Genomic DNA, 278,129 nt, shown 5'->3' with positions numbered 1-278,129 from the left:
CGTGCGGCTTTGACAGAAAAAAAAACGGAAAAAAACGAATCGGCTCCCAATGAGGAGCCGGATCCAGTCGTTCACTTTAAAGAGCCGGCTCTTAGAGCCGGATCGTTCGCGACCGACCCATCACTAATTCACTAACATAGCCAGTTACCTTATTATATTTTACAATGCTGATGTTAACGTGTAGTGACTAGATGTTAACTTACATTTTACAACTGACCTACCTATTTAAAGCCGGTATCATGCTAGCTAACATTAGGGTATGTTTATTTAAAAAAAAAAAAAAAACTCCCATAAAAAAGCATAACAACAAGTGTTGAACTAATGGTGGAAAAAGTCTAGCTGAGCTAGCAAGATGCCTTAATACATTTGTAGCCAAGTTTGTTTGAAAAAAGTCTCTTTCCAGATAAATCTATTCAACCCTAATTAGTTACTTACATTTGGCTGAGTCTAATTCTTATATTATATTTAAAAACTGTAATTCATGCCAACAGCTTCTGGTATTAAAAACTCACCAAGCAAGCAGGCAATCTAAATATAGACATGCACTAACATTAGCCTGCAGTTAGCTAGGTAATTAGGTAATTTGCAATTTCTGACAGTAAACTTGCTTTTTATTTGTGTAATTAAAACCAGTTGCTATAATAGTTTTTAATAAATGGTGTTAAATGATGTACACCGACCAGGCATAACATTATGACCACTGACAGGTGAAGTGAATAACACTGATTATCTCTTCATCACGGCACCTGTTAGTAGGTGGGATATATTAGGCAGCAGGTGAACATTTTATCCTCAAAGTTGATGTGTTAGAAGCAGGAAAAATGGGCAAGCATAAGGATTTGAGCAAGTTTGACCAGAGCCAAATTGTGATGGCTAGACAACTGGGTCAGAATCTATCAAAAGTGGTCCAAGGAAGGAACAGTAAACCGGCGACAGGGTCATGGGCGACCAAGGCTCACTGATGCATGTGGGGAGCGAAGGCTGGCCCGTGTGGTCCGATTCAACAGACGAGCTACTGTAGCTCAAATTGCTGAAGAAGTTGATGCTGGTTCTGATAGAAAGGTGTCAGAATACACAGTGCATCACAGTTTGTTGCCTATGGGGCTGCATAGCCACAGACCAGTCAGGGTGCCCATGCTGACCCCTGTCCACCGCTGAAAGCGCCAACAATGGGCACGTGAGCATCGAAACTGGACCACGAAGCAATGGAAGAAGGTGGCCTGGTCTGATGAATCACATTTTCTTTTACATCACGTGGAAGTCCAATCCATGGAGGCCCCACCTTACAAGGAGTTAAAGGATCTGCTGCTAACATCTTGGCGCCAGATACCACAGCACACCTAGGGTCTAGTGGAGTCCATGTCTAACTTGCCTCGACGGGTCAGGACTGTTTTGGCAGCAAAAGGGGACCAACACAAGATTAGGAAGGTGGTCATAATGTTATGCCTAATCGGTGTATGTTCTAGTGTAGTCAAATGCAGGGGATGAATGGGGTTTGTCACATTCTCCTCATGTTCTTCAGGTACTCGGGTCTCCTCACACCTCCAAAAGGCATATTAGTACAATCAAATACACTATGAAGTGTAATACCCCTCCTCTTCTTTGTGCCAGGAGGCTTTTGCTGGAATTCTCATGTGTTGTTTAGTTAGTTGCGGAATCCCTTGAAGCCCCAAATGTCATGCCCCAGTCATCAGCATGCCAGCTGAGCATTCTAAATAGTCTTCAGTCAAACACAAAGCTTTTTTATGATGTCCCTCAGTATTTGATAAGACTGTTTAAGGGCAAAAGTAAATGTTCCTTAGTACAGGTGTTTAAAATAAATAGTTGTGAAAAAACTGAAATACCAGAAGGCTGAAAAGGTGTCAATTACAGCCCCACATCCATCAATGTACTTTACTGGTTGCACTCGTCTTCAACCTCCTGGTCCAGATCACCTTCTTGTCGAAACCCTCAGCAAGAACTGCTTACTTTATTCTCAACTTTTTGCTAATCTTAAGGCCCTCTGAAGTCTGCCACCTGATCTGTTGTCAGGTCAGCCAGGACGAGAGAAGCTGCATGCTGCACAGAAACAAAGTCATCATGGTTATAACATGTACACATACTTTAACAATACTATTTAAACAATGATGTTTTAACAGTAATAAGGCACATTAACTTAGTTTTTAACTACGTTAAAGGTTGAAACAACATTTTTCTAAACAAAACTTTTACAAACATAGAAAACTGGTGTTTTGATAATGATGGTCTGGTAACATTAGTTTAAAGTCTAATTCTAAGAGATTCGTTATAGTTATTAAATCATTTAGTAACAAAACATTTACTGTACAGTAGATTGTGGCTTTCTAATCTCAGAAGAGACCACTCCCATTAGGTAATGTTTTATCATAAATTTATCAGGTAATTAGTCAGCAGCATTTTATACTAAATTGCAGTAGTGAGTTTTTTGTAAGAATGTAACTGGACCCAAACTATGCAAGCACTGGTTTCTTCACTCATTCGCTATTACACTGAATTCATTCCAATATAGCTGAAGCTTCTCATATAGAAAACAGCCCACTTGCATTTAACCAAATTTACACACACACAATCAGATAATCATAAGGCTTTTCATAAATGTAATAATATAGCAGTCATGAAAGGATTAATCACTGTCATCAAGTTGTTACAGATCTTGATGACTGAAGTAAATACTATTGTGAGTCTTTTGGACTAAGTAACACGATTACATTTCCAAAGAAGCAGCAAATCATTTGCAACCATTTTCTCCTATAACCACCCCTAACTAGGTTTATTTTAGTGAATAATACTGTATATATACTGCATATTCTGCCTGCAGCTGAGGGCAGCACTGCACATGCGCACAATACAATGTTATCTAACTAAATATCCATGTGTAGCTGTATTAGTTCACCCCCCACTCAAAAGAAAAACAATATGTATAAAGAAAACATGAAAACATGTAATGCTTCTTGTATGTTTCAGTGTTCACTAGACTTCTGCTTCTTGTAAAAGCACAACATATAGATTTGTGGCACAGTACATCGTAAAAATGTAAAGTAACACATTTTCATTCTGCTTTAGATTTACAAGCAGTGCAAAAGACAGGAGAGGGAGCTGAAGGTGGCAAGGATTAAAATACTGCAATTCTCATTGGAAGTGTTGAGGATGAACAAGGTTATGAACAAGTTTATTAGAGTGACAGTGCAGGTAGGATGTTTTGGAGAGAAAGTTAGGGAGGAGAGATTGAGATGATTGGGGCATATGCAGAGGAGGGATGAAAGTTATATTGGGAGAAGGGTGCTAGGGATGGAGCCACCAGGCAGGAGGAGGACAGGAAGGCCAAAGAGGAGATTTATGGATGAAGTGAGGGAGGACATGCAGGTGGTTGGTGTGACTAGGTGAATGTTCATAAAAGTGAAATCAGAAGAGCAATAGGGCATTCGGTTCAGTAATTCCCAAGTGGAAAGTTCATGGAACCAATGTGCAATGGAATCGGCACATGGACAAACTCACTCATTTTCTTAACCGCTTATCCAATAAGGGTCGCAGGGGGTGGGGTTGCTGGAGCCTATCCCAGCTTTTCAATGGACTGTGGGACCGGAGCTCCCGAAAGAAACCCACACAGACACAAATTCCCCCGGGGATCGAACCCAGGACCTTTTTGCTGTGAGGCGACAGTGCTAGCCACCGTGCCGCCCCATGGGCATACTAATAAATGAAATTAAAGTACCCATGTATTTACAGAAAATAATTTAAATTAGATAAAACATTCATCAGTTCAAGTTTAAATGTCATTTTTTTTATTTCCAATTCACCTCACTTGCATGTCTTTGGACTGTAGGAGGAAACCAGAACTCACGCTGACACAGAAAAAACATGCAAACTTCACACAGAAAGGACCTGGACTGCTCCACCTGGAATCCAGGACCTTTTTGCTGTGAGGCAACAGTGCTACCCAACAAGCCACCGTGCTGCCCCCATTTGCAATTTATTGTGCTCCAGTCTGAGTTAGAACAGGTTAAATCTTGTCCCTCTCCTGTCTTTAAGGTGGGCAAGATCAATTCAATAATGTAATTATTTTTCTTTGGTTATAAAACCAAACGTAGGCAACCTGACACAACATTTGTGTGTTTCTCCCTATTGTAAGGGGGTCTTGAGTTTGTATACTGAGGATGTAACAAACATCCAAGCATAAAGGCCAAAGGAAAAATAATTAGCCATGCTTTTTGGGCAAAAAGGGTGCATTACTCCCCTCCTTGGCATCTGCAAGTTTACATACATCAGTTGGTACCTACTTATTTAATTGTTCTGCAGTGTTGCCACAAGTTCAGTGGTGGGATTTACTTGTCTCAAAAAAGTAATTAGCTCTCACCTAATGAGACTGTAAGTTCTCTCTTCAGGGGAGGCTAAAGTAGTGGAAAGGAAATTAGCAATGGCTAAATTGAATAAGAGAATTAAATAGAAAGACCAAACTTTGATTTTGATGTTGCCTCATCTACAGTATCCAACAAATAATGTAGACACTTCTCCCTATTATTGATAATAAATTAAATTATAAAAGCAAGTAATACATTTCCAAGTGAATGATATGCTGCCAACTTTCTGTTCCAGTATGACTGTACACAAAATGACATTCATTTACATTTTCAGCATTTAGCAGACCTTTTTTTTTTCAAAGTGATTTACAATGATGACCGTACACAATTTTGAGCAATTGAGGGTTAAGGGCCTGGCTCAGGGCGCAAACAGTGGCAACCTGGCGGTGGTGGGGCTTGAACCGGCAACCTTCTGATTACTAATCCAGTACCTTAACCACCGAGTTATCACAATCCTAAAGATAATTTGAGCAATTTGTGTGGTAAGGAGTTGTAATGGCCTGCAAGCCAGGTCTTTTCAGATATCATCATTGCCTTCTCACTAATGCTCATTCAACTAAATGGGCACAAAAATAAACAAATACATTCCAAATTCTTGTTTAAATCCCTCCCTGAAGAGTACAGGATCTTATAATACACCTTTATGTTAAGAGGGATCGTCAAAAAGTTTCTGCACTTTTATATTTTAGTTGGAAATGGTGAAGGTGGGGGGAGTAGTAATTGGTCGTGTCTGAGAGACTGAGAGAAAGCTTATAGTCTGGATTTAGCGCCATCTGATTTCCACGTTTTTGGGCCATTTAAAGAAGCTTTGAGAGGAAGAAGATTTATGTGATGATGTGAAAGCAGTGGCGCAAAAAATTTTTTTTGCTGATGGCATAAAAAATTTGGTACAGTGCTGGGAAGAATGCATCAGAAGGCGACTATGTAGAAAAGTGTTTTTAAAATTCTTAATAAATAAAGTTTAAAAAGTGTGGAAACTTTTTGAAGAACCCTCGTATATGGTATAAACTCATTTCAATATATATATATATTTAAATGAGTTTATACCATAATCGAGGGTTCTTCAAAAAGTTTCCACACTTTTTATATATATTAAAAACACATGCAAAAGCTGGACTGGATGTTCTAAATTGTCTTTTATAGTAAATTTGGCAGCATATGTAAGATTGGGTTGATACACTATCCATTGTGTCCCTTATGTCCAAGTCTTCTGTGACTTCACCAGCAAAAACGGTGTTAGTAAAAATAAACTATTTCAATAATTAATTGATGTCATTTATTAGTCATTTTTTGGAAATAGACTCGTTTTGCTCTGATTTAGTCGCCATCTGCTCCAGTTTTTTTCATGACTCATATTCATAAGTTCTCACTTAGAACAGCCTAGCAGATGAGAGCAACCAATTCGATTTAACTGTGCTATGGAGTGACTATTCCTTCAAGAGCGAGAGTTGATGCAATAGTGTTCCTCAGTCTATAAAGAGAAAAAAGCAAAATGTCTTTCTTCATTAAAGGAACAAATTGATGCTTCCCGGATGTGTTGTACAGTAACAGAAGGGAATCCAGATGGGAAGAGCATTGTCATGAATTATGTTGAAGCTAAACGTTAGCTTATTTATTAACATGTATAATATATGCTGGCAAAACTGACACTCATTTACTTACACCGATGCACTCACAGATACAAACATATACATACGGAAACATGCTGCTGAAATGGAATGGACACATGGATTATTGAGTTGCACTGAAAATAGAAGGATTGAATTTCAGTAGTATTTATAGTTTTCCTGTTTCCCCAAAGGGATTAACAGTTAGAATGCACTTACTGAGAATTCTGGTATAAATATATTCCATGTCATCATGCATGCAGTGTAACATTTATACAACCAAATACAGTGGAACCTCGATTTAACGGACTGAAAGGGGGGTGCACTGGTTTTCACAAAAGTGCTAAACATGCACATATGATAAACATTAAAATGAACAACATAAATAAATGTCAATATGTAACATAAAACCTGTAAAAAAATATATTAAAATTGGTGTACTCTACTACTGGGGGAGAAATTTAATTTACCTAGTGTGGCGGAGATGTTTTTTTTTTTTTTTTTTTTTTTTTTTGCTATGATCATACAGTGGGAACTATCTATTATTATTATTATTGGGGGAGTATCTATTATTCTGAGTCTGAAGCACTGCTGGTGGCTACTGGGGCAGTGCTGGTGCATAACTAAGCACAAAACTTAAGCATAAAACACAGAAAAAATGCGAGAACAAAGAGAGCCCACCAACAAAATAAAGCCCATCACTCATGTAAACAGAGAATAGCGCTGGTTAGCGGACAATTACTGAACTACTGGTTTTTGTACGCTTCTCCTGGAAATTTTAAACAGAACGAACATTTGGTTTTCCAGATTTTGTCCGTTAAATCCAAAATCCATTAAATGGAGGTCTGTTAAATCGAGGTTTCACTGTAGATTGCTGGTTTATTTATAGCAAGTGCAGATATACTGACTTCTCTGTGTACATGTAAATAGAGCTTGCTCAGCAGTTAGCAGTAGTGCTACTGCAAGTGTATTGGTGATTAATTCGGTAATGTGGCACACTTTGAATTTGAAGTCAAAGTGTTGGATTGCTTGTTTGAGCTCTGATTGGGACACATCCATTCATTCTGGTAGGTTATCAATTAACGCAGCTGCAGTAGCTGACAAAAGTGGTCTTTTAGTTGATGGCGATACGGTAGACATATTAATAGTTATAACAGTCCATATATTACAAGATAGTGATCCAAGATTAAGTAATTTTGTGGTAGAACAACAATGTCATGTTTAAAACTCTAAGTTATGTTTACAGCAATGACAAGGTCCCATTATATTACAGTTCCAGCCCTCTGTCTCCACTCCTGAGTACTGTGCTCTGATGTTGGGCACCCTGGCACCACAAATACTGGTGACTATGGTGTTTCTATGGGGATGAGAATTCGCAGATGCCAAAGTTTTATAAGCTGAGAAAATGTGCATTGCAGAATGTGGGGAAAAAAATGATAATAGATGATTACGTCAAAATTCCTAAAAGAGGTTGTGATTGAGGCTTCCAATACAGCAAATCCGAACACATCAAAACTATGTTCCGCTAGCACACCAGTGCCAAGATTCTAAACTCCTCGGTTCAAAACTCGGCATTGCCACCGGTCAGCTGGGCGCCATCTAGCGGGCATAATTGGCAGTGCCTGCAGCAGACACGGTTCTGCTAGGGCGGGATGGCCGGACTATGTGGGTGGGGTCTTTAAATGCTGTGTAAGGACCCTGATTGGCAGATAGAGAGGCACCTGTGCAGAGTGCATGGGTGAAAAAGGGTTCCGCTAAGGGCTGCCCACGGGTCAGAGGAGGCATGAGCAGCAATATACCCTCCTCGACTGCAATCAGGGATCCCCCAGCAGCGGAAGACAATTTGACTACGCTAAATTGGGAGAAAATGCATAAATGACATAGAAAAGAAAAAAAAGGGGCCAAGCTAAATTAGTATAAAAATTAAACCTTGGAGTGGCCTTTCCTAAATAATGACTAAAAACAGTAGCAGAAAACATTGGATTCCAACTGTGACATACACAGATCAGCCTTAACATTATAACCACCTGCCTAATATTGTGCAGGACCATCTATTGCAAACAAAACAGCTCTGACCTATCAAAGCATGGACTCCACATGTCCTCTGAAGGTGTCCTGTGTTATCTGGCACCAAGACATTAGCAGACGATTATTTAAGTCTTGTACATTGCAAGGTGGGGCCTCCATAATCGGACTTGTTTGTACAGCACATCACACCAGTGCTTGATTGGATCAAGATCTGGATAATTTGAAAACAATCAACACCTTGAGCACTTTGTCATGTTTCTTAAACCATTCTTAAGAATATTTGAAGTGTATCATGGCACATTACTGTGCTAAAAAAAAGGCCACTGCTATTAGGGAAAACTGTTGGACGTGCTCTGACTGGTCTGCGGCCACACAGCAAGCTGTGATTTACAACTTTGTCATTTTTCAATTTCATCAACTGTTTTGTCCTGTTCAGGGTCATAACTATAGGTCTGATTTCACCAGAAACAGAGTGCACAAGGCAGCATTACCCTGGACAGTGTGCCAATCCATCCCAGGTAGCCAAAAATAGCTAATTAAGTCTGTCAGGATGCCCAGCCAGCCATTGGTGGGCTAGCGTAATAGACCACCACACCATGTACATCAATAAGCATTTGGCACACAAGACCCGGTTGCCAGTTCACCAGTTGTCCTTGTTTGCACAATTTTGGCAGGTTCCAACCACTGCATACCGGGAACCCCCCAAAAACCTGCCACTTTAGACATGCTCTGACCCAGCAGTCTAGCCAAAGATTATTTTTAAAAAGAAGCACAGAAATCAATGTAACATTCATACATATCCAGCTGCCTAATACTTTTTGTATGACAGATTAACTAAAAAACATTTAATAAATGTAATATAAATAAAGAGTTGATAGTCCACAATATATGCAGAGTTTTGTAAGAACCAAACAATCTAAAAATAAACTGGAATTGCAGGAGAAATTGATGCAAGAGCTGCTTCTGCAGTGTGTACAAGACCATCAATAATTCACTGACTTTGAAAAGATCCTGCTTTGGAAGGACAGGCTGAAAAACAGAATAGATGGTCACACTAAAAAAATGCAACACAAAAGATGATAAAAAAGGAAAGACAAGAGGAGGTTGAAGAACCTTTGCTTCTTTTGCCCTTTTTCTGTTTGATTCAGACAAGCTGAATTTTGTAGTATGTAACAAGTTGTACAAAACACATACATCAGCCATAACATTAAAACCACCTCCTTGTTTCTACACTCACTGTCCATTTTATCAGCTCCACTTACCATATTCAGAGCACTTTGTAGTTCTACAGTTACTGACTGTAGTCCATCTGTTGCATCTCTGCATGCTTTGTTAGCCCCCTTTCATGCTGTTCTTTAATGGTCAGGACTCTCCCAGGACCACCACAGAGCAGGTATTATTTGGGTGGTGGATCATTCTCAGCACTGCAGTGACACTGACATGGTGGTGGTGTGTTAGTGTGTGTTGTGCTGGTATAAGTGGATAAGACACAGCAGCGCTGATGGAGTTTTTAAACGCCTCACTGTTACTGCTGGACTGAGAATAGCCCACCAACCAAAAATATCCAGCCCACAGGATGAAATTCTAGAAAATGACCAACTCAAACAGCAGCAATAGATGAGTGATCGTCTGTGACTTTGACACTGACCACCATGTTAGTGTCAATGCAATGCTGAGAATTATCCACCACCTAAATAATACCTGCTCTGTGGTGGTCCTGACAAACAGGGCAAAAGCAGGCTAAAAAAGTATGTAGAGAAATAGATGGACTACAGTCAGTAATTGTAGAACTACAAAGTGATCCTATATGGTAAGTGGAGCTGATAAAATGGACAATGTGTGTAGAAACAAGGAGGTGGTTTTAATGTTATGGCTGATCAGTGTATAGTGCACTGCAAGAAAAGGTTTACTTCTTATCAAAATACTAAGAGTACCAAATAATACAGTACAATTTTCAGCATTTAGCAGCACTTTTATTCGAAGTGACATACAGTACTATGGCAGTATATTGTCCAAGCAATTGAGGATTAAGGGCCTTGCTCAAGAACCCAACAGTGGCTACCTGGCAGTGATGGGGCTTGAATCAGCGACCCTTCAATTAATAGTCTGGTACCTTAACCACTAGGCTACAAATGCCCTAAATAATAACAGAATAATAGGAAGAGGGAGCTGGTATTTAAATTCTGTAATGGTATTACTTGCCTACATTTTATCTTTACCTCTCTGGTGTTAGATCTCTATTTTAATACAGTAACTGTAGAGTTGTACTGAACTGTAGAGCCCCCCAATAATCACTATTATTTTTACTTTATTTATTAAGTGCTGACATAATACTTCATTAAATACAATCTTCAAATGTACAAATCAAAAACAACATTTTTTGGTCATTCAGTCATTAATTGTTTTACCCACTTATTTTTAATACCCTTGTTACGTTATAGCACACATAATATCAGCTATGCTGTAACACTACGAGTCCCATCAGACCCTGAATGCCTCATCACCTGACACCTGACAATCTTTATCTGAAATATTTGATCTTCATACATGTATCTAATTCCATACCAGATTTCTTACTCTACATTGACTAACCCTATCCATAGAATCATGGTATACCATTACACCTCTCCCATGTGTGTGTAGTTGAGGTGAGCTGGCACAGTGGTAATGCTTAATAAACATATTGCCCTTTGTATGAATGATTTAAGGAAAGGCCTCCTCCAGAGACTCTTTACAAGCTTTCAAGAGATGATTCACACAGTTTAAATTATCCAGTTACAAGCCAACGTTATTGTATTTCTACTATATATATATTTTTGGCACTGGGCAATCCACATCCACAATCCACATGTAGAAGTAGGCACTCCAGGATTTTTATTCTGTGTATTGATTCTGGCTTGGTTTAAATCTATAAGGTCCAACTTTTTTTGACTATGTTTTTGTGTGGAGTTTAATGGTCAAGAAACAACTACCTGTACAAATAAAAAATTCCAGGGGTGAATGAAACGTCTGTGGAAAAACGTTTGTTTACTTTGTCTGACAGGGGCTTAAACAACATTTCAATAAGTTGAATTTCATAGGGAAAGAAAGAGATGTGTTTGTACTAAATATTTATTCTAAAAGACCACGGCAAAGCCTGGTAAAGTCTGCACGACAAAAGCAGGCAAAGGCTCAGGAGGGTCAGTAAGCCACTTCTTGGTGGGTGCATTAAGTAAGTCAAAGGTTCGGGAAACCCACATGCTGGCAGGTCTTTTAAACAAGCAAAGGTCAAGAATACCAGTGGAGAGTCAGAGAAAGAACAGGTAGTTACTCAATACAGAAGCTTCAACAGTTCAAGTTTAATGTCAAACACAGTTATGGACAATTTTGTATCTCTAATTTACCTCATTTGCATGTCTATGGACTGTGGGAGAAAACCGAAGCTCCCAGAGGAAACCTGGTAATCAAAACCTTCTTGCTGTGATTTATATCTTAACCCATTAGACTGAGCAACATCATTATATACATAAAATCTAGAAAATTGGCATTTAGTAGACGTGTGACTTTAAATTGTGACTGCATAAAATACAAGCAATTAAATGTTGAGGCCTTGCTTACACCACAACAGTGGAAACCTGGCTTAAAATCAGTATAATTTCTGATCAATAGTCCAGTAAGCTAACCACTGAGCAATTATTGCCCTACAAAAACTTTTACAAATTTAAACTTTTAGCAGACATTTTTATTCAAAGTCAATTACAATCATAATTGAATACAGATTAACAATTGAGAATTAAGGGCCTTTCTCAGGGGCCCAACTGTGTCAACTTAGAGATGATGGGGCTTGAACCAGCAACTTTATGCATACTAGTCCTTTCACTTTAACTGCTTAGCTACTACTGCCCATGGTTTTGTAAAGATATCTTGGTTGTGTACACTGCCACCCATGCTCCTTCAGCTTTATATTTACGATATACCTGTTTTTCGTTCTTGGATTGCATGTGACTATACAGACAAAGTTCATTACAAGACACATACACACTTTATGGCCAAATGTTTGTGGACCCCAAACAGCCAAATCTAAACAAGAAGCCAAGATCATTAATATAGAACTGGTACCTCAACTATTTAGAGTTCAATTTGTGGTGGGTTTTACAGTTGTCCAGTCAATGACTGATGCACAAATTAGTTTTGGATGAACAGCTCTTGTGCCCTGACTCATTTAGGTAGCAGTACTTCACTCACCTCTAGAATAAAATACTGACCTACTTTTTATAAGGGGTGAGAGGTGCAATACATATTGTTTCAAATATTTACATTAGTGCAAAAGCAGAGGCTGGACAAGCCATAAATATGGTATTGATTTGTGCTGGTATCTGTGCTTACAGAATCAACCTACTGTATAGGCATGAATGAATGGTATTTATCTGAGAGGCTCAGCTGGTGTTATACAGGTGCTTATCGACTTATTTTTAGTTAAATCTTGTCCTAACAGGTGTAGTTATTTGCTTATACTGTCTGGTTAAAAACAGCATGAAATGAAATGACAATTTTCTCCATATGGCACAGCAACAACGTTCTGGAGAATTGATGAAAAACTATAGTCATTTAAAATTATAATTAGCAAATACAGTGTAGAATTAATTCAGCAAGCAGAGACCAGGTGGCTTAAAACATTTACAGAGAATAATGCTAACTGCTTCCTAGTACCTTTAATTAATTATTAGTGTTGTCATTAAGGCAAAATATCTCACATTAAATGTTCCTAAGCAAAAAGCCTTTAGGGACATTATGATGCTGTTGGTATTTAAGAGGTCTAGAGGTTTACAGGCTGAGTATGCAATGGCAGAGTATATTTATTATTGCATGACAGGGGAATTGAAGCCAAAAGGAAGTGTATGTAGCCACAAAAATCCATTCTCTAGGACATAGTAATATATAAAAATAACAGCAGCTTATGTGAAAACTAAATAAGTGCCATGTACACTGATCAGCCATAACATTAAAACCACCTCCTTGTTTCTACACGTACTGTCAATTTTATCAGCTCCACTTACCATATAGAAGCACTGTTTCTCTGCATGCTTCGTTAGCCCCCTTTCATGCTGTTCTTCAATGGTCAGGACCCCCACAAGACCACTACAGAGTAGGTATTATTTGGGTGGTGGATCATTCTCAGCACTGCAGTGACACTGACATGGTGGTGGTGTGTTAGTGTGTGTTGTGCTGGTATGAGTGGATAAGACACAGCAATGCTGATGGAGTTTTTAAACACCTCACTGTTACTGCTGGACTGAGAATAGTCCACCAACCAAAAACATCCAGTCAACAGCGCCCCGTGGGCAGCGTCCTGTGACCACTGATGAAGGTATAGAAGATGACCAACTCAAACAGCAGCAATAGATGAGCGATCGTCTCTGACTTTACATCTACAAGGTGAACCAACTAGGTAGGAGTGTGTAATAGAGTGGACAGTGAGTGGACACGGTATTTAAAAACTCCAGCAGCGCTGCTGTGTCTAATCCACACATACCAGCACAACACACACTAACACACCACCACCATGTCATTGTCACTGCAGTGCTTAGAATGATCCACCACCTAAATAATACCTGCTTTGTGGGGGTCCTGACCATTGAACAGGGTGAAACCAGGCTAAAAATGTATGTAGAGAAACAAATGGACTACAAGTCAGTAATTGTAGAACTACAAAGTGCTTCTATATAGTAAATGGAGCTGATAAACTGGACAGTGAGCGCAGAAACAATGAGGTGGTTTTAATGTTATGGCTGATCAGTAAATGTTCTCTTTAAATGTTGAATTCGCTGTAAATCCTCATAAGTCAGCATGGTGCTAATACAAGTAGTTAAGCTATTAATATAAATACATTTATTAGTAATAAGATAGCCACACATCTTAAGTGGTATCATTAGTTTTATGAATTAGTAACAGAAAATTTCATATGTATGAAATCTTACATCTGCTATGGGGCACAAGTCAGGCGTCTGTGACGGCCACTCCAGAATCTTCCAGGACATTTTCTAAAACCAAGCTTTGGTGAAGGTATGCTTGTGATCATTGTCCTGTTGGAAGGTCCAATGATGCCCAAGCTTTAGCTTCCTCACTAAGGCAAGACATTTTCTTCAAGGATTTCCTGGTACTTAAATGAATTCATCTTGCCCTTCACAAGCTGCACGTACCAGAGAAAGCAAAGCAGCCCCAGACCATCACAGAGCCACCTCCATGTAGTGAAGGGTGTAGGGTGCTTTTAGGGTGTGCTTCATTTTTGCTTATCCAGACATAGCACTGACCCATAGGCCAGAAAAAAGTTCCAGTTTTCTTTCTTCGCTGCACAGAACAAAATCCCAAACCCTGTGTGGCTTATTTATATGGTTTTGAGCATATTGGTGCCAACCTTTCTTGTGTTTTGGTGTCAACAGAGGTATGCGTCTAGATGTTAAAACAAGGAGACCTTCAGCAATTAGTATGTGCCTGAAAATGCAAATGCAAACCTCAGTGCCTGCTGCAACCAAATCTTGCTGCAGGTCTTTTGGAGTGATTTTTGACCACTTGCCTCCTTAGAAATCTGGTGGTAACTGGTGATGGCTTCCTCTTTCTGCCACATCTACTTAGTGTAGACAGTGTTTGAACTCTGAACTTTTGAACTATGCTTCCAACTGTATCTCAAGTAACATTTAGTGTCTTTGCTATCTTTTTGTAATATTTTTCTTGTTTGTGCAAGATTAATATCTCTCCTGACTTCTATTTCTAACACACAATCAAACGTCACAGTCAACAAACCCGCAGCCAGTCCAGGTGTTTGATGTGCTTTATCTCAAACACATCTTATGCAGCTATTGAAGCCCTTGATTAGTTGAATCAGGTGTGCTTGAAAAACACCTGCTTAGCAAATGTGTGCTCTTATGAGGGATTCTATTCATGGGGTCAAATAATTCTAAGACTACGGTAGTCTTCAAAAATGGAATTGTGTGTTGACTTTGTGTGTTAAAAACGGACTTTATCACAGACTGGACTGAGCAATCAAGAATTCCAACTATTATTATTTACTTATTTATTTAGCTAGTTATAACTTTTAATTCAATTTAATTGTGTTTGTATGGTTTGTGTAAATCCTATTTATTTAAAGTATCCTCCAGGCCACCCAAAGAGGATGGGTCCCTGCTGAGTCTGGTTCCTCTCAAGGTTTCTTCCTGTAATTTTAAGGGAGTTTTCCTTGCCACCATTTCCCTCGGCTTGCTCAATAGGGGTTTTTGTTGGGGGTGTAGTTTTATTATGGTATTGTTTAATGTCTTACTATTGGTTCTGCTGTTTTCAGACTGTCCTTGAAATCTTTTGCGGCGCACCAGTCCAAGGAAGATTTGTAGTTCCATTAAGTCTTCAGTTAATGTTAGCAGAATTTACAAACTGTTAGACATTAGACTTGCTTTAAAAGTTGACTGGGAAATTGTGCTTATTATTTTTTTTTATATACAAAGCAAGCCAATTTCTGGAAAATATATCTATTTAATTGCAAGGTGGTGATCGCTGTCTGAATTGTGACACTGACCTTTGACTTAATGATGTCTGACAGAAGCACTTACTCTTAATAGTAGCGACACCTTGAAAGGCACTTAAGTTAATCGCTGTGAGATCAATTCTTTTTAGTTCAAAAGCCATAAAATTGTACAAACCCATAAAAGCAAAGTAAAAAGTTTTAGCCCACTTTACTAAAAGATTGATGATTTCAAATGGAATGTGAAGTGAATACACTACATGCTATGACTGAATAATAACTCAATCACTCACTTCCATAACCGCTTATCCAAGCCGCGGGGGCCTATCACAGCTTTTCAATGGGCGCAAGGCACACAGTAACACCCTGGACGGGGTGGTCCATCGCAGGGCAGACACACACGCACGCGCACACACACCCATTTACCTATAGGGTAATTCAGTGTCTCCAATTAACCTAACTGTGGGAGGAAACCGGAGCTCCCCGAGGAAACCCACGCAGACATGGGGAGAACATGCAAACTCTGCACAGAAAGGACCCAGACCGCCCCACCTGGGGATCGAACCCAGGACCTCCTTGCTGTGAGGCGACAGTGGTACCCACCGAGCCGCCCCCCTGAATAATAACTGAAGTAGAATAAATCATTTAAATGTAATTTAATTATAAATGATGTTTAATTTTCTGCTTTTTTTAAATGTAAAAAAAATCTGTGTGGTATCTTATAGTTGTAATTTGATTATTAATGATTATTTCTGTCTCTGGAGAACTTGTGATTTATCATGAATGTCCTTTTCAATAAATAAAAGATAAAACTAAGAAAAATAGCAAAATTGCTACTCAAACAGTCCTGGCTTTAAAAAGGAAGCTGCTCAATTGGCTGATTTTTAAAGATGGAAACTGCTGCATCATGGTTATGCCTTTAAAAAATACTTTCATCATACTCTGACTAATGAAATCTTTTAGAGAAGTAATCAGTGGTGAACGTTGTTCTGCTGAAGTTCTTTAATGTTATTTAACTTTGTTAAATGGCTCCTAATTTAGTGATTGTGACTGACTATTGCTGCTGCTCCTGGTTTCTAATTTATAACAGACTTGATCTAAGTGGTTCTTAAGTTACATCTGACCTTCCAGACAAATGCACCCTCAGCATAGGATTACAGTTTGGTTATCTTCCTGTCCTTGCTCAGAGAGCTAAGTGTTTTGTAATGGGTGCAAACTAGCTATATCTTTATGGGCACAGAGAAGTCAACAGCTTTAATAAATCATAATCAGTAATAAACCCAGGATAGGCCCTTGGTTGGCACATTGGCCTACAACACTTTTACACCACTGTTGAGATCTGGGTTTGAATACATAGACATGATTGGCTGGGTGTTGGGGATGGCCAGAGCCCTGCAATGGATTAATGACCTGTCAAGGGTATTACTGCGTTCCAATTATTTAGTCACAGAAAATAGCTGTTTCAGAAATCATTGAAATGCCAACACTGCCATTTCATACATGTTTCTTTTTATGAGTGTTTGTAACATTTAACCTCTTCTAACAAGGGCCACATTCTGGCTTGGTGGGTAGCACTGTCACCTTAAACCAAAAAGGTCCTGGGTTTGATTCCCAGGTGGAGGGGGTTGGGTCCTTTCTGTGTTGAGTTTGCATGTTTTCCCTGTGTCTGCATGGTTTTCCTCCGGATTCTCCAGGATTCCTTACACAGTCCAAAGACATGCTAGGTTATAATTGGTCAGGTCAGATGTGAGTGTGTGTTTTCCCTGTAATAGACAGGCTACCTTGTGCTCTGTGAATTGTACCCACCGTGACCCTAAGCAAGATAAAGCAGTGGTAAAAGACAATGAATGAATGATTGATTCCAGCAATTGGCCTTTACTTGGTCACAAAAGACAAAGTACTCGTGACTTCGTTTAATTACAGAAGAAATAATATGTGCCAGGAAACATTTAGACATAATATCTATCTTTAGGTAAACATGGTAACAGTGTTAAGTTAATCTAACCAATTATAACTACACTAATAAATAAAGTCAAAGTATCAAAGTCCATCTGATGTATATGAGATAATTAGTGCATTCCTCTCAGGGTGTTCAGCATTATTTATTCATACACTTAAGGTAATACTAGGTAAATGCAGTATGTACAGTATGCAGTATAATACTGCACACACAGCTTTATCTTCCAAATCTTTCTTAGTTGCAAATTTATGATGTAGTCCTGCTTACCTTTAGCGACCACAGCCCACATTTTTCATTTAACACTTTTCTAGCTTTATTTATCAGTGTTCGTTTCTGTGCACAGGATTCTGTTTACTGGATAACCTTGGTCAGTGAACTTTTCTCAACCCAAAAGTGACAAAGGTTTTAAAATACCCCAGCAACACTAGCATCAAAAAGACTCCCCCCCCCCCCACACACACACACACACACTAATATGCCATGACTTTACATTCACAGCATTTGACAGATGCTTTTAAGTGCTTAAAGTGCTTTGTTGCCTACTTGGAAGACATCTTGATATGTTATTGTAGTACAGATTGGCAAGTGAAGATACTACCAAGTTAAAAGACTGTTAGAAACAGAAGGCAGTGCAAGTGCAAGCTCTAAGTACATCTAAGTAAATAAAGCCCCAGTGTATTACCCCACTTACTACATCCCCACTTATTATCCCCATCAGCTTCTGGTTGCAGTGCATTGCTGTAAAATGGTAGATTTACTGGACATTAATTAAGTAATTTAATAATGTAACATCAAAAGATTTATTAATAATATTTATGATAAATTAAACATTTACAGTTTATTTAACATTCATAATTTTTTTTTTTATGCATTTTCTCCCGATTTTTAGCACGTCCAATTTTTTACCCAATTGCGTTATGCTTCCTCTCTACTGGTGCTGACCCCCACCCCGATTGAGCAGAGCAAACTGACACGCCCCCTCAAACTGACACGTGTGCAGTAGCCGACTGCATCTTTTCACCTGCACAAGGTGAGTTCATATGTGGATCAGCTTTGTGCCACACACAGTGAGCCACACTCTGATCGCATTATTCCTCTACTCTGTGCAGATGCCATCAATCAACCAACTAGCAGAGGTCGTAATTGCATCAGTTATAAGGTCCCAATCCGGCTCCCTCCCTGAATGAACAACAGCCAAACATTGTTCATATAAAAGCCCAGCCCAGCCGGATGGCAGAGTTGAGATTCAATATGATGTATTCAAAATCCCAGCTCTGGTGTGCTAGCGTGTTTTACCGCTGCGCCACCTGAGCAACTATTATTGTCATTTTTGCACTTAATCTATTTGATATTTTGCCCAATGAATCAGACCCATTGTGACCCTAACCAGGACTAAGCAGTGGTAAAACAGACACTTAATAAATGACAAAATCTATTTGATGTAAACTAGAGAAAAATGGCTTCATTTTTTTCAATTACTGTGATTACTGTGATGTGTAAATGTCCATTGACAAAGTGCACTGCAACACAGTATGAGTTTCTGAAAGTGCTGTAGTTGTTTGCAAGATAACGCTGCTGATGGAAGGTTGTGACAGACCCATGTCATTACTGCTAAATTGTTGCATCTTACCATTGCCAAATATCCCAAGTCATCAAAACAAAACTTTAGTTTGAAGAACAATATTTTATCCTCTGTTTAAGAAACTCCTAAGTCTCTCTTTACACCTTTTTTAATAGTTAAAATGCTCTATAAATAACTAGGATCTACTCTTAACATTTAGGGGAAGGAATATTTATGAATACAGCCCCTGGAGTTTTTGTCCCCGTTTGTCTTTTCAGACTTTTATTCAGTTAGTTTCTGTGTTACCAGATTATCCTGTCTGCAAAACCCTTAATCAATTCATTCTTAATAACCAAGTCAAGTTACATTTATTTTGTATAGCACTTTTTACAACAAACATTGTCTCAAAGCAACTTTGCGGATTGCAGTTCCAAAATCCCTAAAGAGCAAGCCCAGGGTGACTTCCTAAATATAAGGTAGAAACCATGAAAGGAACCAGACTCAACAGAGGCCTCCATGCTCCTTAAGGGGTCTAGAGAATATTCAGACAAATGTATTTATTGATTAGGATTTTAACGTCATGTTTTACACACTTTGGTTACATTCATGACAGATTCATGAAAGATTCATCAGTTCTCAAGTTTAATGTCAGACACAGTCATGTATTTTGGATCTCCAGTTAACCTGACTGCATGTCTGTGGACTGTGGGAGAAAACCGGAGCTTCCGGAGGAAACCCACACAAACACGGGGAGAACATGCAAACTCCACACCAAAAGGACCCGGACCCAGGACCTTTTTGCCGTGAGGCGACAGTGCTACCCACTTAGCCACCGTGCAGCCCAATAGGTACAAAGAAAGTTAATTCAAAAACAGATCAGTAAATGAAAGTGAACTCAGTTTGTTTCTTGTCTGTGTGTGTGTGTGTGTGTGTGTGTGTGTGTGTGTGTGTGTGTGTGTGTACACATATGACTGACACTGATTTCGATGTGTAAAATTGATGGACTATCACTTTAAAGAACTAATAATCATGTAATGTTAAAACATTGTAATTCTGCTCCTACCTCCTTTATCACCACACACTGACAGTAGGAGATGAGGGATTTTGGAGCATTGTACCAGTCCTGTATGACTTTCCTCTTTTTAAGCAGGATGAGGCATCCCAGCCAGTGCAGAGTTGTTTACTGAAACTTAACAAGGCTAAAATGAATATATTACTATAATAATGGTGATCTTGCTTTCCTAAAAACAAACCATTTAATATTTCAGTATACATTGACAAGTAAGATGAATAAGCACAAATCACACAACTCCACCCTGACAGAGAGAAAAATGACTCCATTACCCAAATCATCACCCTGAACCACTCGTTCTTCCTCCCGGCCCTCTTACCCCTTCCTGCAGTAGTAAGTCCCCTTCACTCTCCTTATCGACTTGATTAGATTTCAATTAAGTCTCCCTACTTCACTTTTTTTGAGTTTAGGGAATACTAAGGAAACCCTGCTGAGTAGAGAATGGACAGTGCTCAGACGGAGAGAGAGGAAAGAAAAAAGACACATTACTTATTCATGGTGCTTCAGTAATGATTTCTATTACCAGAGATTGCCCTCTGTTAATGGCCACTCTTTTTTATCCCTTTCAATATTTAGTTCAGAGTCATTTTAATGTTGCAAAAGAGAACACAGCACTGACACTTTGTGGACGCTGCAAAGGATCCCAAATCAGAGAGAGAAAAAAAACAGGTGTGGTATGAGTTTTTGTCTCTAGCCTGATCTGTGCTATTGATAATAGTTACTCTTTCATACAACTGATTTCATTGACAAAGATAAATAGTTCAAGAAAGTCTCATACATTATTCATTCTAATTGAAACACAGGTATTAGTGTTTGACAGAACACAGTCTTGCTTTGCCGGAGGGGTTAACCCCTGCATGTATAGAAAAGGTCAAACACTGCTGGCAAAGCCACAATTAGTTAAAGCCAACAGAGACTTGTAAGAAACATGTATTTAATGATGGTCTTGGGATCTAATGACGGTTTTTGGGATCACTACTAAATTATTGTAACACGGTTCAAAAAACTTTTAAGGTTCATGGTTTACAGTCCATGTTTATTTACAGGTTTCTTGTAGGTTTTCTTAAAATGTATAAAAAAAAATAGCTTGGTTTAAATATTCTGATAGATAATTATTTACATTTTCGGCATTTAGCAGCCACTCTTATCCAAAAGTGCTTCTATAGTAGACATTACCTTACTCTAGGTTAAGTAGACAACAGTCCAAGAATATACTGCTCAAACCCTGTTAGGACCAAAGTGTTTTGTTATTTTTTTGTAAGTAAGTAAGTAAGTACATGTCTGTAAACTCTCTGTAAATTGACATTTCACTCTTAACGATTTCACATTGTAACTACATCTTCTGTTCTTACCCCGAGGTGGTTCTGACGGAAACCTGTTTACCCTCTCGAGGTTAAAGACTGCAAGCTGAGACTGCAGGGCCAACAAGGCTGCTCCTACTAAATGGGACAGGAACCTGGCGTGTCTGCACCAAAAATGTCCAGAACTACAACAGACTTTTTCGCAGGCTGGACTGAACAATGTAGAGCTCCTCCAGACCACCCAAGAAGGATGGGTCCCTGCTGAGTCTGGTTCCTGTTAAGGTTCCTTTCTGTAATTTTAAGGAAGTTTTTCCTTGCCACTGTCGCCCTCGGCTTGCTCAATAGGGGTTTTTGGTCTGTTGGTCCTGGATTCTGTTTTAAACTGAATCAGCATCAGTGTTTTAAACTGAATGCGTGCAGCTACAGAAAGCCAGTGAAGAGAACGCAGCAGTGGGGTGATGTGGCAGTGTTTAGGTTGGTTAAAAACCAGGCGAGGAGCTGAATTTCGAATGAGTTGCAAGGGTTTAATAGTGGAAGATAAATTATTATAGTGTAAAAATGTAAAATGGCACATTGTGTCATTGTGAATAATAAAGCCGTTGGTTGGGAAGATTTCTTGCAACAAATAATTAGGATTAATTATGATTTAAGTTAATGGAGCGACAAGAACGTTTGACATTTAACATTTCGATTAAAAAGCTGAGAAGCCATATAACATACTTTAAACATCCATGTCAGTACAATTTGTTTCATACTTTGTATGTTACCATAATAAAATGGCAAATCATTCCCAGATAGGTTGTAGAGTGACCTAATAACAGCAGGAACAAGTTTGTTTGTTTATTAAGATTTTAACGTCATGTTTTTACACTTTGGTTACATTCATGACAGGAATGGTAGTTACTCATTACACAAGAATAATCCGTTCACAAGGTTATATCAAACACAGTCATGGACAATTTAGTGTCTCCAATTCACCTTACTTCATTCACCTGCATGTCTTTGGACTGTGGGAGGAAACCGGAGCACCCGGGGGGAAACCCACTCGGACACAGGTAGTACATGCAAACTCCACACAAAAAGGACCCGGACCGCGCAGGAACAAGTAAGAACAACAAAAAATGCACCAAAATTATCTCCAGACCAGGCAAAACATCTCTTCTAAAAATGTAAACACATCGTAAACGTGTACATAGGCATTTAGACCGATAACAACGTGACAGAACTCTTTGGCAATGTTATATACTGTATGATCCCAAGAACACTAAACCCACTGTAAAGTATGGAGGTGGAAGCACTGTAACATGGCCTGCTTCTCTACAAATAGTACTGGGACATTGTACATCACCAATGAAACATGAATAAAGTGATAAATTAATTTACTAATTAGTCTAAACTAATTGGCAAGACGGCAGCATGGTGACTTATTGGGTAGCGCTGTCGCCTCACAGCAAGAAGGTCCTGGGTTTGATCCCCAGGTGGGGCGGTCCAGGTCCTTTCTGTGCAGAGTTTGCATGTTCTCCCCCGTGTCTGCATGGGTTTCCTCCGGATTCCTCCCACAGTTCAAAAACATGCAGTCAGGTTAATTGGAGACACTGAATTTCCCAATAGGTGAATGCGGGTGAGTGTATATGTGTCTGCCCTGCGATACACTGGCGCCCCGTCCAGGGTGTGTCCAGTGTCCAGGGCCTTGTGCCCATTGAAAAGCTGGGATAGGCTCCAGCACCCCTTTGCAAGCCTAATTGGATAAGCGGTTAAGAAAGTGAGTGAGTATTTGGCAAGACAACAAAATAGAACATTGGACCAACTTCCAAAAAAAAACAAGTAGGTGCTTTCATGGCCTGGCATATCTCTTAAGTGAAATTTTGTTGAATATGCATGGTAGATTTTGGCATTGTGAGTCCATCAGAAGTACAAGAAAAATATCCACAATGTCCACATAATTCTGTTACACTATATGTAAACTTTTAACTTTAGCTTTAGTTATATACTTAGGGAAAATATTAAAGGTGTGGTGAATATCCTTTTTAGGAACATTTGCCCTTCAGCTTCAGTAAAAATAAAGGAGCAAGCACTGACAACTAAACAAGTCTTAACATGACTGACTTAATTTGGGGGTAAGTAGGAAAAAGATTACTGAATTATTCCTTCTAAACTGCCCCCTAAAGTCTTAACCAGTTGGTCTTGAGCCTGTCCTGGGAACAGTAGGTGCAAGGTCCATTACATCAGGGTAGCAGTCCATTACAGCTTTTTATTTCTCACCAGACAGTCGAGGAAGATTGCTATTCATGCAAGAGGAGGTTTTTGAAAACTGGGTTGACAGGAGCATTGTAAGGTCCTGCACGCTTCAGTATCACAGCTTAGTAACATGAGTGACGAGTTCAACTAGCCGAGATTTGTTATGGAATATGTCAGGAACAAATCCATTATAATCATGTCAGTCACGACTGTGTGTCTCTTAAATCTTGACCATAGCCTTTCTCTTTGCAATAACCTGAGCTCTTCTGCTTGCCTACATTGCAAATAATGCATGAAAGCAGGTAGCTGTAACTCTTCTATAGAAATCACAGGCAAATTTACAACAGGTGTTCAAGATTTACTACCAACACAAAGCGACAAGGATCTTCTTAGTGTGGATTCAATTACTTTATGTGTAACATGTATACCGAGTAGGAACGTAAGGCAAATCTGGTTTTGAAATCAATATGGAGTCTATTCAGTCTGAGGTGGGCTGTAAACCATCTGTCACACTGATCTCTGTATCTGTTTCAACATCATGTCAGCTTTTGGCATGGCAGCCTCTCATAAGTCTTTTCTATACACTGTATAATGGATGAAGAGTCAGTAAGACCAGCGTTGTTGTTGTGTTGTAATTTAATCTCCCACTGCAGTCAGGTTTACAGTTTATTTATTTTGCAAGGTTCAGCATTGTTATGTTCACCTGACACGCAACTGTGGATTAATAAAATGACAAGGGGTAAAAACAGGCTGTGATCTGACGTAGCTGGCAACAGTGAATGGTTCATTAGTCTATTGCCTTGGCGAGGTGCGAATTTATGTTTTTATTGTTCCAAGACTTCTGGCTTACAATGGATTGGCTTAGACAACATGTTCAGACTGAAAATGAGAGATTTATTTTATTCATTATTCATCCTTATGGCAACAAAAAGCTGGCTTGGCTGTGGATAGTTTTACCCAGGTTCCTTATTCATGGAAGACCAGTTTTTAACTGGAACATGGAATACATCTGACCATACGGACAAATTTGAGTTTTTCTCCAACCTTGGCTTTTGGCTACTATCATATGTACTTTGCACTGGGTACAGATGAACTAGCCTTATTTATATAGACAGAGCAAAAAAAATAGGAGGCAAAGCCACAAAATTAAATTACATTACGCAACTTTCTACACTACCGAACAAAAAATTTAGTAAATGTTTTTCTGTTTTTGCCCCAAAAACCCATCATAAATTAAAACAAAAAACATTCAGTCAAAAATTCTTAGGACTGCCATGAGACAAATGTCTAAGTAAATAACAATATTTCAATTGCATTTCCAGACTTATTATTGGCATTATTTGATTCCACTTGATTAAATCTTGTATTTTCACTTTCTTTCCCACAACATACATTTGCTGTTTCATATTTCCACCCCCCTCTCGATTGATGATACTGAAAATCATCGAAACATTAAGTAACCATTCAGGCTTCATAAATAAATCTGTAAAAGCTATGAATTAAAATGAGATTCTTCTAAACCTCATTTCCTGGCAGCACTACTCATGGTAAATCTGGCAACATTTCTACACAAGTACGCGTCCTGACTCTAAATGACACGTCTTCTGCCATGGCGTATCTATTTATGTTAAATTGTTTTTAACAGTGGGGATCAGTCAGTAAGCCAGTCAGTCAGAAAAAGACATCAATCAGTAAGCCAGTTATTTAGTCAGTCAGTAAATAAATAATAGGGATCATGTCAGTCAGTCCACAATGAGGATCAGTCAGTAAGGAGTTTTAGTCCCTAGGTCACTAAGTCAGTCAAACAATAATGGCTATCAATCCCTATATTGGTTAGTCATTCAGTCAATAATGGGTTTCAATCCATAGGTTAGTTAGTCATTTAGTCAATAAAGGGTTTCAATTCATAGGTTGGTTAGTCATTCAGTCAATAATGGGTTTCAGTTCATAAGGTGGTTAGTCATTTAGTCAATAATGGGTATCAGTCTATAGGTTGGTTAGTAATTTAATCAATAATGGGTTTCAATCCATAGGTCACTTAGTAGGTCAGTCAATAATGTTAAAAGAATGGAGGCAGTTTAATCTGTAAAGTGTCCGCAAACTTGATATTAATGCCCATGCTTTTAAAATGGGCCGTCCAACAAGCCCATGGTCGGGTGTCCACAAACATTTGGCCATACAGTGTTTTTTTATCCTGATGGATATTTCAGTGGATCCGAAGAGGAGATGAGTATACCCTGGATAGAGCACTAATTAATCACAGGGCAACGCATTTACTTATTTACACACTCCAACTCTGACCTGAATAGCTAATTTAATTTACTTGCATTTTTATATTTAATTCATTTAATCAACAATAAAGACTCATTAGTAAGTCATTTTGACAGCCAACAATATGGAGCAGGCCATAAATTATCTAGTCTGTCAGCAATAAAGAGTAGTCAGTCAGTAAACAATGACAAATAGTAATGCAGTCACGGGGTCTAATCAGTCACTGAGTCAGTCATAAACGAGAGTCAGTCAGTGAGTCAACAGTGGGGGATTAGTTAGTTAGTAAGTTAGTCAGTCAGTCAGTCAGTAACTAAACAACATTATGACCACCTCCTTGTTTCTACACTCACTGTCCATTTTATCAGCTCTACTTACCATATAGGAGCACTTTGTAGTTCTACAATTACTGACTGTAGTCCATCTGTTTTTCTACATACTTTGTTAGCCCCCTTTCATGCTGTTCTTCAATGGTCAGGACCCCCACAAGACCACTACAGAGTAGGTATTATTTGGGTGGTGGATCATTCTCAGCACTGCAGTCACACTGACATGGTGGTGGTGTGTTAGTGTTTGTTGTGCTGGTATGAGTGGATCAGACACAGCAGCGCTGATGGAGTTTTTAAACACCTCACTGTCACTGCTGGACTGAGAATAGTCCACCAACCAAAAACATCCAACCAACAGCGCCCCGTGGGCAGCGTCCTTTGACCACTGATGCAGGTCTAGAAGATGACCAACTCAAACAGCAGCAATAGATGAGCAATCGTCTCTGACTTTACATCTACAAGGTGGACCAACTAGGTAGGAGTGTCTAATAGAGTGGACAGTGAGTGGACACGCTATTTAAAAACTCCAGCAGCGCTGCTGTGTCTGATCCACTCATACCAGCACAACACACACTAACACACCACCACCATTGTCAGTGTCACTGCAGGGATAAGAATGATCCAACAGCCAAATGATACCCACTCTGTGGAGGTCTTTTGGGGGTCCTGACCATTGAAGAACAGGGTGAAAGCAGGCTAAAAATGTATGTAGAGAAATAGATGTGCTACAGTCAGTAATTGTAGAACTTTAAAGTGCTTCTATATGGTAAGTGGAGCTGATAAAATGGACAGTGAGTGTAGAAACAAGGAGGTGGTTTTAATGTTATGGCTGATCGGTGTAGTGTAGTTTATTTTGATGGGTATTTCAGTGGATCCAGAGATGAGATGACTATACCTTGGATAGGGCACCTATCAATCACAGGGTAACACATTTACTTATCCTTGTATGTAAATAAGTGTTTGAATGTGTGAGTATGTGATTTCCTGAAACCTTTGTCATGGGTGTATTGCTGAACTGAAACCAATGGCTTCAAAATAAACTCAGGTCCCACTCCAGCCATTATCACAAGTCTGTTTTCATTGTTATTTTTAGTGTTCCTGTATAACCTACAGGTGCTGAATTGATTCTTATATAATAAGATCAATCAACAAAGGGGATCAGTCAGTAAGCCTATAAGAGGGATCAGTCAGCCAGTCACTCAATAATAAGAATTAGTCCCTAAACTCTGGTCCCAGGCCAACCCTGATTATTTTTATTTTTGCTCCTCTATAAAACTACAGGTGACGAATTGATTCCCATACACAAGATCAGCAACTATTGCATACATACTGTAAACTAAACCAAACAGAGAAAATCCTACACAATTATCGTTTGATTTAAACTAGCCATGCAATGTTTTTCTTTTTTATTTGCATGGGGATCTGCACTGTTTTCTCGGAAGTGAATTTACTGGGCTGCCATCAGCAATAAAAGTCTTCTCCTGAGCACCATAGTGTGCAGAACAGTTTTATAGTTATCTAGTGGCTTATGCATTAGAAAGCAAACAAGGCCTGTACAGATAATTGGGGTGTATAGATCACCAGACCTGTGCAATATTTTTAGTGCATTTTACACTATCCTCAATGTCCTTCGTGCTGAAAGATCAGCTCAGATACAATAGGTTTACCACCGGCTGCAGTCTTTGTGGACTCTTAAAAGCCTATGCTGCCACAGATGGATAAAAAACACAAAGAAAAAGTCAATTTGACCTCTTCCTTTTATCTTTGTGCTTTTTATATCACTATAACTGGTTCTCCTAGGTTGCATTTCAACCTGAAGGTCTCCACTCTATCATTCTCAGTTGGAAGGACATCTTTTTCTTTTACATAGTCTATCTTTCTTTTCACTTTACTGTCAGTCTATTTCAATGCTTTCTGCTTTTATTGCTGCCTCATTGTCACACACTCTTTCTCTGGTCTTCGACAGCCTCTGTTTTGCAGTACCGCAGTGACACAACAGACCGGGCATCCCATCCGGCAGATTTCCTTACACTCAGACACTTAGAGGCAAAGAATCAATAAAAAGCTCTACAGAGTTTTACTTTGTCCCTGTATGAGCTTTCAGTTGAGGGGAGTGGAGGTGAAATGTAGATCAAAATAAATGCGCTGTTATCTTTAGGTGAAGCAAGGAGTAAAAGCCAACTCCCTTCCTGACACAGCTGTATACAGCAGAGGACAAGAGAGAACAGTTTAGTAATATGTGCAATTAGCTTATTTATTAGGTCAGTCAGTAAATCATTCAGTTAACAATAAGAATCAGTCGTTGAGCAATAGGAATTAGACAGTCACTATCAGTCAGTAAGTCAGTCAACAGTGAATGTTGGTGAGTAGGTAAGTCAGTCAGTCAACACGGGGTATTATTCAGTCAGTCAACAGTGGTGACCAGTCTGCCAGTCATTCAGTTATCAATGAGGACAGGTCTGCCCATTATTTAGTCAGTCTGTCAACAATAGGAGCTAGTCAGTAATTCATTCAGTCAACAACTAAGATGCTTAAGTAAGTCATTCTGTTCATTCTGGACCAGGCCATAAACTTTCTAGTCATTCAGAAGTTGGGAGTAGTCAGTCAGCAAACAGTCAGTAATTCAATCACATGGACTAGTCAGTCACTGAGTCAGTCAAAAACTAGAATCAGTGAGTTAGCTAGTCAGCAGTGGGCGATTAGTCAATAACTAAACTATTAGTGAGTTAGTGGGACAGCCATCCACACAGTTGTCAGGGCAGGTCAGGGCAGTTGCAGCCTCATGGTTAAAGTACTGGGCTAGTAATGGAAAGGTCGCTGGTTCAAGCCCCATGACTGCCATGGTGCCACTGTGGGGCCCTTAAGCAAGGCCCTTAACCCTCATTTGCTTAGACAATATACTGTCACAGTACTGTAAGTCACTTTGGATAAAAGCATCTGCTAAATTCCGACAAGGTTATGTAAATGGTCAACAATGAAAATCAGTTAGTCAGTCGATCAGTCAGTCAGTCAGTAACCAATGATGATTAGTCCGTTATTAAGCTAGTCAACAATGAAAATTTGCCAGTCAGCCAGTCAACAGTAGGAATAAGTCATTGAACAGTGGTGACCACTCAGTCAGTCAGTAACCAATGATGATTAGTCCATTATTCAGCTAGTCAACAATGAGAATATGCCAGTCAACACTTGTCTCTACTATAAGGCAATAAACTAAATTAACATTGATTGTAGTCCTAAGCATTTAGAGAACATTAAAATGACAAATTACAACTGTCAAAATGTAGGAACCCCTTTATCATGAAAAACAACAGTTACTTTATTAAAACAAATTTTATAATACATGTAGCATGATAAACACAAAAAAGCTATCAAGTGTTTTTGCACCTTTTAATTTGCACATTTAATTAGAATGCTTTTAACTTGACAGTTTCAAACCATCTAGCATGAATGAATTTGTTTATGTACATGTCTATATTTAAATTAAAATAGGAGTATTTTCTATTAACAATTGACTATATAATATAAAAAGAGGGTTTCTACTGGTAATGGTTGGATTCCTACAGAGTCCTACTCTCTGTAAAAGAGCTTGCCATGTAGTGAAACAAGGCAAGCTCTCTATTATTTCACCACGTGTGCTGGCAGCACACAGTTGCATCTGGCCTCCCCTCAAAAGTGGCCAGCTGTGACTGTAGCATAAATGACTGGTCCAGTGTAATCACTGAGACTCTGCGATGATGGGCTGGCATGATAGAAAAAAAAAATTCAATTTCTAAGTAGTGAACTTACAAGCTTCTAAATAAAATAGTACAGTAATAAAGGAAACAGAAGAGCAGTTACAGTTCACATCTTTATTATGTCCATAAAAATAAATAGAATTGTTTTTGATGCACAAAAATAAACAGTTGTACATTTAGAGTAGCTTTTTCTACTTTACTACTTTATTCTAATGAAATAACAAGACTTCTGTGAAGATTCAGCTTTGCTCTAGTGTAGCTTTGCAAAGCCGCTCAGAATCAGAGCAAAGGAATAGATTAGATCTAGGTTGGATGATACGGTCCTGGCTGCTGTAGTTTAATACTTTAATGGAAGCTTAGTGCAGAGACAGTGAAACAGACTCTAAAACAGATGCCCTGTACTGGTAAAGTACTTCAGTTCTGCATAGCACAGAGAAGGCTATTTATAGGCATCCGTAACAGGGAAAAAGGAAACCAGTAATTTTTATGTCTGCCATTCCAGGTCGACCTTTCCTTCTTTCATCATCCATGTCTCACTGCCCATCTGTAAAAATGCCACAGCATGGTCCAGGAAATAAAACCGTCATCATATTAGAACTGCATGGATGAGACCGTGACCAGTATAATACAGAAATTCCATTAACACTTTCTATTAATCCAATTAGTATTATGTTTTATACACAAGTTCATAGCAGGCAAAAATATAATCATAGATCGTGTCTGACTCAATAAGTCATAAGGTGCATATTAATGCTTTGCTTAACTTGCAAGTAATGGAAGGTATAGTATACTTCTATAGTATAACTGTAGGCGGGTTGCGTCAGAAAGAGTATGCTGTAGCAACACCCATTGCTTACAGATGTATGACATCAATGATATAAAATAAATTACATAAATGACTTCAACTCTGTGGCAACTTTATGGTAGCTGTCTGAGGAAGACCCTTTCTGTTTCAGCATGACTGTGACCCAGTGCACAAATCACCTTTATCTCCTACATTAGTGTCTGATCCATGAATACCCCATAGGACAGTGGTAGCCTAGTGAGTATTATTTATTTATTTATTAGGATTTTGTTTGTTTATTAGGACTTTAACATCATGTTTTACACTTTTGGTTACATTCATGACAGGAACAATAGACAAGTATTAGGATTTTAACGTCATGTTTTACACACTTTGGTTACCTTCATGACAAGACAGTTAATTACTGGTTACACAAGATTCATCAGCTCCCAAGTTTAATGTCAAACACAGTCATAGACAATTTCGTATCTCTAATTCACCTCACTTGCATGTCTTTGGACTGTGGGAGGAAACCAGAGCTCCCAGAGGAAACCCACGCAGACACGAGAGAACATGCAAACTCCACACAGAAAGAACCAGGACTGCTCCACCTGGGGATCAAACAGCTTAGTGATTAAGGTACTGGACTAGTATTTACAAGGTTGCTGGTTCAAGCCCCACCACCACTGAGTCGCTATTGTTGGGCCCATGAGCAAGGACCTTCATCCTAAAATGCTCAAACTGTATTCAGTCATAATTGTAAGTTGTGTGGGTTAAAAGCGACTGCTAAATGCTGCAAATGTACATGTTAATGAGTGTCCATTGCATATAGAGCTTAAACAAAAACAGTTCAAATTCTTATGGAGTACCTTTCTAGAAGAATAATCGATGTAATCCACAAGAAAGAAGGAGAGGGCACCTCCATAATGCTGCTTATCATTTTGGAATTGGATGTCTAACTAGGTTATGGTCAGGTGTTATCATACTTTAGGTCATATATTGTTGCTTATGATGGTCTTAAATTAAAAGTCTGAACTTGGTTAACCCTTGTGTGGTGTTCATAGTTTTGTTACTCAGCCAATGTTTGCAGGTCTGGTGGACCCACTGCATTGTGTTTTTAAATCAATACAGCCATAACTTACTTAACATACAAAATATCAGATGTTTATGTTGAGACATTCTAACTTTGAGGCTTTAGCTAGACTTTTTATTGTATTGCTTTTTACAAAAAAATTTAAACACAGCAGCACTGCTGGAGTTTTTAAAATACCGTGTCCACTCACTGTCCACTTTATTAGACACTCCTACCTAGTTGGTCCACCTTCTAGACCGTCATCAGTGGTCACAGAACGCTGCCCAAAGGGCACTGTTGGCTGGATAAATGGTTGGTGGACTATTCTCAGTCCAGCAGTGACTGTGAGGTGTTTAAAAACTCCATGAGCAATGCTGTGTCTGATCCACTCATACCAGCACAACACACACTAACACATCACCACCATGTCAGTGTCACTGCAGTGCTGTGAATGATCCACCACCCAAATAATACCTGCTCTGTGGTGGTCCTGGGAGAGTCCTGACCATTAAAGAACAGCACGAAAGTGGGCTAACAGAGCATGCAGAAAAACAGATGGACTACAGTCAGTAATTGTAGAACTACAAAGTGCTTCTACATGGTAAGTGGAGCTGATAAAATGGACAGTGAGTGTAGAAACAAGGAGGTGGTTTTAATGTTGTGGCTGATCGGTGTATGCTTGAGAGAAAGTCATGAATGCATTTAAAAGCACTATAAATGCAGCATAAATAGGAGAAGCTAATATAATGTCATCATTTTAATGTTACCAGTCATTCCCAGTGTGCTTTTTACTGCACACTAGATATTCTAATGTCAGACTGGAACCATTTCAGTGGATGACTGGTTCAGCATCAGAGAGTCAAGCATAATGTATAATAAATGCTGTGTATCAGAAGGAATTAATGTCACAAGTCATGCTAAATCTACATCATCCTATGAAATTACATCAAAAAAGAGGATGGGAACACATCTGGATCCTTCTCTAACAGCAAGAATTTTACGATTAAACTATTGCTTCCATACATCTAATCCTCCTCCTGATCTAAAATGCCATATTCTCATCCAGATTCTTATAAATGCAAAAACATCATGTGACATTTTGTTGATGACAAGCGTACAGCAGATGAGTTATTACCCTGTTCCCTCCATCTATCTATTTATATGGTTCATTTATCTCATGTATCCTTTGCAAGACAAGTGTTTTCTCCAAAAACAAATGACTTAATAAGGGCTTGGTAGTGTTGAGTTTTTAATTTACCATTCTAACGTAATTATATCAGTGTATTATTTGTGCTATGCTTTTATTTGGCAAAAGAATATGGGCAGTAATATTCATTGAGTCACTGTCAGTGGATGTTATCTTTAAAACATGCCTGTCAAAACCAAAATGTGCAAGTTGTCAGAATCAAAGATCGAATGGTGTAGGGTAAACCGAACCACAATTACAACCCCAAAATCAGAAAGTTGGGACAGCATGGAAAATACTATTAAAATAAAACTGCAGTGTCCCTTACATTTTGAACCCAAGATATTTCATGTTTTGTCTGCTCAACTTCATTTATTAATATACCTCCATTCCTGCATTTCAGGCTGCAACATATTCCAAAAAAAGTTAGGACGGGGGCAATTTAGGGCTAGTAATGAGGTGAAAAAATTTAATAATAATGTGATTCCAAACAGGTGATGTTAACAGGTGATTGTAATCATGCTTTGGTACAAAAGCAGCATCCAGGAAAGGCTGAGTCTTTGATGAGCAAAGATGGTCAGAGGATCTCCAGTTTGTCAACAAATGAGAGAAAATTATTGAAATGATTAAAAACAATGTACCTCAAAGAAAGATTAAGAGGGATTTGCATATTTCTTCCTCTACAGTGCATAATATCATTAATCGATTCAAGGAATCGGGAGGAATTTCAGTGCGTAAAGGCCAAGGGTGCAAGTTTAAGCTGAACGCCTGTGATCTTAGAACAGTCATGCAACAATAGCTGATATAACCACAAGGGAAGGGATTACTTTGTCAAACCTTTGTCAAGCACTACAATACAGAGTTACATGCACAAATGCCACTTAAAACTTTACTGTGCAAAAATGTTAACTATGTCCAGAAGCAGCGTCAACTTCTCTGGACCATCACACAGTGGAAACTTAACTCATCCACTCCAAAATCTTAAATTTGTGGTGGACTTGCATACCTTGGATCATTTTCCTGCCTCTTAAGCCTACTGCACTTGACACAAACTGATTTTCTGACAGCAGAATTCATGGTTCTAACCATTATGACAAGTTGTCCAGGTCAGTCACAATACCACCACGTTTCTTATGAGGAAAATGCAATGTTAGCTTTATTCCAGATGTAACGATGCCTATGCTCTTTTCAATAGGTGCAGTCAAACAAACCCTATTTAAATGACCACAGAGAAGTCACCGGCCATAGTCAATTATAGTCAGTAATGAGGGATTAGGGGACCATGCCACAAAATACAGTGACAGCGAAATAAAATCAAATAATCCTAAATTGTTGTTGGTATATTTTAACCCAGCTTTAAAAAAGGTTAAACAAATGTAATTCATGGAGTATCAGTGGTATCTCAGTGGTTAGGGTAGTGGACTAGTAATTAGAATGTCACTGGTTCAAGCCTTACTACTGCAATCTTGCCACAGATAAGCCCTTAGCCTTCAATTGTTTGCACTACATACAGTCACAGTTGTACATCAGTGTAAATTAAAGCATCACAAGCAAGATGGCTGATATACTGTACTCATGACTTACAAGTGTATCTAAACGTTCGACCTTAACTGTACATTGTAATACAGACTTTTTACTGTTCTGGCCAGTGTGTGGTGTTCGATGACCTAAAGTGTCATGTAGCCAAAACAATCACATTAAACCCACAAGACAGGGAGGAAAGTGTTTGTTTGAGCAGTGTAAGCAGCAGATATCACTTTCAGCTACATTGGCAGGTGGATAGAGTTTTTCAGCCAAAGATCACACACATTAAAGATCAGCCACCTCCACCTATACATCGCTCTATAACCAATGGCTTCCTGATATGTACTGTATAATGAATGTAACAATGTAGCATAAAAAAAAAAAAAAAAAATGTAATCAAAACTATAACTACTTAAGCATTAATTCACTCACATTAGAGGAACAGTCCATCACAAAAAAACACAGTCACAGATTTACTTACTTAAACCTAAGGTCCTAAGGACAATGGGAAATCACCTACAAATGTAATGTACTAATTGCAATAGTATTGCATTTATACATATATATATATATATATATATATATATATATATATATATATATATAGTGCTGGGCGGTACATTCGATATACCGTCTTTGATTCCTCATTCTGTATGGATTTTTCATATATCGCCATACCATAGCACAGTTAATACAAAATCTGTAGGCTTCAGTAGGCAGCAAATCATATAATATTGTTCGCAGGTAAAAGGGCTATGGACTGCCATGCAGATTAGATACAGCTCCCGAATTAGCCAGTTAGTGTTAGCATGAGTGTGTTAACAGATAAGAAAGGTTTCCTCAATGTAGTGGGGAAAAAAACAGATGGAGGATGAAGAGAGGAAGACCAAATATGCACCAGAAGAACCTGCCAAAGAAATGAGGCGTGTCAGCAGTTTAGAACAGACAACACTACTACATACTGCACTGTTTGTCAAGCTATGGCTGTTGCAAACAACATTACAAATGCAGCAACAATCCACATATGCAAGGACACGATTCCTCTACAGACAGTCAAAAAAGAAGCTTTCAGAGCAATGATTCAAAGACAGGATTCCAGGTTTGTCTTATGGGGTGAAAATTCTTCAGGTCAGTTGCTAAACCAACATTATAAGCAAGCTGGAAGCAGAGATATTTAAAGTCGTCCATTTTTCTAGAACAGACCAGTGGTCAAGTTGTACAGTGAAGTTTGCAAATGTCATTTTATTTGTTAAAGGGAGAGCTAGGGGTAAATATACAATACTAAATAAAAATTGTAAATAAAACATTTATTTATTGCAACAGTTTCACAGTTTCACATTTTGTGGGGCCAAGCAAAGCTTATAGTACTCAAAACCTTCACTATATACATGGTGAAATTAAAACTTTTTATATTCTATGTACTGATGACGGTAGAATAAGCCACAGACATGTAAAAAGTTCGTCATACCAAAAAAAAAAACCATACTGTGATATATCCTAAAACCATCAGAATCTCAAATATATATATATAAATATATAAACAAGTGACACCGTTGTTAGCATTTAAGACTTAACTTAAATTTTTCAGTTAAATTCACCCTTATTTTTTAAGCAGTGTACACATGGAATCCTTGTATTTAATATCAACATTTTCTAGAATCCTCGTTAGCAGCAATAACGATTACTGTAGCGTAATAATAAAATGAATTACAGACCATCCTGGGATTTCTTGCCCACTTTTAATCAGTGATCTGTGCCATAAATTTTATCCATTAGCACACATTATGGTAACTTTTACATTTATAGCATTTAGCACACACTTATCCAGAGAGACTTGCAGTAGTGCTTTCTCAATGAACACTTTCCTAATCTAGTACAATTAGACAGCAATCTACATGTGTAGTGAAACACTGTTAAAACAAACATATAGGGAGAAAATATTTTTTTTATTTATTAAGTACAAATAAATTAGTTAATTTTACTTAATTAATACTTAATTAATTAGTGGACATGTCACAAATCTCTGGGCCCTGTAAATAAGTAAGGCAGTGTAATTTTTTTGCTGGTAATGAGGAAATCTAGAATAAATGCTACACCTGTTAGCATTACCTGCACATTGTTTGGTGTGTGTTTGAGTTCAACAGATCCTCTCCTGATATTAGCTTTTATTTGATGCTTATTAATATTACATGATTTGCTAAACAACACACCAGTCACTTTAAGTTACTTGGCTTAGCATTTATTTAATTCTTATTTGGAATCTCAACATTGAATACTTACATGCGGTAGTCTTGGGACACTCACAAACAGACAACTGTACCATTCAGCTCAGTTATAGGGGGGTTTCCCACCGAAATAATGCTTTTTGTTTTGGAATGGGATGTCCAACTTGCTCTTGGTCAGGTGTCATCATACTTTAGGTCACACAGTGTTGCTTATGGTCTTAAACAACGTTCTTTTACAGGTCTGAACTTGGTTCAACTAAAAAAAAAAAAAACTGTTTTTCTATGTCTATGCTTTCTTAATTAATAGTGGACATTCTTGCTGGTAAAGAGGAAATCTACACCTGTTAGCATTACCCGCACATTGTTTGGTGTGTTTGGGTTCAACATATCTTCCCATGAGATTAGCTTTTATTTGATTCATATTAATATTACATGATTTGCTAAACAACACACCAGTTATTTTAAGTTACTTGGCTTAGCATTTATTTAATTCTTATTTGGAATCTCAACACTAAATACTAGTATTGGGACACTCACAAACAGAGACAACTATACCATTCAGCCTATTTATAGGGGGGTTCCCGTTGGGAAGGGAAGGGAAGTACTATTCCTGGAGCTAGAGCGGGGGGGGCTTAGGCCACAGAATAAGCCAATCCATACTAGTGGATTATCTAGTTGGTGTAATAAATTTTTCTTTCTAGTTTTTTGTACTCACTGTAAATAGTTGCACCTTCAAAGAGAAAAAAAATACATAAAATAAATGCTTCTACTTAAATATCTGTCTGTGTGAACAATATCCAGGTAATGCTAACAAGGGTAGCATTTAACCGAGATTCCCTTACTGCCAGCAAGAATGAACACTGCCTTACCTACAGGACACAAAAAAAACTTTTTCTGTGGGTGTTTTGCTATTATCCTGGGATTAATTTTACCTAATTTCTGTTGAGTTTTTAAGATTATCTTAATTTCCAGTTTCTGCTGGGGCCATTGCCACAATTCCATTGCCTGCTGAGGACATCACCATATTCCCACTAGGTCCAGGTCCTTTCTGTATGGAGTTTGCATGTTCTCCCTATGTCTGTGTGGGTTTCCTCTGGGAATTCCGGTTTCCTCCCACAGACCAAAGACATGCAAGTGAGGTGAATTGGAAATACAAAATTGTCCAAGTAGCTACCAGTTCTGTCATGAATGTAACAAAAATGTGTAAAACATGACGTTTAAATCCCAATAAATAGAGAAATAAATAACAGTTCCCACTAGGGACAATGCTCTGATACCAGTACCTGCTGAAGTATTTGCTCCGGTTTAGGTGCTTATGAGGACACTGTTCTGATTAGTGTCCCCTCTGGCCATTTTGATGACCCCCCCCCCCAGCTACAACACAGGAATCGCCATCACTGCATAGACTCCATAAACCAGAATAAATAGTGCCAGCAAAGAGACCAGCAGGAGAAGCAAGATAGGTAGACAAGTGTGACCATTAACTGGCATGTTAGCCAGACAAACAAACAAAAATGGACTTTAAACTTAGTCACAGGTACACTTTTGAAGCATTGACCCCAGGTTAAATAAGTAACATTTGATTAGGCGCAGAAAATGATTTAAAGTGTAGTTTAAAGAGAACACCACTTTCTGCGATTTCACAATCTGCGACTCCACTCCCCTGCTGGTCTGAGCAGGTACGGCTGGTGGGCATGTTACAGTTGTACTCCTTGCGTGGACAGATAATTATATTAACTACTACAAAATAATGTCTGAGGAATATTTCCAACACTCCAACTTGTGAAATCCATGTAACAAAAATGTTCAGAATGCAAGATGGGTCTTACTCAGTATTAGTACTGTGTTTCTAATTGGGTGGCCTGTAAGTGTATATAAGTATAAGTATATGTGTGTCAGATTGCAACGCCTACTGATTTTGTCAGTAGGATTATTGTAAAGTCCACATTTACAATAATCTAAAAGGTCATCTAGTATACTCCACTCACTGAATGCACTGCAGATGTATTGCACCAAAATGTCAGGTGGCAAATTGATTAATAAAAGAAGAAAAACTGATCCATAAACCACTGATATTCTTCTCTCATTTAAACAGTCTAATTACAAGAGTGTAAAAGTTCTGCAGCTGCAGACGTCTGTGTGCCACCTTTAATTAATGGCAGATTAAAAAAAAAAATGCCAAAGTGTCAGCTATATTAACCCATGTGTTCATACCTGCCAACATCTTCAGCCAGACCGGTGCAAACTTGCACTAACTAAGACATTTTGACATCTAAAGGGTGTGAAGAACACAAGAAAAGCAATTAGCTTAGCTCACATAAAGGTCAGCCTTGTGTTTTCTGATTATATATTACACATCTCTGTATTCTCATGCTGTTTTACATATATTTTATCTCAACTTTAAAGCTGCAGTATGCAACAATTTGTAAGAAAGTAGAAAGCACAGCTGAGTCAGTAGAAGAAAATGAGTCTAAATGTGGTGCTGCTGCAGGCTGGCCTGAATCGGTCAGATATGGCATGAGTCTTTTCACCTTAGATCACGGGTGTCAAACTCAAGGCCCACGGGCCAAATCCAGCCCGTTACGTCATTTTATGTTGCCCACGAGAGCTTAAAAGACGTATGATTGTTGTGATGGTTTGAGTAGTTACAGAGACGTACTTATAATTTAATGGAACACATGCGTCTTTAAGCGGCGTTGACATCGTAGTTATGGCAACTAACTTGCCCTACGCTAAGAAGCCATGTCACGGTTACCGTTACTATAGCAATTAGTATTTTTACACAAAATACTAACTCGTTAGCGCTATTTTACGTTTGGCTAAATTTCATATTGTACTAGATGTAACACTTGAATACAGCTATGTGCGTGTACTGTATTAAGTTTTTTTATTGTTTTTATTGTTTGTATTTTGTAGTTTTACTTTCTCCAGGTGCTCCGGTTTCCTCCCACAGTCCAAAAACATGCCACCAGGCTAATTGGAAACACTGAATTGTCCTAAAGATACCTAGTCGCTAGATGCACAAACCAGTGCATTGTAGTGCCAGTCCCAAGCCCGGATAAAATAGAGAGGGTTGTGTGAGGAAGGGCATCCGGCGTAAAACTGTGCCAAATCCCGCCGGCGACCCCTGACGGGAAGAAGCCCGTAACCGAAAAATGCCCGTAACCGAAAAATGGGACAAAGGCTGAGGAACAAGAAGAAGAAGAAGTTTTTTGTAGTTTTACTCCATTCTGATGCACACAGTGTACAGCTGGGAAGCAAGTATAAACAACATAACTGTATTTTGGAGGAAATTGTCTGTCTGTCTGTCTGTCTAGCCTAGAAAGGGGAAAAACTTGGCGAGGACAGAACAATTGTCTTAAAATACACTGTAAAATCGTACATTAACTGCATCTCTCACAATGCATGGTGATTTTTTGACCTGCAAAGTAAAGTAATCACACTAGATGATGTTGAGAAATATTTACAAATAATCCCAAAATGTACAAGAAGAGAAAATTGAATCAGAAGGAAGTAATTTAATGAAAGATGGGAAAGTGAATACAAGTTTGTGCTTCAAGAAGTCTAAATTTGGCATTTTAACACCAAACACAGAATTTAGCCTCCAAGAAAAACAACAAATTGTCCAAGACTTAAAAGGCAGACTGCAATCACAGCAGGATACGTTACAACCGGCCCTTGAGGGCCACCATAATGCAGATGTGGCCCTCGGCCCTCGGTGCTCACCCCAGTTCACCACACACGTACTTTATATCATCTTGTATAGGACCTATTCACCACATGAAAACTTTTTATCATCTTGTATAGGACCTGTTCACCACATGAAAACTTTTTATCATCTTGTATAGGACCTGTTCACCACATGAGTACTTTTTTATCTTCTTATACAGGATGTATTCACCACAAAAATACTTTTTATCATCTTGTGTAGAACCTATTTACCACATAAGTACCTTTTATCGTCTTGTACAGGGAAGAGTGCGCAGCATGGTTAATAAAATATTCTTGAGGCTTGAATTAGCATATGTTTAGATGTCTCAAAATCCTTTGGGGGGGGGGTGGGGGGGGGGGGGGGGCTGGTCAAAGTAGACTGGAGTTATGTCTGGTGTGCATTCCTGTCTTGTACACAGTGTTTCCAAGGAAACAGAACCCACCATGACCCTGACCATGATAAAGCAGTGGTAAAAATATAAATGAAGTAAAAGAAAAAGAAAGCCATACTATTTTTTTGTTTGTTTTTGAATAATATAACAAGCAGTCTTGTACAAGGTTTGCACAGTATGGGAAATGCAAAAAAGACAGAATGAACCTGAGATATTTAATGTTTTGTCTGCTCAACTTCATTTCGTTTAATAATAAACATCCATTCCTGCAACACATTCCAAAAAAAGTTGGGCCAGTAAAGTACTTACCACTATTGTAATATTGCCATTCCTTTTCACCACACTTAAAAGACATTTAGGCACCGAGGATACCAAGTGATTTAGTGTTTCAGCTTTTATTTCGTTCCATTCTTCCTGCAAACACTTAACATGTGCAACAGTACGGGGTCAGCGTTTGACAAAGGTTTGCCAAACTAATCCCTCACCCATGTGGTTATATCAGCTATTGTTGAGTGGCGGTTCTTGATGCAGTGCAGTCTGAGAGATCGAAGATCATGGCCATTCAGCTTAAGCTTGCTTCCTTGGCCTTTACGCACTGAAATTCCTCCCGATTCCTTGAATCGTTTAATGATATTATGCACTGTACAGGGAGAAATATGCAATCTTCCAATATTTTTCTGAGGTACATTGTTTTTAAACATTTCAATTATTTTCTCACACATTTGTTGACAAACTGAAGATCCTCTGTCCATCTTTGCTCATCAAAGACTCAGCCTTTCCTGGATGCTGCTTTTGTACCAAACCATGATTACAATCACCTGTTTACATCACCTGTTTGGAATCACATCATTATTTAGTTTTTTCACCTCATTACTAGCCCTAAATTGCCCCCGTCCCAACTTTTTTTGGAATGTGTTTCAGGCCTGAAATGCAGGAATGGATGTTTATTAATAAATGAAATAAATTTGAGCAGACAAAACTTTAAATATCTTGAGTTCAAACTGTCTGCAATCAAATAAAAGTGAAAGTAAATGTAAGGAACACTGCATTTTTATTTTATTTGCATTTTCCATACTGTCCCAACTTTTTCTGATTTGGGGTTGTAATTTTATAAGGTAATTAATTATCTCATTAATTCTAAAGTAAATAAAAATTCACTTCTAGACCCAAAGTCACTGAAAAAGTAAACAGCCACTGTTTAACCATGTTGACAAAAGTGAGCTTTTTTTTATTAGATCTTAGTCTAAGAAAAGCGTTCGCAAAATGAAACTTCTGTTAAGACGTCTTGGGTGGAAAATAGACTTGGATCAACTTAGATCAATAGTTTAAAGGTGTCAAAAGTTCTATAATGGTAATTAACTCTGTGGCATGGCCTTCTAATTCCTTGTTACTGATTATGATGTATACATTACAAACTACATGGAAGTGCTTATGATTTTTGCCTATATGAACTTTAGAGAGCAGATTTCAGAGCAGGGTTTCCTTTTATATATGGTGTTCTACTATGGTGGGCATTGACATCCATGTTCCAGCAGCATCTGCTGTTTGGTGGTTCCTGGATTGTATTTGACCATCTGGGCAAGCAAATATTTCCTGCCTTGATGTAACTTGTAATAAATGTAATCAAATTAACTTTATGTATTAAGGCACATGACAGTCACCAGGTATAGTCAATCATAAACACAAACAAGAAACGAGGAGACCATGCCAAAAATTAATGGTGCAGTGGTAAATTACACTAGACCATTACTGCTGAGATCTAGGGTTTGAATCCCCAGCGGTGCTATCTGCCGGTCGGGAGTCTACTTACAGACATGATTGGCTATGTCGGGGAAGGAAGGGAGAGGAGTTCTTGAGGCCCTGTGATGGATTAGCATCCTGTCCAAGTGTTACTGCATTGCGTCCACTGATTACAAGAACCCATTTCTAAACCCGACCAGGATAAAGCAGTGGAGAGAAGATGAAAATGGACATTAAACTTCATACACCACCAAAGACATAATTAATGCTGTTGTGTGATGTGCGTGAACTGTATGTAAAGACACATGTACAATTCCACATCAGAAAAAGCTGGGACAGTATGCAAAATGCAAATAAAAAAAACTGGTCTGGTCAACTTCATTTCATTTATTAATAAACATCCATTTCAAACCTGCAACACATTCCAAAAAAAGTTGGGACAGTAAAGCATTTACCACTTTGTAATGTTGCCATTCCTTTTCACCTCACTTAAAAGATGTTTGGCATTAAGGACACCAACTAATGAAGTGTCTCAGGTGTTATTTTGTCCCATTCTTCTTGCAAACACGTCTTAAGGTGTGCAACAGTACAGGGTTGTCACATTTTTTTCATTTCAAAATTCTCCACACATGTTCAGGTCACGACTGCATCTCAATGTACTTTTCTGCATTGATGCTGCCATCACAGAAGTGTAAATTACTTTTGCAGAGGACACTGACACAACCATATACTATGACAGAGCCTGGAGCACACAGCATCCATTTCTTCCAGCAAATACTGATTAGTCTTTGAGCCCAGAGAACTCAATGCCGCTTCTGCACATAACGCTTCTTTTTTACAGAGTAAAGTTTTTTGTGAGAGAAAATGTACTGTAACTCCACATTGTAGTGCTTGATGAATGGCGGTTTTTGATGCAGTGCCATGCTTAGGCTTGCACCCTTGCCCTTTACTCACTGAAATTTCTCCACATTTTTTGAATAGTTTAATGATATTATGCACTGTAGAGGGAGAAATATGCAAATCCCTTCCAATCTTCCTTTGAGTAATATTGTTATGCTGTTATAAACATTTTAAACATCTGTTGACATCACCCATTTAAAATCACATTATTTTTCACATTAACCTCTTTATTTTATTTATTTTTTAAATATATTTTCTTTATGCATTTTCTCCCCTTTTTCTCCCATTTTAGCGCGTCCAATTGCCCGATTGAGTCATGCTTCCTCTCCACCAATGCCGATCCCTGCTCTAATTGAGAACGAAGCTAACCCACGCCCCCTCCGACACGTGGGCAGCATGCTGTATGCATCTTATCACCTACACTTTGACGAGTGCAGTGCAGCTCAGCGTTGTGTACTCTTTTCTCATCTCTGTGCAGGCGCCATCAATCAGCCAGCAGAGGTCGTAACTGCACCAGTCATGAGAGAGAGACCCCATCTGGCTTAATCCCGCCCATATCTGAACAACAGGCCAATCGTTGTTCATGTGGCCGCTCAGCCTTAGCAGCCAGGCAGAGCTGAGATCTGGTACGATGTATTCGAGATCCCAGCTCTGGTTCCAGCGTGTCAACCTCTTTATTTTTTAATGTCAATCCTAGCTTTAAATTTGCTCCCATCCCAACTATTTGGAACGTGTTGCAGGGTGGATATTAACAAATAAAATCAAGTGGACAAAAAAAAAAAGTCTGTCGGGCGGCACGGTGGCTAAGTGGGTAGCACTGTCGCCTCACAGCAAGAAGGTCCTGGGTTCGATCCCCAGGTGGGGCGGTCTGGGTCCTTTCTGTGTGGAGTTTGCATGTTCTCCCCGTGTCTGCATGGGTTTACTCCGGGTGCTCCGATTTCCTCCCACAGTCCAAAAACATGCAATTGAGGTGAATTGGAGATACTAAATTGTCCAAGACTGTGTTCGATATAACCTTGTGAACTGATGAATCTTGTGTAAAACATGATGTAAAAAAATCCAAACAAACTTACTTTCTGTCAATGTAAAAAAATTCTCTTTTTTTATGTTGTAGGTGTGCCTGTGAGCTTAAGAATACAAATTGCTTTTTATCTTGTATATACATAATTTGCCCACTGAATTTGTTGGGAAAGTAGCTCATCATCCCAAATTGCTAAAGAAGCCAACAAAAAGGAACTGCTGCATCCACTCAGTCCCCCAGCTCTGCAGTGCTTCTATGTCATGACGTAATTCATTCCAACATTCTTTCTTTCAAGGGTTCCCAATCAATATTTTATTCCTTCCACCATTGTTAATCATTAATGACCTGTCCTGTGTAAAGGTCCTGTTCTCTGAAACTTCTTGCTCGGTGCATGTGCTGAAATGATAGAACATCCCTCCTTTCTGCTTTAAAGATTTAAATACAACTCAAATCGAAATCTAACGCCAAGAAACCTTTCAAAGGACGGAAACGACAGGATTGATTTACTATGACTGGAAAAGTGTCCAGATTTTTTGAGATCTTGAGGAAACTTAATCAGGCTTAAATTCGATAGCACCTGATTAGCCTGATTAAAATAGAAAGTAGGGAAGATGGGTTTAACTGCATAAATCTAACTTAATCTGACTCAGTGCTTAATGCGGATCAGGGTCATGGAGGTTCTGGCATCACCCTGAAACTGAGCACAAGGTAGGTGCCAGTTCATCGCAGTTCATCACTGGGCAACAGATACAGTACATTTACTCAATCACTTACTCACAGCTAGGGGTAATTTAGAACAGCCAGTCTACATGCTGCATGTTCGTGAGAGAAAGAAGGTAGCCAGTAGTACATGTACCGCCTGTACAGTTTTTTAGAAGTGAATGGTGCACACATAGCAAAAGCATGCCAAACTTCTGACAGACAGTGGGTACAGGCAAAGCTTAAATCAAGATCCTCAGGACCCAGGTGTTTTGCAGCACCAACAGTAGCTGCTGTTCCAGCACACCACACTTCAGTTCAATGTGTTTTTACATTCAAAAGGACAGTCAGTAGAGACTTGTGTGTTATATACACTGATTAGCCATGACATTAAAACCACCTCCTTGTTTCTACAAACATTGTCCATTTTATCAGCTCCACTTACCATATAGAAGCACTTTGTAGTTCTACAATTACTGACTGTAGTCCATCTGTGTCTCTCCATGCTTTGTTAGCCCCCTTTCATGCTGTTCTTCAATGGTCAGCAGCGCTGCTGTGTCTGATCCACTCATACCAGCACAACACACACTAACACACCACCACCATGTCAGTGTCACTGCAGTGCTGAGAATCATCCACCATCTAAATAATACCTGCTCTGTGGTGGTCCTGTGGGGGTCCTGACCATTGAAGAACAGGGTGAAAGCAGGTTAAAAAGGTATGCAGAAAAACAAATGGACTACAGTCAGTAATTGTAGAACTACAAAGTGCTTCTATATGGTAAGTGGAGCTGATGAAATGGACAGTGAGTGTAGAAACAAGGAGGTGGTTTTTAATATTATGGCTGATCAGTGTGTATTCAAAGGGTGCAATCAAACTTGCGCAGAGAAGTCAACAGCTATAATCCATTAAAGTCCTGGGCTTTTGAAAACATTTTCATAAGCAGAAATCTGACATCAGCAGGGAAGACTTGACGCAGCAGTAAAATTACACTAGCCCACCCTTGCTGGGTGGCAGGGTTTGAAACCCCAGTGGTGCTATCAGTCGGGCGTCTACATACAGACGCGATTGCTTGCGTCTGAAAGAAGGGGATTGCTGAGGCCATGCAATGGATTCATGTTCTGTCTAGGGTGTGTTACTGCATTGCACCCAGTGATTCTGGGAAAACCAGACCCACCAAGACTCTAAGTGGGATAAAACAATAACAAAAGCATGACAATGAAATGAAAGTCAAACCAAAAAAATCATCATCTTTTTTTTATGTCAGTTTTGAGAAATAAGCCACTGATTAAATTAGTCATTGATCAGAAATATTTAGGAGAAGAAAGCTTTCTCTTATGCTCTAGAGTTGTTAATGACAGAAACGCTTGGCGTGTAGCCGCAAAACATTCAATAATTCAAATAAACTTTCAGCAGTCATTACTGAACGACAAAACAGTCCATATCATTCAAAATTCATACTTCACTCTAGTACAGTATAGATTTCTACAGTGACTGAGACCTCACCACAGCAGAAACACACATCCTCAACACACAATTAGAGAAATGACATGAAAATAAAACTTTAAACATGGATTTTTTAAATGTGTCTAAATTACCCACTATGCTTGCGACCTCTCATGCAAGCACAACATCCATGCTGGCTGAAAAGGGCCACAAGCTGGCACATAACTCCACGTGTAGGGTCACAAAAGACGTTTCAGTGGCCAGATGTGGATTTCTAGACAATATTAACACAGGCTAAGTATCACACCATGCTTTCTGTATTCCTCAACCATTCATCCTGGCACCTCAACCTGAAAGCAGGCAACACCGTTGCAGTGGCAAAGAAGTGACAGCCAATTCGGCGTTCACTCCCTTAGACACGGCCAGTTGGGATGGATTTTTGTAATAAGTGCTATTTTTTGTACAGTCTTTTGTTTCCTCATAATTTTGACCCTCCCATGAAAGCACAACATCCATGCTGGCTGAAAAGTGCTACAGGCTGACACATAACTCCACATATGAAGCTGCTAAATGCTTCTTTTTAATGGCATGTGGATTCCTCGAGAACCTTAACATGAGCTAAGGATTACGCTATGTGCTCTGTGTTCATCCACTATTCATCCCGGCACCTCAATCTGATAGCAGGTAACACTGTTGCAGTGGCAAAGAAGTGACAGCCAATTCGGCGTTCACTCCCTTAGACACGGCCAGTTGGGAGTGTTTGACAGGGATGTAATTAAGGGTCTTTCTGAGGGGCCTAACCATGGCAATATGACAATGGTGGATCTTAAACCAGTACTCTTCTGATTACTAATCTAATACTTTAACTGCTGAGCTACCACTGTCCTGTGCTGATCCATCAGCGCATTGGTTTACATGTTATGCCATTGTATAGCAACAAGCAACATGTTGGGACTACAATTGGGACTAAATACAATTTAAAGAATTGAGGGGTAAGGGCCTTGCTCAGGTGCCCAACAGTAGAACCTAGGCTGTGTTGGGGCTTGAACCAACAACCTAGTTACCAGATCTCAAGTCTCATAAACACCAAAGTAAAATCTTGGACTGATGTGTTAGTCTCCGCCACAATCATAATCATCAAACTTCAAACGTTATATTTGTACCCTAGCAGTTAAGCTATTGAACTAGTAATAAAAAGGTTGCTGGTTTAAGCCCCACCACTACCATGTTGCCACTGTTGGGCCCTTAAGCAAAGCCCTTAACCTTCAGTTGCTTAGACAATATACACTGATTAGCCACAACATTAAAACCACCTCCTTGTTTTTACACTCACTGTTCATTTTATCAGCTCCACTTACTATATAGAAGCACTTTGTAGTTCTTCAATTACTGACTGTAGTCCATCTGTTTCTCTGCATGGTTTGTTAGCCCACTTTCATGCTGTCCTTCAATGGTCAGGACCCCCACAGGACCACCACAGAGCAGGTATTATTTAGGTGGTGGATCATTCTCAGCACTGCAGTGACAATGACATGGTGGTGGTGTGTTAGTGTGTGTTGTGCTGGTATGAGTGGACCACTCTATTAGACACTCCTACCTAGTTGGTTCATCTTGTAGACGTAAGGTCAGAGACGATCGCTCATCTATTGCTGCTGTTTGAGTTGGTCATCTTCTAGACCTTCATCAGTGGTCAGAGGACGCTGCCCACAGGGCGCTGTTGGCTGGATATTTTTGGTTGGTGGACTATTCTCAGTCCAGCAGTGACAGTGAGGTGTTTAAAAACTCCAGCAGCGCTGCTGTGTCTGATCCACTCATACCAGCACAACACACACTAACACACCACCACCATGTCATTGTCACTGCAGTGCTGAGAATGATCCACCACCCAAATAATACCTGTGTAGTGGTCCTGACCGATGAAGAACAGCACGAAAGGGGGCTAACAAAGCGTGCAGAGAAACAGATGGACTACAGTCAGTAATTGTAGAACTACAAAGTGCTTCTATATGGTAAGTGGAGCTGATCAAATGGACAGTGAGTGTAGAAACAAGAAGGTGGTTTTAATGTTATGGCTGATTGGTGTGTATTGTCACAGTACTGTAAGTCGATTGGGATAAAAGCACCTGCTAAATGCCGAGTATGTAATGTAATACAATACAAATGAGAAAAGATCTAGAAAAACGACATTTTATCCCCTCAGTCTCAACACAACACACTTTTCTGATTTGTCTCACAACTGTAAATGAAATGAAAGCTCTGTGCTTCGATATTTTCACTTCCCGCTTGTTTCAGGAGCTTTTAGCTTTCGGTCTTGCCTTATGTAATTAAACGCAGCACAAAAGAGTGCAGGCGAGCTGACTGAGTCGGCCAGTAAAACAAATTCCACGCTTATAGAAGTGTCTTGACATTTTGAACAGGCTTAATTACAAGTATCTGTCCAAACAGCCCTAATTTGGGTATCAGTTTGGGTAAAACTGCTCTGGATGGGCTTTTATAGCCTCCCACGTTGGATGAGTGGGCCTCGTCTGCGTTTAGCTCTATTTAGATCGTAGCATTGTGCTGATTCTGTCTCCATGCGCCATGATACCCGCTGATGTGCCAGCTACCTCAAACCACTGGTGAATTCTCTGAGAATCATGATTAAAGAGTTGCTGCTTGGTGATGATCAAAAATCTAATTTTTCTTCTTCCACTTTATACTCTGTGTGAGGAGATTAGGCTGTCAAATAAACTGTATTAGCTCTGTGAAAGGAGGGGGAGTAATGGGATAGATGAAACGTCTGCTAGAGTTGATGAAATATATGATATATTTTTTGGTAGATTTGGGTGATATATTAGCATCCATTCTGCACAGAGTTTATTAGATATTTATTTACAGTCCATCTAGGCGTCACTGCTAAAGATCTTACTCTTTCGGCTGCTCCCATTAGGGGGTCGCCACAGTGGATTATTCTTCTTCATCTTGCCCTGTCCTGAACATTTCCCTCCGTCACACCAATCAACTGCATGTCCTCCCTCACCACATCCAAATACCTCCTCCTTGGCCCTCCTCTCCTCCTCCTGCCTGGCAGTTCCATATTCTTCATCCTTATGCCAATAGAACTCCTATATCCAGAAAATTGCAGCATCTTCATCTCTGCCACCTCCAGCTCTTTTCAGTGTCAGTGCCATATCGTTGCTACACAAATAGCTGCTCTCCCCTGTTAGAACCTTCAAACAAACAAGAGCTGCACAAGATGGACAATGATAATGTTGCTAAAAATGTACTTAGCTTAGTCTTAAACTAATAATGAGATGAATTTATTTATGTTGATACATGCTTTATTCTAATTAGGGGAACAGGGGGTCCAATGCCTACATGAAAACACCACACAAGGCAGGAACATAGCATGGACAGGATACCAGCCCATCCACCACCTGGTAGGAAACTGAAATGCTTGAAGGAACTTGAGGTAATGTTACAAACCTGGTGCCAACAATGGTGCTGACAACCACTAATTTAAAAATGAACAAACACATGGGTCCCAGCAGCATAGGTTCTGGGTGTCTAGGTCCCATCTTGGTCACTCGGTCATTAGATGCGTCCAAAAATTAGTAACATTATGAATAGCTTTGTGGAAAACAACATAATTAATTTTGTCTGATTTTAAAATTGTGGGCGGCACGGTGGCTCGGTGGGTAGCACTGTCGCCACAACAAGAAGGTCCTGGGTTCGATCCCCAGGCGGGGCGATTCGGGTCCTTTCTGTGTGGTTTGCATGTTCTCCCCGTGTCTGCATGGGTTTCCACCCACAGTCCAGAAACATGCATTCAGGTTAATTGGAGACACTGAATTGCCCTATAGGTGAATAGGTGTGAGTATGCACCCCGATCAGCCACAACATTACAACCACGTCCTTGTTTCTACACTCACTGTCCATTTTATCAGCTCCACTTACCATATAGAAGCACTTTGTAATTCTACAATTACTGACTGTAGTCCATCTGTTTCTCTGCATGCTTTGTTAGCCCCCTTTCATGATGCTCTTTAATGATCAGGACCCCCACAGGACCACTACAGAGCAGGTATTATTTGGGTGGTGGGTCATTCTCAGCACTGCAGTGACACTGACATGGTGGTGGTGTGTTAGTGTGTGTGTTGTTCTGGTATGAGTGGATCAGACGCAGCAGCGCTGCTGGAGTTTTTAAACACCTCACTGTCACTGCTGGACTGAGAATAGTCCACCAACCAAAAAATATATCCCACACTAACACACCACCACCATGTCAGTGTCACTGTAGTGCTGAGAATGATCCACCACCTAAATAATACCTAACACCTAACCATTAAAGAACAGGGTAAAAGCAGGCTAAAAAGGCATGCATAGAAACAGATGAGCTACAGTCAGTAATTGTAGAACCACAAGGTGCTTCCATATGGTAAGTGGAGCTGATAAAATGGACAGTGAGTGTAGAAACAAGGAGGTGGTTTTAATGTTATGGCTGATCAGTGTATGTATGTGTGTCTGCCCTGCGATGGACTGGCGCCCTGGTGTTACTGTGTGCCTCGCGCCCATTGAAAAGCTGAGATAGGCTCCAGCACTCCCTCGCAACCCTAATTGGATAAGCAGTTAAGAAAGTGAGTGAGTGATTTTAAAATAGTTATAACTGTGGCGATGTGACATCATGCATCATGATGGTAAGACGTACATCCAAGGTTGTGTGCACACTTGTGTACTAAAAGAGCTTATTGCTTTACCGGCCGAGCAGTGCACACTACCTCGAGTTCAGTACACACTGTTTAAGTATGCGATTCTGGACGCAGCCATTGTCTGTAACCCTACGTTCCCGTATGTTTTAGAGCGGACGTATGTAACTGAACTACCTAAGGGAACTTCAGGTAATGTTACAAACCTGGTGCCAACCATGATGCTATGACAACCTCTAACAAACACATGGGTCCCAGCAGCTTAGGTTCTGAGGGTCTAGATCCCAACTTGGTTACTCAGTCATTGTCTGTAACCCTACATTCACACTGGCACAGAAACGGCAAGACAAAGCAACCGGCTGTCATCCATTTTCAATCAGAGCTGGCAATTTCCAGCGACAAGAGGCGGAGCGAACATTGGCAGTGCGAAATGGATTGAGTCCAAGTTGAGCAAAGTTTATGCAAATTAGAAGCAAAGCAATGTGGTGATTACCAATAGGAATTGAGCATTGAGCAGAGCGATACGCGTATTAGCTCCACCACCATAAAATGGTACGCTCCGGTTTTGGATTCTAGATAATAGTTTCTACTAGAGATGAAAGAGAAACTCATTGTTATGGTTTTAAACATGTCATGCTGACTGCACAGACAGTGATGGACTACGCAGGGATGACATTTATAGATGAGCGATTTTCCTCCAGGATTTTAATTTTTTGAATTGTGATCAGGTTGTTTTTTTTCTACAGTATAAGCTCTGTAGATACTAGTCAGTAAAGTACACTGTACTGCCATGGCAATAGTTTTTTTTGCTTGGCGTCAGTTAAACCATGGCAACCAAATGTCCACAGGCAATAATGATGCCATTGGTGTAAACACAGTATGATGAGCAATTAGTGGGCGTCAGAGGGTGAAAATGCACTGCTGGTGTGAATTCAGAGTTAGGCGTTTTAGCATGTTCAGCATGGAATTCATCCGAGTACTCATTTTGCCATGTAAATGTAAAAATGTGTGGTGCCCTGCGATTGATTGCTGCCTGTTACTCAAGGTTTCCCAAGCAATGCAAGATCCACTGCAACCCTGAACAGGATGAAGCAATTAATTGAATGCTGTATATTGTACACAGCAATGTGTATTACATGACAAACATACAGTGATACAACCCCAAACCAGAAAACAGTTTCTTACATTTACTTTGACCTTTATTTGATTGCAGACAGTGTGAACCTGAGATATTTCATGTTTTATCTGCTCAACTTTATTTCATTTATTAATACACATCCATTCCTGCATTTCAGGCCTGTAACACATTCCGAAAAAGGTTGGGACAGTAAAGCATTTACCACTTGTTGCCATTCCTTTTCACCACACTTAAAAGACATTTTGGCACCGAGGATACCAAGTGATTTAGTGTTTCAGCTTTTATTTTGTGTCGTTCTTCCTGCAAACACGTCTTAAGATGTGCAACAGTACGGGGTCGTCGTTGTCATATTTTTCGTTTCAAAATTCTCCACACATTCTCTATTGGGGACAGGTCAGGACTGCAGGCAGGCCAGTCCGGTACCCGTACCCTCTTCTTCCACAGCCATGCCTTTGTAATGTGTGCAGCAGGTGGTTTTGTATTGTCGTGTTGAAAAATGCATGGACGTCCCTGGAAAAGATGACGTCTTGAAGGCAGCACATGTTGCTCTAAGATCTCAATGTACTTTTCTACATTAATGCTGCATCACAGAAGTGTAAATGACTTTTGCTAAGGGCACTGACACAGCCACATACCGTGACAGACCCTGGCTTTTGGACTTGTTGCTGATAACAGTCTGGATGGTCCTTTTCGTCTTTGGTCCGGAGCACACAGCGTCCATTTTTTTTTCAAAAAAGACCTGGAATGCTGATTCATCTGACCACAATATACGTTTCCACTGTGTGATGGTCCATTCTAGATGCCTCCAAGCCCAGAGAAGTTGATGCCACTTCTGGACATGGTTAACATAAGGCTTCTTTGTGCATGTGCATGTAACTCTGTATTGTGGTGCTTGACAAAGGTTTGCTAAAGTAATCCCTTGTTCATGTGGTTATATCAGCTATTGTTGAGTGGCGGTTCTTGATGCAGTTCCATCTGAGGGATCAAAGATCACGGGCGTTCAGCTTAAGCTTGCACCCTTGGCCTTTACGCACTGAAATTCCTCCCGATTACTTGAATCATTTAATGATATTATGCACTGTAGAGGGAGAAATATGCAAATCCCTTCCAATCTTTCTTTGAGGTACATTGTTTTTAAACATTACAATCATTTTCTGAAACATTTGTGGACGAACTGGAGATCCTCTGATCATCTTTGCTCATCAAAGACTCAGCCTGTCCTGGATGCTGCTTTTGTACCAAACCATGTATCATTATTTAATTTTTCACCTTATTACTAGCTCTAAATTGTTTTGGAATGTGTTGCAGGCCTGAAATGCAGGAATGGATGTTTATTAATAAATTACATGTAGTTGAGCAGATAAAACATGAAATATCTCAGGTTCATCCTGTCTGCAATCAAAAAAAAGTCCAAGTAAATATAAGGAACACTGCATTTTTATTTTTAATTTGCATTTTTCATACTATCCCAACTTTTTCCTGATTTGGGTTTGTTAATCCCAGAGGCTATTATGCTGTTTTGAATGTACTGCAGTACAAAAGCTTTTTGATGGCTAGGGTCAGCAGGGGTTCAGGCCACGTGCATTCAAAGAGTACCAAAGTACAGCGACCGAGATAAAAGGGATCAAAAACCGGCTACATCTACAGGCTGTTAAATGACTCGTTTAATTTGTTTACATGAGGCTGCAGTAATTGGCACTGCAGCAGTGACTGGCTGCTCAAACGAGTAACCGGGAAATTAGCATAGAAAAGGCAATGTAGGAAAAAAAACGTGCACGTGCTACGAGTTCAAAACTCATATCGGCGAGCATTTACATCTCTGCATTGCAGGGAAAATGATTCACGCTGCGGTTAGTGCACGAGGCTATTGTTTGTGTAGAGCAACAGTTCTGTTCTAGTAATCATCAAACAAGACGTGTTATTAATCACTGATGTTTTATCCGAGCCGAATAAAGTGTGCAAAGTAAATAAAAGGCGGTTGAGGAGAACAATGAAATCAAGATTTTTTTCCAGGCATTCTTTATTAACGCTGCAGGAATCAAGGTGACAACATGACAGCTGACAAACACGGATAAATAAAAAACAAGAGTCTGAGGGAAGATTCCGACTGCGCAGTTGTGTTTTGCTCGAGGATTCTTATTAGTAACAGGGTTAGATGAGAATAGCAAATTATTAGCAAATTATTAATACCATTAAAATATCGAAAGGCAAAATCAAGCATTAAGAATGTGAAAGTCTTAATTTCTTTACATATGGTGAATGAAGAACTAGTGATATGTTCATGGTGAGGGTCGTCACAGTCAAGAGGGCTGATCATGTGACCATTCACCATATACGTACAGTACAATGTACAATAAATGAAAATATACTTAATATATACTTAATTATTCTTAGTGTCAAAGTATTTCATTATGGACAGAGACTTAAAAGTGATTTGAATTAAACATCTAAAATCAAGAATAAAATTTATCTGAGCTTTTTAAAAGCGCACCATGAATGTGTTTACATGTACAAAATAATCTAATTGTTTATTACGATTTTAACGTCATGTTTTACACTTTTGGTTACACTCATGACAGGAACGGTACTCACTCATTACACAAGGTTCATCAGTTCACAAGGTTATATCAAACACAGTCATGGACAATTTAGTGTCTCCAATTCACCTCACCTGCATGTCTTTGGACTGTGCGAGAAAACCCACATAGACACGGGGAGAACATGCAAACTCCACACAGAAAGGACATGGACCGCCCCACCTGAGGATCGAACCCAGGACCTTCCTGCTGTGAGGCGACAGTGTTACCCGCAGTGCTACTGACTGCAAATAAGCAAGTTTTGGCAATAATCTAATTAAAAGGTTATTTCTTTTCATTTAATAATGGGAAATCCCAGGTCTATAGACTATAGACACTTCTGCAAACATAGACACATTGTTGGTTTATTTCCAGTAGCGAGAGGGGTTTTCAATTTAAAAACCTATTTTTTTTGGCCAGGTGGCCTTCTACATATAAAAACTAAACTAAAAATCCCTTCATTATACTCTCAACACAGTATATTACACAGGGCCTTTGAACATTTTAATCAGGGTTGGTAAAACGAGAAAGACATCAAGTACATCAAGGGTTTAAAGGTGTGGCTTTTTAATCCACTTGTGTTTCCATTGCTGTTAAAAGCATTAAAACTGTTGGGTTGGATGTATCTGGGTTTGGTTTATTTGCATTCGAGTGATACTAAAACCTGATTGATTAAAGTGCCGCACAGTGGCGCCTTACAGCAAAGAAGGACCTGGGTTTGATTACCCACCCTGGTGGCCTGGATACTTTATGTATGAAGTTTGCATGTTCCCCCTGGGTCTGCTTGGGTTTCCTCTGGGTGCTCTGGTTTCCTTCCCCAAGTCTGAAGACATGCAGTCAGGCCAACAAGTGTGAGTGTGAGTCCTGTGATGGACTGGATGAACCTTTCACCCAATAAATCAGACCCACTGCAACCCTGACTAGGTTAAAGCAAATGCAAGACAATGAATGAATAAATGAATAAACTTGATATTTGACTTTAATACATTTTAATTGAAAGATTTCAATTTATTATTATTTTTTTCTATTTATTTATGCGTTTTCTCCTATTTTTCTGCCGATTTAGTGTAGTCAATTTGTCTTTCGCTGCTGGGGATCCCTGATTGCATTCGAGAAGAGTATGTTGCTGATGATGTGCCCTCCTTCCTAGCGGACCCCTTCTTTTTTGCCCATGCTTACTGCACAGAGTCCATACACAGTGTTTGAAGACCCCACCCACATAGTCCGGTCATCCCACCCTAGCAGACACAGTGGCCAGTTAGTGTCCGCTGCAGGCACTGCCAATTATGCCCGCTAGATGGTGCCCAGCCGACCGGTGGCAATGCTGAGTTTCGAACTGAGGAGTTCAGAATCTCAGCGCTGGTGTGCTAGTGGAATATCCCGCTGCGCTCAATTTATTTATTTTTGGATTATTCAGATGAACGATTGATTTATTTGATGTATTTTTTAACACATACCGAATGTACCTCCCAATGGCTGGGTCGTTCGACTAACCACGAGCATATCTGTGTAGATCACCTAGTGGCAAACAAGCAAAGAGTACAAGTCCAAGTTATTCCAAGTTTCACTTACAATCATGGTGGCATTATTGGATTTTTTTTTTAGAGATTAGATTGAAATCAGTCTGCCAAAATCAGAGCAATCAGATTCAGTTTGCATGTAAACGCACTCAGTTTAACAGATTATTAAATGCTCAACTCTTATTATTAATAACCAAACTATTTACCATATGAAATACTTATTATAAAATGTCTATCTTTACACCCCACATTATCTCACATTATACTACACTACATGGCCATTAGTATATGAACACAAATCACATCTATATGTCAAGAACATCATGATATGACACTGCAGCCAGTTGTAGAATTTTGTTTTAGGCTGCAAAATGGTTACGAGTTTTATCACTACATAAGTGTTTCCAATGCTCCAGAGTCCAAGAGTTGTGTGCTTTGTGTTCTCAGGTTTGTGTGCATCTGCTCTGCTATTACAGACTGCTCCAACAAACTTCTGTCTAATAGTTCTTGTAAAGTTTCACTTAGAGGCAGTTTGGGATGCTGCAATGTCGTTCTGTTAGCGCATGTCACCCCCTCCGACACGTGTGCAGTAGCCGACTGCATCTTTTCACCTGCACGAGGCGAGTTCATATGCGGATCAGCTTTGTGTACGGAGTGCCACAAATCAATCAGCCAGCAGAGTTTATAATTGCATCAGCTATGAGGTCCCTATCTGGCTTCCCACACTGGATGAACAACAAGCCAATCGTTGTTCATGTAGCTGCCCAGCCCTGCCCAGCCGGATGGCAGAGCTGATTTTCGAACAGACGAGTTGGAAATGTCAGCTCTGGTGTGCCAGGGTACTTTACCGCTGTTCCACCTGCGTGGCTGGGAAGTGTTTATTTTTTATTTTTTCTTATTTACCTTTCAATCTACTCAATGCCAATTCCCCTACTGCAATTTTTTGCCGCTTGTACCACCCCCACAATGGCAGAGAAGGGCTGAGACTATCACACTCCCCACTTACACATAGTTTAAACTGCTAGTGGCGGAGTCTCCATCTGTTGATAGCACTGTCTGGGAGAGCTGGAGATCTCAAACTAAATACTTTTGACCATGTAGTGTATTTCATTGTCATCATTTTAATATCAAACACTAAAAGATGGACCTAGCAGCCAGCTATTTGGTCATTAAAACGATGTTATTTGCGTACAGTATGGGAAAATACTGCCAGTGCAGCTTTTACAGGAATGACTAAACACACATCATCATACTTTATCAGAACCGTTTTAAAAGAGCGTCAGTTTGAGCTCGACTCAATCTGTAGTGTCTGATGCAGGTAAAATCATTTCACTCAAAGAGATGGAAATGTAGAAGTAAAAAAAGTGGTAACAGAGGCATCCGAAAGACTTAAAAACAGTGGACATGGTACAAAATGAGATGACTCTCACCTGAGTCAACACGGTTCAGAGCACAAACAAGCAGAGGAGAAGAAATCAAGCAGAGTTTCTTATTAAGGGGCTGCAGGGCCAATTTCCTCCATAGCAGCACTCTGAGGGGATGTGCAAAATTCTCTGATAATCATCAGCCCAATTACACACACTTGCATTACCAAAACTGATTAATTTGTGAATGGCTGAGATAATGATCTCAACCGAACTGATACAAGTTCATCCTCCGTTTCTATCACGTCACACACCGCAGCACAAAGCAGCACCACTCTCCTCACAACACTTACAAATTAAGGTTACTATTTTCTATCATTTAAGCAACAAATGTATAAATTACTTCTATATTTTCAGTTTTTTTTCATATTTACATAAAATAAACAAACGATAAAACAGATGAAATGACATGAAGCAGATTTACAGGACACACAAACCAGCCGTAGTAGCATTGAAGGACCGACTGCAGTCTCTGCAGGACGGATGAATGTGTAGCGTGTACGGTTGGTATACGTTTCGGACCAACCAGTTCAGCCCCGACTGCAGCAGCTCAAAAACATAAAGCGCTCGTGGACAGCCAGCAAGCGAGTGAATAACCGCCCAGCTCTGGTAGCGTCAGAGACAAGAAGTGTTACAGTGTTAAGTACATTCAGCAGTAGAGGACTGGCGGATAAATGGACACTCTTATTCCTCCTGGCATGTGCAAGGTTCAGGCCCGGTCATCCGGTCTGCGTAAAGTCGATGCAAATTCTCTTTGTAGCCATGGGAAGTAAGTGTAAGAGGTGGATCACGTCGGTCAGTTCTAGCCTGTAGCTTTGGGGCTTTGTGCAGCACCGTTTTCTTTACCCAAACGCACAATCTCCTGAGACAGCAACTCCAGGTCCTGCAGAAGAGAAAACAATATGGGTGAGATGGGAGTCCGGGTGAAACGGGAACACACGACACTGCCCGATTTAATCAGGATCTTGGACGTGAATGAGATAGCTGGCATCGTTTACACTTGCAGGCTTCATGGTGTCATTTACACATCAGCCAGTAAAGACCTGTCACACCTGATGCGACGTAATAAATCCCACCCACAATTAATTAGGTTTGTTGATTTACATCTCAAACACTTAAGCATGTTCCTCAGTTGGTGCCAAGCTGAAACACTGTAGTATTGGTACAATGTCACAACTTGAAATCGCCCATATGCACTTCTATTTTTTTTTCTCTAGTCACTGTGCATGAGCCTGAAATGTTTGACAGCTAAATCAAAGCCTGCCTATTTCAAATAGAGTAGTGTTTTTCTATTACTATTGATTAATAAATCAGTGCCGGTCCCTAGCCTGGAAAAAATAAGAGTGGTTGCATCAGGAAAGGGCGTCCAGCGTAAAACTATGCCAATTCAGGTATGCGGAGCAAAATGATTCTATATATCCCATTAAAAACCACAGTTACTACAATAAACAGTAATTAATTATCTATATAATCACCTATTGAACTAGATTTAATCTTATGCAACACATTAGCTTGATAGATACCATCTGTTTAGGTGGATAATATGTTTTTGGTTGCATTGGATTAAAAGTCTCTCTTTGTAAGGTCTATCATTATGGTAAAGACCATAGAACAACACAAACAAACAAGTCAGAGATCTAATCATAGAAACATACAGATTTAAATGTAAATGTTCCTTTCTTTTCCCTTTGTTACTTATTAAATGTAACTGATAGTCACATTGCAGTGACAGTGTTAGCCTAGTGGATAAAGCTATGGGCTTAACTGAAAGGTTCGAACCCCAGCTCTGCCATGCGGCCACTGTTGGGCCCCTTGAGCAAGGCCCTTAACCCTCTCTGCTTCAGGGGCACCGTACAATTGCTGACCCTGCGCTCTGACCCCAGCTTCCAAACAAGCTGGGATATGCGAAGAAAGAATTTATTAATATGTATGGACGGCACAATTCTCCTAGAACATGAAAGAGTGTTTGCACCATAAGGTTACTGTATTTCTTCTGAGGCTCGGGAATGGCTTTTAATGTAAAAGGATTTTTTTTTTCCTGAACGGCAGCACTGGCATGAATTCCAGCTTTGGGAATCTCATAACGTACAGTTGTGCGAGATCGTTATTCAGGTGCTATTTCTGTTCTTTGGTGTACACCTAAATTCTGTTGAGGATGAGAACAGACTGTCGCTGCATACGAGTCCAGCTAAAATGTCTACACACAGGAGCCTAATCTGCCATGTGCTTAATTAAAAGTGATCAAATCTTAAGTGGGCTGGTGGTCTCTAAACTGGCAGCGCAAAGCTGCATTGAATTTGAATAAAGCCCAAGCTGGATTACTAAGAGAAGAAGAAAAAAAGCCCTCCAGGTGGTGACCATTTGGTTTTGGCTGTGGATTCTACTGGTGCTCCCGGCAGCACTGTGATGTGGACGTTGAAGTGAGGAACATAGTAAAATAATAAAACAGTGAAGTAAGAAGGAGTAAAAAATAACCAGACTATTGATTATATAATGAGCTGAGATTTCTCTCTTTTCCCATCATTACTGGTTTCCTTATAAGATCAGCGTCTAGCACAACGATCATCCAACATTCCCTTTCTACATCATATAATACAATTTTCCCTATTAAATCTGAACAAAGTACACGAGAAAAGCTCTTACACCATTATTTCATACATGAGAAGACAGGAAGCAGGAAGGCATTCAGTACTGTAGTCTCATGATGCTTCAGTTCAAATAAAGAGCAGTCTTGCATATACACTAGGGCTGGCACCGATATTGGCCCAAATCACTGGATCGGATATCGGAAGGAAAAAAACATGTAATCCGATCCGTTACTGTTGCTTAATGTAAATAACACAATGTAAATAAGGCCATTGTTTGTGTGTAAAGCAAATAACACACGAAGAAACGTTCCAACAGAGCGCCGTTTATTGCCAGCTCACTCGGCAACTGCCGTAACAAGGTGCATCTTGTTAACATCATTAACGTGCCACTGATCTACAACTCATCTGCAACAGCCATTCAGAAATTAAAACACACTGATCTACTTAAACTTTTAGCATTTTAAAAAATCATCTACTACTGCCACAACTAAAAACACTGTTTAAACACAATAACAATCACTTTATAAATGATAAATCGCTCACCTGACCTTGTCCTGGACTGAAGATCTCTCACATCCTCAACAATTAATCCATTAGTGTTATGAAATAAAACAAACTACACGTTTCTTCAAAATCCAGCAGGTTTTTTTTTAATAAGCTCACTTTGGTTTTTAATAATCTAAAAACGTGACAGAACTTTAACGCAAAATCTCCACTCTGCGTCAATTCTAATTGGTCCATCGCGTTTGATTGACATCCACATCTTCCGATTGTAGACACTTTGGACGACACGCCGTAAAGCGAGATGTGTCATGTGAACAACATCTTGAACGTGGGTGAAACCAAAAACACTTAAAAAACCTTTTTTAACTAATACATAGTCAAACTGAGCGCTTGGCAGAACTACTTTGGAAGCTTCTCATAGCTCACTGCAATATTGGGCTTGTGTGCAACACATCACATGAAACTCATGCTGATGGTGATTCCACAGACAGTTTGAAACTTAATATTTGATGTTGAGAACGAGAACAGATGACATTTATGCACTATACGATTAAAGCACTAGCAGTTACATTTTGAGAGCCTGGGGACTTACTATTTAAAAAGACCAGCACTTAAAGCATCTGAAATTCCTGATCTCCAAGGAACAAATTGTTCCACTGCTAGTGTCTGTGTGTAAATACTGCTTAGCAATGTTGAGCCATGCAGTGTGTGGCTTCTTATTAAAATTGTAAATTGCAAGTTACCAGACCAACCAAAGAAAAGAAGCCTTATCTGATACTCATGAGTAGGGCCCAACTAAATTCACAGAAAAATTTGCTTAATTTTGCAGCGCTGTTACACTCATAAATTGAATGATAGAACAAATGGAAGCTACATTACACAGCACAGCCCACCTTAATGGTTGAATGTAAACCTAGACTATCCAGCGAACGGTCTCAAAGAAATACTCGCCCCCTCCCAGCATCCACAGAATTGGTTGGGAGTTTTTCAAACTCAGTTACCAGAGTAATGTTTTAGCTGCTTTAGACTTCGACATCTTGGACATTTTGACTATCCGATTGTTAACTAAATTGCCGTAGGACTGCCTCGTAGTGCAAATTAACCAGTAAACATGAGGTGCTGTAATGCTATGCGAATGAAAAGTGTTAAACACAAACCTTACATTTTTAAATTTTACAGCAAATTGCATATTACTGAATATCTGTGCATGTCCTAAACCACATCAGAAGGTCGTAGTATGTAAGGAATAAAAGTAATGTACGGTCAACTGTGATTCTGAAGGACAAAGATGTTGATCTTTCGTCAGCAACAAAAACCTTGCAGATTCAGGCCAAAAATAAAACACGTCATCAGACACTTAAGTCTAAGCTGATTGGGTACATTTGGGTAAATTAATAATTTTGTAAATGTTTAAGTAAAAACTTTTGCAGAAGCATCACCTAATCTTCTGCCTCTCTTCAATCTTCAGCAATGTTTCCTCTTTCCAAGGGTAAAGTAGGACGTTATTGTAACATATTACTCCCTCTGGGTAACCAGAAGGCCTATGTGCCACTCGACCGAGCATCCAGACTGTCTCTGAGCCTCCTATCATCAAAACAACACCCTTTCAGTTTTGACATGCAGCCTATTCTGGGTTCTCACCTCTGCAGGTATTACATAATACAACCCAAAATAAAAAAATAAAAATGGAAAAAGCTAATAAAAAATTTAGTGTTTTTAACATTTACTTTGACTTTTATTTCATTTCAGACAGTGTGAACCTAAGATATTTCATTATTTGTCTAGTCAGTTTCATTTGTTTCATTTTCAAATATACATCCATTTCTGCATTACAGGCCTGGAACACATTCCAGAACTCTATTTGTAATGTTGACATTTCATCTTACCACATTGTAAAGACGTGTTGGCACAGAGAAAACCAACTAATTAAGAGTTTCAGGTGTTATTTTGTCCCATTCTTCCTGCAAACACAGTTTAAGATATTCAACAGTATGGGGCTGTTGTCATCACATTTATAAACACGTTCTCTATTGGGAACAGGTCAGTGCCTTTGTGATGTGTGCAGCATGTGGTTTTGCAAAATGCATGGACGTCCCTGGAAAAGATGACAACTTGAAGGCAGCACATGTTTCTGCATTAATGCTGCCATCACAGAAGTGTAAATTACCTCTGCTAAGGGCTCTGACACAGCCCCATACGTTGACTAGGACTTGTTGCTGATAACAGTCTGGATGGTCCTTTACGTCTTTGGTCTGAAGTACACAGCAGCTATTTCATCAACATTTGGAACACTGACTTATCTGACCACAATACACCTTTCTGCTGTGTGATGGTCCATGCTAGATGCCTCCAAGGCCAGAGAACTTCTAGGTGTCGCTTCTGGACATGGTTAACATAAGGCTTCTTTATGTACAGTAAAGTTGTAAGTGTCGTTTGTGAACGTAACTCTGTATTGTAGTGCTTGACAAAGCTACGTTAAAGTAATTCCTTGCCTATGTCATTATATCAGCTATTAATAAGCTATTAATAAATAAACGTTTAATGATATTATGCACTGTAGAAGGAGAAATATGCAAATTCCCTTCCAATCTTTCTTTAACAAACATGGTTTTTAAACATTTCAATCATTTTCTCACACATTTGTTGACATGATTGACATGATGATGTCTGGGGATGACTGACTGAGGCTTCGCGATAGGCTGGAATCACTGGACATAAGATGGGAACAAATCCAGGTCAAGAAGCCAATCAAGATGTATACACATACTCACACACTGGCTCATTCTTCACCTTCTAAATGTTTGTGAGTGATAGGAGGAAACATACACTGAACACCAAGGGGGCATGCAAAATCTTTTACATACAATAACTACAATGATCGGGCACAGTGGTAAAGTAGACTAGTCCACTATAGCTGAAATCAGGGTTTGAATCTCAGCAGCGCTATCGGTCGGTCGGGTGTCTAGACAGACATGATTGGCTATGTCTGAGGTGGTGGGAAGGCTGAACAGCCTAGTCATTTGGAGGTTTACTTGTCAGTGCTGGTCCAAAGTAAACACATTGACAAAACTACAAATGAGAACATCAAGGCACCAAGATCAAGATCAGTGGCACTCCTCATTAAACAGTTATCTAATATAACAGTTATGTAATATAATGTAATATCGGGCCTTCTGTTCTGCTGCCCCTCGCCTTTGGAATGCCCTCCCTGACAATTTGAGGGCACCACAGACGGTTGGGACTTTTAAAAGAGACTCAAAACCTTTCTTTTTAGCAGAACTTACGATTAATTTTTAATTAATGTAGTAATTGCGGCTATTTTTTTTAAATTATAATTATTTATTTTTGCTTATTTTTTTGTAGTGATGTCTTTTATCTTATGGCACTTTGAGATTTGTACCAAATGTAAAGTGTGTTACAAATTAAATGTATTATTATTATTATTATTATTATAACCATATAGATGACATTCCTAGCAAGTTCAAGTTTTTGATGCCAAGTTTTGGTCAGAATCCAGCAACTGTCCAATTACACAATTTACACCAAGACTGAGTCATGGACAGCCTAAAATATGCATTTGCTCTTTCATTTTTCTTAACGTTTTCCACCGCCGTAGCTATCTTTATGGCAACTTTTCCAACTCATCCAAGCGCACATACTTTTTTGCAAGGCACCTTATTGAATTTACACTCAGGTTTGCTTATGCAGTCTCAAAATTTGCATTAAAGAAGGGAAGTAAACAACTCAAATCTTGCAGCCTCTGCTTCCCAACACTTCTGGCACTGTAAGCCCCGGAGTGTTCCAATAGGCTGTAACTTTATTCATTTTCATGTTTTACCCTCGTTTTATCCTGGTCAGGGTTGTGGTGGGTCACCGGAATCACTGGGCAAAATGCGGTAACAATGCTGTAACACGTTCGGACAGAACATAAATCTATCGCCAACAGCCCTTCCCTCTTACCTCCCGTAAATAAACTGCATAGATGTTGATCTCAGCATTAGTGAGCTGGCGCAGTGATACCCACTTTAATTTATTGTAGTAGATTAATAACGTCTTAGCTTTTGTCTGGCCCAGGTTCACAGGCATTTAATGTTGAATGGTGTCCCACTGCGGCTCTGGGGGGTTAAACTGGCTCAGTGACTCAGAGTTGTGACCTGATACAATTTAAGCAACTAAGGCTTAAAAACCTTGCTTAGGGATCCAACAGTGGCATTTTGATTGGGGTGAGATTCGACCTAGCAACTGTCCCCCGTATCACCGGAGATATTGTATTACCAGATCCTGGCTCCTGATCTGTACTGCCACAGTCGGGACACATTAGAACAGTTGTAGAGTCTTAAAGACAGATAAAAATGGACAGTGTGCCCTTCTTCCTGCAGTGACCTTTCCTTTAAATGAAGGCTTTTGAGAAAAGAACCTGCTTTGGCTACTAATACCACATTTCTACTGAACTGTACACTACAAAATGGTGTAAAAAGAAATCTATTATTCCTTAATTTGTTATATTTGTTGAATATGGATGGAGACACATGGATGAAGCTGGTAACAGTAAGACCACTTTGAAGAAATGCATTAGAACAAGGCAGTAATTGTTAGCCAAGGTTTTCCATTATTGATTGACTTATTTTAGCAGCTTGAAGGGGCAAGATTGTAAATTAAAATACAAATAAACATTCTAACCATGTGTAGAATTTGCTTTGTTTATTTATACCATGGCCATAAGAACTTGCTTTGGCTGGCTGGCTGTTGTGTATTAAATCTTTATAATCAGGTTGTGTGCAGGTATTATCAAGTTCCTAAAACTGCTTAATCACTTGTGGGTTACATGTGGGTCTTAAATCCTATTTAGCTTGTTAAAATCTTATTATACTATGATATAGAATAATATATACCCTAATCTTAGTCGTATCCAATTACCCTGATCGCGTTACGCTTCACCTCCACCGATACAATCCCTCGGCGATTTTCCCGGCTCGGGAGCAACTCGGCGTTCGCTCGGAGATCGAAACTCAGCTCTGTGTGAACTACCCAACAACTCGATCCGACCGGCTCGCCGAGCGGATCGAGATTTCTAGCATGTCGGATATCTGATCTGAGTTGTGCGACTAGCAGTGAGTGCTGTGTTGAACATCCAATGAGAACGCAGGATACAGTGTGAGGGGAGACGCAGGAGAGGAGTGTAAACAGGTGGGACGGGGCACACTCACACGTTTTACAGTATTTCTGACCTGATCGTTCTCTACAAAACATAACACCAACACTGCATTGCAAAAATATTAATTAACCTCCAACTTACTATACAACAATCCATACTGTTTGTGTTGCCAAATCCACTCAGATTCATTTATTTTTTCAGCGCACAAACAACTTCGATCGCTCGCTAATTGTTGACGTGCATTTTTGGACGTGGTATCATTAAACCCCTCATCATTCTTGCGTGTGTTTTTGTAAAAAAATAAATAAAATAATAATAATCATAGTTTGGGAGACCAGAGAAGCTCACCTGTGATTCCAGTTGGTGATAGATTGTGTAGTGTGAAACCCCCTATAACCGATTAGTCATGCAGTGTGAAATATACACTGAAAGATTCAGTCGTGTAGTGTAAACTGTTCAGCGACCCGGCAAATCAGAAAGTCGTGTAGTGTGAACTTGGCATAAGGAGCTTCACAACTGACACATGCCCCCTCCGACACTTGTGCAGTACCGACTGCATCTTTTCACCTGCATGAGCTGAGTTCATATGCGGATCAGCTTCGTGTACTGAGAGCCACACCCTGATCAGCATTATTCCTCAACTCTGCGCAGGCACCATCAATCAGCCAGCAGAGGTCGTAATTGCACCAGTTATTTACATTTTTACATTCTACGGCATTTAGCAGACGCTTTTATCCAAAGCGACTTACAGTCTAAGCAATTATGGGTTAAGGGCCTTGTTCAAGGGCCCAACAGTTGCAACCTGACAGTGGTGGGATTTGAACCAGCGACTGCTTACTAGTCAAGTACCTTAACCGCTAGGCTTGTTGTTTGTTTGGGTTTATTGCCATATCAGCAACATACTGGCTATATTTATGGCATAGACAGATATTGAAACTGTACATCATTATTTGTTCAGATCATTTGTTTCATATCAAGTCTGTCTATGAAGTTTAGTATTTTAATTAGAGGAATCTTCTCAAACAAGTCTTTCATGTTCTCAACCCTATAAAAGTCGACTCTGACAGCTGAAATTCTGGGACATTCTAACAACATATGTTTAATTGTAAGGGTTGTAGCACATACAGTGGGGCCAAAAAGTATTTAGTCAGCCACTGATTGTGCAAGTTCTCCTACTTAGAAAGATGAGAGAGGTCTGTAATTTTCATCATAGGTACACTTCAACTATGAGAGACAAAATGAGAAAAAAAAATACTTATTTTCCACCATAATTTACAAATAAATTCTTTAAAAATCCTACAATGTGATTCCCTGGATTTTTTTTTTTCATTTTGTCTCTCATAGTTGAAGTGTACCTATGATGAAAATTACAGACCTCTCTCATCTTTCTAAGTAGGAGAACTTGCACAATCAGTGGCTGACTAAATACTTTTTGGCCCCACTGTAATTCCCACCCTGTGATCAACAGCCAATGGTTGTTCATGTAGGTGCCCAGTTCAGCCAGATGGCAGAGCTGAGATTCGATAAGATGTATTCGAAATCCCAGCTCTGGTGTGCAAGCCTATTTTACCGCTGCGCCACCTGAGCGCCATTGAAAAATATATAATGCTACAAGATATACAGTAGCTCTCTGATTATACAATGTTATTATAGCATGATAAAATCTTAAAAAGTATTCAAATAACTTGAATACTGGCAAACACCTCATAAATAAAAAATAATAAACCTGTGCAATTGTTTTTTTTCCCCTTTTCTCCCACTTTTAGCTCATCCAATTTCTGCCCGTCAATCATCCTCTCACTAATGCTGGTCCCTGCTCCTGATTGGCAATTGAACATCACCTACACTTGACGAGTGCAGTGCAGTACAGCGCTGTGTATGGAGAGCCACACCCTCTTTCGCACTCCTTTCCCATCTCCGTGCAGGCGCCACCAACCAGCCAGCAGAGGTCGTAATCGCACTAGTCTGAGAGAGAGTCCACATCCGGCTTAATCCCGCCCCTATCTGAACAACAGGCCAATCATTGTTCATGTGGCCGCTCATCCTCGGCCGGCAGGCAGAACCGAGATTCGATACGATGTATTCGAGATCTCAGCTCTGGTGAAGAGCGTGTGTTTTTACCGACGCGCCACCTGAGTGGCTGCAATTGGGGGGCCGGTATGTTTAGCTTTTAGGTGGAGGTTAAAAAAAAACTAGCTGGTCACCTTGCATTTAAACTGATAATAAAACCTGATAATTTCGGTGGTCACATAAAGGCTCAATTAGTGATTACTTAGGTCCATCATTACCCCATGAGCTCCAGAGAACCTCTCACTTATTAATTCACTTATACATGTCCCCCTCCTCTCCCAATCTAATTGTATCCAAGCCCCCAGTTGTAACTTCCTCCGTGTTTTGTGACGTGCGCAGTTGCTGACTGCTTTTCGAAGCATAAAACCTGCCAGAAACTAGGTCTCATAGAGAGGAGTGTTGCGTATGGAGAGTCACAAACCACTTGCTGTGAATCAACCATCCTTTTGGCAACAGCCTCCACCAGCCAGCAGAGGCTAAAATTGCACCAGCAATAAAGAACCCGCTTCAGATGAGACTGAGAATTAGAATTAGAGATTGTGAGAACTCAAGATCTAAGCAGTAGTGGGCTGGTACATAAGCTTAGTTAAGCTTTAAAGTATTAATCGTACTGTTGTATCAAAATGCCCAGTAAAAGAAATTCTATTTACAAACCTGATTAGGTTAGACAGCACCTTTTGATCTAAATTGCAGGTACCTTGTTTCATAAGTGCCTTTACTTGCTATAAGCTCATGTCTAACTGACTAAACTAAAAAAGGACCCCCACACACAAGTATACAACCCACACACAGCGTACACCTCCACAACCTGCACAAACACTTGCAAATCCGTACCAATACTCGTGGGCATAAAATACATGAAAAGAACATTGAGTTTGCAGTACACTTTGTACATGCCACCAGCATGGCGAATCAGAACTCTGTGCTGTAGCCAAACATAGCAGAAACACATGAGTGATGCAATGTGAGAGGTTAATTGTCATTAGTAGATCTGTGTGATGGTGTAACCCCATCAAACACATCACCCAGCAGGACGCCCGGGGTAGCGTTTCTATTCCTGCACCACAAAACGTTTCCTCGTCAGAAGCTCGCCCACCCCTTGGCTCGTGATGAATAAGCTTCCTTCGGTGTAGTCTCGGGGCTTCGTGACAGTAAGCCGCCTCCACGCATACGTACATGCACATGCGTGTGCGCGCACACACACATGGACACAACTAATCACACTGTCAGAAGCAACACCGCCACACGATCCTCCTGCAACATGCTGATAACTTAGACAGCTTATTAAGCAGCTGTAGGAAATCATGAGTCACGCTGGCAGAGATTCAGTTTCGCTCAAGTTCTCCGAACCATCCATCACTCAACAATAACGTAGCTGCTTAAAAACCTAAAGTTTTGTTTTTGGCAAAAAGCAGAAGTGCCAAGGAAGGCTGTCAATGACACTTTCCATCTAGAGGAACGTCACGTTCTATACTGCCTGCAGAGTCTTTTGTGACCTACAAAATCATATGGTCTCAGAGATCTTCACCATAGTGAACTCTGCTCTTCCATCAGCAGATGAAGAACTACTTATAATTTCTATAATCTAGAATAATGTGAAGGTTTCTTTTTCATTTATTGATTTTATTATTTTTATTTTCCCCCTTTTTCTCCCCCTTAAGCGCATCCAATTGTTCAATTTGCATCGTGCTTCCTCTCTGTCTATGCCGAACCCTGCCCTGACCGAGGAGATCGAAGCTAACCCACATCCCCTCCGAAACATGGGCAGCAGCCGGATGCATTTTTGCCACCCGCACATTGATGAGTTTGGCGTCACCTAGCGTTGCATGCGGAGAGACACACCCTAAGGGCACTCTTCCTCATCTCTGTGCAGGCGCCTCTAAATAGCCGGCAGAGGTCGTAATCGCATTCTGACACAGAGAGACCCACATCCGGTTCTTTGTCCCGCCCCCCAACTGAGCAACCGGCCAATCGTTGCTCATAAATCCACGAACCGGTAAGGCAGAGCTGGATTCGATACGAGGTACTCAGAATCCAGCTCGCTCTGGTTGCAGCGGGTGTTTTTACCGCTGCGCCACCTGAACGGCTTTATTTTTTAAAATAGCCGAATCCTAGATCTTGGGTCTTGTAACAGTGGTGTGTAGGCAGACAAAGAAGGACACAAGTGCACAGATGATAGATCATATCTAGATCATGTTTCTATTTACCTAAACAACTTACTAAGAATAAGGATTATCAAAACTGTAAACTCTAGAACACGATCCCTTTTAACTGCTAACTGAATGCCATTAGTTGACAGTTATTGCTAGCGTGATTTTATTGCTGCACCATCCAAGCGCCAACTAAACATTCTAATCACAATTAACTAAGTGGTCGTATTTTAAAACTCCTCCTTAGAGTCATTATAATAATCATTTTTTTTATATTTTCTTCCAAGTTCCATTCTTTAACACTTTGATGTGAATCCCTGATGTACCACATGGCTGAATGAAAGTAGACAGTCCTTTAAACCGTCTCTTGTTTTAGTATGGCAAATCTCCAGTTTACGGTCAAGTTTAATGTGATGGTCTAATATATCATCCATGGACCACCTATAGGGATCACTGGGGTGGTCCCCTAAAGAGTCAATGTACCTGGCAAACGTGACAAATGTTTTAATATGAAAATACAAGGAAGACAACAAAACCTGCTAAAACAGCAAGATGTTATGTACCCTAAATGAATGTGCCTCATGTACAGAATATGTCACCGTCACGGTACCAACTCAGCGACAAGAGAGGTACATTTTAGTACTTCCATTCCTGAGAGCGTGAAATCAGCTTTTAGTAGAGCAACTGCTGTCATGTCTTTCAGAGGACCTTTAAAAAGCCAGAAGGAACAAAGTAGACTTTACCTGGTACTTTGACCAGACAGAGGAAGTGATATATACACACACTGATCAGGAATAACATTATGACCACCTATGGTCCCCCTTTTGCTGCCAAAACAGCCCTGACCCGTCGAGGCATGGACTCCACTAGACTCCTGAAGGTGTGCTGTGGTATCTGGCACCAAGATGTTAGCAGCAGATCCTTTAACTCCTGTAAGTTGTGAGGTGGGGCCTCCATGGATTTGACTTGTTTGTCCAGCACGTCCCACAGATGCTTGAAGAGATTGAGATCTGGGGAATTTGGAGGCCAAGTCAACACCTCAAACTCGTTGTTGTGCTGCTCAAACCATTCCTGAAGCATTTTTGCTTTGTGGCAGGGCGCATTATCCTGCTGAAAGAGGCCACAGCCATCAGGGAATTCCGTTCCCATAAAAGGGAGTACATGGTCTGCAACAATGCTTAGCTAGGTGGTACGTGTCAAAGTAACATCCACGTGGATGGCAGGACCCAAGGTTTCCCAGCAGAACATTGCCCAAGGTATTACACTGCCTCAGCCGGCTTGCCTTCTTCACATAGTGCATCCTGGTGCCATGTGTTCCCCAGGTAAGCAACACACACACACACACATTGCTCCATGGTCCAGTTCCGATGCTCACGTGCCCATTGTTGGCGCTTTCGGTGGTGGACAGGGGTCAGCATGGGCACCCTGACTTGTCTGCGGCTATGCAGCCCCATGCGCAACAAACTGAAAGCATTCTGACGTATTCTGATACCTTTCTATGAGACCAACATTAACCTCTTCAGCAATCTGAGCTACAGTAGCTCGTCTGTTGCATCGGACCACACGGGCATTCATTCAGGATGTGTTTTATGGTGACTGGTGTCTGACATTATTTGCAAAGTGTGGAGTCTTCACCTAGTATTAAGTGTTGTTGTGTCAATCTGGAATGGCCTATTCTGTACATCTAGTGTATATAACTTGGTCTGTACGTTTTACAACGGTGGGGTGAATCTTGTGTAATTTATCGTTGGTTTGTGCGTTCTATTCAAGTTGCCATTTATTAGGGTGTGTCGTTTATTAGGGGTTTGATGTCCGTTAGTTGAAGTTTGAGATGAATGATTTCTCTTTTATCCTTGTAATACTTTTTCTATTATCATGGCTTTAACTGATTCTCCTTGATCATTTTATTGGTTACCTTTTTATTTTACAGCACTTACTGGCCTGCACAGAGCCCTGACCTCAACCTACCATCTTTGGAATAAATTGATATGCTGACTGCAAGCCAGGCCTTATTCCCTAACACCATTGCCTGACATCAGTAATGCTTCTGTGGCTAAGAGAAAGCGGATCCATGACCCGTGTTGGACACTTGAACGGAAAGCCTTTCTGGAGGGTTGGATGGATGTTACAGTAACAACTTTATATTAATGGCTGTGGCTTGGGTATTAGGTTTAAGTTTTGGGTGTGTACACACCATTGCACAATATTGTACACTGCTGAGCCAAAACATTAAGACCACCCTCAAAAATGTGTAAACCAGTACCTGTTTAGTAACAATTGTGCACGTGATGGTCGGGGATGTTTTAAATGTTGAGCTGAAGGTAGTTCAACATAGTTTGTGTGTTGAATGCAGAAGAAATAATCTGCACAAAGACCTGAGTGACTTTAATGAGGGCCAAATTGTTATGGCTGGATGACTGGGTTGAAGTATCTCATAAAAACAAAGGGGTGCACACAGGTAGCTGTGCTGAGAAGTCACTAAAAGTAGTTTGAGGAAGGATAAGCTACAAATAGCTGACAGGTTGTTAGGCAGCCAAGGTACGCACCAACTAAAAAGCCGCTGCTCAAATAGCAGATCAGTTTAATCCTGGTAATGAGGTGAATATGTCATAACACACAGTACATCAAACCCTTATGTGTATGGGGCTGCTAATTCACAGGACAGTCAAAGTGCCAACTCCTGTCCACTGTTAAAATCACCTACAATGGGCACACAGGTTTGCGAACTAAACATCAGAGTTTAACTGGTCTGAGGAATCTTGTCTTCTCCAAGACCATGTGGTCTGGCATGTGTGCATGGTTCAGCTCTGTAGGACAATCCACCTTACTGTTGAAGGACCTGCTGGTAATGTACTGGTACTAGATACCACATGACTCCTTTAAATGCCTTGTTGAGTCCGTGTCTTAATGGGTCAGAGTAGTTTTGACAGTATGAAAAGCAAGTGGTTTTTGCCCATTTGCCCATCTTTAGCCTTTGCTTTCTGACCTTGCCCAAAAAGTACCCATGCACCACCTCACACCCATTACCTTCTGCAGATGCATGTTCTTGGTAAGCTGTTCCTCTAGCATATTCTGCAGCTTCTTGTTCATCTCTCGCAGGTTCTCGTCTCCGGGTTTAACGAGATCCCTGAGTACTGAACTCAGACCTCCCCTCTCTCCTGGATGAGCAACGTGAGATACAGTCCCACCTCCATCTAAAACAGAGAAAGTGAGACACATAAAAGTAAAATAACTTGAGCAACAAGGTGAGGACAGAGAAACGACTGCAGTCTGAATCATAGGCACCACTTATATAAATAATACCTACATCTATAATATTTATATAACAAACCTTACGTAAAAGTAGAGCTTACGAAAGTAACTTTTAAAGTGTAGCTCCGGGCTTTTACGTAATCAATACAGATGTTAAATATACTCCTTCAGGACTATAGCCGACTGAAAAGGGGAACTTTTTACTTTAGGAAGTAAAGCCTAGGGATCGCCTGAGATGTAGATGGGGTCCTGAGTGTTAGGCAAATCAATCTAAGTAAAGAATTATATAAAAACAACAGTAACATAATAATAATAATAAATAAAAATAATTATAAGCATACAATAATTTTATACAACATTTTCCTACTCGAGGGGCCGAAGAGGAAAGTCACAAAAGCTGGCCTGGCATCAGAAAGTAAAATGACCAGCACAATATTACTGATTTGTTGGAAAGTTTGTGAGCCAAAATACTGAAGCAATACACAAAAATAATGAGGACGGGTACACAGAGCCAAAATATTAGGAGACAAGGACTTCACAGTCCACCTGTGGTTTCTGTTACCAGCCTATTACCATCATGTGGCATCCTGGTGCCATCTCTTCTGCGGCTAAATGATGCACATGCGCCTGACAGTCAACATCATCTCAAATGTCTGCATGCACCTAAAAACTGCTTTGTCCTGGTCAGGGTCACAGTGGGTCAAATTTCCCCAGAATCACTTTGGTGTAATGCAGTAACACACCCAGACAGGTGCCGAATCTATTGCAGGGACTTATCCATCTAACCTCAGACATAGCCATAGCTGTGTGTAAATACCCAGCAATAGTGGGCTAGAGCAATTTACTCCAGCTCCACCTGAGCGCCACAGTCACCTCATCACCAGTATTAAAATGATTAGAGCCACAGTGGCACTTCTGTTGGTCCATACCAGATGCCACAGCATTCATGTTCACTGGTATTAATGAGTCATGAACAACCAAAAACCTGTTGGCTATTTGTGGCTTGTCCCACCTGACCTAATGTTTTGGTTCATCAGTGTAGAGTTATGCGAGTCCTATCCCATCTTGGTCCTAATGTTTTGGTTCATCAGTGTAGAGTTATGTGAGTCCTATTCCACCTCAGTTCTAATGTTTTGATAAATAAGTGTAGAGTAATAAGAGTCCTATCCCACCTCAGTTCTAATGTTTTGATAAATAAGTGTAGAGTAATAAGAGTCCTATTCCACCTCAGTTCTAATGTTTTGATAAATAAGTGTAGAGTAATAAGAGTCCTATTCCACCTCAGTTCTAATGTTTTGATAAATAAGTGTAGAGTAATAAGAGTCCTATTCCACCTCAGTTCTAATGTTTTGATAAATAAGTGTAGAGTAATATGAATCCTATTCCACCTCAGTTCTAATGTTTTGATAAATAAGTGTAGAGTAATATGAGTCCTATTCCACCTCAGTTCTAATGTTTTGATAAATAAGTGTAGAGTAATATGAGTCCTATTCCACCTCAGTTCTAATGTTTTGATAAATAAGTGTAGAGTAATATGAGTCCTATTCCACCTCAGTTCTAATGTTTTGATAAATAAGTGTAGAGTAATAAGAGTCCTATCCCACCTCAGTTCTAATGTTTTGATAAATAAGTGTAGAGTAATATGAGTCCTATTCCACCTCAGTTCTAATGTTTTGATAAATAAGTGTAGAGTAATATGAGTCCTATCCCATCTTGGTCCTAATGTTTTGGTTCATCAGTGTAGAGTTATGTGAGTCCTATCCCATCTTGGTCCTAATGTTTTGATTTATAAGTGTAGAGTAATATGAGTCCTATCCCACCTCAGTTCTAATGTTTTGATAAATAAGTGTAGAGTAATAAGAGTCCTATCCCACCTCAGTTCTAATGTTTTGATAAATAAGTGTAGAGTAATATGAGTCCTATCCCACCTTGGTCCTAATGTTTTGATTTATAAGTGTAGAGTAATATGAGTCCTATCCCATCTTGGTCCTAATGTTTTGGTTCATCAGTGTAGAGTTATGTGAGTCCTATCCCATCTTGGTCCTAATGTTTTGATTTATAAGTGTAAAGTAATATGAGTCCTATCCCACCTTGGTCCTAATGTTTTGATTTATAAGTGTAGAGTAATACGAGTCCTATCCCACCTTGGTCCTAATGTTTTGGTTCATCAGTGTAAAGTAATATGAGTCCTATCCCACCTTGGTCCTAATGTTTTGATTTATAAGTGTAGAGTAATATGAGTCCTATCCCATATTGGTCCTATTGTTTTGATTCATCAGTGTAGAGCACGCATGAGGTCAGTGATAATTAGAAATCTGATGTAAATAAGTGTACATCACACATGCAATACGATGACTTGGAAAATGTAATTGCCCACCTCTGGTGTAGAGTAATATGAGTCCTATCCCACTTCAGTCCTAATGTTCTGCTTCATCAATCTAGAGTAATATAAGTCCTACATTAAAAAGGCTGGCTGGCTAGACTGATAAATGGATAGACAGATGCTTTTTGAGCTACCACAAGATAGGTATGGTTGAGATTCAGGTGCACATTTACTATTAAAAAGAATTTAGACAGATTACAGTTGTGTGTTGATTGCAGTTTCCAGAAATGAACAATTGTAATGATCTGACTGGGACGACGTGCGGCTAAGCTGAGAAATGTGATGCTTATGAGGCAAACACTGAAATGAACCAAATGCACAAATTAGCTTCTAGATGTGAGTCACGTAGCAGAGAGCACTAATCGACAACAAACAAGACTAAATACGACCGTGCAAATGATTTCTCCAGCAGACCTCTTAATATGCATAGTCCATTAGCTTCTGATTCGAGAGTGGAATAAGAGGACAGGAGAATAAACTCTTCAGCCTCTCAAAAAGCAGAAACAGGATGCAATCATGTATCCATCCCGTTATTACAGACAAAGGTTACCACTTTATTGGTATAAGTCTAGATTTCAGCCCTGTGAAATGCAAACATCATTGAAATCTTTATCTTAAAACTTGTCCTACAGGAATGCTATGTCATGGTCAAATAAAGATTTGAGAGCACCAGCATACAACCGTGAACACTATCCCATCCAAAGAGACCCTGCAGACCTTTAAAAAGACCTGAAACGCGGCGCCCCGGTGGCACAGTAGACTATTCGCTAACACGCTCCCCGAGTTTAAATCTCAGCTATGCTACTGGTCGGCTGGGCGCCTCCAAGCAGGCATTATCGGCAGTGCCTGCAGCAGACAAAATTGGCCACTGGGTGAAAAAAGACCGGACTAATAAGTAGGGATGCACCGATCCGATATTAAGATCGGATATCGGTCCCGATATTACCAAAATGAGATGGATCGGATATCGGATAATTAAACCGATCCATGGGGCCGATATACGTTCACTTTAATTCGTTTGCGATGCGTGCTAAGCCCATACAGGACGCGCTGCTGACGTATGGCGTATAACACAAACAAAAACAGCAACATGGAGCGAGCCAAAGAGTCAGCTGCATGGAGGTATTTCACGCTTGCTATGCCAACAAGTTCGATGGCAACATGTTTATTACTCAGGTTTAGCTGCTATATTTTATTTTGAATTACTGTTTGCACTAAATATTTACGGATACGTTTATTTGAAAAAGTTATTTAAGCTACTACTGTTTTTCTCATTGTCAGCAGCTACATTATGGGTGTGTTCGAAAACCTAAGGAGCAGGTTATTCGAACGCGTTACATAGCGATTCCATCGGGTTTAGGATTTAGCATCTTGCCATTAAAACCAATGAACTGAGGTAGCACAGCGCTAACGCTAACGTCATAACATTTCCCTTCATGTACCGATAACCGTTACATTTCCTGACGAGCTCGAACTTGCAAATAAAAACACTCGGTACAAGTTTATACAAGTTAAAAATCAGTAATATTTTATTTACGTTTGATAATAACTCCATTCGTTTCTCCGCCCCGTCAAGCCATGTTTATTTTTCTGTAAGAAAAGCGCGTCCGACCCGCATGAATGCTGGGATTGCTTTGGTCACAAAGGCAGCGTCGGATGCTCACTCGTTGAGTGAAAATAACACTGAAATATTAAGATGCCTGTTTATTATTTTATTGACAAATAAATAGCAGTTCAGTACATTTATATCTGTGTTAATTATATTTTGTTTTGCAAACTTAGTAATGTTTAAGTCGATCCTGATGCCTTAAGTCTTTCCCACATAATAAAGTATATACGGTTTATTAATTCAACAATGGTATCGGATCGGTATCGGGTATTGGCCGATATGCAAAGTATATGAATCGGATCGGTATCGGAACTGAAAAAGTTGGATCGGTGCATCCCTACTAATAAGAGGGTGCGGTTTTTGATGCTAAAATTAGGAGAAAAGGGAGAAAATTCATAAATAAAATAGAAAATTAACCTGAAACGAGTAGTTCATGCCTGATAATCTAATAAGCAGTGTGGCTGATTTGAAGCAGTCCTCCAAATCAATGCTAAGCACTAATATCAAATCAGACAAGGTGTTTTGTTGTTGCTAAAGGTGGTGCAGTTAGCTATTATGTTAAGGGGGCAATTACTTTTTCTGATATGGATGTTGGATGGCTCACTTCCTTAAATATAGGAAACGATATGACAAAATGCTAGGGTACTTTATACTATATAACCGAAAGTATGTGGACACCTCTTTTAAGGACTTATTTTAGGTGTTTAACCACATGTTCATCTTTGTGGCAGCAGTTTGGGGAATGCCCTTGCGGATCAGGGTGTGTCTCTCCGTACACAAGGCAGATTCGCATATATGCACTCGGCTAGTGTGGGTGACAAAATGCATAGGGCTGCTGCCAACATGTCTGAGGGGGCATGGGTTGGCTTTGTTCTCCTCAAATCAGAGCGGGGTCGACATTAGTGGAGAGGATATATATACAGTGCCTTGCAAAAGTATTCAGCCCCCTTGAACTTTTCAACCTTTTGCCACATTTCAGGCTTCAAACATAACGATATGAAATTGTAATTTTTTGTGAAGAATCAACAACAAGTGGGACACAATCGTGAAGTAGAACGAAATTTATTGGGTATTTTAAACTTTTTTTAGAAATAAAAAACTAAAAAGTGGGGCGTGCAATATTATTCAGCCCCTTTACTTTCAGTGCAGCAAACTCACTCCAGAAGTTCAGTGAGGATCTCTGAATGATCCAATGTTGACCTAAATGACTGATGGTGATAAATAGAATCCACCTGTGTGTAATCAAGTCTCCGTATAAATGCACCTGCTCTGTGATAGTCTCAGAGTTCTGTTTAAAGCGCAGAGAGTATCATGAAGACCAAGGAATACACCAGGCAGGTCCGAGATACTGTTGTGGAGAAGTTTAAAGCCGGATTTGGATACAGAAAGATTTCCCAAGCTTTAAACATCTCAAGGAGCACTGTGCAAGCGATCATATTGAAATGGAAGGAGTATCAGACCACTGCAAATCTACCAAGACCCGGCCGTCCCTCTAAACTTTCAGCTCAAACAAGGAGAAGACCGATCAGAGATGCAGCCAAGAGGCCCATGATCACTCTGAATGAACTGCAGAGATCTACAGCTGAGGTGGGAGACTCTGTCCATAGGACACAATCAGTCGTACACTGCACAAATCTGGCCTTTATGGAAGAGTGGCAAGAAGAAAGCCATTTCTCAAAGATATCTATAAAAAGTCACCTGGGAGACACACCAAACATGTGGAAGAAGGTGCTCTGGTCAGATGAAACCAAAATCGAACTTTTTGGCCACAATGCAAAACGTTATGTTTGGCGTAAAAGCAACACAGCTCATCACCCTGAACACACCATCCCCACTGTCAAACATGGTGGTGGCAGCATCATGGTTTGGGCCTGCTTTTCTTCAGCAGGGACAGGGAAGATGGTTAAAATTGATGGGAAGATGGATGGAGCCAAATACAGGACCATTCTGGAAGAAAACCTGTTGCAGTCTGCAAAAGACCTGAGACTGGGACGGAGATTTATCTTCCAACAAGACAATGATCCAAAACATAAAGCAAAATCTACAATGGAATGGTTCACAAATAAACATATCCAGGTGTTAGAATGGCCAAGTCAAAGTCCAGACCTGAATCCCATCGAGAATCTGTGGAAAGAGCTGAAAACTGCTGTTCACAAACGCTCTCCATCCAACCTCACTGAGCTCGAGCTGTTTTGCAAGGAAGAATGGGCAAAAATGTCTGTCTCTCGATGTGCAAAACTGATAGAGACATACCCCAAGCGACTTGCAGCTGTAATCGCAGCAAAAGGTGGCGCTACAAAGTATTAACGCAAGGGGGCTGAATAATATTGCACGCCCCACTTTTCAGTTTTTTATTTCTAAAAAAAGTTTGAAATATCCAATAAATTTCGTTCCACTTCACGATTGTGTCCCACTTGTTGTTGATTCTTCACAAAAAATTACAATTTCATATCGTTATGTTTGAAGCCTGAAATGTGGCAAAAGGTTGAAAAGTTCAAGGGGGCTGAATACTTTTGCAAGGCACTGTATATATATACATATAAACAAGCTTATGGTCAGGTGTCCACATATGTACTTAATGATAAATACTGCTAGCATTTTAATGACCAGGTACCAGATACCACAGGACTCCTTCAGATGTCTTGTGGAGTCCATGTACTGACAGATCAGAGCTGTTTTTACAGCTTATTAGGAGTCTGTGCTGTGGAACACACTTCTACACTACTGAAATAAATTTGTTTATTGGGTGGGTCATTAATCCGCAGTTTCCTATTAGTGGTAGCTCAGTGGTTAAGGTACCGGTCTGGTGATCAGAAGCTCAATGAGATCACTGCCAAGATATTTTATTTTTATTTTTTTATTTTCCCCCTTTTTCTCCCCCTTTAGCGCATCCAATTGTTCAATTTGCATCGTGCTTCCTCTCTGTCTATGCCGAACCCTGCCCTGACCGAGGAGATCAAAGCTAACCCACATCCCCTCCGAAACATGAGCAGCAGCCGGATGCATTTTTGCCACCCGCACATTGATGAGTTTGGCGCCACCTAGCGTTGCATGCGGAGAGACACACCCTAAGGGCACTCTTCCTCATCTCTTGTGCAGGCGCCTCTAATCAGCCGGCAGAGGTCGTAATCGCATTCTGACAGAGAGAGACCCACGTCCGGTTCTTTGTCCCACCCCCCCACTGAGCAACTGGCCAATCGTTGCTCATACAGCCACTCAGTTTCGAACCGGTGAAGCAGAGCTGGATTCGATACTACGTACTTACAGCGTGTCTATTTTACCGCTGCGCCACCTGAGCGGCTACTGCCAAGTTTTTACTTTTGGGCAACAAGGTGCTTTGGCTTTTTATTATAATCATCAATGTATGTGGACAAGCTATCATGTTTAAAAATAGAAAGTAGGTAGGTAGGGAGATAATCGGGTCTGTTGATGAGGGGAAATGATCCATGACTTTGACCGGGGGATTAAAGGACTGTTAGATCTTTAAGTGAACTGATAAATGTAGTTCACATGAGCAGTTTTACTCAACAGACAACCAGGCTCAGGAGCTTGTGCCAAACCTATCAAGGGCAAAGTGTTATCAGTTCGATCAGGTTGCGTCTATCTCCAATATCGCCTTTTCTGGATGAGTAGACAGATTCAAGGTCAGTCTACAACATTCCTGCATTAAATAAAGCCTTAGATTGAGAGTCACCATGTGTTTTATCTGTCCCAAAAATATCTGGACAGTTGTATAATTTATTTATTTATTTTATTAGGATTTTAACAACATGTTTTACACACTTGGTTACATTCATGACAGGACAGGACAGGTAGTTACTGGTTACACAAGATTCATCAGTTCAAGTCTTTAATGTCAAACAGTCATAGACAAGTTTGTATCTCCAATTCAACTCATTTGCACGTCTTTGGACTGTGGGAGGAAACCGGAGCTCGCGGAGGAAACCCACACAGACGTGGGGAGAACATGCAAGCTCCACATTGAAAGGACCCGGACCGCTCGACCTGGGAATCGAACCCAGGACCTTCTTGACGTGAGGCGACAGTGCTACCCACTAAGCCACGGTGCCGCCCGGACAGTAGTATAAAGTCAGTAATACACAAAACTCCCCAGATAAATCTCACCAGTCCAAATCTCATGTCTTTATTGTGCTTATCCACGTCTGTCACTGATCTATACACTATTTGACCAAAAGTATGTGGACGCCGAGCTTATTTACTGGGTTTACATTTACATTTTCGGCATTTAGCAGACGCTTTTATCCAAAGCGACTTACAGTATTGTGACAGTATACAGTCTGAGCAATTGAGGGTTAAGGGTCTTGCTTAAGGGCCCAACAGTGGCAACCTGGCAGTGGTGGGGCTTGAACCGGCAACCTTTTGGTTACTAGTCCAGTACCTTAACCGCTAGAATAAATTATATGCTTTAAAAACCCCTTAATTTACTGTTCCAGCACTAGGTATATAAAGACACTGTCACACACAGAGCCCTGACCTCAAGTCTATTAAGCACAATTGGAATAAATTGGAACATGGACGGCTAGGCAGGCCTCTTCATCCATTGAACTTTACATAACAAGAGTTAATTAAGAATGTGAATTAATTTAATGTTCAACAAAGACGGTTTGGGCTGAATTCCTCAGTTTCATTAAAGAAAAATCTTAATGCTACAACATACGCTGACATTTTAGAAAAATGTCATCCAGCTTAGGGAAATAGTTGCTCTTCTTTATGGAAATGCCCGTCCCCGTTTTAAAATGACAAATCAACTGTGCAAAAATAAGATCCAGGAAAGATACTGGGATGCAAAGAACCACCATTGGAACCTTTCTAAAACTGTTCAATGACCTAAAATTTCACTGACTCAACATCAGGGCTGCACGATATTTCGTTTCAGCATCGTCATCGCGATGTGTGCATGCGCGATAGTCACATCGCAGGACGTGCGATGTTTCTTAATGCAAATTATATCAAATACGTCATGCTACAACTTTTTAGCTGCTTGACACAAAACGAAAATTCACACCGTTCTCATTTTTATTTTTTTAATTTAGCACGTCCAATTTCGTCCCATCTATCATCCTCTCATTAGTGCGGATTCCTGCTCCTGATTGGGGCTGACGAGGCCGTTCCACGCCTCCTCCGAAACGTGCACAGCCAATCGACCGTCTTATCACCCACACTTGACGAGTGCAGCGTGGCAGAGTACTGTGCACGGAGGATCACACGCTCCGCCACACCCCCTCCCGTCTCCATACAGGCGCCACCCAACCAGCCAGCAGAGGGCGCAACCGCCCCGTTCCTGAGAGAGCATCCCCTACGGTCTCAAGTCCCGCCCCCCACCCGGACAACAGGCCAATCGTTGTCCATAGCCGCCCAGCCTCGACCGTGAAGGCAGAGCTGGATTCGAAACGACGCTCCTTCGAAATCCAGCTCTGGTCGCAGCGCGTGTCTTTTACCGCTGCGCCACCTGAGCGGCTCGTTCTCATTTTCAATGACGGCTCACACGCCTTGTGTACTGAGCAGCAGCCAGTCAGAGGACTCATAGGATCCGGGTTCATTGACATTTCGGACTCGTGATTCCTGATTCAGTACAAAGCTTGGAATCATTAACCCGGTTGATTCAGGAACCGCCCAGCTCTAGTATTGAACAGTCTTATCTGCAGCATTTCTCTCCCATTGATAAAAATACGGAACAGAGCGCGTCCAGTTCAATACGGAACGCGACATTTAGTTTTCAAATACGGAACGATTCCGTATTTTACGGGACGGTTGGCAACCCTAGCGCTAACATGTCAATATAACATCTCGATTCGTGTACAGAAAACGGTTACATTTGCTGACAAGCCCAAACTTGCTAATAAAAACACTCGTTAAAAATCAATAATTATTTATTTATGTTTGAAAATAACTGTCCGGTCCGTCAGCCATGTTTATTTTTCTGTGAGAGAAGAGATATTGAAGCTTTCTTAGTTTAATGCTCAGTTTCAACCAAGTACAAAGATGTAGCTTGTCATAATCTTTTGTATCCCTTGTAGGCACCACGCTTTTTCACAGATGAGCCCCTTATTTAGAGTAAGATACATGCATTCCTGCAAGATGCATGCATTTTTTTTATATCGCAATATACAGGGGTTGGACAAAAAAACTGAAACACCTGGTTTTAGACCACAATAATGTATTAGTATGGTGTAGGGCCTCCTTTTGCGGCCAATACAGCGTCATTTCGTCTTGGAAATGACATATACAAGTCCTGCACAGTGGTCAGAGGGATTTTAAGCCATTCTTCTTGCAGGATAGTGGCCAGGTCACTACGTGATGCTGGTGGAGGAAAACGTTTCCTGACTCGCTTCTCCAAAACACCCCAAAGTGGCTCAATAATATTTTGATCTGGTGACTGTGCAGGCCATGGGAGATGTTCAACTTCACTTTCATGTTCATCAAACCAATCTTTCACCAGTCTTGCTGTGTGTATTGGTGCATTGTCATCCTGATACACGGCACCGCCATTGGATGCACATGGTCCTCCAGAATGGTTCGGTAGTCCTTGGCAGTGACGCGCCCATCTAGCACAAGTATTGGGCCAAGGGAATGCCATGATATGGCAGCCCAAACCATCACTGATCCACCCCCATGCTTCACTCTGGGCATGCAACAGTCTGGGTGGTACGCTTCTTTGGGGCTTCTCCACACCGTAACTCTCCCGGATGTGGGGAAAACAGTTAAGGTGGACTCATCAGAGAACAATACATGTTTCACATTGTCCACAGCCCAAGATTTGCGCTCCTTGCACCATTGAAACCGACGTTTGGCATTGGCACGAGTGACCAAAGGTTTGGCTATAGCAGCCCGGCCGTGTATATTGACCCTGTGGAGCTCCCGACGGACAGTTCTGGTGGAAACAGGAGAGTCGAGGTGCACATTTAATTCTGCCGTGATTTGGGCAGCCGTGGTTTTATGTTTTTTGGATACAATCCGGGTTAGCACCCGAACATCCCTTTCAGACAGCTTCCTCTTGCGTCCACAGTTAATCCTGTTGGATGTGGTTTGTCCTTCTTGGTGGTATGCTGACATTACCCTGGATACCGTGGCTCTTGATACATCACAAAGACTTGCTGTCTTGGTCACAGATGCGCCAGCAAGACGTGCACCAACAATTTGTCCTCTTTTGAACTCTGGTATGTCACCCATAATGTTGTGTGCATTGCAATATTTTGAGCAAAACTGTGCTCTTACCCTGCTAATTGAACCTTCACACTCTGCTCTTACTGGTGCAATGTGCAATTAATGAAGATTGGCCACCAGACTGGTCCAATTTAGCCATGAAACCTCCCACACTAAAATGACAGGTGTTTCAGTTATTTTGTCCAACCCCTGTATATCGCAGGGGGAAAAAAAAATTGCAATGTCAGTTTTTTTCCAATATCGTGCAGCCCTACTCCACATCAGTGCATAATCTTAGCAAAGCTTCTTGTGGTTAAACAAATTCGAAAGCAGACGGTTGGTCCAAAATCTGACAGGGTGCTCAGTAATTTTAAAGGCTTAAAATGTTTGGGGCGAGAAAAAAAATTCTGCTACCCTATTTGGATCTCAGATCATACCATGTGAAGTCCTAAACCCTAAGGTTGAAACCGCTGCTCTAAGAAAAAAAACTGTTATAACAGCCCATAATTTTGGACGTGACATTTAATGACTGGCAGTGTGGAGTGTCTGTAGAGCCATCGCTGACTGCGAGTGAATTACAGTATCAGGCTTATCATGTAGTCCAAGTGATCTCACGATGTAGCAGACAAGAACTCAGCTTTGCTGCTAAAGCACTTAAAAGCCGCAAATGTACTCGTTGTTGGGCGTGCGCATGTTACCCATTTGCAATCCTATCCCTAATTGAGCTTAAGAAATTGGCACAAGTACAAAACCCAACATCAGAGTGTTTTCCACAAGCAGGGTAGATTAGAAAATGCAGTGAAAAAGTATTTGCCCCCTTCAGATTCCCTCCACTGTTGCCACAAGTTTTGTATCATCATATCAATGTAATAGAAGTTGAACATGAGAATTAAAATTGCACAATCATTTATTTATTAAAGTGACATAACAACAAAGTTACACAATGAAAAAGTAATTGATCTCTAAAATTAAAACCTAGTTTTTCCACCAGCAACAAATAGCTTCTGAAGGATACACTGCTGGGAAGAAATTATACTTTAAGCTGCTGATGGGGAATTCTTCATTATGGTATTCTGGTAATGAGCAGCATTGTTGCTTTAAAGAGGTCTACACACTGATGACTGAACTGTACTAGAACATGACTGGTTGATGGGTTAATATACAGAGGAACCCGGATTTAACAGTCTAAAACGGAGGAGCACTGGTCCGTAAAATGTGATTGTCCAAAACCACAAGGTTTTTTATTTCCAGGGGTGTAAAAATAAAGGAAAACAGCACTGAGGTCCACAAAAGTGCTTAAGTTCTAACATTTCCGCAAAATCTAGATGCACCCTATTTCACTTACCACTTCACTTGTCTTTTGAAGCCATAACTAAGCACTAGAACTGAGAATTAAGCACAAAACACTGAGAAAAAGGCAAAAACAAAGCGAGCCTCCCGGCAAAACAAACCCTATTACTAATGTAAACAGAGAGACGTGTGCCGGCTAGCGGAAAATTTGTGAACTACCGGTCGTGGTACACTTCTTGCGGGAATTTTAAACAATCAGACCGGACATTCGGTTTTCCAGATTTTGTCTGTTAAATCCAAAATCCTTTGAATGAAGGTCTGTTGGAGGCGCTCGGGTGGTGCAGCGGTAAAAACACGCTAGCACACTACTATCCGGCTGGGCTGGGCGCCTACATGAACAACGACTGGCTGTTGTTCATACAGGGTGGGAGCAGGACCAGGGACTACTCATAACTGATGCCATTACGGTCTCTGCTGGCTGATTGCTGGCGCCTGCACGGAGTCGAGGAATAATGCGTTAATCAGGGTGAGGCTCTCCGTACACAACGCTGATCCGCATATGAACTCACCATGTGCAGGTGAAAAAATGCAGTCGGTACTGCACACGTGTTGGAGGGGGCACTCCTCAGTCAGCAGTGAAGGGTAGTATCGGTAGAGGTGAAGCGTAGCACAATCAGGGTGATTGGATACGACTAGATTAGAGAGAAAATTGGGGGGAAAAAATGATGGTCTGTTAAATCGAAGTTTCTCTGTTATTGATGGGATGCTATACGAATAATGATGTTCAGTTAAGGATTAAAACAAATTGGCATCCATATTTGTAACACTTTCCAGACATTCACTCACGTCTCTTTCAGAAATTTTTTAAGAGACTTCGTCCACGGTACACTGCTGGAAGAATTTAATTTTAGTGTTGTCACGATTTCGAAAGAGTTACAATTCAGAGACATATGCGGGGTCAACACAACTAAAATAGTGCAACAATTAAACTTCTACCCAATTAAAATGTTTTTACAGAAAATCAAATGATGCGCTCAAACCAGAAAATGTGCTGCCAATTGATTAGCACAGTGGGGCATCCAAATGGTATTAAATGCCATCTGGTGCAAATAATTAAGCCCAATGAAATCTCTGTATGTTCACAGCCAACACATATCAGGCAAATTTACGGTAAATTTATGGTCCTTTAAATTCTGGGCAACAGACTGCTAAGTAAAAATGTATTCCCTTTAAAATGCTCCAACATGTGACCACAAACCATTCACAACTTGTCTGACAGAATTCCAGAAAGGGTTGTAGCTGTTCTAGAGTCAAATGTAGCTTTTACAAGTGGAGCTTGTTGGATCTATAACCCCAAATCAGAAATACAAAAGTATACAAAAGGTCAAGAGTTGTAAATAGACATCAATATATTCTATTCAGACTACATCAGAGTGCAGAAAGCTTTTTCTGACTGAAGAAAGGACTGGAGCTTGATGTTAATTACTGCATTGACAGGAAGATGCCAGTGCTGCTTCTTACTAGTATCTCTTTCATACTGCAGCATCTATTGAGATGCTCTGATGAATCCACAAAGGCTGATTTACAGAGAGGCCTCCCCGTTCATAATGGGTGGAAAATGCAGCTAGGACAGGTTTCAGAGGAGTGGACAGATGCCAGGATTGCTTTCTGTTTAATGTCTGAGGAAGGAAAATGTTAACATGAGTAGCCGGGCTACTTAAATGAAGATGTTTACTTTATCAAAAAAAAAAAAGGAAAGAGAGATGCAGCCCATGAATCAGGCAGGGTATGTCCTGCCACAGAGCTGACCGGAGAAGATTAAGAAAGAAGTGGTAAACAACAGTCATATTATTTTAAGTAGACATACAGTCATATATACTTGTCAGCAATGTTCCCTCTAAGCTGCACGCGTGCGCAATTGCTCACTGCTGAGACGGTCTCCGCGCACAAAAAAATCCAACCTGAATTGAAAATAAAATAAACACATAACAATTCATTCTGTATGGAGCCCCTAAGATGACATCCCCTAAAAAAAACAAAAACGTGTCGCCACGACTTACTTAACGCGTTCCCGCGCCTTAATAACGCGTGGCCACGACTTAGCGTGGGAATGGAATGAGATCGTGGCTACGACTTAAAAAGGTTGAAACAGTTGAATACTGTTTACTTTCTTGACTATCGTGTCAATAAACAGAATGGACGATTAAAGCATTGTACTTGCTTACTTTATATTACTGTTTTTTTACTACGATTCGATTCGATTCACGATACTGAGCTCACGATTCGATTTTCTCACGATTTTTTTTGGAAGTGTAAACAGTGCAAAACAATGCACATTTTCTTGACCATTTTTTAAACGAAAAAAAAAACTTCAGTCCCTTGCAATTAAAGGTAATTACCAAGAACAGAGTACTTTACTGTAACCTAACAGGTTTACCAAATTTAAGTTACTTATCGCCATCTTAAATTGAAAATCAAAGTAATCAAACAAGCTCATTGAGCTGAGCTGAGCTGAGCCTTTAAACAACTTTTCTTTGTTGCTTGAACTAATGTATTAACAAATTACATGTAAAATGAATTACTAATGTAAAAAAAAAAACATTGTATCAAATGTTTATTATTTAAATGGCTTTATTTATATACTCAACGTGGAACAGAGTGCTACAACAATAAATTATAAAATACAAAAACGAAGACCCATCTCAATTAGACCAAAAGGTCTGATTGTGTATATTACTTGTAAATTTGCATCTAGAGTGAAAGAACACATCAACAAAGCATCACTCAACAAAATATAAATGAAAATGTGCAAAAGAAAAAGCAGCATCCAGGTGACAGTATTTGTAAGTATTTAGTGAAGATTGGCATTCAGAAAAACCAAGGAGCTCATCTTTGAGGGGTTGATCCTGTTTCTCCTTTCTGTTATGATCTGCCCTGTTTTGGAAAAGATTCTCTCTGAGGGGACAGATGTTGCTACAATACACAGTGACATGTATAAGATGTGGGTCTCAGTGGGTCTGAACTTCTCTGTTAAAGTGGTTCCTCGTGTCCAAACTTTACTGTTTCCTGTCACTCATTTTCCTCACCTTTCCAGCGTGTAATGTCTGGCTACGTGAAGCGCAATGTAAAACTTCATCAAGTGCTCTCTCACTCTCTCTCTCTCTCTCTCTCTCTCTCTCTCACTCCCTCCTGTTCATGTGCACGCTGTCCGTGTGTGTGTGTGTGTATGTAACCCCGCCCCTCCTGCTCAGTGTAAACACACAAACGTCACCACGCATCTTGACCAATCACGTGCGGCTTTAACGGAAAAAAACCCCCGAAAAAACCCCCCGAATCGTCTACGGATCCTGCCGTTCATTTTAAAGAGCGGACTCTTAGAGCCGGATTGTTCGCGATCGACCCATCACTAATAAATTACAGAACGCACGTGCACTCGTACAATCGCGCAGATGTCCACGATGCACATCGCTACATTTTTGCATCGTGATGCATCGTGAAACGATGTATTGTTACACCCCTATTAACGTGTGTATAAACATTACTATGACAACCCGCATACATCTGTGTGTGCGTCGCTCTAACAGTTCCGTACCGAAACATGAAACCATCACACGTTCCATACATTAACACATGTTGTTAGGCGTAGATAGTTTGTTTTGGAGCCTTGATGTAATATGCAGTCTCCCTCCTGTGTGTAACAAATGAACACACCATATTCAACTGTTTCCCCTAACAACATGTGTTATATGGAACGTGTGATGGTTTTATGTTTCAGCTTTCATGTTTTCAAAATTGGAGTTTATAGTTGGCTTGGTTTGGTCGGCAGTTCATGTTTTGCCATATTAAAAATTAAATATTTATACTTCCAATAGCGTTAACATACTACACAGGTTATGAACAAGATTTTTGTAATTGTTATTGTAAGTGGGCTAAAGCACTTAATGAAAAGTATTCTAACAGAAATGTAAATGCTGAAATTTGATTCTTTTAATAAACCATGTAACTTGGATAGATGCGATGCTGGCGTGACCACAGTGCACACATCTGATGTTGCTCACAGTGGTCCAAGGGACCGCTCAGGGAGTTTGTGTGTTTGCTCAGACACATGAAAAATTAGAGGGAACATTGCTTGTCACTGCACGCTCAGGGCCAATCCCAAGCTTGGATAACATAAGGAGGCTGCATTAGGATGAGCATTTAATGTAAAACTGTGCAAAATCTGGAATGCAGACCAGAATGATCCGTGACGACCCCTAATGTATAAACGGTAGCAGCCAAAAGAGCTGTTTTTTGCATTGTTCCCCCAATTTTCCTCCCAATCTAGTTGTATCCAATTATCCGACTGCTTAACGATTCCTCTCTACTGATGTTGACCTCCACTCTGATTGAGGAGAGCCGTGACGAACACACTGCCCCCCCCCCCCCCGAAACGTGTGCAGTACCGACTGCATCTCTTCACCTGCACGAGGCGAGTTCATACGCAGATCAGCTTTGCGTATGGAGAGACACACCCTGATCTAGTGCTGGACAATAATTCGATATCGATATATATCGCGATAGAAAATGTTTCAATAACGGTGATATGATTTTTAAACAAATTCGATCAATATGCTTACGTAAAGGCGTGATGACGTGCGCCACAGGCACGAAGCCAGCGTTAGCGCTCTGATTACACTCCGCTACAACGCGGTGGATATCAGCGGCAACATGAGTTCAACAGCTGTGAGTGAACGAGCATCCACAGTTTAAAAAGAAGCAGACGAAAGTTGATGAGAGGAAAGACTAGACACTTTTTTTCTGTATTCTTCAAGCGCAACAACTGATATAGTAAATTCTGCAGCAACTCTTAAGCACTTTTTTATATAATTTATCCTGGTTGAGCACTTTTGTTTGAAAATGTTTACATACAAATAATAATCAGTCCATGTTGTGGATTAAAGTAAGTTAAGACCAGAGGTAGAAAGTAATGAATTACATTTACTCACGTTACTGTAACCGAGTAGTTTTTTGTGCACTTGTACATTTCAAAGTAGATTTTACAGCCTGTAATTTTACTTTTACTTAAGTATGTTTTGTATTAAGAATTGTAATTCGCTACATTTTAAATAAGATCCGTTACTGAGTAAAATAATAAATGCTAAAGAAATCGCGGCTGGGAAACTGCTGCAGTGAATTCTGGGATGGGGAGTCGGATCTTTTGTCTCGGTTCCGTTTAAAAAGCCGTATATATATAAAACGACTCCCAAAAGCGCGAATCGATTCCTTCATTTCAGTTTAAACGGCCGTTCAACAGATTCGAATCATTCTACGACACATCACTAGTGGTTATACAGTTTGAAAAAGTTTTATGGGACTAAAACTACACATGACACATTCCTAAATGTTTTAAATGTTGTATCAACATGTTTCTTCTATTATATTTGAATTAAAAACAACTATTGTGAGATTTATATCCAATTGTCCTGTTTGCATTACACAGAAGAGACACCCCCCCTGCTGTTAAACAAGTAACTAAGTAACGTTTACTCTGAGTACATTTTAAACAAGTTACTTTTTACTTGAGTAGATTTTTAGACTAGTAACTTTACTCATACTTAAGTAAAAATTCATCAAAGTAATAGTACTTTTACTTGAGTACAATATTTTAGTACTCTTTCCACCTCTGGTTCAGACATATGTTAATATATTATATTATATATTGTCAAAGCTCATGTTTATTTGAGAATAATGATGTGTTTTTTATGCTGAATACAAGTAAAAGGTGAAAGCTAATTTATTTGTATTATTATTATTATTTCTAAAATATTATGTAGTTGTAAAGGGTGAGATTTTATAGACTTTGCAAATACATTTTTCAGAGGTTTGCAGTTACAACTTTCCAATGTTGGTGTTCTTGGCAGTTTTTCTGACATTTATATTATTCATATCGTTATCGGAATTATATCGTATCGACCGAAATTAGGAGTTACATCGTGATATAAATTTTAGACATATCGTCCAGCCCTACCCTGATCCCTATTATCCTTCATCTCTGTGTTGGCACCATTATCAAGGAATCCTCTTTGGCATCCTCCTAAAACAACAAGCCAGTCGTTGTTTGGTAGAGTTCGCAATGTCAGCTCTGGTGCCACCTGAGCGCCCCAGAGAAAGTGTTTTTTTTTTTTTAAACAAACATTTAATTCTCAGCTCCAGAATTCAGGGCCAAAACTCTACACTAAATATCACCATACAGACTAGAACTTAATAGCTTTGTGAAACCTACTTTGTGCACTACATGTCCAAAACCATTTGAAATTTGGCAGCCACAATGAAAGTATGACCAGCATGACCAGAAATGGCAAGAAATATTGGAGCAGTAAGTGTTACTTGCTAGTGCTAAACAAGCTGGCACCTGCGCTACCAACAGGAGAGTCTATAGTTTATAGTAACTTGTGTCGTACATGTATGACACGGCAATCCTGGGATTTCAAATATATCTGCAACTGTTCTTTATCTATCGATCTATCAGTAGAAACATGTTTTGTGGTCAGATGAGTCCACATTTCAACTTGATATGTGTCAGTTTCTCTGTGCCAAGGACCATTCCAGTCTGTTATCAAAGAAAAGAGCAAAAGCCAACATCTGTCACAATATGGGGGTTCATAAATGCCCACTGCATGGGTGACCTGCATTTGTGTGAAAAAGTATATTGGTATACTAGGACATACACTGTTATCAGGGTAATTTTTATGGTTATTTCAGCAACACGACGCATAAACTAATTCTGCAGATGCTACAATTACATTTAATAATAAAATGCAAATATTGTCTTTGCTTAACGGGCGGCACGGTGGCTCAGTGGGTAGCAGGTCATGGGTTTGATTCCCAGTTGGAGCGGTCTGGGTCCTTTCTGTGTGGAGTTTGCATGTTCTCCGTGTCTGCGAGTGTTTCCTCCGGGAGCTCAGAGATTCCAAAGATATGCTAGTGAGGTGAATTGGATTTACAAAATTGTTCATGACTGTGTTTGATACTGAACTTGAATTGATGAATGTTGTGTAACCAGTAACTACCTGTCCTGTCATGAATGTAACCAAATTGTGTAAAACATGACTTCTGATGAATTCTAATAAATAAATAAATATCTGTTAAATCTAAAAGAATCAGGTTCGTCTTCAGGCTAACTGTTAAACTGCATCATCCTAACATTTTTTGGAAGGTGTTCCATGCATCAGGCTTCCATTTCAGACTAAATCTATTTATTATTGACAAAAATAACTACTGAATAAATAAATAAAACAAAAAGAAAAAAGAAGAAAAAAAAAGCTAAAGCACATTTAGTCGTTTTAGAATCACACTGCAGCACCACAAGACTTCCGTTTCAATTTTATTTATTTTCCACCGCAGTCAAAAAGCTTAGCTAACTTCATGCACCAGTAGATATCTACAAATCATTTACATTTTCAGCATTTAGCAGACGCTTTTTATCCAAAGCGACTTACACAATGAGCAATTGAGGGTTAAGGGCCTTGCTCAGGGACCCAACAGTTGCAACTCTTTGTGGTGGCGGGGCTTGAACCAGTAACCTTCTGTTTACTAGTCCAGTACCTTAACCACTGAGCTATCACTGGCTATCACAAATCGATGTGGGTTTCCTTCGGGAGCTCTGGTTTCCTCCCACAGTCCAAAGACACGCAAGTGAGGTGAATTGGAGATACAGAATTGTCCATGGCTGTGTTTGACATTAAACTTGAACTGATTAATCTTGTGTAACCAGTAGTTACCTGTCATGAATGTAACCAAAGTGGTTAAGGTACTGGACTAGTAAACAGAAGGTTGCCGGTTCAAGCCTCGCCACCACCAAGTTGCCACTGTTGGGTCCCTGAGCAAGGCCCTTAACCCTCAATTGCTCATCGTGTAAGTCGCTTTGGATAAAAGCGTCTGCTAAATGCTGAAAATGTAAATGTAAACTGGAATAGAAAAATACTTATATACAGGGACAAAACATTAAAATAAGCACAAATGTATCTTTTTATAAGGTAGTTGTGTGTTTTATTAAAATACAGTTTTAAGATTATTAAGATGGATGAGAAACAATCACCCCGGTAATAGAATCTTGGATGCAGTTGGGACTTTTAACAAGACAGTGATTTAAAACAAATCTTTTGGAATAGCGCCATTATTTAAAAAAAAAAAAAAAAGACTCTTACCACTCTGCAGTGTTGTGCTATTAGACCAATGCACCAAGCGAGGACCAGCAGGAACGTTCTACTCACTGATTCATTGATTAATCAAGTATCTGTGATTCTCGTTAGTTTTAATCAGACATTGGAAAGCACTTTAAATCCGACTTCTATAAGAAAAAAAACACACAGTAAAAAAAAAATCTTTACTGTGCAGTGGCCGTGACCTTTAGTATTAAAACCCTGTCACCTTCAATTACATCCACTGCAGCTTCACTGAGACGAGAGTGAGGTCCATATCTTCGGAAGCTACATCGGCACGCCCCCAGACCTTTTTCAGTTGGAAGTGTCTACAGACTCGCCGGGGTGCCTGCTGCCTCCAAACAAATGGCAGCCCTGCAGCCGAGTCCCACTGAAGCGAGGCAGGTTAAATGGAAAATAGTGACAGAAAAGCAGCCTCTTTTATCTTCATAACAAGGCTCCTGTCGGCTCACTGATGTGTTATCCGCTCGCATGAAGCGCTTTTACCCTCCAACGCTGGGACATTGATAAGTTACCTGTACTGATAATGCTCCAGGTTTAGCTTTACCGCTCAATGGCTGTTTTTAAGGTCTAATTGTTCTTGCTATAGAGGTCCTGTGACATGTGATGTAGATTTTATTGGCTTTGCATGTGCACTATGTTGTTAGAATGATTTGTCTCATTCTGAGACTGTAATTCATTTATAGGAAAATTCTGTCAGGACAGAAACGACTATCAGCTTCTTCATTTCGGAGTCACTCAATTTTAAAAATACTTTCTCATCATACTTTCTCATTCATTATATTTCTTCTGGGATGGGCGCTCTAAAAACACTGTGGCAAAAAAGTACACTAGCCCACTACCGCTGAGATTCGGGATTCAAATGGGAGGTGCACTTGTTAGTGCACTTTCAGTGCAGGTCCCAAACATGTAAAAAATAGGAGGGTTGTTGTGTAATAATGTACATGGAAAAAAAACACCATAGAAACAAAATTCCTCCTTGTTTCTAGCAATTTGTAGTTCTACAATTACTGACTGTAGTCCATCTGTTTCTCTGCATGCTTTGTTAGCCCCCTTTCATGCTGTTCTTCAATGGTCAGGTACCACCACAGGACCACTACAGAGCAGGTATTATTTGGGTGGTGGATCATTCTCAGCACTGCAGTGCTCACTGTCACTGCTGGACTGAGAATAGTCCACCAACCAAAAATATATCCAGCCAACAGTGCCCCGTGGGCAGCGTCCTGTGACCAGTGATGAAGATCTCAAGGATGACCGACTCAAACAGCAGCAATAGATGAGCGGTCGTCTCTGACTTTACATCTACAAGGTGGACCAACTAGGTAGGAAAGTCTAATAGAGTGGACAGTGAGTGGACACGGTATTTAAAAACTCCAGGAGCGCTGCTGTGTCTGATTCACTCATACCAGCACAACACACACTAACACACCACCACCATGTCAGTGTCACTGCAGTGCTGAGAATGATCCACCACCCAAATAATACCTGCTCTGTAGTGGTCCTGTGGAGGTCCTGACCATTGTAGAACAGGGTGAAAGCACACTAAAAAAGTATGTAGTAAAATAGAAAAACTACAGTCAGTAATTGTAGAACTACATAGTGCTTCTATATGGTAAGTGGAGCTGATAAAATGGACAGTGAGTGTAGAAGCAAGGAGGTGGTTTTAATGTTATGGCTGATCAGTGTATGATGAAATCTGCTGCTGCTTGCACAACCCCCAATCTGATCAAGAAGAGGCGGCTCACAACACACCCACTTCAACATGTGTCCATCTGTGGCCGCTTCTTATCACCTGCCAGTGCTGGGTCCCCACATAAGCTCCATGTGACCCCCAAACCGCCATCCCTCAAACTCGCACAGACACCTGGACCAATCCCAAAGATTGCATATTGCAGATGCTTAGCCAGTTCGGTGGCTCTGTTAAGTCTGTTAAGATTCAAACTTGTGAGTTCTAACACTCATAAGTGGTGTACTAGCACATAAGCGCCCAATCACCCTTAACTCCTGCTATATGTTAAGCAAAAGCTAAAAAAAAATGGAACTTTCAATTTAGTACATTTAAAATTGTTACAGTTTGGTGCCAGCCAGTGTGTTATACAACCTAATTTCCTACAGCTAGCTAATCAGAACTATCAGCAAGACCATATATACAGTGTATCACAAAAGTGAGTACACCCCTCACATTTCTGCAAATATTTCATTATATCTTTTCATGGGACAACACTATAGACATGAAACTTGGATATAACTTAGAGTAGTCAGTGTACAGCTTGTATAGCAGTGTGGATTTACTGTCTTCTGAAAATAACTAAACACACAGCCATTAATGTCTAAATAGCTGGCAACATAAGTGAGTACACCCCACAGTGAACATGTCCAAATTGTGCCCAAATGTGTCGTTGTCCCTCCCTGGTGTCATGTGTCAAGGTCCCAGGTGTAAATGGGGAGCAGGGCTGTTAAATTTGGTGTTTTGGGTACAATTCTCTCATACTGGCCACTGGATATTCAACATGGCACCTCATGGCAAAGAACTCTCTGAGGATGTGAGAAATAGAATTGTTGCTCTCCACAAAGATGGCCTGGGCTATAAGAAGATTGCTAACACCCTGAAACTGAGCTACAGCATGGTGGCCAAGGTCATACAGCGGTTTTCCAGGACAGGTTCCACTCGGAACAGGCTTCGCCAGGGTCGACCAAAGAAGTTGAGTCCACGTGTTCGGCGTCATATCCAGAGGTTGGCTTTAAAAAATAGACACGAGTGCTGCCAGCATTGCTGCAGAGGTTGAAGACGTGGGAGGTCAGCCTGTCAGTGCTCAGACCATACGCCGCACACTGCATCAACTCGGTCTGCATGGTCGTCATCCCAGAAGGAAGCTGACGCACAAGAAAGCCAGCAAACAGTTTGCTGAAGACAAGCAGTCCAAGAACATGGATTACTGGAATGCCCTGTGGTCTGACGAGACCAAGATAAACTTGTTTGGCTCAGATGGTGTCCAGCATGTGTGGCGGCGCCCTGGTGAGAAGTACCAAGACAACTGTATCTTGCCTACAGTCAAGCATGGTGGTGATAGCATCATGGTCTTGGGCTGCATGAGTGTTGCTGGCACTGGGGAGCTGCAGTTCATTGAGGGAAACATGAATTCCAACATGTACTGTGACATTCTGAAACAGAGCATGATCCCCTCCCTTCGAAAACTGGGTCTCATAGCAGTTTTCCAACAGGATAACGACCCCAAACACAACCTCCAAGATGACAACTGCCTTGCTGAGGAAGCTGAAGGTAAAGGTGATGGACTAAACCCAATTGAGCACCTGTGGCGCATCCTCAAGTGGAAGGTGGAGGAGTTCAAGGTGTCTAACATCCACCAGCTCCGTGATGTCATCATGGAGGAGTGGAAGAGGATTCCAGTAGCAACCTGTGCAGCTCTGGTGAATTCCATGCCCAGGAGGGTTAAGGCAGTGCTGGATAATAATGGTGGTCACACAAAATATTGACACTTTGGGCACAATTTGGACATGTTCACTGTGGGGTGTACTCACTTATGTTGCCAGCCATTTAGACATTAATGGCTGTGTGTTGAGTTATTTTCAGAAGACAGTAAATCTACACTGCTATACAAGTTGTACACTGACTACTCTAAGTTATATCCAAGTTTTATTTCTATAGTGTTGTCCCATGAAAAGATATAATAAAATATTTGCAGAAATGTGAGGGGTGTACTCACTTATGTGATACACTGTATATATATATTAGGGCTGTCGAAGTTAACGCGATAATAACGCATTAACGCGATCTCAATTTAACGCGATTAAAAAAAATAGTGCCGTTAATGCAAATTCTATTTGGCTCTGCGAGTCATCCGTAGTTCATGTTGAGACTTGACCGTGCACGGCATCTCTCATTAAGACAGCGTTTCTCAAATGTAACTGAGCGTCGTAGCACTTGCTTAATAAAGAAATAAATACACGGTATATTCACAAGTTGTCGGGAGCAGAACACTTTATTAACTTCTTCTGTTACGGTACCGAATAGCGGACAGCTAGAGTCGTTAGCCAAGCATGCTATTCCATGAACTATGGAAGCCCCAAAGGGTCAAAACACACTCACTTCGTGTAGAAACATCAAATCCATCAAACCATTGTCATGATACAACCACAGAAAAGTCTGTTACAATAACTACGCCGTATCCCACCTAAAGCACCGCTGATCTACAATGTTTGCTGATGGAGAAATTTTAACCTACAATCTGACATATATACGAAGTCAAGGGTCTCTGCTGGATAGTATTACTGCCTAGTATGTCCCAGCAGTTTTTAACACAAGTACATTTAGCATAAAATGTGTTCACCATTTTAATTGTAACATTTCACTTAAACATCCTTGTTTTCTATAACATTTACACAGATTTTTTTTAAATGCGATTAATCGCGATTAACTATATGAAATTCTGAGATTAATCGCAATTACAATTTTTAATCGTTTGACAGCCCTAATATATATATATACTTTAATTCTTTAATCTCTTAAACCTAAATTCTAAATAAATCATGTCCGTCTTTAGGCCGACTGTTAAACGTCACCATCCCAACTTTTTTTGGAAGGTGTTGCATGCATCAGACATCAATTTCAGACCTAATCTGTTTACTATTTACACAAATAACTGCCGAATAAATAAATAAAACAAACAGGAAAAAAGCTGAAATGCATTGAATCGTTCATGCACCAGTAGATATCTACAACCGGACACACAGGGGTTGTGGTGGAGCATTCACAAGACTGCATCAAGGCGTGTTTTCGCCCGAGAGCTTCAATTGACTTGAGAGAAGAAAAGCTTTTTCTCTCTGCATCGTCCCTGCAGCTCGATGAAAGATTAGCTCAGTCTTTCAGCAGAGAGAATCTACTGTCCCGAACACAACTTCACACTTATTGGCCATGAAATGACAAAAAATGAACTGAAAATCTATTTTTATTAAGGTGAACCCGAGCGGGCGGTTCTCACAGCTAAACAAACAGGACTCGTCCAGAACGTACAGCACAGATGGAAATCCAGATACACAAATGCAGAAATCGATTACTGTTTCAAGGAGAGGGTCAGAGAATCACCAGGATGACGTTCACTCGGCTAGACAATTCTCTCAGTGAGTCTATTTTTAATGAGTGCTGTTTGATTAATCATGATTCCAAAAGATGTTAATTATGTATTTATTTAGGACAGGTAGTTACTGGTTACATAAGATTCATCAGATCAAGTTTTTAATGTCAAACACAGTCATGGACAATTTAGTATCCTCAATTCACCTCACTTGCATGTATTTGGACTGTGGGAGGAAACCGGAGCACCCGGAGGAAACCCACGCAGACACGGGAGGAACATGCAAACTCCACACAGAAAGGATCCGGACCGCTCCACCTGGGAATCGAACCCAAGACCTTCCTGCTGTGAGGTGGCAGTGCTACCCACTGAGCCACCGTGCCGCCCAGATTCCAACAGATGTGACTGAAAGAGCTGAATTCGGAAATTAGAAGTAATTACAGTGTCCACATACTTTTGGCTATTTAGTATATTTGATTTGCAAACGCGTGTATTCAAATGGTAAATATGGGCAGTGATTGCTCAGTGGTTAAAGTACAGTATTAGTAACTGGAAGATCACTGGTTCAAGTCACACATCTGCCAGTTTGCCACTGTTGGGCCCTTGAGCAAGGCCCTTAACTCTCAATTGTATGTAGCTTTGGACAAAATCGTCTGTAAAATGCTGAAAAATTTAATGTAAATATGAAACAATTATTCATATAAATAAAATTTTGGGACATGGGTTTTAGCAAGGTCTTATTTCTGTACATCAAGATCTACAAAGATAATGTTTGACAGGTTTGGTGTGGAGAAACTCCAGGTACTTGAACAGATCCCAGACCTCAACCCCCCTAAACCTTCTTGGAATGACACATACACAGACACTTAAACTGTGAGCAACTCCTAACCCTCATAAATGACATCGTGAATCTTCACTAAACCAGCTCAGATTTCTCCACGCACAGTCCAACACTTAAAGGAAAGTCTTTCCTGACATGCGTAGGCTGTTATAGCCGTTATAAAGAGCTAAATGGGAAAACAAATACATATGACTGCCCATGGTCTTAAATTAAAATGTCCAGCAAGCTCATTCTTAGGTGTCCACATACTTCTGGCTATATAGTGTATTTTGAAACAGTGGGGTTTTCATTAAGCATTTTCTTTTTTTCTCCCAATCTGGTCATATCCAATGACTCAGTAGTATCCATTCCACTGCTGCAGATCGCCCTCCATCCTGATAAAGAAGAGTCATATGGGTCAAACATGTGGGTCAAACAAGGACCAGTATTGCGTACGGAGAGTCACACACTGATCCTCATTATTTCCCATCGCTGTGCAGGCAGCATCAAACAGCCAACAGAGGCGGCAATGAGTGAATCCGTTTAACCTGCCTTCCCCTCAGACATAGCCAATGATTGCTGTGTAGGGGCCTGTATTAGGGCTGGGCGATTTTGCGAAAAAAAAAAAAAAAAAAAAAAAATCTCGATTATTTTAAAATTATAACCGATTCTCGATTATGATTTCGATTTTTTGGTTCTTGTATAATGCAATTGAAATAAGACTCAAATGTCTTTTTTTGCATTGTAATTTAAAATACTAAAAAAATAGTAACACCACCACCATAATTATCCTTTTAAGGGACTTAAACTTTATAACAATAACGATATCACAATAATTAACAATAATTAAAACAAAATAGAAATCTGAATTATCTATATCCTTTATAAGAATAGCCCACAAACAACTCTTATTTTAAATAATGTGCAGCAGAACCTCCTTACATTAAGAAAAGAACTACAAAAAGTTCTTTACAGGTTTCTTTTTTTTTTTATTTTATTATTATTTTTTCCCCCAACTTTTATCCCCATTCTAATCATGTCCAATTACCCTGATTGTGTCCTCTATACTGATTCGACCCTTTTGCCGCTGACTGAGGATGCCACTCAACTGACTTGCGCCCCCTCCGGCACGCAATCAGTACAGCCTGCATTTTTCACCTGCACGAGCCGAGTTCATACACCGAGAGACACTGCGCACGGAGCCCTGTGCAGGCGCCGTCAGTCAACCAGCAGGGGCCGCAGTCGTACCAGTTATGAGGACCTATGCTCCGACTCTACCTCTAAGCCCCTGAACAACAGCCAAACGTTGTTCATACTGCCGCCCAACCCAGTCGGAAAGGTAGAGCCGAGTTTCGATACGATGCATCTAGAAACCCAACTCTGGTGCGCTAGCGTACTTTACCGCTGCGCCACCTGAGCGGCTTATTTACAGGTTTCTTAAAAGGAACACGAGCCTGTACTGTGCTGTGCTGTTTCCACCACTGAGTGAGTCCGTATCAGTATCTACACTGGGGGGGCATCAAGTGAGCACTCTGCTCAGCTTTGATTTTGTCCTCTTGTGATTGGGGGGTGGATGGAGGGGGCAAGTTCTGCTTCTAACAATATGGACTACAATTCCCATGCTCCCACGGACTGTCACGTGACTAGCACATGTCCCCGGTCAGTCAATCCTGATCGCGCTCATCGGCTCCAGAGTTGTGATTCAGTTCGGCTGTGTTTGATTAAGTCTCTTAATTAAACTCTTCTGTTTGTGTCTCGTTTTGCCGATCGTGTTTGCGCTCCTTATTTCTGAATCTTCCGTTTACTGTATTAGTCTATCCTCTGGTTTTGGACTCTACCTGGTTTTGTACACTGTTTTTGCCCTTTTGATATTAAACTTTCCTTGATTTATATTCCACGAGCGTCTGGTCAGTTTCTGCCTCGTGACATGTTGGTATTTTAATTAAAATATAAAGTATGTAAACAATCGCGATTGTCACATTTCTAACATCGGGTGAAAACGTTCATGCGAATTAACCGAATTAATCGTGAAAATCGCCCGGCCCTAGCCTGTATGTATTCTAGATAGGCTGGTTCATTCTGAAATCACTTGTCGTGGATTTGTAGCTCTTCAGCATGATTTCATTCAAACTTAGATTAACGGTTTTCATAAAGCCGCTTTATTTGTTTAAGTGACGACGCTTTCTTGTATTAAATAAAATACATTATATATAAAACTGCATGTGAATAAACCGCCAATACGGTAAATGAATATTATCAGTAATGTTTATTCTTTCAAGCTTGTTGCTCAGTGGCACAGCCAGTAGAAAGCGGTTTTGACACGCATCATGTAAAAGGCTTAAACGATGCAGTAAGCGGAAATGCCCAGCCTCGCGGTGAACCAAACCTAAAATGCTTCTCAAGTAAAAGCGGCCTAATGCGCTAGCCCACCACAGTGAAAAGCTCGAGCAATTGAGTTCAAATCTGTGCAGTGCTAATGACCTGGCTGGGGTCCAATAGGAACAGTTTGTTGTGCCCGAGAGAGGTGGGCCAGTGGTGTTTACTTTGCCATTGCAGTAGTGTGAGAGCGAGTAGTGGATCATTCACAGGGGTATATGGGCGTGGACGGGATCCGCCGCTGACAGACAGCATACCCTAGGTTGTAGCCTAGCGGATAAGGTATTGGACTAGTATACCAAAGGTCGCTGGTTCAAGACCCACCACTGGTCGCTGGTTCGAGACCCACCACCGCCAGGTTGCCTGTACACGCCTCTTCCGACACGTGCACAGCCCTCCTCTTCTCGCCCCTGCATTCTGCGTAGGCGTCTCTTCTGCCAATCAGGGTCCTTACACAGCGTATGAAGACCCACCCGCCCTCACATAGTCCGGCCCCCACCCTGAAGATACGGTGTATATCGAATTAGTATCTGCTGCAGGCACTGCCAATTATGCCTGCCAGATGGCGCCCAGCCGACCACTGGCAACACCGAGTTTTGAACCGAGGAGTTCAGAAACTCGGTGCTGGTGTGCTTGCGGAATATCCCGCTGTGCCACCTGGGTGCCCAAAATAAATTTTTTAATAAAAATTGCGGCAATCTGGTCTCACTGTGGCTTACAATAAATAACGTAAAGCCTCCACAAGGGAGCGTAGGCGTACAAGTTGAAATTCGTTTAATTAATTATTATTTTTCTCTGTGAACAACTTTTTTGGCTTGCGACCCACCCAAGGATCGCGACCCAGGGTTTGAAAAGCTCTGATTTTGAGTCAAGACACTCGAGGCAAAGGATTGGTTCGTTAGATCTACAACATTGTTTGCTTCCATATCTAATTTCAACAAGCTTTTAAGAAAAGTAAAACGCTTCTGTTTCGTCACATTTCTCAGCTTTATGTCCAGCTTTTCCATTGGAAATAAAAGTTGGACTTTTGCTTTGTTGCCCTCTGGTGTGATAGTAGGGTAATGCAACAAATAGGATCATTAGAATTTAAACACAGACTGCATATATGGAATAAAAGGACAAACTGATTTCTTTTTATTCTAATTCCTCACTACAATTCATCCGCAGCTTGCACTACCCCCATGATGGTCGTGTAGAGCCGTAGTTCTGTTCTAGTTTTAAACCCCTTTCAACCTAGCAAGTAGCTGCCGACTGCTTCTTTACATCTGCCAGCGGTGGATATTTTTTTTAAATGCATTTTCTCCCCTTTTTCTCCCCCTTTAGCACGCTTCCTCTCTGCCTATGCCGATCCCCGCTCCGACCGAGGAGTTCGAAGCTAACCCACGTCCCCTCCGACCCCACCCACGTGGGCAGCAAGCCGCATGCATCGTATCACCCACACATTGACGAGTGTTGTGCCACCTAGCGTTGTGTACGGAGAGACACGCCCTTAGAGCACTCCTTCCCCATTTCTGTGCAGGCGCCTCTAATCAGCCAGCAGAGGTCGTAATTGCACCATTCTGACAGAGAGAGACCCATATCCGGCTTAGTCCCGCATACCTGAACAACCGGCCAATCGTCAAGGCAGAGCTGAGGTTCGATACGATGTATCCGAGATCCCAGTCTGGTTGCAGCGTGTGTTTTTACCGCTGTGCCACCTGTCCAACACCAATCCAGAGGCCAGTATCGTACTGCCACCATTCAGAGCGTTGCATCCATTAACAGGTACAGCAGAATAATTTGTACTTATTAACAAGCTCTAAAACAATGAATATGAAGTTGCCCCCTACCCCTAACCCCTATCTGTGACTAACAGTAATCAGAGTCATTTTGACAGTCTAGTATAAAACTAAGGGTCACGGTCTGCACGTTGAAACGTATGCACTACACCCAGAGCGCAATGTTTTTTTCAAGAGCACCCGATTACTTGACCCAGGTGAACGATAGAAGCGAAGAAATCGAACCCTTTCCATCCATCAAAGTCTGTAAAGCAGAAAGGAGGAGGCAAAGACTCTGCCCTCACTGCATTATTGAGGCTGAGTGTTGGGTTCGCTCAGGCGTGTCTGCAAGCTGAATCATTTACATCCTGTGTCATGTCAGGCCCTTTCTCTCCTTTATACACATCAAACTATTTTCTACACTCTGTGTCTTTTAGTCAGCAGATGCCAATTTTGCCACTTTCTTTTAATTGCTAATAAAACATCATTAGTTGATGGGTAATTGTTAACCGACAAGCTAATAAAATAAATTTTTTAAAATGCATTTTCCCCCAAAATGTTTCTTTTAATCTAGTCGTGTCCAATTACCTGACTGCATTACACTTCCCCTCTACTGCTGCTAACCATCACTCCTGACCGAGGAGAGCCGTGACTAACACACGCCCCTCCGACACGTGTGTAGTAGCCGACTGCATCTTTTCACCTGCACAAGGCGAGCTCATATGCAGATCAGCTTTGTGTACAGAGAGACACACCCTGATCCCCATTGTCCTTCGTCTCTGTGCAGGCGCCATCAATCAGCCAGCAGAGGTCGTAATTGCATCAGGTCGTAATTATGAGGAATTCCCTCCGGCACTCTTCATACAAATGAGGCAATAATTGTTCGTGTAGGCGCCCAGCCTGCCGGTAGCAAAGCTGAGATTCGAACCAACGACTTTGAGATGTCAGCTCTGGTGTTCTAGCGTGTTTTATCGCTCCGCCCGTGCTTCATTGATCTTTTTCTCCGAATTTTTCCCCAATTTTCTCCCCTAATCTAGTTGTGTCCAATAACCCCGATTGCATTACGCTTCACCTTGACCGATACAACCATCCACTGCTGACTGAGGAGCTTCGCAACTGACACGCCCCCTCTGACACATGCTCAGTACGGACTGCCTCTTTTCACCTGCACGAGGCCAGTTCATACGCGGATCAGCCTTGTGCACAGAGAGCCACACCCTGATCACTATCATTCCTCAACTCCGCGTAGGCGCCATCAGCCAGCAGAGGTCGTAATTGCACCAGTCATGAGGAACCCTGGTGCGGCTTACCCACCCTGTGAACAACAGCCAATCGTAGTTCATGAGGCCGTACAGCCCACCCGGGTGGCATGCTTCATTGATTTGAAAAAGTGTAATGCTGGGAATGTGGCACTAATATGATTTATTTGTCACTAATGGGTTAATAGGTTCATTAACATCTCTACTGCATATGCATGCCTTTCATATTCCAACTTTAGATTTGTCCCCAGCCATTTCCAAAGTTCCATCTAGTCAGTATTCAAAGCGGGAAACCCATTGTTCAACTCTGCAACTCTGTTCAACATTACAATCAGAAAATACAGTTCAGTAGTAAAGGTACTGGACTAGTGATCAGAAAGTTGCTGGATCAAGCCCCACCACTGCTGTTGCCACTGTTTGGCCCCCGAGCACCCTTGACTCTCAATTGCTTTACTGCTATTCAGTCACAACTGTAAGTCGTTTCAGATAAAAGCGTCCACTAAATGCCAACAGCGTAAATGCAGCCAGCTAGAAAATCCTGACTTATATAATACATAAATACATCTGACCACAAACAGCCTGGATTAGGTAAGAATTAAATAGGCAGCTTTTTTAAAGTGATCCAGTTCACGGGCCAAATCCTGAGGCGGTCAAAACAAACGAGGCTTACAGAAAAGACCACTGCACCAAAAGCTTTTACACGCTGCGGATAAAAGAATCAGGATCTAAGCTTTTTATTGGCCTCCATTCAATGTTCAACTGCAACAGACTAAAAGGGATGACTGGTTTGTGCTTAAACGCTACAGCACTATCGGATAGAAGAAAAAAAAAGAAAACCTTTGATCAGTTTCAGAGACCCGACTGCAAGGATTAATCAGAAATGAAAGAAAAGCCTACTATTCATTAAAAGGTGTTTCTTTAATACAGGGATGCCCACACATTCGTGGCTTGAGATCTACTATTTTAGTTAACAGGTCAAGTTTTGAAGCTTTTTAAAATGTGCTTCAGTCGCCTATATTGATATTCATAATGGCTCTTAAACAACACTACAGAACATCATTTAAAGGTATAATGGAGATTAGTTTTTCTTCCTTTTAACACAGGTAACTTAAAAACAGCCATATCATCACAACTAAATTAAAATTAAAAAACAAAGACAAATCCTATATGTTGCTCTTTTCAAAAAAGCACATTTCTCTGGTTTTTGGGTTGCAACATTTCATAAATTCATATCTTATCACGCTAGCACACCAGAGCTGACATCTCGAACTCGTGGATTCAAATCTCAGCTCTGCTACCTGTAGGCTGGGCAACACGGACAATAATTGGCTTGTCCATCAGGCTTGGATGCCAGAGGGGATTTCTCTTAACTGATGCAATTACGACCTCTGCTGGCTGATTGATGGCACCTGCATCAGGGACGAGGGATAATGGGGATCAGTGTGTAACTCTCCATATGAACTCGTCTCATGCAGGTGGAAAGAAGCAGTCGGCTACTGCACACATGTTGGAGGGGGCGTGTGTTAGTCACGACTCTCCTCGGTCAGGAGTGGAGGTTGGCAGTAGTAGAGAGGAAGTGAAATGCAATTGGGTAACTGGACTTGACTAGATTGGGAGGACGCCAAGGTGACTCAAATTTTCACAGGCCAAAGTGACCATGCTGACTCCCGCAGGCAGTGAAACTGGACATCAGAGCAATGGAAGAATGTTGACTTCACTAGTTCAAGATCCTGTGGAGGAAATGGCACCAGAATGCACTGTAGGATGAACTACCTGGCAACATACACAAGTAGAAGAACATGCTGGTAAAGACCTGGTACCAGATACCACAGGAGTCCTTCAGATGGCTTGTGGAGCTGAAACAATGAACACTGATTCTTGAAGTTACAGGTGATGCTGTGATGATTGGGCTCAGTCCAATAGCAATGATGTCTACATTTGATTTTATTAAACTGAAATTGAAGACAAATGATGACAAAGTTTCCTTTTATTATTTTTCTTAAAAAAATAAAATAAAATACTGTATTTGTGATTATCTTTTATTTATCTAAATAATGAATGCCCTTTTATTTCTGAGGTAGGTACAAACTATGCAAAACTATTTTGAATTAAGCCCAATTTGGCTGAAAATCCCCGAATTTGGCAACCAGGCCTATAGCTCCAGTGACGTTCAACAAGGCGAGGTATATAGCGGCAGTGCCCTCTGCTGTTTAAAGTGAATATCGATTCACTTTACATGTTAAATCGATTTGAATCGTGGAATTTTTTAATCGGTATTTTTGACTGTATTGTGGTGCATCGTTACGTCCCTACAAACAAGATGTCTTTTTTTAGGTGAACAATATACGTAGGTGCTTAGATGTCACAGTGATCTAATGCGTTTGCCCGCCATCGCTAAGAACTTGAGGTCTTGAGCTTGAATCTGAGAGGTGCTACTGGCCTGGGCGGGAGTCTAACAGAAACAGCTGGCTGTGTCTAAGGGAGGAAGGTTGACAGGGTTTTCATTGCTGCAGCAAATACGATCTATGCTGGCTGGTCCAGACCTACATGAGCATTAAACGACTTTCCGTACACTACAGAACTTTCGGTTGAATACCACCTCTGGCAAGTACAAGAAAGAGGCCGGCATTACAGTCAGGGCGGGGGTAGTGAAAGCTGGCTGTGTCTAAGGAAGGAAGGTTGACAGGGTTCCTCATTGCTGCAGCAAACACGATCTATGCTGGCTGGTGGAGACCTATTTGAGGAATGGCTCATACATGGAAGAGCATAAAACAACTCTCAGTACACTATAGGACCTTCTGTGAAACCCCACCTCTGGTAAGTCAGGAAAGTGGCCAGCATTACAGTCAGGCTGGAGGTGGTGGGAGCGACAGAAGTAATGCAATTGCAGGTGTGCTTTATGTAATGTTATGTTTTAACATGTAAGGTATAACAATAAAAGATGTACAATTACACCCTATTGAATTAAGAAAGTAAAAATGCTACAACCTCACTTTCGAACACTAAACTGCTTCACCACAGGTTGACCCGCTGCCTGTCTGAGAACCAAATCGATGATTGACTTGAGTTTTCCCGTAATCAGATAACTGCAGTGCACATGACCTTTGAGCAAAAATCATATTTTGGCAACATTCTCAATACAAACATGCTGATTATTACAAAATGAAAAAAAGAATGCAGTCCCGGCAGCTCAGAGGATCACAGAGCTTTCAGTTTTATAGCACAATATTTACAATTAACAGACACTGGCCTTAATGGAATCTATTCTGGCATTAAATGTTAAATCAGTCAGTCATGAAATTAAAACAGGAGGAAAGCACGTCAGGGAGGGGACGATGAAGTCACATCATCTTCGTTCTCTACAGAGGACATAAAACGCCAAAGTAACCTATTTTTTCACAGGCGTATGGAGATAAGGACTCGTTCCTAAAATTCTGACTCCATCAGACCTGTAAAGGTCTTTATAGGGCAAGAGGTAGGCACATATCTCATTAAATAGGCATTGTGTGAGGGGAACCATAAAGCGAAGAGAATCTTTTTTTTTTTTTTTTTACCCCTTTTTCTCCCCTTTTAGCGCATCCAATTGTTCAATCAGCATCGTGCTTCCTCTCTGTCTATGCCGAACCCTGCCCTGACGGAGGTGATTGAAGCTAACCCGTATCCCCTCCGAAACACGAGCAGCAGCCAGATGCATCTTTGCCACCCACACATTGACGAGTTGTGGCGCCACCTAGCGTTGCATGCGGAGAGACACACCCTAAGGGCACCCTCTCCCATCTCCGTGTAAGCGCCTCCAATCAACCGGCAGAGAACGCAATCACATTCTGACAGAGAGAGACCCACATCCGGTTCTTTGTCCCACCCCCCACATGAGCAACCGGCCAATCGTTGCTCATATAGCCACTCAGCTTCGAACCGGTAAAGCAAGGCTGGATTCGATACCACGCTTCTCAGAATCCAGCCCTGGTTGCAGCGCGTTTCTTTTTACCGCTGCGCCACCTGAGCGGCCTAAAGCGAAGAGAATCTTAATGGAAAATGCGTATTGACGCTTCTATTGAAGGCACTCGACAGAATCGACAGAAAGATAAACTAGAATTCTGTTTTTAAAACATACAGCTTAAAATCTCCTTTCATTTCAATATACAGTAATCCCTCCGCTTCAGCATTTAGCATCTTGTCATTAAAACCAATGGATTGAGGTAGCACAGCATGCTAACGTCAACATAACATCTCTCTTCAAGTACCGATAACGGTTACATTTCCTGACAAGCCCAAACTTGCAAATAAAAACACTCGGTACAAGTTTATACAAGTTAAAAATCAGTAATATTTTATTTACGTTTAAAAAGAACTCCATTCGTTTGTCCGTACCGTCAGCCATGTTTATTTTTCTGCGAGAGAGGAGCACCTGACCCGCAATGAATTCTGGGATTGTCTTGATCACTAAGGCAGTGTCGGATGCTCACTCGATTTTGAGTGAAAATAACATTGAAACGTTAAGAAGTGAGGCTATTAAGGCATCTAGGATTTGGAACAGCCTCCTAATCGGGAGCGCGCACAGGATGACGTAAAATGCGTCTATGTAGAGAGAGAGCTAGCTTTTCAAACACACCCCTTGTCTGCAGAAATCCGCGAACCAGCGAAAAATCCGTGATTTATATTTAGACATGCTTGCAAATAAAATCCGCGATAGAGTGAAGCTGCAAAAGTCGAAGCGCGATATAGCGAGGGATTACTGTAAATCAAAGTTCACCAAATAGTAACAGAACAGTGGAAAAGCATTCACCCCATAATCAAGGGGACTGCCAGTTGAAGACCTAATCATGGCAAAACCATGTGACTTCCCAATGATTTCCTGTCTGCCTGATCATAGCAGCACTTACCAAACCTGGCCGCCCATTAACTTGCGTGTACACACCTAGTGGCCTTTTCAAATGCGTGTTTAGTTCAATGACATTGCATAAGCAGCAGTTACATAAATGTCCCTACGGGGCTGCAGAACGTCTTGTGTAATGCAGCCTGGATGACTCAGGTTAGACTTTTCTGAGAAAAGCCCGGGCAATTCTTCTGCACTTAGGTGCCTCTTCAAGAACAAGTCACACAGTCCACAGAAGTCTGTTCAAGTTCAAGATCTTAATGCACAAAAAGTCATTTTGTGACTGGTGTTGGTTAATATGGTATTAAGAAATCTATGCTAAAGTTTGGTCAGTGATAGCTCAGTAGTTAAGATAATGGACTACTAATTAGAAGATCTCTGGTTCAAGCCCCATTATTGCCATGATGCCACTGTTGGGATTATGAACAAGGCTCTTTACCCTATATTGAATTCCGTCATAATTATGGGTGTGTTCGAAAACCTAGTGAGCTGCCTTGCTGTCTTACTGCCTACATAGGCAGCTGCCTTAGTAGAGAGGATTCTAATAAGTCAATGACTTATAAGTCAGGTTATTCGAACGCACTACTTAGACAGTGATTCCATCGGGTTTCGCATTTCGCGTTTAGCATTTAGCATCTCGCCATTAAAACCAATAAACTGAGGTAGCACAGCACGCTAACGTCAATATAACATCTTCCTTCATGTATCGATAACGGTTACATTTTCGGACAAGCCCGAACTTGCAAATAAAAACACTCGGTACAAGATTATACAAGTTAAAAATCAGTAATATTTTATTAGCGTTTGAAAATAACTCGTTTTTTTTACATTCGTTTCTTCGCCCCGTCAGCCATGTTTATTTTTCTGTGAGAGAAGAGCATCCGACCCGCAATGAATGCTGGGATTGCCTTGATCACTAAGGCAGCGTCGGATGCTCACTCGTTCTTGAGCCAAACTAACATTGAAATATTAAGATGCCTCAGTAGTGAGGATATTAAGGCATCTAGGATTTCGAACAGCCTCCTTCTCGGGAGCGCGCACAGGATGACGTAAAATGCTGCCTATGTAGAGAGCACACTAGCTTTTCGAACACACCCTATAAATAAGGGCCTACCTACCTCAAAGCCATGAAAATTGCGTCACGGCCCGTGAAATCAGCCGTTTCCTGTGAAATATGCAATCTGCTGTGAAGTGTGTTAAATTTTTTTATTCACGTAGCGTATATGCATTATAAGGTAGTCCTAGCAATCACACGCCAATTATGTTAGTGTAACAGACCTTTCTGTGGTGTAGTGTGCTGACATTGTTTAAGGTACATGTTTACGTACTGAGCGCATTTTGTCCCTTTGGGGATTCCATAGTCAATGTAAAAGTGAGCTTCTTTACACACGTGATCATCTGTCTGCCGCGCCTCAAAAGAACAAGCCAGTAAAGTATTATGCTCCGGATAGTTTGTCTAGGTACAGTTTATTTATTTATTTAGAAACTCAGCAAACTCTAAAGACGCTCGGTTACACTAGCAATCGGTTAGACAAAATGTCCAAAGATGTCGAAGTGTAAAGCAGCTACAACATGGGTAACACGGATGAGAATTTACGTATTTGTTAAGGTAGGCATGCTGTATATTGTAGCTATTCAAGCAGATTATTTTCTTTATTCTAGTTGGCCTAAATTTGCTTATATTGCTTATACAGAATGTAATAAAAAGGTATTCACCCCTAAACACATACAAAATACAAGACAATGAGAACACGAGGAGAAAAGCACAGATTTTTAACAACCCTTCATTTATTGGGTGGGAGGCAAGCAATGCTTATGTTACCCAAATGAAAAAAACAATTGTGGTCATAAGCTTAATAACTTGTGCCACCTTTAGCACAAACAACTGCAACCTCACATCACTGTACACAAATTGTGGCCCACTTCTCTTACAGAGCTGTTTTAATTTAGTTACATTTGGGAGCTTTCAAGCATGAAGTGCCCATTTAAGGTCCTGTCACAGCATCTTAATGAGATTTAAATCAAAACTTTGACCAGGCCACTCCAAAACATTCACTGTGTGCTGCTGTGCAGTTGTTCTACAGATAATAGTCTGGTTGTTTGGTTAATGCTGTAGTTTGCCGGCATCCCAGCGCCTTACAAATGGCTTTCTAATGTTGCTATAATGGGCTGATTTTTAGATTCAACAAGGCTGGCAATTTTTATTTATTTTATTAGGAATTAATGTCATTTTTTTTTTGGTTACATCCATGACAGGACAAGTAATTACTGGTTACACAAAATTCATCAGTTCAAGTTTTTAATGTCAGAGGAAACCCACGCAGACACAGGGAGAACATGCAAACTCCACACAGAAAGGACCCGGGAATGGAACCCAGAACCTTCTTGCCGTGAGGCGACAGTGCTACCCACCAAGCCGCCGTGTCACCACAGGGCTGGCAATAATCACGCCAGTGTGTGTCTGGTCTAAATGACTGGTCTAAACCACAACTTCATAAATTGGTTTGTTAAGGCAGCAATTACTTTTCCCAACACAAGGCTAGCTGGGTAACACTCATTTAATAACTGTATGTTGTGTTGACTCTGGTTGTTGTTGTCATGCATTATGTTTAGTTAAAAAATCTGACACAATTAAGTTTGACCACCATGCAGGATAAGTGATGAATCCTATTTACAGCGCAATATAAAATTCATATTTGAACCGGAGATGAATGCAAATAAGGGTTTCATGTCTCAGCAGAACCTGTACTTAAAGGCTATCAATCTATGAATCCATTAATCTGTCTGCAAAATGCTTTTTCAGCAAGGTCATTACACTGAGTTGCAGCTGAAGTTTTTACTTTGTACAGCTGTTAATACTGATAAAGTTCAATCAGCGGCTGATTTAGTACATTAAGTCCTCACTCAAACACCTAATCAGTGCATCTGTCCTCTCTCGGTGGTTTTCTAATCAGTACGGAGTGACCAAAAATATACAGCAGAAATAAAGAAAACGCTCGATTTCATCCTTGAAGTCGATTTTCATTACAGGAATGTTCATTTGGTGAAGAACAGAGGGTAGCCAAGCAGACAGATACACAGGGCATGGCTAAAGGACCTTTATTAAAAAAGAAGCACTAATGGCTTCAAAAAGCACCTGAAGCTTTGACTACAGACTTTTCTTTTGCCCTGTTCTTGTCTTTCCAAATGGCTTTCAAAATAGGGCTGGGCGGTATATCAAATCAGTTCATTTGTAAAAGAGATTCATTCGTGGTTCAAGCCTTGAAAGAACAGCTGTATAAACCAATCAGAGCTTCCGAATTCAGATTTTGGGCGAAATTTCAATCTCTCTCTTGATTGGTTGTAATGTCATAAGTGACAGTATGGTGAACGAATGACCAGTTTCAGCTTCTTGCCTTATAGGAAGATAAACACAGTTGGAAATGTATTAATATATTGTGGAAATATTCTGGAAACATATAAGGTGGCCCTCAAGAAGAAACACAAGGTGATTATATCCCTAATGGAACAACACACGGATATAAATTTGATTCGCAATTTGAGGAACAGAAGCTCAGGTAAGCAGTGGTTATGATTTTATACTGCTGTGTGGTTGATCTGGGTCGTGGTGCTGCCGTTTACCTTGCACTTTCATTTTGCAATGATAGCAAAGCATCAAGACAGACATGATTAACTGTGTATGAGAGGGGGATTGCTGAAACGCTGTGATGGACTGGACTGCTATTCTGGACGTTTCTGCCTTGCAACACAAATGCATCGTGCCTCACTATAAAGGTCGAAACGAGTGTAAAAATTTTATTATAATTTTTTAAAATGCAGATTTAGTAAAGCTCTTTTAATAATTTTAATTCCTGTAACAACAGCACAAATGCTCGCACATAATCTACACACTCCGCCATCATGCTACTACTCTTTACATTTTTTTTTATGTAACGCCCACCGTTGATGACGAATGCTTGGTTCCCAAAAACTGGTGGAAACGTGGGTCGGTTCTCCACAAAACACCAAGGTTCGAAGAAACCTGAACAGAACTGGTTCAAGAACCATGGTTCTTTTGGTGGAAAAGTGTACAATAATACAGAGTTTAACAGGCAACAGGACTCCATACTGACGCATCATAGCTTCACCATTAATAGTTTGAATAATTCAGTTTACTAATTAATATTCCTATTTATTAATAATATACGCAATACAAAGATAGAAACAAGCTAGAACAGCAGTGGATTATTAGATAATCATTACCATCCCTATTTCATATAGGGTGTAACTTTAGGGAGGGTTTTGTCATGTCTTTCATATCATCCTGACAAATGTTAGTTTCAGTGAGAAATCCTGAGGTCAAAACGTATTTTATTAATCCAGCTATAATGTGTGTACACATGGTGCATAATTACAACCTTTCGTTTCATGCAAGCACTGGTCTGTTGCTCTCATTAAAATCACTGATTAAAAACAAACTGAGGCATAACCGACCGCTGACAAAATCAACACAGCACAGTTCATGGCAAAACAAACAAGCCTGAGGCCAAAAGCCAACCGTAGAGCCAGTGAGCCTCTTACCTCTCCTGCTGTCCATAACGTAAGTCTCTATTATGGCACTCTTCTTGCAGATGTCATCAGCCATTGAGGAGCAGCTGACCTCCAAGTGCTTCACCTTCATGCAAAAACAAACATATTGCATGCTACACTGCCTCCTTAAATCAATACACACATGAAAAAAGTCTCAAGTAATAGGATGTGGCAAGCCCGACCAACCAAAAGGGGACGTTACACTCATGTCTCTTCAAACTGAGAGAAGTTGGATTTTCTTAACATTATGTGCCTAATTTAGTATAATTTACAAAACTTTTGCTGTCATAGCCTTTATTATTAAGTTTTTTAATTATGTACACAGTGGTACCTTAAATCTCAACTCAATTGGTTCTGGGAGTGGTGTCGAGTTTAAAAGATGTTGAGTTTCAAGGTATTTTTTTCCCATAAGGATGTATGGGAAAGGGACGTCGAGTTACAAGGTACCACCGTATTACAGAATGGAAAATCTTTGGGGGTTTTGCTGAACGGCATGCAGTGAGCAGTAAAAGGGCTTCATGTCTCAGCAGACATTTCAAAACAACAAACATTTGAGTGGGCAGGTGAGAGTCATTTAAACATGTTTGAATTTTGGCTAGATTAGGTTATCCTCAATTAGCCATTAATCTTAGGCATTTCACACAAGGGTTATAAAATGTTTCTTTTAAATAAGAAAAATAACATCAAATGTCACACCTTCTCCTCCAGAAGCCACTTTTCCTGTTGCACCTCAGCCAGTCTCTGGAAGAGTTCATTGACCTCGTCATCAGAAAGGTCAGCAGGTCTCTGAGACTGAGGACTGCCAGTGTTAGACTGCAAAAAAAAAGACAAAAATAAGAGTTAAACGGGGTAAAGAAAGTAAAGGATGAAAAAGTAAAAGAATGTGCCAGTGATGTGCCAGGGGCCAGTGATAGCTCAGTGGTTAAGGTATTGGGATTAGTAAACAGAAGGTTGCCGGTTCAAGCCCCGCCACCACCAAGTTGCCACTGTTGGGTCCCTGAGCAAGGCCCTTAACCCTCAATTGCTCATCGTGTAAGTCGCTTTGGATAAAAGCGTCTGCTAAATGCTGAAAATGTAAATGAAAATGAATGTAAAGACACTCGAAAAGCAAAGCAAAGGAAAAAAAAACCAGGAACACAAATAGGAACACAAAAGGAAATTAAAAAGATTGAAAGAGAAAAAAAATGATGAGAAAATGATGGATGGAGGACAAAAAAGGAAGGAAGAAAAGAAAGAAGGAAAAGAAAGAAGTAAAGGTCAATGAACTGGATATTGTGTAATTTGTGGCCAACAACATACAGTAACCAATGGTTAATGGAAACCAAAATCTTCAACACACTGAGGCATGGATTTAAAAATCACAAATTTTTAAAATCACAGGCTGATCCAATTTGCGTAAATATTACTGTGGCGACTCGTAATGTGACTCAGTAGTGTGTATGGCCCCAATGTGCCCGCTAGAACTCTCGAAAATGTCTCGGCATGCTCATAGGGAATCTTCTCCCAAACCCTGATCAGGGCATCAGTGAGCTTGTGGACAGTCTGTGGCACTACATGGTGGTGTCTGATTCACTGATACATAATGCCCCAGAGGTTCTCAGATGGATTCAGATCTGGGGAGCAGGAGGGCTAGTTAATGGCACTGATGCCTTCATCATCCAGAAATGAGGCTGGGAATTGCCCTGCACCAGGAGGAATCCAGAACCCAATGCTCCAGTAAGGTCTGACAATGCACAGTGCACAGATCACTTTACTTTCTTTACATATATACTATTTGTGCAATAATAATAATAACAATTACTACCTGTTTGTGCTGTACCGAATTTTTAATATTTTTTATACTTTCTTAAATATTTTAATATTTTTATCTTATTTTATTATTGCTGCTGGACTCACTAAGAGCTACCAAACAAAGTTGCGTTGTATAACTACAATGACAAAGTCTATCCATCCATCCATCCATCCATCCATCCATCCATCCATCCATCAGTGGCTCTGAAGATTTCATCTCGGTACCTAACACCAGTCCGAGTACCATTGGCTATCACATGGAGGATTGTGCAAACCCTTTAAGGAAATGCCACCCCAGACCATTACTGACCCACTGCCAAATGGGTCATACTGTATGAGGTTGCAGGCTGCATAACGTTCACCAAAGTGTCCTAGTAGGGCAGTGATATCTCAGTGGTTAAGGTACTGGACTAGTAAACAGAAGGTTGCCGGTTCAAGCCCCGCCACCACCAAGTTGCCACTGTTGGGTCCCTGAGCAAGGCCCTTAACCCTCAATTGCTCATCGTGTTCAGCTCATTGTGCAAGTCGCTTTGGGTAAAAGCGTCTGCTAAATGCTGAAAATGTAAATTTAATGTAAATGTGTCCTCAGATTCATATGCTTAATGTGAACCTGCTAATGGCAAACTTGCCAATTCTGGTATACTGACAAAGGCCAATCAAGCTGCACAGTGCTGCGCTATGAGGTCAGGTCTCCACTAAAAGACAACGGGCCCTCATGACACCCTCATACAGTCTGTTTCTGACAGTACTTAGAAATATTTACACCACTCCCGTCGGAGTCTGGCAGGGCTCCTCCTGCTGCTTCTTGCACAAAGGATAGCAGGAAAGCAGATAGCGGTCCTGCTGCTTGGTTGATGCCCTTTAACTGCCCTACCCATCTCTCCTTGTGTATTGGTTTGTGTCTTAGTATCTCCTCCATGCTCTTGAGACTGTGCTGGGATGCCGCTCAGGTGGCGCAGCGGTAAAAGCACGCGCTGCAACCAGAGCTGGATGTCGAAAGAGCGTCGTTTCGAATCCAGCTCTGCCTTCACCGGTCGAAAGGCTGGGCGGCTATATGAACAACAAATCGGCCTGTTGTTCAGGTGGGGGGGCGGGACTTTAGACCGGGAGGGTATACTCTCTCAGGAATGGGGCGGTGGCGCCCTCTGCTGGCTGGTCGGTGGCGCCTGCATGGAGACGGGAGGGGGTGCGGCGGAGTGTGTGATCCTCCGTGCACAGTACTCTGACGCGCTCCACTCGTGATAAGACGGTCGATTGGCTGTGCACGTATCGGAGGAGGCATGGAACGGCCTCGTCAGCCCCCAATCAGGAGCAGGGACCGGTATAATGAGAGATTGACTGATGGGATGAAAATTGGACGCGCTAAATTATATTAAAAAAAACAAAACATCTCATGCTACTCTGAGAGAGAGACTAGAGGAACATACTGAACTCACTTCAGAATGTAAACACTCAGTCACATGGCAATTTACCACTCTCCATCTGTCCATCCATCAGTCTACATCAAAACCTCCCGCTATGCAACCACAGCAACGGCACAGCGAGAAGCAGTTGTCCTACTAAACCGTCCGCTTAGAAAACCTGCATTTATCTTTAGCACATTCTGAGATTAAATGGGTTCAGCACAGTGACTTCTTCATGATTAGCTTGCTAACAAAGCATTCAGAAGTTAGACAGGACCGTGAACCTGATCGCATAAGCTACAAGCCCTGCAGAAATCATTACCAAGCAAAGCTGGTTCTGCTGATTGCCAGAACTGACCTGTTCACAGGTTCGTGTTCCGGTGTGCGTCTACAAGCGCACTTGGAAGAACTGGAGTGTATCCAATCAAAGGAAGGTCAGCTGACCCCTAAGACTGGAAGCAGTATTCTGTGATCTCTTCCTTCCCCTGAGAACCGTATCTACTTCCCTAAGGCTTATTAACCAAACTACTTTACTGAAGGACGACTCGCCTTAAATAAAGATGTCCTGTCTCATTTCAGCCTTACTGTACTTTGTAAAAGGGTGGAGGGGGGGTTACGAAGTACTAATAACTAAGTCTCAGTCTCTCTCTCGCTTACACATAGAATTAGATAATGGACACACCAAAGCAGCTTGCCCTTGAACTGACTTTAATGCAGTTAGAAACAGAAGTGCACTTGCTGATTGCCAATTAAAAGCATGGATCAGCCTTAAGAGCACTATTAGCACTTTGGAACTGTTATTAGCCTTATATCGCTTTGAAACCTCAACATTAAATCAGCCAAATGGCGGCTTGTCTTACTTTTAGATTTATTCATTTAAAATAATCTATTATTTATCTATTAAATATTCTAGAGAGAAACAGTAATTCAGAATCAGAAAGCTTTATTTATCATTATATGGAGCATATAACGAGATTACGTTGGCTATCCCAAGGTGCAAACAGTTAAAGACAAGCATAAAAGCGCAAAAGTGCAGACGGACATTCAGACATGTCACAGACAGACCATGTGATACGTGCAAAGACAAACAATAAATTACAGCAATTACAATGATACACCTATAACAGCAGTTTCACCAGGAGAGACACATTGTTGCACATTGTTCAAACAGCTACTACGTTATGGGATTATTACTCAGCAAGCTTATTTGGTTCTTATGGCCCATGGGAAAAAAACAGTTCGAGAGCCTGGTGGTCCGCGTTTTCAGTGCCCTGTAGCGCCTGCCTGAGGGCAACAGATCGAAGAGATGATGGGCTGGGTGAAAGGAGTCACTTAGCATGGCTGATTCAGAACCGGATTCAGAACCCCAAGCTGCACAAACACCACACGTGAAGTAAATCCAGTTAAACACAGATACATGTGGAGCTTTTAGAGTGGATTTGATGGTTATTTTACAATGTCGTGGAACTTTAATGATGTTTTATCGCTCAAGCCGAGAGCTGAGCAAATGAGCTATTTATGCCGAGAGTCGCGGTGAAAGCGAAGCGCAAAACTTCTTATCACCAACAGCTGATCGATGCTTTTTACATAAAAACGCACATTTGTAACAACAGCACAAATGCTCGCACATAATCTACACACTCCACCATCATGATACTACTCTTTACTTTCGCTTTGTAATGCCCATTATTGATGACGCAGGCTTGGTTCCCAAAAACTGGTGGAAAGGCGGGTCGGTTCTCTACAAAACACCAAGGTTCGAAGAAACCTGAACAGAACCGGTTCAAGAACCATGGTTTTTTTGGTGGAAAAGTGCTATGGGTGGTGTTGATGACGCTCTGCAGTGATCGTGTAAGTTATCACACTTTCAATAGCGGCCCTGTAGAAGGTCGTCAGCAGCCTCAGATTTAGTTTCTTTTTCCTCTGGGTTCTTAAGAAGTACAGTCGTTTCTGGGCCTTCTTCTTGAGTTCCCTGGTATTGGTGGGACCACATAAGCTCCTCCGTGATGTGTACACCAAGGAATTTGAAAGATGTTAGCCTCTCTACCATGTCCCCATTTAAGAAGAGTGGAGCATGTGGCTCTCTGGACTTCCGGTAGTCCACAATGATCTCCTTGGTTTTCAAGGTTTTTAGGAGCAGATTGTTTGCGGCACGCCATTCAGAACCTCCTCTCTGTATGCCGACTCATCACCTCCTGTAATAAGTCCTACCACAGTAGTGTCATCAGCAAACTTAATGATGGTATTTACATGATGCTATGGGGTACAATCATGGACGTACTGGCTGAAGAGAAGTGGGCTCAGCACGCAGCCTTGAGGGAAGCCGGTGCTGGGTGTGAGAGAGGAGAAGAGGTGGGAACAAAGTCTGACAACTTGTGGCCTGTTCGTCAGGAAGTCTTTCAGCCGTGTGCAGGTGGACAGATGAAGGTGTAGGTCCAGCAGCTTTTTGATTAGGATGTCCGGGATGATTGTGTTGAAGGCCGACCTATAGTCAATAAACAGCAGCCTTGCGTAGTTCCATGGCAGTGTATGTCAAGCAAAAAGGTCCAGTAGTCACAAGTGAGATCTCTCTGCCAGGGATCTACAGCATCTTACAGACTTACTGCTAAATTCCACAAATGTACAACTACAAAGTAACCCTAAAATTAAATAAGCACTTTTACGGCACTTAAAGTTTCTAACTGGGCTGCCTTTATTGCCTTTTTTTTATTTTTCTTTATTTTTCTAAGTGTGCACTTTACACCAAACTAAAAGGGTTTAAGTGGTAAATCAAACACACTGTCCAAAACTTTAATCCAGCTGATTTGATCTATTTTGGAGAAGAATATAGAGCCTTTAGTGGCTGGCCACGCTTCCTAATGTGTGATTAATAATGTATTAAGTTAACAGAATCTGCTGACTGCTTTTATAGTGGAAGAGGGACAGAAATATGCATGTAGTGGTCCATTAAGATACGGAAAGAACTTAATTGGGTGTTTAAAAATAAGAGTAAAAAAAAAAAAAAAAGAGTAAAAACCATCCAAGCGGTCAATCTGAAATAATGGCAATTGATAAAAAAAGTGCTAAAAGATTAATATAAAAGTTTAGAGTGTGGGTGAAAAAGTGTTTCTGGGAAAACCAAACCCACTGTGACACTGACCAGAATAGAAGTGGTCATCATCAAAATCATCTATCAGATTGTAAGTTAAGTTGTTTATTAGGATTTTAATGTCATGTACTTCGTAACCCCCCCTCCACCCTTTTACAAAGTACAGTAAGGCTGAATTGAGACAAAACATCTTTATTTAAGGCGAGTCGTCCTTCAGTAAAGTACAACCCCAAACCAGAAAATGTTGGGACAGAATGGAAAACGCAAATAAAAAAAAACTGCAGTGTTCCTTACATTTACTTTGACTTTTATTTGATTGCAGACAGTTTGAACCTGAGATATTTCTTGTTTCGTCTGATCAACTTCATTTAATTGGTTAATATACATCCATTCTTGCATTTCAGGCCTGCAACACATTCTAAAAAAAGTTGGGACGGGGGCAATTTGGGTAATGAGTAATGAGGTGAAAAAACAAAATAAGGATGTGGTTCCTTTATAAATTGGGATTTTAACGTCATGTTTTACACACTTCGGTTACATTCATGACAGAAACGGTAGTTACACGTTACACAAGTTCAATGTCAAACACAGTCATGGACAATTCTGTATCTCCAATTCACCTCACTTGCATGTCTCTGGACTGTGGGAGACACGGGGAGAACAGAAAGAACCTGAACTGCCCCACCTGGGGATTGAACCCAGGACGTTCTTGCTGTGAGGTGACAGTGCTACCCACTGAGCCACCGTGCCGCCCACAATTTACATATCTTGGATCAACCGTCTCTAGTAACATGGCCCTTGACCCAGAGATTAACAGGTGGATAGGTAAGGCTGCTGCCGCCATAACCAATCTTTTCAAAAGAGCTCACCATCCACTAAAATGGTAGTGTATACAGCCTGCATATTGAACATTTTTCTTTATGGTAGTGAGAGCTGGACAACCTATACTATTGAGGATTTCCTCAACAGCTTTCATTTGCAGTGTCTGAACCGAATCCTGGAGGGATTGTGAGCTAAACTGTCCAATATGCCAAGCATGCATCCGCTAAATGCCTACCTAAAGACCATTCTTATGTAGAGCTAGCTGTAGGCTGCAGACCCTCAGGACGCCCTAATCTGCGATACAGTACCACCTGTAAAAAAGGCCTAAAGACCAGCTATCGACCATTGTACCTGGTGGTTGAGGTGGGGTATGTTTGTTTGTTTGTTTATTAGGATTCTAATGCCATGTTTTACACTTTTGGTTACATTCGTGACAGGAAATGTTAGACACAAGATTCATCAGTTCACAGTTATATCAAACACTTGGTCTTGGACAATTCACCTCACTTGCATGTCTTTGGACTGTGGGAGGAAACCGGAGCTCCCGTAGGAAACCCACACAGACACGGGGAGAACACGCAAACTCCACACAGAAAGGACCCGAATCGCCCCACCTGGGGATAGAACCCAGGACCTTGAGCAAAGTGGCCCTTGACCCAGAGATCAACAGGTGGATAGGTAAGTCTGCTGCCACCATAACCAATCTTTTCACAAAAGTGTGGAAAAACACCAAGCTCACCACAACCACCAAAATAATAGTATATACAGCCGGCGTACTGAACATTTTTCTTTATGATAGTGAGAGCTGGACAACCTATAAGCACCAAGAGGACTTCCTCAACTGCTCCGGGCCACAAACATCATTAAGGACATATCTCACCCTTGTCGCAACCTGTTCTACTTGTTGCCCTCTGGTAGGCGCTATAGGAGTATCAAGGCCTGCACTTCCAGACTCCTGAAAAACACTAGATTCTCAAAACCTCCTAGTAAATAATGTGCAATTTACAGGGACTGTGCAATAACTTTCTTCTTTCTTTCTTTAAAGTTCTTTAAAACCCACACCTGTATTTTTCTTTGTAAATACGTGTGTGTATATTAGGGATTTAACGATTCATCACAATACAGTTAATAACTGATTCAAAAATTTCACGATGTAAAATGAATCGATATTCACTTTAAACAGCAGAGGGAACTGGCACTATACACCTCGTCTTGTTGAACGTCACTGGCGCTATAGGCCTGGTTGCCAAATTTGGGGGTTTTCAGCCAAATTGGGCTTAATTTAAAATTGTTTTGCATAATTTGTACCTACCTCAGAAATAAAAGAGCATTTATTATTTAGATAAATAAAAGATAATCACAAATACAGTATTTTATTTTATTTTTTAAGAGAAATTATAAAAGGAAACTTATTGTTATAATTCGTCTTCAATTAGTTTAAAATTGTATCGTGAACCCAGTATCGTGAATCGCATCGCATCGTATCGTGGGTAGAGTGTATCGTTACATCCCTAGTGTATATATACTGTATGTGTGTGTGTACATACATGTACCGTCAAGGAGACACTCAAAAATTTTGTTGTGCACTGTGCAATGACAATAAAGGCATTGTATTCTATTGTATTCCATTCTATTCTACAACAGCTTTCATTTGTAGTGTCTGCACCGAATCCTGGAGAATCGTGTGCCAAACATGTTTCAAGTCTGTTTAATATGCCAAGCATGCATCCGTCAAATGCTTTCCTAAAGGCCATCCTTATTTAGAGCTTACTGTAGAGTCCAGAGTCACAGGATGCCCTATTCTGCAATACAGTAACACCTGTAAACATGGCCTAAAAACCGCTGATATTCATGTGGACATGTGGAAAGAACTACCTACTGATCGCTGTACCTGGTGGTTGAGGTACCGCATGATTCTGAGGCTTTCCTTGGTCAGTGTGGGTATCTGCAGCAGTGATAGACGTTATGATGGGGGAACTGGATGTCTTCAAGTATTGTAATTGCAAGTAAGCTATGCTCTGCACAACGGAAATCATACTATTAATAAAATCCTATTATTCATAACACATTTTAACTACATCTTCTGTTTTTTTATAGCCCGAGGTGGTTCTGATGTGAACCTTTTAACCCACATGAGGCTGAAGCCAACAATGCTGATGGGAATCTGCTGTCTGCACTCACTATTAGAATTAATTTCACCACAGACTAAACTGAAAGATGATGAATTTAAATGAAATTATAGATAATTTTATTTTATATGTCTGCTTTGTTTAATCAAATTCTAAATTATAAAAATAACCCCCTAAGCCAGCCAAGGAGAGAGGAGGTTCCTGTTGAGTCTGGTTTCTCTCGAGGTTTCTTCCTTGTAATATTTGTAGTGTTTTTTGACCTCAGCTTGCTCAAGAGGGGGGTTTGGTCCTGGAATTTGTATAGTTGTTTTAAGACAATGTTTATTCTAAAAAGAGCTGCACAGCTAAATTTAATTTGACTGTACCAATTTGATATTTTTGCCCACCCGTACTCAGCCTGTCCAACCAAGCGCTCGCCAATTCAATATTTATTGAGACACGTTATTTTTAGTTCCTTAACAATCCAGGAGTTTATTAATAGCTACAGAAGGTACAGAAGAGCAGAAAGCTGAAAGAAGTGCAAAGAGAAAGTTGTCCATGGCAACAGCAAGAGAAGCGAGTGGGTGTTTGAATCGTGTGTGTATTTATATACAAGCTCAGTTCTGGTTGCGTAATAGATTTTAAGAGCGCTCAGATCCAACACAATGGAGAAGCTGGAGTTTGATGCATGTGTGTATATAGTTGGTGTGTGGACGGGTGGGCGATTTACCTTATTGGTGGTCTGTGCTGAGGCTCCTTCCTTCATCATCTCTCTGTAGCTAAAAGAGGAGATGCTGCTGCTGTCGCCCGTCTGCTGCGTCCGACTCGGAGAATTGATTTCGGACAACACTAGCTCCTCCAGACCTGAACACACAGAATCTCTCTATTATAGTGGTAAAAAATGCATTTCCATCTTGCAGAGGTCATGTGGGTTATAGTTACACTTGGTGCTGAAAAAGAAAATCTTTCACAGTACTGGGCTGTCGGTAAAAATATTAAATTTACTCAGCATTTAAGGAAAGGTCTGCCTTGCTGAATTTACTCTTAAAATTTAAGCTTATCGATTTGTTTAAAAAAACACAAAAAAATTCTTGAAGAACCAATCCGGTCATATACAATTACACGATTGCAATACGCATTCTCCCTACTGATGTTGACTTCCACTCCAACTGAGAAGAGCCGCGACTAACATATGCCCTCTACGACACGACGACTGCATCTTTTCACCTGTGGATCAGACTTGTGCATGGAGAGTCACGCACTGATCCCATTATCCCTCGACTCTGTTCAGGCGCCATCAATCAGCCTGCAGAGGTCATAATTGCATCAGTTATAAGGAATCCCCTCGGGTACCCTCTCTATGAATGAGCCTATGAATGGGCCTTGTTCGTGTAGGCGCCCAGACTACCGGTAGCAGAGCTTTAAAACTCACAAGTTCGAGAAGTCAGCTCAGGTGTGCTGGCATGTTTTTCCGCTGTGCCATCTGAGCGCCACAAAGACAAGATATTTGATGTTTTAACTGATCAACATTACATTTTAAACTTGATAGCTGCCAACATTGGGAGATGGGTATATAGCATTTTTAGAGCATTATTCCTTTTAACTTTTAAAAGTAAATATAACACTCTTCTATAACACTTCTGCTGCTCAATGGTCAAGGTTTGTTTATTAGGATTTTAACGTCATGTTTTACACTTATGGTTACATTCATGACAGGAACTCATTACACAAGATTCATCAGTTCACAAGGTTATATCGAACACAGTCATGGACAATTTAGTGTCTCTAATTCACCTCACTTGCCTCACATGTCTTTGGACTGTGGGAGGAAACCGGAGCACCCATAGGAAACCCACGCGGACACGGGGAGAACATGCAAACTTCACACAGAAAGGACCCGGACTGCCCCACCTGGGGATCAAACCCAGGACCTTCTTGCTGTGAGGCGACAGTGCTACCCACTTAGCCACCGTGCCGCCCCAATGGTCAAGGATCTCTACTGTCATATATTGAGATTTGGAATGCTTTAGACCATATAAGATATAATTTCACGGACCGGCAGGGGCGGGGGGATTTAAAATAGAAGAACTGTCGCTGCAATGAGATGCTCTTCCCCCCTAGGGGTGATTGGGGACAATAACACCCATAAAAAAAGTAGTGTTTTCATTGCTGATGTAGCGATCTCTAATTATTTATTCTTTCTGTGCGGCCCGGTAATAAATGACCCACGGGCCAGGCCCAGTGGTTGGGGACCACTGCTTTAGATGTTCAACATGTCAAATCTGACTGGAAAAGGTTTTGCTGAAACATGATGCCATCTAGACGAGAAATCTCTTACTCAGACCCTTTGCAGTGGCACTTTATATTGTGGTCAGCTGCATCCTGTTATCCTTTGAACATGAGCTCATTTGTTCCAATTTGAATCAATTAGACTTAGTTTTAAGCGGCACATACATTGGCCTACAATTTACACTGCATTGTCAGGACAGAAACCAAGCCATGAATTCCAGTAAACTCAGAAAGTTGGCACAGACCAGGGCAATAATATAAATCACTATATAGGGACCCAAGTGTTCACCCTCATGACCACAGTGTCATCGGTAAACTTGGACACTGCTGAGAACTCAGGGGTGAATGAATGCAGCCTGTGTGCACACAAACTCAGCCTGGAGCTAGAATTCACCTTTCAACAGCCAAAACAACACTGGGGTGGCTCAGGGGCAAGTCTCTGAACGTCCCAGTGTCCCAGCCAAAGCTTAGAACTAAACTCGATGAAATCTCTTTGAAGAGACCTGAATCTGTTAGAGTTTAAGAGGACCTGTTTGAGAGGTTCAGGTTTATATAGATGCATCCATGAAGGCTTGCTGCAACTCCTGTAATAGCTGCCTAATTTACAACACAAAGTGTGCAAAAGTCCAGGGGTCTCAATACTTTCTGAATACACTGCATAGGCATATTTGACCTTATTATAAATCCTATTTCAAAATTCCTCTAAATTTGCTGACTCATTTTTTGCAATTCACTTTGTCTGGAGCCACATTCCAGGTGGTGACTTCGCCAAAAAGCTGCCCATAGCAAACTACCTCAGTGCACTTACAGAAAGCTACGAAAAGTTTGTAGCCCTTTAGAATAATCAGGATTGGTGCATATATTGCTGCTTAAAACAATCAGATCATATACATCACCACAAAATCAAGCTCATTGAGGGAAATGATGTGGATCTCTAGAAATCTAGTTTAGTCATGGGGGGGAATCACTGTTTTTATTTTGCTCAGTTACGATTGTAGATTTTTCATCCTCCACTTGTACAAGTAGAAAAGCATGTTACAATCACCGCAAATTCTCATATGCATCTACGTGAAAAAAAATAAAATAAAATAAAAAGCAAGATCAATATTAGATAGCTGTACTTCAGAAATGTCACTTTTGCTTTGTGACTTAAAATTTATTTTCTGCATTATTTAGCACTCACTCACTCACTCGCTTTCTTAACCGCTTATCCAATTAGGGTCGCTGGGGCATGCTGAAGCCTATCCCAGCTTTTTTTCAATGGGCACAAGGCACACAGTAACACCCTGGACAGGGCGCCGGTCCATCACTGGGCAGACACATATATACACACACATCCATTCACCTATAGGGCAATTCAGTGTCTCCAGTTAACCTGACTGCATGTTTTTGGACTGTGGAAGGGAGCTCCCAGAAAAAACCCACGCAGACACGAGAAGAACATGCAAACTCTGCACAGAAAGGACCCGGACCAACCCGCCTGGGGATCGATCCCAGGACCTTCTTGTTGTGAGGCAACACAGAGCCATCATTTAGCAACAGATGCAACTAAATCACCAGAACTCAACTAGATGGGGTGTCCACGTAGATTTGGCTGAGGGGTGTTTGTTGTTAGATTAATTTACTTCTTTTTTTTTTTGCATTGTTCCCAATTAGTTGTATCCAATTACCCGATTGCATTATGCTTCCTGTCTACTGATGTTGATCTCCACCCTGGTTGAGGACAGCGAGACTGACACACGCCCCCTCCGACATGTGTGCAGTAGCCGACTGCACCTTTTCACCTGCATGATGCGAGTTCATATGCGGATCAGCTTTGTGTACGGAGAGCCACACCCTGATCAACGCATTATCCCTAGTCTCTGTTTTTGCGCCATCAATCAGCCAGCAGAGGTCGTAATTGCATCAGTTACGAGGTCCCGTCTGGCACCCCCCACAACAACAGCCAATCAGTGTTCGTGTAAGCGCCCAGGCTGCCGGATGGCAGAGTTGAGTTTTGAACCGACGAGTTTGAAATGTCTGATCTGGTGTGCTAGTGTGTTATACCGCTGCACCACTTGAGCGTTGTTAGATTCGGTTTAAGTGAAATTAACACTCCATCATCAATGGCACTGCATTGGTTTTTATACTTTAACACCAGATACTGTAATCATGCCACAAACACTTCTTTGTCACCTGCTGGTCTTTCTAGGTTTCGTCAGAACTGTCTTTGCACTGGTGGAAAATTTAGTAGATACAGCCGGCCATGTCTAAGAGGGAATGCCTGATGAGGAAAATACATCCTTGCAGCTGTAATTGTGACTCCTTCTATCTGGTCAAGGCACTGACACGAGTGGCAGAGGAATAGAGTGAGCATAAAGTGATAGTTTGTATGTGTTAGAGTTTTCTTAAAAAAAGCATTGGCTGGCGTATTTATTTATGTATTTATTAGGATTTTAACATGTTTTACACCCTTTGGTTACATGCATGACAGGACAGGTAGTTTACTGGTTACACAATGTTCATTAGTTCAAGTCTTTAATGTCAAACACAGCCATGGACAATCTTGTAGCTCTAATTCACTTCACTTGCATGTCTTTAGACTGTGGGAGGGAACCGGAGCACCCAGAATAAACCCACGCAGACACGGGGAGAACATGCAAACTCCACACAGAAAGGACCCAGACCGCTCCATCTGGGAATCGAAACCCAGGACCTTCTTGCTGCACTGTGCCACTGTGCCGCCCTCATTGGCTGGTGTAAAGACGTAAGGAAGTTGTGCAAGCTGCCAAAAGTGGGCATTGGAAATATCTAATACTGACACACCGCAAGGAAAAAAAAATGCTCAATGCCTGACTAGCCGTTTTTTAAGCTATGGAATTAAGATAAAATTCAGATCAATTAACATCTTAAACTCTTAAATAAACGTGCTTAAACTCAGAGCTGAAGCACTAATGAGTTTCTCTAATTAGCCCAGAAGGGCATAGTGTTAAAGCAGAATTTATTTGCTAATAAAGCTAGAATATCTGCATAAACAAATTAGCATAAGCAGAATCCCTGATGCACATTATAGGCAATAAGTGGCTAGCTACTAAATGCAATGTCAACCAAACTAGTGCTAAGAGCTCTTAACAACAAAAGAACATAGATTTGTACAATATAAAGTGCAGGGTATCACCGCAGTGCCCTTCAGTGCTAAATAAAGGTTGCAGAAATTTCATACAGATCCATGACAAACAGGGAATTTCAGACAAAGTAAATAAACGTAGTAGTATACTGCATCATTAAATATATAATGTCTCAAACAAGTCTAGGAAGCACCAGGCTCTGCTCCCTGTAAAGTGTGTGTGTGCGTGCATAAAAGACAGAATGCTTGAGTGTGTTGAAAGTCACAGACCCTTCTGATCCTCCCCTGCTTTAAAATGTCTGATTCTGAACTTTCTGTAGAGCAACCATTAAACATTTACAGGTACTTTAATAATGAATGGACCAGAAGAGGGGAGCTATGGCATTACCAAAAATGTTTAAAGCAAATCTGCCTACGCTATGGCAAATTCCAGAAAGACTACCATCAAATATTAATACTCCAGCCGCTCCCTGACGGCCCAGTATTGGGAAATTTGAATAGATTGGGACAGGCTCTGACAGAAATTATGTTGTTAAGTTACGAACAGTGACGCACTGCAGTTTCCCAGTATGGACGAAAAGGGATAACATTGCTGGCCATTTAAAGCGAAGGTAATGCTACAGGACAAGCATATTCAACATAATGCTAAATGCTGAAACATAATGTAATGAAACATAACATAATGAATGCATCTCATACATGTTGGAAGTTTGTATGTATTGTTTTGTGTGATGAAGAATAAAAAAATCAGTTAAAAAAAAAAAAAAAAAAAAGAGAACAGGTTGACGGATTAATTTTCTTCCCTTCTTTTTATTTATTTATTTATTTATTTATTTGCATTTTTCCCAATTTTTCTTCCCAATCTAGTCGGATACAATTAACCGACTACATCACGAATCCTCTCTACTGATGCTTATCCCCACTTCTGATTGAGGTGAGCGAGACTGTCACACGCCCCCTCCGACACGTGTGCAGTAGCCGACTGCATCTCTTAACCTGCGTGAGGCGAATTCATATGCAGTTCAGCTTTGTATACGGAGAGCCACGCCCTTTCCACATTATCCCTCGACTCCATCAACCAGCCAGCAGACGTCGTGATTGCGTCAGTTATGAGGTCCCTCTTCGGCTTCCCGCCCTGTATGAACGACAAGCCAGTCGTTGTTCATGTAGGCACCTAGCCCAGCCGGATGGCAGAGCTGAGTTTCGAACCGACAAGGTCAAAATGTCAGCTCTGGTGTGCTATAACATATGCATAACGTAATGCTAAATGCTGAAAATGTAAATGTAAATAATGCTAAGATAGATGGTTGATCATGCTGGCTAAATGGCAAGTAGCAATTACGGTACATTGTTCCTTCCGGGTTATCTGCGTAAAACTTGGACAGCTTGTGACAGGATCTCCAAATAGTTTGCTCTTACAACACCGATGGGACGCACTAAAGTCGCCATTCGTATAAGGCAAGTTGATATGTTGTCAGCTGTGAACCCAGCAATCACACTTAGTGCAGATTAAAACGACCAGTTCGAGACAAAATAAGAGTGGTGATTTCAGGCTGCTTTCAAGAAAACACATAACAACTGGAAATATGAAAGGGAGACATTTGCTTATGGTCCCTGGCTTCATCGTTTAGCTGATTGAATATCTTAGACATATAGACCCTAGAAGCTACATGTTGAAATCTCTTTTGTATGAGCTATTCTATAGATGATAAATGGTAATTAACGTACTAGAACTCACGTGTGCAACTTCGATTGCTGCTTTGTGTAATATAAATGATTAAATAACTGTAAATAAGGCACCCAGCTGGCACAGCGGGATATTCCGCTAGCACACCAGCGCCGAGATTCCGAACTCCTCGGTTCGAAACTGAGTGCTGGGCGCCATCCAAAGGCATAATTGGCAGTGCCTGCAGCAGACACGGTTCTGCTAGGGCGGGATACCCGGACTATGTGGGTGGAGTCTTCAAACGCTGTGTAAGGACCCTAATTGGCAGATAGAATGGCACCTGTGCAGAGTGCATAGGTGAAAAAAGGTTCCGCAAAGGGCTGCAGGCAGGTCCAGAGGAGGAATGAGCAGCAATATACCCGTCCTCAACTGCAATCAGGAATCCCCCAGCAGCGGAAGATAAATTAACTACGCTAAATTGGAAGAAAATGCATAAATAAAATAGAAAAATATGCAAATAATAGATTCAAATACTATATAAATCTATTATCAATATAAATGTATTTATTTAATTATGTTTAATAATTTATTTAATTTATTTAATATGACTATATTATATTATTATAATAGATGCTTTGGTACTTTTTATCTGGTAGTTTGGTCGTTTTTAATCTGCTTTCTTATGAATGTATGTACTCTTGCAGAGTTCTCAGCTTGCACTAACTCTTTCTTTAATTCTTCATACACAACACATACAGGTAACTGTAATTCTCTAAAACTTCGTCCCTCATATGTGACAGAAGATGGTCCACTATTTAACATCGGATTAAACCTGCTCTCCCATCAACCTTCACGCCTTACCAAGTACTCTAATGGCAACACATGAAGGGTCTTCATGTAATATTAATCAAATAAATGCAGGGGGGAAATCCAGGGCAGGGTGGAGTTCATCTGTCCTGGCCTTTATAGCAAGGGGGAATGGTCATCTGAAGGTTACATTTACCTATTAATGATGGAATAAGCTCTAAGGCAGAAATAGCATGAAGTAGCAGAATTCCAGTGTGTATAAGAGACAGTAAGAGACAGTAAGAGACAGCATTAAATCTCATAAAAATAGAAAAAAAAATAAACATTCCAAACTTTTTTTGGAACTACCACCTGCCACATCTTAAACACAACTTTTATTCATCATACACTAGGTTTAATACAGTAGTACCTTGAAACTCAACGTCAATTGGTTCTGGGACTGGGGTTGAGTTTAAAAGGCGTTGAGTTTCAAGGTATTTTTTCCCATAAGGATGTATGGAAAACCTGTTAATGTGTTCCATGGTCTTGTGGACGTGCATATATTTTGGGCATATGTAAAATAATGGGGTTGTTTTTGACACACACTGAAAATGACACAAATATAACATAAAAGCAGCTCAGGTGGCGCAGCTGTAAAGTACGCTAGCTCACCAGAGTTGGGGTTTCGAATACATCGTATCGAATCTCGGCTCTGTCTTTCCGACTGGGCTGGGCGGCTGCATGAACAACGATTGGCTGTTGTTCAGGGTTAGACGGTAAGAAAGTCAGATCATAGGTCCTCAATAACTGGTGCGAGTGCGGCCCCTGCTGGCTGACTGATGGCGCCTACACAGGGCTGAGGAATAATGCTGGTGGGGGGTGTGGCCCTCCATACACCGTGCCCGTCAAGTGTATGAACTCGACTCGTGCAGGTGAAAAATGCACTATCTGTACTGACTGTGCGTACCGGAGGGGGTGCATGTCAGTTGAGAGGCGTCCTCAGTCAGCGGTGAAGGGTCGAATCAGTATAGAGGATGCAATCAGGGTAATTGGACACGACTAAACTGGGGGATAAGGGGAGAAAAAAAAAATATATATATATATATAATATATAAAAAATATATATAAATCATAAATACATGGAAATAAAAAGCTGATTCTTACAATTTCTCAGAACCCTGAGCTGTAACACAAGTTTAAAAGTGAAACAGAAGGAAAATCCAGCTAAACACAGATACACGCTTTCAGAGTGAATCTGATGGTTACTGCACACAAATGCAGATACGTCTCATATGCACACTTTGATGACGTATTATTAAAGAGCAGCCAATTCAACATCTGAATGTTAGATAAACTCGAGAACAAATAGGAAACTGACATGGACATATGGACAATGTACAAACTCCTCACAGACTGAAGGTAAGGATTGTTGCTGAAATCTTGACAGGAGATGACAGAAGAATTGGCTTGGTGTTTAGAAAAGCACAATGAACACGTTATACTAATACTGGTCTTGTTTTTTTGGTAGAAGGGTAGCAGCCCTTACCTGTCCTGGTCTTGGAGTTGGTCAGTATCTCCTGTAGTCTTTCCTGCAGCTTGTCTGCTCTTTTGCGCTCTAGATGGAGCTGTCGCTTCAAGTCTTTAAGCTGTAAGATACGGTTTTAATCAGGGAGACAAAACAAATCAGCATTATTTAAAATGTAGTTCATATTTAAGCAATAGAACACGAGAGGGAGTGTGTTATCGCGAATAACATCACAGCTGTGATTTGGTCGCAGGCACGAACCGAAGGCGAGTGCCGTAGATCATCACAGCCGTGATGTTATTCGCGATAACACACGACCTCGAGTGTTCTATTGCTTTTATACAACAGTTTTTACAAAATAAAGAAAGAAAATAAATCAAAGAAGCCCTGAATTTCATATTAAATATGCTTTAATATTGACAATACCTTCCACAACTAATATAAAGTTTAACACTACAAAGCAGACATCCCAAGTTGCAAAAACTCATTTCAGGGAGGTAAGAACAAGAAGAAGAAGAAGGCAAGAACCTCCGAAGGGAAAAAAAGAAATAAAAAAACCTCTCGCACACACCAATGGATATGGATGAAAACAGAACTACTAGGAGCTGCTAACTGGCTTAACTAACTGTTCGCGTTACAAACACATTAATGTTCCCTAAATAGTGCACTAGATTGTGTATCAGATCATGTATATATGTTCCCTACATAGTGCACTAGATAGTGAATTAGACAATTGGTTATGTTCCCTACACAGTGCGCTAGATTGTGTATCAGATAACGGATTTAAAACGTGATCGGGAATAAAGTCTGTGTCGCCTGCGTGCGCGTTCGTGTGCATGAAGCTTGACGTTAATGGCAACGCGTCAGCGGAGTAATACAGTTGTGGTGTGAAAAGACCGTGCTGCTATCACGAATATCAGCACGTTTAGAACGCTTCTCAACCAATCAGATTGTAAGGTCGGAACTACCTGTTGTATAATTGCATTCATTACTTTAACATGCAATCTTAGGAACAGTGACATACAAAATGCTGAAAGTGTAGCACTCACAAACTAAGTCTACACATTTAAATTTAAATCTATAAGTCCTTAAGTAGGCAGTGATTAAACACAAGAACTAGGTTTGGTTGTGTGCTCGTACATTCTGATTATTTGTGAAACCAGTTGTTTTGCTGCTCATATAGACTTTGATATATTTATAGACGGATGCTCTCTCAGAGCAAATAAAAGGATGTCTTTTATCACATTATCGTGTGAACAATACGTGCAGAACTATCTGAATTGAAGTCCAGATCAGACACTCACACACTCACATCTCACCTCAAACTGAACCTCAACTCATTAAAGCAATGAAAATCTACACTTTGCTTCCGGCCTTGGATGCTTATGGATTTTTTATTGGATTAATTGGATAGTGGGTTGAAAGTGTTAGATAATTACAGCTGATATGTTACTGAAAAGAAAGGAATAAATAGCACTGGGTTTTATTTATTTATTTAGATGTTTTATGCCCTGCTTACACAGTGATTACATTCACAAATAGAGTTAGTTAAATTAGGTTGCTTCTTTAATGTGCTAGGTTTGGTCATATACAGATAGAAGTATGTTTGTCAGACATAATGTCATAGTTTTGGTGGTACTGTATCAGCATAATCCTAATTTGCCAAAAATCTAATGTGCCTGGAAAGAAGTGGCTTTTTTTTTCTTTTTTTGGCTGCACCCATACAGCGGATCATTCTGGTACTCATACTAGACTTTCCACTGTTTTACACTAGATGCCTTTCCTGATGTAACCCCTCTTTTTTTATCTGGACTAGGAACCCGAACTGCTGAGAGTGCCACTGAGATTTAAATCCTGAATCTCAGCGGTAGTAAGATAGTGTGTTTTACTGCTGCACTGAAGCCCTAGAACTAAAAAGTCAAATATCTAAATTAGGGCTGGCACCAATCCGATACTCAAATCACTGGATCAGATATCGGAAGGAAAAAAATGTGTAATCCGATCCGATACTGATGATGTTTCCACCCCCATGCTTCACAGTAGGTATGGTGTTCTTGGGTTTTTCTTCTTCCTCCAAACACGACGAGTTGAGTTTTTACCAAAAAGTTCCATTTTGGTTTCATCTGACCACATGATATTCTCCCAATCCTCTTCTGGATCATCCATATGCTCTCTGGCAAACTTCAGACGGGCCTGGACATGTACTGGCTTAAGCAGGGGGACACGCCTGACACTGCAGGATTTGAGTCCCTCTCGGCGTAGTGTGTTACTGATGGTAGCCTTTGTTACTTTGGTCCCAGCTCTCTGCAGGTCATTCATCAGGTCCCTCCGTGTAGTTCTGGGATTTTTGCTCACCGTTCTCATGATCATTTTGACCCCACGGGATGAGATCTTGCGTGGGGCCCCAGATCGAGGGAGATTATCAATGGTCTTGCATGTCTTCCATTTTCTTACAATTGCTCCCACAGTTGATTTATTCACACCAACCTGCTTGCCTATTGTAGATTCACTCTTCCCAGCCTGGTGCAGGTCTACAATTTTCTTCCTGGTGTCCTTCGACAGCTCTTTGGTCTTGGCCATGGTTGAGTTTGGAGTCTGACTGTTTGAGGCTGTGGACAGGTGTCTTTTATACAGATAACGAGGTCAAACAGGTGCCATTAATACAGGTAACGAGTGGAGGACAGAAGAGCTTCTTAAAGAAGAAGTTACAGGTCTGTGAGAGACAGAAATCTTGCTTGTTTGTGGGTGACCAAATACTTATTTTCCACCATAATTTACAAATAAATTCTTTAAAAATCCTACAATGTGATTTCCTGGATTTTCTTTTCCTCATTTAGTTGAAGTGTACCTATGATGAAAATTACAAACCTCTCTCATCTTTCTAAGTAGGAGAACCTGCACAATCAGTGGCTGACTAAATACTTTTTGGCCCCACAGTAAATAAACTTAGCAACCATACCACCTTTGTAATAAATGTATTGCTTCTTAATTGTATGCACCATCATCAGCAGCAATAACTGCAAATGTAAGTCTCCTTTAATTCTTTCACACGTGTGGAAAAATTTCATCCCTCTTTTTTGCAGAACTGTTTAAATTAAATGCACAAGCTAAACTAAAAGCACACAAATCAAAACTTATTTAAAAACTGCATTATGCCTCGGAATAACTGAATGTCATTAGTTCAAGATTAAGTATCCTGTTAGAGGAGCAGAAAAGCAATTACCTGTGTTTAAATTCACTTTCTGGGAATCCAGAAAGATGGAAAGTCCTGACTCATCAGAGTTAAAGTGTTTGTGTGTGTGTGTGTGTGTGTGTGTGTGTGTGTGTGAGAGAGAGAGAGAGAGAGAGAGAGAGCAAGAGAGACAGAGGGGAGAGAGAGAGAAATACAGGGGGAATAAATAAGCCCACTTACTGCTGAACTGCCTTTCTTCTCCAGAATCTTCTGTTCATCTACGGTGTCTCTTATCTCCTACGCAACACACACAGGTCAGTGCTAACAAATCATGTAATGATTGAACTAATGAAACACCAACGTTTTGCAGCACTGACAATGTTGCATCATCCCCAAGGAGTCTCCTCCAGCAGATGTGACTCAGACTGCATTACAGGTCACTTCATAAGAAAGCCATACTAATACTGAGTAGGACCCCGTCACAAAACCATATTGTGGCATCAATCCCAGAGTAAAACTAGCTTTGCCAGTTGTACATTCATAATGGGAATCATTGGGTCTGTCCGAATTTTACGTCATCCTACATACGCTCCAGAGAAAAGGCTGTCCGAATTCTAAGATACCTTAAAGTGCCTTTTTTCAAAGCTATAAACTGACAGAATAAGGGGGCATCCAATGCTTCCTTAGCAGTGAAAGCAATCCCAGCATTCTGTGCGGCACAACAATTCTCACAAACATTTCAATTATGGTAGACAAATGCGGAGCAACAAAAGGAGTTATTTTAAATGTAAATAACTGCTCATTGCTTTGTATAAAGTAGGGCTGTTGTTAATCACGTTAACAAACACGATTAATGCGTGAAAATTTTAATCGAGATTAAAAAAATTTATCGAGAATAAACTTTTTACTCAAACGATTTTTTTGGGCTATGTTTGTGTCACTTTAAACATATGTCACTGTGGTAATTTGCGCTGCTTTAACACAGCAACATAGTGTTTATACTAGAGATGGAAGGATCGATCGGCTATGTATCGAAATCGGCCGATTTTTTATCAAAATATGTGATCGGCCGATATTTCCTAAATTCAGCAGATCCGATCGCGTACTATATAAAGATCACCTCCATGTTAAGCTTAACAGCTCAGTGGATTGATCCAGACTTTGAGCTACAAAGCGCCAACCATCGCATCACCATTCATCAACCATCGCATTTCACAAGCTAAAATAACATAATTAACGTTGCGCATCATACATACGATGCAATTTTGCTGATTGAAAAACTTACTTTAAAAAGATAATTCAACCCGTTCCCATCTGAGTCGATTCTATGAGCACATGATATAAATTCGTGGTTCACTTTGGTAAATCGTAAACCGTTCTAGCTTTTGATGTAGATGAGAACGGAAAACGTTACAGAGCCAATCAGAGGCAAAGGTTTATTAATTACTAAATTCGTTAGTTCAGGATCATCTGCTCTGACTGACAGAAAACTTTTAGCTCCACAGGCAGAACGAGTCTGACTCGGTTACCGCTCTGTGGTAATAGCAGTTTAATTAAGCTTTTTAATGTAAGAGAGTCACACAGAATGTTCTGTAGTAGTTGGTGTTTATTTAAAACCACGACATTTAATTAATAACAGTAAACACGGAGAGATAACTGAGAAGAGAAACTTACGCTTCGCATAAAATGAACCGACTCCTGAATCACTTATATCGATACTGTGAACAGAGCGTCTCTCTTAAAGACACACACACGCCGTTGCTTTTGTCACCGGTTTATCTTCACTGTTAGGGTCAGTATTTTTAAGTTTTTTTCAGACTGAACTGGATAACATTAAACCTGCGTGTGTGTGTGTGTGTGTGTGTGTGTGGTCAGTTAGACTAATGAAATATGTCTCCTGTGGGTGAAAAAATAAATTGCTTTAGTTTTAGAAGTGACATTCCCCCCCCCCGATCGAAATCGACTATCGGACAATCGCCCTGAAAGGAGATCGGAGATCGAAATCGGTGCCAAAAACCCCGATCGGTACATCTCTAGTTTATACTGTAGCGATAATACCGGTCATGAGTTACAAATTACTCCAGCTCCTGCTGCTACATATTGAGAAATGTAGCGTGTTTTTGAATAATAATTTTGGTTTTCAAAAAGCGTGAGAAATCATCACTAGACAAAATCACAGTTATCAATTGATGCTTTAATATCATCTTTGGTCAGAGCCGCCTTTGTCTCATCGAGTGTCTGCGCGCACAGATATGGGTTACAGGCAAAATGAGCTCAGACAACTTTATTTCAAATGAATTTGGCTGGAAAGCCCATGGACTGTACACGTCGTGGGAATATTACAAACACTGGTGTTAAATAGATCGCAATGGACTTTAGACGCTTTAACATAGTTAACGATGTGGGTCGACATGACGTTATACGTGTTGCATATAGAAATGGTTCATTGTAGTACCCTGAGCGCCTGTTTTCAGTGGCAGGGTTATGAATGGGTAAAGATCCTCACTTTTGTCAGATAATGTGAAGACTTGTCATTTTAAATAACTGGCTGAAAGATGGGTAGCTGTAGATAGATGGGTAGATGGGTAACTCTATAAAGGCATTGACTGGCTTTCCAAAAATGATTTAAATTTAATAATTTTACCATAATTTTATTTTTTTTATTGCTAAACATTTCCTTGCAATAAAAATGTGCAGAACTGTTCAAATTTTGCTTAGTTATTTTTGCAGTCGATTGATCACGATTAATTTGGCTCTTTAATCGCGATTAATCTCAATTAAAAAATTCTGTGTGACAGCCCTAATATACAAGTGTAATTTATTTACAAATCTGGGACAGTTTAATTGTTTTTAGTACATGGAGGGAGATGTTAGTTGGCATGCCAGCTTTTGTTTGAATGGCCTGAGGCTGACAGTGTTAGCTTAGTAAGTAAAACTGTGGTGACATAATCGCTGTCTAAATAGTGTGTCTTAATAATCTGCTTTATAAGTTTGAAGTCTTATTAGAATTCTCTCTACTAAGGCAGCTGTCTAGGTAGGCAGTAAGCAGCTCACTGTAGGTTTTCGGACAGACTCATTGTGTCACATCTTAAAGGTGCTTTATTGGATTCAGATCTGATGACCAGAGAGAACACTGAAATACACTAAATTCACTGTCCTGTAAACAATAGCATATTAAGCACTTATGCTTTATGGCATTCTATTAGGGGCTCCAATGTGTGGCAAAAAAACCCCCACATTTTTACATTGTTACACCACCACTACCAGCCAGAAGTGTTGGCGCAAGGTAAGCTGGGTCCATGTACTGCATTTGTGCTGTTTATGCCACCATGCTCCAATCTATGCGTCACAGCAGAAATCAAGATTTATTAGACCAAGTGACCAAGTTTTTCAGAGCAACGTTTGCTCATTTGTGCATTTTAAATGTTCTGGTCATTTGTCTCCGACCATAGCAAATCAGCAGTTTCTGACATACTCAAACCAGCCCATCTGTATCCAACAGGCATGCCAGGATTGGAACTGTGTAGTGAGTGCTGACCGACTGCAAGTAATAACTAAATGCAGCTATTGTAATTTAAAAACAGCAGCTTACCGTTGGAAAACCGTTGGAAAATGTCACTCTGGCGGTCACTGAGCTTAATGTAGTGCTACCCATTCTTATGCCAATAATTATCTATGCAGATTGCATGGCTGTATACTTTATTTGATGCACCTGTAAGGGTTTGGTGAAGCTGAAACCGCCAAAATGGTCACAGTGTATGTACACATTGTTGTGCTTCAAACTATGTAGTGTATATGCATGGAAGAACCTGACAAACAAGATTTCTTTTTGGTACCTGTTTGAGTTTAACGATGGTGTTATTAAGATCCTCTCTTTCTTTTTCCATACTGGTGATCTGTTCTTTCACAGCATTCATCTCACTTGCTTTCTCCTGCACAAATAAAAACACATACGTGATCGTTTCCGGACCACCTCAGAAAAGCACTCATTCGATATAAACTCCGCCAGTTATTAAACTGAAAAGCTACTGAAGTGGGATATTCAGCAATTACACGTGTGCTCTTAGGGACGAAGAACATTGGCTCTGATAAACCAGCTGTTGCGCAACAATTAAAGTAAACACAATTTGAAGTCGCTGATTAGGGAGGTTATGTTCGTCCTGGGGTTCTGAGGTGCTTCGATAGCACTGAATCCCAGCAGTAAAGGGCTAGCGCAGTTTACCACTGTGATCCAGGGTTCAAATACCTAAATCCCAGGTTCAAATACCGGTGACTATGTCTGGGGAAATATTGGGGGGTGGTAAATGCCCCGCGATGGATTGGCACCCTGCCTGAGGTGTGTTACTGCATTGGGCCCAGTGATCCTGTGGAACCATGACCCCTACCAGGATAAAGCAGTGGTACAACATGAAAATGAATAAATGCATTAATTTCCTACTAGAGTAAATATATTTCATTTATACTGTTTTCATTATAGAGTCTGTCAAGGGTTTTGACAAACACTAATGATATAGAAATGTGTGGTATTAGTAGTGGAGTACAGCAGTGTTGTTGGGATTTTTTACATACTGTATGGATCAATAGTAGAAGGAAAATAGAGCTCCAAGCAAAAACATAAAGCCAACAGAATCTTATGATCAACAGCTCTTCACTAAAAACTGACACACGCTTAATAAAATAAGTTTTAGTCTTAAACTGTAATCTTACAACATGTGCCAGTGTTGGGGTGGTAAAAATGACACAGGAAATGTAGTAGGAAACTGGAAATGATTAATTTGGGAGGAAAAAGGGAGAGGAGATATAACATTAAAAACATTAAATGAATAAAGAAAATGCTTTGGACAGGGTGCCAATCCACTGCAGGACTTTGACCATCCCTCCCCCATAGACACAGTCAATCAAGTCTGTGTGTACACCCGGCCAGTTGGTTAGCATAATAGACCAATGCGCCACCCAAGCACCTTAACTTCCATTTTCACACAATAAAATTCAATTTGCCATATTATTGGCTATCAATCTAAAAACAGGTGAAGCATCAGTAATGTTTTGATATCGGTCAGCTTCTTAGCAAGAAGTCACAAGGTGCATACAGCAGATTTAGAAAGTATTCAGACTCCTTGCACACTTACACTTAACTTTCCTGCTTATCCATCTACCTACAGAGGTATTTTGGAGATGGGGTTAAATCCCCCATTCTACCTCAAATACAAGCCCTGCTTATCCATCAATCTACGAAGGTATTGGTGGTGGTGTTAAATCCCCCATCATAACTCAAATACAAGTTATCCGTGAGAATACAGGGTTTCACAAAGGTATTTATGTGCTGTCATATTCCCTATAATAACTACAGGAAACGAAACAGGTTAAAATCCTGCACTAATTAATGTCTTGCTCCCAATCCGTCTTGCCTTCCCGAACAGCATGATGAGCTTAAAATCCTGAGACACCAGTGACAGGCTGATTTACAAATAATTCCTTTTTTATTCACTTTTTAATCAATCATTTCTTTTAATTAGACTGATTAATTTAATTTGAATTATTGTGCCATTTTCTGTCCTGTAAAGCACTTTGAACTGCTGCTGTCTGAAACGTGCTATAAAAATGATGATGATGATTATTACAACACCTAATCACCCATAATGAAGTGAAAACATATTTAGGTTTTTTGAAAATAATCATAAACTGAAATTCTGAATTGGGTAGCACTGTCGCCTCACGGCAAGAAGGTCCTGGGTTCGATCCCCAGGTGAAGCGGTCCGGGTTCTTCCCGTACGAAGTTTGCATGTTTCCTCCGGGAGCTCTGGTTTCCTCCCACAGTCCAAAAACATGCAGTCAGGTAAATTGGAGACACTGAATTGCCCTATAGATGAATGGGTGTGTGTGTATGTGTGTCTGCCCTGCGACAGACTGGCGCTCCGTCCAGGGTGTTACTGTGTGCCTTGCGCCCATTGAAAAGCTGGGATAGGCTCCAGCACTATCACGACCCCCCCGGCGACCTTAATTGGATAAGCGGTTATGAAAGTGAGTGAGTGACGAGTGAATAAGAATTTCACTCATTCATTCAACTCATTGAAGAAGCCACTTTGAATACAATAACAAGTCTTCTTTGATAAGTCTCTATATGCTTTGCAAACCTGGATTTAGGTTATCCCACTCTTTAAGGTCTATCAGATTGAATGGCAAGCATCTGATATCTAATAAGGTCAAAAGTCTAAAAGACTAAAAGTTTAAAGACTTGCAATTGTTTTGGTTGTATAAGTAATTGAGTAAACTTCAAGTAATTGATATGCCGAAAGGAAAAATGCAGCCGTCTTTTAAGTCTGCATGCACTCTGGATGGTATTTTTTCAAGAATGTTCCTGAATGTGGCTTCATACAACCGTCTCCTATCCCTGTCACTGAGAAGCACCTCCACATTATGATGCTGCCACCACTATGTTTAACTATAGGGATGGTAATAGCCAGATGTACAATGCTTGTTTTTTGGCAGGCAATCTTGGCCAATTTTTGTCTCACCATACCAGATAATTCTTGTCCTTATGAGTCCTTCACACGCTGTTTATAAAGCTACAAGGGCCAGAACTGACAGCTCAAACTCATGAGTCCGAATCTAAGCACTGCTACCTGCAGGCTGAAAACCTAAATGGACAATAATTGGCTTGTCCAGGGGTGGAAATGCTGGAGGGGATTCCTAATAACTGCCGCTGTTAAGACCTGGTGGCCGATCGATGGCACCTGCTGGGGGATAATGGAGATTGGTGCGTGACTCTCTGTATACTATACAGATTCCCCTATGAACCCTTTGTGCAGGTGAAAAGAAGCATTCAGCTACTGCACACATATCGGAAAGGGTGTGCTGGTCACAGCCCTCTTCAGTCAGGAGTAAAGCGGTGAAATGCTATCAGGTAACTAGATAGACTAAGAGGGAAAAAAGAAAGCTACAAGTGGGTTGTGCTTTTACTTTAACAATGGCTTTAGACTTGCCACCTTGCCATAAATACTTATAGGTGATTAAGTGTAGCATAAAAGGTAGAAATTGCTGTTATATTCATTTACAAATCTGTTTATACAACACAGGTGAAGTCAAGAATCCACTGTAGACTTCATCCACAACTTCATTACTTTATGTTTACCAAAGTCGGCAAGTTAAAAACAGGAGTGTGGGAAAAGGTCTGTAAATACACACTTTACCTCAAGTTTAAGAGTTTGATCTTTCTGCAGTCTCTGAATCTCATCTGTATGTTCCAATTTATTTTTTTCCATAGTCTCCTGTTGAAACACAGACACAGAAACACATGATCGATCCAGGAAGGAGACAAAAAACATCTGAAGCATTAGCATCACGTAACCAACTACAACAGCAACACTGACATCCAGTGGTCAACCATTCCAAGGTATCCTTACAAAGACAAGAAATGCCATCGCAGTAATGGGAAATACTACAGATGGCATTATGAAACACAAACTAGAACTTTCAAAAGTATAATGCATGATCATATATCATACATTTTAGCATTTGATTGAGTTGGATTGATTTATGATATTTATTTAAATTAATATTTCATTTTTTATACCTACAGCAAAATGATGTCATGTGATCACTGTCACATAGTAAACACTAGAGATGCACGAGTACCGATACTGGTATCGGGTATTTGCCCGATACCGCGCTCATTAACTTGTACTCGTACTCGCAAACGAGGCTCCGATACTAAACATCCGATACCGTGCGCCTAGTGCACGTTGCTGCGTTAAGCTACCCAACAACTCGATCCGACCGGCTTGCTGACCGCTCGGCGACTGGATCAAGTTTTCTAGCGCGTCAGATATCTGATCCGAGTTGTGCGACTGGGAATGAGTGACATGTCGAACCGCCAATGAGAACGCAGGATACAGCGTGAGGGGAAACGCAGAAGAGGAGTGTAAACAGGTGGGACAGGGGCTTAATTAATATAGTTTATATCAGAAAACACCGGCTCACGCAAGTTTTACAGTATTTCTGATTTGATCGTCCTCTACAAAACGTAACACCCACGCTGCATTGAAAAATTATTAGTTAACCTCCAGCTCACTATAGAACAATCCATACTGTTCGTGTTGCCAAATCCACTCAGATTCATTTATTTTTCCTCTTTGATTTTACGCCTTTTGATTTTGCACATCAGCGCACAAACACTTTGATCGCTCGCTACTTCTTGACGTGCATTTTTGCACGTGGTATCATTAAACCCCTCGTCACTTCTCACGTGTGTTTTTGTAAAAGAAAAAGGAAAAAAAAGGGAGACCAGAGAAGCTCGCCTGCGATTCCAGTTGGTGATGGATCGTGTAGTGTGAAACCCCCTATCGCCGGTCAGTCGTGTAGTGTGAACTGTACAGCGACCTGACCACTTGGAAAGTCGTGTAGTGTGAACTTGGCATTAGCGATTGAGAGCCGAGTTTTGATCGCCGAGCCCGAAAATCAGGGCAAAAATCGTGTAGTGTGAACTAGGCATAAGTGTAAGCGCTCGGCGACCGGATCGAGTTTTCTAGCATGTCAGATATCCGATCCAATAGGTATCGGCAAGTACAAAAATACACGTACTTGTACTTGGTTGGGAAAAAAATGGTATCGATGCATCCCTAGTAAACACTAACATTTAAATCTGAGATTTTTAGCAACCAAATATGGTGCTCAGGTGGCATAGCGGTAAAACACATTAGCCCACCACCGCTGAGATTTCGAGCACTCTGATAGGAATCTTAGCTCTGCTATCAGGGTGCCTACATTGTCTTGAGTCGGAGGGAGGGCAGGACAAAGGGTTTTCTCATTACTGCTGCAATTGCGAGTTCTGTCGAATGGTCGATAGTGTCTGCGCAGAGAGGGGTAATAATGAAGATACTGATCCCTGTGGAAACATGCCTTGTGCGGGTAAAAAGAAGTGGTTGGCTACTGCACACATGTCGGGGGGGCTTTTATGTATGGCCCTCCTCGGTCAGGGTGGGAGATCTGCTGGCTCATAGCAGGTTCTGCTTGCTCATAGACTGTGTCTGCACAGAGACTGGGAATAATGTAGATCAGTGCGTGACTCTTAGTGCGCGAGACTGATTCCTGTGGGAACGTGCCATGTGCAGGTAAAAGGGAGTGGTTGGCTACTGCACGTGTCGGAGGTACGGCCCTTGTCGGTCAGGGTGGGGACTCTGCAGCAGTAGAGAAGATAGAACTGCATAATTGAATCCGACTAGATTGGAAAAATGAACTAACACTGAACTAAAACTTTTAGTAGTATTTTGACAGCACTAACTAGCACACACACATACCTCAGCCTCCTGAAGTCTGCGTTCAAACCAGCCCTTGGTGCCCTCCATGGACTGGACCTGAGCCTGGAGCTCTTCCACACTCTGCTGTAGACCCTCCAGCTCTTTAGTGCGAGCCTACAACACACAGGATCCCAGACACAAGAACAGATTTACATCAAATACCACTCTCTTGTACTACATCCTTTTAATTCCTCTCCCACTGCGCATTGTTTATTTTAAGCTGTTACCCTTCTAATCTCCCCCACTTTAAAATCTCTTTAACTCTTAGCGCAGGGTGTGATCAAAGTTATAAACAGAATTGCTTCCTTTGTTCTGTTAACAATGTTCCTGAAAAAACGAATTCGGTATTTTTAAAGTAAATGGTATTTAATATAATTGTTATTGGGCCCTCGGGCGGCACAGCCATCTAATCCATGAGCCTGGTATCTCAAGTTCAAGATTCAAGAGTTTTGTAGTTACACTGTACAATGAAATTCTTACTTTGTTCGTCCTCCAAACGTCAAAGTATTATACATAAAAACAAAAATTAAACTAACACAATAGAAAACTTAGTATAAAAACTTTTTAAATATAAACTTAAACTATAAAAACTTTTATATACAATGAGTAAAAATAGAAATAAAAGTAAACTAAGGTGGTAAAAAAAGGCACATAGCAGCAGTTGTTTAAGGTGCAGAAAAATTGTGCAATGTTTAATAATATAGCAGCATTTTAAGTTATTTTAAGTAACTTTTAAGTTGTTTGAGTTGTTTTAAGGTACAAATATGCATAGCAGCAGTCATACCTTTATGCAGCAGTTAGATACCTTAAGTTAGAGCCTTTGCAGTGCTGTAAAGTACTTATTACAATAACATGCTAAACACCCGGTCACACCAGAAACTTACCGCTCACATTGCTTTGATAAAACTTTAACTTAACATTTTAGCCATACCTTACATGTACGTTTTTAAACAAGTTATGAATTTAGTTTGGATTTGCAGGCTTTATTATTTATCAGGATTTTAATGTCATGTTTTACACACTATGGTTACATTCATGACAGGACAGGTAGTTACTGGTTACACAAGATTCATCAGTGCAAGTATTTGATGTCAAACACAGTCATGGATGATTTTGTATCTCCAAGTCATCTCACTTGCATGTCTTGACTGTGAGGAAACAGGAGCTCCTGGAAAAAAAAAATCCACACAGACACGAGGAGAACATGCAAATTCCACACAGAACCGGACTGCTCCACCTGGGAATCGAACCCAGGACCTTCTTGCTGCGAAGCGACAGTGCTACCCACCGAGTCACCGTGCCACCCTTGCTAAATTCTAAATGCGATGTAAAGTCCCAAAAAAAAAGTACATGGACACAAAGTTTTATACGCTTGGTGACTGTAAGCAGTTTACCTGACCTTTGAAGCATTGTAGACTAATTCAAAAGCAAGTAAATAATAAAGTACAAGCATGTGTTCAAACTAATTCAGACGCTGACACCGGCTGGTCGATAGAACCGCTGAGATTTGAACATGGATCTCTGGTTCCCATAACAATGTATTGTACATTAGTGTATAACGGTAATACATCATAGCTGGTGGCACTTGGGTGGCACAGCGGTAAATTTTACTTGCCCAAGCGTATATCAGTGTAACATAAATATAACAGGCCAACACAGTGGAGTAGGTGTGCTCTTAATTGCAGATGGGAATTTGTAGGTCAAAGTTCAACAAAATGAAACTCTAACCCAAAATTCTATTTTTTTTTGTTTTGGTGCAGGTCATTAAGGTTTCTCTTCCCCAAACTCATTAACTTTGTATTTATGGACCACACTTTGCACACAGGGGCACAGTAATGCTGGACCAGCAAAGGGCCTTCTTTAAATCGTTGCCCCAAAGTCGGAAGCAACTAAATTGTGTTATTTTTATATTGTTTTTGTTGAGTTTCTTTAACTGTTATGGGTATACTTGGAACACCTAAACCAGGCATGTCCAAAGTCCGGCCCGCGGGTATACAGCCCGCACCTTCTGTCTCAAATTACATTACTTGTGGCCCGCCAGCACAGTCAAACAGAAAAAATTATAAATTATCGTCGCTGTCTGATTAAAAATACTTTTAGCGGTTTTCACTTTTTTTTTTTACGTGTTGATTTGTGGGTATAAATCTGTCTGTCCATAGCAGCGAATAACAAAATGATTAATGAAAAGATGAATAAAATGCACTCTTTAACGAGTATCTTCATTGGCTGCTAGACCTGTCCATCAAACCGCATATCTCCGCCTCCTTCCACTCCGGTACCGTTTGAGAAAGAAGTGAAACTCGTTTGCTGCGTGATGTTTCATCTCTACAGTTTATTCAGGTTATTCAATCACATGGTTGTAAACATGATTTATATTTGTGATGTTTGTAGTTTTTTAAAAACACATTTGTATCTGATATTTATATGGATTAAGCGTTTACATGGACTATATTAATTAACACAATGTAACTTTTATATAGCTACAGTCAATAACTTGATTTACAGTAATAAAGTAATTTATTTAATAATATTTTTACTAATTAATTACTAATTTATTTAGTAATAAGTAATATTGTCTGGTAACTTGACTGTTTCAGGTATTTATAGGTATTTAAATGGTAATTTAGAACAGTATATCCCAGTCATGTTTCTGCACAACACAGTATTAAAATGTTCTTAATAGATCTATGAAATAATCGTATCTGTGTTTTGATGCTTTATTGATGCACAATATTAGATCAAAATATTTTGAAAAGCATGATTTCTGAGTTAGCCAGATAACTTAAGCACAGTGTCAAGGATTGAACGTCTTTTTTTCTCTTTTGTCTTATGGTTATGTATGCCAGGAAATACTCCAAAGGTAGCCATGCATTGTTATAGTTTAAACCCAAACCATGTCTGGCACCTGAATGCTTATATTTGGTTGTTGTTCACTGTGTGAAAATAAAATGATTAAATAACAGCATATTATATGCATATTTTACTGTTTAAAATGACGTCATCAGGGACTGTTGGCCCTCAGGCACTTTCACTTTATCAAATCTGGCCCTCCTAGAAAAAAGTTTGGACACCACTGACCTATACCCAATAATTAAAAGGAGTGTCCACATACTTTTAGACATAAAGTGTATACTTATTATTTGAAAGAAAAAATAATGCACATTACGTCACTGTCATGTCACTTCATTCGTGATTTTTGACTTTTCTGACCTTCTCATCACGTAGCTGGGCACGGATCTCCTCCTCCGTGCGGTTCTTGTCCTCGTGCAGGCTGCGGAGCTCCTTTTCATAGCGCGCCCGGATGCTTAGTGTCTCCTTTTCGTGCTGGAGCCGCAAATCACTAAGCTCCTCTTTGTGCCGGGACTTCTCCTGCGCCGTCTCGATAGCCAGCTCGTCCAGCATGGCCTTGCGCTTGTCTGCTGTCTGCCGTGGGAACGAGAGAAAGGACAGTCAGGAGACACAGATACTACGGAGAGGTCAGTCCAGGAGACGCCAACAATGCTGACAACGTCCAAAACACCACAGGTTGCTGACATTAACATTAGTCCCATTTGGCAACTCACACACGCCCCCACACACAGATACAGTCTCATAATTACATTTTGTGAGCAACGTGAGTAATTCAAACCTAGTAACAACTTAAACATCCCACAACTCACACTGAGGGAATGAAAATATTTTCAGGCTTTACGGAAAGCACCTTAGTGTAATGAATAGGGATGCACCGATCCAACTTTTTCAGTTCCGATACCGATCCGATACATATACTTTGCATATCGGTCGATACCCGATACCGATCCGATACTATTGTTCAATTAATAAACCGTATACTTTATCATGTGGGAAAGACTTATGCCAAGTTCACACTACACGACTTTCCAAGTGGTCAGGTCGCTGTACAGTTCACACTACACGACTGAATCTCTTGCACCCGGGAGTCTTTCAGTCGGTGTATATTTCACACTACACGACTGATCGGCGATAGGGGGTTTCACACTACACGATCCATCACCAACTGGAATCACAGGCGAGCTTCTCTGGTCTCCTTTTTTTTCTTCTTTACAAAAACACACGTGAGAAGTGACGAGGGTTTTAAATGATACCACGTGCAAAAATGCACGTCAAGTAGCGAGTGATCAAAGTGTTTGTGGTCTGATGTGCAGTGTAAAATCAAAGAGGAAAAATAAATGAATCTGAGTGGATTTGGCCACACGAACAGTATATGGCTTGTTCTGTAGTAAAGTGGATGTTAATTAATAATTTTGTAATGCATAATTTTGTGTTATGTTTTGTAGCGGACGATCAAATCAGAAATACTACGTGTGTGTGCCGGTGTATCCTGATATAAACTATATCCTCTTCTGCATTTCCCTTCACGCTGTATCCTGCGTTCTCATTGGCTGTTCGACATGTCACTCATTCCCAGTTGCCCATCTGAGATCAGATATCTGACGTGCTAGAAAACTCGATCCGGTCGCCGAGCGGTCGGCGAGCCGGTCGGGTCGAGTTGTTGGATAGTTCACACTTAGCGACTGAGAGCCGAGTTTTGATCGCCGAGTGATCGCCGGAAAATCAATCGCCGAGCGAAAATCTGGGCAAAAATCGTGTAGTGTGAACTAGGCATTAAGGCATCAGGATTGACTTAAACATTACTAAGTTTGCAAAACAAAATATAATTAACACAGATATAAATGTACTAAACTGCTATTTATTTGTCAATAAAATAATAAACAATTGTGCAGGACCTTGGCACAGCATTCAAATTCAAAATAAAAAAGGCAAACTTTTAAATCTATCAGCTGAAACTGAAGTAGTTACACAAACAGTAATCAATCTTATTTTTTAAATATGTAGTGTAAACAGTAATTCAAAATCTAGCAGCGGAAGAAGAACCTGAGAATAAACGAATACATTGGTACAATACAATCAGTAATCAAACACTGTAAACAAGCAAACATCTAGTGCAATTCAACATAAAGGGTGTGTTCGAAAAGCTAGTGTGCTCTCTACATAGACGCATTTTACGTCATCCTGTGCGCGCTCCCGAGAAGGAGGCTGTTCCAAATCTTCTCTCTTTCTCTCACAGAAAAATAAACATGGCTGACGGTGCGGACAAACGAATGGAGTTATTATCAAACGTAAATAAAATATTACTGATTTTTAACTTGTATAAACTTGTACCGAGTGTTTTTATTTGCAAGTTCGGGCTTGTCAGGAAATGTAACCGTTATCGGTACCTGAAGGGAGGTGTTATATTGACGTTAGCGTGCTGTGCTACCTCAATTCATTGGTTTTAATGGCAAGATGCTGAACGCAAAACCCGATGGAAGCGCTGTTCGAATAATATAGACTTATTAGAATCCTCTCTACTGAGGCAGCGTATCGGCCCCAGGGATCGGCATATTTGATCGATCTCATTTTGGTAATATCGGCACCGATATCCGATCTTAATATCGGATCGGTGCATCGCTAGTAATGAATACGCAGATCATGCATCACCTCCATAGGTCGGTGCAGCCAATACTAATTTTTACCATCAGGTAACCAGACAGTGATATTTTAATTAAATTAAACAATGAAAGGGACACATTTTGTCAGGATGCAACTTCCTTTCTCCCATCTGGCTCATTCCCGTTGTTTATTTTAGTTATCTGTGATAGTCTGAAGGCAGAACTCCAGCCCCATTCTGTACATTCTCCCAAATATTCATTGGCCATGCTCTTAATCAGAGTCATGCCCTTTTCTTTAAACCTCAATTTAAAGGCATGTACTATCTAGTATCTGTGAAAACACAGAAAAGCTTCCGTTTGCTTGCCAACAGCTATTCCCTCTTCTAACATTCTGAGGAAAAAACCCAGACTCCTTTGTCCTACTACAAAGAGGGCACACTTTAATCTAAATCAAAATCTCCTCAGTTGATGTAAAAATCGAACGGGCTGAAGATAAATCCAGCCTACAGCCGTGTCTCTCAGGTTAACTGAAACAGTCATGGTCAAAAAGTCATGCTGCTTATTAAAATTTAAAGTAAGCACAGACTGGTTATGGAGGTTATGGAGGTAAAAAGAAGTTAAGAGCAGTGATTGTCAACTATTGATTATCTTTAAAGGTAGGATATGATTAGATCTTTAATTTAAAATACATATACAGAAATTAGGGTTTTTTTGCTAATCCATGACCGGTGATTTGCAAGTACATGCCAGAATATACCACAATGACAGTAACTGTGTGTGCAGAATTAGACTCGAAGCCAAATGGGAACCGGCACGTTTGACTATTTCCTCATAATGGAAAAGGTTGTTGTTTTTGTCCATATGTCTCACTGATAAAAACCCACAGATGTATTAAGAAGATTTCTGTTCTGCATTCGTTGCCCAGAACCATTTGGGTCATGCAGCGGTCTAACATGTTAGCACACCACTGCAGAGAGTTAGCTGCAAATCTCAGCTAAGCCACCAAACTGGCCAGGTGTCCACACAAACACAATTGGCCGTGTATGAGGAAGGGACTTTTGGATGGGGTGTTTTTCCACTGCTACGGCAATATACGGTCTACGAGACAATACGGACTACAAAACCATACAGTCTACGGTTCATGCACATGTGCGAGTTGGCTGGGGTGGGGCTCATATAAAGCTTGTGGCTCTATTTGTACGTTATATGTCTCTGGGTGAGATCGCAACAATTGCAGGTGATGTTTTATTTATTTTATATTTTACTAGGATTTTAACGTCATGTTTTTGGTTACACTCATGACAGGACAGGTAGCTACTGGTTACACAAGATTCATCAGTTCAAGTCTTTAATGTCAAACACAGTCATGGACAATTTTGTATCTCCGATTTACCTCACTTGCACGTCTTTGGACTTGGGAGGAAACCGGAGCTCCTGGAGGAAACTCACACAGACATGGGGAGAACATGCAAACTCCACACAGAACGAACCTGGACCGCCCCACCTGGGAATCAAAGCCAGGACCTTCTTGCTGTGGCACGACAGTGCTACCCACCGAGCCACCGTGCCGCCCTCTGGCAGGTTTTAAGAAGCATCTGCAGACTTTACATGGTGCACGATCTGAAAAGGAGCATGTAGTGATCTTCTCTCAAATGTGCTAAGTTCTCTAAAACTTGGACAAAAGTGGACTCACATGGCCGGACGTCCGCACCAACACGTTTCTGTGTGTTTGAGGGAGGGAAGGTTGGGTGGTCTACAGCAGGGGTTTTCAACCTTTTTGGACATGCGCCCCTCCTTCGTGTGCAAACTGACAAGCTAAAATAACGTCATTAACGCTGTGCACATCATACATACGATGCAATTTTGCTGATTGAAAATATTACTTAAAAAAATTAACACAGTCCGACGCCATCTGAGCCGATTCTATCAGCACATTATATAAATTTGTGGTTCACTTTGGTAAATCATAAGCGGTTCTTGCTTTTTGATGAAGATGAGAGCAGAAAACGTTACTTCACAGAGTCAAGCAGAGACAAAAGTTCATCAATTACTAAGTTGGTTAGTTCGGGATCATCTGCTCTGACTGACAGAAAACTTTTAGCTCCACAGGCAGAACGACTCTGACTCGGTTACCGCTCTGTGGTAATACTCAGTATAATTAAGCCTGAGCTTTTTAAGGTAAACGAGTCACACAAAATGTTGTTTAGTAGTTGGTGTTTATTTACAACCGCAACATTCATTATAACAGTAAAAACAGAGAGATGACTGAGAAAAGAAACTTACGCTGCGCTTAAAATGAATTGACTCCTGAATCACTTATATCGATACTGTGAACAGAGCGTCTCCCTTAAAGACACACACACGTCCTATAACAGCAGTTGTTGCTTTTGCCACCGGTTATCTTCACTGATAGCTCTATTTTGAAGGTTTTTTTCCAGACTGAACTGAATAACATTAAACGTGCTTGTGTGCGTGGTCAGTGAGACTACTCAAATATGTCTCCCGTGGGTGAAAAATGAATTGCTTTAGTTTTAGAAGTAAAGCACTCGCGCCCCCCAGACAAGTACTCGAGCCCCCCTTCCCGGGGGGCGCGCCCCACAGGTTGAAAACCCCTGGTCTACAGTACTCCTTGGCCAGAAAGTGTGCAAGCAACAGCGTATGAAGAGTTGATGATATACCTATCTGTATGTGCTGCTTTTATATATCAGTTGCATAAAACTGAACTACAGGGTGCTTTGAATGTGAAATGCTTTAGAATGATGAGTATACCAAACACTCTGTGTTAAAATGCTGCCCAGGCCGGCAGTTACCTTTAACATGGAGCAAACTGTGATGTGTTTGATTAATACCTTTCTGACTTCCTCTATGTCTTGCTGTAATTTGTCCTTCTCCAGGCCCAGTTCAGAGATCTGCTCTAATAATCTGCTGCTGGCACGTTTCGACTCCTGCAGAGAACAAAACCCACACAGACACAAACACACACAAAAGAATGAAATGACTTATTTTCAAAAAAGCTGAAAGCTCAATTTACAGCTTTTATGGTGTCACTGTAAGGGCATTAAACAAGTCCCTAAAAGCTATACTGCCCCAGGGGCACCACACCATGGCTGATCCTGTAAAACCAGCCAACTTACTGTTTTCACAAATACAGATACAACTACAAACCGACAGCCTCTATTGAGCAGTGTTTGTGCAAACTTCTTTGTAGATTTGGTAGGCAGTGGTAGCCCAGGACTGATAATCAAAATGTTGCTGTTTCAATCACCACATCTGCCAATCTGCCACGTGTTGGACCCTTGAACAAGACCCTTAAGCCTCATGATCTTAGAACATATTAAATCAAATTGTAAGTTGCTTTGGATAACAGTGCCTGCTAAATACTGTAAATGTAAAGGATAGGGATGTGCTGACAGCACTACAGAGGTATGACTACAGTACTTATAATTTATAACCTCTGTTGCCAAGTTACGCAAATCATCACAGGAAATCACAGGTAATAGAAGCCGATTTTGGGACAAATTGTATGATGTTCCTAGACACACATTTCTGCATGTGATTTGCATGTGAACATAAGACACGTGTTCACAACATTAAGCACAGCAGTAAATCAGTTTGCTGATTGTTTGCAAGACAGTAAAACCAGGGGCAAGTAGATTTAACCTGAACCACTATTTATACAAACAAAAGGAAACCTTTAGATATCAAAACTAAAACAATGAATACCCCCAGCAAAAATACATAAATTAAAATTAAAAACATCCGGTTCCCTTTCACCCCAAGTTGGACTGGCATCCCGTCCGAGGTGTATGTCTGCATTGCGCCCAGTGATTCTGGGCAAACCGGACCCACCACCACCACCCTAGCCAGGATAATGTGGTGGTAAAACATGAGAATGAATGAATAAATAAATCTCTTTCTTAAAAAGACCAAATGTTATGTTGCAGGTGCATGCATGGTATTTTTGTTTTTTCTATTCACGAATCAATCATCCGTGAAAGATACTAGGGGATAGGTGGGACTTCCATGTTATAAGCAGAAATGAAAATTGCATCAAGGGGCACATTAGAAACGTTGACAGTGATATTAGGGATGAGAACGCTTTTAGAAAGAAGCATTAGAGAACTGTAGCTGTTTAGAGAGATTTGCTGGGTAGTATGTATGCTGGTTGTTACACGCCGACACCGCTCATTATGTCCATGCTGCAGCTGTAATGTGCTTTTGAAGTTGACTGTCCGATATATTTTTAAGTTAACAGTTCTTTTCATTGTAGTTTTCTGTTAGGACAATTAGTGGAGGAAGTATGCAGTACAGTTCTCTAGAAAATCCTCTGCTAGCTTGTGTGAAAGAAATGGTATCAGAAAAAAAAGGTGCAATTATGCAGCCCTCCTCAGCCAGTGCGGGACCAAGTGGGAGTTAATTTGTAATAGGGAATTGGAAATGACTAAATTGGGAGAAGAATATATATAGTACATAGTATGTACAGTACATGTGAGTACACCCCTCACATTTCTGCAGATATTTGAGTTGATCTTTTCATGGGACAACACTGACAAAATGACACTTTGACACAATGAAAAGTAGTCTGTGTGCAGCTTATATAACAGTGTAAATTTATTCTTCCCTCAAAATAACTCAATATACAGCCATTAATGTCTAAACCACCGGCAACAAAAGTGAGTACACCCCTTAGTGAAAGTTCCTGAAGTGTCAATATTTTGTGTGGCCACCATTATTTCCCAGAACTGCCTTAACTCTCCTGGGCATGGAGTTTACCAGAGCTTCACAGGTTGCCACTGGAATGCTTTTCCACTCCTCCATGACGACATCACGGAGCTGGCGGATATTCGAGACTTTGCGCTCCTCCACCTTCCGCTTGAGGATGCCCCAAAGATGTTCTATTGGGTTTAGGTCTGGAGACATGCTTGGCCAGTCCATCACCTTTACCCTCAGCCTCTTCAATAAAGCAGTGGTCGTCTTAGAGGTGTGTTTGGGGTCATTATCATGCTGGAACACTGTCCTGCGACCCAGTTTCCGGAGGGAGGGGATCATGCTCTGCTTCAGTATTTCACAGTACATATTGGAGTTCATGTGTCCCTCAATGAAATGTAACTCCCCAACACCTGCTGCACTCATGCAGCCCCAGACCATGGCATTCCCACCACCATGCTTGACTGTAGGCATGACACACTTATCTTTGTACTCCTCAAATGATTGCCGCCACACATGCTTGAGACCATCTGAACCAAACAAATTAATCTTGGTCTCATCAGACCATAGGACATGGTTCCAGTAATCCATGTCCTTTGTTGACATGTCTTCAGCAAACTGTTTGCGGGCTTTCTTGTGTAGAGACTTCAGAAGAGGCTTCCTTCTGGGGTGACAGCCATGCAGACCAATTTGATGTAGTGTGCGGCGTATGGTCTGAGCACTGACAGGCTGACCCCCCACCTTTTCAATCTCTGCAGCAATGCTGACAGCACTCCTGCGCCTATCTTTCAAAGACAGCAGTTGGATGTGACGCTGAGCACGTGCACTCAGCTTCTTTGGACGACCAACGCGAGGTCTGTTCTGAGTGGACCCTGCTCTTTTAAAACACTGGATGATCTTGGCCACTGTGCTGCAGCTCAGTTTCAGGGTGTTGATCCTCAGAGAGTTCTTTGCCATGAGGTGCCATGTTGGAACTTTCAGTGACCAGTATGAGAGAGTGTGAGAGCTGTACTACTAAATTGAACACACCTGTTACCTATGCACACCTGAGACCTAGTAACACTAACGAGTCACATGACATTTTGGAGGGAAAATGACAAGCAGTGCTCAATTTGGACATTTAGGGGTGTAGTCTCTTAGGGGTGTACTCTAACACAGAATGTCCGATTCGGCATCTTGTAAGGATGGTTTGGTTTACTCGACTGTCCATTCTAGTGTAGGTTTTAATAGGTTGATAAAAAATGTGATGTGATGATAATTTACAATATTAAGCAATTAATAAAAATGTAGGATTGTGGAACAACATGCTAGCACACCACTGACCCACAGTGTTTCACAGCGGGTTTGAAACACTGAGGGCAAGGCTGGAATACCCCAGGCAGGGCGCCAATCCACTGCAGCGCTTTGGCCATCCTACCTCAGACAAAGCCAACCATGTCTGTGTAAATGCCCAGCCTGTAATCGTTTGTTTGTTTATTAGGATTTTAACGTCATGTTTTACACTTTGGTTACATTCATGACAGGAACGGTATTTACTCATTACACAAGGTTCATCAGTTCACAAGGTTATATCGAACAGTCATGGACAATTTAGTGTCTCCAATTCACCTCACCTGTATGTCTTTGGACTGTGGGAGGAAACCGGAGCACAATCTTAGAGGTGGAAAAAAGGCCAAATCTAAATCCAGTATTTTATTTTTAGGAAAGATTCATGCTTGTTTTTACTTGATAATAGCGTTTGTACATTAGTATAAGGTAACCTTGTTTTTAAATTACACAGTGAGCACAATACACAGTGTGGCTGCTTGGTGCTTAAATTTTAACCAAGTACAGACCTGTAACTGGGAGTTGAGGTCATCTTTCTGTGCCAATAAACTCTCCTGCTCTGTGCGTCTCTGCTGCAGCTCCACGTTAAGCGCCATGCTCTGCTCCCTCAACAGGTTCAGCTCCTGAGTTTTTGTTGTCTGGATCTGTGACACACACAGAGATGTGAGATCTCATGAATATTATATTAATGCCTGCAACAAAAAAACATAGCATTTTTCCACTTGTATAAAATGATGAAATGTGGCTTAATGAGTGGAAGAAAAGCAAAGAAGGCATTTAGGAAAAACAGAAGCAGAAGAACTTCAGACAAATGACAAAACAGGATCCATTCGTACTCTTAGATTAATGCAAGTTGTAAACCTCCACTAAGGGCACTCGGGTGACGCAGCGGTAAAACACGCTAGCACACCAGAGCTCTAACTTGTCGGTTCGCATCTCTGACGCGATTCTGACCTCTGCTGGCTGATCGATGGTGCCTGCACAGAGACGAAGGATAATGAGGATCAGGGTGTGTCTGTCCGTACGCAAAGCTGATCCACATATGAACTCGCCTCGTGCAGGTAAAAGGATGCAATCGGCTACTGCACACGCGTCGGAGGGGGCGTGTGTTAGTCACGGCTCTCCTCAGTCAGAGTGGAGGTCAACATCAGTACAGAAGAAGCGTAATGCAATCGGAAACGACTAGATTGGGAGGAAAATTGGTTGAAAAAAACTTCTGTACATCTGTCTATTAGCTTGTTTAACATTTTATTTCAAAACCATGGGCAACAATATGGAGCAGTCACCCCTAGAGCGCCCACATATTTTTGGTCATTCAACGTATTTGGTATTTCAATCAAATCTGAGTGTCTTCATTCCTTTACATGAGAAAAAAAAATAAGATAATGGATGGCAATGGATGACAAAGTATGGCAATGGATGGCAGTGGATAACGGACTATAGATGGTACACTACAAGTTGTACCTGTTCTAGGGCGGCTAGGTTAGTCCTGAGAGCCTCATTCTCACTCAGCATGCTCTCCACCTGCTCCTGACTGACCGCACTTTGACACGCTACCTGTAGCTCCGCCAAACAGCACACGTAGGAAAAAAGAAAGCAAAGACAAAGAGACAAAAAAGGAATTGAGAGGACACAGTTAAGATATTTAAAGCTGGCAGACTGCAGGGAAATGAAGACGTTGGAGGCCAAAGGGGACATCTGAGTAAGGTGATAGACGGAGTAAGGAAGAGTAAAAGAAAAAGAGAGAAATGTCCATCGAAAGAAAATGAAGGAAAAAAATGAAATCCTAAAAAAAAGTGACAAATATAATGTAGAAAACACAGACAGAACCAGAAACTCCATGTCAAAAAAAAAGCATGCCAGTAGAGAAATTTAAACAGATACAAGCAAGAGCAGAGATAAAAGCAGGCAAAGCGACCCAGTCTCCTATTTAATCTCTCATAGCTGCTATGACAAGTAAGAGCTAAATTGACATTTGTGCCCATACAGAGCAGCAAACTGTCAGTTACAGCACCCACGACAGGTACTTAAGCAGGCAGACAGGCACAGAGAAACCTTCCGAAGGGAACAGCAGGCCCCTACGGCAATATCCCTGACTAATCTCTATTCGGGTGATGCTTAGCACAGTCCTTTATTAAAGCCTTATTTAAACAGGTAGGCTGTTCAGTGCTTAACTAAAAACTCGACCAGTTGAAGGATGCAAGATCGCACCAAGGGCTTCATCCTATGTCTAATGGATGTATTTTTAAAAGGATTCACACTCATTTGTGAGGCTTGTCAGCAATTATTAGAAAAACCTAAATTTGGGCCAAACAATACACACCTACAATCTCACTCACTGGCCAGGCAATAATATCACAGACAGACTTAAGTGGCCTGTCTCAAAATTTAATGAGCTCCCTACAAAGACATTTTACATCATCCTTTGCACATTCCTGAATAGAAGGTTAGGTTCTTAGATGCCTCAAAATGCTGCCGATAACAGGGGAGCTCTGTGTGCATCTTAGCTGCCAACTGTATGAATTTTCACAGTGGACTGGAGTTAGCATGGGCATTTAAGACTGACCTTTGACTTTGCAGCCCCATACAAAGAAGGGTTTGATGTGCTTTGTTTTGTGACACATTCACCTCTTTAACATAAGTAAAATGATCTACAATTTGAGCTTAAGAACTATTCTGTTGGTTCAAACCAGACGTCAAAGCCCTTCATGTCTTTTGGATTAATACGTCTTGGCCACCCAACAATATGTCAGTGGTTTGTGGTTTGTTCTCTCTTGGACCTCTGTCAGTTGGTATTCAACACGGCTTTCTGTGCGCTCCCTTGCTACAAAATAGGCACTTTTAGAAGCATTTTTCTGGAGCAGTCCTAATGTTTTGGCTCATCGGTGAACTGTTTGACACATTTCATATTTTTACAGGGGTTTGAATGATATTTCTCAAATGTATATGAGCCAATACCATAATATCAGATTTGTGTTTCCAAATTAGGGTTGGGCGGTATGACGCGGTATTTAAAAATGGTGACGGTATTTAAAAAAAAATGTGAAGCGCCAAATTTCTGCTTCGGGTTTACCTTAAAAACTGAGACTTTAGGACATTCGCGCATCCACAGTAAGGGAGGGGTGGGAGGGGTAGGCGGTTGCAGCTCACTGATTGGTTGTGGAGGTGCTCACTGAGGTGATAACACAAAAACTAGTGCGCGCTCTACGTAGACGCGTTTTACGTCATCCTATGCGCGCTCCCGAGAAGGACGCTGTTTGAAACCTTAGATGCCTTAATAAGCTGTAGTTCGGTATCTTAACATTTCAAGAACGAGTGAGCATCGGAAGTGTCCTTGGCTTAAAACATGGCTGACGGTGCGGAGAAACGGAATTATTTTCAAACGTAAATAAATGATTATTGATGATTATTGAACTTGTATAAACTTGCACATGTGTTTTTATTTGCAAAATCGAGCTTGTGAGTTGACATGCTTGCGCACTGTGCTATCCCATCCCATCGGTTTGAATGGCAAAATGCTAACTGTTAGCTTAGTATAAGACAGTCCCGATATTAATATCAATGATGAACGATCATGAACATTTTGCTACCTTGCCTTAAATGTAGGCATAATTCAAACAACACTTCAATGAGAAAAAAGATTTATTTTAAAAGGAAACTACAGGAACGAGACAGACTGGTTGCATTGCATTAAGTTTCATAAAAATCCTCTCTTGTGCAGAGATGTGTTTGTGCCTGTGTTTGTTTCTGCTTTAAAACATACACGCCATGAACCAATCAGATTTAACATAATTAAACGAGTTTCTTCTCAATTATTTGTCATAATACTACTAGCGCTCTCTTTATCTGTGTGTGTGTGTGTGTGTGTGTGTGTGTGTGTGTGTGTGTTGCTCCCCGTGATAACTGCGCAGTTCTAATCGGCTGTATTTCACCCACTCCGCTTCGCATCAGTAGACGGAATTAATCAGTCATTAAAAAATAAAAATGTATGTAAAGAGCTCCCTAGCTTTTCGAACACACCCTATATAACAGCTCCCAGAGGCACGACTCGGGTTCCTTTAGTTCATTTCAAAGAGCCGTTCAAGAGAATCGGATCGTTCGCGAACGGTCCATCACTAACAGACAGACACGCCCCCTCTCCCTACGCGCCTACGCGGTAATACCGTATACCTCGGTATTTTTTGAAGACGGTATGACGGTATGAAAATCGGCAATATCGCCCAACTCTATTCCAAATGCATTATTTTCCATATATTCCGTATATCCATACCAATGTTAAGCTGCAGGTTTGAATGCCAGTGGTACTATTGGCTGGCTGGGTCATGACTGGCTATGTTTGGTGGAGTTGGTGGAGGAGTGTGTGAATCCTTGTGATGGACTGACACCATGGCAAGCGTGTTCCTGTCTTGTGTCCAGTGCTTCCCGATTAAATATAAATATTGCATTATTTATCAATACAATACTTCCATTACATGACACCACTAATCAATAATTATTAGTATTAGAAAATCCAAAAAAAAGTCGAATGGTGTGACCGTCTCACTATATATATGCAACATAAACAGAAAATACAGTTTTCTTGGCATAGATTTAAGAAAAAAAGCCACCCTTTTGGTGAAGTGACGAGACCAATCCAGTCAGCATTAGAACTGCTGCCAAAGTTTATACTACTTATTAACCATGTTTGGAAAAAAATTTAACCTGCAACTTAAACTAATTCAAACAATAAAAACCCTCAATAAAACATATATATTTGTATTTAAAACTACATCATTATGTACCAAGTGTTGACCCCCACAGAATCGTTCTGGTATGCAAGTAAAGCATGTTTCTATTTACATTTTACTTTTATATTCAGTTATCTGTGACCTCTGGAAGTCATAATTAAGTGGTTCTGGTCCTGCGCACCTAGATAAATCAGATATATACAGGAATATCCAGAACACGGACACACAACTCTATCCCTGTTCCACAAATCTCTTTTATAAGATATTTCCCTGTAGGAGGAAAAAGAACCGACTGGATCTGCAGGGATTTGATGATAAAATATGTTCTGTTAGTTTAAATCAGACAATCCTTTCTTCAAACCCAGACACCAAAATGTTAAATCTCTGCACTGAATTTAAACAAAGCCAAACCCAGAGACAGAAAGAGCCTTGCTGTGAAGCACACTGAGCATGTTAACAATGTACAGACAAGCCTCCTTGTCTGTAAAATAGTGATTTTCAGAGAGGGGATTTTTACCTGATCTTTAAGTGCATGGAGTGCCACCTCGTGCTCTTTCTGCTTGCTCTGCAACTGCTCCTTCAGCTCTGCAACATTCTGGGTGAGGAGAAAAATCACACACATTAAGATTACACACACAAGGTTACACAAGCAACACACTTCAGTCTTGAATAAAGATATCCAACATCGCAGGATTCACTAACTGCGCCATTAATTGCTCCATTCTTTATCCTGGTCAGGGTCGTGAAGGGTCTGGTTTCCCAAAAAGCACTTGGCGCAATGCAGTAACACACCCTGGAAAGTATCCATCACGGGGCCTTAGGCATTCAACCCCCACAGCCAATTGGCTCCGTTTGTAGACACCCGACCGGCCGATAGCACCCCTGGGGACTCGAACCCTGGATCACAGCAGTAGTGGGCTAGATGATAATAATAATAATATGCAAATAAAATTCAATCAACTAACCCACCTACTACACTGTTTTGGGGGTGAGAACCAGAAGAAAGAATTGAGCCCAGGTACCACAGATCCTGCAGCACCACAATGATGCTTAAAATCTAATTAATATCTAGAAATGACGAATTTTGTTGTTGTTATTATTAGGGTAGTGGTGCTGGGCATCTACACAGACATGATTGGCTATGTCGGGTCATATACAGTAGTGTTCAAAAAAATAGCAGTGATTTTAAAAAAGTGAATAAAGGACAAAATCATTATAATAACTTTTATTTCCATAAATGCAAATGCACTGAAAATACTACACTTTTAATTCTAAATCAAAACATTAACAACATTTAGCCAGTTTGTGTTAATCCTTTACAGAAAGTTAAGAAAAATGAATATTAGGCTGTTCAAAAAAATAGCAGTGCCAGCATTTTTCTATAAAAACTCAAAACAATGATCTATAAACTGAAAAAGTTTGAGGTTTCACTTTACTTTAAATTACTGAACTAATATTTAGTGGCATAACAAATTGTTTCCGAGATCTGTGTTGCATGGAGTCGACCAACTTCTGGCACCTCTGAACAGGTATCCAGTCCAGTATGATTAGACGACATTCCACAGTTCTTCTGCAATTTTGGGTTTTGCCTCAAAAAAACACGTTTCAGATTTCAGCCCACAAGTTCTCTATGAGATTGAAGTCAGGGGATTGTGCTGGCCACTCTATTACCTCAATCTTGTTTGTCTGTAATCAAGATGTTTTGGGTCATTGTCATGTTGAAACACCCATTTTAAGGACATTTCTTCTTCTACATAGGGCAACATGATCTCCTCAAGTATTCTGATATATTTAAACTGATCCATGATCCCTCGTATGTGATAAATAGACGTAACACCATGGTATGAGAAACATCCCCATATCAGTTTTGTACCACCATGCTTTACTGTCTTCACAGTGAACTTTGGCTTAAATTCAGTGCTCGAGGGTCGTCTGACATACTGTCTATGGCCACTTGACCCAAAAAGAACAATTTTGCTTTCACCAGTCCACAAAATGTTGAGCCATTTCTCTTTGGACCAGTCAATGTGTTCTTTGGGAAATTTGAACCCATTCAGGACGTCTTTTTCTTAACAACAGGACTTTGCAAGGAGTTCTTGCTGGTAAATTGGCTTCACTTAATCATCATCTGTACTCACTGGGAACTTCAGATGTTCCTTGATCTTTCTGGAGGTGATCACTAGCTGAGCCTTTGCCATTTTGGCTATTCTTTGATCCATTCAAACAGTAGTTCCACGCTTCCTTCTGCATCTTTCAGGTTTTGGTTGTCACTTTAAGGCATTTGAGATAATTTTAGCTGAGCAGGCTATATATAATTTGCTGCACTTCTCTGTATGTTTTTTCCCTCTAAAATCAACTTTTTAATCAAAGTACGCTGTTCATCAGAACAATGTCTGGAACAACCCATTTTACCCAGTATTTCAGAAGAAAATGTGCTATGACCAACCTGTGCAACATTTGCCCCCCTCCTACCTCAAATAAGGGCCAAAATTGACACCCGTTCTTCTGCAGAATGAATGACTTCACCAATTGAACTCCTCACTGCTATTATTTTGAACAACCCCCTTTAAATCAATGCTTCGATTACTCAGAATGAGCGGCATGCATGTCCTAATTGTTGGGTTTGTTTTGTTTTCAATACTCTACTACACTTTCAAGTAAATTTTTTGCTATGTAGAAATAGCATTTCTACTAAAAACTTTTATTTATCAAGTTAATGGTGTTGGACTGCTATTTTTTTTTAACACCACTGTAGGTAGCCAGGCAAGGCCCGCTCGATAGATTGGCACCCTGTACAGGTTACATTTGTCTTGCGCCCAGTGGTTCATGGTGGAACACCAGGATAAAGCAGTTAATGCAAATGAAAAAAGGGCAGTTATAACCCAGCAAGTAATGCAGTGGTTCAAGTGCCACCAGCGCCTAGGCAAGAACATTAACCTTTAACATGTCTTACCTGGTTAGCAGTCATTAAATCAGCCTGCAGTCTCTGAACACGCAGGTTTATAGACTTCAGATCCTCCTCTTTGCGCTGCTGTATCTCTTCTATTTTAGTCCTGGAGTAAATCACACAAATGCAAAGCCTTTAATAAATGTCTAATCTGGTGAACATATTTTCAATATTTTCCAACCTGATGGTATTAATAAGAAGGTGCTAAACTAGCTGATAAAAGGACTGTAGTTTAATGCGCACCTGCTGTCGTTATAGAGAGCCTCTTTCTCACCCTGGAGCCGCATGAAGCTGTAAGATGATCGTAAAGAAAGTTTAATACTAAAGCACCGAGGATATATGGCAGAGGTAATATAGAGTGAAGTGAAGGCCCAGTGGTGGCTAAAAGGCAGCAGAGCAGCAGCAGCTCACACTGACCGAGCAAATGACTGAAAGCTCATTCAAAAATCTACCAAGTGTTTAGATCTACACCTGCGGACGAACATAAAACGATGTAAAAAGAATGTGACATGTTTGAATACACAGGTCACATTAAAAGCAGTTCACTGTGCTAACAATAGAGCTGGCAGAGAACAGCGCTGCCAGCATTCCCTAGTGTTAAGTCACTATGTAAATGAAAAAAATAACTACTTGTTCCTTCTTTGCTGCCGTAAGCCTTCGACCTAGATTTGGAAACATGGCGGCAATAATTCAAGCCCATTTAGCCACAAGAACATTAGTGAGATCAGGCACCTAGGTTGAAAATTGGCTCTCAGACTACATTTTAATTTGAGGTCAGGGTTCTGTGCAGCCCAGGAAAGTTTTTCCACGTTGAATTTGGAATATCGTTTCTTCATCACCCTTGAATAGTGGCACTACAAAAGAGACCTGTTCCAAAGACACCATAATATTATTCTTTTTGTACCAACAGTACCATTTGGCACTAGGCATTCTCCTAGCATTCAGCAAACCCAGATTCACCAGTTAGACTAAACTGTGATTTATCACTACAGGGAATTTCCAGTGCTCGGATGTCCAGTCATGTCCTTTATTCCTATTCATTTGAGACTTGGCGTTGACGTCGGTGCTACCGGCCTGGCTAGCAGACACAATAGGCCTAAGTGTCTAAGAAACGTCCGATTACATAAGGGTTTTTTTTATTTATTTTATTTTTTTTTAATTGAAGCTGACTCCTGCTGGGGGTCGAGGCACAGGCATAAATGTTGGGGTACAAAGAAGAGAGGAGCCTGGTGCTGAAGCCCTCCGTAGTGATTTGTTACTGGCTGGTGTAAAGATTCACACTTGTCGGGCATGTGCCAGCCTGCAGGCCTCTTCAACCAGCATGAGTATTCTTATTCATTTTATTAGGATTTTAATGTCATGTTTTACACACTTTGGTTACATTCATGACAGGACAGGTAGTTACTGGCTGCACAAGATTCATCAGTTCAAGTCCTTAATGTCAAACACATCATCAACAAAAACAAAAGCACTTAAATACTTGTTTTGCCTTAGCAGTACGGTGACGTATGTACACATGAATGGGTGTAGAATAAATACCCAAACCCCCTAGACCAGGGGTGTCAAACTCATTTTCACCGAGGGCCACATCAGTATTATGGTGGCCCTCAAAGGGCCGATTGTAACGTATCCTGCTGTGATTGCAGTCTGTTGTTTTTCTTGGAGGCCGAATTCTGCATTTATATTGTCCTACTTTACCACAGACACGGCCTCATAACACAAGAGACGCACCGGTTTCTCTTCCTGAAGCACAAACTTGTTTTCACTTTCATTAAATTTCCTCCTTCTGCTTAATTTTCTTACTTCTCTTCTTGTACATTTTAGGATCATGTGTAAATATGTGTAACATCATCTACTGGTGGGCTGTGTCACTTTGCAGGTCACAAAATCAGCATGCATTTTGAAAGATGCAGTTTGTTTAGGATTTTACAGTGTATTTTTAAGACAATCATTCTGCCCTCACTAATAGTTTATCCCCCTTTCCCAGCTAGACAGACAGACAGACAGACAGCTTTCTTCAGAATACAGTCGGTTTATTTGCTCGCCAGCTGTGTGATACACTGTGTGCACCAGAATGAAGTAAAAATACAAACAATACAAACAATAAAGAACTTAATACAGTAAAGGCACACAGCTGTAGTCAAGTGTTACATCTGGTACATTATGAGATTTAACCAAACGTAAAATAGCGCTAACGAGTAGGGCTGTCGCGGTGACAGAATTTCCCCTTGCGGTATTCAGCCTGTCTCAATATCGCGGTATGCGGTTATATCGCCATTTTTTTTTTGTTTTTGAAAATTACTTAATTGATCTGGATTTTAGAGCTATATAAACAAGCTTTATTGTTAGGCTATGATTCGATATATTATTGCTTTATAATGACAAAGATGAGACGGCTTTAAGACCAATGAAATGCGTGTTTAGGCTATTGTTAAATACAGAACAGAGCAGGGATGCGCGTCTTTTCTCTATTAAAAAAAGGTTTAAATTAGCTTCTAGCCTAGGTTAGATATACACCGTGAAACAAAAAAAAAGTGTTTAGGCTAAATATTTTAAATGCACATCTAATCAAAATATGGTAAAAAAATAGAATAAAGAATAAAGTCTGTAAGAGTTTAAACCTGCGTTATCATGCGCGCTAGACGAACCAACATGTTCACCTGGATCTGAGTGGGGTAGCGATGTTCCCCTCGGTACTAAAACTCTCTCTGATGGTGCTCGTTGCATTAATACACTGTAGATGTACTGAACCTGCATGCGACTTTAGAGATCAGAGAAAGTCTAGCCTGGTTATCGCGCCACTATTAACCATCTATTTAGTAGATATAATTAACATAACAATATATACTACATTTCAAGTTATTATTCGTTTCAATACATTTTTATTCAACGAAAAAATACATTTAAATCATTCCAGCAAGCCAGCAAGAGAGAATCTGCAGGCTGCAATGCCATATTAACCGTCATTAAGTGTTTTAGTACACCAAGGCTGTTTGAATATAGTCTAAATTACAAGTATTTATTGAGTGTGAACTCAATTTAATCATTAATAAACTTGCCTATAATTCCTGTTGCGATTGTTTACATTTTAAAACACAAAGCCTGACACTCAGCAGCAACGCATGAGAACAGGTTGCAGGAAAATGTCGCTCCTAGCTCATTTTCATTATGAATTTATTTAACATTTATTACGCACGAATGTAAGCGTATAAAACAAGATGGACCTGCAACAATAAAAAAAAGGAGAAGAAAGAAAGAAAAAACGTGAATATCGCAGTGTTGCGGTTGTCCAGCATGCCCTGCGGTTGGCTGGTCTATACCGCGATATTTCAAAATTGCGGTTAGCGCGACAGCCCTACTAACGAGTTAAAATTTTGTGTAAAGTAACTAATTGCTATAGTAACGGTAACAATTGTATTTAATTACGGTAAATTTGTAACAAAAACGCTGTGATATACTCACTAAACATTTACTAACAACTGAGAATATGAACGCCACTACTTACAGACGATGCTTTGGTATTATACTGAAAGATAATTATTTGTATTTATTTATTATTGTTTACATTACTGACTACGCCACTTCGCGTTCTCTTTGCCGTAAAAGTCACATGGCTTCTTAGCGAAGGTTAAAGTTAGTTGCCATGACTACGATGTCACGGTTGTCTCTTAAAGGCGCAGGAGTTCCGTTAAATTATAACTGCGTCTCTGTAACGACTCGAGCCATCACAACTATCGTACAGTCGTTAAACCTCCCGAATCTGGCCCGCGGGCCGTGAGTTTGACACCCCTGCCCTAGACCATTCTTTTGTACACATAAAAATCTTAGTAAATCTTTACTGCACACTTTTCAGGAATAGCTGTGAACTAGAGAATCTAGAGCAGCGCACAGTTCTTACCTTTCCTGTTTCTTCCTTAGTTTCTCAGTAAGCTAAAAAAAAAAAAGTTACACATTTACAGTTAGTCATAATGACTATCAGAATGACCAAAATAAAAATAAAAAAATGATTACACTTTTTTTAATCCAAAATCCCACACTTACCTTAGCACTCTCCTCCTGGAATTTGGTATATTCAGTTTGCTTGGATACCTGGAAAGCAATCAAAGGTACATGCTTATCAGCTCCACTCATATGTTAACACATGCTGCATCGTCCACTGCACTCTGTAGATGTGATACTTAGAAATTGAGAGTTTATTTAGAGCGTTTACCTCCAGGGCTTGAAGCTGCTCTTTTAGTAACCGCTTCTCCTCCATCTCTGTCTGAAGCTTCAGCTCCACTTCTGCGAGTGACAGATGCACATACACAAAATCAAAGTGAAAAGGAGAACGCAACTGGAGAAACACCTCAAGCGAACCGTATACCTTTCTTAAGCTTTCCTACTTCTTTTAACAATTTAGCTTTGAAAACAAAACACAGTAGGCTACAAAAGGCATATGAATTATATAACACTACCAGGTAACGTTAGTTTAAATACAAAGTGCATATAGGCGAAGATAAAAGTGGAAAAATATTACAAATAAACAGATAGAATTTAATTGTACTGTATTAAATGTATTAGTGTAATCTGTACAGTGTATCTGCATTCACAGTGTTCTTCAAAGTCTGGCCAAACAGGCTACAGGTTGAATGTTATTCTTATTAATTTTTTAAAATATATATTTTTACCCCTTTTTCTCCCCCCTTTTAGCGCATCCAATTGTCCAATTTTGCATCGTGCTTCCTCTCTGTCTATGCCGAACCCTGCCCTGACAGAGGAGATCGAAGCTAACCAACATCCCCCCCGAAACACTGGCAGCAGCCGGATGCATCTTTGCCACCCACACATTGATGAGTTTGGCGCCACCTAGCGCTGCATGCGGAGAGACACACCCTAAGGGCACCCTCCCTCATCTCCTGTGTAGGCGCCTCTTAATCAGCCGGCAGAGATCGTAATCGCATTCTGACAGAGAGAGACCCACCCCCTCCGGTCCCCAATCCCGCCCCCCCACCTGAACAACAGGCCAATCGTTGTTCATATAGCCGCCCAGCCTTCGACCGGCTGAAGGCAGAGCTGGATTCGAAACGTCGCACTTTCGAAATCCAGCTCTGGTTGCAGAGCGGCCTTGAATGTTATTCTTAAGTAATTTATTTATGTAGTTGTTTTACGCCATACTTACACCATGGTTAATTCACGACAGGAGGGGTAGATAATTCTCATGTCAGTCTATCATTAAGGGCTGTTCTTATGTTGTTATTATATACCAATTTCTTTCAAGAAATGAAGGATTGTTTTCATATTGGCTTGGTTAAAGATTTTGGTCATATTGTTTGGTATTATAAGAGATTGTTGTTCCTGTGAGTACATTCAGTAGTACGGGTTTAAAGAAAAGAGGTATTCTGCAGGAATCACAGAGTGGGGGATAGTCCAACCTTACAACAAATTAATGTGGCCAATGCGGCATCTGGTATAGACCACCTGATCAAATGGTTTCTCTGGTTGTGTTTTTAGTTGGTGGAAAATGTCAGGACATATTTCATGAAGTTTATGTTTACTTTGTGCGTTCCATTCTATTCGCCACATGTTTTTAATGTAGAGAGATATTAGTGGTTTGGTGTCAGATAAGGAAAGATGACAGTTATACTGAATATCAGCATGCTGTTATACTGAATATCAGAATGCTGTGATTAGGTCAGATTTGCCTGTTATATTTTGCTTTAAAGGATTTTTTAAAATAAACACCTAATGCCTAGTTCACACCAGAGCGGTAGAGAGAACAGAGTGGCGACACTCCCATAGGGAACCGTTGGAAAGGGGGCGGGACATTTTTTCTGCGCAGCTTCCGGGTTGTGGAGCTCTGTATAGTTCCAAACAACCCATAGAGCCCCATTCATTTCCACTACTTATCAAACATTTTTAGCTGTATGTTGCTTTGTTTTAAAAAAATTATGAATTTAATGTCATTAATATACTTAATACTGTTATTGTTTAGCATTTGCTCAGCACTAAATGTTACATGTTTATCTTAATTAATAGGTATAACCCAATTTAGCTTAGTCAGTTAAGTTTAATTAATGACACACGAGTCTTTTCACCTAAAATGAGTTGATTAATCAAGAGTCTTGTTACAGAAATGATCATAAAACATTAGAACCACAATAAATCATTATACTTTTACTTTCATACTTAAGTACATTTGAAGGTAAATTTAGTTTAGTACTTTAGTGGAGGTAAAGAGTATTTTTACTTTTACTACTACTTTTACTGGAGTAATATGTTACCTTGGATATCTCTACTTTAACTCAACTAAATGGTTTGTGTACCTTGTCCACCACTTACATTAGACAAAATGAACTAGTGCATATTCATAATGAATTCATTAATGTATTACATGTAGGAATCAATTATTAATCACTCATGAAATAAGAGATGAATGAATGCTTTTTCATGTACCTGCACTATAATGTTTTTGGTACGGTAATGTGTTTATCAATCTGTTCATTCAGTGCAGGTAAACCTTATGAATCCAGCACATGACTTAGTGTTTAGCCAAAATGATTATTATTATGAATCCTCAGGAAAGTGAAGGGAGATTAGTTTATGCAAAAAACAAAACATAAAAAACTTTAATGTCTATACTGTATATTGTCTCTACTACTTAATGATATCGCATTATGTAATGTATGCTATTATAATGTACTGTGTGTTAACAAGAACGACCTATTAACAAGTCATTATAAACATCAATCTTCCACTTTATATACCAAATTGACATTAAAGCAGATGCAGTAAATGTAAACGCAGTTGAAAATACCCAGAAATTGTACAAATGTTTATTATTTGCCGTTTAATATTTCATTTACTGCTGCCTGTCCCATTTGAGAACATGACAGCGCCGGGTTTGTTTGGAACTATTGAGGGTTACATGAACCACGTGACCGCGTAGCGGCGAGATCAAGGAGTGTCGCAACTCTCTCTATCTACGGCTCTGGTTCACACTACACAATTTGTGCCCTGATTTTCGCTTGCCGACTGGTCTGTGCTAGATTTGCCGGCTCGGGAGCAACTCGGCGTTCGCTCGGCGATCAAAAGTGTGAACTACCCAACAACTCAGCGACCGGATCGAGATATCTAGCATGTCAGATATCTGAATGGGTGTTTCCCGACTGGCAATGAGTGCTATGTCGAACAGCCAATGAGAACGCAAGATACAGCGTGAGAAGAAATGCAGGGGAGGAGTGTAAAAGGCTGTACAGGGGCTTAATATAGTTTATATCATAATACACAGGTGTTATACACAAGTTTTACAGTATTTCTGACCTTATCGTTCTCTACAAAACACCAACGTTGCATTGCAAAAATATTTATTAACCTCCAACTCACTACACAACAACCCGTTTTCGTAACAAAACGATATTTGTGAGAGCAGAGAAGCTCGCCTGTGATTCCAGTGGTGATAGGTCGTGTTGTGTGAAACCCCCTATCGCCGATCGGTCGTGTAGTGTGAAATATACACTGACTGAAAGGCTCCCGAGTGCAAAAGATTCAGTCGTGTAGTGTGAACTGTACAGCGACCCGGCAAATCAGAAAGTCGTGTAGAGTGCTTTGTGAAATTCGATCAGTAAAAAAAGGATCAGCTTACCACTTAAGTTGTTTGATCTTGTCTCCAAAAAGCCACTCTTTGCCTGCAGAGCAAGGAAAGAAAAAAAAATAAGAAAAAAATGTGCCCAACCCTATTCTGAAATGAAAAACATTAAAGAGAAAGTCAAGCATTCTGCATAATACTGAACCCAAGGCACTGATACACAGAGCCAAAATGCCTATTTTGTAACAACTGTGAATGTGATGGTCTGAAATATATTAAGTGTTAAACCACTGGTAATTCATTGATGTTTATCTGTTAAATACCACATATATGATCTGCATAAAGACTTGAGTGACTTTGATAAGGGCCAAATTGTTATGGCCCTTCTCTATCTCTAGTATCTCTGAACAAGCAAGGGGTGCTTACAGAAAGCCACCGCTGGCAGGTTGTTTTGTGGCATAGGCTCATAGAGGACATAAAGGTCTTGTTGGACCAAGAGTAGCGCTGCTTTGGCTAAAACTGCAAATCGTTGTAAAAGCTGGTGATGAGGTAAATGTGCCACAACACACAGCACATCAAAATCTTCTGTGTATGGGGGTGTGTAGTGACCATCCTAAATCCTATCCACTGTTAACAATGGGCAAACAGGCATTGGAACTAGAGCAACTATCTTCTATAAGATGACAGCTCTGGAAAGCACAGGTGGCACAGCTGGCAAATGCATGGAAGCAGCCAAACTGATTCATAGTGCAACCTTCCACACAAGCACACTAAATCCTTAAATAAATGTCTCTTATCTTCACCAATCAGCTCCTACCTGATCTGGTCTTTCACTGGCTGAAGCAGCTGCTGTTTCATTGTCAGGGTCACCCGGATCCCCGTGCAACTGGTGGAGACCATTGGAGTCCGCCTTGCAATCGATCACTGTCTCCTGCCCATCTGTAGCATCCACTCTTCGCAAACGGTTTAGATCACGGTCATACCGCTCCTGAAGGGCTGGACATAAATAAATAAAAATATTATCCAAATAAAAACTTAAACAGAAACTGCATGTTAATAGTTAAACATGCAGTTGGACTCCACACCACCACTTCTGCTTGTAATTTTAATGTTTCACTGTTCTGTTCAGATTAGAACTGCATTGCTCTTTCGGCAAAGATATTTGTACACCTAGCTGGCGTACACACACTGAGGATGGGTGAGGATGAGTTACAAATCAGAAATCAGAGCTCCACTCTCAGTTTAAATCAACCATCAGATAATGGAATTGAATTTAAATTATATTTTTAATTGTAGGTCATTAGGTAAATGGTTAATCGGCAGTGTTCTAAGCAGGAGTAAAGCATGGTAAAGAGGTGAAAATAGAGTACAATAGGGCTGGGTATCGCCACTAATTTCCTGGATCGATTCGATTCCGATTCACAAGGTCCCGATTCGATTCGATCTTCGATTTTCGATTTGATTTTCGATTCAATTTCGATTCAACACATTTAGGCATATTTGAGTTACATTAACAGGTTTTGTTTAAATATGTACAGATGTTCAGAGAACGAATGTGATAATTGTACAAAGAACACTCATTATTAAAAAATTTTGTGTATTTTGTTTACATAAATAATTAATCCAAAACAGAAAACAGTAACATTCATTTTTTATTATTATTTTATATGTCTGACACACTACAACATTGTAAATGTAATGTAAACATACACCTGGCTGTTGAACAGCTTATGCCAAGTTTACACTACACGACACTCTGATTAACACCTGGTCGCTGTAATGTTCACACTACACGACTGATCGGCAAAGGGGGGTTTTACACTACACCATCTATCACCAGGGGGAATCACAGACGAGCTTCTCTGGTCTCCAAAACTACGTTTTGTCACGAAAACTGATACCACGTCCAAACATGCACATCAACAAGTAGCGAGAGATGAAAGTTTGTGCGCTGATGAAATAAATGAATCTGAGTGGATTTGGCAACACGAGCAGCGTGGCTTGTTCTATAGTGAGTTGGAGGTTAATAAATATTTTGTTTTGTAGAGAACGATCAGGTCAGAAATACTGTAAAACTCGCGTGTGCTGATGTATTCTGATAGAAACTATATTGAGCTCCACCTGTTTACAACCTCTCCCCTGTGTTTCCCCTCGCTGTTTCTCACATTGATCGAGAGCCGAGTTTTGATCGAGTTCCTCCCGAATCCAGCACCGACCCGTCGTCGAGCGAAAATCGGTGCAAAAAGTTGTGTAGTGGTCATAACTTGAGCTTCTGCCACGCTAAACTGATGTGCAGGTCAGATCTCGTTGCATGAAAAAACACTGGCTGGTCACGCGAAATTAAAGGGGGTAACAGATTTCCGTGTGCACCGTAAAAAGGGGCGTATTTAAAAGATCGATCTCGCGTTTATATGAATCGATATCGGATCGTTCAAATAAAGATCGATTCGAATCTAAAAATCGATTTTATAAACCCACCCCTGGAGTACAATGCATAATGTGTTGTACTTAACTGGCAGAAAGTTAATAAAGGGAAATAAATCTCCATTCTAGTGTACAAAACCAGCAGAGGTTGTGTTTATTATCTTGGATGGTTTTTTTTGTACTTGCCCAGTGGAAATGTAAATCCACATGCTGCTGAGTGTGGCAATGACCAGCATATGTTTTGTTTATGACTATATGCTTTTGAATAAGACTTTTTATCCAGTCTAACAGAATTTAAATCTGCAAAACTGTTTTTAAACATTTAATATGTATTTTGGATCCAAAATGCTCCAATTAATTAATTCTTATTGGTGCAATAGATAATATAAGGCATTTGGTTGCCATGGTTTAACTGATGCCTAGCAATTAAATGCTATGACAGACCAGCATACCAGCTCAGCCAACAAGACAAACTGTATTCCACTTCAAATTAAAACCATGTAATTGTGAGAAAAATACAACATAGCAATCAGTGAGCTGTAAAATAAAAGCAAGGAAATCAAAAAACAAAAGACCTGAAAAACACAGGTCAGAGAAATAATTCTGGTTCTGAATACATCCCTCCTGATAGTCTCGTTCAAGACACAAAAAGGCCTGCTTTTCTCAAACACAAACATGGTAGATGGTATTACCTGACAGTTTCTTCTGTAGGGCGGAGTTCTCAGCTTGTAAGCGCAGAAGCTCTCCATCTGTTGGACCAGAAACAAGGCTGGGGGCAGGATCTTGAAGGCCCTTTTCCTTCCGCAGCCCCTGATTCTCCTGTTCCAACTGCTCAATCTGGGAACATAACTACACACAGACAACAGACTAATCAGACAATCAGGAAGCTGTTTCAGAGGTAATTCTAGCAAAACCCGACAAAACGGGTCTGTGGTCAATTGATTTATTAGCCAGCTATTAAACTGATATAAAGTATTGTCAATAATATGCCTGAATATTATTGGGTTAAACTGTGAAGGAGTAATGAAAGATAAAACTTCATTTAGTGTTTGGAATGCCAGACAGGGTTTCTTGATGATGCATATCATCCGAATTGTTACTCCAGCTATCGGGCAGCTAGCTCAGCTCAAAGCACAAACCGTTTGTATGATATTACTCATTTTTTTCTTTCAGCTGCTCCCATATTTTAGAAGTCACCACAGCAGATTATTCTGGTCCATGTACCTGATATGGCAATATCGTTTTAAGCTGGATGCCCTTCCCAACACTCCTTAGTTTACCTGGGCTTGGGAACAGCACTAAAAGCACACTAACAAGTGCACCTCCCAATTGCTAGGCTGTTTGGCAATTCCCTTTTCCCCAGACATATACAATTATGTCTGTGTAGAAGCCCAACTGGTCGATAGTACCAGTGAGATTCAAACCCAAGATCTCAGTGGCAGTGGGATAGCAGATTTTACTCTTACCAACGCATAAAAAAAAACAAAAAAACATGCTAATACTGGGCAGGACTCACTATTGCTCTCAGAACAGCTTGGGTTCTTTGACACATGGATTTCACCGATATTTGATATTTTGGTCAACGTCTACATGACCACATTCACTACTCGCTGAAAAATAATAATTAAAAAACCACAGTAGGATATTTAACTTATATATTTATTTTGTTAACACAATCAATACACATCTTATAAAATAAATCAAATTATATAAATAAATGACAAACAGGCAAAACAAGGCACATATTGTGCACGCTTTTTAATAACCAAACATCTGATACTGATACATCTCCCTCATTTGCTTTACTGGTAGATGACCTAATCCAGGATAAAAGAGAGCTGCTACCCTGAGCTGCTTGCTGTAGTTCCTTTTCTTTCTGCTTTTGTAACTTTTCTTTTCTTGGCATTATGCTGCAAAATTTGTTAATGAGATAAATCACTGTTGTGCAATAATAATTTCTGACAGAGTTGAAGCATTACACAAATAATATACCATTACTAGTATCAATTTACCTCACCAGACTGTCATGTAGCGCAACTTAAGACCTACCTTTGATTTCAAATCAGAAACCCACTTTGGGTAGTTAATGTTAACAATGGGCCTATTATTATGCCAATAAAATCAACTAGACAGCTAAATAACATTTTCCTATATTCCTATTACCATATCATAGGGCATTATATTTAGCCTTCTACATATATTAGTAGAAAAGGAGGGAGGGGCAAGGCGGATCAGATCGGGGCAGAATTCTCACAAGAACTCAAATAAATGCCCGTCAGATATCAAAACACTTTTGGGGGTAATTGATGACAGAGAGGGTAATTTTTCTTTTTAAATAATGATGAATGTAGAAACAAATTGGGCTCCAGCAGAAAGGGCACTTTTCTCATCCAGGGCAAAAGGGCAGGTGCTTGAGCACCACTAGGGGTCTATCTGTGCACGTGCCTGGAACCTGTCCTAATAAAACTAAGGTTATTCACATTTTGAAACAATTAACTATTATCAACTATATTTAATTTAATGTTTGCATAATAACTTCTAAACTGTGTGTGTGTGTGTGTGTGTGTGTGTGTGTGTGTGTGTGTGTGTGTGTGTGTGTGTGTGTGTGTGTGTGTGTGTGTGTGTTGTGGGTCAGCACCTTGGACAGTTCTTGCATGAGGGTGCTGTTCTGTAGTCTGAAATCCTCTTCCTGGCTGTGCAGTTTTCCCTGGAGCATCTCATTTTCACTAAGTAATGCATCCACTTCCTACAATAATAAACACAAAACATCAAACATAAACACCACACACATTTATTTCATTCAATAAAGCTGCCTACAGATGCTAAGTGGACAATAACAGGCTTTTGAAAAGCACTCACTCAAATTAAGCAGGAAAGTATTTCTCCACGAGGAAAGCATTGTTTTGTATAAAGATCACTGATGGTGACCTTAGCAGATTTAATTGAATAGAAATGTGTGATCACTAGTCCAGCATAGTTGACTTCCAATGCATATACTCACTCACAAATTTTCAGATATGATGTCTTTTGACAAAGTTCATTTTCATTGGCTCAGGTTCCACAGGGAAACATTGGGTGCAAAAAAAGCAGCACCCTGGACAGGGAGCCATTCAATCGCAAGGTATTGATATCTGGGCTAATGCTATAGACTGCTACGCCACCTGAGCGCATGCAAAGTGTATTTTGCAAGGTGGACCTTCCAACGGGGAAAACATGATTTCATCTCCCGTGGGTAAACAATACACACATGTCTTGGCCACCCAACAACCTGTCGGCGGTTGATAGCGTGTCCCATCTCAGACCACCGTCTGTGGATTCTCATCACGGCTGTTTCAGAGATATTTTGATCCAGTTGTCTGGCCATAACAATTATTTTAAATCACTCTGGTCTTTATAGTGATTATAAAGTATCACCTTCTAAATGTAGCAGACATGAACTACCATTAGCCCAACATTTATTATATACCTGCACTGTATTATATCACATGCACAATTGTTACAAAATATGCACTGCCATGCACATTTTTGAGAGGCGATCTTAATGTTTTGGCTCATCAGTGTATATACAGTCATCATTAGTACTTTGCAGCAATTAACTACATAAAAAAAAACTTAGTTATTATTGTAGTAGATTTACCTGTGCTTTCTTGCTCTTATTAAGAGCCTGTAAATGAAAAAGAAAAAAGAAAAGTTAGGGTTATTAATCAAATCAATTTTAACTTTCGTGGCAAAAATATTTACATTTACATTTTACATTTTCGGCATTTAGCAGATGCCTTAATCCAAAGCGACTTACAGTACAGATACAGTATTACAGTCTGAGCAACTGAGGGTTAAGGGCCTTGCTCAAGGTCCCAACAGCAGCAGCCTAGCAGTGGTGGGGCTTGAACCGGCAACCTTTGGATTACTAGTCCTGTGCCCTAACCACTAGGCTACGGCTGGCCTACTAGAGTGAGTTTTATAAACTGCATTAATACAATAATGTTAGTAAATAGCTCTCGTTCAGCATCAGTTGCTACTTATTGCAAAAAATAAACCTTTATGTAAGATTAGCCTTCTTTATCCACAGCTACTGGACACTGGAAGAAGTCTCATCTAAAGAATCAGTTTGGATAACCAAAACCCTTAAAACATCACTCTCAATCAGCAGCCAATATTCTACAAAAAAATACTGGGTCACTTTCTAGCTTTACACTGATTAAAACAGTTAATAAATCAAAAATCTGCTCCTCTTTGCTCATCCTTTTTAAATTTTTTTTTTTTTTATTAAAGCGATCTGGACTGATATACCATTCCCCAGATATTACTCCAAGTGCCTCAAATAACTAATAAAACACACCAGAGTTTTAATATGCTTTACTGTGTACAAAACCAGAATTTAATTTCAGTTTACTTTCATACAGTTCTGCTTTTACCTACAGTAGCACTGACAGCAAAACAATGAAAACACATTAATCTTCTGTAAGATCTGAGAGACACCAAAACACCAATCCTGTCTCCAGACTCCTCAGCGGAAAACAGTAATGAATCAAGGATAATGATTATAAGAAGCTGCAAAATCTGATATCAGCGAAACTGTTTATGTGGTCACAAAAGCAACTGACAAGAATAAGCAGATGGCTGCTTAAACAGGATTTAGCACCGTTACTGTATGTCACCTGTTCAGCAATTACAATAGCATTTTGCAATTTCCCTTTTTCCTTTTCCTCCGGCTGCTTCCATTTTTAGAGGTCACCACAGCGGATCATTCTGGTCTGCGTACCCGATTTGTCTAGGCTGTTCAGTCTGTCACACCCTCAAACCTCGGACATAGCCAATCATGTCTGTGTAGAGCCCAGCTGGCTAATAGCACTGCTGAGATATGAACCTAACATGGTCAATTTTGTTATATGTCCTTGAAATGTGTTTATTGATTTGCTAAACTCTTAACATATTAGGGTAAAAAAAACAAAAACTGTGCCATAATTTGCTTTTAATATACTGTATAAAATTTAGCATTGTTCTTTGCTTCATTAAAATGCTGAGACTGTGTTATTCATTTACAACACTGTTATTCATTAAACCACATGAGTGCCCAAATTTTTTGCACATTTTGTATATTTAATATACTACAAAAATGTTTAACACAGCTTTTTCCCGGTAAGAGTCACAATGCTGTAAACACACCCAGGATAGGATGCCAAACCATGGCGGAACAATTTTATTATTTTTTTTTTATTTACTGTAAATAAATACATAATGAAAATGGAATTTCATGTAAAATGACATCATTTGTAAATACGTTTCTTAGCGTATGCTAATATATGCTCTTTAACATCAGAATGTTCACTAGAATTCACATAGAGATGAAGTCTTGCATATATTTATGCATTTACCACAATTCATACATACAAGTGCTTACTACCCTGGCCCAGTGCTTCTGATACCATCTACCTAACCTTATCATTCGCCAGTACATCCGAAATGCCTTATTAATGAAATAAGTTTTTCATCCTTAGTAGTTAATGTCATACCAATTTTGTTTAATCTTGTAGACCATTTGACAGCCAGAAAAACATTAATGTACAAACCAACATCATTATCAATAAAACATGACTGACATATAAAAGTAAAATAAATAATAATAAAATGTTTACCTTCTGTGCTTTGACATAATCTTTCTCCAAGGTCAAGGTCTTCTGCCGGACATTGTTAAGTTCTACAAACAGAGACTTATGTTATTACAGATGTACAGAAAAAGACAGTTTTCAAGTTCTTATTGCATTTTGGACCAAACAATTTTAAAGAGAATAATATCTAAAGTAAACAGATAAACAGAATCTAGTTATAATTTAGACTGGAGCTCTACAGCATCAGCTGTAATCCAAACCCATTAAACCTCAAGGGTTTAGCCAAGACTGAACCAATGTTACAAAACACTATTCTGAGCGAGCAGAACTACGGGTGACGTGATGTCCTGTTTCCAAATAGAACCCTGCCCATAAATCCACATTATGTGAGGTCCGCACCAGTTGGTATCATTGGGTTGAAGTCTGTAAATCACAATTCCAACAGGTTCTGAGGGTTCCCTATCTTTACTTTTTCACAAAAAAAGAACAAATTGCTAGAGCAGCATGTAATATTGTGACAAGGTCCTAGTTCTGTGCTTCATTTTCGGCCTCCTCGTTACATTAAACAATGTTGCAGGTTTTATTTTGCTTTAATTGTTTCTTTACTTTAGAGAACTGTGGTATGAAAGCAACAAGACACTAAGAGGTTTTGTTAACATACATAACATCTTGGCTTACACCTGCAACCAAATTATAGGCCTGATGTTACTCACCCCCTCTCTGTTCTTTAATCACTGTGGCACTGTTTCCTATGGAGTAAGGCGGTGCCACTTACTTTGCCACAGCGGAAAGCAGTTTTGATGCCTATCATGTGAAAGGCGTAAACTCTCCAGTTAGCGGCAATATGTGCCCTGCCTTTCGGTGAACAAAGCGCAAAACGCTTATCAGGTAAATGCGAACATTTCTGGTTACACATTAGCTACATGGAGGATTGTCAGGAAAGGCCTTTCTTTAAACTTCCACATTTAATCAGAGTGTACCAATAATTATTATTATTGTGTTTATTTTATTATATAATATGCTCTAAGATTGAGCAGCAGTGTATTATGCTAACCTACCATCGCTAAGATCCGGCGTCTACACAGACATGATTGGCTATGTCGATCAGGATTGGGGCCAAAGCCCCGCATTTAATCTGTGCCCTATTAAGGGTGTTCCTGCTTTAAGTCCAATGTGAAATCCTACCAAGATAAAGTGATTAATAATGTACTAATTGTATTCCTAATGCCTTAAGAATCTGACCAGCACTAAAATGATGAAAGCAAACCTAAACAAAAAATAACATAGCAATACTAAAAACATATTTTATATTAAATGAAGAGAAAAGGACATTTTCCAGTGATGTAATTATATGTTGCAATAATAAATGACCCATCACGCCTGCTGACACTTCTGTCAGAGTGTCCGTTTACAGTTAGGTGTGCTGCATGCAGTCATTGTTTACCTGCGGTGTTCTTTCTCAGGTCATCTGAAAGCTGGTAGTTTTGTGTTCGCAGCTCCAAAAGCTGGGCCTAAGAACAAAGTGTAAGTGTTTGCTTAAATCATTAAATTGGCTGGTAGATCATTTTGAGCAGTAAATACCATAAAATGAACCTGTATTACACTGTATCTAGCCTTTGTTTATCTCAAAGAGAATAGTCAGGTATGCTGACTACAGCTTTGTCCATGAGTAATAAAGATTGTCCTGGGAACATCCATTTGTGGTTGATAACAACATGCTATAATACGTTATAATGCTTGGGCAGTAATGTTAGTCAAGTACAAGCCGAGCCATGAGACAAGCAAAACCCTGCCTTATCTGATATATACCACATGAGTGGCACTGCTGTGGTAATAAGAGTTTAAAACACCAGTGGTCAGTGCAGATCCTATAAAGAAACATTTAAATTACATGCTGGAAGGACCATCAAATTGCATTTATTATGTTACAGTCACCACCTTTAAGTCTACAATGTACACAGACAGTATAAGATAGGTGTACCAGCTATATTTGCTAGTAAGGGAAGTAAACTGTAGATAAAATCTGTTTATAAGTCTCATGCCTTTGACTTTATAATTCATTAACAAGCATGAGAGCAAGGATTTCAAGAATGCTCTACTGGCTTAAAGGTTTTCTTGTGTGGTGGGTCACGTGGCACTGACAGCTCAAATTATAGCCTCAAGTTATGTTTTCAGAAAGTAAAGCCTTCATGTACTTCCCCAGTAGAACTCAATTGACTTAAAAGATTATTCCATGTGGTGATGCCAACTAATTCTTGGGCAGGTTGTGTGATCTTGTGATTCCTAAATCATATCTGCAGCTCTGCAAGTAAGACACATTCTTCTTCATCAGCACTATTAAGGTCATCAACACTTTAAGGTCGCTTAACAAAAGAGGTCCTTGGCATAGTACTGGCATAAAAAGAAATCATTAAATGCAGATAGTTTACTTTCACTGACATAACTAAATCATCATTCACCACTAGCAGCTTTTGGTGGTCAGTGTTTTTTGCTAAATACACCGATCAGCCATAACATTAAAACCACCTCCTTGTTTCTACACTCACCGTCCAATGTATCAGCTCCACTAACCATACAGGAGCACTTTGTAGTTCTACAATTACTGACTGTAGTCCATCTGTTCCTCTGCATGCTTTGTTAGACCCCTTTCATGCTGTTCTTCAATGGTCAGGACTCTCCCAGGACCACTACAGAGTAGGTATTATTGGGGTGGTGGGTCATTCTCAGCACTGCAGTGACACTGACATGGTGGTGGTGTGTTAGTGTGTGTTGTGCTGGTATGAGTGAATAAGACAGAGCAGCACTGATGGAGTTTTTAAACACCTCACTGTCACTGCTGAACTGAGAAAAGTCCACAAACCAAAAATATCCAGCCAACAGCGCCCCGAGGACAGCGTCCTGTGACCACTGATGAAGGTCTAGAAGATGACCAACTCAAACAGCAGCAATAGATGAGCGATCGTCTCTGACTTTACATCTACAAGGTGGACCAACTAGGTAGGAGTGTCTAAAAGGGTGGACAGTGAGTGAGTGGACACGGTATTTAAAAACTCCAGCAGCGCTGCTGTGTCTGATCCACTCATACCAGCACAACACACACTAACACACCACCACCATGTCAGTGTCACTGCAGTGCTGAGAATGATCCAACACCCAAATAATACCTGCTCTGTGGTGGTCCTGACCATTGAAGAACAGGGTGAAAGCAGGCTAGAAAGGTATGTAGAGAAACAGATGGACTACAGTGAATAATTGTAGAACTACAAAGTGCTTCTGTATGGTAAATGGAGCTGATACAATGGACAGTGAGTGTAGAAACAAGGAGGGTAATTTTATAAGGCTGATCTGTGTATATAAAGCACAGTACACAAACAGATGGAGTTGTTGGAGGTCAACAGGTTTCAACAGGTCAATATCTGTGTCAATGGCCAAAAAAATGTTAAGATCATCTGGCCTAAAGGGTTACACTCTGAGAATTGTCACCTGGAAGGGTGTTAAAATGTTTGTAATGATTTTGTTATATATAAGCTTCATCAAATCTAACAGAACTGTGTATTACCGTTTGAATTAAACTAAATATAAGGAGTGATAAACAGCACACTGGTGCAACTCCAATCACCTTAAGATAGCCTTCTTTTTTTCGATTATCCAGGGCTGATAACGTAATGGAAACATTTCACTAATTAACATTGCAGACGTCTACGAAACAGGATATGGATCACCAAGCCGAGATACATTTGCACCCTAAACCGAGCAAACAAAACATGTGGAACAGGATCGACACCCCTGTAAACGCACTAATGAAACATACTAGTGTAGTCAGTCAAATAGGATGCAGTTTGGTTTGGAACACTGCCTATTTATGAGAAATGCCAAAAACCTGATGCTGGCAACCAGAAGATATATGTGACAGCGGTCTCGTTTACTCGCACTATTAATCGTGGAAATTGAGTAACTAATAAACGTTTCTGTAGAAAATGAGAACAGTTTCAGGTTAAGACGCAGGTGTAAACAACTGTACCAGGCAACGCTATAAAAGAGTCAGCTGTTCGCTAAGCGGAAAGCTAACTGGTAATTAGCTAAACAATTTGTTATTGCAGCACCAGAAGTACGAGATAACTTTAAATGCAGTTATTACATTTATAGAAATTGAAAAATGTATATGCTGAATATTTATTCACTGTTAACTATGTATTTACATTCAGTTTCCGTTGTTAGTTTTGAGGCTAACGTAAGCCAAATGGCTAACGTTAGATGACGCCTCCTCCCTCAGCGGCAGTCAGAAACAGATTGAAATGCTAGCTGTACCCTGGCTTCGTTTCTTTCACTGGCAACAATTTATTCTCAGAACAGAAAACGACTTTACATAATTACAAACAGTAAAACACAAACTGAATAAAAATGTAAAGCTCAGAATAGTCACCTGCATACGGTGAAACTCCTCTTCTGATAGTGCTTGCGCCATCTTCGCGTTGAAAACGGCTTCGCTGGTGCAATACCAAATCTCTCCAAGATCCCTACATAAGCACCTTACGTAGATGATCTTACGATAGGGTTTTGTACACTACGTAGTGCCATATGTATCAGAGAAAGCGATTTGAAACAGGTCGCTATATGTCAGGCAATTTACTGTATGTCTGTTCGATTCCATTAATGTTGGAGTCGATTCCAATTCTGATTCATTTGAAGCACTTAAAACTCAGTAAATAGAAAGGTGGTACTTTACCGTGGAAAATGTGATTCATCTGTATTAATTCTTCAAAATAAAAATAATTCATGTCAAATATACAAATGTCACTTTCATGACCTATTTCAGAAAGCAAGAAAATCATATTACGTTTAAAATAAACCGACTGTTTATTCATCCATACACTGCGTGTAACTACAGGGGGGCAGGTGCCCTGGGGGGGGGGGGGGGGGTTGGGGGGGGGGGGCGGTGGGCTCCACGACATGAACTTAATCACCCACCTCACTGCCCCCCCATTGGCTGCACATATTATGCATGTATTATGGCAAGCCAAACAGGACATATATAGCAAACACTATATATATATATATATATATATATATATATATATATATATATATATATATATATATATATATATATATATATATATATGGAATAAATGTTATATATAAATATCATATACATACATTTATATATTTGCTGAGGGGGCCCAAATTTGTTTTTTTTGCACTGGGCCCATGAGCTCCTAGTTACGCCACTGTCCATACATTTTGCACTAAATGATTCATCCTGGTCAAGGATGGAAATACACATAGAGACCAAACACAAACACACACACACACAACTTACTCATCCTTCTGCATGTTTCGGAGAGTTTAAGAAAACCGGAATGCCCAAAGGAAACCTATGCAGAAATTGGAAGACCAAGCAAAACTGCTAACCAGTTGCAGGAAGGTGTTATATGCCAACTGAAAGTATAAATGTGAAGCAATACATTGAACACTTATACAAACACACCAACAGTAACGCGCAAGGACTAAAACAAACAACATAAACAGCAAGTGCGTTTACAGCTGGTAGCAATGTTGCCTACAAAATCCTGCTTGCTACTAAAGGTGCTGGATAACTGAACCCTTCACTGTAGGGCAGCAGTGTTCTCTGTAATCTTATGTTTGTTTGTTTATTAGGATTTTAACGTCATGTTTTACACTTTGGTTACATTCATGACAGGAACGGTAGTTATTCATTACGCAAGGTTTATCAGTTCACAAGTTTTTATATCAAGCACAGTGTTGGACAATTTAGTATCTTCAATTCACCTCACTTGCATGTCTTTGGACTGTGGAAGGAAACCGGAGCACCCGGAGTAAACCCACGCAGACACGGGGAGAACATGCAAACTCCACACAGAAAGGACCCGGACCGCCCCACCTGGGGTTCGAACCCAGGACCTTCTTGCTGTGAGGCGACAGTGCTACCCACTAAGCCACCGTATCTTACCTGTATTTTGGCATCTACTGTAAGGGTAAGTCCAATTTGTTGACTAGACAACATCTTTTGGATCACAGTGGTTAACAATTACAGTTGTGTTTATGGTGTGAATGTCTGGTTTGTGGATGCAACACTGTCAAAATGGGAATTTTTGATTCAATTTATGTTCACAGACCCAGGACCACAGGAACTTTACATTAATTACGTCCAGTACCTTAACAAATAGGCTACAATTGCCCTACTTATCTAGTTCGCCTTTTGCTAGAAAGCAAGTATCAAATTCAGGCCCTTAAAAACCATTATGCCTTGGGCACCCACTGAGCTAACAGCACTACCGTGCTGCCCTGTCCTCAAATAGCGTTTAAATACCGTAAAAACACAACCTGTCCAGGAGGTGGCACTGTAGGGTAGTCATTAGAAGAGTTTAGTATTTGCAGTGGCGTAGGAACCATGGTGACATGAACGTGGTTTCATGTGCAAACCTCATGAAGCATAGAAAATTGGGTCATATGTATCTAGCTTTTACCCACAGTGTGTGAGGAGTGGTGCATATTCTCTGCTTGGTATTTCTGTTTACTCCTGCCTCTTAGAAACATGTGTTTCAGTTTTGCTTCCAGTGTCTATCAGTGGTGATGGAGCCCCCATGAACCTAAATGAAGTGATTACTAAAATAAAGAATCCATACTTAAAAATAAATATTACATTATGTATCAATAAATAATTTAAGGCTTGTGTAATATCCTGAAATTTAAGTAAAATTTAAAGAAGTCTGTTACAAAACTAAGTGTCACATTAAAAGGTTAATTAAAAGGGGCTAATTAATAGAAATGTAAGCATATTTTGAAATGATAGATTGAAAGTAGGGCGGCACGGTGACTCGGTGGGTAGCACTGTCGCCTCTCAGCAAGAAAGTCCTGGGTTCGATCCCCAGGTGGGGCAGTCCGGGTCCTTTCTCCCAGTGTCTGCGTGGGTTTCCTCCCACAGTCCAAAAACATGCAGTCAGGTTAATTGGAGACACTGGATTGCCCTATAGGTGAAAGGGTGTGTGTATGTGTGTGTATGCGTCTCTGCCCTGCGTCGGACTGGCGCCCCGTCCAGGGTGTTACTGTGTGCCTTGCACCCATTGAAAAGCTGGGATAGGCTCCCCCTGGCGACCCTAATTGGATAAGCGGTTAAGAAAGTGAGTGAGATTGAAAGTAATATACAGTTGTGTTTTAAGAAAACAAAGCTAAATGCTTTGTTTAAAATGGGTGTATGACACTCATTTGTTTAAATGAATGTATGAATAAATCATAGTACATGGAATAAACATTATGTTAACATAAATTCTCAAATTGACCAGTTGCAGATCACACCCATGTCCACAGGACCAGCAAGGACCATTAATAGAACTATGCTGCCATAAGAAGACTTGCATTAAGCATACGCCTAAATTGATTTAAAATGCACTTAAAATGAAGAACATTGTCAATACCTCTCAGAGTTGCAAGATCCTCTTTTTTTTTAACTAATCTTTACTTATTAATAATGTAGGTGTAAGCACACAAGCAGCTCTGTTTCTAGTTGTGGTTGACTTTATATAGCTTTAAGCTCTTTATCACAGGAACCCAGTGCTGATGCTCATCAGAGATCCAACAATGCCAAAGTCAATAGGTCAAGTTATTTTAGGGTGGGTGTACAGTTAAAGTCACAAATTAACATGGCAGTCATGGCAATTCTAGGTATGTAACTGATTTCTGCAACTGTTTTTTCTTACTACACCAAACCCGATAAAACACACAATTATAATAGAATAAATAACAAAAAAAAGTTTATTGTGGGCTTTATGACAAAGATTGCTTGGTCAAAAATATACCCACAGCAACTTAGATAATAAATTGGTAGTGTAGAAAGTTAGTAATTGTCAATTCATTTTGTGGCATGGCCTACTGCTTCTTTGTTGGACTATTTAGCTGACATTCTTTTTGCCCCTAAAACAGGGCTACTTTGCACATCCAACAGGTGACACTGTCCTGAGTGAAAAAGCTTTACATCACCAACAACCTAAAGGTTCCTAATTAAGAAAGAAGTTCCATTACTAGTTCAGACATAATTATTAGGTCAGTGATAATTACAAGGAATTACGAGGCAATGCCACAAAAGTAAAATGACATTATACAACGTTCTGCTTTTTGCCTTGACAAATAATAATCACACTTGCTTTATGTATGTTTTGTTATGTTATGTAATTATATTAACAAAAAACAAAGAAAGTCAGGCCTGAGAAAGTATCTTAAATAAAGCAGTATATCTTGTAATTGTCATGAAAAATGACAGTTACAGAAAAGACTGAAATACCAAGACTGCCATAAAATGCATGCATAGCCTTTATAAGTGTATGTAAACTTGCTCTAAATTGTATATTAAATTGTATTGTTAGAAGCTAAATCAAGTGAAAAGATCAGAAAGATAGGATATAAAATGTAGAAGCTTTATCAAACAGTAACAGGTGGTCTTTTGATGTGTTTTACTAAAACCACACACTTACAATGTTATCTTTGCATGGCTGTATAACAGTAAGCAAATACAAGAGAATATAAAATTTACTTATCAACTTCAGTATATTTTGTTAATATAAATACTTGCCTACCAGTGCCTACCAGTGCATACATGGCAATGCTCCTTCATACCTGAAAGAACTTCTCACCCCGCAAACCTCATCACGATCTCTTCGCTCTGTAAATTCAAACCGCTTCCTCCTCCCCAGAACTAAGCTCAGCACCATGGGTGATAGGGCCTTTTCTTCTGCCGCACCTCGCTTGTGGAATGCTCTACCTGACCAGTTGAGAGCTCCTCAGAAAATAGACAGCTTTAAAAAGGGACTTAAAACTTTTCTTTTTAGAAGAACTTACCATTCCTAATTAATTGATGGTTTTAAAGTTTTTTACTATGCTTTTTACTATGTAGCACTTTGAGATTTGGGTCCAAATGTAAAGTGCATTACAAATAAAATGTATTATTATTATTATTATACATTTACAACTTGATGCCTGCAACACACTGAGAAGCAAAGATGGGCAAAGAATGTCTAGTTTGTAAACAAATGTGCAAGAAAGTTATTAAATTGAATGTAAGAAACACAGCATTTTTTATTTATTTGCAAGTTTTGCTGATTAGGTGTTATATAAGGTGGAGCAGTAGAGTCTATTACAAGGTTAGAGCTTAAAAGAGTTTTAATCTTGGTGGGTCAATCAGCCAGTTGGGCGTCCACAAAAACATGATTTGAATAGCATGGTTAGAATAGCATGATAAAGTGATTAAAAAATAAAAAGGTATTTATAGGTATTTATAATAAATGTCTGCATATATGACAGTGATAATAGATATAATAGTACGTATAATAATGCGTATATTTTAAGCATTTCTGACTCAAATCTGTGAATGTGGAATTCAGAAATATATGGGGATAACTGTATAAACAACAATCAAAAAAGATTAAACACCATTTTTCCTTATTGTATTGATGCATGTGCTGCCTGCGAGACTAACTTTCAGCCACTGTGTGGCTTGTTGCAAACCACTGCTTTAGATGAAAAACTAGTGGGAGCTCTGACATCCTAACACGAAGTTGCTGCTTTTTATTTCTTCACCCATTTCTTCAGCTATGATGTATGTACAATGATGTCATCAACAGCTGGTCCTTTTTGATTTTTAAGCATACAGTGGAAATATGCCACAACTGAATGTAGTCTTCCAAACAGGAGCAACAGCTATGTTTATGTTATTAAAGCTATTCATTCATTTGCCTAGAGTAGACTTGGTACACTTATGTGTAATGTTCAGTTAGTTCCGCCTTCTCTCTTCTGAACACACGGACTAATTTTCACTTCTCTCAAACCGTTTCTTTTCTCAGAGGAAAATGGAAATGCTTTTAGAGAAGTGCTTGTTTTACTCTATATTTATTTATAATATATATCTATTTATATTATATATTTATATATTTATTACAGCTTATTCAGGGACAATGCAACGTGAAAATATATTGAAATATGTATTACACTGAACAAATAACAAGTAACATTATAACCAAGTCTACAGCAGCACGTGGAGCACCTACAAAACTGTGCCTTGACCACACTTCTTACCCCAGAAAGAATAACTGTGAAGTGTGGAATTAAGGAACTGATCTAGTGCTTTAGGACTACATCACATGTCCAGCACAATAACTTTGAGCACAGGGGGCCCCTCAGGGATGTGCTGACTCACATACAACTGTGTGACCTTCCATATTAACACTGGCATCATCAAGTTTGCTGATGATTTTACAGTCACAGGACGGATTACTGGAGATAAAACAGCATTTAGGAGTAAGGTGGCAGATTTGGTGGCCTGGTCACAAACAAAAACACACACACAACACACACACACACACACACACACACCCCCTACATTATCCATTAAACTCCACTAAACACAATACAGTGGTACCTCGTAACTCGACGTCCCCTAAACTCGAAATCTTTGAAACTCGGCGCACTCCGTGGAGAAATTTGTACCCTCGACGTTCATCTTAAAGTTGATGTGTTCAGCTTTTTAAAAAAATTTATTTATTTAATTTCAAATTAGGCACAGTGGCTCGGTGGGTAGCACTGTCGCCTCACAGCAAGAGGGTCCTTGGTTCGATCCCCAGGGCGGTCTGGGTCCTTTCTGTGTGGAGTTTGCATGTTCTCTCCGTGTCTGTGTGGGTTTCCTCCGCGAGCTCCAGTTTCCTCTCCCACAGTCCAAAGACATGCAAGTGAGGTATTTTGGAGATACAAAATTGTCCATGACTGCTTGACAATAAATTTGAACTAATGAATCTTGTGTAACCGGTAACTACCGTTTCTGTCATGAATGTAACCAAAGAGTGTAAAACATTAAATTAAAAAATTAAAAATAAATAAATGTTATGGACTGGCGACTGGCCCAGGGTGTTTTCTACCTTTCGTTTGGTGAACTGTACCCACTGCGACCCTGAATAAAATAAAGTGATGGTAAAACAGACAGTGAAAAAATGAATAAATTATTAAAGCTGAGGTCTGCAGCCATACCCTACTGATAAATTGTGTATTTTGTGGATATTTAGTACATAGTTGTGTTGTAGAACAGGATTCCCTAACCACAGATTACAAGTGGGCCATAAGGACCCTCTAGTGCAGGGGTGTCAAACTCATTTTCACCGAGGGCCACATCAGCATTATGGTGGCCCTCAAAGGGCAGATTGTAACGTATCCTGCTGTGATTGCAGTCTGTTGTTTTTCTTGGAGGCTAAATTCTGCATTTATATTGTCCTCCTTTACCACAGACATGGACTCATAACACAAGAGACGCACCGGTTTCTCTTCCTGAAGCACAAACTTGTTTTCATTTTCATTAAATTTCCTCCTTCTGCTTAATTTTCTTACTTATCTTCTTGTACATTTTGGGATTATGTGTAAATATTTCTTAACATCATCTACTGGCATCTAAATGACGTGGCGGGCCGGATCTGGCCCGCGGGCCACGAGTTTGACAGTCCTGCTCTAGTGGAACACAGATTGATTGCCTGGGCATTCTGGTGACACACATTTAAAGCAACCAATGGCAAATTCATCCAGAGAGTGTCAGCACGTACAGAGCACCATGCAACTCGCCCTGTATTCTTTTGCCACCTCTACCAGACAGTAAAACAAAATTATAAAAGTCATTTGATCTTGTTGGCCTTAATAGAAAGTAGTTTAAAACAATTGATCTTTGATATAGACAAGGTTAAGAAACTTGTTCCGGAACAGTTTTATTTAGTGATTGGTTTTGCTACATGTCAATCAAACATAGGGGAGGAGCTTAATACACGCATGACTTTCAAATCATTACAAGCAGGGTAAACCAAGCTGATGTGTGAAAAGATTTTGCAGCTGTTTGGAAATAAGAACATAGGAAAACATTTATACATATTTTAGACGTTGCATTTAACAAATATGTAAAACTTATTTTTCATTTTAAAACGACACTGACTTCCTCTTTAGAACTCATCAGGCATCAGAACCCACAAACAAACATTGCTGCATACAGTACTAAATCCTGCTTTTGTATGCACAACTTTGCACAGCCTGTTACTGTAAGTGCAACTATCTCTTTGAGGTGTGACCAGTGACTGGTGGTTGCCAGTTTTATTTTTATCCTACATTCTTATCAATGTCATCAGCTGGGGCTGGTTTTTCACAAGGTATCTGACAAAATAAAAAAATAAAGTTTGGATTTAGTTGGAATACATTTGATAAACGGGTTTTTCAAAGCAAGTAATTTTTTGATCCTGAAGATTTGGATCTGGATTTCATAGACCGTCATGCAGGATTAAATGTTAAAACTGGGTATTTCAAAACTTTTCAAAATGCATTTTCTCCCTTTTTCTCCCGATTTCAGAGTGTCCAATTTTTACCCATTTGCGTTATGCTTCCTCTCTACTGGAGCTGACCCCCGCCACGATTGAGGAGAGCGAACTGACACATGTCCCCTCTGACACGTGTGCAGTAGCCGACTGTATCTTTTCACCTGCACGAGGTGAGTTCATAAGTGGATCAGCCTCGTGCACGGAGAGCCACACCTTTATCAGCATTATTCCTCGACTCTGTGCAGACACCATCAATCAGCCAACAGAGGTTGTAATTCGCTCAGTTATGAGGTCTCTATCCGGCTCCCTTCCTGGATGAACAGCCAGTCGTTGTTCATGCAGCCGCCCTGCCCAGCCGGAAGGCAGAGCTGAGATTCGATACGATGTACAGGAGTTCCCTACACCAAACTTATCAAACCATGTCTTTATGGACCTCACACAGTCCTAGTGAACAGGAAGGAACCTTCACTGTTAGTAAAAGTTGTGGCTATAACAAATTGACTCAGTAATTCCTGACTGACACCTTGATACCTTCAATGAGCAATAAGATCAACAATGAGATCCAGTTCATAATTGTAATGTCTTACATTTTTGGCATTTAGCAGACACTTTTATCCAAAGTGACTGTGACAGTACACTGTCTTAGCAATTGAGGGTTAAGGGCCTTGTTTAAGGCTCCAACAGTAGCAACCTAGCAGTGGTGGGGATTGAACCAACAACCTTTTAATTACTAGTCCAGTACCTTTACCGCTAGGCTACAGCTGTCTTTGTGGACCATAGCATTTTCAGTAAGAGCAAGGAGGCGTCGGGAAAATTCAACAGGAATAAACAAACTTTACTTGGGGTTAAACAGATACATGGCAGGTGTAAACTAGCCACTATTTAACTTAAGTTTAAAAGTAATGATTCTAAAGAAAACCAAACTCCAAATTGTAAAATATATTTTCTACCTTTAACCCTGAACCTTTTCTGATTTCTTACTGTTTTTTATTTTAGTTTCTAGCTTACAGTTTACATTATTGGTGTAGTGGGTGGAGCATTGGGCTATCAACCGGAAGATTGTGGATTTCAATCCATATAGCCACTGTTGGTCCTTTGAGCAAGGCCCTTAACCTCTTTCTGCTCAAAGAGCGTGGTACAATAGCTGACCGAGGCATTTAATTGTACTGTACATGTATATATACACTGATCAGCCATAACATTAAAACCACCTCCTTGTTTCTACTCTCACTGTTTATTTTATCAGCTCCACTTACCATAAAGAAGCACTTTGTAGTTTTACAATTACTGACTGTAGTCCATTTGTTTTACATACTTTGTTAGCCCCCTTTCATACTGTTCTTCAATGGTCAGGACTCTCCAGGGACCACTACAGAGCAGGTATTATTTGGGTGGTGGATCATTCTCAGCACTGCAGTGACACAGACATGGTGGTGGTGTGTTATGCTGGTATGAGTGGATAAAAAACAGCAATGCTAATGGAGTTTTTAAACACCTCACTGTCACTGCTGGACTGAGAATAGTCCACCAACCAAAAATATCCAGCCAACAGCACTCCATGGGCAGCATCCTGTGACCACCAATGAAGGTCTAGAAGATGACTGACTCAAACAGCAGCAATAGATGAGCGATCGACTCTGACTTTACATCTACAAAGTGAACCAACTAGGTAGGAGTGTCTAATAGAGTGGACAGTGAGTGGACACGGTATTTGAAACTCCAGCAGCACTGCTGTGTCTGATCCACTCAGGAGGTGGTTTTATTGTTACGGCTGATCAGTGTATGACAAATAAATGCATTCTATTCTATTCTATTCTATAAAGTTTTGACATGATGTCTTTATGGTGTCTACTTTTTATATTTACTGGATAACATGTGGACTGCAGTTTTAGTACAGGCATCCATGCTACAACCCTGCTGGTCTACCCAGTGAGTAAACAAGGACACACTCTCATACTGATTGTATGTACATTGTCTGTGTTGGATAGTAGCAAAGGAGCAATATCTACCAATCTGGCAACCTAGTTTACTACTCTGCGTATGTGTGTGATGTGGTTGACAGGTTTATATAAGAGGTAGCATTTCCTTTGTCACTGCTCAGATATCTATCAATCCAACCACTGCTCTCCTCCACAACCAAAACCCAATTCTACTCAAGGCTGCACTCAACCCAACACAGTCATGCTTTAATTTTGGGGAGGGTAAAATATGAAAGAGACTCAGCCAAGTGTAAATAGTGTAAAGTTTAAATAAAGTGGTGAAGAATAGCAGGACTCCATGGAAGCTCACCTGCTGAAGTTTATAGAGCGGGTCAGAACTGATAGAGACAATAGCATCAGCTTCGAATACAAGGTAACGTGTTTATTTTATGTTTAGCTCAAATTTACAGCAAGTATTTCTGCATTTTTTGCTTTTTTTATATATACTATATGGCCAAAAGTATGTGGACACTCTTTCTATTTATTCAGGTGTTACACCTGGGGTGTTACATAAGTTGAGTGCAAGTAAAACACCCATGGCTAACAAGTATATAGAATTAACTGCTTTTTTATTTCATTTCTATCACTGCCCCAGTATTGATAGTTTCGCGGTGGGACCAGAAACACCCCAGATCGGGCAGGTCACGTTAAAATAATTAATTCTATATAACTTTGTAGCAACAATTTGAAAAAGGTCCTTTCCTGTTCCTGTTTGACAACTACTGTGTTCACAAACTGTCCGTAATGATGTGACTTGACGAGTTTGGTGTAGAGGGACTCAAGTGCCCTTGCTCACCTTATCAACGTATTGTAGTTTTGACTATGAACCAGGACTTATCGTCCCACATTAGTGACCGATCTTACTAGTTTTTTGACTAAATGGGCACAAGTTCCAACTAGACACTCCAAGATCTGGTGGAAAGCCATCTAGAAGAGTGAAGGCTGTTATAAAAATAAGTGAAGGCAAAGTATAGACAAAGTGTGTGGACATTTGACCCTGTTGAAAATCTAATTCCAAAACTACGGGCATTAATACGGGCATTTATATGGGGTTGACCCTCCCTCTGCATTTTGGTGTGTGCCTTTAGGGTTCAAAAGGGCATTTGTGAGGTCAGACAGTTATGTTGGATGAGAAGGCGTTGTTTATAACCGATGTTGCAATTTCTTTCGAAAGTATTTAATGAGGTTGAAATAGGGTTTTGGGCACAACCACATAAGTTCCCTTTACACCAAACTCATCTAGCCATGCCTTTATGAAGCTCATTTGGTGCACAGGAGCACAGTCATGCTGTTGCCACAAAGTTGGATGCATATGATTATGATTAGATCATTTTCCACCTGTAAGCGCAAGGTACGACTGAAACATCTGGACAAAGTTAAAAAGAGTGGGCTGTCAACATAGTTTTGGCTATATAATGTATATTTCTTGTTTCATTCAGCAACTGTGTATGCTAAACAGGGTGGTGTAGATTACGATAAGTGAAATGTGCTTCAGACCTTTGATGAAAAGAGAACAGTTACTCAGTCTGACAGTTTCAGAGTGGTTCCTTATTGAGCCCATAAAGAGTAAATTATTAATGCAGAATCGTAAAAGGTCACTTGATAAATTGTGCACTTTATCAGGATGTAGTGCTGGATACTGAGAGCTTCAGCACTTACAGATAATAACCACACTGCTCTACAAATTCTTTTCTCTCTTGTTGGTGCCTTGATCAGAGCAGATGTGACCCATAAAGCCCTATCTTGCTTAGACATGGATAATTGCATCTGTTTTTGAGTGGCGATTCTTGATGCGGTGCCGTCTGAGGAATCGAGGATCATAAACTTGCGCCCTTGGCCATTACGCACTGATTCTTCCCGATTCTTTGAATCGTTTAATGATATTATGAACTGTAGAGGGAGAAATATGTAAATCCCTTCCACTCTTTCTTTGAGGTACATTGTTTTTAAACATTTCAATAATTTTCTCACGCATTTGTTGCTCATCAGAGACTCAGCCTTTCCTGGATGCTGCTTTTGTACCAAACCATGATTACAATCACCTGTTTGGAATCACATCATTATTTAGTTTCACCTCATTACTAGCCATAAATTGTCCCCGTCCCAACTTTTTTAGAAATGTGTTGCAGGCCTGAAATGCAGGAATGGATGTTTATTAATAAATGTAATAAAGTTGAGCAGATAAAACATGAAATATCTTGGGTTCAAACTGTCTGCAATCAAATAAAAGTCAAAGTAAATGTAAGGAACACTGCATTTTTATTTTATTTGCATTTTTCATACTGTCCCAACTTTTTCTGATTTGGGTTCTATCTATCTATCTATCTATCTATCTATCTATCTATCTATCTATCTATCTATCTATCTATCTATCTATCTAGACAACATGACGTTAAAATCCTAATAAACAAACAATGTATACACACACACACACACACACACACACACGCACACACATATATATACATATATATATATATACACAGTGGGGCCAAAAAGTATTTAGTCAGCCACTGATTGTGCAAGTTCTCCTACTTAGAAAGATGAGAGAGGTCTGTAATTTTCATCATAGGTACACTTCAACTATGAGAGACAAAATGAGAAAAAAAATCCAGGAATTGTAGGATTTTTAAAGAATTTATTTGTAAATTATGGTGGAAAATAAGTATTTGGTCAATAACAAAAGTTCAACTCAATACTTTGTAACATAACCTTTGTTGGCAATGACAGAGGTCAAACGTTTTCTGTAAGTCTTCACCAGGTTTGCACACACTGTAGCTGGTATTTTGGCCCATTCCTCCATGCAGATCTCCTCTAGAGCAGTGATGTTTTGGGCCCGAGCGGTGTGTTTGGGATCATTGTCATGCTGGAAGACCCAGCCACGTTCCATCTTCAATGCTCTCACTGATGGAAGGAGGTTTTGGCTTAAAATCTCACGATTCATTCTTCCCTTAACACGGATCAGTCGTCCTGTCCCCTTTGCAGAAAAACAGCCCCAAAGCATGATGTTTCCACCCCCATGCTTCACAGTAGGTATGGTGTTCTTGGGATGCATTCTTCTTCCTCCAAACACGACGAGTTGAGTTTTTACCAAAAAGTTCCATTTTGGTTTCATCTGACCACATGATATTCTCCCAATCCTCTTCTGGATCGTCCATATGCTCTCTGGTAAACTTCGGACGGGCCTGGACATGTACTGGCTTAAGCAGGGGGACACGCCTGACACTGCAGGATTTGAGTCCCTCTCGGCGTAGTGTGTTACTGATGGTAGCCTTTGTTACTTTGGTCCCAGCTCTCTGCAGGTCATTCACCAGGTCCCTCCGTGTAGTTCTGGGATATTTTGCTCACCGTTCTCATGATCATTTTGACCCCACGGGATGAGATCTTGCGTGGGGCCCCAGATCGAGGGAGATTATCAATGGTCTTGTATGTCTTCCATTTTCTTACAATTGCTCCCACAGTTGATTTATTCACACCAACCTGCTTGCCTATTGTAGATTCACTCTTCTCAGCCTGGTGCAGGTCTACAATTTTCTTCCTGGTGTCCTTCGACAGCTCTTTGGTCTTGGCCATGGTTGAGTTTGGAGTCTGACTGTTTGAGGCTGTGGACAGGTGTCTTTTATACAGATAACGAGGTCAAACAGGTGCCATTAATACAGGTAACGAGTGGAGGACAGAAGAGCTTCTTAAAGAAGAAGTTACAGGTCTGTGAGAGCCAGAAATCTTGCTTGTTTGTGGGTGACCAAATACTTATTTTCCACCATAATTTACAAATAAATTCTTTAAAAATCCTACAATGTGATTTCCTGGATTTTTTTTCTCATTTTGTCTCTCATAGTTGAAGTGTACCTATGATGAAAATTACAGACCTCTCTCATCTTTCTAAGTAGGAGAACTTGCACAATCAGTGGCTGACTAAATACTTTTTGGCCCCACTGTATATACTGTATATATATTAATACTGCAACCAAATGCGTGTGAGTGCCGCAGATACTTCCTTATATAACTGGAAATTCATTAGTTTTTGCAGAATTGCATTAATTTGGCCACATTATAGAATCTGTGTTCATTAGGCCAAAAAGTTTAGTTTTTTGACTAAAAAAATATAGTAATTGCCTTATGTACCTTATGGATGCAACACTGATAGACCGGACAAAAAAATCTTGTCCCTGGTGCCTGGCTTTCTGATTTGCCTACCTCTGCAGTGACTATTAAGTATTTATAGACCAAATACATTTTGTTGAATATTTTGCAACTTACTCTGGACACAATCTCTTCTCTCTGCCACACGCAGAGTACCTTTGCTGAGTATCTTTGCCGAACTGAACAAACACTGCCTTCTTACCCTCCCTACTTCAACATCACTATAACACAAGTACTGAGAAAGAGTACAAGTACAGACGCCCTTATCAAAAGCGACTTACATTACAGTTACAGTATACAGTCTGAGCCATTGAGGGTTAAGGGCCTTGCTCAAGGTCCCAACAGCAGCTACCTGGCAGTGGTGGGGCTTAGACCAGTGACCCTCTGATTACTAGTCTAGTACCTTAGCCACTAGGCTACAGCTTAGTACAAGTGCAAAAATTTTTGACAAATGTGTAATTCTACTGTTATTTTGTACCACATGTAATACCACTAATTTATACAATGTAAACCTGTACCACCAATACACTTTTTATATACTTTTGGATATTTTTTATATACTTTTAGATACTTTTTATATACATTTTTGTACTTCTAGATCGTTTTAATATTTCAATCATTAACGTGCCACTGATCTACAACTCATTTGCAATAGCCATTCAGAAATTAAAACACACTGATCTACTTAAACTGTTAGCATTTAAAAAAGTCATCTACTACTGCCACATCACATCTGTGTTTAAACACAATAAAAATCGCTATATAAATGATAAATCGCTCACCTGAGATAAAGAAAACCTATCTTGTCCCGGCTTTGAGATCTCTCACATCCTCAACGATTAATCCATTAGCCACAGATGTCCTCTCCAGCAGGGTTTAATAATCTAAAAACGTGACAGAACTTTAACGGAAAATCTCAACTCTGCGTCAATTTTTAATTGGTCCATCACGTTTGATTGACATCCACATCTTTCAATTGTAGACACTTTTGTTAAACAAGCCAAAAATGCTGCTAAATGTTCTGTGTGTAAGATAAAAACAGTAGTTTTGCATAAGTGTGATGTTGTAGGTTCTGTATTTATTCCTTTAGAATATTTGTTTTACAGTCTGAGCATTGTTATTTAGATAGCTAGTTTACCCATGGTGCATTGAGACATGTATTATTACTGCTTCGTTGTTTGAGAGGAGCAATGACGGTATCGGATCGGTATTGGCAGATACTCAATTTGCAGAACACTGTTCAATCTACTTAAAAAATTTGAGGAAACCGGTTGCCTTAAAAAAGTTAAGTAATGTATAATGAAAACTTGAGTTAGCATAACTTAAAACATTAAGTTATTACACCTAAAAGGCAAGTTGATTAAACTTTCTTTTTTTTGTTATACCAACTGCTTTTCCCAATAATTCTACTTAATATCTTGAGCTCAATGGAAAAAACTATTGATTTCTTCTTAGTTTTCATGTTAATTACATTTTAAATATGAATTACATATGTTTATAGAGAAACAGACACAATTATAAAATTATTTTTCTTTATTTCACTTCAGAAGTATTTACTTAAAATACAACTTATGTCTTATGTCTTTAAAATCTTTAAAACTGTACAAACTGTATATAAAGTTCTGATGAAACACAAACAGCTCCTCACAGTAACCATGAACCTGTAAAACAACAAAAAGAAACAAGAAACAGAAGTATTAAAATCAACATTAATAGCATTAATTTAAGGATTAAAATAAAGCAAGCCAGCACACTCTTTGCTTCGTATGAAGGCTAGCATGCTAACATGCTAGCATGTAGCCTAAATACGGCAAATAAAGCAGCGCTGTTTGATTATTTATTTAGTGTCAACATTAAGATCATTTATTTTAAACAAAATTGTTAAGTAAAGTACAACACTTACCAAAATTAGACGGAAGATGAAAAAGCCCCATCAGACTGGTGTACATGCTACTCAAAAATAGCATAATGAGGAAGAAAATGTTTGTCCACTTAGTTTAACAAAGGTTCCACTTCACAAAAGACATTTCAGGAAGACAAGTTTACTTTTGCAAAAAGCCTTCAATGAAAAGTAAAAAGTAATTTGCAAAAACAGGTTTCAAAAGTTAAAACAAATGGCTGCCTGATTCACCAACAGCAAGCTGAAAAAAGGCGACTTACATGTAAATGGTGGCGTTTTTCTGTTTTATTACCTTAACTTTTTTAAGTTAATCTGATAGAAAAGTCATTTTTTTTGTTTAGTAAACTTAAATCTTTTAGCACATTTAAATGTGTACTCAAATTAGTACAATGTACTCTGCATTTTATAGTAGAGCAAAAAAACTTAAATAATTTATGTATGTTGTACTAAAAATGTTTGATTAAATATAAAGTCCGGGCTTACAGTGAATTGGTATTGGTATTGGACATAAAAAAGTGCTATCGAGCCAGCCCTAGAACTCACTGTTTTAGTGTGTATGTGTAGTTTTGTTAGTTTTGACTTTTGAGAACATGCCAGAGGACAGCTTAAAATTGTTTTTGTCCATTTAACAGCTGTGGTAGGTCTAAAAAAAAGAAAGAGTGTATAATTCATATTATATATATATATATATGAGCTTCCGCTTGTAAGTACAAACATGAAAAGACATTCATGTGCATTATTCAGGTTAGTTATAACAATTATTTGAATACAACATGAATGCAGCATTGGAGCAGAGAAACACTGAGCTGTTCTTCATAATTGTTTTACATATTATATAACAAGCATAGGTGTGGACCCACTCGTTTACTTCCTCACTCTCACCTAGGTTACATTTAAAATAGCTAATTCACACTCTTCATGTTTTTGAAAGCCAAACCTTCATGAAAATGGAAAAAAATATAACCAGAGGCGAGGGTTTAACCCATAAACCCAGTGCTCTGTGAATCTCACACTACCTGCTGCACCCAACAGATTTGGCTTCTGTTTTTAAGTGCTCCAGGCTTATGGTCCAGGACATTGACCAGCTTGGGGGACCGAGTTTGACAGGGGTAGTGCACCTGGTAATTTGTAATACAAGTGACCTAAGGCAAGCTGGCAGGGGAGGAAAAAAACTCAGAAATCCTGTACAGCAAAAAAGCAAAGCCAGTTTGATATGAAATTTTAGTATAAATACAGAAAAATACAGAAGTTACATTGCTCCTGGATGCAAGTGAGTAAATGTTTAAGTCTGTCATCCCTCAAGTTAAATCAGAACCCTGTTTAGTGTGTCCCTAAATACCCAACTGCAACTTCTTCAACTGCTGCAGACAACTAGCCTGACTGAGGAGATTGCAGACTATCACATACCCTATTGCATAGTACAATCACCAACCGTTTCTTTTTATAGATCTCACAGAGAGTAGTCTCATGAATGGATAGATGCATCAACCAGTCAGTAGAAGCTGCAATTACAGCAGCAATGAGGAAACCGTTTCTACCATCCCCCTTAGACACCGTCTATTCTGCTTATGTGAGTGCCTGGCTTGTCGATAGCACAGCTGAGATGAGAGAGCTTAAGGTCTTAGCTGTGGTGCAGCACATACAATTAAGTCTAGTCAAGTTACAGTTACAGATACAGATATTACATAAAAAAATGCCAAACATTAAGAGGAAAATACAGTCCCATCCTACTTGGCTGGCTTAGTTGTTTTCAAAGTGGGTGGGTGGGTGGGTGATGCAGTATTAAAAGGTCTGTAGTTTATTTTTTTATTTTTTCTAAACTACTGTTAAACAAGAGTGACTACCTGCTTAATAATCCAGATTTAGCCGCTCAGGTGGCGCAGCGCACCAGTTGGGGTTTCGAATACATCGTATCAAATCTCAGCTCTACCTTTCCGACTGGGCTGGGCGGCAGCATGAACAACGATTGGCTGTTGTTTAGGGTCAGAGGGTAAAAAAGTCAGATCATAGGTCCTCATAACTGGTGCAACTGCGACCCCTGCTGGCTGACTGATGGCGCCTGCACAGGGCTGAGGAATAATGCTGATGGGGGTGTGGCCCTCCATGCACAGTGCTCGTCAGTGTATGAACTCGACTCGTGCAGGTAAAATGCAGTCTGTACTGAGTGTACGTGCCGGAGGGGGCGTATGTCAGTTGAGAGGCGTCCTCAGTCAGCGGTGAAGGGTCGAATCAGTATAGAGGACACAATCAGGGTAATTAGAAAAATAGTGGGGAAAAATAGAAAAAAAAAAAAATCCAGATTTATAAGTTGCTTTACATCAAAAAAATAAAAGAAACCACTTAAGCATTAAGAAAAATGTACCTAATGTTTTATTAAATTTAGTGTCATGGTGGGTCTGGTTTCACCGGAATCACTAGGCACAATGCAGTAACACTGCATGGACAGGATGTCAATCCATCAGGGATCCCCTGCGCACTATGCGCCTCAGCATCCGCTGACCCCGCTCTGTCATTTTACATGGCCTACCACTTTGTGGCTCAGTTGCTGTCCTTCCCAATCACTTCCACTTTGTTATAATACCACTCACAGTAGACTGTGGAATATTTAGTAGCGAGGACATTTTACGACTGGCTTTGTTGCACAGGTGGCATCCTATCACAGTACCATGCTGAAATTCACTGAGCTCCTAAGAGCAACACATTCTTTCACAAATGTTTGTAGAAGCAGTCTGCATGTCTAGGTGCTTGGTTTTATACACTTGTGGCCACTGAAGTGATTCAAACTCCTGAATTCAATGATTGGGTGAATACTTTTGGCAATATAGTGTATACTGCTACTGATAACCTATTTGGTGGAAAATGCTAAGGATGTCACAAGGTCTTTTGACAACCTGACCAGGGTAAAGCAGTTATTGTAAATAAATGAATGAATAAAATGAACATTTTGCAAGGTCAAGCTCCTTTTTCATGTGTTTCAGTTATATTGCCTGTTTTTCACAATCTCAAAACAATGAGTGTTTTAAAAGAATGAGAAGTTTTCTCATAGCAGGGTGAGGTCACGTGTGTTGTACATTTTCACTTTGCAAGTGGCAACCCTAATCTCATGGCATATAATGTTCAAAATGCAGCCACAGATTAAAACAAACAAACAAAAACCCAGTGTGCTTATGTTATACTCCTATATGCTGCTACCTTCACACAATGGACATTTAGTTCTTTGTGGTTTGGTGGTTTGTGGCATCTGTTCATGTTGAACAAGTCAAATTCATTGTGTAGCGCTTTTTACAATTGACATTGTGTCAAAGCAACTTCACAGAATTCAGGACCGACACACCCCTGATGAGCAAGTCAAAGGCAACAGTGGCCAGAAAAAAACTCCCCAAAATAATACAAGGAAGAAACCTTGAGAGGAACTCAACAGAGACCCATTCTCTTTAGGGGGCTAGAGGATAGTGGAGTTCATAGGAGTTTATGAAATAGAGTAGATATGTATAAATAAAATGATTCCTAACAGAAGTATAATCCGATTTCATTATCTTTCAGTTTAGTCAGTAGAAGAATAAAGTTGTGGGTGCTGTCAATGCAGATTCCCATCACTCGAACCTACTGCTTTTAGCCTCAGGTCAGAGATGTTCACAAGTCACAAAAACCGAGTCACGAGTCTTTAGGCTGGAGTCCGAGTCAAGTCACGAGTCTTTAGGCTAGAGTCCGAGTCAAGTCACAAGTCTTTAGGCTAGAGTCCGAGTCAAGTCATGAGTCTTGAGGCTAGAGTCCGAGTCAAGTCACGAGTCAATATAATCTACACAAAACATATATTGGAAATGTAGCGTAGAAATAAACAAATAATATGTAAGATCAGATAAAAAACAACAGATTAGCGACTGTATTTTTCCGTTTTACTTCGTGCCTTTACTTTCCTAGGTACCGGTTAAAAGCTTAAACTGACATTTTGTTTTCATTGCAAATTACGGCACAGTAGCCAAAATCCCAAACACAGTAAAAATCCATAATACTGCTTACCTTAGCTTATGTTCTTCCAGATGCTATTAAATTTATAATCTAAGTTCCATTAGGGATATAATCCATTATTTTGTATATGTGCTTATAATTAAAAACTTTCAAACTTTTCCCGGTTGTGAAGTAAAACACAAACTTGTTAGAAAGCCAATCAAGCGTTTCATTGACACATCATCTGTGTGACGCTGCAAACTAAATACATGCAAATAACCCTTCTTCAGTCTGAACAAGTCATTCGGATTGAGTGACGAAACTTATCTCTACAACAAATTTGTGTCCAGATGAACTGATTCAACTTTGTGGATTTGTGTACCTGGATTATTGAGCATGCATCAACAGACATGCAAATAACAGCATTTCTTACTAACAATTAAAATCAGAAGGTCTAACTGGTTCAAAAAAGCGGTTCTTACAATCATTAGCGCCAATTCTGTAGTTCCATTCACGTTATCTGTTACTGTGAAGTGCACTACGTAGGGTATTCCACTATTTTAAGTAGGGAGCGACGCTTCATCACTACGCTGGAAGCTGGCTGGAACATTTACCCATTGCGTGCATTGCGGTTTAAAACAGCCGGAGCGTTATTAGAGAGCAGAAAATGACACGATCAGAATGATGTCAGATCAAAAAATAAGTATAATTGTCACATGTAACTAATGTTGCTGACTTTTGTTGTCCACAAGTCATTTTATGCGAGTCCGAGTCGAGTCTGAAGGCGCTGTGTGTGCGACTTACGTGCGAGTCCCCATCTCTGCCTCAAGTCAGTGAAGGGTTTAATGTCAGAGCCATCTTGAAGTAAAAAACACAAAAGAAGTGATTGAAGTTTGAATATTAACAAAGTCATTAATAATAATAATGAAAAGAAGAAGAAAACAGTCAACAGTGCAGAATTGGGCATGAGTCGCCACCCTGTAGTTATTACAGCTTTATAAGAAAGAACTGATCTGGGGTGAGTTCCCCAAAAAGTTCGTAACGCTAAGTACTTCGTAATCTCGTACATAAGAACATTCTTACATTTGCGAGTGTTTTCAGAAACCCTTTGTAACCAACGTAGTACTTAAAATCGTTTATAAATTACGAGTGGTTTGACCCATTCACAACTCACTAAGAAGAAGCACTTTGTAGTTCTACAATCACTGACTGTAGTCCATCTGTTTCTCCACATACTCTTTTTAGCCTGATTTTACCCTGTTCTTCAATGGTCAGGACCCCCACAGGACCACCACAGAGCAGGTATTATGTAGGTGGTGAATCATTCTCACCACTGCAGTGACACTGACATGGTGGTGTTCTGTTAGTGTGTGTTGTGCTGGTATGAGTGAATCAGACACAGCAGTGCTGCTGGAGTTTTTAAATACTGTGTCCACTCACTGTCCACTCTATTAGACACTCCTACCTAGTTGGTCCACCTTGTAGATGTAAAGTCAGTGACGATCGCTCATCTATTGCTGCTGTTTGAGTTGGTCATCTTCTAGACCTTCATCAGTGGTCACAGGATGCTGCCCATGGAGCGCTGTTGTCTGGATATATTTTTGGTTGGTGGACTATTCTCAGTCCAGCAGTTGCAACAAAGGCATTGCTGTGTCTGATCCACTCACTTCAGCACAGCACACACTAACACACCACCACCATGTCAGTGTCACTGCAGTGCACCACCCAAATAATACCTGCTCTGTGGTGGTCCTGTGGGGGTCCTGAACATTGAAAAACAGCATGAAAGGGGGCTAAAAAAGCATGCAGAGAAACAGATGGACTACAGTCAGTCATTGTAGAACTACAAAGTGCTTTTATATGGTAAGTGAACCTGATAAAATGGACAGTGAGTGTAGAAACAAGGAGGTGGTATATATATATATATATACACACACACATAATGTTTTTGATATCAGTAATTTAAAGGTCTATTGGTTAAAAAAAATGTTCTTAATGAATTATTTGCTTTTTGTAATGTAATAATGAGAAACTGTATGATAATCGATTAAAAAGAATAATTCAACATCGTTCTTAAAGTTGTTTGTAAATCGCTAAGATCAATTGTTATCTGGAAACTCACCCCTGGTTTGACTAATCAAAAGCCTGAGTATTTTTTGAGTGTTTTTAATCTGATCTTGAATGTTAAGACCAAGTTTGAATCTCAAGCAGAGGTGGGAAGATTATTTAAAGTTGTGTTGCTATGCATGAAAACGCTTTTCCCCCTGCAGTGACTTTTTAAATTCTAGGTACTATAAGTAACCCTGCACCGTGTGAACTAAGTAAATGTGCTGGGGTGTAATGCTCAGTAAGTTCACATACTGTAGCAGCAGGCCATTTAGAACTTAAAAGGCTAGACTATTATCAAACTTTCTACTTCTTGTTAGCACTCGCGCTGCTGCATTTTGAACAGTAAATGGAGTTTGTTTATGCATCTATCAGAGCATTCAGTGAGAAGAGCATTACAATAATCCAACCTTTAAATTACAACCCCAAATCAGAAAAAGTTGGGACATTATGGAAAATGCAAATAAAATAAAAATGCACTGTTCCTTACATTTAGTTTGACTTTTATTTGATTGCAGTTTGAACAAAAGATATTACATGTTTTGTCTGGTCGACTTCATTTCATTTGTTAATATACCTCTATTAAGGGGAGTAACTACTGGGGGTGCAGGGGGGGGCAGGTGAACTGGGGCCCATGGCATGGGGGGCCCTCCAAATCATGAACTCAACCCCCACCGCACTCATTGGCTGCACTCGCTAGGTCATAATTATTGTATTAAAATATTGTAGCGGCGTTATGTGAGTGACATTTAGCTCAGCCAATCAGAATGCAGCACCCGGTTTACACAGTTGCGTTCGGACGTTCTGCAGTTAGTTGTGAATATGACTCTCTAGTAGCAAGTGGCTAATGCTAGCAGTAAAGTGCGGCAATAACGAAAGTATAATGTCATTATATATATATATATACAGTGTATCACAAAAGTGAGTACACCCCTCACATTTCTGCAGATATTTAAGTATATCTTTTCATGGGACAACACTGACAAAATGACACTTTGACACAATGAAAAGTAGTCTTTGTGCAGCTTATATAACAGTGTAAATTTATTCTTCCCTCAAAATAACTCAATATACAGCCATTAATGTCTAAACCACTGGCAACAAAAGTGAGTACACCCCTTAGTGAAAGTTCCTGAAGTGTCAATATTTTGTGTGGCTACCATTATTTCCCAGAACTGCCTTAACTCTTCTGGGCATGGAGTTTACCAGAGCTTCACAGGTTGCCACTGGAATGCTTTTTCACTCCTCCATGACGACATCACGGAGCTGGCGGATATTCGAGACTTTGCGCTCCTCCACCTTCCGCTTGAGGATGCCCCAAAGATGTTCTATTGGGTTTAGGTCTGGAGACATGCTTGGCCAGTCCATCACCTTTACCCTCAGCCTCTTCAATAAAGCAGTGGTCGTCTTAGAGGTGTGTTTGGGGTCATTATCATGCTGGAACACTGCCCTGCGACCCAGTTTCCGGAGGGAGGGGATCATGCTCTGCTTCAGTATTTCACAGTACATATTGGAGTTCATGTGTCCCTCAATGAAATGTAACTCCCCAACACCTGCTGCACTCATGCAGCCCCAGACCATGGCATTCCCACCACCATGCTTGACTGTAGGCATGACACACTTATCTTTGTACTCCTCACCTGATTGCCGCCACACATGCTTGAGACCATCTGAACCAAACAAATTAATCTTGGTCTCATCAGACCATAGGACATGGTTCCAGTAATCCATGTCCTTTGTTGACATGTCTTCAGCAAACTGTTTGCGGGCTTTCTTGTGTAGAGACTTCAGAAGAGGCTTCCTTCTGGGGTGACAGCCATGCAGACCGATTTGATGTAGTGTGCGGCGTATGGTCTGAGCACCGAAAGGCTGACCCCCCACCTTTTCAATCTCTGCAGCAATGCTGACAGCACTCCTGCGCCTAGCTTTCAAAGACAGCAGTTGGATGTGACGCTGAGCACGTGCACTCAGCTTCTTTGGACGACCAACGCAAGGTCTGTTCTGAGTGGAACCTGCTCTTTTAAAACACTGGATGATCTTGGCCACTGTGCTGCAGCTCAGTTTCAGGGTGTTGGCAATCTTCTTGTAGCGTTGGCCATCTTCATGTAGCGCAACAATTCGTCTTTTAAGATCCTCAGAGAGTTCTTTGCCATGAGGTGCCATGTTGGAACTTTCAGTGACCAGTATGAGAGAGTGTGAGAGCTGTACTAGTAAATTGAACACAACTGCTCCCTATGCACACCTGAGACCTAGTAACACTAACAAATCACATGACATTTTGGAGGGAAAATGACAAGCAGTGCTCAATTTGGACATTTAGGGGTGTAGTCTCTTAGGGGTGTACTCACTTTTGTTGCCGGTGGTTTAGACATTAATGGCTGTATATTGAGTTATTTTGAGGGAAGAATAAATTTACACTGTTATATAAGCTGCACACAGACTACTTTTCATTGTGTCAAAGTGTCATTTTGTCAGTGTTGTCCCATGAAAAGATATACTTAAATATCTGCAGAAATGTGAGGGGTGTACTCATTTTTGTGATACACTGTATATGAAATTTGTTGAGGGGGCCCAAAAATCTTTTTTGCACTGGGGCCCATGAGCTCCAAGTTATGCCACTGCCTCCATTCCTGCATTTCAGGCCTGCTACACATTCCAAAAAAAGTTGGAATGGGGCAATTTAGGGCTAGTAATGAGGTGAAAAAACTAAAGAATTTTGTGATTCCAAACATGTGATGTCAACAGTTGATTGTAATCATGATTTGGTACAAAAGCAGCATGCCGGAAAGGCTGAGTCTTTGATGAGCAAAGATGATCAGAGGATCTCCAGTTTGGAAGGGATTTGCATATTTCTCCCTCTACAGTGCATGACCAAGATGGCGGCGCATGCACAACGCGAGGCTCAGCGTCTCTCCAGACTTTGCTTATTAGTAGTTATTAGTCTACTTCTTTTTAGTTTTTGCGTTCCATACTGCCAGGCAGGCATCTCATATAGCCGGCAGACACTGATTGAGATTGGTTTAAATAACTTAAACGGTAAATTTGATCTGCAACTTCCTCGGGAAATCTCCAGATCGCTGTGGACTGCGGAATCGACTCACTCAGCTGAACGAAGCCGGCGCAAGCGCAGAGAATGTGAACAAAGGCGAGGAAAACGTGGAGGGCTACGGTCTAAGCTAACGCTAAACCCGCATCGTACACCCAGGGCTCTAGAGTGCGAGCAATTTGGTCGCACATGCGACCTAATTTCTCAATGGTGCGACTGAAAAAAATCTGAGGTCGCACCGGTGCGACCAGCCGTTCTAGGGGAAAAAAAGTCTCTGTGACTCTGAAAGTCTCAGGTGCAACAACAGACGCACATTAGATCCATATCTAATCATATCTAATCATATCTATATGTCTAACCAATCAGAGATAGTGAAGGGCGGGACCAGCGTCTTCAACAGTGGGCGTTACACAGCGAAAGTAGTAATATCATGGCGGAGTGTGTAGAATATGTGAGCATATGTGCTGCTGTTACAGATGTTGGTTTTTATGTAAAAACATCAATCAAATATCGGTGATAAGAAGACGTGTTTGTCTCAGTTGTTGTTTTCTTTAGTTCACTGACGTGAGAAGTGTTTTGCGCTTCGCTTTCACCGCGACTCTCGGCGCAAATAACCGATTTGCTCAGCGCTCGACTTCGAGAGATAAAACATCATTAAAGTTCCATGATACAAACAAACATCTGTGTGAAATAACCATCAAACCCAGTCTAACAGCTCCACATGTATCTGTGTTTAGCTGGATTTACTTCACGTGTGCTGTTTATATTTCACGTTAAACGTTGTTCGTTCTGTCCGGGTTACTTTTACCACGTCATATCACACGGTTCATCTTTTTTAAGGCACTTTAAAAATATCAGCAGCAAACTGACTCAAAATGTAATAATGTCATGTAGCCTATGTCAATAATATGCGTGTCGTTACTGCATTAACCATATGTAATATTCTTATCATTAAATGAGATTTGAAGCCCTTAAAACACTTGCATTGTTAATTTAAATTTTCTTTTTATTTAATTTATCTTGAGTTTAAATTTCAGCTCAGTGAAGCACTTTATTCACCAACACTTTTTCAGCAAGTTACCTTTCTTGTAGAATTGTGCTTCAAATGAAGAACTTTATGTTGACCAGATTGTTAGTTAATCATTTACAAGGCAATATTGCCTACAGACCCATTCCAAAAAATTAGAATATCATGGAAAAGTTGATTTATTTCCATAATTCTATTCCAAGAGTTAAACTTTCATAGATTATAGATTCAGGGCCCACAATTTAAACGATTTCAAGTATTTATTTGTTTATTTTTACATAATTTGGGCTTCCAGCTCATAAAACCCACGAAAACAGGATTTCAAAAAATTAGAATACTGTGGAGAAATCAGCCCAAATTTTGCAGGGCATGAATGTTTTAAACTGAGTGTGACACACTAATCACCTACTACACTCTAAGCACCTGCACAGGTTTCCCCAGGTGTCATTAAATTGTCTCAGTTCGGTTCAATATGGGGAAGACTGCAGACCTAACAACTGGCCAGAAGACCATCATTGATACCCTCCATAGGATGGGTAAGCCACAAAAGTTCATAGCTAAGGAGGCTGGCTGTTCACAGAGTGCTGTGTCCAAGCATATCAATGGAAAGTCTAGTGGAAGGACAAAATGTGGCAGGAGAAGATGCACCAGCAAAAGAGATGACCGTGGGCTTCAGCAGATTATGAAAAAGAGAAGATTCAAGAATCTGGCAGAGATCCAGAAAGAGTGGAATGAGGCAGGAGTCACAGCTTCAAAAACCACCACATTCAGACGCATCCGGGAGATGGGCTACAACTGTCGGGTTCCTCGGGTCAAGCCACTTCTGAACCTGAGCCAACGTAGGAAGCGTCTCAACTGGGCCAAGGAGAAGAAGGGCTGGACCGTTGGCCAGTGGTCCAAGGTCCTCTTTTCCGATGAAAGTAAAGTGTGCCTTTCATTCGGGAATCAAGGTCCAAGGGTTTGGAGGAAGACGGGTGAGGAACAGAACCCAAACTGCTTGAGGTCCAGTGTGAAATATCCACAGTCAGTCATGATTTGGGGTGCAATGTCTGGTGCAGGTGTTGGTAAACTCTGCTTTCTTAAATCCAAGGTCACCGCAACAGTCTACCAGAATGTTTTAGAGGACTTCATGATTCCTTCTGCTGAGGATCTGTATGGAGATGCAGATTTCATCTTCCAGCAGGACCTGGCCCCTGCCCATGCCGCCAGAAGCACCAAAGCCTGGTTTGATGCCCATGCCATCACAGTGCTTGACTGGCCAGCCAACTCGCCGGACCTAAACCCCATTGAGAATCTATGGGGTATTCTCAAGAGGAAAATGAGGGCCACCAGACCCAACAACAAAGAAGAGCTGACAGCAAGCATCAAGGAAATCTGGTCTTCCATAACTCCCAGACAATGCCACAGGCTGATTGCCTCAGTGCCACGTCGCATCGAGGCAGTGATTAAAGCAAAGGGATTCCCAACCAAGTATTGAAGATTGACATATCGTTTTGAAAGTACCATATTTTGATTGATTTGATGTGATCCTAATTTCTTTTTTTTTCTGCAAAAACTGAGAAGTAGTTTGGGCTGATTTCTCCACAGTATTCTAATTTTTTGAAATCCTGTTTTCGTGGGTTTTATGAGCTGGAAGCCCAAATTATGTAAAAATAAACAAATAAATACTTGAAATCGTTTAAATTGTGGGCCCTGAATCTATAATCTATGAAAGTTTAACTCTTGGAATGGAATTATGGAAATTAATCAACTTTTCCATGATATTCTAATTTTTTGGAATGGGTCTGTATATGGACAGCGAAAAAAAAAGTGAACCTGTAAAACTGAGGTGTTGAATGCGATGCGGTCAAAAATTTGGGTGCACCTAACTTTTGTGCTGGTGCACCTAAGAAAAAAAGTTAGGCTCACCAGTGCAACCAGTGCAAAAAGTTAGTCTAGAGCCCTGACACCGGTTCCCAGCATTTTTCTCACCAATGTACGATCTCTGTCTAACAAAATGGATGAGCTGCAACTCTGGACTACAACACACAAGTGAATCATGGAATGTAACATCATGATTCTGACGGAGACGTGGCTGAATTTCAACATCCCCAGCAGCACGGTAGAGCTGGATGGACGAAGCATGTTCAGAGCGGACAGAGTGGCAGCAAACTCCAGTAAGAGTAAAGGAGGAGGTCTGTGCATTTATGTTAACAAATCGTGGTGTACAGACTCCATTGTAACTGAAAGTCACTGCTCTGTGAATGTGGAGTATCTAAGGATTAAGTGCAGACCTTTTTATCTACCAAGAGAGTTCTGTTGTTGTTACTGCAGTTTACATCCCACCTGATGCTAATGCCAAGTTAGCTTTGGAAGAACTGAGTACAGCAATCAGCAAACAACAAACTGAGCACCCAGATGGAGCTTTTATCATTGCGGGGGATTTTAATCATACCAATCGGAGGACTGTTCTTCCAAAATTTCATCAGAATGTCTCCTTTTCCACTAGAGGAAAGAACACCCTGGACCATCTCTTGATGCATGCTCAATATTCCAGGTACACAAATCCACAAGGTTGAATCAGTTCATCTGGACACAAGTTTGTTGTAGAGATACGTTTCGTCACTCATCCAAGCAACTTCTTCAGTCTGAGCTGGTGGTGAATACCCCAACCTTATATGCAGCCGATTTGTATAACAAAGGACAACCGTGGTCTAAGCGCAAACCAGTGGTGATTCCGGAGTAGCAGAACAATTGAGACGGATATTCTCCAAACACCGCGTTTCAGTTGTTTTCAAACCCCAAAACATGCTACGCCAGAAATTAGTTCACCCAAAGGACCGGGTCCCTCGGCACAGACAGAATAATGTAGTGTATGCTGTTAGGTGCCGGAAGGAAAGGATTGCCAGGAACTGTACATCGGGGAAACTAAACAGCCACTGGCGAAACGGATGGCCCTACGTAGAAGATTGACCTCTTCTGGCCAGGACTCTGCGATTTACACTCGCCTGCAAGCCAGCGGCCACTCATTTAACGATGACGATGTGCAGATCCTTGACGAGGAGGAACGCTGGTTTGAACGGGGAGTCAAAGAGGCCATCTATGTGAAGAGGGAACGACCATCTCTGAACCGGGGAGGGGGCCTGAGAGTACATCTCTCACCATCTTACAACGGCGTAATAGGAGCTATACCCCAATCATGTGTGAAAGGCACACATGGCCATTGTAATTAATGGTCATTGTGAATTACATATGGACCTGATCAACGGTTCCATTGTTATGCAATGGGCGGTGATTGGTCGTTATACAAATCGGCTGCATATAAGGTTGGGGTATTCACCACCAGATCAGACTGAAGAAGTCGCTTGGATGAGTGACAAAACGTATCTCTACAACAAACGTGTCCAGATGAACTGATTCAATCTTGTGGACCCTGGACCATGTGTATTTGAACATTGCGAAGTCATACAAAGCCACCCCCCTCTCCCACCTGGGACAGTCCGATCACCTTTCATTGTTCCCGCTCCCCAGGTATGTGCCACTCATCAAACTTGTGAAAACGACAACAAGGGCAGTTAAAGTGTGGCCAGACGGAGCCATCTCCTCCCTACAGCATCAGTTCCATAACACTGATTGGAGCATGTTTTCGCCCCAAGCCACCATGGACACAGACTTGGACACATGCACATCATCTGTAATAAACTACATCAACACGTGTATTGATAATGTCACCTCTGTCAAGCATGTGAAAATCTTCCCCAACCAGAAGCCCTGGATGAATGCCGAGGTTAGACTTCTGCTGAAAGCATGGGATGCTGGAGGACTGCGACCTCCTTACACTCTCTACAGCTGAGGTGTGTTCAGTACTGAGCAAAGTAAACGCGAGAAAGGCTGCCGGCCCTGACGGCATCCCCGGACGTGTCCTGAGAGCATGTGCTGAACAGTTAGCCCAGGTCTTCACTAACATCTACAACCTGTCACTGGCCCAGGCTACTGTTCCTACGTGCTGAAAGACATCAGTCATCATTCCGGTGCCAAAGCGTACTACTGCAGCGTGCCTGAATGACTTCAGACCGATAGCACTCACACCTATTGCGATGAAGTGCTTTGAGAAACTGGTTCTCTACCATCTGAAAGCGGCGCTTCCACCAGCACTGGATCCCTACCAGTTCGCTTACCGTTCAAACAGATCAACAGAGGATGCCATTTCCACTACCCTTCATTTCACCCTCACCCATCTGGACTGGATGCTGTTTGTTGACTGGTAGCTAAGCTCAGTGACCTGGGAATCAGCACCCCCATGTGCAACTGGGTCTTGAACTTTCTAACAAACGCACCCCAGTCTGTAAGGTTGGGTAGTCAGGTGTCCTCTAGCCTGACTCTGAGCACTGGTGTTCCACAGGGCTGTGTGTTAAGTCCACTGCTTTTCTCCCTGTTCCCCCACGACTGTGTGCCGCTGCATAGACCCAACATCCTCATCAAGTTTGCAGACGACACCACAGTGGTTGGCCACATCAAAGACAACGACGAATCGGCCTACAGGGAGGAGATCCAGCACCTGGTGGAGTGGTGCTTCACCAACAACCTTCATCTGAACACTGAGAAGATCAAAGAGCTCATCGTGGACGTCCGGAAAACCAAGAGCTATACACACTCCGCTGCCCTTATCAATGTCGACGAGGTGGAGCGTGTCTCCAGTTTCAAGTTTTTGGGCATCCACTTCTTTGAGGATCTTTTCTGGACCCACAAAACCTCATGTCTGGTGAAGAAAGCGCAGCAGCGTTTTTACTTCTTGAAGAGACTAAAAAAGGACCATCTGTCTCCTCAGATTCTCACAAACTTTTATCAAACATTTATCATTTGCACCGTTAATACCATTAACACCCTGGACTACACACTGGACTGCTATTATTATTATTTATCATTTGCACCATCACTTTACCAACACCCCGGATTACACACTGGACTGTTGTTATTATTTATCATTGCACCTGCACTTTACCATCACCCCGGACTGCACACTGGACTGTTATAATTATTTATCTTTTGCACCTGCACTTTACACACTTGTCATACATATATATGTACAGTTATAGTTATTTTTCACCATCCTTATATAGTTATAGTTACAGCTGTATAGTTATTATTTACACATCTTTTATTACTATTACTGTTATTACTAATATATACCTAACTAATTCTTATTATTATTACTGTTGTTATTATAATACATACCCATTTTTACTCATCAGTCAGAGTCAGAGTCAGAGAGGTTTTATTGTCATTTCAGCTACATACAAGTACATATTGAAACGAAACAGCGTTCCTCTAGGATCACGGTGTAACACGGTACAAAAAGTGCAAGACAATACAAAACAGTGCAAATACAACAATAATACAAAAAATCCTATAATAAATAACTACAAAAGATATTCCTAATTATCCCTAATCTAAACAAGTACTTAGAAGACAGGACTAAAGACAAGTGTTAGTACATGATGGTGAATAGATGGTACAATGGTTCATGAGGTAGTGACATGTTGTACATTAGCAGCGTAAAATTGGCAATGCAGATAAGGTGCCTAAAAAGTAAATAAGGTGCAAAATACAAGTAAGGTGCAGAAATTATTGTGCATTTCCAGGAGGTGTGCAAAAATGCAAGTAACAGTCAAAAATGCAAGTAACATAGTCAAAAATGCAAGTAACAGTCAATACAGATCAGTGTGTGGCAGCAGAACATTTCCGGAGGAAATTGTTACAGTCCTGAGTTTAGAAGTCTGATTGCTTGAGGGATAAAACTGTTACACAGTCTGGTTGTGTTAGTCCGGATGCTGCGGTATCGTCTCCCAGACGGGAGCAGAGTAAAAAGTCCATGTGATGGATGGGTTGGATCGTCCACAATGCTGAGAGCTTTGCGGATGCAGCGGGTGTTAAAAATGTCCGTGAGAGATGGAAGAGCGACCCCGATGATCTTTTCAGCTGTCCTCACTACTCGCTGGAGAGTCTTGCGGTCCGACGCAGTACAATTTCCGAACCAGACAGTGATGCAGCCGCTCAGGATGCTCTCGATTGTTCCTCTGTAGAACGTGGTGAGAATGGGGGGTGGCAGATGAGCTTTCCTCAGTCTTCTCAAAAAGTAGAGACGCTGCTGGGCTTTCTTGGTGATGGAACTGGTGTTGAGGGTCCAGGTGAGATTCTCCTCCAGATGAACACCGAGAAATTTGGTGCTCTTGACGATCTCAACAGATGAGCCGTCGATGTGCAGTGGGGAGTGGTCCCTTAGTGTCTTTCTAAAGTCAATGACCATCTCTTTGGTTTTATCCACGTTCAGAGACAGGTTGTTGACTTGGCACCAGTCCGTTAGATGTTGTACCTCCTCTCTGTACGCTGACTCATCGTTGTTGCTGATGAGTCCCACCACAGTTGTGTCGTCTGCAAACTTAACGATGGAATTCGAGCTGTGCATAGCTGTACAGTCGTGCGTAAGCAGAGTAAACAGCAGTGGACTGAGCACACAGCCTTGGGGAGCGCCGGTGCTCAGTGTGGTGGTGCTGGAGGTGTTCTTACCGATCCGGACGGACTGAGGTCTCTCAGTCAAGAAGTCCAGGATCCAGTTGCAGAGAGAGGTGTTCAGGCCCAGCGTGCTCAGCTTTCCAATTAGATGCTGAGGAATGATGGTGTTGAATGCTGAGCTAAAGTCTATGAACAGCATCCTGACGTAAGTGTTCTTTCTGTCCAGGTGTGTAGAAGCCAGGTGAAGTGTGGTGGATATGGCGTCGTCCGTTGAGCGGTTAGGACGGTACGCAAACTGCAGTGGGTCCATGGTGGGAGGCAGTAGTGTCTTAATATGCCTCATGACTAGTTTCTCGAAGCACTTCGTGATGATAGGCGTGAGTGCTACGGGACGATAGTCGTTGAAGCATGACACAGATGACTTCTTTGGCACGGGTACGATGGTGGTCGTCTTGAGGCACGTTGGAACGATGGCGCTGCTCAGGGAGATGTTGAAGATGTCAGTGAATACATCTGCCAGCTGGTCTGCACATCCCTTGAGCACTCGGCCAGGAATGTTGTCTGGTCCAGAAGCCTTCCGTGGGTTGACTCTGTGCAGAGTTCTCCTCACGTCCGCTGTGGTGAGACGAAGCACCTGGTCGTCACAAGGTGGGATCATCTTCCTCGCCAACATGTTGTTCTGCGCCTCGAACCGAGCGTAGAAGTCATTCAGCGCATCTGGAAGGGAGGCATCACTGTCACAGACGGGTGGAGTCGTCCTGTAGTTGGTGATGGCCTGGATGCCCTGCCACAAGCGCCGTGTGTCACCGCTGTTCTGGAAGTGGCTGTGGATGTTCTGGCCGTGTGCACGCTTTGCTTCTCGGATCGCCCGGGACAGTCTGGCTCTCGCTGTTCTCAGAGCCGGCTGGTCACCTGCTTTAAAAGCGGAGTCTCGGGCCCTCAGCAGTGCACGCACCTCTGGAGTCATCCACGGCTTCTGGTTGGGTCTGGAAGTGATGGTTCTAGTGGTAGTGACGTCCTCAATGCACTTGCTGATGTAGCAGGTCACTGAAGTCGTGTACTCCTCTAGATCAGTGTAATCGCCGTATGTTGCAGCCTCCCTAAACATGTCCCAGTCAGTGCACTCAAAACAGTCCTGAAGAGCAGAGATGGATCCTTCTGGCCAGGTTTTCACCTGTTTCTGTACAGGTCTGGAGCGCCTGATGAGTGCTCTGTATGCTGGAATTAGCATTACAGAGATGTGGTCTGAGTATCCGAGGTGGGGGCGGGGCTCCGCCCGGTACGCACCGGCAATGTTAGTGTAAACATTATCCAGCGTGTACGCTCCTCTCGTAGCAAAGTCCACATGCCGATGGAATTTAGGGAGAACAGACTTGAGATTTGCATGATTAAAATCCCCAGCGATGATAAACAGCCCGTCTGGATGAGTGTTCTGCAGTTCGCTGATGGCTCTGTAGAGTTCGCTTAATGCTTCCTTCGCGTTCGCGCTGGGTGGGAGATACACCGCGACAATAAGCACGCTGGTGAATTCCCGTGGTAAATAAAAAGGTCTGCATCTAACAATAGCAAATTCCACCATCGGAGAACAGTACGCCACAACAAGCACAGAGTCCTTGCACCATTCGGTGTTAATGTAAACACAAACGCCTCCTCCTCGTGTTTTACCGGACTGAGCTGCATTTCTATCGGCGCGATACGATGCTAGCCCGTCTAGCTGAATGGCACTGTCTGGAATGTTGTCGCTAAGCCATGTTTCAGTGAAAATTAAAACACAACAGTCTCTGTACTCACATTGGGTCGTTCGCTGAAGTCTGATACAGTCCAGTTTATTCTCCAGAGAGCATGCATTTGCGAGGAATAACGATGGTAGAGCCGGCCGGCTTGGGTTAGCTTTTAGCCTAGCACGGACCCCGGCTCGCTTTCCACGCTTCTGCTTCCTCGAGCACCGCTTGCGGCGCCCCCTCCCCCGGTCACCTGCTTCAGGTAACACCGAGGACTGTAGGCCTGGTTCGCGAAGTAGGCAGAGTCCATGCAGAGTTCGCCGCAGATCATCCCACAGGTTAGTTTCTGACTGTTTTCTCAGTTGTAGCAGTGTTTGGCGGTTGTAAACTGAGTCAAAAGTGGTTTCCATACGTTTATAAACAAAACTGTCCTAAACAAACTTACAAACTTTTTCTGAAAACAACAAAAAAACACCGTTTTTCGACCCCAGAGCGGCCGCTGCGTGTTAACGCGCCGCCATCTTGGATCTCATATGCTTATTGTTATTATTGCTATTATGTATATAGTACTATGTACATAAATATAATTCCATATACTGTATGTAAATAGCTATAGTTATAGCTTTATATTCATCTTAATCATAGATATATGTTTACTGATATTTACTGATATTACTTTGCACAATGCTACTATTTGCACTTTTGGTAGATGCTAACTACATTTCGTTGCCTTGTACCTGTACTAAGCAATGACAATAAAATTCTATCTATCTATCTATCTATCTATCTGTCTGTCTGTCTGTCTGTCTGTCTGTCTGTCTGTCTGTCTGTCTACCTAATCTAATATCATTACACCATTCAAGGAGTCAGGAGGAATTTCAGTGCGTAAAGGCCAAGGGAGCAAGCTTAAGCTGAATAGCTGATATAACCACATGGGTGAGGGATTACTTTGGCAAACCTTTGTCAAGCACTACAATACAAAGTTACATGCACAAATGCCACTTAAAACTTCACTGTGCAAAAAAAAAAGCCTTATGTTAACCATGTCCATCTCTGGGCTCGGAGGCATCTAGGATAGACCATCACACAGTGGAAACGTCTTAAGACGTGTTTGCAGGAAGAATGGGACAAAATAAAAGCTGAAACATTAAATCACTTGGTATCCTCGGTGCCAAAACGTCTTTTTATTTTGGTGAATAGGAATGGCAACATTACAAAGTGGTAAATGCTTTACTGTCCCAATTTTTTTTTGGAATGTGTTGCAGGCCTGAAATGCAGAAATGGATGTTTATTAATAAATGAAATGAAGTTGAGCAGATAAAACATGAAATATCTCGGGTTGATCCTGTCTGCAATGAAATAAAAGTCAAAGTAAATGTGAGAAACTGTGTGTTTTTTTTTATTATTTGCATTCTCCATGCTGTCCCAACTTTTTCTGATTTGGGGTTGCATAAATGCATGAGTCAGTTTTTAAGCATCCCTAAAGTATATTTCTTATTTTAGAGATATTACACAAAATAAAAGGAAGCAACTTCAAGCTTCAAAGGAGTTTGTAGAACTCCCGGTCTTGCATGCATGAGGTGTTTTCTCTCCATTTCAAACCGTATGCGCTCTGTCCAAACTAAAAATAAAAGCAGCGTGTGACACTTTGCACACTGTTCTTCTTTTAAAGCAAGGAAGTAAGAAATACACAGCGGCTTTTAATATGGTGCACATTAAGCAAATGTATTTCTTTTTATGTTTAATGAAGCCGATACACAGCATCCTGTATTATTCATGCACTTCTAAACATTTCAGGTTTCTAGACAGCAGCAGTTAATCTGTAATATGCAAATAATACGTTCAACTAGAACATTGGTCTGTTTATTGTCTAAAAGGTCACATGACCAGATTTGATGCCATGCTTGTGCAGGTCGGTTATATTATGTCTTTTGTACAAGCATCATGTGCATATGAATGCTTTCATTTATATTAATGACATCATCCTGGTCAGGGTTGCAGTGGTTCTACTGCCATTTAAAAAAACACTGAGAACAGGGCAGACATACACCTAGAACAGGAAGCCAGTGTATCACAAAGCAACACACTGACTCATTCAGCCAGGGGTACCAGGCAGTAACTAGAAGCAAAGAGCACACAGTATCTCAGAAGCTATTTGCTATGCACAAACCATTGGTATTGGCCATAAACTATTGGCACAATGGTTCTGTCACTGTCTGTAAGGAGTTTGGCATGTTCATCCTGTGTCTGTATGGTTTTCTTACAGGTGATCGTGCTTTTTTACATTTCAAACTAGCCTTTTCTGATTTTTAACTGTACCTATGCTTACACCTCTAATAACAGCTTAATTTAAAACTTGAGGATGGCACGGTGGCTCGGTGGGTAGCACTGTCGCCTCACAGCAGGAAGGTCCTGGGTTCAATTCCTTTCTGTGTGGAGTTTGCACGTTCTCCCCGTGTCTGTGTGGGTTTCCTCCAGGAGCTCTGGTTTCCTCCCATAGTCAAAAGACATGCAGTCAGGATAATTGGAGATACAAAATTGCCCACGACTGTGTTCGATATTAAACTTGTGAACTGATAAATCTTGTGTAATGAGTAACTACCTGTTCTGTCATGAATGTTACCATGTAAAACATGATGTTAAAATCCTAAAAAATAAATACATCTTGAACTTGATAGCCCTACCCGATCTTCTAAATTGTATGTGAGTGTGTGGATGCAAGAGTGTCTTGTGTTGTGATAAATAAGCATCCTGTCTAGGGTGTATTTCCACTGTGCAGCCATTGTTTCCATGTGCCCACAAAATAAAGATATAAATGAATGCAGATACAATCATTAGCTGATCTAAGATTATGTTACTACTGTCTTTTGCATGCATCTCTTCTGCAAAAAAGCAGATCTTGCAATGTGTGCTATATTACACATTAAACTTGTCAGTTTCTCACAACTGCTTAAGTGTTAGCCAGAAAAAGCTGTGGTTCCTGCATCTTTCTTTAAAATACTGATAGCTGGCTTGCTTAAATATATGCATAGTCTGTTTGTAGAGTACCTACAGTGGTGCAAGTATTTTATCCTTACATACTGTATACTGTGGACCCCCCCCCCCCCCCCCCCAACAGACACTGAGAACCACATAAACCTTTGTTCTGTTACTATTATGAAATGCTGCAGAATACGATGCTGAACACGTTGAGACAGGAAATGCTTTCATGGCTTTCATGACACAGGCACACATTGATGTGGTTTCTCAGATCTTATCAAGACTGTTGGTGTTAATTACTTTAAGTACTGTTGTTATTACTTGATTGAATAAATAAATATATATACAGTATATATATATATATATATATATATATAAATTAAAAATAAATAAAGAAGAGGTTTTAATAAGCCTCTTGGTCTTAATATTTATGACATTCAGCTGATGTTTTTATTCAAAGTGACTTGCAACTGTGACCAAAGACAGTGTAAATAATTGAGGGTTAAGAGCCTTGCTCAGGGACCCAACAATGAGGTGGTGTGGCTTGAACCAGAAACCTTCTGATCAATAATCCAGTACCTTTCATCCTGAGCTAGCACTGATCTGTAGAGTTCTAGAAATAACATGATTATAATACATCGATTACGCATAACATTATGACCACTGACAGATAAAGTAAATAACACTGATTATCTCTTCATCATGGCACCTGTTAGTGGGTGGGATATATTAAGCAGCAAGTGAACATTTTATCCTCAAAGTTGATGTGTTAGAAGCAGGAAAAATGCGAGTTTGACAAGGGCCAAATTGTCATGGCTAGACGACTGGGTCAGAGCATCTCCAAAACTGCAGCTCTTGTGGGGTGTTCCTGGTCTGCAGTGGTCAGTTTCTATCTAAAGTGGTCCAAGGAAGGAACAGTGGTAAACCGGCGACAGGGTCATGGGCGGCCAAGGCTCATTGATGCACGTGGGGAGCGAAGGCTGGCCCGTGTGGTCCGATCCGACAGACGAGCTAGTGTAGCTCTAATTGCTGAAGAAGTTAATACTGGTTCTGATAGAAAGGTGTCAGAATACACAGTGCATCACAGTTGCAGGGCTGTTTTGGCAGCAAAAGGGGGACCAACACAATATTAGGGTACAGCAGTCTATTACACTAGCCCACTGCAAAGAACCTATTTGATGGGGTGGATAGTTGAAGCCCATGATGGATTGATTGCCTGTCCAGAGTATTCTTGCCTTGCACCTAGTGTTTCCCAGTGGAACCGGACCCTCCACAATCCTGACCATGATAAAGCAGTTGCTGGAAATGAAATGACTAACATTGTTATGGCATTAATATTACAAAGCAAAAATGTTTACTATGTTTACCTCAAAAGCTCAAAGAGGTCATTTTGACCAAATATATTGAAACCTCAGACCTCCACAAAGCTGCCCTTTACATGCTAGCATGTCAGTTGTTACCTTGACAACATGGCTCAACATATTTGAGGTAAAAAAAAATGATGAACAGGTTCTAATTTACAAGCAAGAAGAAAAAATGACATAAAAGGACATACCAAATAGAAATGCTGCTGATGTTTACCAATGCCTCAGAGCATTGACAAGGCGGAAGGAGGAGGAGCATCAGACTCGCATGGCAATGTCCTGGGTTAATGATACATGTTCAATGTCCAGATCATCCTCAATTCACCTTCAGGACAAAGTTGTAAAACATGCAAAGACGGCACAGTGTAAACGATCATGCAGGAGCTGTACGTGTGTGACTGAAGGTAGCATAGCCATTAGTCAGTCCCAACAATACAGAGTATGCCCTAAAATTACATTATATAACTTTGCTTTTAATTCTAGCCTTCGAAATTATATATTTTACATAAATATTCAAGGTTATTTTAACAGTCTATACACCGATCAGCCATAAGATTAAAACCATCTCCTTGTTTCTACACATTTTATCAGCTCCACTTACCATATAGAAGCACTTTGTAGTTCTACAATTACTGACTGTAGTCCATCTGTTTCTCTACATACTTTGTTAGCCCCCTTTCATGCTGTTCTTCAATGGTCAGGACTCTCCCAGGACCACCACAGAGCAGGTATTATTTGGGTTGTGGGTCATTCTCAGCACTGCAGTGACACTGATATGGTGGTGGTTTGTTAGTGTGTGTTGTGCTGGTATGAGTAAATCAGACACAGCAGCGCTGCTGGAGTTTTTAAACAGCTCACTGTCACTGTTGGACTGAGAATAGTCCACCAACCAAAAATATATCCAGCCAACAGCACCCTGTGGGCAGTGTTCTGTGACCACTGATGAAGGTCTAGAAGATGACCAACTCAAACAGCAGCAATAGATGAGTGATTGTCTTTGACTGTCTTTGATCTACAAGATGGACCAACTAGGTAGGAGTGTCTAATAGAGTGGACAGTGAGTGGACACGGTATTTAAAACTCCAGCAACACTGCATCACAACACACACTAACACACTACCACAATGTCAGTGTCACTGCAGTGCTGAGAATGATCCACCACCTAAATAATACCTGCTCTGTGGTGGTCCTGGGAGAGTCCTGACCATTGAAGAACAGGGTGAAAGGGGGTAAAAAGGTATGTAGAGAAACAGAAGGACTACAGTCAGTAATTGTAGAACTACAAAGTGCTTCTATATAGTAATTGGAGCTGATAAAATGGACAGTGAGTGTAGAAACAAGGAGGTGATTTTAAAGTTATGGCTGATCAGTATATGATTTATTTCATTTCATCAAGCAGGAAGCATTGGGCACATGCCAGGAATACCCTGGGTGCCAGTCTATCTCAGCCATTGACCTTATGTAACAAATAATTGTTTTGGAGTGAAAATAAACTAATGTCTTAAAATGTTCCAGTTTAGTTCCAGTTTCTAACCGTACCCTAAAAATGCTGAACACCAACACACACCAACTAACATTGCACCAATATTGTTATTATTATTATTATTGTTGTTGTTGCTGTTGTTTTATTATACAGTATGTATAGTTTGTGATGTGTTTAGTACTATGTTCCTGCCGCTGTAAGGAAACAATTACCCCTGGGATTAATAAATCTATCTATCTATCTATTTATTCATCTATCTAAACTTTGTAAAGACAAAGGGTTACTGGTTATTCAGTAAAAAGAGCATCTGTCAGGTCAGCCACTAATGTTAAACTACAGTAGTGTACCTGGCAATCATGCAATCAGTGTTCCAATTCATCCTGAAGTGTTTACTGGAACTTTGGTTAGAGCCCTCTGTAGACCGGTAAAATTCCTGGATACCAAACTTGTCAAATTATGTCTATATGGACCTTGCTTTCTGCACGGAAAAGGACTGTCTGCAAACTGATGATACATAAAAGCATACAATTCATTTTGTTTAATTAATTTTATACACCTGATGGCAATGGGTAATACTTCGCACAACTTCTGGGTATCTGGCACCAAGACGTTATCCTTTAATTCCTGTAAATTGCAAGATGGGGCCTCCATGTATCACACTTGTTTGTCTAGCACATGCCACAAATGCTCGATTGGATTGAGACCTGGAGATTTGGAGACCAAGTCAACACCTTAAACTATTTGTCTGTGATATTCCTCAAACCATTCCTGAAATTAAGGAATAATATGAGCATGAGGGGGTGTATTTGTTTTGCAACAAAGTTTACATAGGTGGTATGTGTCTAAGATATATTCACATAAATGCCAGGACCCAAGTATCACACTGCCTCTGCTAGATTGCCTTCTTCTCATAATGAATTCTGGTGCCATCTCTTCTCCATGTAATTCACGCATATGCACTTCAGCATTGACATGATGGGCATCGTCATTCACAGCAAGTTAGCATTTGCTCCCCACACTCATTAAAGAGCCTTGGATGTATTTGACTCTGTCCTAAGTTCACTGGTTGTCGTTCCACTGTATGGCAGGTACACTTGACAAGATCTGCTTCCAACTCATTAACCTGAAAAACCATGTGTACACTTGCTGCCTGATGTATCCCACTGCTTAAAAAGTTGCCATTATAATGAGATGTTATTCACTTCACCTGTCAGTGTTTTAAAAGTTAGGGCTGATCGGTGTAGTGTAGCATGCTAATATTTGTTGTCTGAACAGAATAACTAGGAATGAAGTTAAATATAGTGCTAAGAGGAAATGTAAGATGTATTTGCATGTGTTCAATATGTTATTTATGTGCATTTAGGATGGCATTTCCATTAAATTAGCCTGTGGCGCTGATGAACACTGATTATTCTGCAAATTTTTATTCTTACAATCCCCGTTTGAATTTGTTTAATAACTGGAAGAAAATGGCACCATCTTGTGGAAAGATTCCAAAATCATAAATAGACGGATAGATAGATACAGCAAGACAGACAGATAGATAGATACAGACAGACAGATAGATACAGACAGATAGAGACAGACAGACAGACAGACAGACAGACAGACAGACAGGCAGACAGACAGACAGATAGATAAATATACAGACAGATAGATAGATAAATATACAGACAGATAGATAGATAGATAAATATACAGACAGACAGACAGACAGACAGACAGACAGACAGACAGACAGATAGATAGACAGACAGATATACAGACAGACAAACAGATAGATAAATATACAGACAGATAGATAGATAGATAGATAGATAGACAGACAGACAGACAGACAGACAGACAGACAGACAGATAGACAGACAGACAGACAGACAGACAGACAGATAGATAGATACAGACAGCTATATATACATATATATATACAGTGTATCACAAAAGTGAGTACACCCCTCACATTTCTGCAAATATTTTATTATATCTTTTCATGGGAAAACACTATAGACATGAAACTTGGATATAACTTAGAGTAGTCAGTGTACAACTTGTATAGCAGTGTAGATTTACTGTCTTCTGAAAATAACTCAACACACAGCCATTAATGTCTAAATGGCTGGCAACATAAGTGAGTACACCCCACAGTGAACATGTCCAAATTGTGCCCAAAGTGTCAATATTTTGTGTGACCACCATTATTATCCAGCACTGCCTTAACCCTCCTGGGCATGGAATTCACCAGAGCTGCACAGGTTGCTACTGGAATCCTCTTCCACTCCTCCATGATGACATCACGGAGCTGGTGGATGTTAGACACCTTGAACTCCTTCACCTTCCACTTGAGGATGCGCCACAGGTGCTCAATTGGGTTTAGTCCATCACCTTTACCTTCAGCTTCCTCAGCAAGGCAGTTGTCATCTTGGAGGTTGTGTTTGGGGTCGTTATCCTGTTGGAAAACTGCCATGAGGCCCAGTTTTTGAAGGGAGGGGATCATGCTCTGTTTCAGAATGTCACAGTACATGTTGGAATTCATGTTTCCCTCAATGAACTGCAGCTCCCCAGTGCCAGCAACACTCATGCAGCCCAAGACCATGATGCTACCACCACCTTGCTTGACTGTAGGCAAGATACAGTTGTCTTGGTACTTCTCACCAGGGCGCCGCCACACATGCTGGACACCATCTGAGCCAAACAAGTTTATCTTGGTCTCGTCAGACCACAGGGCATTCCAGTAATCCATGTTCTTGGACTGCTTGTCTTCAGCAAACTGTTTGCGGGCTTTCTTGTGCGTCAGCTTCCTTCTGGGATGACGACCCTGCAGACCGAGTTGATGCAGTGTGCGGCGTATGGTCTGAGCACTGACAGGCTGACCTCCCACGTCTTCAACCTCTGCAGCAATGCTGGCAGCACTCATGTGTCTATTTTTTAAAGCCAACCTCTGGATATGACGCCGAACACGTGGACTCAACTTCTTTGGTCAACCCTGGCGAAGCCTGTTCCGAGTGGAACCTGTCCTAGAAAACCGCTGTATGACCTTGGCCACCATGCTGTAGCTCAGTTTCAGGGTGTTAGCAATCTTCTTATAGCCCAGGCCATCTTTGTGGAGAGCAACAATACTATTTCTCACATCCTCAGAGAGTTCTTTGCCATGAGGTGCCATGTTGAATATCCAGTGGCCAGTATGAGAGAATTGTACCCAAAACACCAAATTTAACAGCCCTGCTCCCCATTTACACCTGGGACCTTGACACATGACACCAGGGAGGGACAACGACACATTTGGGCACAATTTGGACATGTTCACTGTGGGGTGTACTCACTTATGTTGCCAGCTATTTAGACATTAATGGCTGTGTGTTGAGTTATTTTCAGAAGACAGTAAATCTACACTGCTATACAAGCTGTATACTGACTACTCTAAGTTATATCCAAGTTTCATGTCTATAGTGTTTTCCCATGAAAAGATATAATGAAATATTTGCAGAAATGTGAGGGGTGTACTCACTTTTGTGATACACTGTATATATATATATATAGACAGACAGATAGATAGATAGAGACAGACAGACAAATAGATAGATTAGATAGATAGATAGACAGACAGACAGACAGACAGACAGATAGACTGACAGATAGACAGATATACAGATAGATAGATGGACAGATAGACAGATATACAGATAGATAGACGGACGGACGGACAGACAAACGGACAGACCGCCATCATATATTTACATAAGCATATGAGACAGTTGTTGCATTTATATGACAGGTATTGCACAAAAAGGTTTAAGGTGGTTAAAACAGTAAATATAAACATAACTAGGAGTATCAGCAGTATTTACAATCTAATGTGTGTAGCATGATGTGATAAATTGCACAGTGTGTACAGCAGGAGATTAGTACCATCTCTGCAGTGAGAAGACTTGTTGTAGAGCCGTATAGCAGTGGGTAGAAAAGATTTCACATCGTGCTCTTTAACACAGCACAGCTGTAACAGTCTGTCACTGGATGGGCTTCCCTGTTTTTCCAGTGGAGTATACAGAGGGTGTGAGGTACTGGTTAACAGCTTGTTTAGAGTCATTTGTTCTGCCACAACTTCTACAGAGTCCAGCTTGCCTCCTGATGAGTTTGTTTAATTTGTTCAGACCACTTTTGTTGATGCTTTTGCCCCAGAACACAATATCTCCTTAATCTACTAATATTAATCCCAGCAAGACAGAGCTGATACTTGAGATTCGCCTACAAACCAAAAATGGACCAGCCCCAAGCTACCTTAGAGAACTTATCCACCCAGAATTCGGGGAAGACGAGCATCAAGGCTCTCATCTGCACTTACACCCTAGTGGTGGAACGAACTTCCCTTGTGTCCGTTCGAACAAGGGTTTCAGCAGATTTGTGCTCTTCTACTGTTGTCTATCTTAACTATCAAGTAGGAAATGTTTAATATGGAAGCACTTCTGTAAGTCACTCTGGATAAGAGGGTCTGCCAAATGCTGAAAATCTAAAAATAGCTGGTTCAGCTTACACCAGTCATTTACCAGATTCCTGTAATCCTCCTCCTGTCCATTCCTGATACACCTCATAATTGCAGTGTCATCAGAAACCTGCATAAGCACAGAGAGAGAGAGAGAGCGAGCGAGCGAGAGCAACAAACAACTCAATCCCCTAAACTAAAAGAAACATTAATGCTCATTGACATAGCCATTGTCTGGTGGTAAAACATAATTTTTTTTTTAAATGATCCCAGTTTATGGCACTACAAGGATTCTTGGCAGTCGAATCAATGGAGGGTTTTCTCCTGTTCAATACTTGGGCTAGTTGTTATATGATATAACCAGGTTCTTACAACTTTTACTTTTTTATTGCAGATAATTAAGCAGGAGACTGGCTCAATGAAGGAAAAATCCGGCCTGACGACGGAGGCTGGAAAAGCTCAAGATAATGTGAAGAAAAACCGCTACAAGGATATCCTTCCCTGTAAGTACAATTTTTATTGTGTCTTAATTGATGTGTCCCAAATGCAGAATAGAGAACAACTGCCATGTAGTATCAGAATTCTCCTAGTCTTGTGGAGCTAGACATTTTCTGTATTGAGATTTGACATCTAGAGAAACATGTATATGTTTTTTTTTTCGCTCAGGTGGCACAGCGCGATAAGTCACTAGCACACCAGCGCTGCGATTTGAACTCCCAGGTTCAAGTCTCGGCTCCGCTACCGGTCGGCTGGGTGCCCTCTAGCAGGCATAACTGGCTAATGCCTGCAGCAGACAAAATTTGCCTCCAGTCTGCTAGGATGGGAAATGACCAGATTTAACAGAGGGGTGGGGCTGTGTAAGGATCCTGGTCGCCCAGGGCGTCTGCACCGTGCACAAAGCCGGCCTCGTGTGTAATTCCATGCAGGTGTGGGTGTATAAGAAGGGATCAGTAGACTGTGCACGCATCGGAGGGAGTGTGTGTCAGTCACCCCCAATTTGGGCACCACTAAGGGTCCACAGCAGCAGATTGACTATGCTAAATTGGGAGAAAAAGGGGTTAAAATGCAAAAAAAAAGATGTGTGTGCATTTTAAGAGCTAAACTATTTCTTCCTGAGGCAGAGCTTAAAGTAAAGACAGTGAAGCAACTGAAGCAGTTGTGTTTTAAAGCTTCATCTACTGTACTAAAAGTATGTCTAAGTAGTGCACTATAAATGGTATAGTTACATACTATTTAGCACATAAGATACTGTTTGGACACAGTCAGGAAATCACCTCTGTGAATATATTTTTTGGGCAGAAATCATTAGATAACATGTCAGTTAAGTTTGGAATCATGTTTCGCAGTGGGTCTGGCTTCTTTGGAATCACTGGAAGCAACACAGTTACACACCCCAAACAGGATGCCAATCCATCGCGGGGCCTCAACCACTCTTCCCCCTCAGACATATCCAATCATGTCTGTGTGTAGATGCCCGACTGGCCCGATAGCACCATTAGGGATTCGGACCCTGGATCCCAGCGGTAGTGGCCACTGGCCAAGCGTAATTTACCGCTACACCACCAGAGCACATTTGAGAAGAACACTGCAATGAAATGTTTGTTGTTGTTTGTTTAGCATCACTGCAATAACAACTGCACTAAAAACCTCAGAGAAACTGAATCAAATAGTCAAATAGTATATTTTTTTTTAAATTGACCTTGACTTGTTTCTAAGGCTGCTTTCATGCTACATAAGCATTTTATGTTTGGTTCACCATGAGGCAGGGTGCATAGTGTCGCTTACCGCAGCATTAAATTCTTTCACATTATACGCAGCAAAACTGCTTTCTGCTGACTGTGCCACTAAACGCCATGCTTGAAATAATAAACTCTAGTAACAATATTGAATGACAGTATTGACAATTTATTCACATACAGTTTTGTATAAAATGTATTTTAGTTTATACAGGTAAGCTCTGCACTGGTTGTCATTCGAAGGCGTAGAACAGTTAAATAATAAAATTATGTTCATTTAATTAATTGGTAAATAAAATAATATTAAGGGCCAATGAAGCTGCTACAAGTGATTCCCAGATTAGAAAATTGGTATCTGAAATGCAAACCTGGTCTCTCTGTGTCACTGCCTGCTAGTTACTATGGTGTACTTTTCTCACAATGCCATGATTCTATTTTAAAGTGGAATACAATGATCAGTGCTTTGTGAAACAGTGGAAATCAGTTTCTCCCAGTCATTGTGCAAAACTATGTTGGATCTTCAAAAGGTTTCCGCACTTACATATATTTGCTGAAAAATATATGCTGAGGGCAGGGGGAGGAGTAGTAAGAGCTTATAGTCTGAGAGAGAGAGCTTATAGTCTGAATTTAGCGCCATCTGGTTTCCACCGTTTTAGACCGCTCAAAGAAGCTTTAAGGGGTAGAAGATTTTCATGTGATGATGATGTGAAAGCAGCAGTGCATTGGTGGCTATGCACTCAACCAAAAAATCTTTTGCTTTTTAATGATGGCATTATAAAGTTGGTAAGACGCTGGAAAAAAGGCATTGGAAGGTGACTATGTAGAAAAGTGATGTCATTTGTTTTTGAAATTCTTAATAAATAGAGTGAAAACTTGAGAACCATTGAAGAACCCTCGTATTTGTCTCATTGGCCACGCATTGAAAAGGTCATCTGCAAATGGGGTTCAAAAAGATCAGATAAAACTTGGATTGCAGAGGCAAGCAGTAAATATTGACGGCAAAGCAGCGGATCTGCACGATGTAAGCGACAATGCCTATCTCGATTGGAAACATTGCCGCAGCCAGCGCAAAACCGGTTCTGACACTTACCATATAAACACAGCCTAAATAAGAAATGTTTTGCATGTTTAGCGGATTAAAGAAACGGATTAAGTGGGAAGTGGATTGAATTAAATTAAAGTGATATACGTACACAGTGGCTGGTTCAGAAAGCCAGTGGGTGTAGCCTTTTGTACATTTGATTGGACACTTTTGCAAGGACTTTCCAAAGATAGGAAACTCATTATTGTTCATGGCTGGCCCCACAAGACCTGAGTGTCTCAGAGGACTCAAACAATCAGTAACAAGTTTTTTTTTTTCTCTTTTAGATGACCAAACCCGCGTCTGCCTGAGTCCAACATTACCTGAATACAGTTCAGATTACATTAATGCAAATTTTATCAAGGTACTCACTGTAATCATACTGACTTAACATTTATATTTTACACACATACTATTCAATAACTGTATTAATTTATTTAGCTTTTTTATATACACTATACACTTACGGAGCACTTCATTAGGAACACCTGTCTTAATCATACATTCATTGGCCATTTTCGTTGGTATTACTGACTGTAGCCCATCTGTTAGTCTGTACATGTATTAATCAAAAATGACCTTGTCTCTATATTATCATGGTGAATTTTTCTCAACCTGCAATAACACTTGCACATTGACATGGTAGTGTGTGCTGTAGTGGTATGAATGTATGAGGTGCAGCAGTGTTGCTGAGATTTTTACATTTTTAAACATTTACTGGCCTCACATACCCAGTTAGCACTCGTTATATGTGTACAGTCAAAAACTCGAGTTATTTTATTTTTTCTTGCACCGTGTGTGTTAATCTTCCTCTAGTATTTTATCAGTGGACTATGGTAAATGTAGCTCATATAATGGGCAATGAATGTTCAATCAAGTCAGGTGTTCATAATAAAGTGCTGACTCAATGTATAAACTCTGTGCCTTAAAAAGTATTCAACCGCTATTTCATTATCTCAGATTACAAATTTCCTACACCTACATTGTGTTTAAGTCCATTTTCATGTTTACCACAGTTTTAACCTGGTCGGGCACATGGTGGGTCCTGTTTCCTGAGAATCACTGGGCACAATACTAAGTAACACAGCCCGGGCAGGATGGCAAGTCCATTGTGGGGCCTTAGATTAGCTGTACTAATCCAGAAAAGCAAACTGGACATCTAAAAGACAATAAACAAACTTATTAGCATTGTTGACTTCATTATAAGGAACTGGAAAATGTTCAGATGGGCCAAAACATTAGGACAGCACCCAAAATGTGCATGACAATGCTGGTCAGGGATATATTTAATGTTGGGCTGATGGTAGTTGATTGTAGTTCATGTGTTAAATACAGCAGATATAATCAGAATAAAGACCTGAGTGACTTTGATAATCACATCAAAATGTCCAAATGACTGGGTTGAAGAAAAGGCATCTTCGAAACAGCAAGAAGTGCTCACTGGCAGTCACCGAATGCTGGGCAGCCAAGAGTCCATAATGCCAGAGAGTTAAGAGCCCAACAGTAGCAACTAGGCTGTTGTTCTAAATACTTGTCCAGTACTCTAATCTAACTGAGCTGCCCCAAAATAACTCAGATTGCAGATAATTTTAATAATGGTGAAGGTCTCACAACACAGTTGCAGCTGGTCATGTGCCCATGCTAACTGCTGCCCATACTGAAGGCACCTACAGTGTACATGCAGCCATCGGAATTGGACAATGAATCAATGAAAAAAGGTCAACTGGCCTGGAAAATCCTGTTTTTTTTTTTGGTATGTATGGAAGTTAAAGAACGTGCTGGTATCCTGGTATCATATACCATATACCACAGGAGTCCATCAGATGTTTTGTGTCCATGTTTTGGTAGGTTAGAGCTGTTTGACACCCTATTATGAAGTGATCCTAATGTTTTGGCTCATTATATGTACTTTTTTACATTATTCAGTTTATTTTTTCTTTAAAAAAATGTTGCATCTCTAGTTAAACACATACACACCCAAGATTGTGACAATAATTCATGTAAAATAAGCTTAGGGGATGAATACTTTTTAACTCACTGTACTCGAGATTAGTGACATCACATTAAACATAGTATGAAATGTTTGTTTTGTTCCTAATTTTAGTTGTATTGTTATACAGTAAGTATTTCGTCTTAATACCATAAACATGCAGGATCATTTGTGTCCACTAGGGGGTGAATGGAAACAGGGCATACATCGCCACTCAGGGCCCTCTGAGTAACACAGTGGTGGATTACTGGAGGATGATTTGGCAGTATGATGTAAAGGTAATATAGTAATCAAAAGGATCTGTGTGTTTCACAGAGAACACAGTGTAAAGAAATAGACTGTATAAGATACAGACAGGTCAGATAGTAAAGAAAAACTAGGTATAATAAAGTGTTGGGCTATTACGAACTACCTGATCTTCAAAACACCATAGTTTCTATAAGTGTCTGAAACTCAACTGGATAAAAGGAACACAATTTTAAAATTATCTTTTCTTAAATAGTGTTTGTTAATGGGTAATGAAGATCGCTGTTTACTCAGACTCACCCAGGTCTTCAACTCAGTTAATTAATCATTTTTAAACTCATCAAACCATTTAGTGAACTCCCAAGACCTGTAAAGGTGAATTGTCATTCTGGAAAAGAACAGTCCTGTCAGGAAATAAATACAGTAGACCCCTGACTTATGAATTTAATTGGTTCCAAAGGGCTGTTCTTAAGTCAAAATGTTCGTTAGTTAAACCTATTTTTCCCATAAGAAATAATGTACATAGAATTAATCTGTGCCAGACCTCCCAAACCACACCCTTACCTAACCTCTCTAATGTCTTAAATGGTCTTTTTTGTTATAAATACAAGTAAATTTGCCCTTAAATCCTAAATTATTATTATTTCATTCTTTATTTCAATAGTGTTGTATTTTGGAGGTGTAATTTCACGAAAGAATAACTGCCTTCTTCTCTCTTACACAATGTCCCCTCTGTCTGATACACAGTGACAGCTCCTGGCAGGAGAAATTATACAACGACAAAAAATGCTTTCTCTGCACCTTCTCTGTGGACATTTTAATATAGAATTTTACAAAATATAAAGAAAACACCGGAAAAACACCGTCCGCTGTCCAAATGTTTGCTCACTGTATATATAGAGAGAGAGAGACAGAGAGAGACGCTCGGAGTCAACCTGTTCGTGACGTCACGTGTTTAGAGAATTTCGGTTCGTAATCTGAAATTTGTTCGTACGTTAAGTTGAAAAAGATCGCTCGTAACCCAAAATGTTCGTATGGTAAACCGTTCGTAACTCAAGGGTCTACTGTACCTGCAACACAGATTAGGTGTCAGACACTTCAAAAGTACAGAGCAGGAATAATTTCCTTATGCAAAGAGTCCAGCTTTCCACTCATAATATTTAGTCGAGGCATTAATAAATCGACTGAATTTGTTTGAGTTTGAAGCAAGATTAGTGTGGATAATGTACGAATTACATTAGAAAGGGGTAGACATTTTGTCAAAATAGCATGGGGATGTTAAAACGTCACCAATTATTTATACACTGATGGGCATATTGTCACCATACAATCAGTATTAAAGCTGCAGTCTAAAATGTTATTTGATGAAACAGTGACATAGCATTATTGAGTAAATAGACAAAAATAATTTAAAATACTACCAAGCAAACTTGCAAATTCACCAAAATGCAGGGCTGTTTGGCTGGAATCGATGCATATAAATTACTAAAAATTCTAATATTTATAATACTAATTCTGCACTTTAGTTCTGAAAAAAGTTTTAAAAAAAAGTTGTGCCACTATTTGCAGTAAACAGTTGTGAGAAAAAGCTGGAAACAGAGAAATTAAATTTAAATTTTCTTTAATTCAATGTTTTTATACAAAACTCAGGGTCTGGTTTTTTTTTAATCTTCCAAAATATGCCTTGTTTTATCATTTTTTTGCACAGAAATATATTTAAACATTTGACCTTGAGGCTGCTCAGGTGTCACAGCGGTAAAAAAACACGCTAGCGCACCAGAGCTGGGATTTCGAATACATTGTTTCGAATCTCAGCTCTGCCATCCGGCTGGGCTGAGCAGCCACATGAACAACGATTGGCCTGTTGTTCATGTAGGGGTGGGGTGTTAAGCCGGATAGGGACTCCTCATAACTGATGCACTACGACCTCTGTTGGCTCATTGATGGTGCCTGCACAGAGGCGGGGAAAGAGTGCGGTACTGGGTGTCTCTCTCTGTACACAAGGTTGATTCGCATGTATGCACTCACCTAGTGTGGGTGACAAATTGCATACAGCTGCTGCCCAGATATTTCTCCTGATTCCCAAGATTTTAAAAAATATTATGTACAGTAGATGGAAACAATTATTTGCATTTTGGGCTAATTAACATCTCTCATTAAGTTTGGCACAAAGCAATGAACCCCAACACATTTTTGCCTTGGTGGATACTTCTTTTCCACCCAATCATGACATGCTCACCTGTTACCAATTTATCTGCTTATTGTGGAACGTTTCAAAACAGTGTAACTTGAATATTTTATAAAATTTTCACTCGTTGTGCCATTGTTGCAACTTTTTAATATTTTTTCAGGCATCAGGTTTGACATTTGTTTATGTTTACAAAAAACAATCAAGTCGGTCAGCCAAAACATTAAAATTTGTATTTGGGCCACTCAGATGGTACAGCGGTAAAGTACGCTAGCGCACCAGAGTTGGGGTTTTGAATACATCGTATCGAATCTAAGCTCTGCCTTTCCGACTGGGTTGGGCGGCTGCATGAACAACGATTGGCTGTTGTTCAGGGTTGGGGTAAAAAGTCGGATCATAGGTCCTCATAACTGGTGCGACTGCGGACCCTGATGGCTGACTGATGGCGCCTGCACAGGGATGAGGAATAATGCTGATGGGGGTGTGGCCCTCCGTACACAGTGCCCGTCGGTGTATGAACTTGACTCGTGCAGGTGAAAAATGCAGTCTGTACTGAGTGTACGTGCCGGAGGGGGACGTATGTCAGTTGAGAGTTGTCCTTGGTCAGCGGTGAAGGGTCAAATCAGTATAGAGGACGCATTCAGGGTAATTGGACACGACTAGATTAGGGGAGAAAATTGGGGGAAAAAAGTGGGAAAAATTATTAAAATAAAAAAAAGTTAAATAAAGGTTCAAGAGAATGAACAAATCATAGATTCTTGTTTTTATTGTAAAATGTCATACGTTTTCTTGAGGTTTGTACATATTTTATGCATTGTTTACATTATAATGCATTTAGTTTGAATTTTTACATAACTAAGTCTCTTTTTTTTGTAGGTTATAATCATGGCTTGTAGGGAGTTTGAACTGGGAAAGGTAAATGTTCTTGTGTAATTGCGTTTTGCACAGTTCTGATGATATGCCATAGCATTAATTACCAAATAAGTTCAATTTAGTTAATGATGTCTAATATCTGCTCTATACAGAAAAAGTGTGAAGTGTACTGGGCTTCTAATACTGAATCGTCCACATTTGGTCCCTTCATCATCACAACTGTAAGTATATATTAGAAAATGATACTAATCCATAAAAATACAAAAATTAAATAAATAGAATAACCATTATTAGTATAATTTACACCAATAAAACAAAACAGTAGGACCACCTGCCTAACATGCTTTCAAAACAGCTTTGACCAAGACAGCTGAAGGAATCCTGTAGTATCTGGTACCAGGACATTACCAGCTGGTCCTTCAACTTCTGTGCATTGCAATGTGGATTGTTCTTATCCACAGGTAAACGATGTGCCTGGTCATCCTCGTGATCTTACAATCTTAGAAAAAAGGGCGTTGTCAGACCAGTCGACTGTGTGACAGTCTGGTGACTGTGTGCGAGCTGTAGGTGCTTTTGATGGTCCTAAACAACCTGTGCTGTTTCGGATTTTAGATTTGTTCTGGACATACTTTAAGCCAGTTGCCTGGCATAACAATATGGCCCTTATTAAAGTCACTCTGATCATAACTGCTGCATTCAACATGCCCTATGAGGAACTACCATCAGCTCGACATTTAATATATCCCTGACTTCACATGAACAACTGTTTCATTTATGCTTTATCTACTTTTTAATTGTATTGTATGAGAGTTAAGAAATAAGGTATGTAAAAAGTTTTGGCCCCTTATGCATTTTAGTGATAAATACGGTAGGTTTGAGAATCCCTGATATATGTCTTTTTTTTTTTTTTTATTATCTATTTTTTCCCACTTTTTTCCCCCCAACTTTTATCCCTATTCTAGTAATGTCCAATTACCCTGATTGTGTCCTCTATACTGATTCGACCCTTTTTGCCACTGACTGATGACGCCACTCAACTGACTTGCGCCCCCTCCGGCACGCAATCAGTACAGCCTGCATTTTTCACCTGCACGAGCCGAGTTCATACACCGAGAGACACTCCGCATGGAGGGTCACACCCCCCTCAATGTTATTCCTCAGCCCTGTGCAGGCGCCGTCAGTCAACCAGCAGGGGCCGCAGTCGTACCAGTTATGAGGACCTATGCTCCGACTCTACCCCTAAGCCCCTGAACAACAGCCAAACGTTGTTCGTACTGCCGCCCAACCCAGTCGGAAAGGTAGAGCTGAGTTTCGATACGATGTATCTAGAAACCCAACTCTGGTGCGCTAGCGTACTTTACCGCTGCGCCACCTGAGCGGCCCCTGCTATATGTCTTGTGCAAAGTTTTGAACTACTGCTTTCTTTTTTCCTGCAGTCCTAAATTAGCCACTGACCAAGGAAACACGTGCTGTGTTAGAAGAAGTACTTTAGCTGAAATTCCTGTGTGTTGATACTGTTTTGGCAGGTTGATGAAACATTTCAGAATAAGGAAGTGATAGTGCGAGCACTGGCAGTAAGATATTGTGATGTAAGTATATTGTGCTTTTCCTTGTGTCATAAATGTCCTTGTGTAGAAAGAGTCTTACATCAAACACAAAAATTGAGAACGTGAGTGACTTGCTAACCTCACCTTATTAGTTTATTTATCATAATGTGAATTAAAATGTAACATGCACCATGCTCGATTTAGTCGTAAGTATAGTACTGGTCCCCACTTGTCACAGCCTACTCTGTTCTGGGAAGGCTTTCCACAACATTAGCAAGAAGTGTGCCTAAAAAACATGAACTCAATAATTAGAAGGTGTGTCCACATAATTCTGGCAATAGTGTATATAAAGTGTAAATGTCTCCACAATATTGTTTAGTCTTTTTAATTATAAACAAATATGTATGCATTTATAAGCATAAATAGACAGGTTTTTTAACATTTTGGAATTACTTGGATTCAGACTCAACAAACTTAGCATTAGTATCAAATATCTGTCCGATTTCTTTTGGCAAACTGTTTTCAGTTTGTTTGTTATGTCTCTGTAGTTCTTTTTTAATGTAAGCCAATTACATTAGAACATTTTTAATATTTTTATTTATTTATTTTATTAACAATGTATGTATGCTCACTATGCACTTTATTAGGTTCACATTTCTGCCATGCTCATTCATTCATTATTTTATACACTTCAACCACTATACAGATACGTTTGTGGGTATACAATTACCGACTGTACCTCATCTGTGGCGCTGTATACTTTGTTACCCCTGTATCTTATTTATTAAACAAAAGGGACTTCCATATGACCCATACTGATCAGATAATGCTTGGATCATTGACCATTCTCAGCACTGCTGTGACACTAGCATGGTGCAATGTTAATGGGATTTTAAACACCTCACTGTCAGTCCCGGTAGGGGTATAGTGATCCAACCAAAAATATAAAGAACATTATTCTGTGATCATGTGACCTGATCTGCTTATACAGTACACACACACCACCATGTCTGTTGCCTACCTCACAAATAACACCTGGTTAGTGGCAGTCCTATGAGGTCCTTTTTGATTTATAAACAGAGTGCAGGGGGTGACAAAGTGCACAGGGCAACAGATGGGCAAGTGTATACCCACAAAGTTCACCTGTATGATAGGTGTAGCAAGAGTAAGAGTAAGAGCAACATGCTGACACATGGTAGCGCATGCTGGTAACAGCAGTGCCTGAGATCTAGGGCTTTGTATCTCAGGCTGGGCTCACAAATACAGAAGGTGAATGTTAAGTGAACCTAGCCGTTGGGGAGAACACACATCAGTGCACCCTTAGTGGTGGTCCCAAGCCGGGATAAAAGAGAAAAATCAAAACAAATATGCAGATGAATGATCTGTTGTGGTTACCTATAACTGGGACAGTGGTAGCCTAGGGAGCTTTGGGCTATCAATCAAAAGGTTTAGGGTTCAAATCTTAGCTCTGCCACGCAGCCACTGTTGGGCCCGTAACCCTTTTGGCTCCAGGGGCGCCGTACAATGTCTGACCCTGCGCTCTGAGTTTAGTGTTAACACGTTCTCCATTCTTTTCTAATTGAAGTGAACTGTGCTGTAGCCTACTGGTAAAGGTACTAGACTAGTAATCAAAAGTTTGCTGGTTCAAGCCCCACCACAGCCAGATTGTTACTGTTGGGCCCTTGCGCAAGGCCCTTAACACTTAATTGCTTATCCAGTATGGTGCCGCAGTATTGTAGGTCGCTTAAATGCCGAAAATGTAAAATTATTGCCTGTAACTATCCCACATATGCTTCAGACGGTGTTTAAACTAATAATCTTCATCTCAGAACTCATCTCCATGTGCAGGAAACTCGCGTCGTGTCACAGTTCCAGTACATGGCCTGGCCGGATCACGGAATCCCAGATACAGCGGACAGCATTTTGGAAATGATGAAACTGGCTCACGTCAAACAGGACAACCACCCTGGACCTATGCTCATCCACTGCAGGTCTGTCTCTCCTAACACACACTACACTCTCTTTAATTAAACCATCAACTGCTTCCTAAGCCACACACACTCACCAGGACTGACTGTTTCAAACTGCTTTGACAAATGACCCATCTGCCCATGAAAATTCATCCCTCTCCTTGTCACCCAGCTCTGGCCTGTACCTCCTCGACTCCATGCATTTAAATCTCTGCATTTGAATAAAGTGTGACATGTTAAATATTCAGCACCTGATGTAGCCCGGTGACAGCCAATTAACTCTGCTTCTGCACAGATTCACTCATCAGCCAGACGTTTTAATGTATGAGAGACATTCTGTCTGCCAATATGGACGGCAGAGCCTCGGGGCCAGGGCAGGGGTAGGAAACGGTTTGATTGTGTTGAATGATTGAACTTGATTGCATTTGCTTTTTGTCAGTGCTGGCTGTGGAAGAACTGGAGTGATTTGTGCTATTGACTATGTCAATGACCTGCTAAATGAAAAGGTATGAAACTGTCTTGCACCATTTCAGTTATTTTAAATAATCATGTCTTTACCAGTACCTCAATTTCTTAAAAGGAAAGTCATGATATTATAACTATTTTTGGTAACTATATTACCCTGATCCTCACTATCTATGTGGAAACTCAATGCAGAGGATGGGAACACACCCTGGATGGGCAAATCAACCAAAGAGCAATACACCCACACTAGGAAGAACAGCCAGACTACCTTCTTAGTGTATTTGGGAGATGGGAGGTACCTGAGTACCTACAGAAAATCCATGCAGATACAGATAGAACGAACGTGCAGCACCCACACTACTTGCTAAATAATATGTTGGACGCTCAGGTGGCACAGTGGTAAAACACGCTAGCACACCTGAGCTGACATTTTGAACTCGTCGGTTCAAAACTCAGCTCTGCCATCCGGCTGGGCTGGGCGGCTATATGAACACTGTTTGGCTGTTGTTCATACAGGGGAGGGAAATGCCAGTTAGGGACCTCATAACTGATGCAATCACGACCTCTGCTGGCTGATTGATGGCGTCTGCACAGAGTAGAGGAATAATGCGTTAATCAGGGTGTGTCTCTTCGGACACAAAGCTGATCCGCATATGAACTCTCCTCGTGCAGGTGAAAAGATGCAGTCGGCTACTGCACACGTGTCGGAGGGAGCGTGTGTCAGTTCGCTCTCCTCAATCAGGGTGGGGATCAGCACCAATAGAGAGGAAGCATAATGCAATTGGGAAAAAATTGGATGTGATAAAAATCGGGAGAAAAGCATTAAAAAATAATAACATGTTGCTTTATTTTATTGATTTCAATACTGGGTAATTACTGGGTAAGAGAGAGATGGGTAAGGGTGGGATGCCATGCTATGAATTGACACCCTGTCCATGATGCATTCCCGTCTTGTGCCAAATGTTTCTAGGTGGTGCTGGACCTGTCAAGTGGTCGGTGCAAATTTTCACCTCATGTCATTGTCACGTTTTACCATCACTTTATCCTGGTCAGGGTCGTATCCTTGGTCATGCCTCTCTTTTTTGGACATAGCCAATCATGTGTGTATGTTGATGCCTGACTGGCCGATAGCACAGCTGTAACTTGATAGCAGCCCTTGATAGCAGTGATAGTGGGCTTGCGTAATTTACCACTGCACCACCAAAGCACCATTGGTGCAAATAAATAAAGGCAATATGTAAGTACACAATACAAAATTCCAAAGGTTTGTTTTGCAAAGGTTTGTTTTTAAGTTGTTTAGGGTTTTATATTTGAAAACGGTGCTTATGTAACATCTGGAAGACAGTATATTTGAACTCTCATACTCCCCCATTCCCTACCCTCACTCAAACCCACCCACACACCCTTAATATTATCCCCCCCTTTGTATCATGGAGAGATGAAAAATTACACTGCATGATATGGAATTTATTAAGCATCACAGTCCTGTTCAGTCAGTATAACCTTTGCAATAATGTATTCTGGAATAGGGTCCTACATCATGTGGAAGAGATCTGAGGTTCTCCTAAGGGAAAAGCATTATTTCTCAAGTTCAAGTGAACAAGATTTCCTGTATCCATCTATTATATGTTGGAAGAGAGGCATGCTTCCATTCAAGTAAAATGGCTCGCCTTTAAAGTTAAGTGGTAAGTTAAGGTTTTGGAGGTATTCCAAGCAGGGAAGTCAGGGGGTTAGAATCGAAATTGCAGCCAAGGTTGAAATATCTGAGCCCAAAATGTGTAAGGCGGAGGCACATCCAAAACATGTAAAGATGGTTTGCAGGAGACTTACACCAACCAGCCATAACATTAAAACCACCTCCTTGTTCCTACACTCAATGTCCATTTTATCAGCTCCACTTACCATATAGAAGCACTTTGTAGTTCTACAATTACTGACTGTAGTCCATCTGTTTCTCTGCATGCTTTGTTAGCCCCCTTTCATGCTGTTCTTCAATGGTCAGGACTCTCCCAGAACCACCACAGAGCAGGTATTATTTGGGTGGTGGGTCATTCTCAGCACTGCAGTGACACTGACATGGTGGTGGTGTGTTAGTGTGTGTTGTGCTGGTATGAGTGGATAAGACACAGCAGCGCTGATGGAGTTTTTTAACACCTCACTGTCACTGCTGGACTGAAAATAGCGCCCCATGGACAGCGTCCTGTGACCACTGATGAAGGTCTAGAAGATGACCAACTCAAACAGCAGCAATAGATGAGCGATCGTCTCTGACTTTACATCTACAAGGTGGACACACTAGGTAAGAGTGTCTAATAGAGTGGATAGTGAGTGGACACGGTATTTAAAAACTCCAGCAGCGCTGCTGTGTCTGATCTACTCATATCAGCACAACACACACTAACACCCCCACCACCATGTCATTGTCACTGCAGTGCTGAGAATGATCCACCACCTAAATAATACCTGCTCTGTGGTGGTCCTGTGGGGGTCCTGACCATTGAAGAACAGGGTCAAAGCAGGCTAAAAAAAGTATGTAGAAAAACAGATGGACTACAGTCAGTAATTGTAGAACTACAAAGTGCTTCTATATGGTAAGTGGAGCTGATAAAATGGACAGTGAGTGTTGGTAAAATTGGCTGTATGAAGCACTTTATATTGCATAAGGCCATGCCTGGTGCAGACAGATGCCGAATGAATCTGGCTAAGGGCAGCAGCCCACTCCCCATCTAAAAAGGTAAATCATAAATATCTGATATATGACACTTTGGATGGATTCAAATGGATTTAAATAAGGTAAAAAATGTGTCAATAAAAGAGTCAGGGGCGGGTTTGGAAAATAAGGGAGGAGATCTTTGGGCAAATTGTGTTTGATTTCTAGATCGAAGAAGAAAAAAAGTGTTATCATTATATAAACCATTGATTGTTGATACACCACTGCCTGCCCATTTGCGAAATTGGCAAGTCTGAACTTGTAGGTAGAAACAGGTGTTTTTTTAAACTGAAGCTCTCTGAAGGCTGCACTGTTTTCTACATTACAGCTAGATCTAGACATCGGCAGTGACTGGGTTGTGTGAAAAGAGTTTAGCTGCCGGTCAAGATTGGTAAAGAATGACTTAGTTATGGTAATATGCTGAAAAAGAAAAATTTTGGTACTCTGACCATCTTAAATTAACACAGCCCATGATCGATGGGTGTAAGGAAGCCCACCTTAATATGTCCAGTTTAACAATATAGGCAAAAAGGCTGTGTACTAGAGAGTTAATGAAGAAATCTAAACTCTTCCAATCTCTTAAAGAGAAACGATGAACATAGAAACTCTCTAGCTGATGGGTTGCCCAAAAATAATTCACTTTTTTGTGGATTTAATTTGTAGCCTGAGAAATGACCAAACTTGAAATGACCTATCTCCAGAATAGAAGGTAGGGAGGTGACAGGATATGAAATATACAGGAGGAGGTCATCAGCATATAAAGAAAATTTATGCTCCATACCAGAATGGGTAATGCCTTCAAATCACACTTGGCTTCAAAGCCAGAGTGATAATGGCTCTAAAGCTAAAATAAAAAGTAAGGGGGAAAGAGGGCAGCACTGACGGGTCCCTGAAGGTGAAAGGTACAGAAGCAGTTCGGTCAGTATGTAGGATTCGGATCCAGCTAATAAATAAGTGTCAAACCCAAAACTTCTTAAGTTAGATAACAGGTGTATCTGAGGGGGATGAGTAGAGAATATTGAGCAGCCTTCTGGTGTTAAAAAACGGGTATATGATGATTTGAGTATAAAAACAATATGAATTCCCTGACATGTTTGATCTGCTTTCATGTCCTTTCAAGATTCTGTCTGAAAAACCCATTCTTGTAAATATGCAACAGATTTGAAAAAGGGCGAGTCATATAATTAACAACAATCCATATCTAAATCTGTCATCTAGTCTATGGCTAAACTCAAAGCTGTGTACTGGCAACCTTCCTTATGGAAAGAATGAGTACAGAAAGGGATCTTAACATTAGCAGATGTCCACAAACAAGGAAATCTAAAATAATTTGTCCAATTAGTACAACAGTTTGATTTATCTAAATCACAATAATTATTTTTACAGCTATGACATATGTTCAAAGAAACTTTTAAGCAGAGTATTATAGAGAAACAACCTGCGGATTACAGACCTTCTGTAATGTGCCTCATCTAAAGGGGTTTGGCAGTAAGCCATGTTAAGAGTCATGTCCTTCTGCACTGTCATTTTAGCCGGCAGATGGGGCATTGAGGCGCAGATGATTGATGTATTAGTTTCTTTAATCGACAATCACCTGTGCCTGACCATTAGAGTTCATTTACTTTAGGTGGACGTTTTTTATGTATAAGCACAGTTTCCTCCCAGCTTCTGTTATTTCTCTGAACCTGTGATACTGGGCTGCTTGATCTGATCTGGGTTTCTGCTGGTGTGCAATTCCAGCACACTGAACACACTCAGTGTTGCTGTGTTTTGGGCTTTACAACATAACTGCCCTAAAAAAGCCGATGGAGTCAAAGGTGGTGTGAAGTCTTGTTTCATGTCCAAGTTATGTTAAGGCAGCAGCATAGTTAGTCCTGGCTGACATATACTTTGCAGCTTTATTTATTCAAGTTTTATTTAAGAATACTGTTTCTGAGCACTTAAGATAGCTTTTGTATTAAAACCAGGGGCAATTTACTAAACATATACACGTTTTGAATATACAGTATCTCACAAAAGTGAGTACACCCCTCACATTTTTGCAAATATTTTATTATATCTTTTCATGGGACAACACTAGAAATTGAACATGTCCAAATTGTGCCCAAATGTGTCGTTGTCCCTCCCTGGTGTCATGTGTCAAGGTCCCAGGTGTGAATGGGGAGCAGGGCTGTTAAATTTGGTGTTTTGGGTACAATTCTCTCATACTGGCCACTGGATATTCAACATGGCACCTCGTGGCAAAGAACTCTCTGAGGATGTGAGAAATAGAATTGTTGCTCTTCACAAAGATGGCCTAGGCTATAAGAAGATTGCTAACACCCTGAAACTGAGCAACAGCACGGTGGCCAAGATAATACAGCGGTTTTCCAGGACAGGTTCCACTCGGAACAGGCTTCGCCAGGGTCGACCAAAGAAGTTGAGTCCACGTGTTCGGCGTCATATCCAGAGGTTGGCTTTAAAAAATAGACACATGAGTGCTGCCAGCATTGCTGCAGAGGTTGAAGAGGTGGGAGGTCAGCCTGTCAGTGCTCGGACCATACGCCACACACTGCATCAACTCGGTCTGCATGGTCGTCATCCCAGAAGGAAGCTGACGCACAAGAAAGCCAGCAAACAGTTTGCTGAAGACAAGCAGTCCAAGAACATGGATTACTGGAATGCCCTGTGGTCTGACGAGACCAAGATAAACTTGTTTGGCTCAGATGGTGTCCAGCATGTGTGGCGGCGCCCTGGTGAGGAGTACCAAGACAACTGTATCTTGCCTACAGTCAAGCATGGTGGTGGTAGCATCATGGCCTTGGGCTGCATGAGTGCTGCCGGCACTGGGGAGCTGCGGTTCATTGAGGGAAACATGAATTCCAACATGTACTGTGACATTCTGAAACAGAGCATGATCCCCTCCCTTCGAAAACTGGGCCGCATGGCAGTTTTCCAACAATAACGACCCCAAACACACCTACAAGATGACAACTGCCTTGCTGAGGAAGCTGAAGGTAAAGGTGATGGACTAAACCCAATTGAGCACCTGTGGCGCATCCTCAAGTGGAAGGTGGAGGAGTTCAAGGTGTCTAACATCCACCAGCTCCGTGATGTCATCATGGAGGAGTAGAAGAGGATTCCAGTAGCAACCTGTGCAGCTCTGGTGAATTCCATGCCCAAGAGGGTTAAGGCAGTGCTGGATAATAATGGTGGTCACACAAAATATTGACACTTTGGGCACAATTTGGACATGTTCACTGTGGGGTGTACTCACTTATGTTGCCAGCTATTTAGACATTAATGGCTGTGTGTTGAGTTATTTTCAGAAGACAGTAAATCTACACTGCTATACAAGTTGTACACTGACTACTCTAACTTATATCCAAGTTTTATTTCTATAGTGTTGTCCCATGAAAAGATATAATGAAATATTTACAGAAATGTGAGGGGTGTACTCACTTTTGTGAGATACTGTATTTTCTTAATTAAATTTCATTTATGCTTAGAAACACATATTTCCATGTTTTTATTCTAAGTAAAAAGATTACATTTACTCAGTGTGTAAGTAAAAGGTGGATATATGCCATAGAAGTATATTAAATAAAAACAAAAAGTGGTTAAATTACTGATTCACGATGCTTGGTTCTCGCAGTGGTCTATAACGCCCTCCTACCACCACTGAAATCCAGATCTGAATTTCAGCTGTGCTATCAGCCAGCCAGGCATCTATACATACATGACTGGCTATGCCCTGCAGTGGTTTGGCACTTTGTCTAGTGTATTTTTGCCTTGCTTCTAGTGTTTCTCGGTGGAGCCAAGCCTGCCGCAACCCTGACCAGATACGGTGGTTGATGAAAATGACATGACATGCCCCATTTCACAATTATATGACATGTATAGTTGTGTAGTCATGCTCACAAGAAATAATTCTTGTATTTTAATCTCTTTACATACTCATCTGTCTATCAGAAAATCAGGGAGGATTTTAATATCATGGACATCATTTTAGAGCTAAGAAGACAGCGACCAGCGGCTGTTCAGACTAAGGTAGAATCAAATGATTATTTATTTAAGTCAGAATTTTTGTCACTTCTGATAAAATCATGGTACATTATCTATAGGTCAGATATATGATATTTTTGTGTTCATGCAGGAGCAGTATGTGTTTGTGTTTCATACTGTGGCTCAGATCTTTGAGAAGGTCTTGAAAATGCCTTCAGACACTACCCAAAATCGGAACAAGGTAGGTTTTTTAAACATGTTGGCAATTAAATTGATTATAGTTGTATTTTCTATTGTATACTATATACTATATTGAGTTAATTCAAACCTGCACCACATTGCTAACCAAGAACATAAAGAAAAATGAGATCACTTACACTTTCTATGGGTGGCACGGTGGCTCGAAGTGTAGTCCCACAGCAAGAAGGTTCTGTGTTCTGGCAGCTCCAGTTTCCTCCCACAGCAAAACATGCAGTCAGGTTAATTGGAGACACTGAATTGCCCTATAGGTGAATGGGTGTGTGTGTGTATGTGTGTCTGCCCTACGATGGACTGGCACCCTGTCCAGGGTCTTACTGTGTGTCTTGTGCCCATTGAAAAGCTGGGATAGGCTCCAGCCCCCCCATTGAATAAGTGGTTAAGAAAGTGAGTGAGTACACTTTCTATAATTCTTGTGGTATCTACTCCTACCACCCTTCTCTGAGGCCTTTAGACTATTCAGTCTCCAGCAGCTACATAGTTTTACAACACCAAATCAGAAAAAGTTGGGACAGTATGAAAAATGCTTGTGTTTCTTACATTTACTTTGCGTTTTATTTCATTGTAGACAGTATAAACCCATGATATATGTTTTGTCTGGTCAACTTAATTTCATATGTTAATATACATCCATTCTTTCATTTCAAATCTGCAACACCAAAGTTTCAAAAAAGTTGGGATGGTAAAGAACTTGTTGCCATTTGTAATTAATTGGGCTAGACTGTACAAGAGGGGCAGACACACACATAGATGTTAACAAAAAGTATTTAATAATAACAAAAGATGCAGGTTTTTACACAAGACAAACACATGAACTAAGCTAAATGCTAAACTAAATGCTAATCACTAAGCTAAACATACAAGAATCCTATACCCTAAGCTAAGCTAACAATACATAAACAACACTAACTCTTAACATAGACAAAGGCATGACAAAGGGCATGGACAAACCTGACAAACATTAACAAACATGAGCAAACAGAAGCTGACAGGAACTAACTGACTGACAGACAGACAGACAGACCAATATCACTAGCTAAGTTAAAGTCAAGGAAAACCTTGAAAAACTGACAAGACAGCGTCACATCAAAACAGTCTCCAATGTAGAGTCCCAAGCTCCCTTCTTAAATAACATGAGCTTGTTACCTCAGACAAGGTGCATCTAGTGCTAATTAGAAGGGGACCAATCATAAAAGGGGTGTTGGCTCAGAGACAAAGAGTGCTCCCAGACAGAGGGGTGTGGCATTTAAACAAACTAAAAGCTTAGACAGGCTGGATATGTGACACCATTCCTTCTCACAACAAAGTGTTTCAGGTGTTATTCTGTCTTGTTCTTCCTGCAAACACATCTTAATGTGTGCATCAGTAAGGGTAGCAAGTACCTTAAACACCTCTTACAACACATACAAAGACTTATAATGAGGAAAGTAAGACAGAAGTCAGCAGTCAAAACTAGCTCAAACATAAAGCCATGAATAAATCAAGACCTGGAAATCCTAAAATAAGGTGAAGGTGCATGCGTGGTCTAGCCAATCATCTGACTTGAATCACGTTTAAAAAAAATGAATAGGACAAACTTGATCAGGTGGTTCTGTGGTGAAAACGCTAACTTCCCTGGGGGGGGATGGATGAACAGCTTAGCCATTGTCAGTAAGCTCTCAGCACCACTCCTAAGCCCAATTAAAATAAAGAGGGTTGTGTCAAGAAGGGCATCTGGCATAAATAACTGTGCAAAATCAGGTATGCAGACCAGAATGAGCCACAGTGTTAACCCCTAAATATAGGAGTAGCAGAATGAAAGCACTGGATATGGATACCATTTTTCCTAGTAATTTCCTAGTAATTAACATATCTCTGTTTATGCTTTCTGTATGAACACATTTTTGTTCACATTTATACGTTTATAAGCGAGGTATTAGGTGTGTATTAAGTATTAACAATAAAATGGGTTGAATACACTAAAAGAACCCTGATTCTTGAACCGGTTCTGTTCAGGATTCTTTGAACCTTGGTGTTTTTTAGAGAACCAAAGCGAGTTTCCACCAGTTTTTGGGAACTAACAACGGTGGGCGTTACATAAAGAAAGTAAAGAGTGGTAACGTTTTTATGCAAAAAGCATCGCTTAACTATTGGTGATAAGAAGACGAGGACGTGTTTGTCGCAGTTGTTGTTTTCTTTAGTGCATTCATGTGAGAAGCGTTTCGCACCTCGCTCTCACTGCGACCCTCGGCGCGAATAGCCGATATGCTCAGCGCTCGGCTTGAGCATTAAAACATCACTAAAGTTCCACGTCAAGAACATCCATCAAGTCCACTGTAAAATACAATACATACACCGATCATCCATAACATTAAAACCATCTCCTTGTTTCTACACTTACTGTCCATTTTATCGGCTTCATTTACCATAAAGGAGCACTTTGTAGTTCTACAATTACTGACTGTAGTCCATCTGTTTCTCTGCATGCTTTGTTAGACCCCTTCCATGCTTTCTTCAATGGTCAGGACTCTCCCAGGACCACCATAGAGTAGGTATTATTTGGGTGGTGGGTCATTCTCAGCACTGCAGTGACACTGACATGGTGGTGGTGTGTTAGTGTGTTGTGATGGTATGAGTGGATAAGACACAGCAATGCTGCTGGAGTTTTTAAACACCTCACCGTCACTGCTGGACTGAGAAAAGTCCACCAACCAAAAATATATCCAGCCAACAGTGCCTGTAGGCAGCATCCTGTGACCACTGATGAAGGTCTAGAAGGTGACCAACTCAAACAGCAGCAATAGATGAGCGATCGTCTCTGACTTTACATCTACAAGGTGGACCAACTAGGTAGGAGTGTCTAATAGAGTGGACAGTGAGTGGACATGGTATTTAAAAACTCCAGCAACACTGCTGTGTCTGATCCACTCATACCAGCACAACACACACTAACACACCACCACCATGTCAGTGTCACTGCAGTGCTGAGATGATCCACCACGTAAATAATACCTGCTCTGTGGGAGTCCTGACCATTGAAGAACAGGGTGAAAGCAGGCTAAAAAAGTATGTAGAGAAACAGATGGACTACAGTCAGTAATTGTAGAATGTAAAAGTGCTTCTATATGGTAAGTGGAGCTGATAAAACTCAAAATTTTTCTAAATCTCTAAATCTCTGTTATTACTGGTTATAAGTGCTCTGTACTGCTGAAAATCATCACAAGTGCGTTCGTACTTTCTGGGTCACTTTTACCACATCATATCACACAGTTCCCAGAATTGCAGCGTCAAGCTCCGTACGAAACTACAGAACATCTCATGTGAAAGCACCCAAACCCCTACACTGTGACACACCCACAGATGACGTCACGGTTCGCACTGAAAAACCAAGTATTCTGTGGTGCCAGATTAGAATGCAAGTTCGCTGTCTGGAACCTCTTTTTTTCAGTTCGCAAACCGAAACGGGCTCCGTTCCATGTCGGTGGAGAAGGGGTACTAAATATGCCTTTTTGTAGATGTTTCTTAAAACACCAATATCCTTGTAAATTGACTTGCTAACATATTTCCACCTGTTTATGCTCATACACTATACTGCCAAAAGTATTCGCTCGTCTGCCTTCATACACATATGAACTTAAGCGACGTCCCATTCTTAATCCATAGGGTTTAATATGATGTCGGCCCACCTTTGCAGCTTTAACAGCTTCAACTCTTCTGGGAAGGCTTTTCACAAGGTTTAGGAGTGTGTTTATGGGAATTTTTGACCATTCTTCCAGAAGCGCATTTGTGAGGTCAGACACTGATGTTGGACGAGAAGTCCTGGCTCGCAGTCTCCGCTCTAATTCATCCCAAAGGTGTTCTATCGGGTTAAGGTCAGGACTCTGTGCAGGCCAGTCAAGTTCTTCCACACCAAACTCGCTCATCCATGTCTTTATGGACCTTGCTTTGTGCACTGGTGCGCAGTCATGTTGGAACAGGAAGGGGCCATCCCCAAACTGTTCCCACAAAGTTGGGAGCATGAAATTGTCCAAAATCTCTTGGTATGCTGAAGCATTAAGAGTTCCTTTCACTGGAACTAAGGGGCCGAGCCCAACTCCTGAAATACAACCCCACACCATAACCCCCCCGTCCACCAAACTTTACACTTGGCACAATGCAGTCAGACAAGTACCGTTCTCCTGGCAACCGCCAAACCCAGACTCGTCCATCGGATTGCCAGATGGAGAAGTGCGATTTGTCACTCCAGAGAACTCCAGAGTCCAGTGGCGGTGTGCTTTACACCACTGCATCTGACGCTTTGCATTGTGCTTGGTGATGTAAGGCTTAGATATAGCTGCTCTGCCATGGAAATCCATTCCATGAAGCTCTATACGCTCTGTTCTTGAGCTAATCTGAAGGCCACATGAAGTTTGGAGGTCTGTAGCGATTGACTCTGCAGAAAGTTGGCGACCTCTGCACACTATGCGCCTCAGCATCCGCTGACCCCGCTCTGTCATTTTACGTGGCTACCACTTCGTGGCTGAGTTGCTGTCGTTCCCAATCGCTTCAACTTTAATACCACTGACAGTCGACTGTGGAATATTTAGTAGTGAGGAAATTTCACGACTGAACTTGTTGCACAGGTGGCATCCAATCACGGTACCATGCTGGAATTCACTGAGCTCCTGAGAGCGACCCATTCTTTCACAAATGTTTGTAGAAGCAGTCTGCATGCCCAGGTGCTTGGTTTTATACACCTGTGGCCATGGAAGTGATTGGAACACCTGAATTCAATGATTTGGATGGATCAGTAAATACTTTTGGCAATGTAGTGTATATCAAAAATCCCTGACATTCAGATTAGCACTGTAAACCAAAAAAGTATGAGTTTTACTCACTCTAGGGGCACTCGGGGTGCTCGGGTGGCACAGCAGTGGCACAGCAGTAAATCATGCTAGCCTAACAGAGCATCAGGAAGGGCATCCGGTGTTGAAACTGTGTCAAATTAGGTATTCAGAACAGAATGATCAGCTGTGGCAACCACTAAACATGAAAGCAGAAGAAAGAACAATATTAAAATAAGAGTTTCCACTTTTTATTACATTTGTCCTATTTTACATAAACAGTGGAACACTGTTGGTTTAAAGGTCCAACTGTCTTCCTGTTGTTTACACCATGTATTATTGTTTAGTGTCAGTATGGAGAAAATGTCATTTCTGTCTGTTTACTTCTTAGTTTTTGCTGCATGAGTGGTCATAGCCGACATCCCCTTGCATGTCAGTTATTGTGTCTCTTTACTTCCTCATCTTTATTTGTAGCGCTTGTTTAAATAAGATCTGCAGCAGGAAACTTTCTCACCCCGTTCTTCCCCTATGCAAATACTAAAGCTGCCAGTTAAGCAACACCCAGACAGATTGCTCTTTTTTGTTCAGCGCTGCTCACAAGAGCTCTTTTACATCCTTTATCTCTGTTCATTTCACTGTGTATTTTCTGTAGGAGTCGCAGTCTTTCTACATTAATGCGGCGCCACCAAAGCCAGCGCTGAGGTTACACTCCACCGGTGGTAGTGGCAACGACCATAAAACAAGGTAATAAATCCATTTTTTAAAATATTATATTAAAGACATTTTATGTTGATTAAAGTTTGAATTTTGTTATATTTATATTTAGGTACACTGGGTAATATTTTATTGTTGTAACTATTGCAGTTAGGATGAATATCTTGTAAGCATAGAATTGATAAAACAATGTCATTAAATGAACTGCAAAAAAACTGATTTCATAACCGTCCCTCTTGCTAGTCATGTAGTACACACCCCAAGAGTCTTTCAATCCACCGTCTTGCTTACAATAATATTTTATGGCAGACTCCTTGGTTAAATGACTAACATCCTGTGATTCTGTGGTTGGAAGGCACACATTATGTCACTCCAGTTTTCTTACCTACAACCAGAGCAAAAATAGTAACCCCTGTGCCTTTAAATTATTTTTTGCTTGTTGTTGTATAGACTTTATTTGAGTAAATACATGCATATAATGCATTTTGTCAATAATCTTAATTTTTTTTAGCTATACGTAAGTGTAAGTTGTGTATTACAATACAGTGGTACCTTGAAACTTGACGTCAGTTGGTTCTGGGAGTGGTGTCGAGTTTAAAAGGCGTTAAGTTTCAAGGTATTTTTTTCCTATAAGGATGTATGGGAAACCTGTTAATACGTTCCATGGTCCCGTGGAACTGCATATATTTTAGGCTAATGTAAAATAATGGGGTTGTTTTTGACACTTATACACTGAAAATAACACAAATATAATATAAAACCACTGAAATACAACTGAAAAACACTCACTCACTCACTTTCTTAACCGCTTATCCAATTAGGGTCGCTGGGGGGTGCTGGAGCCTATCCCAGCTTTTCAATGGGCACAAGGCACACAGTAACACCCTGGACGGGACGCCAGTTCATCGCAGGGCAGACACACATACACACAAACACACCCCTTCACCTATAGGGCAATTCAGTGTCTCCAATTAACCTGACTGCATGTCTTTGGACTGTGGGAGGAAACCGGAACTCCCGGAGAAAACCCATGCAGACACGGGGAGAACATGCAAACGCTGCACAGAAAGGACCCGGACCGCCCCTCCTGGGGATCGAACCCAGGGCCTTCTTGCTGTGAGATGACAATGCTACCACCAAGCCACCGTGCCGCCCCATTTGAAAAACAGTTAAATGCAATAAAACCTGCACATTATTTTTACTTCTTTATTGTTTCCTTAATCTTGGAATACCGTATTTCTTAGTGAGTTCAGTAAGGGTACATTCCCATGAGAAGCAGTACAATAGCTTTTGTGCTGACTGTGCTGTTATTTCCTATGGAGTGTGGCAGTGCACAAAGCCTAACGTGACGTTTTAAAACAAAGAGTGAGTAATTTCATTAGTGGAGAGAACTTATGAGCAGTAATAATTAAGAGAGGTTTAGTTTTTCTATGTCGTTCTTTTAATACATTAAGTCACATTAATCTTTTTTTAACTATAAGTATTTTAGACTCTCTGAGAAAAGCTGATTATCACAATTTCTCAGCACCCCAAGCTATAACACAAGTTTAAAAGTGAAGCACTTTGATGACGTTTTACCACACCGCTCCAGCCAAGCGCTGAACAAAACAACAGTCGCACACACGTCGAGTTTAAGGTAAACGTCGAGTTTAAGGGTACAAATTTCTCGACAAAGGCATTGAGGCAAGATTTTGACGTCGCGTTACAAGGTACTACTGTATTTAAATTTGCATGTCAGCATATACAGCATCCTAACATAACATTTATTACAGTCAATAATGACAATGGAGTGGTGGCTCAAGGGTTAAGGTACTGGACTAGTAATCAGAAGGCCCAGCACAACTACAGTGTCTTTGCTGGATCCCGGAGCTAGACTCTTAACCCTCAATTAGCTACAATTGTAAGTTGCTCTGGATTAAGGTGCCTGCTTAACTAACAGTTTACAAATAGAAACTGTTTTATGGAACAAAACTCTTTATAACTGTTCAACTGTATTTTTATTTAGCATTGTCAGGAAAGAACAAGTGTTAAACCACTTTTAGTTTCATTATGTCTGTAAAAGCAGTGATTTTGAAATCCCTTGATGGTCTGCACACTATGTTGGATTTTGATTTTTAATTAACATTATCGCCATTTTACCAATTAATCAACACTTCATCGCCTATAATGACGAAGTTAATACATTAGTTTTTCAAATAAAGATTAATTACAAATGAAACACTGAAATATCTGATTCACAAAAGTATTCACACCCTTTGCTGTGGTACTTAGAATTAGGGTCAGGTATTTATTGTATTTATTATTTATGAGATGTACCCGGAACTCATTTGGACAGGTCCACCTGTTGCACTTTTAACAGATTAAACATGTTTTGGAAAGGCACACACCTGGCTTTATAAAGGTCCTTAATTTAAACTGCATTGTTAGGTCAAAAACCAAGCCATTATGTCCAAGTCTGGGGATCTGTGTGGATCAAACTGTGCCCAGGCATAGATCATGGCACTGATATAAAACAAAATAAAAGAGTTTAGTCAAAGCTTGGCACAACCATAAATTTTCCTAGACCTAACTGTCTGGCCAAATTAGGCATCCAGGCAGGAGAGGCAGTTGGTCAGGAATGTAAGGAATAAGCCCACAGTCACTTTCACTTTTTAAAAGTTCTGTTTTGAGATAGGAGACAGCCTCCAGAAATCAGGCCTTTTTAGGAGTGCGGCAAGACAGAAGCCATTGTTAAGTCAAATTAATGTAATAGCCCAGTTAGAGTTTGTAAAATGGCATGTAAGGGAACTTTGCAAGATCTCTGGTGTGATGAAAGATGAAAACTGAACTCTTTGGGTAGAACCATATGTTTTAGGTCTGTTGACAAAATGCACATCACCTGGCCTCACTAATACCATACCCACAGTGAAACATGGTGGTGGCAGTATCATGCTAATGGACTGCCTCACAGCAGTAGGGACAAGGAGACTGCTAAAGATTTAGGAACGGAAGCAGACTTGCAGCTATAATTGCTGACTAAGGGGCTTCTGCAAAGTACTGAATTCTTTTTTATTTTTATTTAATTTTTAACAAACTCTAAAAAGATGTTTTACTTTGTCATTATGGGTGATGGTGATATGTATAGATTGGTGGGTAAAATAGAATTATATTCATTCAAAACACAACTGCAAAAAGTCAAGAGGTCTGAATACTTTAATTTTATACACAATATTTTTGGCATTGTGCTTATTAATATTAAGAGCAAATAATTAACAAACCAAAAATGTTTTAAAATAATTATAAAAATTATAAAATACAGTTAATAAAAAAGTTATTGGGCAAATTACACCTAGTTTTTAGTTTTAAAAAGTGTTGCTATTGATTGAGAAGATCATATGCTACAACTAGCAATCATGGTAAAAGTGATGGTGTAAGTTTTCTGGACACACTGAACAATAAGCAATGAACTGCACTGCAATCATCTCCATGCATATCAGCCCACGCAAAACACTAAAAAAGCTTAAAGATGTTACAAACACTATAATTTGCGCATAGGTATAGAGTATAAAGGTTGGAGCAATGAAATTTGGGGTTGCTTCTCTGCCAGTGGCACTTATACATTGTTATTGGAAGCATTGATGTCATGATTTATAGCATTTAGCTAATGCTTTTACCCAAAGCAGCTAATCATTGTTACTAAATATAGGGCAAGCAATTTAGGGTTAAGGGTCTTACTCAGGTGCCCAAAAAGGTTATACTGTCATTGGTGGGGCTTGAACCAGCAAATTTTTTGATTACTAGGCCAGTACCTTTTCCACTGACTGTGAACTATTAGCCAGTAATTACTTTAAAGAGAAGATGAACATTTCAACAAGAAAGCAACCCCAAATGCACAACCAAAATAATTCAAAAAAGTTAAAGGTGCTTGCATGGCTTAACCTCTCATATATTTAAGCCCATTAGTAATGTTTAAAAGATAACCCTAATAGTCTATTAGATAGACTCCCTATAACAGTTTGTCAGGAGTAATGGGTCTAAGTTGAACCAAAATGCTGCTAAAAGCTAAATATTCCCTACTATAAATGATTTGAAGCTGTATTTATCAATAATGACCTTGCATATGTGTAAATTTAAAGTGGATATATGCAGGCAAGTATGTACTGTATATTAAGTTACAAAAACAAAAGTGATGAAAGCTTGTTTCCCCCTTATGGTTTGTGGAAGATGCAATAAAAAATTGGATATTTATATAGCTTTTTACTCAGATTGTAACGAATGGGCTAAGAAGTGACGAGGGGGCGGACACATACGCAGAGATGTTTAACAATACGTTTAATAATAACAAAAGACACAAGACAAGACACACAAACACATGACCTATGCTAAATGCTAAACTATACTAGACCCTAAGCTAACACCAAGCACTAAAGCTAACAAATTCTAAAGCTACACATTAACTGACTAACACAAAACATGACAAACACTAAACAAGACTTCTAAACATGAGCATGAGCATGAGCATGAGCATAAACAAGAACAAGCGCATAAGCAGAGCAATGAAAGTTCTCAAACTATAAATCATGACAACCATAACAAACAAAAAGCATTACACAGTCAAAATAGCCTACGCCGAATGATCCACAGCTGCTCCCTTAAATGCCCTGAGCATTAACCTGAAACAAGGAGCAGCTGTGGATCATTAGCTTCACTGACCAATCATTACAAAGAAACCAAAAACAAACCCGCCTCCAACATTCAATCTCTTGCACCTTTATTTACCTGACAAAGTGCAAAGAAAAGACTACCAATATTTTTTTAAATAATTAAAAAAAAATTAATTAAATAAAGGGTCAAGGTTCAATTAACAAATCACAGATTATTGCTTTCATTTCATTTGAAAAAAAAATTTTCACTGCATTTTACAAACTAAAATAAAATGATAAACATTGAGTGCCTTTAATTTTAGCTTTTGGTTTAACAAAACAATCCTCAAGTAGTAGGATAATTCAGTCAGATTGAGAAATAGATTAGAATTGAGATTAGTACTTCTGCTTTATCAGAATTTAGAAGAAGGAAGTTTTATTCATCTGACAAAGCTTTCATTTTGTGTAACTGAGCAGCTTTAATCTGTTCAGCACCTTTATTAAAAGTAAGTCAATGTTTTGTTTGTGGTTTACATATCCCAGAGCCTATAAATAAAGTGTGAATAATAACACCCCCAGAACAGACCCTTGTGGGACACCATATTGTTCCCTTTTATGCTCTAAAGATTCTCCATTATTGCTAACTAATTTATAATGGGTAGATTTACACCAGGAAATAACTGGTCTGTTTAAGCCTTGTTTGTTAGACACTCGGGGACTGAAAGGGCTCAGAGCAGCTGCTTATTTTAATTTGCATAGTCTGACTAGAACTGAAAAGCTCTGTCTATAGAGCCATAAACTGCCCCAGAACATTATTTCTTACATTATATCTCACCAGCCTTTACATCTGGCACAGAGGTGTCTATCTGTAGCATTATCACAGTATCTACCAAGTCTAAATTTGAACTTATAAGAAATACATATACACTATAGGGACGAAAGTATTGGGACTCCCCTTTGTGTTATGGAATTCATGTGTTTCAGCCACAACAATTAATAACAGGTGTAATAAATTAATTATACTGTATAAAGGAAGTAATATGCATCCAGCTTTGCGGCAACAGTTTGGGAATGTCCCTTCCCATTCCAGCATGACTGTGTCCTGTGGACAAAGCAAGGTCTACAAGACATGAAGAAAAGCTTGGTTTAAGGAAACTCCAACTCCTGAACAGAGCGCCGACCTCAGCCCTGTTGAACAGCTTAAGAATGAACTGGAACATCAATTGAGGCTTTCTTGACCAACATACAAATGCTTGTCTTGTGTCTTGTGAGAAGCCTTCTCTTCTGCTGTTGTGAATAGCTTACAACAGCAGAACTAAAAGAACATTGACAGCAGAACATTGACAAATCTTATTGTATTTTGTAAATACAAAAAACCAATAGAATGTTATGCATGCCACATCTTTGCAAGCAATTATGGGTCGTGGTTCGCCAATTTATGTCAAACTTTGTGAGAGAATTGACCGTCAGTTCAAAGACAATGTTTCTCAGTGCAAGACTGCAAAGAACATAGGTCTTTCACCATCTACAGTTCATAATATTGTGAAAAGATTCAGAGAGTCAGGGGGAAAGTGTGGATATCGCTGATGAGTGTGCATGACCATCTAACCCTCAGCCAGTACTGTTTAGGGAAACCATTATGGACCTAGTCACATGGGATCTGGGGTGCAACCTGAGTGTGTGTGCTTAACTGGCCTGTCTGCAGTCCAGATCTGTTTTCTATTAAAAATGTATAGCACATTATGAGGAGAATCAGACAACAGTGACCACAGACTGTTGAGCAGCTCAAGTATAAAGCAAGATATAAGGTATATAAGGTATAATTAAAAGAAAAGGTGATGTAACCTAGAGGTAAACGTGCCTGTCCCAGCTTTTTTTGAAGTGTGTTGCAGGTATCAACTTCTAAATTAGTTTAAATGTAACAAAGAGTTAAGTTAATCACTGAAAACACTAAATATATTTTCTTTGTCTCTTCCTGTTAAATAAAGGTTCAAATTACAGATTTCTTTTTATTGCATTTTTAGAAAGTGTCCCAACTTTTCTGAAAATGTATTAAAAAATGTCTAATATTAATCATGATTACATATACCGATGAGCCATAACATTAAAACCATCTCATGGTTTCTACACTCACTGTCCATTTTATCAGCTCCATTTGCCAAATAGAAGTACTTTGTAGTTCTACAATTACTGACTGTAGTCCATCTGTTTCTCTGCATACCGTTTTAGCCTGCTTTCACCCTGTTCTTCAATGGTCAGGACCCCCACAGGGCCACTACAGAGCAGGTATTATTTAGATGGTGCATGATTCTCAGCACTGCAGTGACACTGACATGGTGGTGGTGTGTTAGTGTGTGTTGTGCTGGTATGAGTGGATCAGACACAGCAGCGCTGCTGGAGTTTTTAAATACAGTGTCCACTCACTGTCCACTCTATTAGACACTCCGACCTAGTTGGTCCACCTTGTAGATGTAAAGTCAGAGACGATCGCTCATCTATTGCGGCTGTTTGAGTTGGTCATCTTCTAGATTTTCATCAGTGGTCACAAGACACTGCCAATGGAGCGCTGTTGGCTGGATATATTTTTGGCTGGTGGACTATTCTTAGTCCAGCAGTGATAGTGAGGTGTTAAAAAACTCCAGAAGCTGCTGTGTCTGATCCACTCATACCAGCACAACACACACTAACACACCACCACCATGTCACAGCAGTGCTGAGAATGACCCACCATCCAAATAATACCTACTCTGTAGTGGTCCTGACCATTGAAGAATCGGGTGAAAGCAGGTTAAAAAGCATGCAGTAAAACAGATGGACTACAGTCAGTAATTGTAGAACTACAAAGTGCTTCTATATGGTAAGTTGAGCTGATAAAATGGACAGTGAGTGTAGAAACAAGGATGTGATCATAATGTTATGCCTGATCGGTGTATATTTTTCTCTGTACAGAAATCCTCCTTCTCTCCATCCACGACCCTCTTATCCTCCTCCATCCAGAACCATGAACGACACGTACGCCGTTGTAAACAAGACCAAGAACCCCACACCTCAGCCTCTTCACCAATATGATAACGAGAACCTACCCAACCTGAAAAAAACAACAGATGATCTGTACAGCATCGTAAAACCAAAAAACAGGCCTGCAGGTAACAGACCTGTCAGCGCCATGCCAGTTTATGCCCGTCCAGTGCCGTCCAGGGAATCGGGGTCATCCGGGATAAATCTTGGAGGGTATGAATCACTCTCAGGTGAGGAAGAACATCATTTTATGTCTTCATATTCTGGGGAAACGTTAGCTTTCTGTTTTGAACGTTGGTGTTTGATATAAAACCAAGTGTAAAAATGAGATGCTAAAGCTGATAAAACTACAGGAAGTCACAGATAAGTTGGGGAACTGTATGTGCTATTCAGGAACTGACTTTGTATCTGATAACAAACCAAAATGTACATTAGACTAAGGTTCCTCTAGCAAAAAGAAAATACCACCCCAAATCAGATAAAGTTGGGACGCTATGAAAAATGCATATAAAAACACAGAGTTTCTTACAATTACTTTGACATTTATTTCACTGCAGACAGTTTGAACCCAAAACAAAATGTTTTGTCTGCTCAACTTCATTTCATTTATTAATATACCTCCATTCCTGCATTTTAGACCTGCAACACATTCCAAAAAAAGTTGGGACAGGGGCAATTTAGGGCTAGTAATGAGGTAAAAAAAAAAAAAAAAGATTGGAAGAGTTTTACATATTTACCCCTCTACAGTGCATAATATCAATAAACTATTCAAGGAATCTGGAGGAATTTCAGTACGTAAAAGGCACCTGTAATCTCCAAACCCTCAGACGGCACTGCATCAAGAACCGTCATTCATCAATAGCTGATATAACCACATGGGGAAGGGATTATTTTGCCAAATCTTTACAGTTACATTTACAAATGGCACTTGAAACTTTACTGTGCAAAAAAGAAGCCTAATGGTAACCATGTGCAGAAGCAGCATGCGTTAGAACACGTTCATCTTGAAGACGAGTTTGTTCAGAATCAGCTACTTATCACAAATCGACTCGATTTTGTTAACTTAACTCATACGTTCCCGGAGCGTCAATGCATTTACCCGCAGACGCTGAGCGTCTCTTTGCTTCTATGGGGCTGCATGGGCGGGACTTCGAAACTCGCCGGTCATTGGATAAATGCCACGATTTTGTCCCGCCCCCGGACGCTGAGCATCTCTGGGGGTGAATGGGGCTGTGGGCTGTGAGTGTATAAGACACAGCAGCGCTGCTGGAGTTTTTAAACACCTCACTGTCCCTGCTGGACTGAGAATAGTCCACCAACCAAAAATATCCAGCCAACAGCGCCCTGTAGGCAGCGTCCTAAAACCACTGATGAAGGTCTAGAACAGGGGTTTTCAACCTTTTTGGACATGCGCCCCCCTTCGTGTGCCAACCGTGAACTTGTGCCCTCCCTCCCCCAACTTGCGCCACCACCGCACAGAAATCATTGAGTAAGCTTCTGACAAGCTAAAAGAACGTAATTAATGTTGTGCACATTATATAATTTTGCTGATTGAAAATATTATTTTAAAAAGATAATACAGTCCGACGCCATCTGAGCCGATTCTATCAGCACATTATATAAATTCGTGGTTCACTTTGGTAAATCATAAGCGGTTCTTGCTTTTTGATGCAGAAAACGTTACTTCACAGAGTCAAGCATAGACAAAAGTTCATCAATTACTAAGTTGGTTAGTTCGGGATCATCTGCTCTGACTGAAAATGTTTAGCTCCACAGGCAGAACGACTCTGACTCGGTTACCGCTCTGTGGTAATACTCAGTATAATTAAGCCTGAGCTTTTTAAAGTAAACGAGTCACACAAAATGTTATTTAGTAGTTGGTGTTTATTTACAACCGCAACATTCATTATAACAGTAAACACGGAGAAATGACTGAGAAAAGAAACTTACGCTGCGCTTAAAATGAATTGACTCCCGAGTCACTTATAATCGATACTGTGAACAGAGCGTCTCTCTTAAAGACACACACACATCTTATAACAGCGGTCGTTGCTTTTGACACCGGTTATCTTCGCTGTGAGCTCTATTTTGAAGGTTTTTTTCAGACGGAACTGAATAACATTAAACGTGCGTGTGAGCGTGGTCAGTTAGAGTAATGAAATATGTCTCCCGTGGGTGAAAAATGAATTGCTTTAGTTTTAGAAGTAAAAAAATCTCGTAATGCCACGCCCCCCGGTCAGGCACTCGCGCCCCCCCAGACAAGTAGGTTGAAAACCCCTGGTCTAGAAGATGACCAACTCAAACAGCAGCAATAGATGAGCGATCGTCTCTGACTTTACATCTACAATGTGGACCAACTAGGTAGGAATGTCTAATAGAGTGGACAGTGAGTGGACACGGTATTTAAAAACTCCAGCAGCGCTGCTGTGTCTGATCCATTCATACCAGCACAACACACACTAACACACCACCACCATGTCAGTGTCACTGCAGTGCTGAGAATGATCCACCATCTAAATAATACCAGGCAAACAGGCAGTGGTGGGGCTTGAACCAGTGACCTTTTGATTATTAGTCCAGTACCTTAACCACTAGGCTACAACTGCCCTTTTGGTCATTTAGTGCATTTTAATAGACTGAATAAGCAAAACAAATAATGCTTTTAACTTATTTAGTTATCTATTCATACATCTTTAGTTAGCAGTTTATGCTAAAAGGGTCATGGTAGATCACAATGTCTTTTAAAGAGCACATTTCCCCTCACATACACCTAGAGCCAAATTATAGATGCCAATCTCAAGCTGGGCGGCTCCTCCAGTACTTGTTGCCCCACTGTTCCAAGTTATAATAACTTTTTTAGGCAATTAGGCAAAAGCCTTAAACTAGAATAGACATGTTGTTTCCAGAGGTGTAATATTAGACAAAAGTATTCCACGTAACAAAACTAAACATAGTAGATGTCATCACGTACTTCCTCACCACCTAGTTTTTTATAACTCTGCACAAAGACATGTGTGATTCACACACTGGTTACTATAAGCTTCATTTAACTGCTATCAACTTTTTAACACCTTAATAAAACATTTCTAAGCAACTTTCTGTCTAAAAACAACTCTGTCAGAACATTGTACATGGAACAGTGGTCTCTTTGCCTAAAAAAACCTGACATGCTGACTGCTAAGTGTCACTGATAAAGAGATATAACATACACACTCTGCACAACATCTGCACAACATGAATGAAGCTACTGGAACACAGGCGTTACAATCCACTGTCAAGAAAGCTTGACATTGCTATAGACTTCGAGGCAGCCATGCATGAAATATACCCTATAAAAGATTTGCTAATACAGGACTGTAAAAAGTTAAAATTAGAGCTCTGTGGCTGTGTAATATTATTCTATTTCTTATTTTTTATGTTTGACAGCAGTAACTAGAGCTAGCCCATTACTGCTGGGATCCAGAGCTCATATCCACAATGGTGCTATAGACCAGTCGGCCATCTACTGACTGATATGAAAGGCTAGGCTATGTTTGGGGTGGGGGAGGGCGGCTAAGGCCACGTGCTGTGTTAACATCCTGTTTGGGTTGTGTAACTGCATTGCACCCAGTGATTCCAGGGAAACCGCAACCCTGACCAGGATAAATCTGTGGTAAAACATGAAAAATGTAATAAAATAAGTGATTACTGTTTTTGTTGTGGTTATTATTATTATACAAGAACAATGCCAGGCAACTTCATGTAATAATTATTTGTAATTAACATAATGGGGGTGTTAATAATAAGCACAGCTTTAGTGTAGTTAGCTCAGTATCTGTGTATAGCTTCACTGTAGCTAAGCAAGCTTTTGGGTGATGATGGCCCAGTGGTCCTGGACTACTGATTTCAAGGTCATGGGTTCAAGAACTGCAAAGCCAGCACTGTTTGATTTTATCCTGCCTCAGTAATTTTGAATAAAAACATTCACCAAAAGCATAAATAAAATCTAAACTTACAGCAGGGGATCAAAAGTCTGAGCTCACCTAGCAAAAATGGCTCCATTTTGAAATTACACTGATCAGCCATAACATTAAAACCACCTCCTTGTTTCTACCCTCACTGTCCATTTTATCAGCTCCACTTACCATATAGAAGCACTTTGTAGTTCTACAATTACTGACTATAGTCAATGGTCAGGACCACCACAGGGCCACCACAGATCAGGTATTATGTAGGTTGTGAATCATTCACAGCACTGCAGTGACACTGACATGGTGGTGGTGTGTTAGTGTGTATGACAGCACTGGTATGAGTGGATCAGACACAGCAGCGCTGCTGGAGTTTTTAAATACCGTGTCCACTCACTGTCCACTCTATTAAACACTCCTACCTAGTTGGTCCACCTTGTAGATGTAAAGTCAGAGACGATCGCTCATCTATTGCTGCTGTTTGAGTTGGTCATCTTCTAGACCTTCAGTAGTGGTCACAGGATGCTGCCCACAGGGCGCTGTTGGCTGGATATTTTTGGTTGGTAGACTATTCTCAGTCCGGCAGTGACAGTGAGACGTTTAAAAAACTCCATCAGCATTGCTGTGTCTGATCCACTCATACCAGCACAACACACACTAACACACCACCACCATGTCAGAAAGGGGGCTAACAAAGCAAGCAGAAGAACAGATGGGCTACAGTCAGTAATTGTAGAACTACAAAATGGACAATGTATGTAAAAGCAAGGAGGTGGTTTTAATGTTATGGCTGATCGGTGTATATAATCAGCATAAAACTGTTTGACTTTAATCTTTAATAACACGGACTGCACAAGTGTGTGCAAAATCTCATGTTCTGTGTTATCTCAGCATGATTTCACAATACTCTTGTGATGTTAATGAACGCTTGGCTTTCTCGGTCCTCAAGTGCCCCCTGAAATGCTCATCCTTTTTGGCCTTCCAATAGTTGTTGCAAAGCTTTGAGGTTTGAGATGGTTTTAGACATTTGATGCCAATTGTACCTGTAGCTCAGAAAGTAGCCAATAAGTACACCTCATAAATTGGCAACAGAGTATAAATCGGTCATATTTTATAACAATGGTGGTAATATGAATAAATATCTCACTCTGTGAAAACTGCCATATTATTAACACTTACTTCTGTCTTGCAGACTTCCGGCCAAGAGACTCACAGGTAACGTATGACTTTGCACTTTACACTGTACATAAAAGAATAAGATTAAAAATAGTGCACATTATACAAATTAAGTTGAAATTACAGCTAGTTTAGACTGGTTAAACCTTTATTTCATCCTGTGGTGGAAAAACCTTTAATGAAATACCTCAAAGAAATTGTATTCTTGTCTGCAAAGTAGGATCAGACGACAGAGTATCATATGGAAACTCTGCAAATGCGATAAGCCAGAATGAAAATAATCACCCTTTATACTCCCATCACTGACCTTAAGGACAGTGGAAGATTACATCGTTAGAGATGTCTCAGCTGGAACGTAGGAACTGGTCTAAACTAGCTAGAACTGGGTTTTGGAAGTCATACAATGTAATTGACGCACTTCTTGTCGTGTACACATCCAGTAACATTCCGCTGTAGCAGTATTCCTGCAGTATTGGGATATGACTACTGGAAATCGTGCCCTAAATATATCTACACGTTCTGATTGATTATGTATTTACAGTATACTTCTAGTGTAAATGAACATTTTTCTCCCACGATCCTCATACATAAACTTTATACAGCTGACAAATTAAGGCTCCTCTGCACTTTATTTCATAGATGCATTTCGTACAACCCCAAATCAGAAAAAGTTGGGACAGCATGGAAAATGCAAATAATAAAAACACAGAGTTTCTAACGTTTACTTGCAGGAAATGCAGGAATGAAGGTATATTAACAAATGAAATGAAGTTGAGCAGAAAAAACATGAAATATTTTGAGTTCAAACTGTCTGCAATCAAATAAAAGTCAAAGTAAATGTAAGAAACACTGCATTTTTATTTTATTTGCATTTTCCATACTGTCCCAACTTTTTCTGATTTGGGGTTGTATAGCATACTGCATTTTATTCACCTATTGATGCAGCCAGCCTGACAAACCCAAAATGATTCCTAATGAATCTTAGTTTAATCAGTATAACATACAGTTTATTAACAGCAACTGTTATTAATGCATTTCTATGATTGGTACACCACATTTTGCAGAAGTCACCGAGTCTGCAGCAAACTCACACAAACAGCTTGTTTTACTTTTATTTCACACTTCGAAACTACAAAACACGTTCTTATGGGTCTTCCTGAGGAAGGAAGTTTGAAAGTATCGTTTTTTGTTCAGACTAAGCAGAGAAAAAAACAGACACTGCGGTGTTTTAAATTCATGGGCATTTATGTGAATCACCCTCCATTTGCATAACAGAATTTTTGTCAGAATTTGTGCTCGTCTAGTTAAAAGAGCATTTGTGAGGTCTGGCAAATCCAATTCACTCCAAAGCTGTTCTTTTATATTGGGCTGAGGGTAGGACTTTGGGTTTGGTGTGGAAGAACTGCACAAAGTATAGATTTCTGCTTTCCAATTTCATTTAGCAACTGGATACGCTACTCAGGGTGGGGTGCATCATAATTAGTGGAATGTAGTGCTGGGCGGTATACCAGCTTCAATTATTCGTACGGTCTGAATTTTTCATATACCGCCATACTGTGGCATAGTTTTTTTTACAGCTGCTGTACACTTCAAATATAGGCAGCATTTAGGTCCGTGTTTTTTCGGCGACGTTATGGTTTTTGGCATCAACATTCTGTTTTTACTATGTTGCAGTTTGCACAATAAAAATTGTTTACATACTGCAACTGTTGCATGCATATTCATACCTTCATGAGTCATTTTGTGGGGCCAAGCAAAACTCAAAACCTCCATTATATACTGTATACACAGGATGAAATTAAAATGCTTTATATTCTATGTACTCTTGAAAAAAGAATAAACCAAAGACCTATATAAAATCCCAATGATACAAAAAAATATATATACCGTGAAACCGTCAAAATTCTAAAAAATACAGTGATACAAATTTTTGGCCATACCGCCCAGCCCTAGTGGAATGTGTTATCACTTTATCAGGATGTAGTGCAGGATAGTATACTGAATAAAGAACCTACAAGTCATCTCACCAGAACACACACCTTACCACCCACAGTAAAAGCGTCCCAGTAGTATTAGCATACATTCGCCTGCAACACATCCCTAAAAAAGTTGGCACATGGGCAGTGTAAAACTGTAGATTGTGAATGATAAAAACACCCGTATAGCTTTTTTTTTTTTTATTTGAAGACGTCTGAATCATGTTTTTTTTCTGCATTTCTTACAGCTGCACCCACAGTGCACACAAGAATCCAGTAAGTACTTTACACACATTTGATTATTTTAATGCACTATAACATTGAGGCTCAGCAGTTCTTTTATTCTGTGTATAGTTTGGCATGTTCTCACTATGTCTGAGTGGGTCACTGTGCCCTCTGGGTATACACATTTCCATCTACCTCCCAGACTATGCCAGTAGATGAAATGGCTAATATACATTGCCTCTTTACTACCTTCTGCATGTTTTGGGAAGTAGGAAACCTGGAAAAAACCCACACACAAACATGAACATGCCAAACTTCTCAAAGACAGTAAGCAGAGGTGAGGTGCGTGTGAATGAGATTGGGTTTGAATGCGACATTCTTTTTTAATTCAACACGTGTAATACATATAACTTCCATTAGCCCTATATATAATACATCCCTGCACGTGACATGCACAATTGTTCTAAAAAAGAAATTGTAATGAACATTTTTGGGGGTTGATCCTAATATTTTGGCTGATTGGTGTAAGCTTTCGTCTTTATCAGTATTTCTTTCTGATCTGAACTTGTCACAGGCTTTAAGAAAACTGTAACTTAACAGATTATTCACATTCTTTTTAGAATAAATTATACTCTCTATTAATCCCATAACTTGAATGTAAAACTCAACACCCTCCTATTATGCACTTGAGTGGCTTAGAGATGGGGGGTTGAACGGGTTTTTCATTGCTGCTGTAAGTGCGGCCTCTGCTGGCTGGTCCAGGCACATGCATGAGGGATGGATGGCTCACAGATAGCAGTGCGTGACTTTGTACATGATACGGCTCTCTGCGAGACCTGTCGCTGGGAGGTAAAATGAAACGGCCATCGACATGCTCTCATGTTGGAGAGAGCACAGGATAGCATACATCTCTACTCGGTCAGAGTAAGGGAAGTTACAATTGAGGAATTGGACATGGCTAGGTTGAGAGGACAAGAGAAGAGTGAATGCAATAATGACAACTTAATGAAGCTTTATGTACCAAAGTACTGTAAAGTCCAAGTCTGAAGTCATCTGTTTTTATACAGAGAAACATCTTAAACAGATATATCTATACATAATTATTACGAATGTGAATTATAGTTGTTAAGTAATAAACAATAAACGTTAAGAACAAACCAGTAACAAATATTCGTCCCCTTATTATGGTATAATTGTTTTCATTAAATAAATCTATAGGGGTCAGTGGCTTTTTCATAGGCTTTGAAGAAGTTTAAAAACCACTGATTTAGCTGACCTGTTTTCCATGTGTGTTCTCCTCAGCAGACCAAAACAGCTCTACTGACGATGATTATGAATATGTCTCTGGTCCTGTTATAAAAAGCACCGGCAACAGCATCAGTAACAGCAGCAGTAACATCAGCAGCTACAGCAGCAGCTACAGCAGCAGTAACAGCAGCAGCTACTGCAGCCCAAATGGAATTGGTGAGTCAAATGATTTATCCAATAAATATCAGATTTTTTATCATATTATTAAAGCAATAATGTAAACTAATTTTTTTGTGAGAATGTCATGACAGGGTATTCTTCATAGAAAAAAAAATACAGTTAAAGGATCAAATGATTCAAAGCTCAGCGGTGACAGCCTAGCGTAGTATACCGCTGTGCCACCTGAGTGCCAGTTCTCTTTTATTAGATCAAATTTCAAATGTATAACACTAGTTTCGATCTGTTTATAATTACAATTCATGGTGTGGAACATCAGCAATTCAATTACATCACATTAGTACATTTATGGCATTTAGAAAACACTAATATCCAAAGTGACTTACAATTATGACAATGCAATTGAGGGTTAGGGGCATTGCTCAGGAACCCAACATTGGCAACTTGGCAGTGATGGGGCATCAACTGGCAACCTTTTGGTTACTAGTCTAGTACCTTCACCCCTGAGCCACCACTGACCGTTATGAGTGGACTGACATTACTCAAAAACAACATAAATAATAAAAAAAAGAAGAAACAGGTCTCTTTCTCCACAAATCAGGTGACCTTGCCCTCACACAAACACAGAAGACGTAGAGAAAATTAGATTTAAAAAAAAAAAAAGATGAAAACTGAGTTATCATAGCTCTAGTGACTTTGTCCACATGCATATGACAACCCACTATTTTGGGAGAAAAAAAAATCGAAAAGAAGGTAATTCAATACAAGCCAGGCAGCAATTACAAAAGGGGCAGAGAGGCGCCCAGGTGGTGTTATTATTTTAATATATATATATATATATATATCAGTTTCATTCCATATATATCAGTGTTTGCTATATATTTCCTGTTTGGCTTGCCATTATATATATATATATATATATATATATATATATATATATATATATATATATTTATTATATTAATATATATATATATATATTTTTTTTTTTTTTTTTATTTAACCAGGAAAATTTATCTCACTGACCAAGATAAGCAGCAACATAGTACATAGTTACACCTACACAAACAACATACGACAAACATGAATACATAATATTGACAATACAATGATCATTTAAAACAATTACAAACCGTTTTACCTATGTCCATATTCAAAAACATGTTTTTAAAATGACTTAAATTCACCAAATCCTGGAATTTTAAAACATTCTGCAGTATATTCCAGTCTGATGGTGCTGCATAATTAAAAGCCTGTTTCCCTAATTTCGTGCGTGCCAAGGGGACCTTAAGAAGATACAAGGTGCGAGAGCGCAGACAGTAATTTCCAGGTTCTTTACGATTTATAAAATTGCATAAATAAGAAGGTAATAAAGGTAATAGACTTATAAATTAAAGTGTACCAATGAGTTAATCTTCGTGTGGTTAATGAGGACAGAGCTGCTTTTTCATAAAGAACACACTGATGCGTAGAAAACGAACTATGATAAACAGTGTCAAGTGAACGTAGATAAGATATGGGTACATACATATAAATATATGCTATATATATATATATACATATATTTGTATGCTGAGATGACTTTTTGTAACTGGCTGGTGTGGGATGACTCACCTCCAAACTGATTCTGGACTGGAATCAAAACAAAGGAAGCCAGACGAACTGTCACACAAACTCACAGAAAACTAAATAAAAATCTATTTCACAGGAAAGTGTAGAGCAAGGACGAGCACTCCATAACTTACGCCAAGAAGGAGCTCGAAAAACTAATAAATTAAGCGACAAAAGCAAGAAACGAAAATGAACGGAGCGATTCGGTTCATGAACCGAATCTGCCGACAAAAGAAAATATATAACCCTATAAATGAATTAAACAATCACTAATTATGTTCAAGATTCGTCTCTAGATTAATATAATAAGTATGTTCTCTCTTTTTTGCGATACCTTACCGGCTGCGTCAATGTAGAATAATGATTCACCATTTAGCTGATTCATGTGTTTTGCTTAAATAACTCCATCAGCTGTGGAAGCTTAATGCAGATGAGCGCTGCAGCTCTATGGGTTTGTGGTTCTCCTACTAGAACTACTACTACTGCTACTTCTAATCGCCCTGCGCACCGCTTTACTGGTGGTACAGGGTGGCACAGGACTGTTCTTTACACTTTAATTACTCCTGTGTCTTGCTTTCAGGTTTTAACTGCAGAGTAAAGAAACCCAAAGGACCCAGAGAGCCCCCTTCACAGTGGAACTGCCCAGAGAGATAATCCAGCACACCTATATACATGATAAACCGTGGCAATCTGAAAGTTGACATGTCCAGGTTTAGTTTGGTATACTTACCATATGTTATAATGTTTTGAAAGCTAATATTCTATAAAGGTAATAGTTTGTAGTGTGTATATGAGTAAATGTATGTTGTGAACGGGATGTACATGTCTAATTTATTGCAATAAATATGTGAATTGTGTCTGATTTTGTCCATGTCTGAAACTTGTGCTTGTAATACACTGTAAATATCAGTAGAGGGCACTAGTGAGGTTAGTTTCAATGCTTGCAAGTTAATGAGGTCACCTGATTAATGGGGCAAAAGTATACATACACCAAGCGTTATAATGTCGCATAACTTTGTCGCATGGCCTCTAAATATCTCATTAATGGCTTATTACAGGCTCAGAAATACCAAGTGATTTTCCTGACTTGTACTATAAGTAAGATTTTATCACTGACAAAAATAACATTAAAACCACCTCCTTGTTTCTACACTCACTGTCCATTTTATCAGCTCCACTTATTATATAGAAGCACTTTGTAGTTCTACAATTACTGACTGTAGTCTATCTGTTTCTCTGCCTGCTTTGTTAGCCCCCTTTCATGCTGTTCTTCAATAGTCAGGACCCCCACAAGACCACTACAGAGTAGGTATTATTTGAGTGTTGGATGATTCTCAACACTGCAGTGATACTGACGTGGTGGTGTGTTAGTGTGTGTTGTGCTGGTATGGGTGGATCAGACACAGCAGCACTGCTGGAGAATGGTCCATGGACCAAAAACATCCAGCCAACAGCGCCCCATGGGCGGCGTCCTGTGACCGCTGATGAAGGTCTAGAAGATAACCAACTCAAACAGCAGCAATAGATGAGCGATCGCCTCGGACTTTACAGCTAAAAGGTGGACCAATTAGGTAGGAGTGTCTGATAGAGTAGACAGTGAGTGGACACGGTATTTAAAAACTCCAGCAGCGCTGCTGTGTCTGATCCACTCATACCAGCACAACACACACTAACACACCACCACCATGTCAGTGTCACTGCAGTGCAGGAGCTGATAAAATGGACAGTGAGTGTAGAAACAAGGAGGTAGTTTTAATGTTATGGTTGATAGGTGTATGTACAATAAATATGTACATTTTGACACCACCAGTACACCACCAAACACCACTTTAAAAAGTTCCAGGATGAACCCAAAGCAGAATAAATAACATTTACACAAAGAGCAAAGAACTGGACCACAGTTATCTCCATTCCTACAGCTTAAACACATTTTTGCACTGAAGAACACAAAGAGACACATAAAAAAATAAAAACAAAATAATTCATCTTGTCATGCTCAGAGAAACAAGTTATACTGGTTTTTAAAAGCACTTGGACCTTTTGCCCACTTCATTGTTTGGTGGTGGGCTGGTGCCCTGTTGATGTATTGGTACACTGTCCAGGGTATTCCTGCTTTGCTCCCAAGTGTTTCCCTGTGAAATCGGAGCCGCTGTGACCCTGAGCAGGATAAAGCAGTTGATGAAAATACGAAGTAGCTGTGCCATAACAGTTGCCAACAATCTGTATTTTGGCATAATTGGCTGCAGAACAATCAACCAAATCTGTACTTTGGCCAGGGGTGTTCGATTACAGTAAACATGAACAATGATAATTTATAATGATGATTGATGTTCTTAAACATGAGTAAAACAGAGCAGTTCTGTATCCTCTGCCACAGAACAATGTATTAACACATCAACCTGAGGCCTGGGTTCAAATATCAGCTGTGCCACTGATCTGGTCAGACTCTCTACAGCCACAGTTGTCCATGTCTAAAAGAGAGAAGATGCATATACATACTTTAAATTTACACATTTATTAATATTTTATTAAAAAATATGTTTAAAAACATTTTAAAGACCATTAGGTTTTAACATTAGTACTTTGTTGCAAAGTAGCTGTAGGCAGTTACAGCTTTAAAACATATAATGTAGGAAATTATTCTGCTTTTTCAGCATTGTGACTCATTTAAGCTACATAATTATGAACCAATGTGTTTGCTATAATTCTTATTTATTTATTGGGATTTTAACATCATGTTTTACACACTTTGGTTACATTCATGACAGAAACAGTAGTTACTCGTTACACAAGATTCATCAGTTCACAAGTTTAATGTCAAACACAGTCATGGACAATTTCGTATCTCCAATTCACCTCACTTTCACATCTTTGGACTGTGGGAGGAAACCAGAGCTCCCATAGGAAACCCACACAGACACGGGGAGTACATGCAAACTCCACACTGGAAGGACCCGGACCGCCCCACCTGGGAATCGAACCCAGGACCTTCTTGCTGCGAGGCGACCTTGCTGAGTGTGCTACCCACTAAGCCAGCTTGCCGCTCTTGTTTGCTATAATAATAATCCTTTATCTTATTTATCTTCACCCTGATTGCCACTTGTAGAATGAAATCTATGCAGTTAATGTCAGCTTCCTTTGTAATTAAACCAGATACATTTTGTGTTAGATTTTTTCATTTAATATTTAAAGAATTTATGGGATCTTTACATATACTTTTTATTTATTTTTTAATGCATTTTCTCCATTTTTCTCCAGATTTTTAGCACGTCCAATTTTTACCCAATTGTGTTATGCTTCCTCTCTACTGGTGCTGACCCCTGCCCCAATTGTGGAAAACGAACTGACACACGCACCCTCCGACACATGAACAGTAGCCGACTATAATTTTACCTGCACAAAGGTGAGTTCGTATGCGAATCAGCCTTGTGCATGGAGAGCCACACCCTGATCATCATTATTCCTCTACTCCGTGCAGACGCCATCAATCAGCCAGCAGAGGCTTTAACTGCATCAGTTACGAGGTCCCTATCCGGCTCCCTCCCTGGATGAACAACAGCCAAACGTTGTTCATGTAGCTGCCCAGCCCAGCCAGATGGCAGAGCTGAGATTCGATACAATGTACAGTATTTTACTCCTGCGCCACCTGAGCAGCATCACATAGACTTTTTAACATAGAGACATAGCAGCTGGTTACATTTATAACACATAGCCTGTAAATCTGTTCATAAGCTTTTGGTTTTTGTTTTGGTTTACACTTTGTAGCTTGAACACATTGAGGTCATAAAATTATTATATTTAAGCTTCATCTTTCCAGTTTTGAGGTACGTTTAATGTAGCATAAGACACGGCGCATTTCTAGTTTGCAAATTTATTAAAATGTATACAGTAATACAATGTGTAAAAATGTAATTGGTAATGTATACGCCAAGGCCCCGTGATGGATTGGCATCCTGTCTGGGCGAATGTCTGGGGAAGCTGGACCCTTGGTGACCCTGACCAAGATCGATTGTAACACATAAAAATAATATGAAATTTTACAAAATATGCATCATAAGCTAGTTAGCTAGTTATTTATTTTGCATAGATTATTACAAATAGTTGAATTTGACCAGATGGTCTGTACAGAGAACGTGCAGAAATGATTGTCCATGGTATTTACTTATGGAGTACAGATAGAAATGAGGCTGAATGATGTTGCAGCATTGCTTTATTGCACAGAGCTTGAAAAATTGTTTCATTTACTCTCCTGCTACAGTGAGGCAGATGTGTAGATAATACAATAAGCAGGAAATTTTCAGGCTGTTGGATCTAATTGTTTCTCAGGCGTCGCAGGCAATAAACAAAGATTAACATTTATAGTTGTAAATGGGCTGTGCTGTAATTGTTCTGTACTGGGTGATGCATTGTGCTCGGGCTTTAGAAAATACTAGAGGATGCGCCAGGTCATTCAGGCTTGGAAAATAAGTGCACTAATATTTGGTAAAGAAAGCCTGGCATTATGTGAAATGATAGTTCAGCAAGTGTTTTTGGTATTATAGGATTTTTAATGGTAGTTCAGCGAGGCGTTTTTTCTCCTCTTTGTTCTATGAGTGAGTGAGTAAGTGACTGCGAAACAGTAGAAAGAGATACAGCTGCATGCTGGGGTTCAGCTAATGACTGCTCTGATAGCACTGCTGCCTGTAGGCTGTGTGTGTGTGTGTGTGTGTGTGTGTGTGTGTGTGTGTGTGTGTGTGTGTGTGTGTGTGTGTGTGTGTGCGTGTGCGTGTGTGTGTGTGTGTAATGTTGTTTCCTCTGGGTTCCTCTGACTGGGTAAGCCCATTCACTACATTCTAATGTGAAACCAGAAGCTAATGACCTTCTGCCATAGCTTTTCAACCCAAGCCTACAGCAATCCTAGCAACCCTCCATCCATCCTCGCTGAGCAACACCACCCCACAAACACACACACACACACACACACAGAGTGCAACTTAAAGTAATGAAGTTGCAAGAAATAGTTTGTGAACCCTTTGGAACTTTTTATGTATTCTGTAGTTACTCATATAACTCACATTTTGCATTTCACACACATCCTAATATATAAGGGTTCTTTAAAAAGTTTCCACACTTTTTAAAACTCTATTTATTAAGAATTCCAAAAACAAATAAAATCACTTTTCTACATAGTCACCTTCCCATGCATTTTTCCCAGCAATGTACCAACTTTTTAATGCCATTAGCAAAAGAGATTTGTGGTGGAGCGCATAGCCACTGATGCACCACTGCTTTCACATCATCACATGAAAATCTTCCTCCCCTTAAAGCTTCTTTGATTGTCCAAAAAGGTGGAAATCAGATGCCGCTAAATCCAGACTATAAGCTCTCTCTTAGTCTCTCAGACACGACAATTACTACTCCTCCCACCCTTACCGTTTTCAACCAAAATATTAAAATGTGGAAACTTTTTGAAGATCCCTCGAATTAAGCAGTTTAGGTTTATGGACATAATAAGAGCCCATCAGTGGTATCCTGGCACTGATGGGGCTTGAACTCTTGACATTCAGACCAATAGATGAATACCTTAACCACCAAGCCACCAGTGATTGGGCTTAGCTTCATCCAATAGGTCATAATGAC

At 40.4% G+C, this 278,129-nt stretch overlaps 2 protein-coding genes across 3 annotated transcripts; one reads left to right on the top strand and one right to left on the bottom strand.

Annotated features, from left to right (window-relative positions):
* Positions 1 to 58,412: 58,412 nt before the first annotated feature.
* gripap1 (GRIP1 associated protein 1) lies at positions 58,413 to 185,396 on the bottom strand. Of its 2 annotated transcripts, XM_062999233.1 has the most exons (28): positions 185,355 to 185,396; positions 182,376 to 182,442; positions 180,959 to 181,020; positions 178,960 to 178,986; positions 177,961 to 178,068; positions 176,015 to 176,171; positions 173,716 to 173,894; positions 172,956 to 172,998; positions 169,545 to 169,615; positions 169,376 to 169,423; positions 169,233 to 169,264; positions 165,578 to 165,625; positions 165,341 to 165,440; positions 162,905 to 162,982; positions 159,125 to 159,217; positions 158,170 to 158,304; positions 154,477 to 154,572; positions 149,388 to 149,600; positions 146,178 to 146,291; positions 144,072 to 144,149; positions 140,718 to 140,813; positions 137,122 to 137,178; positions 133,731 to 133,830; positions 125,068 to 125,201; positions 115,822 to 115,938; positions 115,117 to 115,210; positions 73,504 to 73,670; positions 58,413 to 58,892 (listed from the first exon to the last, which is right to left on the bottom strand). In XM_062999233.1, the coding sequence occupies exons 1-28, from the start codon at positions 185,394 to 185,396 to the stop codon at positions 58,812 to 58,814; spliced, it is 2,637 nt and encodes an 878-aa protein (XP_062855303.1). In that variant the 3' UTR covers positions 58,413 to 58,811. The 2 variants fall into 2 exon arrangements, with proteins under 2 accessions (XP_062855303.1, XP_062855304.1); XM_062999234.1 differs by lacking the exon at positions 159,125 to 159,217.
* A 44,725-nt stretch (positions 185,397 to 230,121) lies between these two features.
* On the top strand, positions 230,122 to 273,333 carry ptpn18 (protein tyrosine phosphatase non-receptor type 18). Its single transcript, XM_062998587.1, has 16 exons — positions 230,122 to 230,449; positions 233,051 to 233,127; positions 234,936 to 235,031; positions 238,064 to 238,102; positions 238,213 to 238,281; positions 239,587 to 239,649; positions 241,456 to 241,598; positions 242,017 to 242,083; positions 248,704 to 248,781; positions 248,888 to 248,977; positions 254,449 to 254,540; positions 262,082 to 262,380; positions 267,290 to 267,312; positions 269,498 to 269,525; positions 270,777 to 270,938; positions 273,091 to 273,333. Exons 1-16 carry the CDS (start codon positions 230,365 to 230,367, stop codon positions 273,162 to 273,164), a joined length of 1,485 nt encoding a protein of 494 aa, XP_062854657.1. The 5' UTR covers positions 230,122 to 230,364; the 3' UTR covers positions 273,165 to 273,333.
* Positions 273,334 to 278,129: the final 4,796 nt, after the last annotated feature.

Source organism: Trichomycterus rosablanca, chromosome 7 (assembly GCF_030014385.1).
Source record: "Trichomycterus rosablanca isolate fTriRos1 chromosome 7, fTriRos1.hap1, whole genome shotgun sequence".
NCBI classification, from domain to species: Eukaryota; Metazoa; Chordata; class Actinopteri; order Siluriformes; family Trichomycteridae; genus Trichomycterus; species Trichomycterus rosablanca.
Note: the sequence above shows the minus strand (reverse complement) of the source record. Positions and strands in the feature narration are given on the sequence as shown.

Bases quoted from the DNA above. Each gene is read 5' to 3' on its own strand.
- gripap1 (XM_062999233.1), bottom strand. From the start codon at position 185,396: ATGGCGCAAGCACTATCAGAAGAGGAGTTTCACCGTATGCAG. The intron at 169,616-172,955 runs GTAAGCTGATCC...TGTCACTCGCAG, and splicing joins AAGATCAAACAACTTAAGTG to AAGTGGAGCTGAAGCTTCAG. The intron at 149,601-154,476 runs GTATTAATCAAA...TTCCCACGGCAG, and splicing joins ACATAGAGGAAGTCAGAAAG to ACAGCAGACAAGCGCAAGGC.
- ptpn18 (XM_062998587.1), top strand. From the start codon at position 230,365: ATGAAGGAAAAATCCGGCCTGACGACGGAGGCTGGAAAAGCTCAAGAT. The intron at 235,032-238,063 runs GTAATATAGTAA...TTTTTTTTGTAG, and splicing joins TTTGGCAGTATGATGTAAAG to GTTATAATCATGGCTTGTAG. The intron at 248,782-248,887 runs GTAGAATCAAAT...GTGTTCATGCAG, and splicing joins CAGCGGCTGTTCAGACTAAG to GAGCAGTATGTGTTTGTGTT.